The following is a 254,983-nucleotide window of genomic DNA, read 5'->3' on the forward strand; positions in this document are numbered from 1 at the left end:
GGTAGCCCACTCTTCAACTAATCTGCCCCCATTTATATTACTCATTTTGTTCATTGTGCTGAGAAATGCCTAACAGAAACAATTTAGGTGAGAAAAGACTTACCTCATTCATGGCTCCAGTAGGTTTGTTCGGTCCATCATGGCAGGCAGAGTGTGGCAGAGTGGAGAAGCTCATATCATGACAGTCCAGGTGGTGGAGAATGGGGATACTGATGATCTGCTGGCTTTTCTTCCACCTGTAATTAAGTTTCCACATGACTTTTGTGAGAACAGATCATACTAGTCCCCACCATTTACTGATGGATGGTAGGCAGGCACACTGAGAATCACACAGACCCGTACTCCATGAATCCTGAGATACTGCCTTAAAGGGAAGTTGGGATTACTATCTCCCCAGGCCACAGATGAGAAAAAGGCAGAACTGGCACACAACCAAGAGGTCAGCCAGGAATTGAGCTGAGTTGTGTGCCTCCATATGATGATCATGATAAAAAAAAAAAAACAACAACAACAAAAAAACCCAGACTATGAGTACCTACCATGGTCATGGCATCATGTAAGGCATTTAAACAGTCACCTGTCCCACTAACTTGGTACTCCCTGCATTGTTAACTGAGAACTCTTAATACTTAGTGTCTGAGACCATACCCTGAGTGTTCGGGCTGAACAAGTTCAATGGTTTGGAAATGGTTTAATGTTCTCACATTTATTTATTCACAGGGGATGGAGAGGGTGTCAGGCTCGACACAGCATGTGTGGGGTGATCAGAGGAGGACAACCTTTGGGAGTCAGCTCTTTCCTCCTACCAGGGGCTTGAACCCAGGTCATCAGGCTCCACACTGTCTTTATCTGTTGAGTCATCTTGCTGGCCCCTGGAAGTGGTTTAAATGTGGTCTGTCCTCCCAGAGTTGATGTACTGAAGGCTTGCTTCTCAGTGCGGTGGTACCTTTCTGAGGTGGGACCTAATGGGAAGTCACCAGAAGACCCAAAAGGATTAAGGTAGGTCCCAGAAATGCTGTTAGTTCTCACCAGTGGGTTCTCACAGAAACAGTAAACATGGTCTCGTGAGCTCTCCCCCTTACAGTCATTCAAAGTGTTATTCTGACACTGTTGCTTGAGGTCCTCACTAGGCTGAGCTGATGCCACACTATGCCCATCATCCTACAGAACTGTGAGCATATAAACTTTTCTCTATAAAATTACCCAGCCTAGGATCTCCCCTTCCATGAATGGACTCACACCATGGGGTGTGGTACAGTGTGAAACTCATGATTCCCAGTCAGTAGAGCTGTTTGGGAAGATCCCGAGGTCTAGTTAATGGAGATGGATCATAGTGTTCCTCCCATGCTGCTTCTGTTCTCATTCCCTGCATTCTGATCTGCCATGATGGGAAAAGCAACAGTTATATTTACCCACAGCCGGAGCTACTCTACATTCTCCTCAAAGAAGTACAATGTCCTCCTGATGCCACAAGCCAAAGTAAATCCCTCTTCACTAAGCTGCTATGTCAAAAATGTTGTCAAACCAATGAGAAAAATAACTAATACAAGTATGAGCTAAGTAGCCATGCTTGTCGATCTGTCTGAATTACTGATCCACAGTCCTGTGCATGCAATTGTTACATGTGACTCAGGATGAGTGGTTTGTAATATATTATTTTATTCAATAATTAGGGCCACAACCATATAAACCCTTTAAAACACTCCCATTAGGTAAGAATTATCCTGACAAAATTCCGTCAGTGAGTCTGTAGACTGTTCAAGCTCAATTCATATGAAGCAAACTCTGATTTTGGACCTATTTCTGTCTGACACCAAAGCACAAGGCCTGCCTTTGCCAGGACAAATCATGTATCCCCAACAGGATCTCTCCATGGTGCCCAGATGAGTTTCCTTCCAGAGTGATGGCTCTGTTGCAGAAGTTCCCAATGACTCCAAGCAGTTTATGGACACACAGAGATAGTAGCTCTTAGAGAAAGCACCTGATAACTGCTGTCTGTGCTAAATGCTCTACAGAGCTCCACAGTCTCCTTGAACTCTAGACTACTCAAATGCTTGGGGTCCCTTGGTGGTCCATAGGGTCCATGCAGTTCTCCCTGTGAGAAGACTCCCAGGGCACCTTTGTTCTAGACATCACAGTCCCCTACCCAGAATCTTGTTACAACACCCCTGAGGTCTTGAGAGGAACGTAAATACCTGCATCCTACCTGTCTATCCAAGAAGCTTGCTCCTTGAAGTCAGCATCTCTCTCTTTTTTTTTTTGAGCTGGGGATCGAACCCAGGGCTTTGCGCTTGCTAGGCAAGCGCTCTACCACTGAGCTAAATCCCCAACCCCGAAGTCAGCATCTCATCCATGCTTGGCAACTGAAGCTGTCAATTCTAAGGCCACTGATGCTGTGTAGTGAAGGCTTTCTTATTGGTTCCACTTTCTTCTCATTTGGCTGTCTCTCACCTCCATCAAGGACCCCTATGATGGGGAGATTCAGCTTGATCTAAGGATAAACTGAAGGAGACCATTTGTATTCTGGATGTCAGTCACATCTCAGTGATTGGTACCTACCTTTTCTGTAAATGAATATTGATCTCCTAGCCCTGTGTCCTCCAGCTGGATAAGGGCCCTGTCTTCTTTTTGTCTAGGGCTTGAATCCATGATCTAAATGTCAGTCCAGAAATTGCTCCCCTTCTATCTGCCTCCATCCATTTGACCTATGTTATAGTTTTGAATGACACCTGGTGTCTCAAGGCCCATCTGTAGGACACTCCCCTCCTTTGGACCTTTTGAATACACTGCTTAGTTGCATACTCACTGCCCTCCTCCTTCCATAGTATTTTGGATGGCTCTTCAAGCTTCCTAACAAGGTACAGTCCCCAACCTGTGGGTATCTCTGATCTCTGACAATTTCCAAGACGGCATTCATAGTCAAACTCTCAAATTCTCTAAAAGCAAAAAATCAAGAGAGAGGGAAAGACAAGTTAAAGACTTAATACCTTCTTTCCATGACTGTCCCTTTTTCCAACCTTGGATCTAGGACACATTGTATCACCCGAAAGTAAACAAGAACACCCTTCCTAAAGAGAAAAGGTATTAACAATACTAAAATCTAATCACAGAATTAGGCATAAAAGATACCTCGTGAGGTTATGTGTTGAAAGAACTGATTATACAATAAAAATAATAATATGGCAAGGAAATGACAAGAGAGTAGAGAAAAAAAGATGGGTAGGTGCAGAGACCGTTAAATAGGTCACAGAAGCTCGGAGTTAAGTGGTCTTGAAACATCTCATTTCTGTGAGCTAAAACTGTAGTATTTACCTCATAGTGTACTGTAAGTATTAAATGAGACATGTATATAGAATCAGTGTGTACATACATGAAACATGTCCATGTGTATGATGAGGCAGATGCTTAAAAGATGCTTGTCTGGGGAATAAAGAAGAGGAAAAAAGAGAAGATGACATAAAAAAAATAGATAGAAGATGAAAAACACAACTTTCTCTACAAAAATCTTCCACATACAGTCAATGCATCTTTGATTCAGATAGGCTGTCAATCATAAGGACCCTCAGTTACGTCTACACATGAATGAAGGAGAAAGAACATACTCATGACCGTAAGGCATAACTTGCTGTGCAACCGACATGTTCCTTGGCCAATAGAGGGCACAAGGTCTCCAAAGGACACAGACCCTCAGAGCACTTCTCTCCACCTGAGAGGAGTGCTCATGCATCTAGTCCAACCATGGAACCTTTTATGAAGCACGTTCCTGAGGGCTAGCTTCTCTGTTTTGCAGATATATGACCCTCTTCATGAGTCTACACTGTCTAACAGAAGGAGTTTCCCGTATTAAGAATTTTGACAGATTGTAAGGTCTCACTTTAAAGAATGCTCTCCCTCGCTGCCTGCACACTGTGGAAGGTATGCTGATATTAAATCCCTCATAGCTCTGCATAATTTTTACCACTTAAGTAATTCTACCCTTATTTCAGGTCCTCCTACCAGCCCTGAAACTTACCTTATTAAAACCATGAAATGCACTGGATGGAAATACATTTCATTAAGCAAAGTTTGTATGACATTAGTGGTTAATTAACTTGTAATTGAAATAAGGGGCTGGGTTTTTCATTTGAGGCTAAAAAGGACCTCACATTTCAGAGGCACATCTAAGCAGAACCCAGAGTTTATAATTGCATGCTAGCCTTCACATTCGAACCCCATGTATAATTTCATTAGAATATTATCTTTAACGAAGATGGGACCCTGGATTTTTATGGCTATAAGAGCCATACATGTTTGTTTAGATCCTTCTGGTTGTCTGTGAACCTTCTTTCCTGCTGTATCAAAGTTTAAAATGCCATATACTCTCAACTTACCTTCCTACATGCAGGGATATAGGCTAGAACCTTGTTCCAGACAAGATGTAAGATGAAATTTCCTACAGGCTTCCAGCATAAGCAGAGGAGAAATGTCCCCTTGGACCCTTGGACACAGTCACTAGAGTAACCGATTTTCTGAAGTCATGTCTGTATTACTGGGGACAAGTATTAAGGTGAAGCCAGCACCCTGAAGTTGATCAGGCAAAACTGGAAGTGCCTGGTAGACTGGGAAGCCTTGTGGTCCAAATCGTGCAGATGGATGCTCACTTTTCCATCTTGGATGGAGATGTCTTGTGGGACACCAGCCCTACCCCAGACTCTACCACTGTTCCATAGTGAGATCTTCCTACAGTGACCTGGCCCACGAGCTCTCCTTGCACTTTTTCCCTATCTTACACTGGCTGCCCTGTGGTCTCTGTGACATCTACCATGCCCTGAAGACTCAAAAGGACAAATATCTGTGATCTCCATTTTTATATGAAAAATCAACCTCAGAAAACATAGAGCTCAATGGGATCCTTCAGTAGCATCCTTAGAGCCTTGCCCCAAAGGCACAGAGCCTGGGTCCTAGCTGACTGAGCCTAGATCCTGCTGCCTGGTCCCTGTGGCAGGGCCACTGACCTCCAGCTTAAAGGATCCAAGCTTTTTCCTAGAGCAGCTTGGTGTTTACATGCATGCTCCTCTGTGACTTGATATGTGAATAAACTTACCTCAGCCACCAAGCTTCAGACCGCTGTTGCCATGTGAGAATGCTGTCCACCCCTTTCATAGAACACCATTGTCCTTCCCAATCAGTGTCTCAGCTATTCTTCTTGATCTGTAGAGAAGTCAGATGGAGTTTTCTAAAAAAAAAAAAAAAAAAACAAAAAAAAAACAAAAAACCACCTGGCGTCATCTAACTCCTTCAAGACACTCATCAAAAAGTAAAGTCAAATTGGATAATAATATAAATATAAGAGCTGAAACTATAGAACTTCAAAAAGGAAACATAGAAGAATACTGTTTTGGTTTCAAATGAAGCCAGAATTTATTAAACAGGACTCAAAAAACAAGCCATGAACAATAACTTGATGGCTTATCCTCCAAAAACTTCTCTTTGAGGCTTGAAATGGTTGGGGAGTAAGGAGAGAGGGAGAGAGAGAGAGAGAGAGAGAGAGAGAGAGAGAGAGAGAGAGAGAATATATAAGCAAAGCATGCACCCTTATTAAAGAAACTTTAAAACTTAATCATATGAAAACAATCCAAAAGAAACATGATTTGAACAGAAGCTTCACAAAATAATGGACAGACAGCAAGTAAGCACAGGACATAGTGCTTAACGTATTAACTATGAGGAAAATGCAAATTAAAATCAGGGAAGATATACCACTACACACTAATATGGATGACTACAACTGAGGTGACCGACGGCAAGTCTGGAGCAACTGGGATAGTCATGACTTTTGATGCAAATGCAAACGCTGTAATTACTTTGAACATAATTTGGCAGTTTCTGATAAAGCATACTACAAAGACCTCTCTGCTTTGCCTAGCTGTTGACCCAAGGGATATGAAAACTTCTGTTTCCACAAAGAGCATCTCACAAAGAAGTCTAGCCATTTTATTCACAACTGCCTAAAACTGAGGCTGACCCGAATTTCTCCTCACCAACAAAGAGTGACCAAATGGACGTACACCCAGACAGTGGAAGCCTAATCTGCACTGACAAGGAACGAGGTAGAAATCTGGGAAACGACACAGGTGAGGTACATTGTGCTGGGTTACCTTCCGTGCTATTCCATACATTCCAACAGAACAACCACAAGGTCAGAAAGCAGGTGGGTGGCTGCCTGATGTGGGGCCCAGGGGGGGGGGGGAGGTGGGGGTTGACTGCAAGGGTCGGATATGAAGCAACCTTTCGGGGTCAATATTGCCCAGTATCTTTACTGGTTACACAACTGTGTACCATTCTAAACTCAACAACACGTACTTTTTTTTTTTTTCTTTACAAAGAGTAAATTTTCCTGTCAGCAAATTGTTTCAATAGGTGAAACTCCAAAGGGATGTTTTTTTAGTGAGGCCATTTTGCTTTGAAAAGTCCTTCTTATTCTAGCTATTTGAAAAAATGAAAGCTTATATTAAGGTATTAGAAAACAAAATTATATAGGCAGCCCAAAGAACATCATACTATCCTAAGCCTAGAAGATGGAATTACAGGCTCTATTTGGGTCTACCAAGCCCTACTCTGTGGTCTTCACTGGGTGTCCTTTGTCCTGACCCCTATCACTGCTTCCAAATCCTAATCCCAGGTGTAGCACCCAATTGTTCAGCTCATCACTCTGCCCTCTGGCTAAGCTGCCTAGGAAATAGACCCCTTGGTCCAGGTGTTACCCTGATCTGTTAGAGATCAAGGAAGCCAGGATTGTTGGGCAAAGTCCATAACACACATTATCTTCCAGTGTCCTTAGGTTAAAGGCAAATACCTAAACCTGATGAGTAAGGTATTCCTGACCCCTCCAGCCTCAGTTCTCCTGACTCACCCTCACCTCCCACCCTCCAGCTGCAGCTCCCACATTCTACGACCAAATGTAACTACTGAGTACACCTTCAAGAAGCTAGGACTGCTCTCAGCACAGTTCTGGGATACATGCTTCCCCTGGACCCAAAGACCTTTTCAGTTTCCTCTTTACCTCACCTTTCAAGGTTGAGATTCTAGGACACTATGGGGTCACTGCCACAGCCAGAAAAACTCTGAATGCCACCAGAACATTCTGATGACTTCTGTAGACTCTAGGGAAAGCTTTAAGTTGGACTTAAATGCTTTAAAGAGCTGGCATGTTTGGACTACTCATGTGCAAGTATACATGGTAGGCTAAAAATACAGATCAGGCTGGGCCTTGAGATTTATGTCTGTAAACTCAGCACTCTACAGGAGGATCCTGAAAAAGGATCAACCCATGAAGGTTACTGCTGTGCCACCTAGATGAATGTAGGAAACAGTGGTGTGAAAAGTTTCCTGGGTTCTGGGGCAGCCATTATGTGAGAATTTGTGAGCCTGCATTTTTAAGCACTTTAGAAAAACAAGGGAAAGATTTTGTTGTTGTTGTTCTGGTTTGGTTTTTTGGTTTGGTTTGGAGTTCATGGCTTCAAAAGATTCTATCCGTTATGGCAGGGAAGGCACACAAGCTCCTATCATGGTGGTCAGAAGCGGCGGCGCAGGGGGGGGGGGGGGATGGAGTGAGAAGCAGTTTTTACCTTTAAAGTTCTATTTCGAGAGACCTTCTTATGAATCCATCCAGTTTCTCCCTCCTGGGTGTCCACCACCTCCTGAAAGAACACCACTGCTGAAGGTCGGTGCTCAGTACAGGCGCCTACAAGAAGGAGAAGACTGTGAGTGACATTTCATATACAAATCATAACATACTGTGATTGCATTCCGACTGCAGATCACTCGCTGACCCACCAGGGTGTTCTGTTGGACTGTCCTCAGACTGGCTGGTCTCTGGTTTCCAGCTCTGCCTTCTACGCTATGCCAGAATGCACCATGTGCGGTGGGGACGGAGGCATCACTAGCATCTGTCAGGATGCCGTTTGCCCTCCACACTTGCCCTCTGCCAAAGCTACTGGCAACATTTGAGATGATGCCTGGGGCTGAGAGATCACTCCATTACTCCACTCATTTACACTATGGAGACATTCATTTGTCTCTTATTTTCCCAGTGACTTATTCCACTTAGTGCCCTCTTTGGGCCAGGGCACCCCCCACACACCCCATACTGGCAGAACACTAGCAAAAGGTACATAGTTACCACTGACACTATTCCTACGATCAGCAAGGGAGACAGATGTTAATCAATTCATTACTAATTTAAAATTAGAGTCTATCAGATTCTCTACTCACAGCTGAATGAGCCTCCTGATGCTCATGTTTGGATAAAAGAATTCCTCACTACCAGGGAATCCTGTTTCCTGCCTCCACACCCAAGTCTAGTTCATACATTACCCCTTTGGGAAGTTTGTGAGCCACAACACCACCCTGTCTTGCCCCAGGAGGCTGGGTTCTCCAGGCTCATAACATATATGTCTGCCATCATTCTGTGAGGGAAATGTGGGCAGGGGATAGTAGGAGTCTGGAGATGAGAAAGGTACTAATGTAGTCTGCCTACAGAATCGGCCAGGACTTCCCCACGGGGGTTAACTCTAGCCCCAGTAGCACAGTACGGCCGGCCATAACCGTGGTTCAGAAAGGTGCTTTGTGTCCTGCCTGCCGAGGTCTACAGGGAGCCAGGAAATGTGGGAATGAGGGCCTGTCCAGGCTCCGACACCAACAAGAAAACGCTTGATGTTTATCGACATACCATTCTAGTGAGTGGTAATGCCTGAAAACACACATGTTTAGGGACAAAGAAATTCAACTTTTTGCCTAGATCACTGCACTGGTCTTGTAAGGAAAAAGAATGCTCTAAATTATCAGAAAAAAACGGACAAAACTAAAATATGAGCCTAGATTAACTACGTTTCTTATCAATATCAATCTCTGAATTTCAGAAAAGTAGAGTGGTTATATAAAACAAAAATCTAGATTCTTGGGAAGGCTACACCAATGTACAGAGGGCTGAAGGGTTCATGGTGTTTGGAACTTACCAACAAATCGATTCAGGGGAAAAAAAAAAGTATTGCGAAAGCACGTAGAAACTTTCAAACATCTGTAAAAGTTCTATGACCTGCAGGCTTTGTGTCTGGTGCAGTATGGATCACTTAGGAGAGCCCGCAGGAAAACTCCGAAGTTTGAAGCAAATCAACTCGGGAGAAGTTAGCCCGGTTTCCTCTGCTTCAGTTTGCTTTTGAATCCTTTGTCTACAAAAGAGTTCTTGTGTTCCTTTCCCCAGGAATCTAAGATTTATTCACATCGTTTTCTCTAGATGTTGTGGGTTTTTGAGTTTGGACCAAGGGCCAGAAACAAGACTGAGTGTTCAGTTATAGGAAAGGAAAAACTTTTCATTGATTACATCAGTCTGAGGTCGGAAAAACCACTGTTAGAAGCAGGAGACACAAAAACGGTGCTCAAAAAGAGCGTTGGGACAATGCACACAACTTTCAAATCCTTGCCCCGCGCTCACTCCCAACGCCTCAACTTTCTTTCTGAAAGTTACTTCTTAGAGATTTAGTCTCTTTATTCTCTACAGTTGTTCCAGGAACAACCTCAGAGGCCGGAGTGAGGGAGAGAAGTAGGAGGACTCATGAATGTTTCACACCACGTGTCTTCTCAACGACGGTGATTTACGGTTGGAGCTGCTTTTTACAACGCCAAGACCCAAGAAAAAGGTGTAATTATTGGTATCCTATCTGTACTAAAAAGCGACATAACACACACATTAAGAATTATTTCGAAGGGGCTGATTCACATTAACCCCAGTGCCTTTTCGGCGGTCACTTTAGAAACCGGGTATGGCCGTCTGGGCATTACTTTCAGGCGGGCCCCCACTTTAGAGGTAAAGGACACGAGGCTGGCTAGGCGGCCTCAAGAAAACAATGAAGGGCCTCTCAGGCTTCCCTCCTTCGACTACTCACACGCAGCTGGCGAAACTGAGGCTGAGAAAGGTGAGGCTCGGACCCGACCCGCCGTGAGCAAGCCCGAGTTTCCTTGTCCGGGACCGGGACTGCCCACGACGGTGTCGGGCGGCCGCAGCCCAGGAAGAATTGGAACTGTGCGGTTGGGGAGTACTTTCTGAGTTTCGAACAATTCGCTTACGAATGGAATGGCCCTTCGGGACAGGTCCGGTTGGTCTTCCGCCGGCGCGGCCGCGCACCGGGGCGGTGGCGTGGCGCCGGGGGGTCCCGCGGCCCGGGAGCATGGTGGGCGCGCGCTGGCCAGGGCGGGAGCATCGTGCCACGCCAGCCTCGCGGTCTCTGGGCCCGCGCCCCCCGCGCCACGCCCTGCGCCCAGGCCGCGGCTCCTCCCGCGCTGGCGGCCGCCGAGCGGTCCGGGCGGCGGCGGGAGGAGGAGGAGCAGGAAAAGCGGCCGGGGGAGGAGGCGGGGGCGGAGGCGGCGGCGGAGGCGGGGAGGGCGGGCGGGGCCCGAAGAGTTTAAAGCCCATCGAGGGGGTGGGGAGGCCGGTAGGCGGCAGGAAGGGAAGGGAGCTGCGTCCAGTGGCGGGCGGGATTCGCGTTCCGACACCCACGGGAGCACGAAGTTTCCTCGCACCCTCACGCGCACAGCGACCGGGACCGTCCAGTGTCCGTCTTTGCCCTCGGGTACCTGTAGAGGATCGTGCTGAGTGTGGCCAGCGGCCACGCGGAGGCAACGAGGCTCAACTCAGCAGGTAGGAGTTGGGCGGGGAGCGGCCGCAAGTTACTTTGTGGTCCGCGCCTCGCGGGGCCCGGCGGCCGGGCGGGTCCCCGCGCGCGCCGTCATTGTCTGCGCTCTGGCCGGCCGCGGCCGGGACGCGGGGCCCCGCGAGGCGCGGGCTGGCGGGCGGAAGGGCGTCGCCTTGGGGCTGGGGGCTGCGGTGCCCCAGGCCCGCGGCGGGGCGGCATGGGATGGCGGGGCGGGACGGGACGGGACGGTGGGTGCATGGTTGGGGCGCCCCACGGGGCGCTCCCCTGCGCTCCAGACCCTGGAGGGAGGTGCGGGGGCCCCAGTAGCGCATTCTTGAACCATCTTGTCAGACGGGGCGGCTCGGGGGCTGGGGCGGGGGCTGCGGTCAAGGCCGCGCTTCGAGGGCCGCCCGCTCCTGGGGGCCGCCGCCCTGGAGGGTGGGCGCCCAGGCACCGCTGGAGCTGCGGGTGCTCCTGCTGCGCCTCGGGCCTCGCCGCGCGCGCCAGGCGGGCCGGGCAGCGGTGCCAGACACTCCCAAGTCCCAAGAGAGCGCGGCCGAGCCGCGGACCGAGGATCTTTCCCTCCCCCCCCCCCACCCCTTTCTTTCTTTGGTTCTGTTAGTGGCCCTGCTACCCGTCGCTGGGGCCTAACACCAAGTTTGAGGGCTCGCGAACTAGCAGCCCGCCAGCGGTGGAAACGTGATAAGAGCGGTACCGTTTGCAGAAGGAAATTTCTGATGCAACTCTCCGCCTTTGCTGATTGCCTCTCCAAACGCCTGCCAGGCGACGGCCTGCAGCATGTGCTTTATGGAAATTAGGGTATTCTTTACTTTTTAAGTTGTATTTGTCTTTTCTGGAAATTGGAAGAAACCCCCGCGAACTTCTTTTTCGTTTTCTTTGACCGAAACTGGAGAGCCACAGGTGATTTTTACACGGCCCTCTTTCTTTAGGATGTTTTTGAAAAACTCTTTTCTTGTAACTGTTTCATTCAAGAGATGCAAAGGAAAAGTCCAAAACAAGTAGCATTCGTGAGTAAATATGTGTTATTGCACAACTTTCTCTTTGCGGCCGTTTAAAAGGCCAGGCCCAAAAGACTTTGTTTCAGAAAATGCTGATTCAGCCATTTGGAGCCCCTGAGTTTCAGAAATGGTGCTCAGTTTAATGTTCCGCTCTGCCCTACCAGAACTCCAGTCGTTAATTCCCCAGTGGCACAGACTAGGACTTACACTTTAGTGAGGTTCTTTTTTTACAGAAGTGGACCTCAAGTTCTGGATTTCTGCAGCAGAGGGAATTGTGTAAGGCGATGGATAGAGTCTTGAGGGGTTTTTTTTTTTTTTTTTTTTCTTTTTTCTCCTTCCCCACCAGGAGCGCGCGTCGACCAAATGCGCTCCCAGGAATGATTCTTTCCTACCAAATTTTTTTGTGTTAAAAATCAAAACTTTAGGATTACTGGACATACTTTTTTGAGGTTTACTGAGAATTTTTGAAAAAGTGCTGCACAGGCTAGTCCCCACATTACAAAGAGGGAATTTGAGGACAGAGAGAGTTACAGCCCAGCAGACATTGCAGTAACTGAGAAGTGTAGCCACTGATACTTAGGTAGCATTTCGCAGTTTACAAGGCACTTTCAAAAGCCCTGTTGCTTTTTATCCACTTCTAGCCTCCACGGTCCCCATTTTACAGGTCTGGAAACCAAGGCCCAGGAGGTTAACTGGTATGCCTGAGGCCATGCCAGCTAACAAAGGACAAAGCTCTTGGAGACCTCCTGAGCTTTACTTACACGTCTGCAAAAGCACGTCCACTTCTGGAAGAAATGGTGTGGAGGAGGGACTCCCGCCCGCCCGCCCGCCCGCCACACAGCTCAGCAAATGGAGGCTGGGGCCTAGTTTCTTAGTCCAGTTGTTCCCAGCCTTCCAAGATTAATGCCACGTAGGCCAAGCAATTATCACTCTTTATTTTTTTACACTTGCCCACTCATTTATTTTGAGAAGAAACTTCAATGTCCATGAAATGATGAGTTTGATATGGTAACTGTGTTCATTTTAATTAAAAAAAAAATTAAAGTTGTGTATCACCTAACTCACTGCACATTTCTTGTGGCCTGTATTGCTTTTTGAGGCTGTATTGGGTTGGTCAAAGTAGATTTTGTTGGTGGACCAGGAAACCAGAAAGCAGGACAGATTTTTGGTGGCTAATTGTCTAGGATTTTGTATGGCGGTTACTGCTGTGGTTGGAAGCCAGAGCTGCTGTCCCTGTCCAGTTAGCCCCCACTAGTCAACAAGAACAAAGTCAGAACCAAAAATCCAGCTCAAAACTTGGGACATTACTGAACCCGCTGGGTCAGAGTCTTTGCAGTGTTTGGAAGGCAAACTTTGCTTGAACCAAGACATCCATGTGCCTTTTTTAGCTCATTTTAGAGCTGTACAAGTTCTTGGTTGGTATATCTTTTAAAAAAAAAACTAATATTTTATATATGGTATAATTTAGAGAACCTATTTGCTTAAAATTTGTTCAGCATGTAATTGTGAGAAACTACAGGGTAGTAGTGTGTTTTTTCAACTATGAGCACGTGGGGTGAGATTGTCCTTCTATGAAGACTTAGCCCTAATTGCCAGAGATTTCAGTCCTGGCTCCTTCATGGGAGGGAAGCTTGTACATAATCCAGTGTCTGTTTCTCAGTCCGTTAAAACAACATGGAGGGCAGGCAAGCGAAGCAGCTCAGAGGAGAGCCATGATGAGGCCTTGGCTTTAACTAGAGCGCCAAATCCTCCTCCCTGCAGAAAGCCCCTCACAAAAACCTACAGCAATATGGAGCTGTTTGGGAGGAGAAAAAAAATCTGACTAGCTTTTCATTTAGGTAGTTGGTCACATGTTCAAATTTAAACAAATCTTTTCCGTTAGTGAAACTGCTCTTGATTTTTTTTGTGGGGGGGGGGGTCTTTTTTTTTTTTTTTTTTTTTTTTTCTTTTTTTTTTTTCTTTTTTTTTTTTTTTGAGGGGGTTGGTTTAGCCATCATTTTTATTTTTCACTTGCCTGGAGAAGTTTATTTTTCTCCTCTTTTTTTGGCTTTTGGATTTAGATGTTCCATCGAAGTCACAGACATTACAGTGTTCAGAAACTGAACTCTGCTTCAACAAAGACATCTGTTGTGCCTTCAGTTTCTTCCTAAAGCTGTAGAAATTCTTCATTTTTTAAAGTTTTCACTATATAAAATCCTAGAGCACAGATTTTTAGACCTCTTTTTTTTTTTTTTTTTTTTTAAATACAGAAAGTTAAAGCTAGGCGTTTCCCTATAAGCACTGTTTTGGCTGCATCCCACAAAGTTGGATATTGTAGTCATTATTTTCTTGTAAAATCCACTTCAGAAAGATGGGAGATTATGAGGGGAAATTGAGGCAGTCAAGTTACCTGGCAGGGCTTGGCAAATAGGTGCTTTGGGATTTGGGGTGTATTCTTCAGGGTTTGTACACTAATGAAAAGGCAGATTGATAGCTCATTTATAAAAATGGAATGAAAATGGCATGATTGTCCTTTGAGATATCAACCACAAAAACCATTTTCTAGAGTTCTCAAAAAGCATCTCTCAGAGGTAGAAACGGGTGCCTCTGTTTTCTACTCTGGAGGTGGACAATGAGAAGGTTTCTTTTTTTTTCTTCCCCTCCCCCCCCCCCCCCCCCCCTTCTCCCCCCCCCCCCCCCCCCCCGTGCTAGAATATTCTGTATTTTTAGCCATTTACTTCTCAGTAGATGTTGAAAAGACTTTTCCTTGATTGTTCAGATCCTAAATTAGAGGAGAGGTGCTTGTTATTCGATCTGAGCTCTGCAAAATAGGACTTCTTGTTGGTTATATCTGGGGGGGGGGGGCAATAGGAATATGTACTGAGAGGAATTTGCCTTTCTCACTGTAGCCCTTTATGATTTGCTTGAAAGACAATTCCTTTGTGTCTCCTGGGGCTACAATTTGCTACCTTTGTGAGTCTGAACAAGTTAACACCATTTGTAGAATGGAAGTTTGTGGAATCGCTTAAACTCACGAGGTACACGCTCAGATGGGCTGAAAGTTGGTGTAAAAAGGAGTCTCTGGTTGGCAGGCACGGGAAGCCTGCGACATTTGCCTCCAGACTCTAAAGATTTGCGTCTGGGCTCCATAGAGGCTTTTATCACAGCCGGGTCTGAAATGAGCACGTACGCTTATCCTGGACATGCTGACCACGTCCCCTGGGGAGTGGCTGCAGCCCCATTCCAGGGCTGTGCTGGTGGGCAGCCCCACCCCTCCCTCACTGACTTCCTTGCAGGGTTTTGAGCCAAGTAATTAGGCCTGGGTAACTGCCATTAACAAGGCGCTCCTAGAGCACATGGCACAGAAAGAGCTCTGTTGGTCCTTATCACCCTGCCATCATTGTCACTGCAGCTAATGCTCAGTTGGAGGCCTGGGATTCTCACTTGCTCTTCCAGAGCAGGTAGAGCTGCAGAGTAAACGGCTTCTCCGGCTGTTCCAGTTCAATCAGGTAAGCTCTCCGGGTGGCTCTGCCTAAGCCTCTGACAGACAATAGGAAAACCATGCTGGATACTTGCAGGCCCTTCCTGCCCTCCCCTGCTGTCCCATAGGCCCATAGAGTCTTGACCGGGAAAGGCGACTGGCCTCTAGCTGCCTTCACTTGTGTGATTTGTAGTGACTTTGGCTGGCTTATTTTTTGTTCCCCTCCAAGTGCTGGGGCTCAAACTCAGAACCTTGTATGTGTTAAGCAAGTACTCTACCATGGAGCTAGAGCCCTGCTTTAATTATTTTTCCTTACTTTAATATTTTTAAATTACCACCCCTTTGAGTTCATAAGCAAGTTTCCAACTAAGATGTTCTTCAAAATAAAAGTTTTTTTAATGTAATATTGGTTGATCATCCATAATCTAAAAAATCAGAAATCACAAATCTGAAAGTTATTGAGTGGCAATTTAATACTGTAACAAATGGACATTCATTCCTACCATATGAAATTTATTTTAGGCATGGCATTAGTAAAAGTGTTGTATAAAATTATCTTCAGGCCATGTGTATACAGTATATAATAAATTCATTTCATGTGTAGGCTTGTGTCTCATCCCTAAGATATCTCACAGCTCATCTGTGTATAAATAGTCTAAAATCTAAAGCCAAATGAACAAGTAAATAATCCCCTGCCTACCAAATTTAAAATCTGTAGCAATAGTTTTAGGGTCCCCTGCTCCAGGAAACTTATAATAACCAAAGGCTGCTATGAGTTTAAATTTAGATATCTGCACAGTAGCCTCTTGAATGAGGACAATGTCCTGCACTGAATCTGGGGCCTGCTTATAACTACTGCTACCAAGGAGGTCTTTGTGTTAGGGTATTGGGTAGGAGGTGGAGCCAGGTGACTCTGGAGCCTTCTGAGGCCTGTAGTGTCCATCTTTCCACCTTGGCATCTAAGGGGCCAGCACAGGCTGTGGTGTACTTTTCCCTGAGAGCCTCCTAGTTGCCAGTTCTAGGGAGCTGCTTGCTCTCTTTCGATGAAAATTGTGTGGATCTTACAGAAACCACTCCAGGATGTTCCTAGAGAGATGGGAACACTATGCTCTGTGCTGTGCACCTCCTTATTGTGGGGGTTGAGCACAGAAGGAAGGAGACAGTGGTGAAAGGAGCCCCTCCCTTCCTTGCTGGATCATCCTTAGATATCATGTTGTGCCTGTCCCTTCTCTACACTTTGTAGCCTGGGGGGCTATAAGTGTACACAGGCTGGGTTAGTGTCCCCTGGCGCCCTGCATTACTGGGTGAAGGGACATAGGCTCCATTCCTTAGTTATCAGATCAATGAGGGTGTTTTTCTGTGTATGTGTGTGGGGTTTTTTTTTAAATCAGAATGCTAGATAAGCTATTAGTTTAAGGAAAGTGGTAAATTATTATTCAGAAATAATTTAATATTAATTGATTATAATTAATTTTTATAATTAATATTAATTATAATTAATTTATAATTTTAATTAATTATAATTAATTTATAATTTTATGATTAAAATTAATTAATAATAACTAAATCTAGCTGCAGCCTCGCACATTTACTTTCTTAAACAGAGGCTAAATAAATAGTACATAGAAATCCCTTGCAATCTAACCCCCCCCCATCTCCTGTCTCCCCCCAGGAGCTCAAGTTGTCCCAGCTTCCTTTGATGTGGAAAAGTGAGGATTCTGCCGTGTACTGTCCTGAGTACTCTGGTTTCCTCATTGTTTCTTTTGGCCAGATAAGGAGTAGGCAGAGTGGGAATAGTCCCTTAAACGCTACTCACATCTCTTCCAACGTAGTCTACAGTGGACACTTGGTTATCAGCTCATGGGACAGCTTACTTTTTGCTGCAGTTCTTTTTGCCTAGGTGTTTTTATATCATTATCACCTCTACGTCCCCCAAATATTACAGTGTCTGTTGCAGGAGGTGAGCTCTCCATTCTCTTTGACAAGCAATCCAGTAGGTGATTCTTGCCCATGCCTACTGCCACTGGAGACTCCCTGCATACTGCACGTTGCCAATTCTGCATCTTCCTTCTGCAACATCCTTAACATGGCCTTTGTTTTTCTCTTGGATCTCATGACTATTTTTTTTTAATTTCTTAGTTTATTAAATCTAATGGAGAGCAATCTAGATCAGCTTTTCTCAAACAAGGTACCTTTTATGTGTGAAATGTTCTTAGTGTAGCCTTGTCTGTAGAACAAATTTCTCAATTCTCAATGTCAGTTAGTTTTCCCTCCAAGAGTTGAACCCAGCTACTGTTTTAGGGCAGCCAGAAGCTGGAATGAAGCCCATTTGATTTTTATTTTATTTTATTTTATTTTATTTTATTTTTAATGAAAGAATACCAAAGTGTTTGTTTTGGGGGATGGTGGTGGTTTGGCCTTGTGTTTGTTGTGTCTGGAAACTTTTAGGGATTCTCTTTGTGTTTGCTGAATTTCTTTGGAGATTTAACCTGATGAAATCTGCATACGTCTGGTGGGGTAAGTTGAGGACTCTTTGAAGCTGGAAGCAACTGTTTTTGTTGTTGTTGTTGTTGTTGTTGTTTAAGTCTTGGACAATTGAATCAATTCAATTTCTTTCCCTTAACTTCCAAGAGTGGTATGTCCTTGGTTTTTTTTACCCTTCTGGACTTGCTCTCTGGTGACTGAACCCAGGGCTTCACTCATGAGAGGTAAGTACTCTCTTAGTAAAGTTTTGATTTCCACTATCTATCAGATGGCTTTAGGTTTGGGATGATACCCTTAATTTTACCTTTAACTTTTCTATTAGCTTTTGTTGTATTTTCATTTTCAACTTTGAAGGGCCTCTTGACTTGTTGTTGTATTGGGAATGGAATTCAGGACTTAGTACATTCTGGACAATAGCTCCACACCCAGCCCCCTCTGGTTGTGTTTTACAGTAGTGTTTATAACAACAGTCTTAGGTTCAAGTATACTTGAAGGCAGTGGACGTGGCTCTACATGATCTCTTATGCTGGCCCCTCTCCCCAGCATCTGCTATGGTGCCACATCCCACAGCAGAGTGATAGATTTGTTTTAGCTGGGTCACCTGTGTTGCTGTGTTGGCACCATGATACCCAGAGCTAGCAAGTGTTCTTTTAAAATAGCATAGCATTCTAGTGTCATCATGCAATATCTTATCTCATTTAGAAATAATATTTTTAAGACTTTTTCTGCATAGTTTCTTCTAATTTTTTTCTAGACAGGGTTTCTCTGTGTAGCTTTGCCCCTTTCCTGGAACTTACTTGGTAGCCCAGGCTGGCCTCAAACTCATAGAGATCCACCTGGCTCTGCCTCCTGAGTGCTGGGATTAAAGGTGTGCACCACCACTGCCCGGCCTCTAATTTAAATTTTCATTTTATTTTGTTTTGTTTGGCTTCTTTGTGTCTGACTTCTCATGGGAAGTAGTATGAGCCTGGAGAGCTAGGTAGGAAGCAGAGGGCCTAATGAGCCACCATGAACCTGAGTGGAGCTAAGGGTAGCAGCAGTATGCCACTGACTTGGACTGAATGTGGAGCTGGGAAAGCTGGTCCAAGGCTGCCTCTCTCATTGGTACCTCTTGCTGTTGGCTGGCTAGTGCTCCATTGATGCCTATAGGGACTGAGTGGACAGGGCAGTGGTTCTCAGGCATGCCTCAGGGCATGAAGAAAGAAGTAGTGATGGTTGGGCAAAGTGGTGGACAGGTCCCAGGGAGGCTGAGGCTCATAGCTCACCCCTGGAAAGCTGCAGTAGCTAATGTCCCTGCTGAAGGGTCCCCTTTCCCATTTTAGAGGCGTTGTATGGACTTCTGAGGCCCTTTCTGTTCTCCCACTTGAGGAGCATGTTGGCTAAGAAGCCTGTGGGCCCCAGTATGAATGGTGGCTTTAACTGAGCCTCTGTTCCAGTATGTGAGGCACCCCTGATGCCCATATCTCCAGAGTTCTCCATAGCTCTGTAGGGAATGGTTCTTTGGGACTTTCACTAGATCCATTGTTTCTAGTCTGCAACCAAAGTCTTCCCTAAGCCTGCTGACTCCTGTCCATTGGCTTGCCCTGCTGCTCTGGTAGTCTGTTGAGGAGGGGGTGAGAACTCTTGAGTCTAACTGCCATGATACTGCTAGTGTGTCTTGCTTTGGAATCTGCCTTTTCTCTGCTGAAGTAATGATGCTAGCCTCTGAGACTTTATGGACTTTCACTGAGTACATCAAATTTCACCTGTTTTCCAGTTAGATTTCAGCTCTTAATCACTTGATAAGTCAGTTACCTCCAGTTCACTGGTTTTGATGTCATAACTGAGCAAAAACAGGTGTCCAGGAGGTTAGAAGGCACAGACCTGGCTCCTGGATTCCTCCTCACTCACTCATCATTGGACCATTTCCCCTGACCATTTCCCCTTTCTCTCTCTCTCTCTCTCTCTCTCTCTCTCTCTCTCTCTCTCTTTCCTTTTTTCTTCTTGATAAGAAGAGTGGGGATTGAGCTCTTTGTCCTGTGTGACCTGCCCTTCTAGGCCAGGAGGCTGCAGGGTAGGTGTCATGTTCAGGGAAAGGAGTGTCCCCCTACCCCCCCCCCCACCCACCACCCTGGCTTCGAGCAGCCAAGCAGGGAAGCTCAGGACACCTAAGCCACCTATGGGAGTTGATGGTCCAGACTGAACATAATCCTGGAACCGAGTTTTTTCTCTCCCTGGACCGTGCTTAGGCATGAGCTTAAGTATGTTCTTTGATCTCCCTGCACTTGAGCTTGGCTTCTGCAGTGTCAAGGTTGGCCTCTCTCATTCTGTGCTTGTGCTGGTTGCTTTGCTCAGCATCTCCGTAGAGTACCACCTAGTCCAAGTTTTCAGACCACAGCCCGTGTGAAATAGCACACTTTCCAGAGCAGGCCATGCTAAAGGACTTGTGGGCTTAGCACCGCTGGTGGTCCGCTCAGAACTGCCTGAAACCTGCATTTGTTTGGTTGACTTGACAGTTAAAGAATTCTACAGCATGATTACCTTGAAGTCTCTGCCCCTAGGGAGCATCTTCAGTTTCTCCACACTTTGTGTGCACTTAAGGACCTGAAGTGACCTTCAAAGCTACTTGCCTTGGTGCAACTGTTCTGTTTTGCCTCAGAAAGTGCCTAGATGGGGTCTTCAAAGCTTCCTGCTCCTTTTGCAGATGTCAAGACTATATGGTATACCTCAGTTTCCAAATCGGTTGAATGCCACTGTTTTTATTGCCTTCTACAATTTCCTTCTATCCACGTTCTCTGTTAGAGGGTAGTGTAAAGTCTACTGCTTCCTAGCTCTGAGAGTCACAGTCTCTCTCAACCTTCTCTTTTGCTTTATTGTGAGCCTGTGGTGTGTGTGTGTGTGTGTGTGTGTGTGTGTGTGTGTGTAGCTCTGTATTTGAGTTCTGCATCCACAAATTGAGTCAACGGAGTAAAAAATATTCAGAAAAAAATGCTTCTCTGTTGAACATGCTCAGACTTTTTTCATGTCATTATGTATAAATAATACTACTATAGCAACTATAGGCATTTATATTGTGTCAGACATTATAAATCTAAGCGTGATTTAAAGTACATGGGGGAGGGTGTTCATAGGCTATAGGTAAAAAAAAAATTCTTGTATAGAGGGGACTTGAGCATCTGTGGATTTTGATACCTGTAGGGTTCTAGAACCATTCTCCTGGGGATACAAAGAAGAGGTGTGTGTGTGTGTGTGTGTGTGTGTGTGTGTGTGTGAAACGCTAAGTATTTCCTAATCTTACTGTTACTTCCTTTGTTGTAGCCGTGTCTGTGTGTGTGTGTGTGTGTGTGTGTGAGAGAGAGAGAGAGAAAGAGAGAGAGAGAGAGGCGCTAGTGCATAGCAGATGCTTGCTATAGAATATTATTTTCTTAGCTAACTCTATATATGCATCCACATTTTCTCACCAAGCTATAATAATGATGTGTTTGTTGTTCAAAAAGGAGCCTCTCCCTTTCCAGTGTTCTGGTTTGACATTTTGAGGAGGATTTGAGATGAAAATGATTCTGGGTACCGAGGTTGGCTGGCTATAGTAACTCAGAACTCCCCTCCTCTCACAGGTCAAGAAAATGGTGTTGCTGGTGGCATGGCTGACTTTTAGTGGGCTCACCACCCACTTCTGAGCTCTGTATGTGGTTTAATCGGTGGACATGGTGGCCTTTGGCGTCATGAGATCTGCAGGCGCTGCTCTTGTTCCTGCCCATCAGAGCAAAGTGGGTGTGGGGGAGGGGAGGACGAGAAGCTGGGAGCAAGAGGTTCTTCAGGGTTGCCATGAGAACCAGGGATCCAGGGATTGGGCAGCAGAGGGCCCCCGCTGGGCCTCGGGGCGTGGCTGCGTCACATGGGTTTGGTCCTGGGGTTCCCGTAGTGCGCAAGGACCAGCCGCGTCCCTCGTCCTCCTGGTCATCAGGGGTGCCCAGTCTGTCCCCTGGAAGCTGAGGAGAGCGGTGGAGGACCAGGGAGCGGCGCGGCTAAGCAGGCCTCCCAGCACCTGTGTAATGATGGGGGTGGGTCCAGGCGGGCGTGGTCTGGGGGCGGGGAGGTATGGCACCCTTGCCGGGATGGCCTCCTGGGAAGCTACGTTGCTTCACTTAGCGTGTTGGCCCGTGTCGGCGCGTGTCTGTGTGTGTCTGTGCGTGTGGGCGCGTGGCAGCCGTGTTGGCGCGTGCCGGCGCGTGCTGGAGCGTGTGGGCGCGTGCCGGAGCGTGTTGGCGCGTGCCGGCGCGTGCCGGCTTGTGTTGGCGCGTGCCGGCGCATGTTGGCGCGTGCCGGCTTGTGTTGGCGCGTGCCGGCGCGTGTTGGCGCGTGCCGGCGCGTGTTGGCGCGTGCCGGCGCGTGTTGGCGCGTGCCGGCTCGTGTTGGCGCGTGCCGGGCGCGTGTTGGCGCGTGCCGGCTGCGTTCATTCGTTTCTGAGCTTGCCGGCCCTGTCAGTTCACATAGGCGCTTGTCGGCTGTGTTGGCGCATGTAGCTTGTATGTCAGCGCATGTTGCGTGTTTCCGTGTATCTGCGCGTGTTGCCGCGTTGCCGCGTGTCAGCGCGTGCCTGGCTGGCCTCTGCGCTTCTCAGGCCCCGGAGTCCTCCTCCTACGCTGTAGGCCCTTAGCTGGGGCGGAGCCGTGGCGAACCCGAGCGAGCCGCGCGGCCGAGCGCTGTCCATGCAGAGCCTTGTTCGCGCGCTGGGCACTGCCGGGTTCGGGAGCTGTCCGCCAGCCGGTAGCGCGCACGCAGCGACCCCGTGCGGTGAAGTCTGTGGTAGCCGGCTCTCCAGGTACGCAGGTGGGCTCCGTCATCCGCAACGTTCCGGGGGTCTGGGGGGAAGAGGAGACGAGCTGAAGTCTCGGTGGTCGTTTGGAAAGGGTTCGCCTCCCGAGATCGGTAAAGGTCCAAGTGGTGAGCAGCACCAGCGAGCTCGCGAGCACGAATGGCCGCGGGCTCGGCGCGCTGTTGCGCTGCTAGCTGCTGGCTCGCTTGCCGGCTCGCTTGCCGGCTCGCCTCCAGTCCGGGATCGCGCGAGCTTGGGTGGACCGTAGCTGTAGGATAGTCTTATGTAACCATTTTTAATCTCGGTTTTTTTAAATATTATGTAACAAGTAGTAACTGTACCCACGTAAACCTGTAACTAGAACGTGGAGACGTAGCGTCTGCTCTCAGCCAAGTGGTGGGCAGTGGTTGTACGAACCAGCTTGGTCTGTGAGCAGACACGGGCATCTGGGGTAACTGGACCTTTTTTTGTTTCTGTTAAAAATAGGATCTAAGGTCAGCGTGGTCCTCTTTTAAGCCTAGATGGAGAGTAATCTAGTATAGGAGCCTGGGATAAATACACATTATCACTGTGTATCTTTATCCATAAAAATCGCTTATTTTTCTGAAAGAAAATAGCAATTAATTAAAATTGAGTGACAGATTTTGTCGTCAGTTTTGTTTTTTGATTGAGTTCAACAAATTGTCCACATGACCGTGGCGGCTATTCGTTGCCCCCTGACGTAGATCTTCAGAGAAACAGTCAGATCACCTGTTTACATTTTGACTGCCTTTCTCATCAGCTGCCATCTTTCTGTTGATGGCGGGAGCCACTGCCAGTGTATTGATAAGAGGCCTGGACCGAGCATTCACCCAGGCAGCTACTAGCTGGGGACATTGCTGTCTGCATTAGCAAATACTTTCATTCCTGGACCAGTGGGTAAAAAGTGAGTGTTTTTCATTTTTGTTTTGTCTGAATCTGGAACGAAGTAAATGACTGCAGGGATTTTGACCTGTTGGTAGCCAGGGCCCTCAGGCTGGGCCTTTATTTCCTGCACGTTCCTGTTTCTTTGCTTCTAGCAGTGTTGGCTGGGCTGGGTCTTGTTTGTTTTGTTGCTTGGTTTTGGTAATGGCCCTATGCATTCCCTTTTAGCCCAAGCTCTCTGTATTTAGCAAATGGGGTGAGGGTGGGAGATGATGGTAGGCTGGGGGATGGGATTATTGGGATTTTCCTTTCCATCATTCCTGAGAAGAAGAAGGTGGTAAGTGACACTTCCCATTTTGGGTTCCACACAACTATGTACTTAATTGTGGGGTGGGTGTGAGGTCCGTGTGTAGACTTAAGGCTGAATTCCTGTTGTTTCTTGCCCTCCCTGTATCTGGACTAGAAAACAGGGATTATGGGTCCTGCCTGGCAAGATTGAGAATTGTGCACTAGCGATTAGAAGACAGCAGATGGAGATAATGACAATTTCACTACAGTTTATAGGGGTGGGAGAAGTGCCAGATTGGTAGAATTAAAATGTGGGTTGTTTTTGTTCCTAAACCCTCTCTTAAGGATTTCCCTCACCAGACAGTCTCCTCACACTCATGTAATTACCACCCAGAACCGGGCTTCTACAATTTCAGAGAACAGTGCATCTTTTGAATTTTAGAATTAGGTGACATTTAGGCAACAGTCAGAATTCACTGACTTTCAACCCTTGTGGTCCCACAAAAACCAGACAGTTTCATACTTGTGACTTAGGAGGAATATATTAGGAAGCTTTCTGAGGCTAACACAGTTGCCCACTCCATCTTAGACTTGAGAGACTGAGGTCTAATGATACCCAAGGTGACAGAATCTTGGGGGAGGCCCAGGGTATGACATTGGAGCACACACTGCTCAGTGCGTATCTTCAGACATCACTTGGGTCTTGCTGGAGCTGAGAAATGGAATCTACCATCATTGTGAGACCCATTGTAGATTTTTTAAAAATGATTTTAAATGTAAATTTACATTTTATTTATGAGGGTGGGGCACTCGAGCACAGGCCATGTGTGGTGATCACAGGTCAATGTAAGTCCTCTTCTTTGACTGTGTGGGACCTGGGGATTGAACCCAGGTTTCTGTGTTTGGTGGCAAGTGCCTATATTTGATGAATCATCTCACCAGCCCCCATGGTGGGTTCTTAATGGATATGAAGCTAGAGAAGAGATGCTGTATCTGAGCCTTGTTAAACACGTGGGCTTTGGGGTTGGCAGCCTTCATCTGGTGGAGTTACTGCGTAACCAGAGGGACACCAGCAGAATGAGGGGTGGTGTGGAAGCAGTCTGAGCCCTTTGGACTCTGGGAGGTCTGGGAGAGTGTGTCATAAGAGGCTTTTGTGTGAGCCATCTTGTTCTCTATTTCATCATATTTAAAAAAAGGAGTTGGCTGAGGCCCCAGCTTCAACTAGTGCAGGACACTGAAAGGCAAATCCAACAGTTGGTGTGGCCACCCCTCACCTCCAAATTTGTTTTGATAATCTGCATTTGCTTGTAATCCATAGAAGACACTACAGAGGGTACATGACATGGTAGTTTGGCTCAATTTTTTTTTTATTTAAATTTCTTGAGAGCTTCATAAGTGAGTCCTGTACTTAGCATTCCTAACCCAGACTTAAAATGTTTTCAACTTTATGGTGCTATTTAAACAGTATACATTCAGTAGAAACCCTACTTTGAATTTTGATTGTTTTCTGGGTTAGTGATGTGCTATAATATTCTCTCATGTTTGTGGGCTAAGACAACAAGCATGGCTCCTAATCAGCCATGAGAAAATAAGGCTAGCATTCTACAATGTACTGAATTGCAGTGATGCTCTGTAGAGTGGGTGTGTTATATGCTGTTCATATTTTAAACTTACAAGCCGTTTAAGTCAAGAATTGTGTGTACAGGTGGAAATGCCCCAATGTCTTGCCTTATTCCTTAAGCTACCAGTTCCTGAACCCTTCCTATGGAGGTTTGGAATTTTTTTTCAATAGAATATTTTCCTTCCTTGTTTCCAAGTAAATGGGCTTTGTTTCCCTTGAGGCTGGTGGCAGTTACATAGTAAGAAAAGGATGAGTTTGAGGTGGGAGGTGGCTAACTGACATTTTGGGGGGTCCACCTTCCTGCTTCTTTAGGAACATTCCTAGTCTGTGAAGAGATGCCTCCTGGCATCAGGAAGCACCAGGGGTGAGCTCAGGATGCTTGAGGCTGAAACCTGATATCAGGGAGGAAAGAAAATCCTGACAGTATAAATGGGACTTTAAGTCACCTACACATGATTTCTCTCCACTTTGGTGCTAGTCCAGGGGCTATTTGCCTTTGCTAGTCATGGCCATGATGGCTAACACAAGCTCAAGCAGTTGTTTAGCAGTTAAGTGGGATGAGAATTGCAAGGAGTTCCTTGATGGCCTTTTCCTCCCATTCGGCAGATGTTTGAGGAATCAGTCTACTTTCTTGGTCTCTTCTCCCCAACCTAGGTTGAAACTAATGGCTACAAACTGGCTCTTGGGTTTGAGTACCTGGTCCCCCACCGGTGCCATTGCATCAGGAGATTGTGGAACCTTCAGGAAGTAGGTTAGTGGTAGCCTGTAGGCCTTTTACAGGCTAGTGTGTAGGACTTTTCCCACTGGAGCTTTCTCTCCTTCTTGATGTGTTGTCCCCAGCTGCCTCATGCTCTGCATGCTCCACTGCGGCTTCCCTGGGGTGATAGACTGCCCCCTCTCAAGCCATGAGCCAAGAATAAGTCCTTGCTCTGCTGAGTTGCTGTGGCGGACATTTTGTCACCGCAACTGTAACAAATGTAAGAGAAATGTAACCGATGGGGTAGTGCAGAATAAATGAAATGATAAAGCGGAACAGTGCAAGGGTAGTCAGGATGACTCAACAGAACATGGGAGTCCAAGGGCCCCTCTCATCCACAGGAGTGCACCCCAAGATCCCGGGAGGGTTACAGATAGTAGCTGAGTTAATCAGCTAAAAAGAGTCAAGCCTTATTTTAGCTTATGGATTCAGAGATCTCTTCCATAGTCGGCTTGTCTCTATTCTTTTGGACCTATGGCAACATAGTACACCATGATGAGAGGGATATGTCCCAGAGTGAAGTGTTCACCTTGTGATGGCCAAGGAGCAGGACAGAGTTGGGGGGAAAGAAGACGGACATTTTGGAGCCCCTTCAAAGGCTAAAATCTCCCCATAGGCCCCACATCTTAAAGGTGGCAGCCATCTTCTGTAGCTTTAAGGTAGAGATCAACTCTTTTAACATGTGATTCTTTGAAAGACATTTAGACCTAAACTATGGCAGTACTATTCATATCTATAATAGACTTTTATTTATAAATTAGGCACAGTTTACTTATTTCTGGAATTTTCCATTTAATGTCAGATGTTGGTTGACCACAGGTAACTGAAACCACAGAAATTAAAGCTATAAGAAAGGAGAGAGGCTTGCCATTAATATTTATTTATTGTCTTAAAGGGAGCTAGCAAGTTTCAGTTCTGACAAGTTAAATGTTAATACTGTTAACTGTTAATATTTAACACTGTTTCACAGTCTGAAAGTAGTACTCCGTAAGGTTAGCATGCATAAGCCTCTCAGAGCCCTGTTAAAATCTGCCACAGTAGGTGTGGTGTGGGGCCCAGGTCTGATTTTCTGACCAGCATTGCATGATGCCAATGCACTTCCAAAGTGACCAGGCTTTGTGCTGTAAGGCCTTAGTGTGGTTCCCTCCAATGCTTTTTTTTTTCTCTAGAAATTTTCTGTTATAGATATTTCATTCTTTGAGAACTATCATTAATAGTGCTATTAACCCAGGAATATTTGCCAAAACTTATGCTGTGATTAGCCCTGTATCACCATAAGTAATACTCTTAAATGTGCTCAATTATAAGTCGGTTTTTCAGTTACAAATATTTGGAGTATCCTGTTGGACACTTGCATTCCTGTAGGTTTTATGTAGTGGCTCTTCCTTCATTTAGAACAGCATAACTCTTGGAAAAGCCATAAACCTTTTGAATCTTGAATGGCTTCGGAAACTGCTTGCCTTTCTCTGAGCTGGTGGTTTCTCTGTCTTCCTCGCCGTGCTAGGGATTGAACACAAGCCTTGGGCATGCTACTCAAGCACTCTACCACTGCGTGGCTTGCTTTGCACTTGTATACTTAACACCTTGCTTCTCCAGGGGCCCATACCTTCACCTCTTATGATCAGGTAAGGATCAGGAAGGGCCTTTCACAGTGTCATCTGAGACAATAAAGATGTCCTAGTGAGGCTACAGACTGCGCTCTTGTCCTGTCTTCTATCAGCGTGAAGTTTGCTGTGTCCTGAAAGGTAGGTAGGTCTAAACTGTCTCATTATTCACCCTGTTAGCAGAGATGACATAACATTAACTCAAATCTTACTTGTACATGTGGCCCTACATTCTGTATTTATTAATCCACTCCACCACTTTTGAGTGCTACCTTAAAAAAAAAAAAATTCTCACACCAAAACACCTCCCTGGATAATAAAAGCACTACTGAATTCTTGTATTGATGCCTATTCTAGTTGCTCAATGGATGTATTAATAGAGCCCATTGGACTTTGGGCCCCATTCCTTGTCACCTTTTTATCAAGAATCATCCTGGTCATGTTGAGATATTGGGCAACTTAGTGCTTTCCTGAAGGTTCATGGCCTGGGAAGCTTAGAAACAGTGGGCTAAGGCAGGTTCTTTGTGGCAGTGCTTTCCAGAAAAGTCTCTGTGCTTCAGTGTACTGGGATAGTAAACACTGGGGAGGAGTGATTTCAGTGACTTCAAGGTATGGGACACCGAACTCCGTTTTGCTTATTGCTTCATGACAGAAGCCTTTTGCAGTGTTCTCGTCCCTTCTTTCTTACACAGGCTGACTGAGGCATTATTACACACCGTGAAATTTACCCATTTAAAATGTTCCACTTAATTCCCGTTAGTATATTTGTAGACAAGTGCACTACTGTGGTCTGAATATACACCCCCAAATTCTTGTGTTGCATGTTACTAGTGCAATAGCATTAAAAGCTGTAGCTCTCAGGAGACAGGTAAGTCATGAGGTCAAAGACCTTCTCAATGGGGTTAGGACTTTAAGAAAAAGGATTGAGTGAGTAGATCTACTCTCTTCTACTCTTGGTGCATGGAGAGATGCTTGTCCCTGTGGACAGCAGAGCACTGAGGTACCATCTTGGAAGCCAGGAGCAGTAGGGACAGCAGAAGTACTAGTGCCTTCATGTTAGATTTTTCCAGCCACTAGATTGTGATGTCTATATCCAGACTTGGAAGTGTTTGGTCATTTAGTAGATTTGTGTTTAGCATTTTGAAGAGTTGCCAAACTTTCCCCGGGGGCCAAAGCATTATAGGAGAGTCCACCTTTTTCCAGTTTCACCCTGTTGTGGCTGTGTTCTTAGAGCCTCACACATGCCAGGCAAGAACTCTACCACTGAACTATATTCCCAAGTCCCTCCTTCTTAATGAAGTTAAACTTGGTTTAACCTTTCACTAGCTCTGCTTCTGGTGGCGTATCTGAGGAACCCATTATCAAATCCCATCATGGGGATGTTTTTCCAGCTAGGTGCCTTTTATTGTTATTGTCACTGCTTTTTCTCTTGCTTGTCCTGACTAGGACTTTCAAACTAAACTGTGCTAGAAGAGGAAGGCGTGTCTTGCTCTCTGTCTTGGGGGACAGGACATGCTTTCATTACTCCACTATTGAGTGTTACATCACTCATGGGCTTTTCACAGTACTAACACAATATTAGGTAGGAGATATTCAATCCTCCCCTCCCCCTGATAGTTTTCAAGGAGGAATCCATATTGGTTGATAGTCCTGCGGTTCCCTGTAAGGTGTTTCGTTGGGGGTTTTTCACTGTGGCCATTTGGAACACGTGTGCCATGGTTTGAAACGTTCCTTACTCTATTCAAGTTTTCTTTTCTGAGGCCATAGAGCTGGTGAGGGTGGCAAGTAAGATTGTCTGAAGATACACACCACCATCCAGTCTCTTGACCACTCTCAGTTTACTATCAGATCAGTATACCCATATGACATGGAAGGTAGACTGAGTTCATAACACTCTCCCAGAGCCAACTTTGGCTTTTCAAGGGAGAAAATTCTACACTGTACTATACCAAGCCCTCAGGTGAAGTAAGAGGTATGATAAGGCCCTTGCCCCATTTGGAAAGTGCCTCATGTTCCCAGGTCAGAAATAGATCCTTGAAGAGCTGTGCTCAGTCCCGGATGTGGTGACCTGACCACAGGCGGAACGTGGTTGGATGTTCCTACCCGTTGGGAGGCCTGGGGTGCACAGTTGTTCACTGGAGCCTCACGGTTCATTCCTCCTAGTCAGCCAATTCTGGCCTTTTAACGTCACACATTTGGAACAGATGGACACAGATAGTGCCTGTCAGTATAAGCTGGGCATTATTGCTCCTCTGTAGCTAGGAAGATCTGATTTGGGGTTCTACCTCTGAGCTCACATAGACAAAGGGAAGATGGATGAGCTCTGGCTACTTCTGGGTGTTAGCTACCCCAAAGAGGCTGTCTGTTATCCCAGCTGCATTTCACCTGGAGGCAGGGCTAGAATTTTCTTGGAAACTGGAAATACTGGAAGTGTGACATTTTCCTTCTGTCTCTCCCAATGTGTATGACTTGTCAAGAAGGCAGTTAGAGAAGGTTCTCCATGATGGGGCTGTACATCCCACCAGAATCAGCGTGCCAGCTGGGGTTTGGGGAGCACAGCTGAGCCACTTTTCAAGGTGCTGACCTAGGGGGGGCCCTGACAGAGAGCAGAATGGAAGGAATCGTCCTGGCCAGGGACATTCATTTATTTATGGCTGGGTCTCAAGTGAAAATTTATCAAGCCTGGTATGCTTGAAGTAGCTATCTTGAAAAGGGGTCTTATTCCATGAACTCTTCTGTCAGTGCTGACTCAGAAGGTTGAGTTCAAGGGTGGTTTCTTGACTTCCTTCAGACTGCCCTAGGGTGTGCATTGAATTGCTGGGTGGTAGGTGGTCTTGGTTACCAGGGGAGCTACTTGAGGTTTAGGGGCCATGGAGGCAAAAGACATTGTGTGTGAAATATTTTTTTATAAGTTGTAGATCCCGAAACCCATTGATCCTTAAGAATCACCAAAGAGTAAAGAACAGTGGTTACATGGATACATATGTTGATATTCACCCCCCTCCTTGTTTTCAAGTATCTTTCCAGTTAGTTAAGGATGCCCCTATACTTCAGTTCTTCCTGCCTCTGTCCCCACACCCAGTCTTTTTTTTTTTTTTAATGCAGTGCTGGGCCATGCATGGTAGGTAGACACTCTACCAAATAAGCTATATCTGTCAGTATTTGACATTTGAGACATCAAAGCAAATATATTTTAAAGTTTCCCTCCCTTTAAAACAACATGAGTATAATGTCACTTATGGAAGGTGGATTTGTTTTTTTAATCTGAAGAGAGACACTCCTGCCCATTTCTCAAATCCTTTTAGTCCCTAGTGTAGAAGCAAGCAGCTGGATTGTCAATCACATGCCCTATGAATCCAGAAAGGTCAACCTCCACCTAGGAAAGAATGAGAGAGAAGCAGGAAAGATTGCATTGTAGTCTCTTAAACATAGTTCTGGCCCCTGAATCCTGGAGGGTTCTTGCTTCAGTGCATGAGGCCTGTCACATGTGCTCTGAGGAGTATGGGGTGGTGTGGGAACTTGGAGACCCAGTGGAGTCTTGGCCCCTACAGTAGCCTTTACCAGATCCTGCCTGTTCCTTGAGGCACCTCGGTCTATGGTGTTGACTCCAGTTTCAGAAACATCTGCCTGGTCAACAACTGTAAAGCACCGAGTTCTTCAGGTGTCCTGTTGTGTCCATAGGGTAAGATGAAAAAGCACCCTGGAAATGTTGATGGCCAAGGCTATTTTCCACCTCAAGAGGAATTAGCTGAAGACTAAGTTTTCATCAGCCATGTAACAGAAGTGGATGAGACCAGACCGAGTAGTACCTAGAGTCTGATGGGTATAGAAACTCTACCTTATTCAAGTCTGAGAGCTTGACACATGAACTCAGGCAGCTATATCTCCCCTGCCCACTATTTGCTGAGCATGTGCAGTAAACTCTGATCTGAACAGGTCTACTGACAGACAGGCTCTGTCTTCAGTCTCTCTTACCAACCAGGGGTCAGCAAAACCAACGCTAGTATCATTCCCATTGCCATCCAAGAGTACTCTAGAGCAAAGGAGAGCTACTTGGCAGTGGTAGGGTGACCAGGGAGTGGCATGGTGGCCTTTTGTACTTGGTACATACAAGGCAGTAAGGGTTTTGCAGAGAAAGCAGCTTTCCCTCATAGTGGCTCTTATCTGTGGCAGTCTTTCAGGGCCACAGAGATACAGCTGTGCTACATCCCATCAGAGGGCTTTGTTGCCTGAAGAGCAAAGGTTAGCAGCTTAAGGTCCCCTTCCATACCCCCTGAGGGTAAGCTCAGTCAGAACATGTTTAAACACTTGCTTACGTGCAGTTTTTGCAGAACTGATAAAAGTAATGGCTGACCATGCATGCCACAAGCTGTTTGTCTTTCCATGCTCTTCATTCCTGGGTCTTGAGCAATGATAAGCGTTGGTGACACTACTTATGGCTTGTATCCCTAGGCCTATGGAAGCAAAGTCAGGGCCCATATTAGAGACATAACCAAGGGTGAAAGTCTGAAAATATGATAAGCACCCAGAAGTATTAATTCAATCATTAATATAATTAATTAATTAATTAATTAATTAATTAACTCAGTAATGAGAAAATAGTGAATTTCAAAGCCTATATCAACAACCTTCATCCTGGTAGGCTTATTCATTCTCTTCTAGATCCAATCTAAAAGAGGTATGCGATATCTCAGCCCATTGCCATTGCTGTAACGAAATGTTGTGTAAGGTTGTATAAACCACACAGCTGCTGGCCATTAGCCCAAGGGTTCTAGAAGAAAGGAGAAGGGATAAGGCTCTTCCTTTAGGACAATTAATTCCAAAGTCGAGGGTCACTTGGGAATTGAAGGAGACAAACATGGAATTTTTGCCTTTCCTAACTAAATTTTCAGTCAGGTATAAAGCGTGGAGTCCAGTATTCAGCTTCCCATGGTTGTTTTTCCAAGTTGTAGCCATGATAGCATGTCTTCATCTAGTCTTAAGCAAAGAGTCAAAGCTCTACTTACTTCATGTTGGCTCATACTACTCACATCACTCCTGGAGGTGGGGGGTACGAGATACTAGGCTGAGGAGCAGACTAAGGTTGGTTTCCTAGATGCTTCCATGACTGCCTGTCAGTGGCCAGAGACTCCTTTGCACTGTACCTCTTCTGTTGCATGCTTTTTGGTGGCTACCCGACATCTAAGAACACTCTGCTTTATGGCCCTGGATTAGACCCCCTTTTTGTGTATTCAGAATTTAAGCCTTTTAGTCCTGTCCTGAGACATAGAGTTGTGATCAGAACCAAGGGTCCTGACCTTAAAGTGGCTTCTTAATGAAGAAATCACTACAAAATGAGTCCATGGGAGGAAAAACAGCAGCAACAAACCTGCTTTTGGAGGATGGGGAAGAGGAAGTGAGAATGTTAAGCACCAGACATTGTATGAAATGGGTTAGGAATGTGTAAGCTGGTTCCATCTCACAGAGAGGGATGGAACAGGTCAAGGCAGATGGGAACTTTGTCTCTGCAATGAGGTTGCAAGGAGTAAAAGTGGATAGATGGTTGGAAGAATTTTGGAGGACAGAATATGCCAAGGCTGTAGGGAACAGGCATGGCTAGTCGATTGAGGGCCATCCATTTTTAGGCACCCTCAAGCAGAGGGAGGAACACCATGGAGTAGGCCTGACAACTTTTGGGTGAATTCAAAGCACAGTCAGTATTATAATTTGAATGTGTCCTTTGCGTGTTTGTTGAGAACTGAATCTTCAAGTTCATATGTCAATAGTCTATAGAGCTCTGAGGCCTTTCAATGGGTAATAAGATTTAGGTGAAGTAGAAGAGATTCCCATGATGGTATTTAGTGAGTTTATAAGAAGAAGAGGTTAGATACAGACTAGCATATTTGTTGAGTTTCACCATGTGGTACTTCCACCATGTTCTGATGAACCAAGAAGGCCCTTGCCAGATGCCAAACAGATGCCAGGGCCATGCACTTGGACTTGGCAGCATTTAGAACCATGAGCAAATAAACTTCTATTTATAAATTATCTAGGCTCAGATATTTTGATATCTCAGCAGAAGATGGGTAAGGATGGCATGTGGCTGGCACTTAGCTCAAGGGCTCTGCAGTGTTGGGGGATGGGTGAGTAATGAGGATGCTGAGGGATGAAACAAGTTTCCATGTCTGAAGAGAAGAGGGTAGCTGCTGGTAGCAGTAGAGGAGGAAGTGGGTGGCTCTCAGTTGCCTTTATAGCCCAAGTTTGTTAGGCTGGTGGATTGGGTGAAAGGCATGTGGGAATGGAGGAGGGCTCTTGACGAGCTTTGATGGGTGCCCAATAGGTGAACAGAATTAAGGGAAATGAGGATTTCAGCCGGTCAGTTTCAGTTGTCCAAAGTTTTCTGTGTGTTCTATGGACTTGAATGTCTCTTCAACATGGGTCATTATAACAAGGGAACTCCCTCAAGACTGGGTGTAAATTGAGCTGTGTTGCCCTGGCCCATAGGAATAGAAGTATTTCCCTCCAGTGAAGAGAGTGATCCTACATTTGCTCTTTCAGGTTCCTCCATAAAAGTCTTCCATTCTCTTCAAAGAATCTCCTGTCCATTTCTGTCTGGAGTGTGTTATAATAATAATAGTAATAGTAATAATAATAAGGCTATGAATATAAGTCAGTCAGTCAAATGCTTGCTCTGCAAGAATAGGTAGGACCTTCAGCACTCATGTGAAGAAGCAGACATGGCCAAACACATGTGTAATTCCAATGTTAGGGAGACAGAGACAGGAGTATCCCCGATGCTTGCTGGCCAACCAGACTAGATGAGCTGGTGAGTTCCAGGTTCAGTGAGTGTTTATCAGTTACTTTTCCATTATGTGATAAAATATCACAGCCAAAAACAAAAGGAAGAGTTTATTTTGGCATATGGTTCCACAGGGAGTGTCCATAATGGTGGTGAGGAAGGCATTGAAGCAAACAGCCGAAGCAGGAAGCTTTCTCACATAGGAAGCCAGGAGAGTGAAGTGGAGCAAGGCTCTTAAGCCCCTTTCCCTCCATGGCGTTCTTCCTCCGTCAGAGCTCTGCATCTTGAAGGCTCCCTAACCTCTGAAACTGGAATACCAGTTGAGCACCAAATATACGTGAGCCTATGGGAGACAATTGTTATTTATATCACAACAAGAGACCCTGCCTCCAAAAGTTAGAGAGCAATTGATGAAGACATCTGACACTGTCCTCTGTTTTCCATATGCACATATGTATATACACACATGAACACATACTTGTTCATATTACCACACACATACATACCTATACTTCACCTTTTTATTTTTTGAGACAGAATCTCTCGCTGACCCTTTATATGGGTTCCAGGGACCCAAACCAGATCCTCACGCTTGTACAGAAGGGTTTTACCAATGGAGTTTTCTATTCAGACCATTTCTCTCTGTATTTTCAGTTTTCAAGATGCTAGTTTTCAAATCCAGAGCCCCATACAGGCTGGGTAACTGCACTGCCACTGAGCTATACTGCATCTCCTGCATTTAATTTTTGATTCACTTTGAAGCTGCCCATATGTTCTACCCATAGCATTTTTAAATTTCTTAATTTATCCTATTAAGCACCTTACTTTGTGAAGACACAGTAGTCTCTGGTATCTTTCCAATATGGAATTTGCTTTTTAAAATTTATTCTGCTGCCTTTGAAGAAGGCCTTCCCTCTGGCCAACTAGGTTGAATATCTTTGTTGTGAAAAGTTGGAATTTGTTGCATGTCTAAATAGTCACTGTTATTACTCTAAATATTTAGTGTGTGAAAGCTAGACAGAAAGAACACTTTATGTTAGCTTAGGAATTTTTGGAAGATACCAAAGATACCAAACAAGAATCAAGAGGTACCTTGTTTCTTGAAAATCTTGGAGTAAGAAGCAAAGGCATCTGTTTTCTCCAAGTTAGTATCACCTTTAATAAGATCTTAAGTTTTTTTCCATGTCTAACTATACAGCTGCATGAGACATATTTTCTTAACTAAAAGGAAGACAGACAAAGGAGTTTCATCTGGACTCAGTAGGTGCCTGTCTCTCACAGGATGGTCAAGGTCATCCTATGACCATGACATGTTGGCCTACTTTGGAATATTACCAGAGCCTGCTGCTGTAGGTGCTGTCTGGGGTCATAGTAAGCAATGTCCAGGAGAGGTGTTTGTACAGGCTCTGTGACTATGGGTCAACCCTGAGGTCATTGTGGTGGGTTGTATATTACTCGGTTCATTTTGTAAGACTTAAAAGGTGTTTTGTTTATTTTTCCAACTACAAAGTTTAACATCTATTTTCTTGAAACTAGACAAAAGTAGTTGATGTGGTGAGCTTCTCTAAATTTTTTAATTTTACCTTAGAGATTGACTTATTGTACCCTCACACACTTTTAAAGCAAGTCTCTAAATCTGAAGGCACATATGTGGCAGAGGCATTCTGTGAGAATCTAGGAGAAGATTATATCCAGTAGAGGTGGAAATCTCCACATATGGGAATTAGATAGGATCCATTAGCTGTCTTTCTGGCAGCTTTAAATCTGTTCTCCAGGGCCACTTCAAAGCTAACAATTTTTCTGATAATGGGGCCATTTGCTATGTCACAGATGGTGACAGCAGGTATTTATTCAATGTTTACTGTATGGTTAGAGCTTGTCCTCAGTCTTTATGTACATTAATCCTCACAAAAATCCTATAAGGGGGATTTTACTTTACTTTATATTTGTTTTGTAACTAGGGACACTGAAGCTCAGTGAGGCAATTAATTGTCCAGGTGTAGCCTGCTGAGTCAGGGTTATGTCAGGAGAAAAACTAGGGCTCTGTGAGTCCTATGCCTGGATTCTTAACCACCAGGTAAGAGGTAGCAAGGGTCTTATTTTCACCCTTAACAATTAGGAAAAGTCTGTTGACATGTCCTTCATTGAATTTACTTACCTGTTCAAGACCCCCACATCATAGATAGACCAGTGGAAATGCAGTAGCCATGAATGAGTATCTGCTTAAACCTGTGCTCCGTGCCAACCACTCTACCAAGTTAGTTATTGTTCGTATCATGTAGAAATATTGAAATCCAGTGGCATCCTAGTAGAGTTGATTAAGATGCACAGTGAAGTGGACTTTTATCAACCCAGTGCCATGCAAAAGGACTCATGGTCTAGGAAAGGGATGGATTATCCATCTCCTTCAGGGCAAGGGTTTGTCCTTACCTTCCCATGTTCAGAACAAGACCTTGGGCTATTTGGCACACAAGACTTGAATGTAAATCAGAGCAAATCATGAGGTCTAGACATCAGACTACAGGCCTTCCTGTTCTGCATCCCTCCTCTAAGAAAGCTCATATACCACTCAGAATGTCCTCTGAGCAAAGGGTCCCCAAGAACTATACCTAGGTGTAGCTAAATTTTTCCTGTACTTTCTTTTCCTCCAAGGCCAATTCTTTCCCAGCTTCAGGTGATAATTCTCTTGGACTATTTAAGTCCTTGTTGCCTTTTAAGGTTTTGAACAAATTACTCAGTTCATCACTTTTTACTCCAACAACAGTTCTTAGATGGGAAATGTCTCGAAGAATCTTTGAAAATCATTAAGAGTCTATAATCAATCTCTCCTAATTTGCACCCTTTGGGGTCTAATTTCTGTAGACCTGTTTTATATCCGAAATAATTAATAGAATCTACTCTTTGTATCTTTTTAGGAGCAATTGGTAATCCCCAACAAGGCAACAATTTCTTTACTTCTTCAAACATTCTTTCTAAAGTATCTGCATTTTAATCAACTAATAAAGTATCATCCATATAATGATAAATTATAGATTTAGGAAATTTTTATGTATTACTTCCAATGGCTGTTGTACAAAATATTGACACAGGGTTGGGCTATTCAACATTCCCTGTGGAAGAACCCTCCATTGATATCTCTTAACTGGTTGAGAATTATTATAAATAGGCACCATGAAGGCAAATCTTTCTCTGTTTTTTTTCTTGTAAGGGTATTGAAAAGAAACAGTCTTTTAAATTGATAACTATAAGAGGCCATCCTTTAGTTAACAGAGTAGACAAAGGAATTCCAAACTGTAGAGAGCCCATTGGCTGAATTACTTTGTCAATTGCTCTTGGATACGTTACCATTCTCCGTTTACCAGATTTCTTTTTAATAACTAAATACAGGAGAATTCCAAGGGCTGGTTCATTCTTCAATATGCTGAGCATTTAATTGCTCTTGTACCAGCTCTTCTAAAGCCTGGAGTTTCTCTGTTGTTAAAAGCCATTGCTGAACCCATATAGGCTTGTCTGTTAACCATTTTAAAGGTAGAGCTGTTGGTGTCTTTGGAAGATCAGCAGTTGTTGGGTCCTGTTCTTGGCTGGTGACCACTCTTTAGAATAATACCTCCTAATATTTCTCTCAGAAACATGTATTAATTTATTATTTGTTTCTGAAGCTGGAGGAATGTTAATTTGAGTATTCCATTGTTGTAGTAGTAGATCACAGCCCTGTGTATATTAACCTATATGTAGGTGGATCCTTTCTTTGCAGAAGAATCTTCTGTTAAATGATCAAGGCAATGTCAATAGATGTGTAGAGTGTCAGTAGAGACTCAACACTAGGTCCTTTATTTCAAGCTCCCAAAGTTGTCACTTGACTCCTCTGTTCTTTCACTCCTTTTGGCTTTGTTCTTGTTAGGGTCACTGAGTCACATGGCAGGTGGTAGGCAATAAGGAGCAAGGGCTAGAAATACTCTGTGGACCACATTCTACACCAACTGGCCTCTCAGCATCACAGTTCATCCATCTGGGTACCTGTTTACTCATGAGCTGGAGCCATTTTACTTGGTTGTTTGTAGAGACAGGCTAGCACAAGATGAGACAATTCTTGACCTCTGGTTTATTTCCCTCATAATGTGTATGCTCATCCTGATGATAATCACTGAGAATTGCAGTTCATGTAAGTAGTGATGATGTGGGGGTCTCAGGTAAAAAATTGCAACCCCCTCTGTTAATATGCCAGCCTAAAGGAGCCTATTCTGTGAATGGACCTCTTTTTGATGCTGGTTGGCCCTTGGGATGGATTCTTACAAGGCTTTTGGCCAATCTGAGGTATAAGCGGGAGATGCATGCAGGGAAGGTAGAAGAGGGCTAAGGTAGGAGCCTCTATTTTGAGGGAAGATGGCTGTCAAAAGTGTTCACTCCAGCTGCTGAAATGGACCACAGATGGTAAAACACAACAGCAGGATTGTCTATGGTGAAAGAGTTGGTAGGTTGGCTTCTCTCTCCTCTTGGCTTGCCAGTGTAGTCGTCTCTCTGTCTTCACCACATGCTTATTCTTCTGTGTATGTCTATGTTTTAACGTCCTCTTCTAAAGGCGTGACATGAGTCATATTGGACCAGCGCCACCCTCATGACCTCACTTTAACTTAGTTACCCCTTCATGACCCATCTCCAAATACAGTTACACTTTTAAGTATTGGAGTTAAGACTTCAATATATGAATGTTCTAGGAGCACAGGTTGGCCTATTACAGATAGGAGCCAGATTAAGGGGCTCATGTGGGGCCAGGGAACTGGACTCCATCAGTTGCCTTTGCTGATGTCCACAGCCCTTGATAGAGTGTTCTTGGATGATTTCTCTTCGAGACCTTTACTCTCTTCCTCATGGCACAGATGAGTATGGGTGTTAGGGCTTTGGTGTCTGAAACCCCACCCCCACCCCAGGGAACAGTTACAAAGTGAATGTCTTAGCTCTCAATTGCTCATTATAGATGGTGCTTGTAGTGCCTACAGTTTCAGGCTGGTGTACACCTAGAGAGGATGATCCCAAGTTGGTGGGCTAGAACCAGTGCTCTGACATCCAGCAGTAAAAGCCCCCTTGGATCTCTCTGTCCCTTAGTATTACCAGAGAGTCTTTCTCCTCAACAAGAATTTATTGTGAGCAACACTGAGGTTCCTTGAGGTGTAGGTCTATTTTTGTTTCTGGCATGCCTCTGCGGGATTGAAGAGACACATCTGAAATAGGCAGAAGGCCATCTCTAACCACTCCTGGCCCCACTGGGATCATCTGACCAAGTTGCATCTCCTGTGTTTTTCTTTCCTGGTTACATCATTCAAATGGAGCTCTTCCTCAAAGCCTCTGCATTCCAATAGCCTGATCAGGACTGCTTGATGTGGACAGGCATGGAAACGAAGACTCATTTCACAGTTGGCCTTTCTGGCTTGAAATGTGGTTATCAATAGCAGCTTAAGTAATAGGGCCTCCTGGCAGGAAAGGCCTTGTGCGGTAGCAGGCCCCACCTTTCATCTGGACTCCAAGAGCTAGGTCTGCAGATATGCATTGCTGTGTTTATTTTAGTTGGTTTTTCTGGTATTGGAGATTGAACTGTGGACCTCACATATACTAACTAAGCAAGCATTTTACCAGTGACACTCCCTGAATCTTATTGCTCTGATTGACAACTTTGAGTCCTCACAGGTGTCAGTGGGTATTGAATAGGGTGTGGCCCACCAAACATTGCTCCAGGGAAGTAATTTCCAGACTTTTTTAGCTATAAAGGTTTTTTTTAGGGGCTAGGGGGAGTTGTTTAGTTTTTAGACCATCTGTTGAGCACACACTGGCCATGGACTTACTCCATAGGCAAAGACAGGCCTGGACTTCAGGAAAGCCAGTTAATGGTGGTACACCTATGCTTCCTGGTTCTATGTTTCATCCTAAATCCTGACCAGAGAGCTCCTAAGACAATGTGATGAGGGAATGGCTATAGTAGAAGATGGTAGTGTAGTCTGGACTCTCTGTTCTGCTGTTAGACACAGCCCACCAGCGATACCAACAGGGTTCCTCAATATCCCTGAGCCTATTTGTTAAGGGGTGATCTGACCTGAAACTAAACTGATTGGATTAGGTATGCCTTGAGTGCATTTGAAACTGTTAATGGATTTGTTCTCACTTTCCTAATTCTTTTTTTTTTTAATTTTTTTTTATTCATTCCACATGTTTGTAGTGGGCACACACTTGGTACAGGGCACTCTTATTTAGGGGATACTTTGAATGGAAAGATTCTGCTCAGAACTTATGCTTTGGTTGAAGCCCAATCCCTTGGCATTTCAGGAGGATGATACAAAATAGAATCAGAGTTTGTGGCAGGGGCAGATTGTTGTCAGCCAGGAATGGCTTTGCGGTGTCAGACCAGGGCATTCAGGCCTGTTGTGGGCAAGGCTTGTGGTTTGAACTGAGATGTCCTCTGAAGGCTCATGTGTTGGAGACTTGGCTGTCAGGTGACGGGCTTTGGGGAAGTGATTGCATTCCGAGGGCTCTGACCGAATTGATGGATGATTCCCCTGATGGGTTCATGGTCCTCAAAACAAGTGGGGCGAAAACAGGTCACTGAAAGGATACCCTAGACATTGAGAAGCAAGCCTCCTCTGCCGCATGCTCTTGCTGCCATGACATTCTCAGGGTCCCAGTAGAATAGAGGCAGGAAAACATGAACAGATAGCACAAGCCAAAAACAGCATTCTTGCTTTTGAGGGAGACCTGTATTCTCCTGTGGAATTCCCTTACTACTTCATTTTGCTTCACCATTTTTACTCAGCTAGTCCTGACTTGGTGGTTTTCTGTGTAGTGCCTTGTCTCTCAGATCACACCAGATCACCTGTCCTTTGCCTTGCTATCCCTGATCAGCCAACAAGATAATTTATCACTCTACTTGTGAATCATAGCACAAACACTTTGCACAATCACAGTGCACTTTGTTTCAAGTGTGTTTGCAATTCTTATAGAAACATTTCTACAGTAGCTTCTTTTAAATCTTCTGAGTCATCTTGGTTTTGGTATCTATTGTCTTTTCTTAGTTAAGCTGCCATTTTCCTCATTCTTCATCTGACCAGTTGTTCTCACATTGTATTTTAGGCATTGTATCCTGTATCTCTGAATCCTGATTAAACTTCCTCTTAGTGAGCAGTTTCCCTGTTGACCTGTAGAGTGCAGTGAATGCTATGTACCCAAGCAGTGAGGAAGGGATGAGGAAGGAAAGAGGCCGTATGCATTGTCTCATCATTGCAAAGTGGTAGAGCTGCCTCTGGGTCCCATAGACACTGCTTTTCCCACAAGGAAAAATAGATACATCGAGCCCCCTGTTCCCGTCACTGATAATGGGGTAGAGGGAGTTGGCTCCCCATTCGCCCTTATTGGCTTTGCCCACTCTAGAAGAATCAGTTCATCACCTACTTTCACCAAATGAGAAATGATTTAGTTCCCACTTGGCTTCATACACAATCCTAGGGATTGGTGTGTTGTTGCTTGAGCCATTTCAGAATCTGGAAGGGAGTGGGATGCTAACTTCTGATGTCTCCCTAAAATTAGTGGTAAGACTATCTTTTTCCATTAGTACTTGGCTAGTGGGTGCTGTTAAAAAGCCCTCATTCTCTTGGGCACCCTCTTACATACTGTTCCTGTGGGTTGGTGAAGCAGGGTTTCTTTCCTGATACCTGCCAATAGTTCTGGTTTGGTGTTGTGCAGTGCCCTGTCTGAGCTGCTTACTGTGTCAAGGGTCCTAGAAAACCTGTCCTCTTCCTGCTGTTTCCCAGGGTCTTCCTTTGCTTGCTGCTTAGATCTACAGCTAGTAGTAAGAGTAGGAGAGCCCCAGAGGAATGGCACTGCACCATCTTGGCAGAATTAGAGACTTCTACTTTGTCTTTTTCCCAATGGGTTTTGCTGTGCTGCCCAGATTGGCCTCAAACTCATGGTCTTCCTACTTCGCCTCCCTAGTGCTGGAATTTCAGGCACGCAACACCCCTATATCCAGACCTACTTTGGTTTTTTAGTTTCCTACTTAAACATTTTCATTCCCACATGGCTGGTGCATTTTAGGTCGATGTTTATGGAGTTGTCATTTGGCCCTTAGGAGGTTCAGCTAGAAATTGAAAATAATTGTCAGAATTCTAAAAAACCACAGCACTTTCCTGACTTGGAAGGACCATAGCCCAGTGATCTTTGAAAGTCTGATGGCTTATCGGTCTTCTGTTTCTTCTTGAGTTAATGACCCATCTCTTTTTTTTTTTTGGGGGGGGGGTTCAGAAACACTATCCTTACACCTCTCAGAACTGAAGAAAGATCTGACTGCTAGTCATGAAATCATGGTGCTTTAATTGTGGTCACTGCCAGTGGGTCTATAAACCAAGACTTTCTCGAGAATGAAATCATATTGAAATATTTGTGGTTATTGATGCTTTTCTGACTCTGTAGGGTGTTGGATCATTAGAGATTAGGCTTACTCTTAATGTTTTTAAGAGTGATGAGGCCAATATTGCAGTAGGACAGAGTATGGTGCAAGTCAAGAAGCAGTTGATGTGGCATTTAAGATAAGTTACAGAGATCAAAATCTAGCCGCCTCAGTTCAGGCACAATCTCTGTAGCTTCTGATGTCATACAGTGTGGTCTGGTCCTTGGAACATGTACAGATGTTGGGAGTGCTGTGTTGGGAAGTAGATAACAACACAAAGTACGTGTCAAAGAGGAGAGTAGCAGTTGTTATGAGTACAGAGACCAGATAAGGTTAATAAGCTTAGCAACAGCACACCAGTTCAAGTGTATGTGCAAGGTACCGGTCTGTTTGATCATCCATGCATTGACACATGTCAGTAAGTATCCTTTGCCACAGCAGAGAGGTGGTAGGCAGTACCAAGACATTCAGAAGCTAGACACTCTTGATACTTAGTATTTGAGGTTTCTGTGTTTGTGAATTTGACTACTTGCTGAAGCTCCCAGATCTATTATGTTGTAGACCTTTGTGGTCAGTCACAGATACACATGCAGGAATAAGAAACATGCATTCTAATGGAGGTCAGACAAGGATTCTATACTGGAAACCAATGTTTGTACTATGGCCTGGTTGTTGTCAGATAAAATATCTTTAAGCAGAAACACATATAAGACAAGCTTATGTATTTCTCAGTTGTCAAAAAAAAAAAAAAATACAGCCAGAAACTCCCACAATCCCAACTCTGTGTTTCATTCATGCATAACAGCAGGTTTCACAGCCATGATCTCATGGTGACTTTCAGAAGCAAACTGCCTTGAAGAATCTACTCAATGCAGGTTCTTGAGTATCCCCCCGCCAAAAAAAAATCACATACTTCCACTATACAATGATACAAAGTAAACATTTCTACTTTAATAGGAAGGAATAGGGGATAGCAAGCAGAGTTCAAAGCAAAGCAAAACCAGCAAGACAAACACAAAATCGGTAGCTTCAGATCTAGCATCTGGATCTTGATGGAATCATCTGGACTCCAAAGGGCTAGGTAGCTCCATCATCCAGCTCTGCTGCATGTACCACAGTCGCATCTATTAAGTCAGTTCCACCTCATTCATTCCTGATGGAATCATCTGGACTCCAAAGGCCTAGGTAGCTCCATCATCCAGCTCTGCTGCGTGTACCACAGTCGCATCTCTTAAGTCAGTTCCACCTCATTCATTCCTGTAGGTTGCCTTAGCAGGTATCCCGTGGTCTTAGCATCTCCAGTATCTTGGGGGTCTTTGCTGAAACACGATTTTTACCTTCACGGCTTCATATAATTACGGGGCCTCCTTATGGGAACTGCAACATTAGCATACCGAACTCTTCGATCTTAATTCTCATGCCTGCAAAGATAGGGTCATAAAGATGACACTGCCGCTTTGTTCTGCCAGCTCTGGGTGGAGCCTCATCCACTTAAAGCACAGTTTCAACAGCCCCTTTGTGCTGGCCTGGAGATACACTTTCCTAAACAGTTGCTGTTGAGCAGTGTTAAGCCCCTACAGTGGCAGGTCTGGGTTTAGGCTTTCTCAAATTAGAGATCTTACGGGCAGGATCTTGCCTTCAGGTAGCTTTCCTGTTGTTTCAGTGAAGATACTTTGTCATCTGCACTCTTTTTGTTTGAAACTTTTAGCTTGATCATATACCTTCCTCACCAAACTTTACATTTTTTTAAAAATTATTTTTGTTCCACATGTTGCTGTCTCTCACTATGGATGTAGATAAGAATGGTGACAACTAACCATGCCTCAGGTTGAGTGCCAGCTATGCTATCTTAAAATTTCCTCTGCTAAGGAAATTCATCTATTGCTCTTAAAGTCATCCTGAAACAAGTTCTTAGGACAGGGAAAGAATGTAGCCAAGTTCTTGTTTTGTTTTACCAGCAAGCATGTCTTCTTTCTCACCACCCAGTAAAGTCTTTGTTTCCTCTGATACCTCATGATCCAGGCATCCACCATCTGCATTTTTCTAGCCTTCTAATCTTCCAAACTCTTACCAGAAAAGCAGTGCCTTCACAGCTTAAATATTTTCCCCTGGGCCTACCTCTGAAGGGTTCTACCACCTCCCAACACTGCCACATGGAACACCAAGCACATGTGCTTTGGAGAGATTGATTTTTTTTTTATACACAGCTCCCAACCTCTCCATGACACCAGGTTGTTTGACCTGAAAGTCTGATATGTAAAGCAGATCCGTCACCTGAAGAAAGAGTATTATTACTATTAGTATGCAGAGAGCAGAAAGATCACATCAGTTGACGTTTTGTTAAGTGAGGCACCTCAACTGAGAATGACCTCACCATTCTACCTTCCTCCAAACATTCCCCATGCTTCTCAACAGAAATGCCCTCTTGAGTGCTCATACCCAACATTAGACTCTTTCATATCTATCTTCCAGTTGATATAAGAGCTTTATCCTCAGGCTGCATCCTCTGAGGTCTAGGCAAAGGATTCAGCTGGTGCCTCAGCATTTTTCCCTGTCCAGGTCCTCTACAAAATGTCCTCTACACAGGAACCAGAGTGACCCTGTAAGATGAGGACTTGTCTTACCCCACTGACTTCCCAGCTCACATATTTGTGGTGAGTCTGAATGGGCAGAGTCCTCACAATAGGTTCTCCACCACACTGGCCCAGCTAGCTCTTCTTTCTGTATAGGGCTGGGTATCAAGAGAGTAGAGGGTGGAGCGCGCCAGGGTTGAGAGGAGGGGGGAAAGAAAGCAGAAAGCATGGGAGGGAAATTAGTTAAATCATGGAAAAAGTGCTTCCTTTCACCTTGCTTTAGAGAACTGCCTTACTAGATTAAAGGCTTGAAGACATATTAGCGGAAAGCCAAGCATTTGGCTTTGTATAAAACCCAAACTTATTTTACTATAAAGCCTTGTCTGTTTTGTGGATTTGGAAAGAATGTGGGAACTTTCTCCAGACTTCTGCTGAGCTCTGCTTTTCTCTTCATCAAGAGCATGTACCCCAGCCAACTTTGGGGTTTAAATTCTGTACCTGCTATTTCTGGCTTGAAGAGGATTCCTCACCCTTCTTCAGCCTCACCCACTACCAGTGACCTAGAGAGACAAGACCACTAAAATCTCTACCCGCTTTGGAATCTCTCCCTGACTTACTGTACACATTGTAACTATTTTAAAACAAAGTCTCTGTTTATCCCAGTTCTAATCTTTCCCATGTAGAATCCCACACATGAAACCTTGAAGAAGACCACATTTAAAATTTGTGGGTATGAACCTAGGAGCTTGTCTACCAGGCAGTGGTAGGTGGAAACACTGCAGAGACTGTGAAAAGAGAGTTGTCCTGAAAGTTATGAAGAAGTTGGGAAAGAACTCCACTGGAGGTGTTATAGTCTTGAAGAGACTGTTGATGTAGGGTGCTGAGTCTCATGCATTACTATGAGTTGTGTCACTGGAAAGACACAAAGACTTCACATAGCCTTCCTGATAGGGGAAATGTACAAAATTATTCAAGATCCAAGGGTAGAAAGTGGTGAGAAGTGACCAGACGTGGAGAAGTTCAGAGCAAGAAAGAATGAGTCCTTACATTCCCAGAGCTGGAGACGTAACATGGAGAATGAATGACTGGAGCAGAGCCAGTACATGTGTTCTGCTAAGAGCTGTGTGGAAAAATCTTTTGGTTTTGCAGGCCATAGTGTAGGTGACTATGTAATTGTCACTGTAGCATGAGAACAACCATGGGTAATAAAAAAATGAATGTGGGTAGCATCATGCCCGTAGACTTGGTACTTGAGTGGAATAAAAGGGAACAAAGAAAGCCAGTAATAGCGGCATTCTTCTTGTCTGCCTCTTGGCCACTATGATATAAGGTAATGAATGTACTGTAACACTCCTCTTGACATGATGACCTGGCACATCTGAAACCACTAGCTCAATGACATCTTCCCTGAAGTGATTTTTCTCAGTTGCTTGGTCACAGCAACGAAAAAGTCTTAATATGGAAAACTTAGACTAAGAAGTGGGATCTTTGCTTTCAGAACTGAGTTGAGAGAGGTAGAAATGATTGGAAATGTGGCTAGATACGCCCAACAACGTTGTTGGCAAAGTTTAATGGGCAATTCCATTGGAAGATTAGAATATTAATAGTGATATAGACAGTAACTACTGTGTTCATGTGAATGGATTTCATGTGGAAACATGGACTCCTAGGGACTAGACTAGAGGCCATTGATGTTACATTCTGGCAAAGAACATCATTAAATTTGTCCATACCCTGAAACTTTGTGAGAGGTGACATTAATAAAGATGATGGACTAATCTAACAGAGGAAATTTCAAGGTAGTCCAACATTCAGGCTATGGCATGGTTATTGCTTTCTGCTTTTAGCCAGGTTTACATTGAAAATCAGGAGCAAAAGAAAGACATAAGACTGAAAAAGGCTGTAGTTTGGGAAGGCAAGTCATTGTAAAATGGTAATGAAGATGTGATTTCCCAAGAGATAAATTAAAAGAAAAACTTCATACTTCGCATTGGTGTAACCAGTAAAACTGGACTTCCCTCTTTTGAGTTCTTAGTCATGTTAATAAAGGAATTTAGAAGTGGTCTTGAAAGGAAGCTCAAAGACAGACAAGCTGTGCATCTCGGAAGCAGCCAGGAAGTGAGAATTGGAAAGGAGGAAGAAAGAAAACTATAGCATTTGAGTTAGGCTGCCATGTTCTGCAGTGGGGGCAACGAGCAGCCACCTGGTGTGTGTTAAGGTGGTAGAGAAAACTTTAGAGAATGAGTGAGAAAGTCCACAATATCTTTACTATTTCCTATTTTAGATTTTTCTTATGTTTAGTATATATTTTTGTATATGTTTTTAAGAAAAAAACTGTTGAAATTTTTAAATTTATTTCCCAGCATTCATACAGTTTCTCTTATTACAAAGCATTATCTGTGCGGGGGGTGGGGGGAGGTTAAAAAAAAAAAAGCATTATCTTTCTTTTGGCAATCTTTTATTGTTTCTTAGGTTATGTTTTGAAGCGAGTTGTATTTGATTACTGTCCTTGGGTTTTGGTAAAGTGCTTTCCTCTCTGGTTTGTTTTTTACTATTTCCTTCCTTCTGGTGTGTGTGTGGAGCAACATTGTTATTTAACTTCTCTTTTATAAAAGATGCAAGTGTCATTGTACTAGTTTTCCTTGCTTGTTTCTCTTGCCTCATTTATTTGTCTTGACACATGATGGTGTGTATTGTTCTAATTGTCTAGGGACTATTATTGTATCTTAATTTCCCCCTTGGACCAGTTATTTAGGTCAGAGCTTGTTTTTAATTTTAAAGTTTTCTGAGTTTTTTATTCATTTCTAGATCTGTTGTATTTGGCTGTGGTGTGGAGCCTTTGGCCACATTGCCTACAAGTCCCTATGTCAGTATTTGGACCCCATGGAATGCTGGTTGAGCTTCTAGAACTTGGAAGAGGTTCTTTCTAGGATCACATTCTTCAGCTTCAAAGATCTTTGCTTTTTTTTTTTTTGTAAAATGCATTGCTGTTGTTTGTGACTTAGTATTTTTAAATCATCTCACATGTTTGTCAGTATTCATAAATGCCTGTTTTTCATAAGTATCCGGCAACTCCTTCTTAGCACACAATCATGAATTCTTCTAACCTCAACTCAGATTTATTCCTTCTGTTAGAAATAAGTTTGGGGTTGTGACAAAATCACTCAAAAGGGTGAGCTCCTCGGAAATGGAGGTGTTCACTTAAGTTTAAGTTTACAGCAGATGATGACTGTGTCTTTTCCCCATTGGGTGGTGTCTGACCCCACAGTCCTTCACAGATTTTGAAAGAATCAGTACAAAGAAAATGAAGGGGTTGGCCACTTAACTTCCAAGAATACAGCAAGATGCTTGTGTAAGCAAAGGTTTTTCTGCATGGTGGTCAGGGTTAAAACACTTGCATAAAGAATTTTCAAGGTGGGAAGATAAAGAGATTTGCATTAAAGTCTGAAAGAGTGGTGATAAAAAGATTTTAATTCATTGTCATAAACAATAGTTCAGGCTAAAGAAACTAATATTTACTGGTTCTTGCATTTCCACCCCCTATAAGATGAATATGTCCCCAAGCACATATAATCTGTATAAGTAGCACGAACTGACCTATAACTTGCTATGTAGAGCAGGCTGGTCTCAAACTCACAGAGATCTTCCTGTTTCTACCTCCTGAGTGCTGGGATTAAAAGGTATATGCCACAACACTCAACCTCATTCTTAAAACTTCATGTACTTCACTTTTTTTTTAAGATTTATTTTTTATTTTATTATGTATGGTTATCTACATGTATGTATGTGCACTGTATGCATGCAATGCCCACAGAAGCCAGAAGAGGGAGCTGGAACACCCTGGGACTGAAGTTACAGATGGTTGGACGCTTCCAGGTGCGTGCTAAAAACTAAGAGAGTAGCCAGTGTTCTTAACCTCTAAGCCATCTCTCCAGTACTGAGTTTTGAACTTTGTAAGAATAAAGGCCTAATGTATCTTTCCTTATAAGTTACAGAGTTAACCATTATTGGTTTATCATTTTAAAATTTGAATTAGTTTTTCTTGGCCTTTCCCTGTTCCTTACTAAATTATTCTACATTTCCACTTGGTTTTTGTAAGTATCTGTTCTGTTTCTGTCTCTTTAAAACTCTTCTATTTCAGTTTGCCTCAAATATTTTTTCCAATGTTAGAATGTTTGTGAATAATGTCTTGAACAGGAGCTAATTGGGCAGTTGACATTCATTGCCACAAGCCATCTATCTTCTATCATAAATTGTCTCTGCTTTAAATGTTTCTTCATTTGTCTGTTCTCTGTTTTCCCTTTGATGTTTAAAGTATTCATTTCGTTTTATCCTTTCATTAAGATTGAGAATGCAAATGTTCTGTTGTTTGTTCTGAATGTGATTATCTTAATAGATCATGAACATTGCTCAATTCTCTTCATAAAGAATAGAATTTCCCAGCTTTTATGGAAGGTACAACCTTTTTGTGGTAATAATTTAAGACTTAAACTTCTTTTTAATTTTAATTTTTAAGTTAAATTGTATTGCTTAAGCTTCAGCAATTACACTATTTAAAGCTGGGTATACTGGCATAAGCCTGTAATCCTAGCACTTTGGGAGTGGAGGCAGGAGAATCAAAAGTTAAGGTCATCATCAGTGGCTCCATCACAGGCCACTAGAAACCATCTTAAAAGAAAACAACAACCAAAAGACAAACCAAGCAAACAAAACACAGCTATTAGTTAGCAAATTATCCTGAGATCCCATTACTGTGTGACATTCAGGCCATGAAGAAGGTCTTAACAGGTCTCTTCTGATCCTGCCTCCATGCATATATGATCACTTTCTCCTTTTTCTCATGTAAGCAGCTCTTTTTTTAATTTACATTTTTAAAAGCTTTTTAAGTTAGAACACAATGTGTTAAATACCATTGTGATATATCCAAACTATGTATTTTTGTGACTCCCTCAACCTCAGTTTCCCCTTGCTAGTTGTGCTTAATCAGATGGGTCACATTTTCTAAAAGAGGAGGTCAGAGGAAGGAAGAGACGGTCATGATGACCACAGTGTTGGTTGGCATGGAGCAGGCTGAGGGCCCGAGCCAACCAAGAGAAGAGAAAGGATAGCAAGGACAGTCCATGTGCCATCCCTGGGTGCTATATATGGCCTGGGTGTTCAGGGGCCAGTCTTTGGCTTGGTGGATATGGAAGGGAGGGACAGGCATCACTATCACAAAGCCAAACTCCACCAGGACCCACCCTGTTTACAGGTTATGGGATAGAGCCCTCAACCATGCTGTCAAATCAAGGTGGTAGGTCATGAAAAGCTTCTAAAATAGAAAACTTCAGGCTTGATCACACAGCTTTTACCATGTACTGAGCATACTGTCAAAGGTCATGCAATACCTATTTTGAAAGACAACTGAGGTAAATCTGGCTTCGTCACAGAGTGATATTTAGTCATCTGCTTGTTTGCTTTGCATTTGGTTTGTCATCTTCACCAACAATAGGGTGGGAGTATGTACACTCAATGGTTCACGTCCATCATGAACAGGATTTTCAGTTAGCTGTGATAGATAGGGCTTAAATGTTACCTGCATTGTGCCAGTCTTCAGAGGTCAGTGAGGAATACCCAACATACTTTTCATATAAAGTGTTCCTGGGTACAACATTGTTTAAGCTTATGAAAATAATTTAATTGGTATGAATGACCCTTAAAAGAGAAAAATAAAACAAAGGATAATACCAAAAGAACAAAGGCATATTCAAGTTCATTTGTGGGATCCAGAAGTATAAATGTTGACTTTTCAAAGAAAAAATATTGACTTTAGTATCATCCAACTCTTGACTTTGTCTTGACTGCATTTCAGAGCTATAGTTTTAATAAAGAAGAATAAACTTAATAATGATGATTATTTAAGTACTTATGAGGTCACCACTCAGCATAGATCAACAGACTGTCATACATACATTATTTATAATGACAGTCTGCAAAGAAGGGTTTAACATTAAGTGGACACATGAAATCAAGACAGCAAAACAAATTGGTCAATAGGCCCTCAAATCAAGGAAGACAAGTGAGCCTTAGTTATTGGCACACTTCTATAGTCATTATACAGCTGTTAACAAAAGAGCCTAGTGTTGTTAAAGAAACTAATTTGCTGTGAACCTGCTGGCTTAGTAAACATTTCCTCAGTGTCTATGAGCATGGTATGATAGTTTATATTATATATTAATTCAGTGTTTTGATTTTTATGGGGTTACAGGCAACAGCAACCACAACATTTTACATTTATAGCCACCGTGCAGAAGGGCTCCAATTTGTCCACATCCTCACTTGTTCTGTGTCTGTCTGTCTCTCTCCCTCTCTCTCCTCTCTCTCTCTCCTCTCTCTCCTCTCTCTCTCTCTCCTCTCTCTTCTCTCCTCTCCTCTCCTCTTCTCCCCTCTCCTCTCCTCTTCTCTCCTCTTCTCTTCTCTTCTCTTCTCTTCCTCATATGCATAGATATGTGCTTTAGTATCTCAGTAGAGTTCTGGTTTCTAGTTCCCTAATGACTAGTGATATTGAACATACTTTCATGCATGTCTTCTTAAGCAAAGTCTGTTTCTGAGTCTGTACTTTTCCTTGCTGCCATGTAGGAATCCTTCATGTGTTTTGGCTCCTAATGCCACCCACATAATGAACTTGCAGTTATTTTGCCCAATCTCTGGGTTGTTCTTTCATTCTGTTTGTGTATTTGCACATACAAGCTTTGTGATGATTTTTCTTTCTCTTTTGTTACTTGTTCCATTGATTTTTATAAAATTCATTAATTTTCATAGCATAGAAATCACTGTCAAATAGAAAGTTATGAAGATTTTCTCTTCGATTACACATGTCTAATTTATATTCTTTTACAACTTTTTATAGTTTTCAGTTACCCAGGTCATTTACCTCCTTGGTTAAATTTATTCCTAAATATTTTCTTATTCTGTAAATTGAATATTTTTAAATTATTTTTTAATCAATTGTTCTAAGTTACAAATACAACTGAATTTTTTATTTTTGTATCTTAAACCTTTGATAAAGACATGCACTGCCATGTCTGCTACTTTGTTTTGTTTTGTTTTGTTTTTTGGATATGTAGTCTTTAGTTTTTCCAACATACAAGACAGTTTCCAAAAAAAGACAATTTCATCTATGAATAGAACAAAATTTAGTTCATCCTTTTCAGGTTGGATGTTTTTTATCGTGTTTGTGTGTGTTGAGTGACCTCATTTCTTCTTGGTTTTGTTTAAAAAAACTTTTCTTCATGTAAAGTCACATTCTAAGGCAGTATTGATTAGGGCTTGTGAATTTGAGAAGGGTATAATCCAACATATTATAGTGTCTTGATGTGTGTGCGCTATTTTTATAGTAGAATACACAGTCTTAATATATGCAATATCAGCTACTATGTACTGCAGGGGTAGTACTGAATGGGTCTCTCAGGTTTAATGGGTCTCTCCACTGAGAGCAATGAAATGTAAAAGCTAGCAGATCTGATCTCTCCCTCACCCTTCTGGATATCCTATTCTCATGACCACATAGACATCTCCTCCGGGTTCCATACTTGGTGGCAATAGTCTGCTAACTTAAGAAAGAAGCTAGCATTCTTTGAACAGGCATTGTGTCCACACCTGCACATGCAGTTACTAGTTACGTGTGCTGGTGCACTGCAAAGGAGCCAAATGTAAGCAATGACTTACTTGGGGAAAGGATGAGTGACTTCTCGTGTTTAGTCGTTTCTTCGGGTTCCACCATGCAGTAAATATCATTTGAAGAAGACAAAGAGAACCAATGCCTTTAGCTGGCTGCCCAGATTACTTTCTGCACTGTCTACCATTCCTTTGCTAGATCACCAAGGGAACACTAGAGGAGAGTAGAAGGCCCCATAGTGCAGAAGACCTTAGAGCATCCTTGCTTTCCTCTGCAGAGAATCACAGCCTCTTTTTCTGACAAGAGTGCTGCCATAGCACAAATGTGGGCACTGATTCCTGAAATTAAGGATTTAAATGTAGTGAGTGTTTTTACCTCTCCTCTTCAAAAACTCCAAGTGTCATGCCAGAATGCTGCCACACATCAGGGCATTCCACAGGAGACCTGAGTCTACAAGGCAAAGGAGGAGAAAATGGAAAGGGGACGCATTGTTTCTTAGTAGGTGCTTCTTGGCTTGGTTGTTGGCTGCCTATCTCAGCTGGGTTCTTTTCTACAGCTTAGCTTTCTCTTCCAGGAGGCCTAAGGTAGGGTTTTAGGAGAGAAGTTCATCTCTGTTCCTTCCATTTCTCAAGGATCTTTCCCTGAGCTTCCAGTATCCTTCAACTTCTGAAACAAATTTTAGTTTCAACTTTTGCTTTACTACGTGGGGGGATAGAGTCTTGAGGGTTGGTCCTTAGCTCTTTAGACTTGAGCAGTGACTCTTGTTCATGCTTCTCAGGACTCACATTACTTGAAGCACTTGTACCAGCTCTCTTGGGCCTTCATCTTTCTACCTGCTGGAGTCCTTGGTTTTGAAGTTCTTTCATATGTACTGGCCTTGATCAGATTTCTGTACTTCTTTGAATGTGTTTCTTCTCCCTTATTCTGTGAAGTCTCTTTGTAGTTACAGTGATAAGAATTTGCCTACAGTGCCGTGGCTGCAGCGTAAAATCTTTTTTCATTCTTTTTTGCTCTCCAAGTGGAGCAAATCTATAGAGAAAGTTGATGATTAGGAATACCATTCATTCTAATCATTGAATCTGATGTCAAGCCAAAATCAGTTACATGCCAGAAAAAGAGATGAAAACTGTAGCCAACTGTGAAGGCAACCTATGTGTCTATTGAGCAGGTGAGCTCTTATGCAGAAATCCAGTTCCCTCCGCTTCATACATACTGGTCTCCTTGTTCTTAAAGAGGCTGTGGCTGATTGAAGTTCTGTGCTACATCCATGGGTCACAGGCCTGATTGTCATATGGCCAGTTAGCTTTGGCTGGTTTAGGCTCATACTGTAGCCCTTCCCTCGGCATGCTGTGTGGCCCTTCATCGCCTCTTCCTGAGAGAACAGAGCAGGGAGCTCAGAGGATGGCATCCCAAGGGAGAAGCTCTCCCAGTTATTTTACTAGTGTCAATGTCAGCTGGGTACAGGATGGATGTTGATGGCCAAATAATGGCCCAGGGAAGGGGAAGGACACAAAGACTCTCTTACTTTTCAATCACCTCCCCCTGGCGTTTTCCATTTCCTGCTGGTACATACAGAAATGGCAGCGGCACAGACTCCAGTCAATGCCTTACTTTGTAGACTTGCTGGGTGTTTGTCCTTGATGCTGCTGTGCCCAAGGCTGCTTCCCCAGGAGCCAGGACACCAGGAACGCACCAGTGCTGGCTATTCTCTACTCTCTTCTGTCATACTTTAAGGACATACTCAATGCTGTTCAGTGGCTTTTGAAGGCACTGTCTACTCCTATAAAAATCCAGCAGCAAGACTTGGCAGTATGTATTCAGTGTTCCTGGAAAATTAGATGACAGTTCCAGAATTTCTCAGAAAACAGGATGATTTACAGTGGGTTCCAGTCTTGAGCAATCTGCAATTACAGCAATTAGATAAATCTCCAGGGTTTTATAGAGAAAAAAAATCTTCTTAAAATCTTCAATATACAAATAATTTTCTAATTCTAGCTGTGTTCACTAATAGCTGTGGCTTGGATCAGATCTATAATTCGGTCAATGAGTCACTGATAGGTGAATTTTTTATACACACAGAAGCTCCAGACTTGTTGCATGCATCTAATGACCCTGCTTTTTGCTTGAGTGGTGGAGGTAGCAAATGAGTTGTAGGGACCATTGTATATTCATCAAGTCTTGTCAACCGCCCCCACAACCCCCTCTGGAAACCAGATGGCTGCTTCTTCAGTTCTATGGGTCCCAATGTTATAATGTCCCTATAAAGACCAAAACATCTACTGGCGCAAGGTCCTCCCTGCCCCGTATGACTGCAGGCAGGTGGGCAGTATGTGAGGAGGTAGACAGGTGAGCAGCAGGCAGGCTAGTAGAAGTTAGCTGGATGGGCAGAGGAAAGCAGGTGTGACTTCTTGTACAAATGTAGCTCCTTACACAGCTGCTTTCCCACCCCAGACAGGTGTCACAGGTACTTAAGAGTTAGAGAGGCATCATATATATTCACCTTGATGAAACATGAGGTCTTCTACCAACTGTTTCTTTGCATAGGGTCATCATTTGATGACTTGCAAAGATAGCCTGTCCATTTGTAGTTAGTAAAAAATGGGTTTGCTGTACACTTACTTATTCATGGTCCACTCTGGCCCTTTTAGTAACACATGAGTAAATTTGAAGTCACATCTATTACTGTACCAGGTCCCTTAGCTTCTTGACACCTCCTTCCTTTGTTAGGGTTTTTCTGGAACTTTCTTGTTCTCTGACCACAGCTGGAGGTGGCTGTCTGTCTAGGCTCCCATCACTTTAGCTCAGGATTTCTAGTCCTGACAGTTCCCAACAAGTATTTGTGCATGTCATGGTGGCCCGTGTGGTCTTTAGGAAGTGACCTTACCCAGCAGCCAGCCTGATTGTGGTTCTAATTCCAGTGAATCCCAGCACCATCCTTTCTTAGTCCTCCTGGGTGTGTGATCCTCATGCTTTGGAGCCATTATTTGATTTAGAAAGTGGGGAATCATGACACAAATACTGTAAAGCCATGATGATTGATTTGACAATGAAGAAGGCTATCAACTGTCTAATGATTTTGAGGGAGGCTCCACTGGACAAAGGGACATGCTAGGTTTCATCACTTTGGAATTACTTCTGGAATTTTCTACGTAATATTTTCTGTTCATTGTTGACTGGGGATTTGTGGACAAGGAGGCATTACTGCATTTCCAGACCTCATCTTAAACCCGCTTTAGTTTGAAGGTTCCCCAAACTATGTGAAAACATCCTTCTCTCTTCCCTCCCTCCCGCCTTTCTACAATTTTTTTTTTAAAGACAGAGCTTCATTATGTAACTCTGGCTGGCCTGGAATTACCTGGGTAGATCAGGCTGGCCTTTAACCCAGAGATCCTCCTGCCTCTGCTTACTAAGTACTGGGATTAATGGCGTGTGTCCCCAGCCCTGGATGGAACATTTGTTTTTGGTGTTCTTTGGGCAGTGAGAGATTGATTAAAAGGTTTTCATAGTGGTTGCCCATTCTGAAAATATCACTGTGCTTGCAACATAGCTTAAGGCTCAAGAAAGTGTAGGTATTACAGAGCAAGAGAAACTTACTTCTAAGAGCCCTGATCAGTGTCCAATGTCCTCCCAAGGGTGTGAAAGGAAAGACCCAAGTTGCCTATGGATAGAGAAATGAAGTTTGGGGCCATTGTTAACAAAGACGCTGGTGGTTCACTACAACTTTACTTTTATTGGAGAATAGAAGTTGGTTTGGTGTTTTTCTAGTTCAGTGTGTTTGTAGGTTATCGTTTATCTTATCTCTTTAGAACTTTACTGGAAGAAAAGTAAATCTTGTATGAATGTCCATTACTGCCAACATACCAATCATCCTTCCATTAGTCTTTGGGTCAGGCTCTTGATATCTGAGGGATACGTGTATTTTTCCGCCTTCACAGAGTTGGAATGTAGCCTTTTAGCCTGTGTCATGATGAATGTCAGAGAATCTAGAGAAACAACTTAATCCTCTGGGATCTGTCTTTACCTCAGATGGGTAAAGAAGAATTAAAAATAACCTATTGAGGACGTGGACAGGAGTACTGGCCAGTTCCTCCTCCTGCACGTACACCCTGAGCCCTGCTTGCAACCAGCCTGGGCTTTGCACTGTGGGGGCCCCTGGCTGGCTCTTGGCAATGGGTGGAGCAGGCTGTACACAGAGGCCTGCAGTGATTTTTGTATTCCGAGAAAGTTTAAAATAGATTGCTGGTGGGTACCTTGACTGTGCTGTAATTCTTCAAGTGTGGCAAGCAATACACATGGCATCTGTGTTAACATTTTGTGACACTTTGGTGAATTGGGGCATCCTTTCTCTGGCACCTGGATGAAGCATGTGTTTATTTTGGTTTATTTTGACAATCTCACTGCCTGGGTTCGGGTGCCATAAAACATCCTCACTCACTCAGATACAGAAATGGGGGAAATGCTTAGATAATTACTCTCAGTGTTTTGGATAACTAGACAAAGAAAAATGATATGTTTTAAATAAGCAATAATTATATATCGATTGACAAAAAATTAGGCAGTTGGCAACTGATTATTTTAAAATGACACATTTTAAGAGGGACCATAAATTACTCCTTTTACTAAAGCAGAAGAATAATTTAAACAATTTATTTAATTTCCTATTAAAGTGCTTGGCTTTTAAGTTAGCAACTGCTTCAGTTCCATTTGTATGTTCCTATACCACAGTCACAGGGGACTTTTAAAATGCATATGTGAATCTCTTTATGCTTACTGTATTTTTTTTTCTCCCTGAACAAGTAGTGCTTTTGCTGGGCTTCCTGTCTAGGGTGTGGCATGTGGCGTCAGCAAGGACTCTACACAGTTTTTGCCTCTAGTGATGAGCCCTACACTATCAAAAGGGTCCGCTTGTGCTTCATAGCCATATTTTTGTCAGTATGCACATTGACAGTTTCCCCAGAACATGTTAAACATTTCTGTGCTGATCCTGAAGAAGTAGCTAGGGGTTTCCCCCCCATCCTTCCCTCCACAGCCATGTTTCTTCCTTTGTATTTTGGTAACAAGGAAGAAACAACATTTTGAAGTTATTCTGCTATGAATGAATATTAGCGTTTTTTAACTTCTATGTGGGTGCCATGGTAGGCCACTTGCCATGGCTGTGGCCTCTTCCTAGATGGTCATTGTGAGCATCACTGCCCTCCTTCTGTTTCCTGAAGGCTGTCTTAGCTCCCTAGGTCTCTCTTCTGAACCTCCACCCTGTTTCTGTGCTACAGTGACCTGTCTTATTCTGTAGTATCACTTTCCTAAATTATAAATGAGCAAATTGCATAGTATGTTTGTTGTTATCTATTGTCTCCAGCTAAAAGAGAAGCTTCATGTAGGTAAGTCTTTCTTTCATCACTGCTATGCTGAATATAGGACAGGTGTTTGGTAAATACTTGCTGCATGCATGAGTCTCTCTGAAGACTGACAGAAAGTACAGATACTTTTGATTTACAATGAGATTACATCCTTGTAATAGTGGAAAAGGCAAGGGCTTATAGTAGCTAGAGATGACTTGTATCTGTGATTAGTTTATGTGCAAAACACACACACACACACACACACACACACACACACACACACACACACCAACCCCATATCTATGTATGCGTACACTCAACCCTCACAGTCCTCCATCATTCCATTTGTTGACAGTATTAGAAGTGCACAGCCTGGCAGCTGGGCTTCTGTGATGGAGGCCAGCTGGCTCTTCCTCCTTGCTGTCTGTTGAAGCTGGAGTGGCCCTATGAATAGCCAGGCTGTTGCCATTTATAACCACTATTCAAGCATGGAAGAGTATGTACACGGCTTATTAAAAAGAACAGTGAAGGCCTCCATGTTTTTCCCTTTGGCCCCTCGCCCACTACCACCTCTCTCCCAGCTCATAGTAGGCTATGATAGAGTTGGAGGCCATCTCCTCCAGGATGGCCAGAGAAACTGGCCTGTGTTTTGTGACTGAACTGTTTATCCCTCATCTCACTGCCTTCCCAACAAACCCTTTGGAATAGGCACAATTATTAGTGTTACTGTCTGAATTTGTGTCAACAAATGAAACTGGGTTTTGTAGACTTTTCAGGACTCACTGAGCCAGGACAAGTAGCTGGAAACATGAAGATGTCAGCTTCTTACTCAATCGGGGTTGATGTGGTTTGACAGTCCAACTCTTCAAGATGCTGAAGAAGACAGTAAAGGCAACACTTAGCTTCCTTCAAATCATACCAGATGGCAGGAGGGCAGGGTGGGACTCTTGCTTGGGACTGATTTCCACAAACTTTCCTCTGATGGGCCACTGCAGCTTAAAAAAAATCTCTACAGACAATGCAGTGGTAACTGATAGGGCTCAAGTCATCATTCTCTCCTTCCTGGGGCTCTTTTAGAGACAGGATCCAACCATGTGTCCCAGGCTAGCTTTGAACTAGGGATCCTGCCTCAGCCTCTTGAGCACTGGAATTATAAGCATGCACTGGTATCCAGCTCATAATACTATTTTTTCCATGGTTCTAGGAATAGAGTCTCAAATATTTTTATAAAATGTGCAAGTCTGGTCCTGTTTTCCAAGAAGAGGAAATGGCCTGTACAGTGAAGTGTTAACTTACATTATTTAGTTTGCCACACTGGTAGTTCACAAATATTTGATTCCTGTCACACTAAGGATGGAGGTGAATGTCTTGTGTCCCAACTATCCTTCCTATTATGTAGGCAAGCTGGTTTGCCTTGCAGAGAGAAGGCACTCTTTGACCCAAGGACTGAGTTTGTTATATCCTGATTTGGCCTATATGTTCCTTTTTATATTAACCTCATGCTCTGTTCAAAGACAAAACAGATTTTATATCAGTTCCTTTCTGTTGCTTTGATAAGAGTTTATGAGAGCAAGGTTTGGTTTACAGTTCAAAGGGGCACAGTCCTTCAGAGCAGGAAGGCATGGCAGCAGGGGCACCAGTCTACCCAGCAGTCAGGAAGCAGAGAGAGAGAAAAAAATAGGAAGTGCTTCTGGCTTTTGAACCTCAAAGCCTGCCTCCAGTGACACACTTCCTCCATCAAGGCTCCATTTTCCTAAAGGTTCCATAACCTTCCTAAAGAGAGCCATGAGCCTAGGGATAGGATGGGATGGTTCATATTCAAATCACAACAGATCTTAAGGAAGTATCATCTTAAACCATCATCCATCTCACACCTGTCCTGAGGAGCATTCAGACCTAGTCCAAATATGCTATGGGGATCTAGGCTGGAGCTCTGGGCTGATCTCATTCTGCCTCTGGGTTCTTGGCCATGAGCTGCCATTTACCCTTGGCCCTCTGCCCTCTACAGGGACTTAGAGATGAGGAAGAACCACTACCAAGGATTACATCACACTCAACCCTGAGGCCTTTTCCCGGTCAGCCAGGACAGTGAGGGCCCTTTCCAAGTTCTGAGATTATTGTTGAGCAAGTTCAAGGAAAGAGTGCATGCCTTCCTTCTGCTAAACTAGGGGCAGAGCATAGGCATATTGTATGCCTGCTGTGGACTTGGTACTCTACTCTGAAGGCAACTCCATCCAACTAATTATTATTAATGTGTGTTTGGAGGCAGTACAGATGTTCTAGGAGTTATGGAACCAAGAGAGAACATACAAAGCATGGAACTAAAGAATCTAGGTTCATTTTGATGGCAGTGCCTTTGTAGTGACTCCTATTGTAGACAAGGTAGCTGAAGCTCTGAGATGCTTAGGGATTGTCCCTAAAACTGGCAGACCAGAATGTCCAGTGTTGCCTTTCCAACTTTGAACTCTTACTTGCTAGCATGCCACATTGCCTTCTTATTAACTAGTCCATGCTCCTTTTTATTTGGAGGTTGGTGAGTGTATATGTTGCTGGGTGATTCTTGAGTTCCAAAGAGATGAGCTTCTTTGTGACCTTTTTAGCCTGGCTTTTTAAGGATCCCTGGAGCTCATTATACATAATAATTTTCTATGACAGCAGAGAGGAAAGTGATAGGGGAAAATATTCAGAGAGTAAAACCTGGAATTTCCCGCTTTTCCAAAATTTTCAAGTCATGGGGCCAGAATTTCTTGAGGTCAGAATCAGAATATTTTTTATTCAGTTTAGAAATGGGTTGTTCTCCAATCATATTGATGCCCCCAATTTATGCCTTGACTGATAGTCTTAATATACTTTAAAGGCTGTAGTTGTTAGTCTCACTGATTGGACATTTATGGGATGTGAGTAGAGATTTTCCAGGTAGAGGTTCTAGGTGCTGCCTGAAGTTACTGTACTGCTCACAGTAGATTAAGGTTCTACTTGATGACAGTTCTTACAAATTAGCCTTCAGTTGTCTTTTCATAAGTTAAGTGGTTTGTTAAAATTGAGGATGTAAGAGATAGTGTGAGGTAGAGAGAAAAATCATGGCAATCTTGGATTGTCGGGGATAAACAAGTAGAAGAGAGGTGGTACTGGAGTTCATTGGAAGGCAGGATGGAAGCTCAGGAGGTAGACTGTAGATGACAGGAAGGAGGTAGAAGCATGATAGAAGTGGAGGAGATAATGGAAAAGGAAAGGGTGATCTGGTGATAAACTTGGGAGGTCACGGAGGGGAGGTGATGGTAGCCATAGAGAAGATGGAGGAAGAAGTAGACTGAAATGGTGATAGAGGTTTCATAGGAGAGAGAGAGACGGTGGTGGAGAGAAGCCAGAGGGGGAGGAGGAGAAGCAGTTGAGCGTGGTTGTAGTGGAAGCAGCCGCTGAGACCTGCTTTGAGGAGCTTTTATGGGCATGATCACACAACAGCCCTTAAGGTTGTGGAGTCTTCCCCAAGGTCACATAGCCGCTCATCTGCAGAAATTCTAGAGCCAGTGTCCTTCACCTTAAGGCCAAGCTGCCTCCTTGATATGGGAATGCCGGATCTAAAACCGAGAGTAAAACTGACTTGGCAAAGACATTTTATTTTGGGAAAACCATTTGTCAAGATTGACAGGCCACGGACACGAGGTTTCTTTGGAGGGTGATGGAAATATTCTATAATTAGAACATGGTGAGGGTTGTACGCTCTGTCTTGATACCAGCACTCACTGGATTTACACATCCAACAGAGGAAGTGTATGCTGTGTAACATCTCAGTGTAGGTGCTTTAAAATAAGAAACATTGACAAACTACCATGAATAACTCAATCTGATGTTTGTGTGTGTGTGTATGTGTGTATATGTATATATATATATCATAGCAGAAGGGGTGTTAAAGTTAAGCAATTCAAAGTTGCTTTTGCTGATGTCAAAAATAGCCTCCTTTGGAGGTAGTTATGTTCTAGAAATGCCGAATATGGAATACTAGGGCTTTTCTGTGCCTTTTATGAAGTTATAGTATTTAGGTTAGTAGTAAAATTTAAGTGAAAACTTAAGCATGTATCCGTGCATGCATGCATGCGTGTACATGCAAATGTGAGCGGGTACGTGCACGTGCCCACCTTTCTATCATATACATGTGCATATATGAGACAAGTTTTTTGAAGTCTGGCCAGAAGCGGCCCAAACATTTTCATGTTAGACTCAGCAGCTTATATAAATAGAATCATAAGCAAAAAGTGGAATTGACACCACTGCAGATGAAAACTATTGCTCCTTGATAGAGACAGCTGGCATGCTGAGCTCTTCTCTCCTTTGGGCTCTTGGAAACTGTTCTGGCCTGGGCTTTATGCTTGATTGACTCAAGTCTTTGCTCTCCCTTTGCCTTTACATAATCATAAAGTGTAGCATCGAAACAGGAGGGGCTATGTGGGGCAAAAGCATGCCTCCAGCTCATTTGTAGTAAGTATTATGGCCATTGAGAGAACTAACTTTGTACATCTTACTAGAAGAGAGCCAGGATTGCAGCTTTCACCAAGCTGTCTGATACTTTAGGGAAAATAGGTACAGTGACATCTTCTGCTGTTAGGAACCAATGGACTCATACCCATGGATTATATTCTGGACACCTGGACAAAGGCCCTTTGTTTCCCTGCTCTGCCTTTTGGCTGGTGGGCCACCAAACGGTGTGTATTCCAGAAAATAATTTAAATTGGAATGAATGTGAACTGTACACCAGCAATGGATGTGGAAGTTGGAAATTGCAAAGAGGGTCTGCTGTCTTTACATTATTTTTTTTTAACAAAAATAAGCCCATGGATGTGATTGTAGGTTCTGTAATAGGCTACATACAGAAGGTAGATATGGATACCTGGCACTAGAAGGGATTCAATGAAAAATGAGGATGACTTTCTACCTTTCAGAGTGCAGGTAAGAGAGCAGTAGATAGGCTTGTGCATAGTCACTGGGCAGCAGCCTCGACTATTACATTTTCAGTTTGAATCTTCCCACAACTTTAACTGCATTTCAAGTAACACAATTAAAACCCAGCACTACTGGAGTTCATGTGCCATCTTCAGAAGATCACATTGTGAAGACTCTGGCAGGGACTCCAGCATGGTCTCAACTGATATCCCCAAGTGGGCAGATGGCCAAAGGTTGGTGATAAACCAAGACATTATAGAGGGATGACGGCAAGTAAGTAGATGGTCAGTGTACAGTAGATAGTGGCCTTCCCCTCCCCCCCAATTGGGTTCCACACCCACCTCTGCCTCTTGTCCTCCTTCCCCAAGTCACTTCCCCAAGCTTTGAAATGCCTGGGCTCTTGACCAGTAGAATGGAAGAAGTTAAACTGCCTGTTCACTGGGCCAGGGTCTCAGCAGTGTGCTGGAGGCAGATGGAAGAGGGCTCTTTGCAGAGGCTGAGAACAGCCAGGAGACTAGCAGATGGGGCCTTCATACAGCAAACTGATATGTGACTTATGAACCATAGAGTCAATCAAGAAGCCCCACCCAGCCCTTGTCCCTCCCTGGCTTACCTTGCTCCATTGGCCGCCATTTCTTGAAGCTAAAGGTCCAGGGATCTGATAGTGCAGACCAGGCAGCCTTGCTGTCTTAATGCAGAGACAAAAAGTAGCTGACCATCTTTCACTGTCCCTTCTCACCAATTTCAGGGTTTTTCGGTGAGTCCATTCTACCATTTAGTGTAGTGGCCTAGATTGGGCCACCCAAGAGAGGGTGGGCTTTTCCTGTCCCATTTTCACAAAGGCATGTTTCTATTCCGATCTGCTTGGCAGGTCAGGCTTAGACTTTAGCAAGTACTTCCAAAAACCACACGGATCTGAGCAGGTCCAGCGTTAACTAAGAAAGTGCCCTGTATGGCTCCAGGTAAAGAACTTTTGGGACACATTCCCAACCCTCCCACCTTTTTCTGGAGGCAGACAGCATAGTAATTAAGAACCATAGTCTAAAAAGTATTTGCTGTTAGCCTGTCCTTCAAAGAAGAAACCCAGCTTTCCTCTCAAGCCCTGGGCCTCCTGCTTATGAGGGAAGCTGTGACCACAAGGCCACCCTCTCTCTCTCCCCTGCCCAATTCTATCTTTGTGGAGGCCAGGAGGCTAGGAAGCAGACACACAGATAAACAGAAACTAACCTGAAGAGGAAACCTTCAGTCTGGCCTTGCCGTTCATTCCCCTGCTCCTGGCAGCATGACATTGTTTGCCTCAGAATGGCGGGCAGACTTTTGCTCTTGACCTTCTGGATGTCAATGCCCCAGTCAGTAGGTAACTTTACTCTGCTGTCTTAATTTTTAATACACAGGTTGACTGTTTCTAATTGAAAATCCTGAAATTTGAACTGCTCTAAAATTAAAAACTTTAAGCTAAAAAAAAAAAAAAAAAAAAAAAAAAAGCCGGGTGGTGCACGCCTTTAATCCCAGCACTTGGGTGGCAGAACCAGGCAGATCTCTGTGAGTTCAAGGCCAGCCTGGTCTACAGAGCGAGATCCAAGACAGGCACCAAAAACTACACAGAGAAACCCTGTCTCAAAAAAAAAACCTCAATTAGAAAACTGCTTCCTGACCCTGCATACAATTAATAAAAGAACTGCATAAGGTTACTGTGAGGAAAAGGTGTGTATGAAACGTAGCTGAATTCATGTTTAGACCTGAATTTCATCCCTAAGATCTAGCTATCAATATATCCATTCACGTATTCTCCAAAAAGGAAAAGTAAAATCTGTTGGTCCCAGGGTAAGGGCCACTCATCTTCAGTCAAGTCTTCGTGGCTTCTCACAGGAACAGAATTCTTATCTGAAGTTCTAACCTGCTTAATTTTAAAAGGTGACTTTCCTTTCTTTTCGTCTGGGGATTTTACAAACACGTGAACTTCTTAGTGAGATTTCATTATTACATCACAACAGTGCTTGAGATATACATACATACATACATACATACATACATACATACATACATACATATCTGTTGCCAGATAAAGGTAGACTGCCCAGCAAAGTTGTAGATTACCTACAAATAATGTTTAGGTTAAGTCCTGTGTAATATTTGGTTGCGTACTTATACCAAATAATAATTTTCTATCTGGAACACAGCTTTAATGGCATGGTCTATTTTTATTCTAGTTCTATTTTAGACCATTTGCCTTGGTTCTTTTTGTAAGCTACTTGTCTTTTAAGAAGGTATATGTGTATAGCCCAGTTTACTTGTGATTTCTGAGACTTCTCATGGAATATGGTGTGTTGAGTACATGAATCTGCTTAGTTTGGGGCTTGGGAAAAACTATCTTCTCAAAAGTCCAGTTGACATTATGTATGATTGTGTAAAAGCAATATGCATTCAGTACTGGCATTTTGAATTTTAAACTTGGATCTTTTCCTGGACTAATGTTATAGTATGATACTGTCTTGCTATGCAGGGTAGTGAATATGAGTCACAGTTCCTGCTAAATTGAGCCTCGCCATCGTAAGAGAAACAAGAAATACTCCATGGTGCGTCGTGTCCATAGTGCGCCATGTCCCAAGTACAATGTGGAGTCGCTCGAATGTGTTCAATGCACTTTTTACCTCAGATATTGCACGTGTATGATTAATTTATTGGGGTCTGATCCCACTGTAAGTGAAAGGGAATCTGCGCTCTGCTTGTGAATGGATACTAATAAGTAGACTTAAATGAACACACTGTACTTCTGGCACAGTTCAAAACCTTTCTAATTACAGAAGTACTATATGTGTTTTAAAAAAATGTTCACAGATTTTACAGATTTATAAGAAGTTGTTAATATCTTACTACCAAGAACTAATCACTGCTCTTTTTTTGTAAGCATATGGATACAAAGGTGGCATATTTGTACCCATATTTTAATGTTTCTTTCATTGGTTTGAGGTGTTTCTATGAAGATGGGTTTTTTCTAGAATTTTGGATCACCATTCAACGTGCCACTGAGCTCCTCGTCCTTTGTTTGCTCTTTATGGCCCCTCTCTGGGATTTTCCGACCCAGGAAGTCCAAGACTGCTTACCTTGCAATTCTGGAAAGTGCCATGTGTTCCATAGAGTGTTGATTATTGACATTCGTTGCCCGAGATGAGCAGTCAGCAGTTGTCCTTTTTAAATTAATATTCGGGGAAATGAAATCCAGGAGGAGCACCTTCTAACTCCCTTGACGACGGATTACCATTTGCCATGATTGGTTTCCCGACCGCAGCACAGTTTCAACTGTCATTTAAAACTATAAAAAAGGAATAAATAAATAGGATGGAAAGAAGGAACTGAGCAAGAGAGGAAGTGGTGGTGGGTTACAGAGCCTCCTTTCACTCTGTTGTCTTCTTTTTTAGGACAAAGTGGGGCAGTCATCTTCTAAACCACAAACCCCGGCCAGGACTGGCTATTCTTCTCAATCCAGAAGACAGCCAGGTAAGAACCGACTATAACTGTATAACTACATGAGAACTTCGTAGTGGTCCTTGGTATCCATGAGGTTCTAGGATCCCTTGAAGATAATGTGAAGGTGACTGAGTCGTTAGTATAAAATGTCCCAAAACCTGCTACCTGTGCTCGTCCCCCATGCACTGTTGATATAGTATGACTCTATTGAAACACTTGGCACACTGTTGGCACGATGACACAGGGAAAATACGCATCTGTTTAATACAGCATTCCCCAGTGTCTGTAATCTGTGCTTGGTTCAGACTATACATGTGAATCCTGGGGGTCTGGAAACCCAACCTCATATTCTAAAATGTTCTTGCCATCAATAAAATACGATTCTAGCATCTTCATTTTCTCTTATGGCCGGTAAGATCTAACACACACATCATTATATATTGCCTTTTAGTGGGCAAACTTTAGTGAGTCAAAGGTTAGATTCTATTTTGTGTGATTATCTGGGAGTCACCTCTTACCTTGCTAGGGCTTTGAATTAATTCTACATGAAGGCAACTGGCCATTGCCTGTCGAGGTGCTGCCACAGGGGCCAGATCTTCTCTTTTACTTTTTAAGGGTCCCTCCACCCTGGGAACTGCTGAATTTTGTGTTGAGTAACTCCACAGCAAAATCCTCTATATTTGGGCATTTTTATATTTTCAGTTATGGTAGTTTCTGGCATCTCTCTTCCCTTTTCTCTTCTTCTTGTCCCTTTTCTTTCCCTTATTCCTTCTATATTGTTAAATTTCTGAGAGTGTCACTGTGGGGAAGAGGGAAAGGTCTCTAACTGCATATGAAAGTAATATGGTAAGTTAGATCTAAGAAATGGAAACTCTGATCAAGACTGAAGACTCTGATCCTGACGTGGAACCAGAGAACATAGCCCATCATTGGGCTCCTGGTAAGTTAAGTGTAAGTCCAAGAAATCATATGTTTTTGAGCTGGTAATTAGAGTAATCAGATTTTTTTAATTGTTTAATGAAAATGAGGATGACATTTAACAAAAACTAGACACTGAGGTGTACCGTGTAATCAAATAAGTGTTTTCTCAGGCATTAGGCAGCCTATAGAAGAGCCAGGATTGTCTGTAACAAACAAACTCAGGTTCACACTTTAGAAAATTTTCCAACCACATAATATAAGTGAAAGCGTGCTTGTTTGTTAGGACTAGTTTGAAGTATAGGACAATTACAACTCAGTACACCATACGGCTGACAAATGATCTCACCAAAGTTGAGATATTCGAGTCTTTGTGTTAATGTTCACATAGAAGTCTGTGCTTAACACTTTTATCATAAAATTAGTAATCAAATGGGAAAAAATTCTTAAAAGCTTATCTCTTACCCATTGTACTCTCAACTATTCGTAGACAGTGCGTAGAGTTGGCTTCCTAAAGAGATCTCTTTGCATTTCTCTTACATAGCAGCCAGTGGAAGCTAAGACTCTGATGGGTTACAGCACCTGAAACAGGGCTTAAACAGAAACGATCATGTTTTCATGTTGAATGCAAGTCTTACTGCCCTGAGAGTTTTATCCTTTAAGCACACCTCTGACATTGACTGTTGTTAGTCCTTCTCTTCACATAGCATGTAACACAGGAAAAGCCAAAGGAGAACAAACCAACACCAATAAAAATGTAATAGTATTTCTCTCTATCAATAGGGGTAGTAAAAATTATAACATCCCCAGGATGAGTGAATTCAACAAGATTTTCCGCTGCTATGTGAAATTACTAGGGTCTAGAACTATAGAGGAGATGCAGAGAATTGTTCTGATGGATGAGAAGATGTGTAACAACATCTTCCCAAGTGTATCCTCGCCCTCGTTGTGGATGCCATGAAATTCCCAGCAGAATTTTGGTCTGTCTTGACAAAAGTTTCCTAACTTTACCAAGAAGAGCAAGATGATAATAGCCAGGAGACACATGAAGAATGAAGTTTATAGTTGGGTGAGCTAAGACAGATAGCAAGGATTCTTCACAGAAAGGAAGTGATATGTTCATTCAAGGCAGGTGGATGTGGAACCAGGGCAGACAGATGTCATATGAGCCATGCAGAACTAAGTCAAACAGAGAAGGTGACAGAAAGGAAATGGCTGTAACCACGACTGACTATACTTGTAGATGGTGAGAGAGGATGAACCCCACAGCACATTCTATTCCGCAGTCAAGTTGAGGCCAATTAAGTAACTCAAAGTGGAGATGGGGGGACAGTTTTTTCTTTTAGAGAAGTGAGTCTTCATGCTTTCAGGCTAAGACAAAATCCTTTACTAAGGCATTGCATAACCCTAAAGGCAAATGACAGGAAACACTGAATGGCACTTCAGCCCAGGGGGTGGGAGGGTTCAGTGCATGTAACATGCATAGTATTATTGTCATTTAAAAAAAAAGACAATGTCAAATAGCAGAGGTAGCATCGAGCCTGGACAGGCAATCTGCAGAAACAGCGAGCAATGCTGTCTTCCTTCTGATTGTGGACACTCATTTCACATGAAAACTAAGGAAACCAACTGAGTGGAAATCAAGGAAGCCGATGCTCTGAGGGAGGTTTCGGGGAACACAAGGGCACAGTCCCTCTTTCAAGTGTGTCCAAGTGCAATGTTCGTCTTCCCTCTTGGCACACACACAGCACTTGGGAGTCTGTGGTGAGCAGGCCTGGGGTGTGCAGCTCTCTGGCAGTGCAGTCCAAAGGCCATTCCCTTCCTGGGAGAGAGTGGATCAGCTTGTCTCCAGGCAAGCATGGAGCCCCACAGGAGCATGCAGGGGGCCTTCCCAGTGCTTTCCCCCAAACCACCATCTTCTCCCATCACATGCCCAGAACCAAGTTCACTGTGTGAGGTTATTTTTAAGAAGCCTTCTTGGACTATTTGACTGAATAGGACCAAGATACTATGGTGATCCTTCTCACTTCCTAATTTCTGATGCAGATTTTAGTACTGCACGTATATGGGACCCAGAGTTGCCAGTTCCTTACAGGGGACCTAATGTATAGAATAGAAGATTAGCTGTGCCTTTCCTTGACCTCTTACTTCTCTCTGGCAAAGAGGATTTGTCGTTCCTGTTTGATTATCTCATTCCTAACATAAGCTGCTTATTTTTTATGTGGCAGTTGCTAAAAACACTCCATGTATTTCTTAGCAGCACCAACAGGAAGGGCCACACTTTCCTTTGAAAATGGCTCATTTTCTAATACTTAAAAGTACACTCAACAATTTCTAAGAAACACTTCTTCATTGTGGAAAAACATATAAAATAAATTTATTGTTCTAACCATCGGAAGTGTATAATTTGATTTTATTCAAAGTGTTGTACAACCATCATCATTATCTATTTCCAAAATTTACTTAACACTCTACAGAAACTCTGAGCCAATTAAGCAATAAATCCTCCTACCTCTTATGATCACTAGTCTACGTGCTATCTGTCTGAATTTCAAGGTTTGTCCATGTTAGCTTATATTATTGCCCCATATCTTGTATTACTAAATAATACTCTGCTATGTTGACTTCCATTTGTCTCTGAAGGGACATTTCTTTGATTTGCCTCTACCTTTGGCTCTTGCTGCCATTAGCATGTGAGTGTCCAAATCTCTAGACTTCAAGTCTTGTGGGTTTATACTTAGTAGTGGAATTACCAGAATTTTCCTTACTTCCATCCAAATGCCAAAGCACCCTTGTTAGAGTCAGGATGTTAAAAAGTAGGAGAACCGTCTCTAGTTCTTTTCCCACAAAAATTCTAATGTCTACATTCCTTCTGCACTATGGAAAATGAAAGAGCTCTTGCCATACCAGATAATGATATTTATACGTCACGATGGTTGTTCCATAGTATCAGATAGCATGAGGAATTATAAACTGTTAGACTTTACATGATTTCTTGTCTCTGTCTTCTACTTATGTGCTTATGTTACTTCTGTGTTCTTAAAATAGGTTCTAGAAATAGTAAGAACTTTGGATTCATATTTTAGTTCATCAAATCCATCTCACTAGCCTACGTGGTAGAAATTGTTACCAGGGCCATATTTATAGGGAGGACAGAGGCCTGAGGTAGGAGCAATGTCTAGACCCCACCCTTTTGAGGGCCAGGTCTAGACTTGAACCCAGGCTGGTGGGTTCCATCCACTGAGCCTTTTGTCCCTATGTTCTTTATGGTCTGCATGTTGGAACTTGGTCCTTATCCACTATTTTCCTTCATTTTTGATTCTTGGGTTTTTCTGCGGCTCACACTGAGATTGTGACCATGGGCTTGGGAGCAGCTGAGAAGATGCCATCCCTCCTGTCACCTCTGCACAGTGAACACTGGCTTCCCATTAATTGTGCTTCTTCCCTCCTTCCCACTTTGAAGATCATTTATCTTCATAAGGAAGATGGGAACAAAAAGGCATTGAGAAGCTTGCATTCTCTGTCTTTGGCCAGTGTCAAGCAAGCAGCCGACCTCTTCCTCCTGGTCCTTATTTGGAGCAGAATTGAAAAAGCCATTGTCATCCTTTGTCATTTTTCAAGTTTCAGCTATTCTGGGCCTTGCTTTGCTGATGCTCTGCCAGTTCACGCCACTCTTTTGTCTGGTCCCTTTGAGCAGATAATTGGGCTCCATTAATGTTTCGTGTCTCCTTTAGCTGTCAGGATACTCAAGGTTCAGTAAAGGGCTTTAGCCCAGCCACTCTCTGTTCCCGTGGCAGGTTTGCTTTTCATTCTGCTTGCTTGCTGGGTAGTTCTCCTATGACTTCTATTCATTCATCCCTTCTTCCTTCATTATACAAACGTCTATTGCTTACCAAGACCATGTGAAACACAGGGCAGGGGACTACTCCCAGGGGATGCAGCAGTAAGCCTCACACTGTTCTAACTTATCAATCATGTGGTGTGGGTCATTTTGTCCAATAAAGTCCCTTTCAAATTGAGCAGGGAACAATTTAGAAATAAATAATTCTTTCACTTAATTATGATCAGTGGTAAAAGAAAATCTTCAGATTTCTCCTAGGTAGAAAATAAAAGCATGTGCTCTCTAAAAATCCAATATTATTTTCCATTACATTATTCTCAGATCTTAACAAAAGTGAGAGAGACAGAAGAAAAAAAAAAAAAGGAGCCCTCAAAACTACTACAGTTAACCATTATTAAAACTCTCTCTCCGTGTTCAGGTAAAGAGAATGATTTGGGGATGAGTTGTTTTTCCTATAAAAATTCTATCTGAAAGGACTTAGCTAGAGGTTTTCCGAAAGTAAAGAGCCCCCCCTGCCGTTCAGAAACACTTTAGGGGGGCCTCCAAAGTCCCTTTTGTTGGCATGGCTAATGTTTGTTCTACTGTGGACCCTTTCTCTAAGACACTGATGCATGCTGGGCTGCAGTGAATCTCCACAGGGAAGATCTTTCAGTAGAGTTAGAAACTGTCTGCAGATACCACCAATCAGTAGGGATGGGAACTCAGCATCTACCAATTGCCTCATTTTCTGCTTTGCCACTTAGAATGTGCATGACTGGTCCCTTGAGCCTGTTTGACTGCAGATTCAGTTTTGGTTTGTTTGACTCTGGACATCTTTGATATCATAGTTCTATAAGATGAAGTTAGTCATAGGTCCTTAACTCATCTTTTTGGCTATATTTTAAAATGTAGCCAAATACACTTTCTGTCTAATAGCTGGAAGTCTCTTGCTTAACTCAGAGTTTCTGTTGGGGTAATTTAGGTAGTGAATGGGGACTCCCTGCATCCTGGCTACTAATGGAAGGACAACTAGAAGAGTTGGCATTCATCTACCTGGTAGCCTACCCTGTGGGGCTTTCCTAAAGAATGGAAGAGTGGAGATGTAGCTGACCACAGAGTTTGACACCTCTACCTGGGTGTTTGACTTCCCCAGAGATTGCAGCTTGATTAATGGAGAATTCATTGTCTATTTACTCAGCTACCATGTACTACCTACTGTGTGCCAGACTCAGTGTTAGGTGATAAGGCAAAAGTGAAAGAACTTAACTTCTAGCCTTCTGGAAACTCTCATGACAAAGGGAGATAGAGAAATAAAAGATTGAAATCCAAGTTGGGCAAGAAAGGAATTAATGAAAGTTATTAACATGTAAGGAGGTAATGTGTCCAACTTTTGACTTAGGTGGCATATTAGTTACTTTTTTGTTATAAATTATCATATCCAAAGCTGCTTAGAGACAGCTTTATTTTGGCTTATGGTTCCAGGAGGGAGTCCATAATGGTTGCTGGCTGATCGCATTCCATGAAAACACAGGAAGCAGAAAGATCTTACTTCAACCATACATAGGAGCCAAAGAGCAAGCTGGAAGTGGAGTGAGGCTATAAACCCTCAAAGCCCACCCCCCCACATGATGAAATTTCTCCAGGGTCTGTAACCTCCCCAAGAGTATCATCATCTGAGGATCAAGTATTTAGATGCTCAAACCTGTGGGAGATGTTTCTTATTCAAACAACCATAGGTTACTCATCAGTCTCCATTGGGGTAACTGTGTGACTCAGCCCGGTTTCTCTACCTGAAAAAAAAAGAAAGAGAGAGTGGAGGGAGGGAGGGAAGGAGGGAGGAAGATGATTACTTGACTGGTTTGGTAGGAGAATTAAAAATCGCTAGGACAATAGCCTGATCTGTAAGATATGCCATATAAGACATGGCATCTTGTAAGTGCTGAGAAACTGATAACTCTATTTTGTTCTCATCTTTACTAACTGCAACCTTTTAGATAGAACAGAAAGAGAAAACATGTTTTTCTCTCTGCATCTAGTCTTTGAGGTCTTTGTGGACTTGCTCTATCAGGATACACGTCTAGCACTCTCTTGACTGTGAGGGAGATGGGCCCTTGCTGATGAAGGTGCTACTTAGTCTCGTGTATTTACTTTTCATAATGTAAAAACTCTTAAGAAAATAACAAGCATTCAATTAATTTAGTAATTACCATAATCCCTTCAGACTGCTATAGCCCAGTTCCATAGTTTTGATGGCACATAAATAACAGTAATGTATTGCACTCACCTCTACAGTCTGGAAGTCCAAGATGGAGGCCTCTGCAGATGCAGTGTCTTCCTCCTTGCTACCTCTGACTGTGTTTGCAGCTGGTAGGAGGGACAAATGAGCCTTACCCATTCCCGGTACATAGCCCTTCTGATCTAATCACACACCAGAGGTCCCATCCACCAGCAACATGGAAGTTGACTCCAGCACCTAGAGTTTCAAGACATTCAAATATTCAGACTTTAGCAGGAACTCATTTCTGCTATTCCCTGAGCCCAGCCCTAGAGACCGGGATTCATACCTCCAGGTGCACTCCAAGAACCTCTACAAGTCCTGCACTGTGGGCACATGAGGAGATGACTCTAGATGGGCTACTGGTCCAGCCCTGGTCTGAGTGTGCTGTCCTGGTGAAGCTGCAGCCTAGTCTCTGTCCTAGAAGACAGCTTCTGTCTCCTGGGTTTTTTGGTTCTGGGTTCTTCTGGGATGGCTTTCTGCCCCTGATGCCTTAGAGCTGAGGTTCTTCTGAGAGCTGAGTGCCCTTTCTACGACTGCCTTGTCTGTAAACAGAGGTGGCGTCAACTGCTCTCTCTTAAGCACTGAGCAGACCCATGCTGGGAGGAGCACTGGCCTCTGGAGTGTGTTTATAGACCAGGAACTTCACTCTGCCAAGAATCCCTTCATCTGAGGACACAAGCCTGCTGTACCTTCCCACTCCTCCCTAAGCTGGAGCCAAGAACCATCTCTTCTTGAGATGACCTCTCTCAGTTGGTAGCCCATGCTCACATTCGTACAGGACATACTACTCCCTATTAGGGGCCACTTAAACTGGAGCAGGTTTTAACTTCGTAGAAGGAATTACTTTTCCAGAAGTTGTAAAAGAAAGTTTCATGTCCTTCCCTACTACTTGATATTTAGCATCATGACCCTTTTCCAAAGCTTGTTGCATAAGTCTTCATTATATTTGGTGGCAGGGATTTTTTTTTACTGAAATAAGTATTACACATATTTATAGGTGTCATGTGATGCTTTAGTACATATATACATTGTATAATGTTCAAGTAAGGGTAAATATATCCTTATCAAATAAATACCCTTTGCAGTACACATTTAAAACTATGAGATGCTTTATGAATAATGTGGAATCAGGGACCTTGTCTATTTTATCAACATCTATATTCTAGTACCTTAAGTAATGTTGGATAGGTAGTTTGTATTCAGATATATTTTGAAAGAGACAGTGTTGGTTAGGTGAATAGAGTTAAGTTCATGAATGTATGGTGTTCCTGTTTAATGTGATGATAAAGACTCCCCAATGTCTCATTTGGTTTTAAAACATTGACTCTTTGAGAGCTCACTACCCATGAGTGACAGACTTTTGGACCATCACCTTGATTTTCCTTTTTTCAAGTCCAGTGTTCCTAGACTAATATTTTTAGGGTTGATGGAAAATGGGAACCTTCTAAAGTGACAAGTTATTTATATAGTTTCTTATACCCAGGCTTCTGCCTGATTTATGATGTAATAGAAAAAAGTAGGAATTGAAATTAGAAGGTTGAAAAGAAACAGATCAGATTGCTAAGGAAGATTTAAGAAAGACATAATTTATCTTGTGTCCTTTTTGAGCGTTACTTTGTAGACTATGCACACATACAAGGTATCTTCTAAAAGTAAAAATAGAAATTGCATGGCTGAATCTGTACTTTTAGAATGTAATTTGCAGCTCAGGTCTTTGGTTCTCATTTGGCAGGCTGAAACATTTTAGTAGGGGGAAAATTTTCTTTTCTGTGTTGTATGAATCTTTGGTGTAGAATCCAAGTCATCTTAAAGAACTGGGAAGAGACTTAGTGATGCCCAGGTGCTTCCTTGCACATAGTGGAAGGATACTATAAAATCTGAGGAAGGACACTACACACTTTGCTATGGGTCAGTCATTGAACACTGGGTGCCAGCTCTTTAGTTTTAATGAATGGAATCATTGAGTAAAATGAGTGGCTCTCCTTATTTTTTTTAAATGGAATTACTGTACAGTTCCCTGCAACATAGTTTTAAAAATAAATCTCACTAGAATCAAAGTTAAAAAAGCAATTAATCATTTTCTTACTGATGTTTGTTGTTGTTTTAGAGAGAGGAGATGGTGTGTCCTTGCCCAACCACCAAATTATCTGCTTTCAACTTTGTGGTTTGCCCTAGACTTTAGCCTATGGCACTAGTTGCCCCTGGGTTATTGTGGGCCCCAGTTGTCTTTAAGAGTGGACACACTTTCTGTTTATCTTAGTTCTGGTTATTGAGGCTCCATTGGCAGTAAAGCTTTGCACACACCATTGTAATGTGACCACGTTGAACAGCTGCTTCCTGCTACCATCTTGAGTAGTGAATACACATGAAATTTTGTACTGATGATTCATTTTCTTAAGGAGAGGAGACCCCCATGTGTACTGCAGCTCACTTAAGAAATAGACAGCATTTTCCTGTGCTCTTGGTACAACCTGGAGAGGTCCCCACAAAAGCCGTCTTGGGCACCCTGAATATCCTCATGATTGCCACCTCACCGCACTCTCTGTGGCTGTGTCTACTCTAGCTCTCTCATGGAGTGGAGTCCTTAACTCTTTTTTTGTGTGTAACTGTTTTCACTGTGTACAGTCCCCTTCCTTTGAGGATGAATAGTACTCCTTTGTGTAGATAGCCTACAGTTTCTTTATCTATCCATCTACCGAGGAGTATCTTAGTTGCTTCTAGTGATATGTGTACACAGTGCTCTTCAAACCCTCCCTCCACTTTTCTGATATGTGAGACGCTTCCCATTTGTGCAGATAGACTTGAAGATCCCAAAGAAACTAAAAGCAACCAATGCTTGAGTTACATGTGCAAAATGGTGTTGGGTTTGTATATAAAATAGGAACATTTCCCCATGTATAGTACTACTTGATAGTTTATAACACCTAATTCTACATAAATAATATAGGCTATATACTGTGTTGTAATAGAGGAATGTCAAAAATCATCTGTACATATTCAATGTAGATGCATAGATTTTGTTACCTCAAATATTTTTGCTCTATGGTTTTTTTTTTAATCCATGGATATATGAAACTTTAGAGAAGGCTAACAGTACCTTCATCTCCTTTTTAAAAAAACAGAAACAGGAAAGCTAGAGTGAATTTTAACATCTTTTATCTAGTTACTGAACAACTTATTAAATATTAGTGAGCTTCCAGCTTTCCATTGTAACATTTGTACCGTATTTAATTGTTTGATTTCTGCCCCCTCAGATTGGAGGATGAACTGTGATAGTTGCTTAATACCAAAAACTATTTTTTACAATGAAATCATGATCCTTAGGTCATTTTTTTAGATTCAAGTGTATTTTGAAAGAATGTTGATACTCATTTCTGTTTTCAAGCTTTTTAAGCAATTGCTGTAAAGTCACAAATCAGAAAACACAAATAAAGTAGCATATATACTGATTTTTGACTGAATTGAAAAAAAAAAACTACTAGAAACAGAGGTGCTTAGAAAAAAAACATGATCCTTTAATTGGGATGACATGGAGTAGTATGTATAGTTAACCACATATTGTTGATCACACACTTAATCAAAAAGACTAAATACATGCTCTGTCTCTGACCCTGCCTGAGGGAACTTCAATGACTTTTCCAATAAATATCTCGAGCCTGGGGAAATGGCAACAATGGCATAATCCAAAATGAAGAGTCAGAAACTTCTTAGATAGAATACTGTTCAATTTGTTCTTCCCAGAGACTCAGTCACCTTCATTCAGGCACACAAGTTTGCCTACAGCTCTCCATTTCCTAACAGAAATGTACCTTCCATATAAAATCAAGAACAAGCAAGGCAGGCCCTGAGTGTTCTCACTCACTGGAGGGGGTCTCTGAAGAAGGGACCACCACAACGGATACATCACATATGCGTAGCGCAAATGCCTTTAAGAAGAGAAAATAATTTAGTGAAGAAAATCCGGAACCACCGTTAATCTCCAGTTCACGTAAAAAAGACACTAGATGGTGCTGTGAACCAAGAAGTATGTTGAGGTGGTAAGGTGCGCCCGGGAGTGAAACCCTTCTCGGCTAACACTTCCCCCCTATCCTTGTCCTTCCCGGATCAGCACACCTTACCTGGCTCGTGAGAGGCATTTGCCAGTCATGGCTTATGAACTAAATAAGAATTATTTAACTGAATTTATATGTATTTCCAAACAAAACTAGCCTTGAGTTTGCTAATGACAGTGAAGCAAGAAGAGATGTGAATTTGAGATCAGATGACCTCAAATATTTGGGGCAAAGTCCATGCCTAGTAGAGACTGGGCTTTTAGGGAAGGGGGAGAGCTACTAGGAAGGGTTTGATTGGCAGCCATGTTTGTTCAGGAAACGCCTTCTTACAAATTCATCTGAGGTGAAATTGTATACATCAAGTCATTTCTTTCCTTTCCTCCTATTCTTTATGAAGGGATACCCTTGTGGAAAATTGTGTTTCATCAGGCTAGCATTGAATAGACAATCTGAACATTCATTTCTAGAAACATCAGTTTGCCTCATTCTCCCACTTCTGTTTACAAACACTTTAGCAGGTGGCCATGTGGACAGAAAAGACACACAAGGTCCTCACTGAGAAAAATATAAGCTTATATAATATTTGCAAAAACTGAATGTGAGATAGGTCAGTGAGGCAAGACAAAGAACTAACATGATTTCAGTATATCTTATTCTAGTACATAAAAAATAAGATTGGTGTAGACCCTGAAGAATTGGCTACTTAAAAAATGGTTTAGAAGATTTAATTTTTAGTCTACATTAGAATTTAAGGAAGTTCAAATAAAGACCTTTCACAGTATTTTTTTAATCTAAACATATAAATAAGTTAGTCATTGTTCTCGTAAGATGTATTAAAGTTGGTTGTAGAGTAAGCCATTTTTGAGCTTTGAAGTTTTATTTTCATTTTGTGGCAGTGGAAAGCCTGTAGGTTTGAAGAATCAGAATATAATAGCTGTATTTGATTGGTGAAGATTGTAACCTGGTAACTGAATGCTATCAGATTAGCCTGGTATTCTTTCAAAGACCACCCAATAAAGTGTATTCAGTTAAAGAATTTGCTACTTTAGAGGAAAAGATAGTAATCTGGACATATATTGTCTCTCCTAGCATCTACCAACTTTATATGAATAGTATTTGTATGGTATCAGAATTGCTTTGGCCTTGGCTTTAGTGCAGAAGACCAAGCCAGGAATTTACCTGTTGACAAAAAAAGAAAAGAAAGAAAAGGAACAGGAGACACCAGGGACTGCCACCAGGGGTCGGCACAGCCAAAGGCTACGGCAAGCTCGGGGGGGAAATAGCTACAAATGAAAATCTGCCAGCGCGATCCAAGCCATTTCATTTTCTCAGAGGCTGGGGGCCCTCGTGGATCAGGAATCGTGTTGCCGTTGGGTTTCAGTAGGACCAGAGCAGTAGAAATGTGGGGCTCAGTGTCTTACAAGCACTCTTCTGCCTAAATACTTGGAAAACAGCTCTGTGTGTAGCAAGATTCGGTTCACGTGGAGATTTCTTCAGTCAGTGAATTTGGGCTAGCTTGCCCGCCCCCCCCCCACCACCACCACCATCCCTATTAGTATAGTGAACTTTGTTTCACCCAGGTGTTAATTCTTAAAAGATCCATCAAGGCAGAAATGCTCAGTTGTGGGTGGAAGCATGAATACCTAATTGTTGGGCGAGCTTAGGTAAAGCCACTGTTAGTATGTCAACTAACTCTGAGTATAGATGTGTCAGGAAGCATGTATTCTAGAACTCTCCTGAAGTCCTAGACTAGTGTAACTTCTACTCCCACTGAAGTCTTTGTTAGCCAGTCAGACCCTAGTAAGGGCAATCCCCTTTGCGATGTCTTAGTTTTATAGTCGTTATTACCAGTTCAGCACTTCTATCCATTTACTATCTAGCAATAGGGTTACTATCTAACCATCCAAAACCTGTGCCATATCAACATCCTCCTCCCCTTCTCCCTGTGTATAGTTCCTAGATTTCACTGACAATCTGAGTTCTTGTATCCACCTCAGTGCTTCTCTCTCAGGTCCACAGCCCACTATTACCTCCTTGTCAGCATCTCTTACACAGGACCTCTGTTCTTATTCCAGTAGTGACTATACCAGTCAGACAGCAGGGGCTCGTTACCACTATTTTCAGCAGCCTGCTGTCTTGTGTCTCCTGATGGCCTTGGAATATGAACTACCTAGATACACCATATATCGTTTACGCTATCCAGTTCCCATCAGGGTCTGTCTTGCAGCTTCAAGCCAGGGGGATTCAAGGTTCTGCTTCTGCCCATATATTCCCATAATTGTGTCCTGTCTCCTCATCCCCCAGAAAGGTACTAATTCCTGTAATGCACAGTTTCTTCCCATTCCCTGCATCATGCCACATATCCTCTGGTAACCTTTACTGTCTTCTGTGGTCACATCCTTTAGTCTTGAGAAACAAGAGGCACCCAGAAAGGCCATCTAAGGCATGTAGTGCTGAGGAACAAAATCCTGGTGCACATAGAGTCTAGAGAAGCACTCTACCACAGAACTACTTGTCCAGCTTGCCATATGAGTGTGAGGATTAGAGGGGTAGGGACGACTCCTCCTCCCCTTCCCCCCCCCATTATAAAAAGTTCTTTAAGCCATTTATTGTTAATATTCCTGGTCAAACAAACATCTAAATTTATTTTCAAATCTGAAATGCTCTCTGCTACTTGTGATCTAGAAAAAAAAGCAAGTGACTTCATTCTTCAAACCTGTTTCCTCAGCTGGTAGACCAGTTGCCTGCTTTGTGTTATTTTTATGGAAAAAAAAAATGAAATTGAGCTGCTTATTCTGTATCAGACTCTATTATAAAACAGATTATACCTGACTTCATTCTCACAGCCCCCTAGGGAATGGATATATTGCTAACTCTTGTGTTAGACTTGAAAAGGCTAAGAACAGAAGACTCCAGTCTGTTGTCCTGGGCCTGGAGACTGTAGGAATAAGCTGAGCATAATAAATAGGGTCACAAATGCCTTCTCTGATCCTTCTAATGCTTAGGAGTCATGACCTGTGAGGGTGAACATCTTACAGTTTGTGACTTGCAGCCCATGTGTGGGTTTGTAAAGTGCTATGATGCAGTCATCCTAGGTTACTGTTTGCCCTGTTGTTAAAAATTGACTTTAGAAAACACTGCTTCATAGGAGACTTCCTAGTATTCTGGCTTTTAGCATCTTTCCACCCCTTCTTCCTCTATGTTCCCTTAAGTATAAGAGTTACATTGTAGATGTATCCATAGGATCCAGGTACCACCTGATCAATTGTTCTCTGTATTTTTACTACATAGACTTTTTGTAATTGTTTCCATCTCTTGGAAAGATGTGAAAGCTACAGTTTATCTGTGGATACAAGGATTAGTAGAATGCAATTAGAAATTATGCTGTTTTAGCTGGGCAGTGGTGGCGCATGCCTTTAATCCCAACACTTGGGAGGCAGAGGCAGGTGGATCTCTGTGAGTTTGAGGCCAGCCTAGGCTACCAAGTGAGTTCCAGGAAAGGTGCAAAGCTACACAGAGAAACCCTGTCTTGAAAAACCAAAAAAAAAAAAAAAAAAAGATTATTGTGTTTTAGTAAAGTGATGATATAAAAAAAAGTTCTCCTTTAAGATCCATGACCTCATTAGCTCTGGGAAATTGGGTAGGTTTCTAGTATTAGGGATGATTTCATCCTGTTGAGCAGGCCGTAAGTGAAAATAGAGAAATCGTTGGTTGCCACCAAGATATGGGTACCACTATTGCACTGTTATATCTTGTCATGCTGGTCATTGTTGTTACATTCATAAGTGTTACAGCTGGGTAGGGCTATTGGTTACTTTCTTCCACAGTAGCTTTTATAGCACCTTTTGGTATGACAAAAGCTAATCCTCAGGGAGGAGACTTTCAAGTCAGATCCAACTTGGTGACTCCAGGTCTTATGTCTAAACTACATGGTATCTTTAGCAATAGGACTTAACCTTCAACCTCCAGAATGCAACCAAGAGCAACTGCAATAGCTTGTATTGTTTTGAGGGTGTCTTGAACTCCCCTGACCAACAACTCAAAAGAGGGTTTCTCCTTCCTTGTGCTGGGTTTTTCATTAAATAGTCTCTAGCTCTTGCAAGGAGCATTGTCAGTCCAAGTGGGATAACTTTTTAAACTATATTGGTATAAGTATGCAGCATGGATTTATATGTACTTATGTAATTAATATGTAATAATGTGATTTCATAGTATTTTGAAATAGTATTTGGTTTGAGGGCCTGACCACCCAGACATGAGCATTTTGGTGGAACTCTACACCCTCATTGACCTTTCTTTCTTCTCTTGCTTTTTTTTCTACACAGAACGTAGTTTTGGCCTTCAGCTTCTAATGAGTGACATTAACTCATCCGTGGAAAGCCTTAACTCAGCTTGCAACATGCAGTCTGACACTGACACTGCGCCGCTTCTTCAGAACGGCCAGCATGCCGGCAACCAGCCAGCAGCCTCGGGCTCTCGGGGCCAGCAGCCGCAGGCGTCCCCAAAGCAAAAAGTACAGCGGTCCCAGCCTGTCCATATTCTTCCTATCAGGTGGGCCCAAAGAAGGTACTGTATGCACAGTTTCTACTTTTTTGGGGTCCAAATGGGGATGGGAAATGACTATAGAATCTAGTTAAATGGGTTTCTCTCAATAGCAAGTACAGTTGTCACCCTATAATCTTGGGGAAACTGAGCCACGGCCCTAAAGCCAAAGCACAGTCCTGAGCCCCCTGTTTATTGTAGTTTTCCCTATACATACATACCAGTGGTGAATTCTGGCTTGGAAATTAGACAAAGTAAGATACACAACAATAATTAATAGCAAAATAGAACAATTGTAAGAATAATGGAAGTCACATGAGTGAGCAGTGAAATGACACAATGTGATAAAGTAGAAGAAAGCGAATGGAACATACAGGTGTCACAATATGCCAGGCTACTGTTGACAGACTGTGGGTTTGTCATCAGAATTTTCAAATCATGCCTGTGCCAGCTGACTTCAAAGAACTCAAAGTGCAGCTCTCAGTGGCCCTGTATATGCTATGCAACCCGGCAGTGTTTGGTGTGAACTTGCTGCCTGGCTTAGCATCTGTACATTTTCCCAAGCTCCAGCTTCACAGCTGAAACCATGACCATGCTCCAAGTTCTTATTCTTCAGAGGAGGATCCGTAGACCAGCTGCAGTGTCCTCCAGGGCCTAGTCAAAAATGTCCAGTTCCAAACCTCAGTCGTGGTTCTGTTCTGGCCTTAGCCCTAGGGGAGTGAACAGGAAAGCATAGCTGTCCTGGTGAGAAGAGAACACTGGGACCTTGAGGGAACTTCCTGGGAGGTGGCAGGTCTCCAAGCTGAGTCCAAGCTAATAAGAAAGTGGAAGACTGAGAAGTGGAAGCGAAGATCAGGCTCTAAAAGGCTTCTCTACCTTTCCCAGCAACTGGGCAGAGGAAGGTTTAGAACATATAAAAGAGGATATGTTTTGGTTTAGGCAGTGCAGTTATGGCCTTAAGGGTTGTGGGGCAGGAGGAAGAGGTCATCATGGCTGCAAAGAATGTACTGACGTGAGGGCTGTCAGAAGAGCCCACAGGCCTGTAGGTGATGGGGTCACCATGAAGGAGGGTGCAGTTAGTTGAGGGTACTGCTGAGCAGGAAGCATGTGACCTGTGGACGGATTTAGAAAACAGGCAGGAGTGGGGGAGTGGCTGGCTTTGTGTTGAGCCAAAGCAAGGAGGGTAATTAGAGTGTTCAGAAGATAGGCCTGTAGTCCTCTCCAGTTTATGAAACCAACCAAGTTGAGGAAGGCAGCTCTTGAGGAGCACTGCCTTTGCCTGGCCCAGTCTCAGGGCTTCCATGAGTTTCAGGCGTGCATGACCAAGCAAGGATGATGAGCTCTTGCTACAAGCCTGCTCCTGCCTCTCTGGGAATTCACAGATGTGTGTGTAGTGGACTGTGCTTGGGATTATTGCCCAGCCTCTGTCCAGCTGGAGTTGTAGTGGCTGTACTTTCTCGGCACTGCCTAGTCTGGAATGTTCTACTTCCCCATGCTTCCAGAAACATCTTCAGCCTCGGTAACTAATGTCCCCTAAGTGTGTCCTCCTTCCTAGGAGGTGGTGAAGGGTGCTGGACTCTTGGTCAGCGGCCTTTCAGGCTGTTTTTTTGTTATATTCATGGGGTGAATTGACCCTCTCACCCATTTCTGGTTTCTGTTGAGTCTGGAAGAGAAACTCACTTCTTTATGAGTTTTTCCAAGGCTCAAGGGTCTACTAGCTGCCCATCCAAAGCTGCCTTGAGGGTGCATGAAGGAGCCTTCTTAAAGCCCAGAGGAGAAAGGGCCCAAGGGTGTGTCAGGAGGAGGGTCACACCAGAGAACCTGGCTTCTGATGAGAGTTCATATGTTGCCCGGGATATTTCAGCTTCAGATTTTAGCTGAACTTGTCATTTCTGTGTTATCATTGGTGTATCTGATCAGTAGGACAGCAGCGCTGACTACTGCCACGTGACTGGCACCTCCTTGCCTGCCGTTGGCTCTTCTCTCGGGTGCATAAGTGTCTCTTGTCTCTCAGCATCAAGTGAGACTTGTTTTAAATGGTTAGAACAGAATTGACCATGCTCTATAAAGTGACACACCTGTTGAGCAATGAGCAACAGGCTCCATAAAATTTCTCATTTATTAACTGGAGTCGTTCTCACCCAAGTCCTCTGAGGTTGTCGCTTTAAGTCACTCGAAAAGCCCAGCCTCACAACAGAGATAGGCAGGGGAAGGGAGAGTTTGCTCTCTAGCCTACATAAGAAAGGCATAGAGTAGTGGTTCTCAACCTTCCTAATGCTGCAACCCTTTAATACAGTTCCTCATGTTGTGGTGACCCCAACCATAAAATTATCTTGTTGTTACTTCATAACTATAGTTTTGCTACTGTTATGAATCATAATGTAAATAATCTGATGTACAGGATGTCTGATACATGACCCACAGGTTGAAAACTGCTGCCATAGAATGTCATGATGGGTGCTGGGTGCACACTATGGGCAAGTTCCCAGTGGTTCCCACAGGCTAATGGAGCAGGAGGAAGGCTCAGGCGAGGGAGACTTCTCAGATAGATGAGCCAGGCAAGGTTTTGGAAGCATGGCCACCTCCACCTCCCAGGTCCTGGCAGTTTTGTAGCCACCTTGATATCCCCAAGTCTCAGTCCCTCTCCACAGACACTTTATTTTGTAGCCTCAGGGATAATCTTTTAATGTGGGCCTCTGTAACAGGAATTGCTGTCATCTTTGCATAATGTCCCTTAATTATGCTTCTGCGCAGTATCTGTGAAATGTTATAGTTTTAAAAAAATTTTAATGACATTAAAAATTGAAATTATAAATTTTCAAAACACCCTACTAAAGAAGGAGGCTTTTGTGAGCTGCTGGGACATCAGAAACAGTCCTGTCTGGTTCTGTAGATCAAAGATGCTGAGGCTGAGGCCGTTACAGGAAGAGCAGGATTTGTTAACAATAAAAGTAAGCCTTCTGCCACATCATCGAGCTGGTATAGGAATGACTTTCCCATGTTTCACAACACAGATGTCCTTCCTACCTTGGGAGATCTGTTATCTTAAGATCGTTTCCCAGTCCACACAAAGTGGCAAGACAGATCTTCATTTGAGGTTAGAGGTTGGTTGGTCAGGCTAGTGGTCACACAGTGAATTTTCAAGTAGCAGTTCTCCCAAGAAGGCTCATAATAGATAAATGAATTATTAAGATTGTAAAGATAATTTTAAAAATGATTTGAAGATACTATCTATACAAAAGGTAGTTCCAAGGCATGCTGAAATGAAAGTAGGGCCAGACATGCTGAGCAGACCAGGAGTAGACCAGGCTGCTTCTCCTAAAAGGAAGGCTCAACACACTGGTCATGTCCCCTTGCTGGAGGGTGGGTAGGTGGGTGGGTATGTGGGTGGATAGGTGGGTGGGTGGGTGGGTATGTGGGTGGATGGGTGGGTGGTTATGTGGGTGGGTGGGTGGAATGAAATGTCTCTAGGAAACTCTAGGAAATGTGGTCAGGAGGTCACTAGCAGGACTCTGTAAAGAAAAGCACTGGGCATTTTGCATCGGTTGTAGCTTTGACTTTGAACTTCGTTTTTATGCTATTTTCATGATTATATCCAATTCATCATCCATTGCCTAATGGTGTGACAAGTGAGCTTTGGATTTTTCAAAGGAGGAAAGGAAGGAGAGGTGAAGCTGCAGAAGTGCCAAGGAGTTCAGAGGAGATAATGAATCGGTAAGGACACTCCAAGAAGATAGCTCCATGAACCTGTGATTCCCAGAGTAGTACTAACCACCTTTCTGTACAACCCCATCATTCCCGCCATTCAGATGAGGAAATGGGAAACCTCCTCTAGGATTAGATATGTGTGCATTTCAAAGACTTCAGTAAAACTGCCTTTTTCACAAAACTGTTTTACATACGGGAGTACATGGTGAACAGATGGCCAACAGAACATCATGTGCCGGGCAGCAAAAGATAGGTAGTGTAGTAGCCTCTTTTAAAGTATCTGAACACTCAGAATTGATGTCCAGTCTCTGTCATATTCTCATCTTATAGAAAAGAAACTGTACTCACTAATAAGCAGCTCCTCTGCACCTGGCAACTACCCATTCTATTTTCTGAATTCTACTATTTGCCCTAACCCAAATGGAATCTTCCAGTATGTGTCCTGGGTTATTTATTTCTCTCAGCATAATTTCCTTAAGGCTCACTTATTTTATAATATATGTCAGAATATCCTCCCTTCATTTCTTAGATAATTCTCTTTTTAAGGCTACATGATATTCCATCACAGGGACATACCACATTCTGCTATCCTAGCCATTCACGGTTGGACAGGTGGGTTACTTCCCAATTTTGTCCACTGTGAATAATGCTGTCATGAACACAGGTATGCGAGCATCTCCAGAAATCCTACGTTCCTTTCTCTGTGACATAGATGCAGCAGCAGCTGTGCTGTGATGCGTTAGGATGGCACACGTTAACCGGTGTTTGCCTCCTGCAGGCGCGCTCAGGAGGAAGACCAGCAGCTGAGAACTTCATCTCTTCCGGCCATCCCCAATCCATTCCCGGAGCTCTCTGGTGGTGGCCCTGGAAGCCCGGCTGCGGCTGCTGCCGCGGCTGCGGCTGCTGCTCCTCCGAGCAACTTGCCGCCGCCTCCGAGCAAGCCACCTACCAAGCAGGTGAGTGGTCCTTAGCTGCAGCATAGTGATGCATTTCCTTGTGGAGAAAGGTGGGAAGTTTTAGGTTGATTCTGAACTTCTGTCTCATGAATCCTTTAAATTGATTGGTCAAAATTCAACTTAATAAGTTAGAAATGTATGGTTGTAGTTTTACAAAATTTTATTTATTTATGGGGGCAGCATGTGTGCTGTGGTACTTGTGTGAGGTCACAGTTCGCTCCTGCCATTATGTGGGTCCTAGAGGATCAACCTAAGGTCCTCAGGCTTGGTATCCAACTGCTTTAGCCTCTCACCAGGCTGAGGAATGCATCACTGTGTTTTAAAGAGTCCTACCTGTGTGTTTTGGTTTGCTTTTAATTAATGATTTGATACTTGCAGATGAATTTCAGCTCTTTTAAAGAAATCATGCTACCAGGTCATCCTGGTCTGCCAGCCCTGCTACAGCACGGGGCCTTCCTGAGCACCTACTCTTCAGTATGGGATATAGTCAGAGTTTCCTTCTCGAGGTCTTAGCTTTGAATGGGGCCTGCTCACCGCCAAAGAATGGCCACTTGACCCCCGAGATCGTTACTGCCCTTTCAAAACTTAAGTTTCTCTTTCAAAGTGGTCCTGTGAAGGAGAGATCTAGTCACTGCCCCCATGTGAGAAACTGCCCAGTGACAGCCACTCAGCATATCAGAGACACTGGCAGGGGAATCTGACATTTCAGACTCTCTGAGCAGTGGCTAGGGAGCAGGATGGCTTGGGGCTCTGCGGGACACCACATCTTACTGCAGTATGGCTAGGGAATGAATATAACAGACACAGCTCACACTGAGGCTCTGTTCTGAGCGGCACATGCACTGCTGCGCTCACTTACTGCTCAGGCCGGCCCTTCGAATTCGGTTCAAGTGTCACTGTCTCCTACAATGGAGGAAAGCGAGGCCATGGTCAGCATAGAGTTGTACCTGACCTTCTTTCAAACAAATGCAGTTGAGGGGATTCTGTGCTTTCCCGCTTGCACACCTCTGCTGTTCTCTGAACCTGGGAGCCAGCAAGCACCACTCTCTGCAGCCTGGGGGCATGCAGCCCCAGGCTCGCAAGCACTAGGCTCTTGTCTACTATTCTCTGGCTTTGGAACACTGCTCCCCATGAGCTCCGCTCGAGCCGCCCACATTACAGCACTGTCAGACTTAGAAGGTGAGGTCAGTGTTCCTTGTCTGGGAGCCAGCACTGTCCTGGCTTCCGCACTCGGTCACATGCTGAAGTGCATCTGAGCTGTCTACCTCCCTGGTGACCTTCTGCCTTGAGTAAGGATCCTGATGAGCATGTATGGTTTGTCCCCGAGGTTGTTTACAAGTTTCCTGTCCTGAAGTAGACCACAAAAGTACTGTCTGGCCCTCGCCTTGGCTGGCAAGAAAATGAGCCTCCTCCCCACTGATTGTCCAAATTTGTAAGAATAAGGAAACCCGGGAATTTTGCCTGGTTGTGTTTTTCTTGGGATCAGAGTTGACTCCTCATGAGAACAGCACACTGGCCTGTTTGCCGTCAGATTCCTCAAGCCGACTGGGACCAGTGAGAGCAGGGAGGGGGTTTCTCCCTTGTGGAAGGCCATTGCTCTTCGTGGCTGTTTTTACTTCGTATTTATTCCTTGATAACCTCGTGCTGCGTGTAAACTGTGTGCTTTGATCGGTATCCCCCATTACTGTCTTTGACGCTTCCCCACTCTCTCCTTCCCCCACATGTCTTTTCACTGTTGTTAACTTTTTTAGTACATTTATGTTAGCAGGGTGGGCGGGGCACACAAGTACTACAGACAGCGAGTGTGGACACAAAGGGCAACTTGAAGGACTCGGTTCTCTTCTCTCGTGTGGATACCGTGGTTCAAACTCAGTCCCTCAGACTGGACCACAGGTACCTTTACCTGCAGAGCCATCTCACTAGCCTTCTTGTTTTCATTATGACCCATTGAGTTCTATTAAGGGTCAAGGCTATTTACTGAGCATGGACAATGTATCAGTGGCTACACCACTGAAGAAAATAGCATGCTTTCCTCCTGTTGCCATGAGCTGCCAATAACTCCTTAACTAGAAGTTAACAGCTGGGCTTTTGTTTTATTAGCCAGATTTGTTCTTTAAATTTTTCATCCATGTATGTAATGCATCCTGATGATCCTCCTCCTCTCCCTCCTCCTCCTCCTCCCCCTCTTACATTCCTCCTACCCCCTCCCTCTTCCCTGCAAATCTCTTTGTCCCATCTCTGTCTTGTTTGGTGACCCACCAAGTTTAACCCTGGTTGTGTGTATGGCAATATGGGGTTGAAGGACTCAGAAGTGCATGATGATGTTTTCACCCAGGAGGAGAGTTAGTGTTCATCTCTGTGAATCTGAGACTCATGAAGTCAATACAGTGTCTTCTAGAGTGAGTGCCAGGCAGCCTGTGGCTGCCTGCTGGGTCTTGTGTCCAGGGTCTGGGGATGTGGGCATGGTAGTGCCTGAGTCCCAGTTAGGTCCTGCTTCCTGTTGCTCACCTAAGGGGAAGATTGGGTATTATTTGTCCTTTCTTATGAAGTCAAAGGACATAGTGTTAGGAGAAGTTATAATAGACACAGTATTTTCAGTTTATCATACATAGGAAAAAGGAGGAGATGTAGAGCTCTTGGGAAAGGACCTGGGGGCAAAGGAATGTTGAGAAGCCTCCCTGACACATTCTTCGTTCCCAGAGTGAGAAGGAAGGAAGAAAAGGTAGAGATGTTATATAACAAACAGGGAGATGAAACTCATTCTTGCCTTTAGAGCAAAGCATGCTTCAGTCCTGTGTTGGGAGTTGGGTCCCTCCTCCACTTCCTTTGAGTTTCCTTTCCAAGGGGTTTTTCAGTGACTGTTAATGGGGCAAGAGTGGCCTAGATGCTTGGACCCCAACTCTGGAGAAAGACTTGTTGCTTATCACAGATAGCAAGCTCACTAAGCGCCCATTCTTCAGAAGATGAGGGTGTGAGTGCACCACCACCACCCACCATGAGACAACCCCTTGAGTCAGCCACAGTGACCACATGCTAAACACCAAAGACCTTGAGCATTGTCGAGTGCAGGACAGGCACATGCAGCTTCAGTTACCCGCAGAAGCTAGATCGAGGCCTCCGGAGTCAGGGAAGTGCAGGAGAGGGCCTCTTCAGGGCACAGCAAACAGCCCCCGCCCTGGCAAGGCCAGCAGCAGTTTTGGTCCCATCTCTCTCCAACCTGTCTGGTTTAGCTGTCATCCCAAGCCCTTAGCCTGTGCCAGCCCCTTGGCAGACCCTGCAGCGAGAAGCTGGCTGCTGAGCTTAGAACACCGGCACTAAGAGCCAGATGCTACCCAAGGCAAAGGCACAAAGGAACAGCCGAAAGTCAAAAGAACATGCTGGTATACAGAGAGAAGTTCTCGCTCCACCTGGAAGGATGAGGAACTCTTCCATAACTACTCTGTGTACTTTTGGGGGATCCCAGAGGGCAAATCTGCCACCAGGTTAATGGCTGTGCTATGGCTGGGTTCTCGGCAGATGCTATGCCATAGTAGCCCTCAGTTCACCTAGGTCATCCTCATGGCTGGCAGATATAACTGAACTTCCCATAAGTACCCCTAATCCTTTGACTTGGGGACGCTGAAATTGTCCAAGAGTGAAAGCTTCCATTGGAGATTACCATGTTGAAAGCCAAACCTGCCAAGGGTACTTGTTCCTTCCCCAATTAGAGTTTGACAGTGTCAGTGCTCCCAGGCTCTGTTCCTCATCCTGCATGGGGGCTGTGATGATAGTGTAGGGTGGTCTAAACCCAACTCATTACCGTCCCCAGACAACCACTGTCCTGAGTGCAGCTTGTCTAGGGTGCTGTGGACTCAGCAGCCTGGTGAGGCACTCCTTGTTGGGAGGGGCAGGAGAGACCCCCACATCACTGAGCACTGCCCTAGTTGCAGACGACAGTGGGAGTAACATGGGCGCTGGGTTTATGGATTTCCAAGCTGCCTCAGCCACTGTTGGGATATATTTAGCTGCAGGGAACCAAAGCTGGCTGGCTTCCTTCATGAGGACACTTAACTTTCATGGGATAGGATATCTGGGGCAGAAAGCCGAAGCTGCCCTGGCCTTGTTCCGTGTTGTGGGGCTTGCACTCAGTCTCAGCACTCAGCAGCTGAAGCTGGTGTGACCAAAGTTGGGACTGTCATTCAGCAACAACCTTTCCACCCCAGTCAGTGAGCCAGGTGCTTGGACACGTGTAGTGGTGAAAGGGGAAACTGAGGTACTATCTGGGGTGCCCCGATGAACAGGACATGGTGAATGGAGTTGTGGCTGGCTTGTGCCGTTCAAGGGCACAGCTGCTGAGAAAGATGGCAGTGGGAATCCAGGGAACTCGGAAGAGGAGGTCTGCTTCATGCTAGGTAGTGCTGTAGACTGGGCCTTTTTTGAATTCATAACAAGCTCAGCAGTGGCAGGCTTCTCTTTCTTTCAGCCAATAGAATTTCCTGTAGCCACACAATGACTCGTTAGAGCATGTTTTTCCATTTGCTGTTTAAACACAATTAGTCTCATATTGTGGCTCATCATTAATGGGGCATAAATATTGTCTCAACTCCAATCAGTTCTTTTCTCTTTGCTTAAGTTTAAAAATTAATTTTCTGGAGCTAAATTAATGGCCTTACATAGGATTCCACTCCTGCATTTACTAATGACCAGAGTGGGGTCTTCCGAGGCTTTAACTGCCATTCAGTGAATGAGCTGCTATAGGAGAACCCTGTATAGTGGGACAGTCTAACCCTGGCCACCATGTGAAGAGTGGGCTGTCCCTCCCTGAGGGTCCCAACCACACATCCACTAGTCCTTCTGCTCTTAGCGCCCCCACAGTTTGTCCTGTCATCTTTTCTGGTACCTTCTGAGATCAGAAGTTATCGGGACCCCTGCCTGAGGCAGATTGTGACTGTTGAAAGAAGAGTCCCTGGGCTGTAGCTGATCCGTCCGCAGTAAGACAGAGACAATGCCAGCATCTCATGACAGCCTAGCATAAGACATACATCAGCTCATCCCATATTATGAGATAAAATCCTACGTTTGGCACACCCATCCCTTTTTCCTCTGACCTACTGCTCCCTCACATCTCTCCAGGGAGGCCCCGCCTGGTGGCCTGTCTTCTCTGCACTAAGAGGCAGGCCCATTGTGTGGAGGTGAGGCCTAGCCAGGCCTTAGCACAGGGCTGGTGGCCTTTCTTCTCTGTACTAAGAGGCAGGCCCAGTGTATGGAGGTGAGCCCTAGCCAGGCCTTAGCACAGGGCTGGTGGCCCCCCTGAGCAGCACCCTCAGTTCCCTGTCTGTCCAAGGGAGCCGATGTCGTTGACCCTAGCCTCTCAGACCAGTTGTGACATTAATTCAGCACATAGGAAAATGTAGGCACAGTGCAGCTGCTGCTTCCTATATTTAATAAATGCCTCATGCCACAGCTGCCACTACGCATGCTTGCTTCATCCTCGTCTCCCCTTGTGGACTAGAACAGACCACCAGAGACATGCTCAAATGTCAACTGAAGTCCAGAAAGGGCAAGGCAGTGGTCAGTAACTAAAATGTCAAAGAATAGAGTTCATATCTAAGACCGTTCACATGTAAGCCCTTTGTGCAAGCAAGGTGCCACAGCGAGTCCCACATAGCTCAAGCACCTCTGAGCAAACTGAACGTTCTTCGCATAGCGTTTTACTAGGAGTAGCCGTGTGAGTTTCCAAAGGCATCCAGGCGAAAACCACCATCTTAGACTGGGGATTTAGCTCTGTGGTACAACATTTGTCTAATAAGTGCAGGGCTCTGGGTTGGAAAACATGTATCTCTGTAGTTAGGGAAAGTGTGTATTTTCTCCCACATTCTTGGGAATTCCCATTTCCTGCTTGGTTTTAAAGGACCTGAAAAAGTTAGCAAGGAAAATTCAAGTTAATCTAGAGGTTTTTTTGACATTTAAAAAAAAAAAAACCTACATATTTATTGAATATCGTATATTTTAAAAATACTTACATAAAAACAGTTCCCACTGAGCCTATTCTGGATATGGTGCTGAGTTGCCCAAGATAAAATGGTGAGGGCTGCCCTGACTGTCACAGTTGATTGGTGGTGTTGCTAAGTCCTTGGAGCCCTGAGCGTTATAGCGCCTGGAGCCAGAAAATAATCCCTACTGCTTGGACGACGTGACGGTACCTTCATGTCTCTGTTCGCCTCTGAACAAATGATGCAATCACATCAGGGAGTCGTGACCTGGAGCAGACTATGTGCTTGGCTAAAAATGAGACAGGAAATCATCCCAGGAATCTCATGTGAAATCCCAGCCTAGTGTTTCTCTGCACTATAAATATCTTATATAAATTCTATAAATTTGAGAAGTCTGGCTGATTACCACAGCCTCAGATCTCTCTTATCTTGAAAGAGTACTGCAAACATAAGCCTTTAAATTTTATCTTTTTGTGGAAAGAACCTCCATACTTTAGCCTCGGGAGTAAGTCTGTGCCTGGCCTGCATGTGGACCAACATGATAAGATCCTTTTGCAGAATCAGGGTCCAGCAAGAGGAAAGAACATTGGTGATTCCAGAAAGAGCCTCTTGGTCTGCTAGGAGCCAGAAATCATGTTCCTGGGAAAATTGATTTGCGAATTCTTACTTGATGTGTCGACTTTAAATTTCATTAGAAAATGGGAAAGCTGCCAGCTAGTGAACTTCTTACCTGATTAGCTTCTGTCCTAGTTAGCTTCAGCTGTCAACTTGACACAGCCCAGAGTCATCTGAAGGGAGGTTTCAATTCAGAGATTGCCCAGATCAGATTGGCCTGTGGCCATGTCTGTGAGAGATTGTCCTGACTGATGATTGATGTAGAAGGGCCCAGCCCAGTGCTGGGCAGCTCTGTCCCTAGGCAAATGAGTCTGAACTGTATAAGGAAAGCGAGCTGCATGGTTCCTATATTGAGCTCTTGCCCTGACTCCCCACAGTGACAGACTGGGATCTGGAATTTAGACATCCAATAGCGTTTTCCCTGTAGTTGCTTTTGGTCAGTGTTTTATCACAGCATCAGAAAACAAGCTAGCTTACCTCCTATGATGGCTTGGCTTGCCATCTTCCGTGTGTTTGTATTAGAATGCACAATTCCCCCTGCGGAGGAGCAGCTTACTCCCACAGCATGTGAGTGTCTGCTCGTCAGAGATGCAGGCAAAGTGTCTCTCATCCAACAGTGAAATCTGAAATGCTCCAGATTGCAACATAATGCTGCTATTAATATTAAAATTATTGTTTTGTTATATAAAGTAACCTCCAGTCTAAGGATTAGTCCACTCATGAAACCTAAATTTTATATTTAGACTTGGGTCTCCTCCCCAGGTTGACCCATCATGTATGTCTAAATATTCGCCCAACTGAATTAACTCAAAATCACAAACCTTTCAGGTAGGCCACACTTGGTCTATGAGCAACCGAGAGTCTATACCTCTGGTGGTTCCTCCTGGTTTAGAACAAAGGTGTCTCATGAAATTACAAAGGAGAAAAGTCTCATAGCTTTCTGTCTTGGCTGAGACACTTCCATGAGGAATTGTTCACCACCATTACCAAGCATTAAATCTCAGCCTTTTCATTCTTGTGAGGGACACTAGTCTACATATAAAACTGCATTGCTGGGCTGAGAGTCTTCCTTCATCTATGTTCCTGTCCTGAAAGGCTTTTTTTTTTCTTTGCCACTCCTAGATGCAGCTGCCCAGCAGGCTGCATGTGTCCAGCATAACACCTACCTCCTCCTCTCCTTTGTACTCATCTCCCAGACTTTCACCTCACTCTCTAAACCAGCCTGAGTGGAGTCATAACAATGTGAAAAACGCTAGAGAATCCCTGGAGGGAAGCAAGCAAGGGTGTTTGGAGTGCCTTCAGCAGGGGGATGTGGTAAACATCCTCCCGTAGTCGTGGGTGCCAAGTCTCCACATTTCTAGGAAAGAGAACACAGATGTTGACCTCGTTTAGAAAGGTTAATAATTACATGTCTTCTGGTTCTCTAGAGAACTACATGCAAATGACTGGTTGTTTATCTTTCACCTTACCTCAAAGTAGTTTCCTTCTTGTCATTTCATCAGCAGACATTCTGTGCTGAATCAAAGCGGCAGGTCCTAACGATTTTATGGTGTCCTGGCATCTTGGATTCATTTATATGAGTAGTGCATTCCTCGGCTTTTGTTCCCTGGAAGTGTTTCTGTTCACACCGTCCCTAGTTTCTCCACCGAGCCCTGGAAAGGAACCAGATCAGTGGCAGGAATATCATAAATACCTGAAGAAGAAAAGGGACACAGCATTATTTCCCTTTTCATTCAACTTTGGAATATAAATATGACCGGGATCTGAGTCCTTGACCATTGGGTGATCGCAAAATAGTAGTGCAGCAACAATAAGTGTGTTAGCTTGCCATCCTTACAGCAAAATATGCCTGAGGCGCCAACTTATAAAGAGAAAAGGATGATTTTGACTGAGAGTTACGGAGGTTCCAAGGTCAAGTGGCCCTCCTTGGGGTGGTACATCATGGCAGAAGCGTGTAGCTGAGTAAAGTCTTCAACTCAGGAGGTAGTGACCGAAACACAGAGAGCCAACTGTTAACAGTAAGACAGTCAGTCCTTTGTCTCTCGGCTTTAGGTTTCTAAACATGTCCCCCAATAAAAGGACTAAAGAATGAAGGTGACAAGGAGGTGGGAGCAGCTTGAAGAGCAGAGACAAATGGTAACTGGGGTGAGGGGCACGAAGCCTTGAGCAAGTGGTCCCAGTAGATCCCTCCAGAAGTGGGAAACAGAATCAGCATATTGGCTTTCCCGACCCGGTGACCCAAAAAGGGTCTCGGCTTCTCCTTAATGGTCCTCCTGTCCTGAACTAGGGCCTGGACATGTTCTACTGAACAGCCAGAGCTCTTCAGAGCTTTCCAGTGTGTAGAAAAGTCCCAGAGAATAAAATCCACCCTTTAGGGAGTAAAGCCCCCTAATAGGGAATGCAGCTCGGTCCGACTAGGGTCTGTAAATGAGATGGTGGCGTGGCCCACTGTTAATTTCCTGCTTCTGATCACTGAACTACAGTTATGTAAGAACATTCTCAGTTGTTAGAAAAAAATCACAGTCTGTCTAGCAGACCCAAGTAGACGAAAAGAGAGTGGAAATATGAGCAAACAAATGGGGCCATATGTTGCTATTTGGGAAGCCCTGATGAGGAACATACAGAAAATCTGCACTACTTTAAAAAGTTTGTGCAAGTGTGAAATTATTACAAAATAAGATACTAAACCAAGAACAACAAAAAGCCCTCTGTTTAAAACCCAAAGTACGGCCTCTGTGTACATAAGGTGACAGAGGGACAGAAGTCACAGAACAGGCCACCAAATTTCTCCCTAGCTACAAGGACAACATCTTTGAATTTTTGGTGTTCCACACACCTATATTTTCTTCCAGGACTCAGGACTAAGTTGTTTTCCTTGCCTGGGGCATTATGGAAACCTCTAGCTCAGCTGGTCTCTACTGTCAGCTGCCCTCCCAGCCCAGGTCCCCACCCAGGACCCAAGTGACACCTTTTGCATAGTGATTTCACATTTTAGGGTGAACGCTTCCTTCATGCCCCATCCTGAACTCATCTCTTTCAGTTTCCAGTATCTGGCACCTCTGACTCTTGTCTCTGTGCTGGTTGTCTCTCTCCCCCAACTACAGGAAGCTCCATGATTCCAAACACATTTGTTTGAGGGGCCAGATCCCTAGAACCTTCATGCCTGTCACCAAATAGGTCCTTGGGGAATTTCAGCCGAGGGGATGAGTTTTAGAGTGTACTTCACCTCATCCCATGCAAATGAACCTGAAATACCTTGCAAAGTTTCACCCAGCCCAACTCAAGTCTTAATTTTTTTATAAAATTATAAATTACATTTTAGGTTTGTTTCGTAGTGAGTCTGGTATCTACAATAAAAATTACCCCCCTTTTGAAAAAAAAATTATGAATCCTGCTGATGGTTGTGCATTGCTGGTTCCTTTGATGGGATTCCTAAGTTATAAAAGTATTGTGGGTGCCCCAAGTTCAAGCCAAGTTTCAGTCTCGCAGTTGAAAGTTGTTAAATGATTTTTTACTCACTTTGTTTTGCTGAGATTCTTAATAAAGGCAGCTGTACTAGAATTGTACTATTCATTGCACTCAGACAGATTCACCCTATACCCCTCCCTGTCACCTTTGTAGAGATGTCTGTGCTGCTGACATTGGTCAGGCCCAGTGAAAGAGCCAGACACTGCTTCTGCCAAAGCACCCTCCCCTCTCTGCCCTGGAAGAGTGGGAATGGAACCCACTGCAGTCCTGGTGTGATAAGGCTTTGTACATGACACTTAGGAATGATCTATGGGTCTTTTAAGAGCCACCTACTCCCAGGGAAAGAACCTCAGATAAAAGGAATTCGCTGGAGTCTAGTCTTTTCACAGAGCTTCCATTTGTGCCCGGTCAGGAGACACCCCCCCCCCCACACACACACACACAAAGAGCAGCAACAATACAGCAGACTTTTTACAAACACTAGAAAAGAAAGTACATGGGACTGGGCATGTAGCTCAATTGGCAGAATGCTTGCCTAGCATGCGTGAAGCCCTGGGTTTGATCTCTGGCATTACATAAAACCCATGTGTGTGGTAATTCAACACTCAGGAGGTAGAAACGGGAGAATCAGGAAGTTCATGGTCATCCTTGGCTACATAGTGAGTTTAAGGTCAGCCTGGGCTACATTTTTCTTAAAAGGAGGGGGGAAGAGTATGGTTATGGTTATAAGGGCTAGTGTTATTTGTCAGCTTGACAATGTCTAGAATCACCTAGGAGATGGGCCTCTGGGGATTATCTTATCTTGACTGTTAATTGAGGTAGAAAGACCCATCCTCTGGCCAAGGAATGCTGTGCTGTGTAAAGTAGAGGGTGTGTGAGAGCTAAGCACTAGTTACATTCTTCATTGCTCCCTGTCCCTGATAATGGATGTAGCATGACCAACTCCCTCAAGCTCCTGCTTGTAATCTGGAACTGTGAGCTAACATTAGTAAGCCCTTACTCCCTTAAGTTGCTTTTGTAGGTATTTTATCACAATTGTTAAAAATGAGATTATTCTCTCCGTAAATTCCCAAGTGTAATATTTCCAGAGGTGAGCAGTGTGGATAGGATCCATGTTGATTAGTTGTTTCTGTAGTTTCAAGAAACCCTAGAAGATGTTTTCCGAGCCTGACTGGAACAGAGGGATAAACCAAGGTTTGAGGCACTGTCGTTGGCTTTCACATCTGTCCTGGAAAGCTCTTTGCCTCTGAGAGCACCAGCCAGTTAGTAGAAGGGTTAAGATGTGCACCATTGGCTTCAGGTCTTTGTACCTTTCTAAGGTTTTGCTCAACAGAACCTTGTTCCCTTGGTTTAAAGGACTTAGCACACATGCTGCTATTTCTTGCTTTGAATTTCTTCCTTGCTTGTCCAACAGACACATCTGCCCAGCAGGCAAGAAGTTTCCAGTGGTGTTCTCAATGGCAAGTTTTGCTTGGGTTGTCTGATTTTTAGTACTGGAAACACAGAGTCTGGGAGGGTGTGGTATCAATGAATGTATTCCCGGTTATCTCTAGGCCCGTTGGCAGTCAGCTACAAAGGAAGGCCAGTGAGTCTGTTAGAAATCATTCACTGGGTGCAAACTCTTAGTTAGATACTATCATACACTGCCCTGTGTGACACTTCAGCCTGTAGGACCATCCTGTTTCACTGCTAGGAACCTCCAGTCAGAGAGGGTGACCCTGTGGACTAAAGTCTATGCTATACCACAATTTCTGTCTAGTGGTGTGGGTATAAGGAGTGGGCACTGGGGAGGTATCTACCCAGAAAATTGGGGAAACTGAAGATCTGGAAATGACAGATGGATTTGTCCACCATTTTACTTGTTCCTCAACAACTTGAGTGTTTTACCCAAAATGTCCAGCAGATTAAGTTCCTGGGAAATGTTTAAACCTAGTAGAGAGAAATTTTAACAAGGCATGATATCTAGCAATTCATCTTAAGAAAATAAACATATACACCAAGACATAGTTGAAGATAATTATAAATAAATCTATAATAAGAATGAAAAGGGGGGGGGGCATATTGGGCAGCGTGGGAGAATTCTTCATCTTTGATGCCTTGTAAGCTCTAAAGCAACGAAGAAGCATGATGACATTGCGAGGTGTTTATGATGTAATGTGAAGCTGCACAGCCCAGCTTAAAAGTGTGTGTGCAGTATGATTACAATTCTGTCAGGGTTTCTATTTATAAATATCAGTGCAGAAGAATGCTGTCACAGTGAGTCTGTGAACTGTCAGTGATTAGCAGTTTATTTCCCCTTTGCTCCTTACTGTATTTTTCCAGTTTGATACGAGACTCACGTCATCTCTATATAAAGCTAACATATGTATGTGTCTTTATGCCTCATCTTTATACATATGTATGTATTTCAATATATGTGTACATATTGGTACTGTATAGGTATGTTACTATGTACATGTTCATACATGTTATTTTGTATTGTGGTATCACGATACTTGAGTTCAAGCAAAACTTGATACTTAAAAACTGCTCTAAAGCCCAATAATAGTGATGATGGCCACTTGGAAATGCTGGAAAGAAACTGTAAAACACTTTCTTTAGCTAAAAAGTTAAGAGTAAATCAAATATTTTGAAAGCAATGCCTTATTTGAGTAACTTTTCCAACAGTACATCCTCAGAATTGTTTTTATCTCATTATGACCTGCTATTGTTTATTATGAGCTGGTACTTTCGGCAGTGTCTGTAACTAAACTTCCTCATAAGGACGCAATTACAGAGGAACACTTGTAGCTTATAGTACTGTCCTTTGTTCCAGGCAGCTCTGGGTCCCTTGAACAAATCCCCCACTGAGAGTAAGGAGGCTTTGTTTTTTTAACTCCTCTTTGATTCATTACAGATTTTTCTTGAGTAGCTTTCAAATTTTATTTGATATAATGGGGTGCCAATTTATAAAAATCAGTTTTGTCAAAATAGCAGGACTTGGTGCATCTCAGATAAGCTGAGCATTCATACACAGATAAGTAGAACAAAATCCACCCATCAGATGAGCCTTTCTTTTGAAATAGAACTGTAGAGACGTCTTAGCCGCGACTCCCAAAGCCCCGTTCAAGTTTTGAGAACTATTTTTAGTAATAGTTAGAACTGTCTTATTTGTAAGTTTTCAAGGACTTAAAGTATCAATCTACTGAAATGTGAAGTTGATGAGATTGTATGGATTGCATAGTTTTCAGAGTGGGTTGAAGGTAGCGGTTGGGAGCAGGGTTGTGTGTTCCTGTGGTTGGGAAGCCACGCTCATGGCATCGAGTCCTGTGCTTCAGAGACTGGGCAGTGCCACAGCTTAGGACAAACCTCAGGAAGACTTGGTGGAATTACATTCTTTTTTACCAAAATTAATTTAGCCCATCTTATTCACCCAAACTCCTAGGCATCAGGCACCTCTCCATTCCTCTATTTGTGGGTGTTAACATCTCAACTCAAAAATATTGGAGCCTCTGTGGCAGGAAGGATAGATACAAGGTGCTGAGGGGCAGCTGGTTGGTGGAGAAAAAAAGGCCAGTTAGGTCAGAGAGCCTTGGGTTCAAACCCTCACCCCAAGACTGCCTGCTCTTGTCACTGGGAAATCCCTGCTGCCTGCAGACATTCTGATGAGGCTGGTTTGATATCTGCCTTGAGGCTAGTTCTCCCTCTCCTGCCTCAGCAGGACTTTTCTGCCTTTGCCAGTCTAAGTAAGTCCTATAGTTTCAGAAGAAAACAGTCCCTGCTGAGACACTCAGTGTAGGGTTCCCTCAGTATCCCATGTATGCCTTTTCTGAGAGTATGCCTCCTCTCATGCTCTGATTGCAGCCAGCCTCTCCTGAAGGCCTCTAGAGTGGCAAAAACTCTAGCCTTCACCCTGCAAGATCCTTTGATTTAAGGAGTTATTTAGCCAGAGATGAAGAACTCAGGGTCCCAGGGATGTTTGCAGATGCCCACCACTGTCTCAGTCACTATGCGGTGTCCGGGAAGAGCAGACCTTAGCGATGCTGGGCCATCAGCCTGCACACCCCAGGGACCAGGCCGTCCACATGGGGAAATCTTTGCACTGCAGACAGCTGGTGAGGGGGGCCAGGGAGGCACAGCTTCGGGTGTCCTGTTTTCTATTTTTACAAGGTGAGCCTCTGGCACAGTTTCACTGCCAAAGTCAGAAGATCTTTTGAATTCAGTAACAAGATTCCTTAGGCCCCAGCCAGCAGCAGTGAGGTCTGACTATTACAGGAAGCTCCGGTGAGATTGTGTGCCAAAACTGGGAGCAGGGAGGCCCAAAGACCCCATGCTGTCCACCTTCCTGGGAGCATGAAAACAACAAGCCAGGCATCCCCAATTGTAGCTTGGGACCCTGGAGCAGATGTGCTCAGCACCACTTGTTCTTAAACACCTTCCCTGTTTTTCTGCAAAGAAAGGGGCTTTTGTTCCTTCCTCTATATGGTGAATGTATAGGAAATGACAAGAGAAAGTCTGGGAACAATGGAACGTTTCATTACCTCATCAGGGGCCTTACAGCAGAGTGTGTAGTGGGCCAATCCAGCAAAAAAGCACTCCCACCCCCCCCCCCTCTGAAAGAGAGTTTCATGTTGACGTAATTGTGCCTGTTCTCTTTCATATTACTGTTTTATTTTTAAAGCAATTAACTGGTTGGTTGGTTGGTTGGTGATGCTTTCCACATTGCATCTTAACCAGTTGAGGTCTGCTTTCTAAGAATTGGGAATGCTGGTGCACAGGCATTAGAACCCTCCCCATCTGCCTATGAAGTCGCCTCCAGGCTTTCAGCTGGCCCACCCCAACCCATCCCGGGTCTATGGACAAAGACGGCTGTAAGCTTTTCAAAGAGCCATCTTAACACTGTGAGGCCAGTGTCACTCATGGTTTCCCACTTCACAGATGGAGAAACTGAGGCTCAGAAAAGTCAGGTAAATTGTGAAGGGAGTTGTGGCTCCCTCTGACTCCAGAGTTGCCACTTAGAAGCAGCCCTAACTCCCATACTAAAACTTCAAGCTAGCGCCAAAGTTGCATCCATGGAGCATTGGTCTTTGTGTATTCCACTCATTGACAAAACAGTGTCCCACCGTTCAGATGAGGAAAGTGAACCTTACTGTGTCGGGGTGGAACCGTGGGTCTCCTGCTTCTCTACACCTTTCCAGTATTAGCCCATGGAAAATAACTGCCAGTGTTATGGCTCTTACCCTGCTGAAATGTGAGTTGCTGGGGGCCCAGAACCTTGATCTGCCTGAGAGAACCTTCTGTGTCCACCGTGGTTAAGAAATGAGAGCATTCAGTGTGCCTCAGAGGCCCAGGCTGCTCCCAGGAGCTCTTGGCCCGGTTCTTGCACAGACCTATGAAATATACAACCCTTCCTTGATTCCTTAATGAGTGCCAGCGCAGCTCAGAGGTCTGCTCAGGGGCGGGCGGGTGACAGTGTGGCACCAAATGCTCCATCTAGAACCCTCCTTTGAAAGGGTCTGTGGAATACGGTGGGGCTGCACACAGCATTCGCTTTGTGCCTTATATATTTGCTACAAAACGTCCCTTCTGTACTTTCCAACATTTACCCAGATCAACACTGCTGGTATGTGTAATGGTTTTTCCAGAGTTCTGTCTTGGAGGTTGTTTGGCTTGCGGGCAGCAGGCCCTGTGGAGTTTGGGGAAATAGCCAAAGAATGGTGTGTCAGTTAGAGTCTATAACGGGAGGTGTGTACTTTTCTGTCTGTTCTCTCTCACAGGCTTTGGGGTCCAGGGGGAGGGGGGAAAGGCCTCAGCCATCACGTACTGCCCTGTCCTGCCAACCTGGATTTTTTTTTTTTTTTTTTTTTTTTTTGAGAATCTCAAAGAAGTGAAGATAAACTTGTGACAGAGTACGTGTTGGCTTGTACTGCCCAGACTATATGGGGGGGGGGGGGGGGAGCATCTGAGGGGAAAAAGAGAGCGTTTAAAGAAAAATGCAGTGGGCTGAAAGCAGACTTTGAAACGTGGAGCCACGGCTGATCTGGGCAGGAAGAGTGGCGAATGGACTTGGGGAGACATGAAACACATACTTCACCGCCACATAACTTTCCTGGAGGAGACAGTGTTTGCTGTAACCACATAAATGTTTGGAAGCTTAGGAAAGGAAGAGCATTAGGAGACTGATCTGGGGGTGGAAAGCTTTACAGACTCGGGAGGCCCTGCGTACTGCAAACCAGAATATCAAATGCATTTATACTTTCCAAATTTCTGTTGCTTTTATGTTAAAGCATTTTAGAAAGAATGTTCCTGCCTAGAGACCACAGACATATTTTCTTGATTTGAATTAAGTGTTAGTTCCTAGACTGAGTCGGTCATGTGAGCTGTGTGTAGGCATCTGCTTTGCTGATAGAGGCAAACTTTCACTGAGTGAGACATCAATTCCAGAAGAGAGAGGGGTATTTTTCTTTCAAAGTGAAAGTGGGTTTGAAAGCAAACCCTGATATTTTTCTGAGTCAGGGAGTGGCAGGGGTAGAGAGGCCCTTTGGGGGTTCCCCCAGCTTTCCTGATACCCCCGAAGCATCCCCACCCACATCTGGGAGTTCAAAGCCAGAGGAATATGATCTCTCTCTCTCCCCAGCCTCAGGGCTACTTTGTCCTTCATTAGTAGGAGCCTTCTCTCTAAGATGATGTGGATATAGCTCCTGCCCCCGGGGCCACCGTACCCTCCAAAGTGCTAGCATTGACGGCCCTCCATAGAGCCTTCTTTCTAAGCACATGAACTGGAGAAAGGGCAGAGAACTGAGCCACTGGAGACAGTCTCTCAAAACAAGCTAATGGTCAGTTGAGGCTGATGGCAGCAGTTGGAGATTAGCGGGAGAGGTTGGTCTAAACCCAGAGGACGCACGTGCTCCAGCCTAAGTGGCCTGTGGGTGTTTCACTGCCCGGGGATTTTTGCAGCCGATCATGTTGTGTGTTGTTGATGTTGTCACCATTGTCATCAGCCTTAAAAGCCCCTGGGGAGGCTACATCAGTCCTCAGGGGCACAGTTGGGTTGCTGGAGTGGTTGCATTCCTATCTTGGGGACCAGTAAGATGGCAGGCAGTGGACAAAAGCAGCCTTGATCAGGGCAAAGCAGCCCAGGACTGCAGCCCTTACTGGACAGTGAGCCTGGCCTACCAGGGAAGGTAGGGAAACACCAGAAGAAAGTACCAGGTAGTAGGCAATCACAATTTAAAATGCCACCATGTCCTTCTACCTGCTGTTCCAATGCTGTTGAGGTAAGAGTCTCCGTAGAATTTTGTTATGAGGGTTTTCGTTGTAGCTGTTGTTTTTTGTTTGTTTAAATCTCACTATCCCCCAAGACTGCATCCCCATCCACTGGAGCGGGTAGCATTTTTAATCTCTGAAATGTCTACTGTGCTTTCTCCCGAGGAACTATTTGGTTTCCGTAGATTTGGATAGGACCTGGAAACTGTAGGAAAAGAGCCAAACAAGTTCATGACTGTATTCTTCTGTACCCCTTTCCATTGGTCTAGATATTTATCTCAACTTCCTCCTGTGCCTCAGGAACTGGAAGGATGTAGAGGCAACGGGGGCTGCAAGGGAGAAAGGGGTTGTTGCCACTGTTTCGGGGAGGAGGGTCAGCTCAGACATTTGCTGCATTTGTACAATCGTAAACTGTCCAACCTGGAACCTCTATAGTGTTTTAGTGGGTTCTGTGACTCCCTAAGCCAGGCTGGAGGCTTGGCTGTGTGCTGTCTGTGCCTATGAGGTCCCCTGGTCCCTCCAAAGAGAGGAAAGGGAGCTGTCCCATAGCCCTGGACCTGCCTCTGCGGAGCCCAAGAAACCGCTTGTCTATGTGTTGAGACACTAATGTTTTTACTTGTGTTTTATCTCATCTGTTTTTCTTGTAAATGCCAAGTTGTTTCATCTGTACTTGTCCCTTTGTGTGTTGCAGGATGTCAAAGTCTTTAGTGAAGACGGGACAAGCAGGGTGGTGGAGATTCTGACTGACATGACTGCCAGGGACCTGTGCCAGTTGCTGGTGTACAGAAGTCACTGTGTGGATGACAACAGCTGGACTCTGGTGGAGCACCACCCCCAACTGGGATTAGGTAGGGGACTGGTCGCCTGGCTTTGCGCACAGTGCCTAGGGACCTCAGTGTGCAATCAAGTGGGTATGCCACAGCCAAATGTAAACGTGTCACCATCTCCTGCCACACAGACTGGCAGTTAATAGGTGGCTCAGCGCTCCCTCTGGCCCTGGCTTTCTCCTAAACCTTGCTCTCCTTCCTTCCCAGTCCTCTCCCTCTGAGACTCTGAGACTCTCACCTGGGTACTGGAAGCAGTAACTTCTCAAAGGCTTGGCCTAGGTGGTAGGTTCTTCCAGAGCCTGGGGGGGGGGCTTGGATCTCATCTCAAAGCAGCTCAGCCTGTTCATAGGAAGAACATAGAGATCCATAGTTCCCTTGCAGTAGGGACAGGGAGTCAGGACACATTCCAAAGGAATCTCATAGGAATTAAGTGCCTGCATGGCATCTTTCTGAGGTGGCATCTACACTGAGTGTGCATGTGTACACAGTCATGTTGCTTATGGAACAAGAGCATATTTTATATTATAGAATATTTGAAAATATGTGCTAGCTCCCAAACTTGCTGGGGTGCATTCGTTATTTGTTTATTTATTTGTTTTCCTCAATTGATTCATCTCGGGTAAAGAAGCCTGTCAGACTTTTGTTAAGGGTGTCTTTTCCACACCAATTCCTCCCTGTTTAGGAAAAGTGAAACACGTTTTCCAACTGGGCTAGATTTTAGAGAGGATTGTGTGAGTTTTTCAAGTTTTTAAGATTCACCATCTTTAACTGTGCAACCCCAGCACAAGCTCCATCTCTGCCTTCCAGTCCTCCCTCTCTCTCTCTCTCTCTCTCTCTCTCTCTCTCTCTCTCTCTCTCTCTCTCTCTCTGTCTCTGTGTGTGTGTGTGTGTGTGTGTGTGTGTTGTTTTATTCAAACCTACCGTTTAATTTAAAGAGAAAGAAAGAGAGAGAGAAAGAAAGAAAGAAAGAAAGAAAGAAAGAAAGAAAGAAAGAAAGAAAGAACACGGCTGTGTGGCTCTTTGAAAGGAAATCCTGTTTCTGCCACAGTCCCACAGCAGTCTCTTGTCGGGTCCCACGGTGAAAAGACGTGGTGCTGTGTGGTTCCTCTCAGAAAGCCCTGTTCACGTCTTAGCATTAAGCTGCCCTGCTGTGGATGAGTGAACCACAGACTTGTGGGAGGCTCTTTGTAATAGATGTTGCTCTAGGGTGTGTGTTTTGGGCCCCAGCCTAAAGAGTGGGGCCTCACCTATGCTTGGTGGGGAACCACCCTGCCCCACATTCCTGGGTATCGCTGTCTCCATGGAAACAGCTCTCTTAGGCAATTCTATATTGAGTCTTCTTATTAGGGAGGAGGACACACAAAGGGGAGACTGTATATGCAAGTCTTTCGGGCAGATTCTAAAACAGACTAACGCAAAACTGTTACAAATGGGGGCATAAGGAGAGCATTCTGATATTTTCAGTTTATATGTGATCTCAGATTAAAGTTTTCCAAACAATGCTACTGTGCTGGTCTTAGTAGCCAAAATACTGGGCACTTCCTGATGAGCAGTTACTATTCGGCCTCCCTGCTGGGAATTCTTCAGCCTCAGTGTGTGGGGATAGTCAGTGATTAAGTCCAGGTAGTGTGCTAGCATAGGATGGGTGGGGAAGTCCCATCTGTGTAAGTACATGAACTGCAAATCTCTAGAATCTCCCCTTTTATTGGGAAAGTTCCCCCCAAACACAGTGACAGAACATAGTCATCCTGTAAAACATGGCAGACAAACAGATGACTGTTTAAAGAAATTTTACAAAATACACTTTACAAAAAAGCATTTCTGTGCTCCCTCCCCAGCACTTGAAAGTGGGATTGCAGCACAGGGTCACTTGGTACCGGGGCTCTCACATCCAGGCCTTGACACGTTGCAGGCATCAAGCAGGAAGAGTCCAGGGCTGGGGAGCGAGGGCAACAGGCATAGGAGGACAGTGTCCCACAGATCCTGCCTCGTTGAGCGACTGAGGAGTGAGCACTGTGGCTTGTGTGAATTAGACAGGCACCCCCAGGAAAGAGCAGTGGCTTTCTGGGGGCTGTTTACAGCTCTGTGTTCCAGTCAGATGCCGTGGTGCCTTGGACACTACAGAGTCTCCCTCAGTCCTCCGTGCCCAGAAGGAACCTACCATGAGCTGGTGTTCTCTCCATAGCTCCCCGACTGTTAATTTGAAAATGCCGAATGCTATCTTTTCCTCATTAAAATATACGGATAGAAAGAAAGCTGGCTGGCTGGCTTGGCGTCAAGGTGTCTTGGACACGCTTCCTTGCCTGGTGCCACAATTCCCAGCAGACCACCTGGAGACCTGAGACCTTCTATCAGGGGGTTGAGCAAACTGAAGGCTGCACTGAGCCTTGTTCTGCACTCAGTCCTGCATGATCTCTCCATGCCACCTGGGCCAGACAAGTTTCTGCTGAGGCTCTGCCCAGCTATGTACTTTAAAAGCAAAGAAGTACGGTTTCCTCTTTGGTCTGATGCTCAAGCCCTCTGTCGCAGAGTGAGATGTTGATACAGATGCTGATGTATCCACTTCTTCCACATGAACACAGAGTAGCTTAGGAACATCCTAAAGCACAGCCTTGGTCCAGTTTTAGCCCTGGAACAGCAGGAAGTTAGTTCACAGGCAGGCTCTTGAGGGTAACAAGTTGTAGGCAACGGCGGCTGTGTCTAGAGGCGTCCCATAGCGGCCTGAGGAAGGGTTTAGCAGGGTTTAGCAGGGTTTCTCCACTGTTTCCCAGCTCACTGAGGACGGAAACGGGAGTTGACACTGCAGCTGGTTTTCATGAAGAGCCACAGCAAGGCCCCTCTGGGGTCACCAGACTGGCAGTGGGGGAAAGCATGATCCTTTAGAGCTGTGTAGGCCAGCTTGGTAGTCACTGGTTACCTGAAACCACAGTGGGGCCCCATCTCCCCTGCTCCTTCCCCAGGCACCATGCTCTCCCCTCTGTGTACGTGCAGTATGTGTGCAACTAACTCTCCCAGACAGCTACTTTTGTGGGTCAGAGCTGTATAGACCATAGCACTGGTCTTAGCTGGGAAGCTCCCCACAGGGTCCTTTGTGCTCCTCGGAGCTCTTTGGAAAGCAGAACACTTTTTGATTTAGAGCTAGCCACTGCGTCCTTACTTAGGCGACTGCTGCCTCCCTTCCTTACTCTGTATTTTAAATGAAAAAGTAATTTATTCTGTAAAACAACCACCTACAGATTATGGGGTTGTTGAGTTTTGTTTTTAAGTTTGTTTAGAATATTTTCTCTGAGTAAAACTCCTAATGGAATTCACTGATCTGTCTTTAGATGAGAAAGTCTGTTTAAAATGAATGAACTTAAGCCCGGCTGTTTTTTCAAACCATGCATCACAGTTTTAGTCAATGCTTAAGTTGTATGTGGTTGTTCACCTCTGTCTTGAGAAAATATAACCCTTGTGTAAACAAAAGCACTCGTGTGTTACAGGGAGAATTCTCCCAGACAGAGGTAAATGGAAACCATTCTATGTTTGCGTCAAGCGTGGCTTTTCATGTTCTGTGATCTTTGTATTTGCCATGGGGACAAATTCTGGTTTTAAATATGTTTCTACCAAGATGTCCCCTTCGTACAGTATCAAAATTAAGGCCAAGGATGTGTCAGCCCAGAATGTGTTCTTCTTGATAACAGAAGAATGGTTCTCATAGAAAAGTGCCCATGGTTACAGTTGTCCTCTGTGGACAGAAATTGTTTCTCCCAATTCTGAGACCCTTTTAACTTAAAGTGGCTTTTGCTCAGCATCCCCCTTCCTTCCCAGATGAGACTCAGCTCTGACGACAGCATGAGAGACTATAGGGATTTAGGATACAACCCCTGAGTTCACTTAATCTGTCTATGCCTGGCTGGCGTGGCAGGTCACACGCTGAGCCTGGGGTGGACTGACTGATACAGTTTATTCTTTTGTCTGGTGTGGTTAGTTCTCTGTCAATACCACCTCCATCATGGCTTTTCAGGAGCTCTGTGGGAGGAGCTATGGTCTCCCTTCCCCAGCAGAAAAGCACAGCTCCTCTGAGCGTTATTCCTATCAGCGGGGAGCACACTGAGTTCTCTGTACTCTACAAAAAGGAGAGGTTGGGCGAGGGGACTAGCCAGCCTTTCCCAATCCTTACATAAGATGTGCTAAGAGGTGTGTGTGCACATGCGTACACACATGTGCCTACCTGTACACCCTGCACAGTGAATACTCTGTGTGGAGAATGTTCTTTTCTTTGCCTTCACACACAATCCAGCTGATGCATACATTGTGTGACATGGCCAGTGTTAACTAGCTAGGTGTGAAAGATGAATGCTTTGTACATCCCATTGCTATGGTATCTTGTCCACAGCTCCCCCGTCTTAGCACCTATTTGCCCTCTGCTCTTCCATCCTGCCTCTTACAATTCCTCTTTGCCTGGGGTCTCTGCCTTTCCTTTGCTTTGGAGTGTTTTCCAGGTGTGATGGCTTATTCGATGCAAGAACTGAGATTTTGTAGTAAAAGGGCAAAATCATTTGTACCCCTCTCATTAATGTAGTGTTGACTCCAAGTGCTTGTCGGTAGTGACCTGAATTTTGTGTTTTATTGAATTTTAAGACCTCTTTTAGATATCCATCAGCTTGTTAAAGACAAGACTTAAATTTAGTGTCATTCCTTACATACTCTTCATTCTCGGGGCTTAAAAAACAGGTTTTGACCTTGGAAGGTTGTGCTGAAGTTTCTGCCTCATCTCACATGTGATGTTTCTCCCTACAGAGAGATGCCTGGAGGACCATGAGATTGTGGTCCAAGTGGAGAGCACCATGCCAAATGAGAGTAAATTTCTGTTCAGAAAGAATTATGCCAAGTACGAGTTCTTTAAAAATCCAGTGGTAAGTCTCCTTTTGGGGTTAGCGTTGGGACTCTTGAAATCTTGGAATTTTACTTGGGTTGAATAGAACCTGATTATCAGATGACGAGCTGAGACTTGTGGGTACGTGGGCTTAAGAAGCTGTGTTGCTATTTACTGAAGCAAACCTCACACACACCACCATCATAACCAGACATCATTGAGACTGGTGACAGAGGCTGTCTCCTTCCTCAGAGAGTAGAGATGGTCACAATGGCGCATATTGATCCAATGTTCAGCAGAAGAGCTACTCATTAATCTTTGCAAGTAGCAGATACTCCCTTGATTATATGTTGGAATGAACAGCAATCAGTGATTGGCATGCTGACATCAACTCCTTTACTTTTTTTTCCCATTTCTGGTTTTTTGGTTTGTTTTTTTTTGGGGGGGAGAGGGGGTGCCTGTCATATGACACAGTAGGAAAGTGGGTTTCATGACTTCCGAGCCCTTGATCTTGTCCTGAGTCTTAGGCAGACTGACAGTCAGCTCAGGGAGACCAGTATCCACTTGTGATTGTGACCATTTCACTGGTTTCTTGAAAGAAACATAATGGGTTTTGGGTAATTAAGCACAGTAGACTTTTTTATGCAACTGCAGTCACCTTGTTATTTATTTTGTGGTGGTGGTTTTCTTTTGGTACTGGAGTTGTACAGGTTTTGATAAAAGATGAGAATGCTATTTAAAATACAGATGATCGTGATCGTACCTGGAGAGTGTTTAATATTGACAGGTTGTGCCGTCTGTAACACGCTTGTTTTTCCTTTCTCTCTCTCACTCTCAGAACTTCTTCCCGGATCAGATGGTCAATTGGTGCCAGCAGCCCAATGGCAGTCATGCTCAGTTTCTGCAGGTACTAAGCAAAAACTGAATTCTTACTGAAATAGACCTGCTGAATATTTGAAATAAAGAACAGATTCCTGAACTACTTCTCAGGAAACTTACAACATTATGTCCACTCTATTGTGGGATCCATTTGATTCTCTGTTTCAATACTAATTATGTTCTATGCAATATCAGTTTTGCTGGGATTTTAAGAAGTTTGAAGGAAGAAAATTTTGCCTAACACCCACCGAAAGTATTTTTAATAATTCAGGAAATATCAGCTATGTGTAATAACATAACTGCTTTCATTATTTTATATGCATATAGCCTAATTTTAAAAATTTGTTCCTCCATAGAATTTTCTGAACACCAGCAGCTGCCCTGAGATCCAAGGGTTCCTGCAGGTGAAGGAAGTTGGAAGAAAGTCTTGGAAGAAGCTGTATGTGTGCCTGCGCCGATCTGGCCTTTATTACTCCACCAAGGGGACTTCAAAGGTACATTTTAAAACATTTTACTCCTCTATATGCTAGGTATGCTTGCTGTGAACTTGGTCTTAATTTTTAAATGCACCCAAACCCCTTCTATGCTCGTGTTAACTTATAAATGAGCAACTTACATAATGGCTATACACAATGTGACCCCACACTTTCCTTGGCTGCTATTTTGCAGGAACCAAGACACCTGCAGCTGCTGGCTGACCTGGAGGAAACCAGCATCTTCTATGTGATTGCTGGAAAGAAGCAGTACAATGCACCCAATGACCATGGGATGTGCATCAAGGTACTCTGCAGGATTCCTACTGCCCAGTATTTGGTGGTAGATCCTTTTCCTTTGAACAGGAATAGTTTTTACACTGGCTTTACTGTGTGCTTAGGAATTGGTGATTTTTGAATAGTCCAGGTGCTTGAAGAAAGTAAACACATGCTCTCGGGAGAGCTCAGTGGACTCTGTGACTTAAGGTAGCTGTTGGCCTCCTGCACTGGGTGCAGCTTTTACCCGGTCATAGTAAGAAGAGGTAGAAGTTGGTTAAGAGAGAGGACTCCTGACCTGACACCTGATTAGCATCACTTTGCCACATGGTCCTGTCTGTCCTTTGTTACTACAGGGATGGTAGCGTACCCCTACCTCCCTTGGGTTCTTGGCTCCACCTCAGCACCCCTGCTCAGTGGTGTCACTGATACTCACCTGGATTTCCACTGGTTATCATCCTCAAGACCTCTGGACACTCAAGACCCTCAATTGCTCCCCTCTCTGGGAGCTAGCCTCTGAAGGGATGGACCTTCACCTTTTGAAGGTCCTTCTCCATAACTCAGCAAGCAGTTATGAACACCAGGGTCCGTCCCCTCCACAGCACTACACCTTCTCTCCCTCGTCCCATTGTGCTTCCTGTGTTCAGCCTCATGAGGGTTAGTTTTGCTGTACAACTCCCAAAATTCTTAGTCAAGAGAGGGACTCTGCTTCAGCTGAGGGCTTGTAGCTGCAGCTAGCTCAGGCTAGTCTGTGGCTAGTCCTTCTTCATAAGGAAGGGCTTTGTCAAACAGATGGTGGTTAAACTGGACAAGGGGTGTGTGTGCCTCTTGCTATGCTCTCTGCTCAGGTGGCATCCAGCAGACTGCCTCTGGTTTGGGGCAGCCTTCTCTAACACTGGGTGTCTCTATTTACTCACTGTTGCAATGGCGACTTTTCATGTCTCCTCCAGCCAAACAAAGCGAAAGTCGAGATGAAGGAGCTGCGTCTGCTCTGTGCCGAGGATGATCAGATCCGTACTTGCTGGATGACGGCCTTCAGACTCTTCAAGGTATGTGACACAAGGCTGCAGTGGCTGCTGTAACTGAGATTACACCCATGTGTACTCTCTCTTTTTTCTTGATGCCATGCTCCCTCTGTGTGTCATGGTCATGCCAAAGTCTCCCTCAGGCTGCTGAGAAAAGCCACCACATGGGCTCAGAGTAGCACAGCTAACAAACTATCAGGTTGTGTCTTCTCAGGATCAGTGTGCAGGTCTTGGTCTGTGATGCAGGAACAGGTCCTTGAGATTTATCCTCTCAGACACTCTAGCCTGCTAGAAAGGAGCTAATTTTTTTTAATATGGAAAAAGTGAATTCAACATGGAGGTTTCCTTGCTTTATTACAGCTGTGAACATAGAATCCTAAATCATCATGTAAAGTCCTCTCCCACTGTCCCTAACCCTGTCTCATTACCATTTTTGATTAGTGGACATGGACTTGGCGCCAGCAGTGTTGAAACAGTAATTTATATCACATTGTAATCCTGGAGCTTTGGGGAAGGATAACTTTGTTATTTAAAACTAACCAAGGACCATCTTACCTCTTTAAGTGCTTCCATAAATATAAAAAAAGGGGGAGAAAGGCATTGCTTTGCTCAGTGTTACAGAGTTCTTAGTGGCCAGTGCAGGACATAGGGTCAGATTGCGTTCTTCATCCTTTCCTAGTACATCATTGAGTCATTTCTTGGACACAGGACCGACTGTGCCAGCGTGGTAGAAAGTTGTAACAGTTACCTACTTCTCTTCTCCCTCCTTTTCCAAAAGTTTCTTAAACTGATGTAAAAACCCCCTCCACAAAATGTCTTGCTGTGTCAGCACAAGAGCCTGTCATTGTGGTTGCTTTGGTTTTAAATTACCCCACCCTGAAAAGGCAATTAGGTTCATGTTCAGCAAGACAGCAGACCACCAAGAGGCACGGGAAGCCTCCTCTGCAAAAGCACTCTGACAGTAGGACCAGCATATTGGAAACAAAGAGGAAATTCACTGCAGTGCTGTGAGGCAGCTAAATGCAAGGATCAAAGCCTCCTCAGCACTGAGAAGGGTGTATACAAAACAAAAGACTGCAACTCCGTGGAATGAGGTCAGAGAAGCCTGGCCTCCTGGAGCCTAGGCATGCCAGAAAGGGCAACACAGAAGGACTTGGGTGGCTCAGTGTCCTCAGCCTTTCCTCTACAGACATCCCCATGTGCAAATACTCCCTCCGGGTTCTACTTTAGATACCAAGACTTAGACCTGCGCTTCCACACAGCTAGTCCTCAGTTACTGGGAGGAAGCATTTCCTGCTCACAGCAAAAATGAAGCACATAAGACCAGTGGGACACATTTGACCTGAAGCTGGTTGTGGTTCCTAGTGAGAATACACCCATTTGTAATCCTTCAGTCTGAGATTATGACCACCTTACCTAATGATGTTAAAATATCTTTTGTTTCATAAAATATTGTTGAGACTGAGTAAAAGCTTTGGTTAAATTTTTGTGTATAGGTGTTAATTATCTAATTTGATAAATCAGTTGATAAACCTTAAGCACTGGGAGCTTTTTTTCTCTCCCCCAAATTTGTTTCTTTTGTCATGTCTAAAATGTAAGCATTGTGGATTTAGACTCCTTACATTCTTTCCCTAATAACTCATCAAGTGGTTCTCAAAGATTTTCATAGCAGAATTCTTCCCATTTCACTGCAACTCCCCAATATGACGGACAGGGGGGGAAAAGGCCTGAATTTTTTTTTTTTTTAAATGCGGTAGATTAGAGTATTATGGATTGTCAGGCATCCCCCAGTCTCAGTAGCTTGTAACAGCAGAGAGTAGCCACAGCCTGGGTTCCCATGGCCTCGGGAGGGTAAGAGTACTGTCACTTCCCCAGTTAGAAGAAGCTCCAGCCCATAATGGGCTTTGTCACTTCTGAACCAGCGATGTGGGCCATCAAATCACAGGGCTTAGTTGAACTTAATAGATTCCTTTCCATTAACATCTATGCTAAATAGGGTGTGCTCCCATGTAATTCCTGCCCACCCCCATTAAAAAGCACCTCTTTAAGTTTGTCTTGTACGCCTAGAGTTGAGCTGCAGTCTTTGAAGCGTTCTTCGACCCTGAGTCTAAATCGTTCTCTTTGCGTCAGACAGTAAACTTGCCTACCACCTCACTTAAGAACTTCCATGTCCCACTAAGTTACTACCACCTCACTTAAGAACTTCCATGTCCCACTAAGTTACTACCACCTCACTTAAGAACTTCCATGTCCCACTAAGTTACTACCACCTCACTTAAGAACTTCCATGTCCCACTAAGTTACTAGAGAAAGTTCTGTTCTTTTCTTCAACGTGTTGGGTCTTCCAGGGTTAATGGCCAGAATGGAAACTAAGTAATAAAGGGACTCTGTCAGCGCACAATGGGTTCACAAAGCAAATGGCTTCCTTTCATTAGATCCCCAACTCAACCCATTTGTGATGTTCAACTCCTGTGAACTTTATTGATGTGCTTATGGTTCTTTATTATGTTAATTTATTAATTAGTTTCTTTAGGGGAATGTGTGTGGGCATGTGTGTGGAGGTCAGAGGACAACCTGGGGGAGTCGGTTCTCTCCTTCCACCATGTGGGTTCTGGGGACCAAATTCCAGCTTAGTGACAAGCACCTTTACTCACTGAGGCATCTCGCTAGCCCAGAAGGACATTTTTTTCATGGCAAGTTCTGAATGTGGAGTCGTGGCTGTTGTCTCTTTACACAAAGAAACAAAACAGTCCACTGCTACCTTAATCCTTTACTGTTTAGGAGAGTCACATTTAATTTGATGTGAATAGGAAGCAGAGTCCACTGCAGTGAAGCAGGCAACATTGTTAGGTCATACTTTCTTTTCCTGAGCCATAGAAGGAATTACAAAGGAAATAACATTAATTGGTCTATCCATGTATCTTTAAAGCCCAGTCAACTAAAAGGAAAAGGAAAAGGAAAGAAAGTACCTCGACCGGCAGCTGGTACTTAAATAGCTAATGCCTTGACAATTCAGGACTTTGTGGGAATACAAGAACCACCATGTAGGTCCTCATACTTTTTAAGCAGAAACTGTGTGAATGTGTAATCTTTAGACTACAAACAAAAAATATGAAAACAGTCTACTTCCTTAGTAACTGAGATCAAAAAATCCCATTTAAAAGTATGATGTAAATGAACTATAATTTTCTGCGTAATTCCTATTTAACTCTTTAAGTTAATCTATTTAAATTCATTTATAGATCAAGGATAGAATGCAAAAGAAAATCAAGATATATCAGTTGAGTAATTATAAAAGTATTGTAAGTTACAATTACAGCAGAACTTCAGGGGCAAATTTTTAATGTTACTTTTTTTTTTTTTTAAGTAAAGCTTAAAGTCAGTGATCTCCTTGAAGGCATTCTAAAAGGGTGTGCAAGTTGAGCTAGATAAAGAGCGAAAGGACTGAAAGTCATTCCAGATTGAGTGACCCTTCTCGGGAGTACTTGGGACAAGAAGTACTGTGGATTTGGGCATTTTATGACAAGGAATATTTGCATAAACATAATGAGATGTCATGGAGATAGGACCTATGTCTAAACATGAAATGTATTTGTCTCATACATATATTTTACGCATAGCCTGAAATAAGTTAATACACTTGCCTGGGTTTTAACTGGGACCTATCACACAAAATCAAATGTTGGATTTTCTACTTGAGGGCTATATCGTTGCTCAAAAGAGTTGGTTTTAGAACACCGTGGATTTTAGATTTTCTAGATGTGTCACTATGTGCTGTATCTCCCTCTTCCTCATTAATGAACCAGGGCTACAGACTCAGCAGACGTCATAGTGAAAGGGATAGGTGTGAGTGAGGCCTGAAAAGAGTCCCAAAGAGTGGAGTCAGGTACAGCATAGTTGAATCTGCTAACAAAAAAAAAAAAAAAAAAAAAATGTATGGTAACACACCCAGAGCATTATTGACTGGGGAGGCTCACCCACGCCTTAGTGTGGACCCCAGTTTCCATGCATTGTTGGCCGTATAGACCTATCACTTATGTGGCTGGCCTTAGTCCCTAGCATGGCCCCAGGCCCAGCATGAATCACACGCTTAACATAGGCTCTGTGGTCTGGCCCAAGGCCCCCAGCTAAACCGTTATATCAGGCAGGCCATTTTAATGACTCGGAGGTCATCTCTCAGAAGCTGAGGCAAGTGTAACCCCTCATTTCCATCTCTCCATTTATCTCTACACCCAGAAACCATATTTGCTTGACTGGCAAGATGGCTCAGTTGTAAAGTCTTTGCCATGAAAACGTAAGGACCTGAATTCAAATCCCCATTACGGGGAACAGCCAGAGGTTCCTGGTTAGTCAGTGGGAAACCCTATCTCAAAACATGACTGAGGAAGACCCCACCCAACATTGACTTCTGACTTCCCCACACATGGACATACACACAGAGAGACCACACACAAGCATATACTTGGATGTATACAGTCAGCCTTGCCTAACCACAGACTCCACATTCTCAGAACCAAGCAAAACAGATGAGAAATGCTCTTTAATAAAATTATATTTGAGAACTGGGGAGGAGGCTCAGTAGGGAAAGTGCTTGCTGTGTGTTTTCCTTTACATCTTCCCTGTGTGTCTGTTTCTCATACATTGATTTTCTGTTTTCCAGTGGCCACCACACCACCACAGCGTGCATCTTTTAACATACTAAAAAGCCACAGTCAGGCTGACAAAAAGCTTTCTTCATTTCCCTCCCCACCTATCTGAAATGTTCTTGTTGGGAATAATCATTCTCTGTATATTAAAACCCCCTCCAGTGCATGGCTGCTGTGCCTCATAGAGTCAAATTTTATTTCACTCATCCACTTATTTGTACTATAATTCTTCCCAAACGTGCATTCTTCTCTGGAGGACTAGAACTCAGCTCTTAACAATCCTTGCAGTGTGGACCCAAGAAACTCTTAGTCATGCCTACATTCTTGAAGGAACGTTACTTCTGCGTCCTCGCCATTCCGCTGGCCTTTGGATGTCTTCATTTATGTAAAAATGTTGACTGTCTGGTTTTGTCCCTGGTTTTGTTGTTGTTTTTAGTTAGCAGTTTCCTCATGATGTGTCTGTTCTGTGTATTCCTGACTCCTTAGTTTGCTGTCTTCTCAGCAGTGTGGGGGAATTCTCAGTGTTTTTCACTTCAGACACGTGTTCTGACCTGTGCACTCACACTCGTGGAGTGGTTTTGTCATGTTGTACATGTTGATGCTTTAGGAGGGAGTGTGTCCGGTAGGCCCAAGAGCTGCAGAGGGTGATGCGGCCACTTGGGCACTGTAGTTCCTCTTCCTGGTGCTTGCTCGCTCGCTCTCTTTCTCTCTCTCTCTTGTAATTTTTCCAATTTGCTGTTTTGAGTCAGGGTTATGGGAGTATTGTTTGGGCTGTTCAAAGTGTGTGAGGCCTCTGTCTTCTGGAGACTGACTCTAGGACTGGCTGTGTGTGGTTGAGTCCTGAATTCTTACTTCTCGTGACCTTGGGTCACTTGCTTCATTTCTTTGTGCTCCATTATCTGTAAAGTGGGGCTAACGATAGTGTATTGATCATAAAAATGGGCAGCAGGAAAGGAAATAGACCACTTAGTACAGTACTTGACTCGTGCAGAACTCAGGAAAGGTAACTATTGACCTCGGGATTATGATGTGTGTTGTTGCCCTGTTTGTTCCCTCTCCAACGGTCCCAGGCCAGTCAGCACCCCCTCTCTTCAGGGGAGAAGTTCTGAGGCAGAACTGAACATAAGCACACCATCCTCAGCGTGTTAGGCTCCTGGGGGCCTTTGGCAGAGAGGAGTCGTCACTTGTGTATCAGCACTGCCGCCAGCTGTGGGGTTTGCTGTGGGCTGGGGCTGGGGGAGCTCTCAGGTGCTGGTTCTGACTCTAGTCTTTCCTCTTCAGTATGGAATGCTCCTGTACCAAAACTATCGCATCCCGCAGCAGAGGAAGGCCCTGCTCTCTCCTTTCAACACACCCATGGTAAGTAGTGGACCCTCAACAGTCAAGTACTGCGGGAGCCTCATCGCTGCATGCCTTACCTGTCCTAAAAAATACCCGCCGCCACTAGGAGCTCTCCAGGAGCCATTTTTGTTATCTTTGGCTTTTGTTACTTTAAGTCATTTTTGTTCCTTTGGGCCCCATGGATGCAGAAGTCACTCCCTGGTGAGAATATTGAGAATATATATAACCTCCCTAAAAGCACAGAAAGGCACTGTATTACCAGTGTGATCTTAAAGATCCTCTGGGACCTGTTCCCAAGAGAGAACAAGCAAGCCAAGTCATAGAAGAGTGTAGTGTTTGCTTCCCTGAACTGATGCCCACAAGCATGGGCTGCGGTGAGGAGTTGGGGACAGATCACCCAGTCTCCCTTCCTTCCCTCCTTTCTTTCTTTTAAAACCAAGTCCAAAGCCATGTTTGCCACTTTTAGTGTGGTTCCATTGGAAAACCTGCAACAGGGAACTCCATAGCACCCTTCACAGAGTCTTTATGATTGTTTTGTGGGGTGGTCTCCAGCATGCTACCCTGGCTGCTTTCTCTACATCTTACAATCTGTGGTCTTTGCTTTACAGCGCAGTGTCTCTGAGAGTTCTCTGGTGGCAATGGATTTTTCTGGACAAATTGGAAGAGTGATCGATAATCCGGCTGAAGCCCAGAGTGCTGCCCTGGAAGAGGGCCATGCTTGGCGCGTAAGTCACTAGTCCCAGTCTGGTTGAACTGGTTACACACACACACACACACACACACACACACACACACACACACACACACACAAACACCCAAACCGAGTTACACACAAACTCTCCTGGCATTGGTGAGAGGGGGTTGGGGGAGTGACTGTAGGAAGCAGTTGGACCCAGGGGCCTTCCATGCTGGCGTTCCACACCACTCTGTCCTGAGCTGTTCCTGCTGATAAATTACTAGTGGCTGTTTGTGGAGGGCACAGGGCCAGACATTCGCATGAGGACTCCACGGGGAACAGTTCTCTCACTAAGCTCAAGTGCTGAATCTGCAGATGGGAAGATTATCTCCCAGCTCAGGTTTCCCTGAAATTTAAAGACCATGTGCAGAACACCTGTCCGGGGCTCTGCTTAGAAGACATTCCCAGTCCTGTAGCCATAGTGTGGGAAAAGGGCAAAAGTCTCCAGCACAGGGACTCTGAAGAAAAATGTTCTGACTGCTGCCAGAATGTAAGGAGGTAACCTGTGCTGCTCTGCTGACAGTCTCGGGGATTTACACCATAGGTAGTCTAGATAAGAAACCCGCTACTGCCTCAGTGCTAGGTTGACTGGAAAGAACCAACATGCCTTTGCTCTGTTTTCATTACCATTTTGGCCAAGAAACTCTTTATTCTTCATAGTCAGGTGGTGTCTTCAGAGTCTAAGGGTTTGGGGACACTACTCGGCCACCCTGTCCTGGACAGTAGATGACTTGGTACCTCAGTCTCTCGTCTTTGCTAACATGGGCGTTTCTTTTGCAGAAGCGAAGCACCAGGATGAATATTCTGAGCAGCCAAAGCCCTCTTCATCCTTCTACTCTGAATTCAGGTGAGCGCAGCGAACAGCTCTGTATTGTATGTAAAGGCGAAGGAGATCCCCACTCTCTGAACCTCTCTGGTGCTAGAGCTGAGATCCAAGTTTGTCATGGACTCTTGGCGGTCTCTCTGCAGAGGAGCCAGGTCTTACCCTTTCTTCTCCTCCGTCTTTCCCACAGTGATTCACAGGACTCAGCATTGGTTTCATGGACGTATCTCCCGCGAGGAGTCTCACCGGATCATCAAACAACAAGGACTCGTGGATGGGTAAGGGACTCCACTCCTGGAAGCTGCGATCTCTTGAGCGCTCACTGTGGTCATAAGCACACATCTCCACCTCACTACTCATTGTTCCCTGCAGAAACCAGCTCAGAGGCAAAATATGCTGGCCAGGCCACGTTAAGGACAGAGATAATTCTGAACTTTCCTGTCCTGGATGTATCCAGATGTGCCCTTTACTCCTTAAATGAAATTTAAATACAAAAGATGAGGCAGTGAATGAACAGGGAAAAAAAAAAAAGCAATCACCAATACCTTTTTACTTACACACTTTAGAAAACTGCCTTTTACTAAGACCAAGTTGTGACTGACTTAGCCCACAAGAGGCTTGCTTCCCACACTTGTGACTACTCAAGTAGATTGTCTCACTACTAAGTGGGGCAGGACAGCAGAGGATGGATGGCTTCCCTCATGTGTAGAGTGGATGAGGGCAGCCATTGGCCAGAGTGCCTGAAAGCAACATGTTTGTAGCAGGTTGACCTACAAGCATTCACATCATACCTGTCACAGGGTCAGCAGGGCCAGCAAGAGTCTGGACCTCAGGGTGCACACCATCTCACGGCTGCTCTTGTCCCGGTGGCCTCTCGCAGCCCAGGCAAGTGTTCACCTTTGCCTTCATCTTGCCCCATCCCCCTAACCACAGATAGAAATAGTAAGTAGGTAAATGACTGAGACAGGGACAGCCGTCTTGCCTCCAATCAGACAGGAACACTCCAAGCTCCCAGGTTTCTGTGAGTGAGTAACCGTGTTCTTTCCCAGGCATCTTGTCATCCTGCGTACAATGAACATGTCCCAAAACAGTGGCAACCACGAAAAAAAAATGTAGTTTACAAAGCAGTGGGCTTCATTACAGAGTTCTAATACATACGTGCCATTGTCCTCTTGCCATATTTTTACCTTCCTTTGTCCCTTGTCTTCCACTGGTCCCTCTCCTCCCGCCAAGTAGGTCCTTCTGTTTGCACTGATTTCATGTGATCACTGTAGGCACAAATAAAGATATATTTTGAAGTCTGGATTCTGCATATGAGAGAAACATGCAACAGATCTTGGGTCCGAGACAACGTTCCCCCTATGAGCCTGGCTGGACCAAGCCATGGACTAATGTGCTGGTTGTTTTCTAGAGTGTTGAAATTCTGAAGAGTTCAAGTTCTTCCAAATGCCATGCCCCGATAGAGGTGATAGTTAGGTAGGGTGTGGGGCTTTGTGGTGAAGCCCCTTGGAGAGTCAGGGTGGACATATGTCCTTCTATTCCTCATGATTTCTGAATGGAAGTGCTGTGTGGTTTTACATAACCACAATGACATGATAAAAACCAGGAAGCAAACACAGAGTTGTCACGTCTTTAAGTTTTTAGTGTGCCTCTCCTTGTGTGCTTTATAACAAAAGGAAAAAGGTTACTACATCTACCTTCCCTGTGGGCATTATAGTCAGCTCCTGCTGTGCACAGAAGCCAGACCTGAGCAGTGGTGTCTGGATTTACTCCAGGCAGTGTCCTATGACTAGAGCTGGCCCATAGATCTAGGGCAGGAGTACACGGGAAGTGGTGCAGTCGCCGCCTCAGTGTATCCAGGCTGCAGACCTCTGAGGTCCGGTTGCTCCATCCCCATGGTGGTGGTCTGACACTGGAGGAAGATGGACTCAGTCCGATTCCTGTACCATCAAGCTAATATTTAACCGTTTGTGAAAAGTGAGGCCCTTTGAAGTAGGAAGTATTCTGTTCTGGCGTCTCTGGTTTTAGCGCCCATGGAGTTCTTCTTTCCCCTTGGCAGTGAGTGAAGGGGAGTCTTCCACCTCTCACTTGTGTTGCTGGCACCCTCCCTAGGGAAAAGCTTCTTCACTGGGTGATTCTGGCATGTCCACATTGGCCTTTGAGCACCCCATGACTGTCTAATACAGAGCATTTCAGCTTCACCTTTGTAGTCACCCTGCCCCACCAGAGTCAGCCATGTTCTCAAGGGTCCTTGGTTCCTTTCGATGACAAATGACATGCTAAGCAACTTTCTGGGTGCTTGTTGCCACTGAAAGCCACCGAGGCGCCCAAACACCAAAGTGTCATGGCTATAAGCCCATTTTGATCAGGCAGGTCAAGCGGATGTGTATATGCATACGTGTGTGTTCATACATGGGAAATTTATTTTGGATTTTTAGAAGAATCAATAATAAATTGCTGGTTTCCCACTCCCCAGGCTGTTCCTCCTGCGTGACAGCCAGAGCAATCCGAAGGCATTTGTGCTGACACTGTGCCACCACCAGAAGATTAAGAACTTCCAGATCTTACCCGTAAGTACCAATACCTTCAGTACCTTCTTCTTTGTCCCTTCCCCAGTAGCATGCAGAGAAGTTACAGCGCCCAGTGAGTTCCTCTATAATTCTGATCCTGGCTCCCTACCCACTGTGTTTTCTGACCTGCCTTGCCAACTTTGTGTGTGGCTCTCAGGAACACAACCATGAGCAGAGAGATTTGCTCCGGACCACTGGCCACAGGCTGTCCCCCTAATGTGGCAAGTGTTTTCTGTGTCTCTGCAGTGTGAGGATGATGGGCAGACCTTCTTCACTCTGGATGATGGGAACACCAAGTTCTCCGACCTGATCCAGCTGGTCGACTTCTACCAGCTCAACAAAGGTGTTCTGCCCTGCAAGCTGAAGCACCACTGCATCCGTGTGGCCTTATGACCTCCTTGCCCTATCACAGAGGCTGGAGGCAGCAGCACTGGAGCGGAGAAGAGAGGCCTGCACGAGGGTGAGAACACACACCTCCTCCCACCCACGGACTCAGAAAACACAAAGCTTTTTTGATCGGTACCAACCGACCAACATCAATTAGTTATTGGACTTCACCATGATTTACCGCTGCGGATCAAGCAGGACCACCTCCCCCTCTTGCGTCAGCCATTTAAATGGGGGGGGGGGGGATCCAGTGCAAGTGTGGGAAGAAACTGGAATGACAATTTTGATTAGGCCATGTGAGGGTGAAAAACCGCACAGAAGTGATTGGAAACGAACTCTTGCCCTGGAATAATCTTGACATTTCAAACCGCAATGTTTACTTTTTTGTATTGATCACTCTTTTGCACTCCTTCCTCGTTGTCAATGTTGTGCTCAGCCTATGGTAGGAGAGAGAGGATGTGGCTTTGCAACCCAGATGAGACAGAGAATTTTGAATTGGCAGACTTCGGCCTGAAAAAAAAAAAAAAATGAGTCCCCAAAGTTTTCTTGCGGGCATCCTGTTTGCCACAGGTTGCCACGGTGTGGATTTGGCTCCTACATTTAGAGACCCCCCCCCCACAGTCTTTCCCATTATACTTGAAAAGCTTTGGGTTTTTAAAAAACAAAAACAAAAAAAAACAAAAAAAATGAACTAACAAAATACAAGGTGTCAGTTGTGGTTGACACCAAGCATGTTTTGTGGCTCAGTCAGGCTACCACAAGTCTGGTCATTGTTGGTGTTGTGCTGACGTCTGGTCATTTATTATCAGTGTGTCTCGTTCCTCACCGTGCAGGGGACCTCATCACTTGGGAAAACTCACTGGTCCCCAGCACAGCACAGCTGCATGACCTCAGCTTTAGGCTGATGTCAGCAAGCCTTCTTGGAACACATTGGTATTCATTGTGGATGCCACATAGTCCATCTGGGGTGCCCCGTGCCTCATATTTTCACAGCCACCCACTGTTGTACAGTAATTGCTGCCTTTCCCCTCTGCAGTAGCCTCGGTCATTTCAGTTCTCCCACAGGGGTGGGATGGGGTGGTGGGTTTAAATGATTTCAAGAGAAAATGTCAACTTGTTGGCCTTGTGCTCTGTCACTCTGAGCTTCTATGGTGATAAAGATAAGGAAACACTGCAGAGGCCACCGCATTGGCTGGCTTTGAGTCTTTGCTTGATGACCTCTGCACCCTACTGATAACCCCCTAAGCCAGCAGCTGCAAGATATGCACAGGCTCTGCCTCTGCTGGCTTAGGGTGAGAAGTACCTCACAGTGGTTGTGAACATTGGACAGTTTTGAGCAGCGTGATGCTTGCTTCCTCCTCCGAGAGAGGAGTCAAAAGGTGGCTGGAGTTGTCGTTGAGTCCCCTGAGCCCCATGGAGGGACCCTCTGTTGTCCCCTTAATGATTTAGCAGACAGGACTCACTTAAGAAACACACAGACAACCGTGGTGAACAGGTTTCTTTTCCTGACACCACACCTGACTGGCCTTTGAACCTGAGCTAGCCACCAGATTGCCAGTCCCGACTCATTGATGTGCTCCCCAGGGAGCACCTGAGATTGCCCTGCGTTGCGTTTGGCGCGCAGCGGAAGATTGATGTAACAGCGCTTTGTAAACAGGTCAGCTGCGAGCTGGTCCACAGTATAGAAACACTGTAGTTCACAGACCACGCAACCGTGTTTCCACGAGATGTTGATTACAACAAATGAAGAATTTTTTTTTCTTTTTATCATTTATCATTTTATCATTTTATCATTTTATCTTTTTATCTTTTTATCTTTTTTTCTTTATTTTTTAGTAAAGCATTTTTTCATAAGCGTAAGTGCTCAATTGCATTTCATTTTTCTTTCGCAGCTAGTTAATCATTCAGTTGACAATGAGATAATTCTCAAGTTCATGCCTGGCAGCAGGTTTCCACTGAGCTTCCCCTTAGGGACAAATAACAGACATTTCAGTTTTACCATACACATTTCGCTCTGCTGACTTGAGGTCAGAACTTTACAAAACAGACAGCAAACACCTCTAAGGTTTCTTTCTCCAGTTTACACAGACCAGTCCCCACAGTGCATAATCGTTTTCTGCCTCTACAGTAGACAGCTAGGACATGAATCTCATATTTATAAGTACACATTTTATTTAAAAGGAAGTATAGGCTTGACTCTGGTTCACAATTTTGTACGTAGCTGGTTTGACGTAGTATTTTGTACTTCCCTAGCCGAAGTGAATTGTTGAAGGCTGCAACCCGCCTTGAGTGTCGCAGACTTCAGTGGCCCCGAGCTCGCCAGCCTTTGCACAGGCAGCTGGGAATTCCACCTGAACTGAAACAGCTAGTCCCTGGGGTAGTGGGTACCCAGCTCCCCCTAGCCAGAGACTGAAGGACATTTGACTTTTATTTTTGTATTTAATTGACATGAATGTAAAGGGGACAGCTCAGGGTTGTTTGGGAGCCTGTTTGACTTTGCAATCTCTGCCTGTGACTTTCTTTTCCAAATGAAAACTCCGTGTGGCCACCTGGACTAAGCTGAGAAGGAAATGCCAAATGCTTTGGGTTTTTTGCGTTTTAATAGGTAGGCTCTGTTATATTATTAGGTGTTAAGAGTTTCTGGATGTGTTTTTGTTTGCTTAAACTTTGAAGAAATATGTGCCTCAGCTTAGGTGTTTTGTCTCCTCCCTTCTGCACTTAAATACCTGACAGTCTGTCCGATCACTGCGCCTCCGGGGGCGCAGCTAGCTCATCGTAGATTTGTGATGTCATAGTGCAAACTGCGGACGGAAAAACTGACCTGACATGTAATCATTTTCAGGAGATGCTGCGGAGGGTGTTAATTCATAGACAAAGCCTTTATCCCGCGTGCTTCGCTTCGCTCTGTGCTCTCTAGCTCTTTGGCTCGTGAACCTACTTGTAAACTTTCAGGTATTTTTGTACACATAAGGGACTGATGTTCTGTTTCTTGTTATTAGAAATAAACATTAAAACAGTGTTCTTCATTTTCTGCCGTGTGTTTATTTACGCCCGTCTCTAAAAATCAGGGTTGGGGTGGGTAGCTCATGGGGTCAGAATGCTTGCTGTGAACGCAAGAGAACCATATTTTTGAACCCCAGTACCTGTGTAACAGTCGAGCAAGATTAGGGGCCAGCTCGCCTCTGCCAGGACATCCTTGCCAGCCTCTTCCTGTCCCTCCTCCCTCAAGAAAAAAATCACAGGCTTGTGCTGGAGAGATGGCCAAGTTGGTGAAGGGCCTGTCACACAAGATAAAGATAGAGGTTCCATCTTGAGAACCCCAAAGAAAAGCCAGTAGTCACACACACTTGTAATCCTAGTGCTGGGGAGGTAAAGCCAGATCTCTGGGGCTTCCTGGCTGGTCAACATAGCCTAATTGGTGAGTTCTGGATCAAATCAAAGAATTTGTCTCATAAAGTGGATGGAGTCAGGCAGTGGTGGCACGCGCCTTTAATCCCAGCACTCAGGAGGCAGAGGCAGGTGGATCTTTGTGAGTTCAAGGCCAGCCTGGACTACAGAGCAAGAGCCAGGAAAGGCTCCAAAGCTACACAGAGAAAGCCTGTCTTTAAAAAAAAAAAACTAAGGAGCTGGAGGCTGGAGAGATGGCACAGAGGTTATGAGCACTGACTGCTCTTCCAGAGGACCCAGGTTCAACTCCCAGCACCCACATGGCAGTTCACAACTGTCTGTAATTCTACCTCCAGAGGATCTGACACCCTCATACAGACATACATTAAATAAATAAATCTTTAAAGCAAACAAACAAAAAACACTAAGGAGCTGGGCGGTGGTGACCCAGGCCTTTAATCTCAGCACTTGGGAGGCAGAGGCAAGCAGATCTCTGAATTTGAGGCCAGCCCGGTCTACAGAGTGAGTTGCAGCCAGGACTACACAGAGAAACCCTGTCTCAAAAAATAATAATACATAAAGCAGATGGCACCTGAGGAATCACACCCAAGGTTAACCTCTGGCTTCCATATTCAAAGGAGCACAAAAGTTCCTGGACATCTATATGTCCAGGACTATGAACATATACACAAGGAATCAGACCTTCGAAGGTTTCAGAGAGTCAGATACACGAAGGTTTAACAAACACCTTCAAATAAAAACATTCACACTCCGACAAAGTCGTTAAAACATCAAGGACCTAGGTTGGCAAGTAAGACATTGAGTGGGCTGTGAAGATTGCTCAGCAATTAAGAGCGCTGACTGCTCTTCCAGTCTGGTTCCCAACATTCCTATGACAGCTCACAACTATACTTCCAGGGAAGCTGCTGCCCTTTTCAGACCTCAAGCACCAGGCATGCACATGATGCACAGACATACATGTGGGCAGAACATTGGCAGATGAAGGGAATGGTGCACTCTGCCTCTGCTGCCCTAGGTCCTCACGTGAGGGCTCTGAAAGTGCCCATCAATGTGCTCAAGTTTCACGTGCTGTCTTCATGCCTCCTCCCACACCTGCCCCAGTCACCCACTTAGAAGGGCATGCTGTCACCTGCAGTGTTGGTTACACTTGTCATCTGCTTTGAGAACACAAGTCCCTGGAGCTATGCAGATGACTTGATGGGACACACTTGGAGGAACCATCCACAGCCCACCTAGAAGCCAGGCAAGTGTGGCAGCTCTGTAATCCCATTCAGAAGGCAGTAACAGAATCCCTGGGATAAGCTGGCTAGCCAGACTAGCCAGAATTGGTGGGCCCTGGGCTCTGTGGGAGACACTGTGTCAGGAAATTCAGTAGAGAGCGATCAAGCAAGACAACCAATGTCTGCTTCGGGGCCTTGACGTGCACACCAGACACATACTCACACAAAGTGAATCTGTGGTTGCGACAGCGTGCATCCCTCACAAAAAAAAAAAAAAAAACAGGCAACACGCCTCTCTCCTCATCATGATACAGCCCTGTGGCCCTTCACAGGTCTCCAATAATGAGAACCAAGGTGGGTGAGGACCTCCAGGCCAGAGTTTCAAATGTACCTTGGTCACTCCAAAATAGGATGACAGAAGACAAACAAAGCACACATGGGAAGAAAAAAATGCTCAGGGCACAACCTGAACCTTGATTTCACTACTTTATAAGTGCTTAAAATACATCTCCTGTGCCAGACACAGGTGCACATACCTACAATACCCACAATTGGGAGGCAGAAGCAGGAGGATCAGGAGTGTCAAGGCTAGCCAAACAGTGATGTAGAAGCCAGAGGCCAGCTTGGACTATATGAGACTGTTTTTCTCTGTAACAGTCCTGGCTGTTCTGGATGGAACTTGCTTTGTAGACCAGGCTGGTCTCAAACTCATTGAGATCCTCCTGCCTCTTCCTCCCAAGTATACCACCACTTCCTGGCCAAAAAATGTTTTCAATGACCGTTAAAACACTAAGGAGCTCGGGCGGTGGTGGCGCACTCCTTTAATCCCAGCACTCAGGAGGCAGAGGCAGGTGGATCTTTGTGAGTTCAAGGCCAGCCTGGTCTACAGAGCAAGATCCAGGAAAGGCTCCAAAGCTACACAGAGAAAGCCTGTCTTTAAAAAAATAAAAAAAAAAAAAAAAAAAAAAAAAAAAAACTAAGGAGCTGGAGGCTGGAGAGATGGCACAGAGGTTATGAGCACTGACTGCTCTTCCAGAGGACCCAGGTTCAACTCCCAGCACCCACATGGCAGTTCACAACTGTCTGTAATTCTACCTCCAGAGGATCTGACACCCTCATACAGACATACATTAAATAAATAAATCTTTAAAGCAAACAAACAAAAAACACTAAGGAGCTGGGCGGTGGTGACCCAGGCCTTTAATCTCAGCACTTGGGAGGCAGAGGCAAGCAGATCTCTGAATTTGAGGCCAGCCTGGTCTACAGAGTAAGTTCCAGGGCAGCCAGGGCTACACAGAGAAACCCTGTCTCGATAAACCAAAATCAAAAAACAACAACAAGACATATATATATATAATAACAAAGGAATGCTTGTTAAATGTAAAACAATATTTGCTTTTTAAAGTAGAAAACACTTTGCACCTTGGCACTTAGCCTTCACTCTTAATAAAGATTGGGAACAACAATGGAAAATGCATCATTGACAGTACTGGACTGTTGTTCGAATCTTAGATGGTCTTTTAATAAAAAACCCAGAGCCAGATAATCAGGGTGAAAGCTGAAAGATCAGAGAAGCAAAACAGCCAGCCACTAGTTCTTACCTCTACAAAATCCTCAGCCTACAGAGAGTGAGTTCCTGTTTCCTCATGCCTTATATACCTTTCTCTGCCTTCACTTCCTGGGGTTAAAGGCATGTGTGCTTCCCGGTACTGGGATTCAAGGTGTGTGCCGCCACTGCCTGGCTCTGTTTCCAATGTGGCCTTGAACTCACAGAGATCCAGACAGATCTCTCCCTCCCCAGTGATAAGATTAAGAGTGTATGCTGCTACTGCCTGACCTCTGTGTCTAATCTAGTGGCTGGCTCTGCCCTCTGATCCCTAGGCAAGTTTATTAGGGTACACAATATATCACCACATTGGACTTTGTCTTGGTTTGTTTTCTATTACTGTGATAAAACACTATAAGCCAAAGCAACTTGGAGAGGAAAGGGATTCTTTCATTTTACAGCTGTAGAAGTAAAGGGAAACCAAGGCAGGAACCGAATCAAGAGCCACAGAGGAGCCTGCTTACTGTTTTGCTCCACCTAACTTACTCAGTTTGCTTTCTTACACAGTCCAGAACCCCTTGCCCATGGATGGCATCCCCATGTCAGTCAAGAAAACGCCCCACCAACTTTCCTACAGGCCAATCTGATGGATGCATTTTTCTCAGTTAACGTTCCCTCTTCTCAGATGACTTGGTGTCACAAAATATTAACACAATTGACTCCTTGTCACCTTGACACACACCACATTACTATGAAACCATAAACTTTCCCTTCTTCTTTGTCCCCAAGAGTCCATGATAATATATCACAACAGAAAACCAAGCATAACTTTATAAAGATTTCAACACTTTACTAGTCAAAGTCCTCTTTTAAAAAAAAAGTCTCTTAAAAAGTCCCAATTCTCAACTGTGGGTTCCTGTAAAATAAAAAATAAGTTACACACTCTTATTCCAAAAAGAAAGAACCAGACCACAGTCACAATCAAAGCAAAACCAAAATTCAACAATGTAAATTAAATCCTGTAGCTCAGTGTCCCGCATCTGGGACACACCTTCCCAATGACCTCTCCTGGCCTCTCACAGTGCAGCGTCTCAACTGTTCTCTGTGGCCTGTCATGCCTTCAAAATCAGTAGCACCTGAGTGACTCCTACACATGGCCAAGTTCGGCTGCCAACATGAGATGCAGCCTGGGTACTCCGGGACCACAGCTTCTGTGTGTTAACCCTGAGGAAATATACCTAGAAGATTTCACTTCAATGATGCTGGTCTCCTCTTAACTACAGCTGATTTCTCAGCTCCAGCTGACCAGCATCAATAGTCCCAGCAGCAAAGCAGTGGTTCTCAAGCTGTGGGTTTCGACCCCTTTGGGGACAAACGACCTTTCACAGGGTCACCTATCAGATATCCCGAGTATCAGATGTTTACATTACAATTCCGAACAGTAGTAAAATTATAGTTATAAAATAGCAACAAAAATAATTGTCTGGTTGGGGGTCACCACACCGTGAGGAACTGTATTAAGGGTTGCAGCATTAGGAAGGTTGAGAACCGCTGTAGTAAAGCAAAGGTTTAGTTTCAGGGGTGCTGGTCTCTTGTTGATCAGGGTGATTCCTCAGCTCTCGCTGACCAGATACCACAGATTCTTACTTTAGATCTGTGGCATGAACTGCCCTGCTAGAGTCTTTCACAGACTCTCACACTTCCTTTGGAAGCCTCACAAGTCAGGTCACCATCGACCTTTTAGAGCATCGTCTTCTAAGCTTCCACAACACAGTAAGCTCAGAGAACTCAATGGCTTTCCCAGGCCAAAGTTTTGAACCTTTCCACAATCCACACCTCGTCCCACAAAAAAAAAAAAAAAAAAAAGTCAGTTCTGTCACAGCAATAGTCCACCACGATCCTGGTGTCTGTTGGTGTGATCAAACACTATGCACAGAGATGTGGTAGTACACTCCTTTAATCCCAGGTGACAGAGGCAGACGGATCTTCAAGACTGGCCTGGTTTACAAAGCAAGTTCCAGGACAGCTAGGACTGTTATAAAGAGAAACCCTGCCTCAAAACAAAACAAACAAAAAACAAAACAGAACAAAAAACCTTGTGTGACCAAAAGCTATTTGGGAAGAAAAGGAATTATTTCAGTTTACTGCTTACAGTCCATCACGAAGGGAAGTCTAGGCAGGAACTGAAGCAGAGACTGTGGAGAAACACTGATTATTAGCTTGCTCATCTTGGCTTGTTTGGTTTGCTTTCTTCAACAACTTGGGTCTACATGGCCTGGGATGGCACCACCCCCAGTACAATGGGCCCTCCCACATCAATCCTCAGTCAAGAAAAAGCCCAACAGGCTTGTCTACAAACCAATTAAAAGGAAGTATTTTCTCCACTGAGGTTCCTTCTCAGATGACTCTAGCTCACGGAAAACAAAAACAAAAACAAAAAACTTAACCAACACAGGTTTCATGTGTCATCCTATGCATGTGTGTGTGTGTGTGTGTGTGTGTGTGTGTGTGTGTGTGTGTGTTCCATCCCCCCCCGATCATCCCCCCCCCAGGGCCCCTGGAGCTCCAGTAACAGTAAGAAAGTGACAAAAGACAACCATGCCACCCATCTCAAATCAGCCACAGAAGGCATCTTCAAGATAAATGACATGCTTTGAGGAGCCATGAAAGACCATCTGCAGAAAAGACAGTAGATATAGGTGCCCTTTTCTGATAGATTGGAGTCATATTTTTTTCTGGAACACCATGTACATCTTCAAACTATATGTTTGATTCCTTGGACTAGTTTGTATATGACTGGTTTTTTAGTTTGGTTTTAAAGAGCACAGTTGTTCCTATGTTGGATCACTTTTACCTTCTGCTTACAGCATCTGCTTTTCCCAAACCCTTTGGCACTCATGTCCATTCAGCCCTCCCAACTGCTCCTTGATATTGATACACAAAATAAATCAGCCAGCCCTGTGACAAAGGGCTGTGCGGAGAGTTCAAGGGCCAGGCACACAAGCCATTATAACTGATCATCTCATTAATTCCCCCCTTCCCACATGTGGACACACACCTTCCAGATGGCTCTCTTGAAACGCCGTCCAATAAATTTTACAACCAAAAAACATTTTTACTTGGATTTTCCATTGCAAATTAATCAGATGTCATTTGGGAGGCTTGTTGTTTGAAATAAAAGTTATGGCCAATTCTCTTAGTAACAAAATCTTTGTTGGAATTACAGCCAGACCTTTGAATCCACTGGTCTCTGTAGATTTAACTAAGCCTGAACTGAAATTGTTGCATTGTTGCCAATGTGTACTCTCTAGTTAGGTTCATGAGGTTACATAGATATTGAATATTTGTAGCCTCCCTTTCCCTTATTCCCTAAACAGCATGTACAACCATTATTACACAACCTTCATATTGCATTAGGTACTTTGTATTGTGTAAGTATTCAACTGACAATACAAAGTTTAAAAGAGGATATATTTAGGTTATATGTAGATACAAAACCATTTGGTGTACAGAACCTGAGAATTTGCAGATTGGGGTACGTATAGATTTTTTTTAATCTATAGGACATATTGTATCCAATCCCCCATAAATAAACAGGAACAGTACTGTGTGCTTTCTCACATATACACTGTGAGGGGTACAGCCTAGAATGTTAAGGGAAGTTCAAAGGTAAGCTCTAGGTCAGAGAGGAGATTCATCTGGAAGGTGTGTGATAAAACTGTGAAGATGAAGGTGACCATAGGTGGTCTTAGACCTAGTGTGTTCTGTCCAATGACACCATGAGTCCATAGAGCCTTAAAATCACTTCCATTAATGAGACAATAAAAGGGGACCATGGAGATGGCACCATGAATCAAAGCACTTGCTGCACAAGCCTGATGATTCAGTTCTGATACTTAGAACCACTGTTTAAAAAAAAATGTATGTGGTAGTACCCAGTACCCAGTACCCATCTACAATCTCAACACTTCTATGGTGAGCTAGAAAGTAGAGACAGAAGTAGCACTTGAAGCCTGTGAGCCAGCTAGCCTGGAAACTAGGCGAAGACGATGGGGAAGGCTGTTTGAAAACAAGGTGGACATCAAGAACAAATGACACTCTGCCTCCAAAACAAGGCAGAAAGTGAGGACTACGAGAAAGACTGCCTGAAAATAAGTTGGAAGGCTAGAACAAGAGACACTCTGCTTCCAAAACAAGGGCAAGGTGAGAATGAGAGGGAAACCAAGGCCTCTGAACAAGGCAGAAGACAAGAAAAACAGGAGAGACTCTGCCTCAAAACAAGCTGGGAGGAGAAACCCAACCCCTGCCAGTTTTACTCTGATGTCTGCTCATGTACCATGGATATTTACACACACACACACACACACACACACACACACACACACATTATAGATACACACATCCATGCATACCATAATACACACACGTAATTAATTATTAAAGCCATCGTAGTAGTGCACCCCTGAATTCACAGCTCTAAGACAAAAGATTATGAGATCAAGGCCAAGAAATCCTCTGTCCACTGTCCAAAAAGAACTGAAATATGTAAGAGGAAAGTGTGAGCCTCGGGGATCCCTCAGCTATATTTTAAGTTCTGAGTAGCAATAAGAGTAGATAATGGCTCTTGCAGAGATTACAGAGAGAGTATATTTATCACCATAAAAGGTTCAAGTGAAAGGCACAAGTGTGAGAGACTGATGAACAGAAGTGGTGATGATGGGTCAAAGTGACCAGTGACCCATTTGAGAATCTGTCCCCACCATGCCCTGTTTGGTTGTTAATCTGTTTCAGCAAAACTTGACTCTAGATTTGGGGGTAAGGACTCTTTGCTAACTGATTATATCCTACAAGGAAGATGCATGGCTGGGTCGGATTAATATACATTATAGTGGACAGCCTACTGTCTGTGTTCAGTTTGGTCTTTTTACTCTCTGCTAATAACTGAATGCCAACACTTCACATAGGTATATTGTATGTAAAATTCAACCATTGGAGCCTGATCTCCTCCCCAATGGCCTCTGAGGAGCAAAACAAAAAACAAAAAAATACATGCTTCTTATCTAAATGTCAACCTGTCAAGAAGCAAGTGGGAACCAGAGATCAAAATGTAAATCGTACATTTCTTGAGCAAGGCACCATGCCCCCCTGCATTGCCATCAGTGGGGGCTCTCTGCAGACTGGATTGTCTCAATATAGAACACACTGGCCTGTACAAAGCCAGTGGATACAACTGCAGGGGTGAGAGAAAAATGTTGGTTGGCAGAACTTCTCAGAAGATGGTCTTGCCTTGCCTTGGCAACTGCATTTGAAATAGGGATCATAATCCAGGGTATGGCTCAATGGCGGAATGACATTCATCAATAATTAATTAAGCTTAAGCAGATTTCATTCTACATGATTCAGAAGCTATTTGGGCAGAGCATAGTGGTGTTTCTGTTTGCTAGTTAAGGAAGATAGGCCAATTTTACCTCCCTAGCCTCTTTCTAGTTTGAGAGATTAAAAAACAACTCACCCTGCTCCCAGTCAAACCACAAAACATTAGCCACAATTTCCTGGTAGTTAGGCATACACATCCCCCCAGTCCTTCTAAATGCACTCAGCCTTCATTCTACAGAATAGTTGTAGCCCCTTACTGTTCTGATAAAGCAGCCTTGGCCTACTGAAATTGAGTCTATCTGCTTCTCTGCCTCATTTTTCTTACAGATACAATGGGGATGGGGGGGAGCCAAATTATCTCTATTTGCAGATGATCTGATAGGATACATAAGAGATCTCAAAGATTACATCAGCAAATATCTAAAAGTTTCAGAAAAGTGGCAGGATACAAAAATCAATTTATAAGATTCAGTAGCCTTTCTGTAAGTGAACAGCAAACGCTCCAAGAAAGAGGTCATGGAAACACTCCCATTCACAATACCCTCAAAAAAGAGAAGGAAAAGAGGAAGAGGAGAAAAATACCAGGGATTGAAGCGATGGCTCTGCAGTTAAGAGGTTTTCTTCTTCCAGAGGATCTAACCTTGATTCCCAGCACCCATGTCAGGCAGCTCATAAGTGCCCATAACTCCATCCCTAAGGGGTCCAATGCCTCTAGTCTCCATGGGCACGTGCACTCACATACATACACCTACACACATGCTCCCCACTCCATGAATAAAATTAAAATAATTCTTTTTAAAAATAAATATCTAGGAATAAACCTAAGAAGTGAAAGTCTTTTACAATGAAAACTTAAAGTCTTTGAAGAAAGAAATTGAAGAAGATACTAGAAATTAACAAACCTCTCATGTTTGTGAATTAGTAGAACATTGTGAAAATGATCATTTTACCATAAACAATTTATAGAGTCAATGCAATTCTAATAAAAAAATTCATTATATTTTTCAAGGAGAGAAAAAAATAAATCCTAAAGCTCATATGGAAGCACAAAAGACCCTGGGTAGCTAAAACAATCTTGAGCAAAAAGAGGGATTACTATACCAGATTTCAAGTTATGTTACAGAGCCATAACAATAAAAACAGCATGACATGTAAATCAATGGGACAGAAGGGGAGACCCAAACTTAAGCACACATAATTACAGCCCCAATATTCAACAAAGATACCAAAAATATACCCTGGAAGAAAAACAGAGTCTTCAACATGTGATACTCAGAAAACTCGATGTCCACATGTAGAAGACTAAAACTAGACCCTTAGTTCTCATCTTGCACCAAAACATCAACTTCAAATAGGTCAAAGGTCTTAGTGTGAAAACCTAAAACTGTGAAACTGCTGAAAAAAAAACACAGTTAGTACCCTACAGGATAGAGACACAAAAGAGGACTTCTGGATAGGACCCCATTGGCTTCAGAATTAACCACACCAGTTGACTGGTGGGGCCTCACAAAAATCAAAGTTCTGTACAGCAAATGAAACAGTCAAATCAAGTGAAGAGGAATCCCACAGAGTGGGAGAGACTCTTTATTAGTTATACATGCAATAGAAAATCAATATCCAGAATACACACATTAAAAAAAGAAAGAAAAAAAAACAAAGAATTAAAAAAATGAGCCAATAAAAAAAGTGGACCATAGATAGAATAGTTTTCAAATGGGAAAATAAAAATAGCTAAGAAATATCTTAAACAGTGTTCAACATCATTAGCAATGAGGGAAATGCAAATGAAAACAACTTTGTTATTTCATCTTACCCCAGTCAGAATGACCAAGATTAAGAAAGCAATTGATCAGCCGGGGCTACACAGAGAAACCCTAGAAAAAAACAAAAAACAAACAAAGAAAAAAAAAAGGAAAGAAGGAAGGGAGGGAGGAAGGGAGGAAGGAAGGGAGGAAGGAAGGAAGGGAGGGAGGAAGGGAGGGAGGAAGGGAGGAAGGAAGGAAGGAAGGGAGGGAGGAAGGAAGGGAGGAACTGACAAGAAATGCTGTAGAGGAAGTGGGGGAGGGGAACTCTGTTTCACTACTGATGGGATTACAAACTAGTGCGGCCACTATGGAAAGCACTGGGAAGTAGTCTCAAAATGCCAAAAACAGATGCACCATCAGATCCACCTGTATACCTCCTTGCCATTTGTCTCACAGACTCAAAATCCTACCGCAATGATACTTTCTCATCCACGTGCGTGGCCACTCTGTTCACAATCGCTAGTAAACAGAAGCAGCTTAGATGTCCTCAGTTGATGAATGGATAAGGAAAATGTAGTACATCCACACAACGGAATTCAGCTCGAATGAAAACTGAAACCATGAAATCTGGAAATAAATGGATGGAACTGGAAAACATATTAAGTGAGGTAACCCAAACCCAGAAAGTCAAAAGCCACATGTTATCTCTTATCTGTGGCTCCTAGCGCTAAAGTTTTAAGCTTGACTTTGTAAACTTGCAGTTACTGTAGAAACTGGGAGAGTAGAAATTGTCAGGTCTGAAGGAAACTCCATTTTCCCAAATTCTGGTGGTTAGACAAAAGCCAGCATTCCTCAGGAACTTGTGAAACCAGTTCTCACTTGCCAAAAGGAGTAATTCTCCTTATCTATAGCAAAAGGGAAGTGTGGCTCTTCATTAACATATGCCTGTGGCGCCTCTCCACAAATCAAGGTGTGTGCTAGCTCCTAAGCTCTCTCGGTGTGCTTGTTATATACTTAAAAGTACTCACAAGTACTTGTTATATACTTCAAAGACCCCACTCCAGCTCACAGGCTCCTTTTTCTCCCAGGTACCCATTCCCTCGTAACCCTGGAGATTAACCCCCTCTCTGCTCTCTCTGGCTGACAGCCTTGGCAGGGCGGAATAAACTTTTCCCTTTGCCATGCACAGAGCTCCTATTTCAGTTTCTTTACTGAACCCCTCGCATTCTGAAATGGACCACTGGGGAGGCAGGCGCTCCAGAGAGCAGAGGAGTACGACAAAGGTGTGACAAGGAGCAGCGGGGAAACCAGGAGAGACTTAATTAGCCGTGTGTGTGTGTGTGTGTGTGTGTGTGTGTGTGTGTGTGTGTGTGAGAGAGAGAGAGAGAGAGAGGGAGGGAGGGAGAGAGAGATACAGAGGGAGGCAGACTAAGGAAATTTGAAAAAGCCACAGAAAAATCTATTATTTTATAAACAAAAATTAATATATGATAAATACGTTTATTAGTCTGTGTATAAATGAAATCATCCCATACTGAGGAGTAGTGTTTTCCCCAGGAACCATAGACTATGTAACAAAAATCCCAGGACAAGGTAAGGGACACCTCCCTTGGAGTGGTATGACGTAGGAATCCAAGAGACCCTCCTAAACAATACAGGCTGTGGCTAAAGCCCGTGGCCACTACTCAGTGCTTTCTAGTGCTGTGACAAACACTATGATCACAAGCGTTTGGGAGGAAAGGGCCATTCATCCCAGCTCACAGTTTACAGTACCATCATGGAAAGGAACTCAGGTAGAAACCTCAAGGCAGGAAATGAAACAGAGGCCACGTGGAAGAACTCTGTGTCCTGCTTACTCCTACCTTGCCCAGTGTGGAACCACCCACAGTGGGCTGGGCCCTCCCACCTCAATAGCCAATCCAAACAAGAAAAACGCCCTACAGGCTTGCCTACAGGCCAATCTTATGAAGGCATTTTCTCAACTTAGGTGGGTTTTTTTTTTTCTTCTCAGATGACTCTAGTTTTGTTAAGTTAACAAACCAACACAGTTGTCTCCCAAAATTTAAAGGTAAGTCCCTATTACTGAAGATGCTACACACTTAGGTCACGGGACTTGAAAGGAAATCAAGCTAGTACTGACCTGGAAACCTCTTCCCTGGGGACTAGACTAGCGCTCATCATGTCAGAAGATGGGTGCTGGCAGCCAGAGTTGTCAACAACAGTGCTACCCAGCAACAATGACCAGTCTGGCAAGATAGTTCCAACAGTGTGAGAGTGGCACTTACACATTCACATTTACCAATGACTATCTAATTGAACCCAAGGCCTGCTGTTGCTTATTAAGCGGCACAAAGTTATTCTTTAATTGGTGCTGTTTACAGAGAAAAGCCATAATAAGAGTTTATTAAGGGGAGGGGACAGAAGGGATGTGCATAAGCCTATGGAATGACCGTGCAGGAAGAGGGGGGAGGGATAGGCAGAACTCACCTTTATAGGTCCCCTCATCCCACCTCCTCACCTTCCATCCATGCATATTCATATGGGTTTACGTAGCTACGCCACTTTTGCACATAGGTTATGTGACCACATGGCTTGGATTACATAGGACGTAAGGCCCTAGGATGACTAAGCATCTTGCCTGGCTACTGGACAGCACATGTGTGGTCATGTAGCTGGGGGAGTGGCTAGGAATTCTAACACCTGCTCAATAGGAGGGTACACATGCCTCCTCGTACTATAAACCCAACCAAGAACCCACAGCTGGTGTGGTCATAGACCCTACCATTTTGCTGAATTAATATAGTTACAATTGCTTTCTAGATATGTATGCTTACATCCATAGATAAGTACAGCTCCCATCCTTCATCAAAGCAGCTTCTTTTTTGCAGAAGACAGAGGATATTATAGAGATCTACAACTGGTCAAAATGCAGAGAATAAGTGACCTGGGGGGGGATTAGCCCCAACTGGAACATCTACCCTGGACCTCGGATTCATGAGATAGGGGGAAGAAAGATGGTAGGAGCCAGGACACTGAATGACGACTGAAAGACAGTGACCTCTCCACAATGCAGTCTCTTGAACAAGATCTGCACAAGAGCACACAGGTCAACCTGCCAGCACGAACAGGGGGATTTTCACAATGCCCCACCCTTAGATGAGGGGCTGCAGGCCACCAATGGATGCTCCTCAGCAGAAGACGGCTAGTTCCCTCTAGGAATGAACCCTTGGTAGGTTTCTCAGGCCTTCGCAACCACCCTTAAACACATGTACATATGGGTAACACGTTGGTCCATCTGTCTATCTATTTTGACGATAATAATAGGCAAGGTCATGAGTTTGACAAGGAGTGGTGAGGGAAGAAGGGAGGGACTTGGAATTAGGAGGAGGAGGCATGGAAATGATGTAAATACAGTATGACTCGTATATGAAATTTTCATAAATGTCAAAACATAATAACCATAGAAGCAACTGGCTGCCTATGGGAGTTGCCTTCTCTTGTGTGCGGTAGCTACGGTTTAATCCTGATTTTCAGATTGGACAAATCCTGGTCTCCTCTACCTCTGTAGAAACAGATCACCACTTCTTAGCTGTGCGTGGAGACTCATACCTAGAATCCTAGCACCTCAGAAGCAGAGGTAGGAAGAACAGAAGTGATGCAGCTCTATAGTGAGTTCAGGCCAGCCTAGACTACAGGAGACAGAGAGAGAGAAAGAGGGTGTGGAGTCACCTCCTTAGAGGGGTTCTGGAAGTTTTTGTTACCGTAGGAAAGATGTTATATATTGTAACATAGGATGTACATATGTTTATGCACTTGAAACTAAGTTTCAGAAAATAATATTCTCACTATTGGGTGCAATATTCCTTATTTTCTATTCAATTCTGTTCTTTAAAAAAAAAAAAAAAAGAGGTGGGGAGCTGATCTTCAGAACTTTGAAATGAATGACTTGACCCACTGGTAAGCTAAGGCCAGCAATTTGTAAAACACTGAATGAAATGGTACGTGCAGCCCAGAAACATACCCATACAAACATAGCCAGCTGGTCCTGGATGAAGGAGCCAAGATAATGTAGCAAAGGGAGCAGCAGCCTTTTCAGGGAAGGGCTAGGACAAACGCACAGCCACCAGCAATCAGCCAGGCAACACAGACATAGATCTGAGACCTTACACTCTTTTCAAAATTAATTCCAAATTCATCACAGACGTAAAGTTCAAATACAAAATTATAAAACTCCTAGAAGAAAATCCAAAAGCAAATCCAAGGGACCTTGGGTTTGAGGATGATTTTTTTTTAAGCTACAGCTAAGGAAAATCCCTAGCAGGGGGGAAAAAGGTAAGATAGACTTCATTAAAGTTCAACTTTTCTCTGCAAGGACTGACTGGGGAGATAGCGCAGTGAGGCAGCATTTGCCAGGCACTGTAATTGGCATCTGTAACCCCAGTGTTCCAACTTTAAGACAGGAGGTGGAGACAGGAGAATCCCTGGAAACTCACAGGCCAGATAGCATGGCATGCATATCAGCAAACAAAAGAGAGAGCCTGTCTAAAGATAGAGGGTAGGGGCTGACATACAAGGTTGTCCTCTGATCACACAAGCACCATGGTCCATGCCACCTGCACTCACCACATGTGCAGAGGTAGAATAAATACATTACAATTTTTAATTTTCTTTGCAGGAACAACTAAGTTCAAATTCCCATCGGGTCCTCATTAGGGTTGCTTTTCTAAGAAATTGTGATTCCCTGGGCATTCCTCTTCTGTGTACTAAGCCAGTGTTGGTACTATAGGGCGGCCCATCTTTCCACCTTGAAACCATCTCTCCCAGTAAAGTCTGTACTCACAGCCTTGCCCCTGAAACACACCCTATGCTATCACTGATGGCATGAAGCCCAGTCACCCCATCTCAGGAATAGCATCCACCACTGCAGCATGTGCTAACTTCTGCTTCCCTGGGTCACGGCAAGGTCACATTACATCAACAGTTCTTAGCCATCATCATGTTGCCACCAGAAAACATGAGCAATGTATAGAGACACTTACAGTTGTCACAGTGAGGGTGAGTGGTACCCAGTGAACAAAGTCCAGATGTGGCTCAATACCCTACAATGCCAAGACAGCTCCCTCCATACTCTTCATCCTGTCAATGGTGCTGACATGGTATTTTTGTTTGTCAGTATGATGGGAAAAGCAATGTTCAGATAACTGATACAGCATTATGTCTGAGTGTATCTCTGAGGGCATGTCTAGAAGGAATTAACATTTGACTACATAGACTCTTCACCTAGAAAATCCAAGAAAGCAGAAAAGGGGTGGGAGGAGAGACAGTACCAAATAAGGGCAGAGAGGGAATATATTGGGGATAGGAAGGTTCAAACACATAGAGTAGTGAGGGATGAAAGAAGTAAGAGAACAGAAAAGGGGTCAAACAGGATAACGGGAGTGTGAGAAAACCACTCAGTAACTTACTATCTGATAAGCCAGTTTGAAAACACAAGAGAGAGTATGAAGACAGGTACCGAGCAGGACTAGACAACACAGGTGCTAGAAGAAATGGGCCATTAAACAAAACCCCTAAGGCCAAGTGTGAGACACCGCCAGAAGAGTTATTGGTCAGAGAGTTGTCCCAAAAGCCCTCAAAACGATACAGGCTTTTGCAATTCATACTTAGTTTTCCACCAGAACTATTTTATGAGACCTTACTACTGTAGACAGCATACACATCAGATGCAAGGTGTAGAGAAATCAAGTTGGAACTGGGCTAGAAGGATCCTCCATTCTGGTTGGCTCTCATGGCTCCAGATGGTGCTACATAAGGCTACTGTGCCAGTAAAAGTACCAACAGTTGAACCCAGCTGAGAACTCAACAAATTATAATACCAAACTTCCAGGCAAGATATGCCCATCGTTTCGATTGTGGCATGACTGTTATGGATGTAACAACCACCATTCCCTGAGTGGATCTGGGGTTTGCTATAGATGAGAGAATCCATGCCTAATACTGTAAACCTGGTCCAAAACCCATGACTAAAGAGGTCTTAGACCTTGTGGGATGGTAACCTAAGATGGCTGCTTAGCTTAATTGGCATAGTATCTGTTTCTACACACAGAGACATGATTGATTCTCTCAGCCTTAAATGGAGAAGCCTTTCTTTGCAGAGAACAGAGGTAAATGCAAAGACCCATGGCTGTACAAGACACTGAGAATAAAGACAGTTGAGGGCTCAGCCATGGATGCGACATTTACACCACTCCTTTAAGGTTTAGGGAACAGTGCAGGAAATGAGAAAGACTGTAAGAGCCCAGAGGAAGTGGAGAGAGGCTGCAAAATACCACCTTCTAAGCATGACACAGCCGTAACAGCCATGACCTCACAGCAGCTGTGTATAATTAGAATTGGATCCACAGAAGTTGGGCTCTCTAGCAGTCAGTATGGAGAGGGAAAAACTCCTGGGACCCTGCCACAGATTCTGCCTATCTATTGGCAAGATTCTAAGAGAAGGAGACATCGTACCTAGTTGTATACCACTGGGGAGGCCAGGCTGTGATGGTTAGTTCCAAACTCTGGATCACATAAGTGGCCCCAATTAAACCCACGGAACACTACACCAAACGGAACCATCTAAATAGGGGAAAGAAATTTGGAGGAAAGAGGGAGGCTTGTGAGGGTGGGAGGGAAGTAGAAATTAACTGGGAGAGGAAACCACATGTGTAGGGTACATACATGAAATTGTGAAATAGCACAGTGTATTAACAAGAGGAGCGTCCATCCTCACCAAGGTACCACATAACCCACAATATTGACGGCAAGGAGTGGTAAGAGAGGGTAACGTTCCCTCTCTGCTCTAGCTTGATGTCGGAGCTCCTGATTCTGGAACCTTCACCCTCAGACTGTCCCCGTGATCTCCTGTTTCCAGCACCCTCAGAACTGAGGTCACGGGGATGTGCAAGCACCCAGCTTACGCGGGTGCTGAGATTATTATTTTGAGGAGAAAGTAAGTTGTGTGTTCTTATTGCTTCAGTTTTTATTGCTTCAAAGTCGTGTTCTTCTTATTGCTTCCTGCCAAATCCTTTCCACTCAAAACTTGATTTCCTGTCCAGGCACCTCTTCTGAATTTTAAGCTCAGATACTGAAAGGCCTACCGGATATTTACTCTTAGATAAGAAGAAGGTATCGGAAATTTGATTCCCAAACTGAATGCTCAGTGTCCTCCTTCTCTCCTGAACCAAAGCTGGTCTCATCTCCCATGTTCTACTGCCCTTGGGTTTCATGCCCAAGAATCCATCTCTGTGGTTCCTTCTTCTTCCCCAGAGACTTCCTGATGTGTGTACATGGACTCGTATGTGTGCATATGCACGCACATATCTCAGACTTGTCTGCCTTTCTTACCTCAACATTCTTCTCTCTCCAGGCCAGCCTATAGTCTCTCCTGGATTTCTGGGCTTTCCTTCCCTCAGGAAAGCAAAGAGAATTCCACTCTACCCTCTCTTGCCTCTGGATTCCACACATGAGCCACAGTGAGGTTAAAACATAAGTAAGCCAAGGGAACCGCTTTCTAGCGGACTCCAGTGTCTTCCGCTGCTGTTGAGGGATACACAGTATGTATGTAGTGTGGCTTGCCAGGCCCATTGTGAGTGGTCTTTGGAGTTGGCTTTCTTTGAGTCCTGGAAGGGCTTGGGGCTCTCATAGACACTGATTGCCACCAGAGGCCTTCCCTTGACTCTTCCCTTGCTGAGAGCTATCACTTCTCAGGCCTCAGTGGAGACTTGAAGTGTGGGGCACCTTACAACAGGTCCCTATGCAACTGCCTTGGCATGATCCCCCCCTCAATCTTTCCTTCAATAATTCTTGGGGGCATCTGGAGTCTCCTCAATGTCACCCAGATTCTCTCCCAGGTCTCAGTTCTGACTATATGAATCTTGGGATCTAAGCCCACTCCCAACCACCATTCCTGCCCCTATTGTAGAGTACAGACAGCTCTACCCAACTTGTGGCATCTACCTCTGGTGACAGCCATTCTGTCTTCAGCTGCCTGGACCCAGCCCTTCCCCAGTTGCCCATACACAATCTCACACCCACTCTGTTCTTTGTTCCTGATGGCCCAAGTTGGTCACCTGCCTGGAAGGCCAGCACTTAATGCTCTGTGGGCTGTCCTGATGTGCCTTCTTCTCAATGACACTTCCTGGGCTCTCCCTTGTGCACCAATGAAACTCTGTCAGCTTGGACTTCCTGAAATTAATCAAATTCCCATTCATTATATTGTCTCCTGTATCACAAGTGTCAAAGGGTTGGGAAGGAAGGCAAGCAGATGGGATCAGCCCATTGTCTATCTCTAGAGATCCCAGGAAAATGCTGTCCATTTAAAGGCTCTGGGCAGAGAGAAGGGCCTTCTGTAGGACAGCCTTTTCCTGACACGAGGCTAGGAGTTATGGAATTACCTAGCGGGGCTAACAACATGAATTTGAGGCTATGTGAAGAAGCATAGATGGTAGGCTTATGAAGTAAGAAAGACCCATGCTGTCAGGGCTTATTGGAAATCAGGCTCACCAGATGAGCTTTCTAAGGAGCCCAAAGAAGAGCTGTACCCCAACCCCCAAGCACGTGTGCTTTCTCTAGACTGTCTTGACCTTTATACTATCCAAAATTAAAGTTTAACCAGAATATGAGGCTAAAATGCAAGGACGTAGCAATGCATCGGTGCCAAGCTACAAAGATAGGAACTGCCCAGGCACCAAGTTCACAGCTGCATTGCCATCTCCTCCTCGGCTCGCAGAGCTGGACAACCTCAAACAGCAGAGAGGAGTTGTGAAGAATCCAAATTCTCAGCAAGTAAGTGTTACATTTTGTCAGATCATAGTTGCTGGAAAGGCACCGTTTCTGTTGTGACTCTTGGGCTCCACTTTACTGAATGGGTGCTGACAGCGAGGCTGTCCTGAGAATGAGGACTGTGGATGACAAAATGCTTGCTCTTTTGCTGAAGCCTTGGCAAACCTCTCGGTTCTATTGTGACTGCATAGCTGGTTACAAGTGTGTGCAGACATACGGGCCCTGCTGGAACTCACACACAGTGGGACACGGTGATGGCAGGCTTGCCGCTCAGTAGCAGACGAAGGCGACAAGGCGTCTCCTTCACTATATCATGAACAACAAGGCGGCATCGGGCACTTCACTCTCCTAACCATAACTCTCATCTGTGAAATGGGGGTTTTAGTGGAACCTACCTTGCCAGGTTCCTGTGAAGATGAAACTCTATTCTGAACAAGTGTATCACATACATGGGAGATGATTTATCGGTATGAAATCTTCCTTACCTGAATAGTGTCAGTGGTTCTGTAAAGGGCTCTCTCCTTTCAGCTGTCTAGACAGTTTAATTTACATTACTGGTTACAGTTCTCATTGAAAAGTAGAATCCCCCAGGTGGTGGTGGTACATGCCTTAAAGTCCAGAACTCGGGAGGCAGAGGCAGAGGCAGGAAGATCTCTGTGAGCTCAAGGCCAGCCTGGCCTAGAGAAAGAGAGAGAGACAGAGAGAGAGACAGAGAGAGAGACAGAGAGAGACAGAAACAGAGACAGAGAATCCATGGGAAGAAATCATTGTGCACCTGTGTGGGTAAAAATGACTTCCACCTGTTTGGCTGGTACTGGTCTCCATCAAAAACAGAATTAATGTTAAGCTCCGCTTCGCCAGCACACTGTCGAAGGAGGAAAGGGGTGGGGAAGATTTGCTGCTTTCTCACGGCGAATGCAGATGAGATCAGAACTGCAATTTACTTTCACTTCATAGCCTGGCATGCTCTGCACTGTCGTTCGGGGAAAGATGCATTTTGAAGCACTTTCTGGGGCCCAGGCACTATACTGGCTTCATATGAAGGTTCCTCAGAGTTCCTTAAAGATTAAACTTGCATCAGCATTCAAAAGGTCTCTCAAAGTCCTACTGGTTAGAATTCTTCAGGGATGAAATCTTGCTATCTTCTGTATCAAATCCATGACCAACTATATTTCGCATTTATTCTTTATTTTTTTCAATGCAAGCTCTTCTAGCTAATCACTATAAATTTTCTATACTTCAACTTCATAAAAGCTTTGGGAAAAAATGTCACAGAAGCATAAGAAGGAAGCAATATGTTTTATAAAAAATCAAGCTGTTGAATGCAGAAAGCTGGACAGAAAAGGTGGGACTGTGGGTACGAGAATCAGGTGGGGACAGAGAGAGTGGGAAGTACAGGGAATGAGCTAGGGCCCAGCCAGAAAGCCAGAAAGCCAGAAGGGCAGGACCAGATTTGAGGTGAACAGTTCTGGGCTTTCAAGACAGCAGACAGCATGGGACCAATGCCATCAAAGCAACCCAGGCTAAACATAGTCTTCAGGCAGGTCTCCTTCTAAGCCTGGGAGGGCTCATGCTCCCAGATCAGAAACAATCCCCTCACAGAACTCTGAGCTACCTCAGAAGGAACTCTCCCTGGAGGACACTCCCTTGGAGGCCTGAGGAAGAAAAGGAGATTTTTTAACTTTGAATAAAGTTATTTGAGTAATCAACTCAATAATTTTAGTATATTAGTAAATTAAACAACAAACATTCTACTCCATCAAGAGCATAATACAGAAAGAAACAGTCCAGACAGACAGGAAGCTCTTGAAGAGAGTCCTTAAAAACTGTGATAAAGATGCTGAAGTGTAGCTCTTCACAGCTGATGGCTTGGGGTGGGGGGGAGAAAAAGACACTCAATTTTCTTTAAGGGGATGGCCCCTGGGAGTTTGACATATTTGAATGGGACTTCATGGCTTTGTGTTGTTGTTTTGTTTGTTTTTGGGGGGAGAGCACAAGGTTGTGAGAGTGGACCTAGGAGGAATGAGAAGTGAGTGTGATTGAGGCGCATGTATGAAATTCCCAAATAATTCATAAAAATATTATGTTGGGGGGAAAGAGTATAATATAGTTCTAAACACATAGACGTTCAAATACATACAAGAAATCTTAGTACAATTATAGAGAAATTATAAATAGTCAACCAGAATGGAAAATTCCAGCATGTCTATTACTTACAATTGTTTCTGTAACCATGAGGGATGAATCCTGGAACCTTGAGGATGCCAGCTCCCAAGATTTTTCTTCCTTCCTTCCTTCCTTCCTTCCTTCCTTCCTTCCTTCCTTCCTTCCTTCTTTCCTTCCTTCCTTCCTTCCTCCCTTCCTTTTTTCTTTCTCTCCCTTCCTTCCTTCCTTCCTTCCTTCCTTCCTTCCTTCCTTCCTTCCTTCCTTCCTTTCTTTTTCTTCTCTCTTTTTTCCCCCAAGACAGGTTTCTCTGTATAGCCCTGGTTGTCCAGGAACTCACTCTGTAGACCAGGTTGGCCTCGAACTCAGAGATCATCCTGCCTGGAATTAAAGGTGCACCACCACCTTTACCCGTGAAATTTCAAGTGCCTTTTTAAAACTGGCCTATTTAGCTTCCAACCTACAAGTACTACCTCCCATACCTGTGAATCCTCTCTAGGTTACATACAATACCTAATAGCGTGTGAACAGTTGTGAATACTCTATTGTACAGGGATAATGACAAGAAAAAACATGTACATGTTCAGTGCAGATGTAATTTAACATATATTTCTGACCCTTAGTCAAAGCCACAGTTGAGGAACTCACTAGTTTATTAGACACGTATGGAACCTTGCATCCAATAAATTGAAAATACAGTTCTCTCAAGTGTCCCTGAAATCTAATCCCCTCACCTCACAGCCAAGTACAAAAGAAACAAAGATGAAGAGGTATAAGCAATGACCCAGTTTCCAGTAGATCAAACCCTTAAGCTTCCTCCACCCCTAAACATCACCATTGATGGTGCAGGATGCAGGGGAGGGATGGCTGGGCCTCAGCCAATGATCTCTAGGGGACACTCCAGATTCGAACTACCTGTCGCTCATCACACCAACAGTTTGGATAAGCAATGCTATATGGCTTCCTCTCTTGATACAAAAGTTGATTAACTAAAGCATTTATTATAAGAACAGTCATTGCAGTACATTGAGCTCCATAGAGACAGCTCCAGGGCAAGCAAGAGCCGGACAGGCACTGAGCGGCTCTGCCTCTCGGAGGAAACTCAACCAAATATGGGCAAAGGAGATCCTAAGAAGCTGGGAGGCACAATGTCCTCACACGCATTCTTTGGGCAAACTTGCAGGGAGGAACCCAAGAAGAAGCATCTGGGGGCTTCTGTCAACTTCTCAGAGTTTTCAAAGAAGCACTCAGGAAGGTGGAAGACCATGTCTGCTAAAGAAAAGGGGAAATTTGTAGACACAACAAATGCTGACAAGGCTCATTATGAAAGAGAAATGAAAACCTACATTCCCCCCAAAGGGGAGACCAACAAGAGTTCAAGGACCCCAAGGCACCCAAGAGGCCTCCTTCGGTCGGCCTTCTTGTTCTCTTCTGAGTATCGCCCCCAAATCAAAGAACACCCTGGCTTATCCATCAGTGATGTTGTAAAGAAGCTGGGGGAGATGTAGAGCAACCTTGCGGCAGACGACAGGCAGCCCTGTGAAAAGAAGGCTGCCGCGCTGAAAGAAAAGACGAAAAGGACATGGCAGCCCACAGAGCTAAAGGAAAACCCAATGCTGCGATGCAGGGGGTCGTCAAGGCTGAAAAGAGCAAGAGAAAGAAGGAAGAGGAAGATGAGGAGGAGGAGGAAGAGGAAGAAGATGATGAATAAGTTGGTTCTATCGCAGCTTTTTTCTCTTGTCTATAAAGCATTTAACCCCCTCTACACAACTCACTCCTTTTAAAGAAAAACAAATTGAAATGTAAGGCTGTATAAGATTTGTTTTTAAACTGCACAGTTTTTTGAATAGTTAACACACTACCAAATGTGTCTTCAGATAGCCCTGTCCTGGTGGTATTTTCAGTAGCCACTAACCTTGCCTGGTCCAGTGTGGGGGTTGTAAATGGGCATGGGAATTTGAAGCAGGTTCCTGTTGGTGCACAGCACAGATTAGTTATATGGGGATGGTAGGGTTTGTTATTATTTTGTTTGTTTTGGGTTTGTTATTATTTTGTTTGTTGTTTTTCTCATCTTCAGCCGTCTCTGCTGCAGCTTATATGAAGAGAATTGTTGTTCTGTCAACTGATACCACTCTGTAATTGAAAAAAAAAAGTTTTGTTGACATTCTGAATGCTTCTAAGTAAATACGATTTAAAAAAAAATTAAAAACAGAAGAAAATCCAATATTGAATTCCCAGTTATAATTAATAGCAAAAAAAAAAAAAAAATTAGAAGCATTCCTTTCAAAGTCAGTGGGACCAGGCTGCTTGCTAAGTGCTTCTAACCAATATTGTTTAGGAGTAAGGGTTTTCGGGGCCAGGCACATGAGTAATTGCCGGTTGAAAGTGTTCTGGTTGCCACGTCTTAAAGGGTAAAAAATGTATCACTACCATAATGGAGTGAAAACAAATCTTCCTTAATACAGTTCAATTAGTGTTTTACATTAGCCGTGTGTTTAATGGGGGAAATAGTCACACTGCTTCAGTTCATAAACAATCGATTCGAACTTTTAAACTAGATCGAGCACTCATCTCTTCCAAAGGGTTGGCTGCACTGTGAGGGCTCCAGATGTAGCTGGGCCTGCCCAGGCGAGAAAACAATGAAAGGAAATGCCAGGAAGAAGTGAATCCTTACACTCAGAGAAGGTATGACCTGGAAATCCACCAGAATGAATAAGCAAGATACTAAACTTTTAAAGAGAGCATAGATAAGTGGTCAAGACCTGGGTTTCCCTATAAAACTCTCTCAACCCTGTCTGTTTCTAATAAACAGTTGTACTTTAATGACCAACCACAAAGCTGTACTCATATGCTCATGGGAATCCTGGATTCTATGTCTCACAAATGCTTGCTTTTCTAAATTTTTTCTTTTTCTTTTCTTTTCTTTTCTTTTCTTTTCTTTTCTTTTCTTTTCTTTTCTTTTCTTTCTTTCTTTCTTCCTTCCTTCCTTCCTTTCTTTCTTTTTTCCTTCTCTCTCTCCCTTCCTCCTCCTCCTCCTCCTCCTCCTCCTCCTCCTCCTTCTTCTTCTTCTTTCCTCTCTCTCTCTCTCTCTCTCTCTCTCTCTCTCTCTCTCTCTCTCTCTCGTGCGCGTTTTGTTTTTTCAAGATAGGACTTCTCTGTGTAGCCCTGGCTGTCCTGGAACTCACTCTGTAGACCAGGCTAGCTTCAAACTCAGACATCCACCTGCCTCTACCTCCTGAGTGCTGGGATTAAAGGCGTGTGCCACCACTGCCTGGCCTTTTCTTATTTTCTTATTCACAGCTGCTTACCCATAAGTAGGAAGATGCCTCTAAAGCTTCCCTCTAGTTTCTGGCTTTTGTAGTTTGAAGTACTAGTAAGGGGGAAAAAAACCAATCAAACTGTATCTTTTATGGTTAGCTGAAAAAGTAAACCATTTAAGAAATCCTTTTTCGTTCCACTATCATGAAAGACATGCACCTCGGTTTCTTTTAGAAGCTCGCCCCTACTGGTCAGGATGGAGTGAGAAAAGCATCCAGGCTCATGTCCTTCCAAGTGGAGCACAGTTGTTGCAGTGTCCAGGACCCCACCCTTTCCATTTTGGTCTGCAATGTGCACCTGTCAAGTTTCCACACTCGGGGCTCTGTTTTCTTCCTCCTGGAATTTCTGTTCTATTTAACTACCCATGAGCCTATTTGCACCCAGCAGGCCTCACCCCACACCCCACACACTGTACCATTGTGTTTGTGACTGGGGAGCATATTGCTCCCCCCTCCCTCCGCCCCCCAACCCCCACCCCACTGCCACCATGATCTTCCTTCTCTGAACTCCTCTGGCCTTTCTTAGACTTCCGCTTTTCCATCTCTATTTCAGAGTCCGAGACATGTGTTGGATTTTTATTACAGTGGCACCCAGTCCGGTCGCCTGTTGGAGAAGAATTCAAGTATTTATAACCTTGGCTGTTCCTATTCAGCACTGGTTTGTTTCCATTTAGGCTCCCCTTCCTGTGTGGCTCTCCATAACCCCGCAGAGCCGGCTTTTGTTAGCCCCGTCCGGCCCTCTTGGTTTGCTTCTGTTGTAAATGCTGATCTATCTGCTTTCACTGTGGTGCAGAGTGCAGTTCCCCTCGCAGGTGGGGAGAGCAGGTTCCGGTGCAGGACCAGGACCTGGGACCTGCTGGCTGGACCCTATACCTCAGTGCCTTCCCATGCCACCTCAAATCTTTTCCTTTCTATTCTTAAATAAATCTTAGGTATCTGGATTCCCTCATTCTTGCTCATTCAACCTCCCATTTTCTCCCTGAGATATGCTGGTGAGTTCCTATACATGAACCTAAGATACATTCACGTTCTGCTTCAAACCTCAGAGAGCCCACATGTCCTTTGAGCACACAAGCATGGTCCCTGTGCTGTCCAGCATCCCTGGCCTCATCCCAAGCTATGCCATCACTTATTTTATTGACTGATTTTTTTTTTGGGGGGGGAGGGTTTCAAGACAGGGCTTCTCTGTGTAGCCTTGACTGTCCTAGAACTCACTCTGTAGACCAAGCTGACCTCAAACTCACAGAGATCTGCCTGCCTCTGCATCCTGAGTGCTGAGATTGAACACACGTACCATTGCCCAGCTTTGTTGACTGGTTTTTAAGAATAGAAACAGTTTATATAACATTGGGGTAAGCTGGGCAGTGGTGGCACATGCCTTTAATTCCAGCACTTGGGAGGCAGAAGCAGGTGGAGCACTCTCTCTGTGAGTTCGAGGCCAGCCTGGTCTACAGAGTAAGTTCCAGGACAGCCAGGGCTACACAGAGAAACCCTGTCTTGAACTCCCCCGATACTAATACTAATACTAATAACAGTAATGATGATGATGATGTTGTAATAATGTTTCCACACATGTATGCATTGTGTAGTATTTAAATTAGGTTAAACATGCCTATATCCTCAACTGTCTGTCTGCAGCTATGTGATCTTCAGTAAGTCCCCTGACCTCCCTGAGGTGGTTTTGCCATCTGTAAGTTGGTGCTGGGGAGAAAGAGGTTGTGAAGCTCAGGGAACCTATGTGAAAAGGCTAGAAGAGAAGCTTTGAATGCCACATGCAGTCAGGGAAAGTCTCCATTACATAGAGGGTTTCGCTTTGTCCACTGACCTCATCTCCAGAGGCTTGTTTGTGCATGGGTACCTTGGCTTCTTCTATGCAGCCAGCTTTCCCCGGGCCCCTGCTCTGGGTAGAGTTCTTTGCCTTCCCATGGTCCTGATCTTCCTAGAATTCAGTGTGTGTAGCCATCTTTCCTGTCCCCATGCTCCTGGCCAGTCCTCCGTGATCTGGGACTCCTCTTCCTCATAATAAGGGCAACAGTGAGGCTGAGCTGGGGAGGCATCAGTCTGAGGCTATCTATCCAGCTTGGTGTCGGCCTTTCCCACCTCACTGTGGCTTTCTCCAGTAGTCTAGGTAACCTGGGGGTGGGTGGCATTGCCAGCCTCCTGCCCATTCAGCTAGGCTCCGCTGATGATGGCACCAGGTGCTAGGGAGCTCCATCTGTGCAGATGAACCTAATCTCCTTACGTCCTCCGTTGTGGGCATGGTTGCTGCTGTCTGCACCAGTAGTACAGGGAGTTGCCTGTGCTGGGGGCCAGGGTCCCTCATCCATGGCTAGCAACCATGTGCTGGCTCCCCTGGCCACACCACCTCTTGTATATTCTGCTGTTCTGGAAGCCACTGCCTCTGTCCCAAAGGTGTCTGTGAAGAGATCCTGCTGGGGCCACATCACGAATGGTCAGTTCTCCTTGGAGAATTCCTGACTCTAGACTGTATACAGACCTTGACATGGTGCGTGTGTGTTGGATATGCAACTGTATATGTGTGTATGTACATGTGTGCCTACATGTACATTTTATGTGTACACATGTGTGAGCATAGTGACTGCATGCATACATTTGTATTGGTGTGTGTGTACCATGCATGCACATTTTTGTGTGTGCTCTGTGTGTGTGCTCTCTGTGCATGTGTGTATGTGTTCTCTGTTCATATGTGTGTGCCCTTTGTGCATGGGAGGGTACCTTCTATACATGTGTGTGCTCTCTCTACATATGTGTATTGTCTGTGCATGTGTGTGTCTCTGTGTGTGGATGTGTTCTCTGTTAACGTTTGTGTCCACTCTATGCATATGTATGCCCTCTGTACACCTTCATACATGTGGGTACCCTTTATGCATATGTGTGTGATATTTGTGTGTGTATGTGTTCTCTGTGCATGTGTCTGCTCTCTCTGCATGTGTGTATACTCTGTTAATGGGTGTGTGCACTGAGTGTGCCCTCTGTAAACGTGTGGGTGCCCTTTATGCATATGTGTGTGCTCTCTGTTGATATGTGTATGTCCTTTGTACATATCTTTGCTCTCTCTGCATGTGTGCATACTCTGTATGTATGTGTGGTCTTTGCACTTGTGTGTTCTCTCTGTGTGTGTTCTCTGTACATGTGTGTATGTGGTTCTAGTGGAAGCTTCTGCATGGTGCTGCTGTTCAGAATGTTCTTCCACCCTTCCTTATCTGCATGGCCCAGGCTCCTGTTCTAGATTAGTATGGTGATGTGTTCCCCTTAAAATGTCACACTGAGTAGCAGGATGTATGGTCTGCCTCTTTCCACTCCTACCCAATGGACAGAAGTGTATAGAGCCCAATGCAGTTTGGCTGGTGATTGGCCAAAGGGACCAGGACTGGTTTTTGATGGAGTTGGGTGGGATTTAGGTTTAGTACTCTTAGTCCCTGACAGCCCCTGTGTCAGGCAGTATCCCAGTGGTCCCCATGGATGAAGTAGGGCCTGAGCTGGACTTCCCCCTTACAATGGAGCCTGAGGTTTGAGTTGCCAGGAGTCTCCAATAGCACTGATCCCTAGTCTGGGTCCCACACAGTGACAAGGAACCCACGACCCACCTCTCCTGGGCCTCTCTCTATGCCCCATTGTTTCTTCTCTGCCCTGCTGGGCTCCATCCTGTGGAGCAGGAGGCATACAGGGAGAGGAGCAGGAGAGGCTCTGGGTAAATAAGACAGGGAAAGCTGCTGATTGGCTTCGGGAGGCGGACACTTTGTCTACATAAATGGCAATCGCATCCTCTGTGCCTTTTAACTGTCACCAAGGAGAGAGAGAGAGAGAGAGAGCAAGAGAGCGAATAGAGGAGGCGACTCCAGCTGCCTGTGAGTACAGCTCTTTGTCTACATGGCTCAGGGTCAGACCCCAGCACCCACATCTGCCAGACAACGACCCGGGGCTGGAATGGGAGTCTGTGGTTGATTTTGGTCATGGTGTCTTTCTAGGGACATAGATACTGCTGGTTGAGAAGGCTAGGTGTCCAACATCACAGGTGACAGGGCTGCTAAGGGAACTTTCTGAGAAATTTGGTATCAGCCTCTGCCTGCCTATTTTGAATCATTTCTATGTGAGTCCAGCAGAAAATTGGACCTTCTTGGGGGGGGGGGGTTAAGCCCTTGTTATTTGAACTATTGTAGTAAGTGAGTGGGCTGGTTTTCAGGAGACTCCTATACCTGTGGGATAGAAAGTGAGAAGGTGACTTTGGGGCCACAGACCTGGGTGTGCTTTGCAGGTGAAGGAGAACTAACAACAGTCTCCCACCAGTTGTAGTAACCTTGTTCTTAAAGGGTTGGGCACACAATAGACTCACAATACCTGAGAGCTCTGTTGTAGATGAGCAAGGCAGCCACAGTGGGAAGGTGCGCCTACTCCTCCCTCCGCATCCTCTTAGCTCCAGTTTCTAAGGCAACTTCAGTCAAGTTACCTGGGTTTTCCTTTTATTTGCTTTTTTTTTTTTTTTTTTTTTTTTTTCCTTCAAAGGCTTCCAGTTCTGCTCCTTATACACAATTGCTTATTTGGAAACACCATGTTTCCCCTCCAAAACAGGATCAAAGTAAAAGTGACAATCTCAGGAAAGCTGGCCTCCTTTGGAACTTTCAGGGGTGCTAGAGGGAAGCAGACTTCGTTCAGGGTCACCCCACGCTCAGCCACAGCCTGCAGAATCCAGGATCAGGACATCCCAGGACAATGAAGAACTAGCCAGGGAAGGGTATCTGGAGTCTGCAGAGAGACAAGACATTGTCTTCTGTGACAGCATCCTTTCCTCTCTCCTGGGCACATGGTCTGTGGACCTCCACACAGGGATTGTGCTAATAAGATAAAGAAAATTAAATTCTCCTTTAAACCTCCACAACACAAGAAATGTCCAGAGATCTAGTTCCGTTTTTTTTCCCCCGTGCTCTTGGGGCTATTAATTATCATGAAGGCTTTACCTTGAACTTTTGCAAACTCATCTTATGTCTGGTGTTAAGTTTGAGGAAGTGCCAGGGAGGCAATGCTCCCTGGTATTTTAAAACAATCCTAAAGTTCTCTTCCCATTCAAAGGCATTTTGGCAGGAAGACCCTCAGGGGGCACAGATGTACCTCAAAAGCAAGTCGATCAGGTTCATAGGGAATGTTAAAATTCCACAGACTGAGTGACAGGAGGTGAGAAGGGATGGGCTTGCCTTTCTGCTGAGAGGCCCATGTGTACAAGTCCCTTTGGATCTGTGCAGGTGGAGGCAAGCAAACTGCTGTCCCCCACCTACTTTCTTACTTCAGAAGGGCAGGTAATTTCACTGCTCTGCAGAGCTGATGTGCAAATGGAGGGAATGGAGGACAGCAGAGTTAGTCCAGCCTGTTCCCATGGAGATGCACCCAGGAGGGTCCCCGGGCAGCATGGCTGCTCAGTCCTCTTGCTGAAACTACTCTTCTCCAATCAGAACCGTGGTGGCAGAAGCAGGACCCCTGCAGCTGCACTTGGGGCTGTAGGCAACATCTCCATCAGACCCAACAGGAGACCTTGTTGGAGTCCATCTGTGCCTCTCAGGCTACAGAGAGAGTGTAGGATGTCCAGGCCAAGGGCTGATTGGGAAGAGGCTGGTTTTGGAAGGAAAGAGGACTTGCTGACTGTGTGACTTTGGTATATCGGTGGGGTTACTGGGTATTAAATAAGATACTATGAATACCGTGTGCTTAGCGGAAGGTTAGGAAATACTGATTTGTTTGGTCTCTCGGACAATAGATTGAGACAACCAAATGGCAATGTATTCTCAGAAGTGAATGTGGAAGGGCCTGAAATACAGGGTTCCTAGCAACACAGTGACAGGCCAGCAACTGCGCAGTCCAAGGGATAATGAGGAATTGAGAAGTCAATGTTTACCACTGACCTCATTCGTGAGAGAAAATTGAGACTACCAGAAGCGGGTACCAAAGGGCACCAAATAGACTCACAATGCCAGGTGTCTGTGTTTGCAAAGACAATAAACCAATATGAGACTGTTACCAAGAGGCAGCCACTGGAACAAACCTGGGGAGTCTCTGGCCCATAGGAAAGGCAAGTGGCCTGTGAGCTTTTGCCACAGGGCAAAAGCAAAAAGGGGATGAATTGAGGGCAAAACATAGTATTCCTTCTGCAAAAAACTCCTGGGGGTGATGTCAAATAAAATAGTAGCAAAATTTCAAATGAAAATCACCTGACACTTCTTTGGTAAACCTTAAAATGTAGCAAACACCCCTGTCTCAAAAAAAAAAAAAAAAAAGTAGCAAACATGAATAAAAGCAGGAAGATTTCAATGCTTTGACATTTGAGTCGATGAGAAAGGCTAGCTCAGATGCATGTTTATATTGTCTGTATGTAGAGCTAAGCTTCTATAGCATTGTAACTTTTCTGGGAAGAATTAAGCAATATGAAAAAAGACTTTGTACAACTCACACCTGTTTTGTGCATTGGGAGAATTCACAGCTTTCAGGGACATCCTTGATGGTGTCACCTGCCCTGTGATGCTTCAGTTCCTCCATTTGACCCTTGGCAGTACCAGCCCCTAACATCAGATGCCTGCTGGATGGAGGACAGTAAAGTAACTTTGAGGTCTCAGTTTTGGTTGTGTTCTGGTTTTGCAACATGTAGAGAAAGCCAAGTGCAAAATAATAATAATAATTTTTTTTAAAAAAGTCTTTGTCCCAAATATTCTCTTTTTCCTTTGAAAGTCACAAATGTTATGAATGTTTCCAGGTTTCTCTAACTTCGGTCACACAGTGTGGTGACAGAGAAATGATTAGAAATAGTATTTCCCCAGGAGAACATAGCTGAAAATCATTATTTAAACTCTACACATTGGCAGCCAAGGAAATACTTGGATGCAGCACGGCTGTTATGAAACAGGAAATGAGAAAGAAACGGTGGCTCTTTTCATGTCTGCAGAAGGGTAAGGGTAGGGCACACTGGCAGGCTTTGAGCATCTTGTGGCATCATTACAGTTCTGTGTGGAGTTGGGATTGTGGCTATTTCACAGATTGGAAATAGAGTTCAAAGGGCTGTGGCTTATAGCCTCCAAGCTCCTGTGCTTACGTTTTACCACAGGACACGGTGGTCTTAGGAAGTGATGCCTTGTGAGGCGCTTTGGTCAAAAGGATACAGTCTGGAAGATGGCAATAATACCCTTGCAGAAGTCCTAAGGTGAGCCCCGATTCCTTTCTTCAAAGACACTGCAAGAAGTCAGCAGTGTGAGCCTGGGAGAGGTACCTCAGCAGAAAGCAAACATGATTCCGGAATCCTAGCTTCTGCAAATTTGCAAAACCACTGTGTGTGGGATGTAAGCCATCTGGTTTCCCACGTGTTCTGCAATAGCACAAATGGACTGAAGTGAGGGCCTGACCATGGCTACACTTCAACAAGTGCTACCCAGGCCCACTAACTTCTTGCTTCCTTTTGTGATGAACATGGATGGCCTCTCACCAAGGTGCTTTGGTAGCTGCTGTGCTAGATGCCTTGGGAGGCATTTTGGGAATCACGACTGTGTGTGAAGCTCGGGAAATGGTTGGGCTTCACGTTCTGATGCTGCTTTAGGCCACTTTTCTAGAGATTGTCAAGCAATGGGCATTTGCAACAACTATTAGGATGCTATGCTAAGAACCTGTGTTTGAGTCCATTGATAGTAGGAATCAGACTGCCTGAGTTCGGCTGAAACGTGACCGTGCTAGGAGTCAGCCCCTCTGTGCTTTACCCTTCTTAATTGTTAAGAATCCTGACCAGGTTCTCTGAGACAACGGAATGTCCACCAAGCATCCATGTGTTGTCCTGGACTCCAGAATGGACTTATTGGCAGGAGACAGGAGCTCTAGCTGGAGGTCCTTGGGTCACTGGGATCACCCCTGCAAAGGAGAGTGTGGGACGACACCACCAATGGCCAGAAACACGAGTCACCCATAGATAGGCCCAAATCAGACATGAGGGTGGACTTGAGCTCTATGCTTGGCTCCGTATTCCCCTTCTCTGACTTTTAGAACATCTGTGGTTAGTGCAGCCCTCTTCTCAAGACTGAAAAGGAAATGGTGGCTCTAGAACAGCGGACTTTGCACTCTGTGAAGGGGAAGTTTGTGAGTCGTAGGGCAGAAATGCAAGCCAGATAATGTGAAAGGGTGGCCTCTAAAGCCAGAAAATGAGGTATGTCTGCCCAGTGAATTTCCCTTTCACTTAAAACACTAGAACACACAACTTTGCTTCTAGTGTTGTAGTAGAACAGACTGTGGTCTGTAAATTTGGGAAGTGGCGGGAGATCAGAAGTGCAAGGCCAGCCTAAGCTACATAGTGAGTCCCAATCTAGCCTGGAATGCAGAAGGTAAAGAGGAGGGGAGGGGAGGGCGGGGGAGAGGAGAGGAGAGCATTCCCACTCTCCCCCTGCTTCCCCTACACAATGCTTCCCTGATTACTAATAAAAGTTTTTACTGAGTGTGGCCTCTGCTGCAGGCCCTCAGCATGTGGCCTCTTTTCATCCTGCAGAAGGCACTCCTGGGGGTACTTTCATGCCTGTTTGCCTTTGCAGGAGCTGACAGGAAACCTTAGAAAGGTTGAAGGTTGAAGGCTCCATGGTAACTAAAGAAGTACCCTTGACCTTGGGTCGCCTGACACTGGCACATACCAAGGCTGCTCTTAAGCCAATTTGGACTGTTCCTGGGCTTCACGGTCACCAGCAAAAATGTTCACCAAAAGTTCATTTAAAAACACGCCACTTAGCCAGCAGCTTAAGAGTTTAAAAAGACTCAGGGGACTTGGGGTTTTGTTGCTGTTGTGAGGTAAAGCATCAGATAGTCATTCTTCAAATTATTAGAGATTTCTCATGGCTAGAAACCTTGTTATGGTCTTGGATGGAAGCGTGGAAAATGTGAAATGCTAAGCAAGACTGCACATGGGTGCTGAGAACCTTGCCGCCCTTCCCCCAGCTTGCAGGAGCTCCCTCCCCGGAACTCCCCGTGGTAGGACATGAGCTTCAGGTTTGCAGCCAAAATTCTTCACCTAGGTCCCATGGAAGCAGGATTCCTATACTACCTCCGACAACTTGTAAGAGTGTCAGTAGGGGCCTGGACTGGGCTCTGGGAAAATGGCTACAGCAGAGGAGTCCAAGAAATGAAACTGCAGAAAGGAAAAGCTGTAGCCTGGGCATGGTGAGAATGATCCAGATCGGAGGCCAGATGAGGCTGTGGTTGCCGGCCTCACTCCAGCAGCTAGGACTCTCCCAGAGATGTGGATGACCTGGTGTTTAAGTTGTCGCAAAAGCAGGGCAGGGTTCAATATAGAATAGAGCAGAAACTGACTCATTCACGTATTTATTCATTCATTCATTCTCAGTTACCAAAGGACAGCAGTCGAATGGTAAATTACAACAATAATAATAACTTCTTAACAGAGGGTTGATTGGGAGGCCTGAGAGAGTTCGGGGGGAGTTCATATTTTTCTGAAGCCCATCGGTTTGGAGTTGTGTTGACTGTCACTGATACAATAAAACATCCAGGGGGGTACCTGGCTCACCCCACTTTCACCAGCGATGGTAGGGGCTGCATGCAAAAGCCATGCAGGGCGGCGGCTGCCGAGACAGATCAGGTTGTGTCAACAGAAACCCTTTCAGGGGTCTGGAGAAGTAGAGACCGTTGCCCTTATCACAGTCTACATCTTCCAGCTAATATTTGCCCAACTTGCAGCCATGAATATCAGACAGCTCTCAAATGAGTGTGAGAGTCTCTCGAGGCTGTGCTCTAAGGACCTTCTGCAAAGCTTTCAATGGGAAATAATCTTCAAATAAATGACAGGATGGTTTGAAAAGAATAACCAGGTATTATATTTCAGTTTGCCTAGGAATATTTCCTTTCATAGTGAGTTGGGGCGTGCTTGTTTGTTTTTTCCTTGGCATATCCTGCTCTGTCCGTAAAACTGTCTTATTCCCAGTAGAAAGACCCCACTGGTGCTTCAGAGAGGCTGCGGGTCTCTCTCAGCTTTGTAAGGCTTTCTGCAACACATGCACACTCCTTGGTAGGACGAACAGTCTGCAAAAATGGTTCCTTTTAGGCGACTATATAAATCACATACCAGGTCCAAATCATAAGGGGAAATTTGTGAGATTTTTGCCATATAAAAATTAAAGCTCTTATAAGACCTCTTTATTCTGACTCTTATAAGTCAGAATAAAATCATCCCAAATTAGGTCAGGCCTAAAGGAGGAAAATGTCATAAAACATATCACAGATACGAGCGTAGAAGTTTTAATATGTTAGGATCCTTGCAATTAAATTTTAAAAAAAAATAGCTAATATCCAAGTGGAAAAACTATAATGAATAAGCAATTCATAAATGAAGAAATCCAAACGTCAAAGAAGCATCAGAACACTATTTGATTTCAATAGTCAACGTTAAAAGAGAACCATTCATGATTATGAGACGGTTAAAGTTTAAAATTAACCTCAGCAACTGCACAGCACTCCCCATTAGAAGAGTAACTTGATAAAACAGTGTGCTCAGAGAAATTTGGCAGTATAATTTAAAAACACTAAAGCCATATATCTCTAGAAAAGTACTAAAAAATTATTTTAAAAAATGCTTTTCACTTTTCGGATTTTTTAAAAATCTAAAACAAACAAACAAACCAAACAAAAACCAAAAACCAAAACAAAAAATGTGCAGGAACAGAGAAGAGGTACAATTTGCAGTTGTAAGGAAAAGCTGCTACAGTAATTGCCTGTCGTTTACAGAGTGACACAGTTCAAGAGCCACAGAGGCTACCTACCGGAACTAACCACAGAAATGTATCCTATGCATACATACCAACGGTGAAGCTCATTTAATGAATGAGACGCAGAAAGAAGTTAACGATACCTAAAATGTAACAAAGCGGTTACTGCCTTAGTACAAAGCTTACTTGAACGAAAAGAACTGCTACTTTGTGATAGCTACCAAGGGACTAACAGGTAGGGAGTATATACAGTGGAAAAACACTGTACTAAGGAATGATTCAGGTACTGGGTGACATGGAACAGGAAGGCACAGATGTCATCATGTTATTCAGAATTATGCACCATTTAAAAATTGCACACACATATTTTTCATTTAATGATTTTGGATTGCAGTTGATTGCAAGTAACTGTAACCTCAGAAAATGAAATTACAAACGATGGGGAGCTGCCATAGCTGACAATTCTTGAGTGATTGTTTAGTACCGCTGTTCAAAGCTCTTCCTATGCATGTATTCAATATTCACAATTAAATTCATATGGTGGTACTATCATTATCTTGATCTTTGTTTTCATTTTTGTTTGTTTGTTTGTTTTGGTTTTTTGAGACAGGGTTTCTCTGTATAGCTTTGCGCCTTTCCTGGAACTCACTCTGTAGCCCAGCCTGTCCCTGAACTCACAGAGATCTGCCTGGCTCTGCCTCCCAAGTACTGGGATTAAAGGCGTGCGCCAAGGTTTTCTGTTAAGGAAAACAAGGGTTAGTTAGGTAGCAATTCATGTAGTGTGTTAGTATATAACCAAGTCAGGGTCTGAGTCTGAGTGGATTAGCTCTTAACCCTGAGCATCAGTCCTGAAATTCCCCACCACTACACACACACACACACACACACACACACACACACACACACACCCCTCTTTCCATTAACAGAACAGGAAACAGGTAATGATGGTAATATTCCTCAACAGAGGTACAACGTCTGACTACAGCCCAGTCACAGTGTGTAGTAATGCCATCACGAGAAGGCACACAACAGAAATGCATTTATCAGTATGATTTCCCTCCCGTTACTAGGTTAGCACTTGCTGTTGCTAGAATTTAAATCTTATCTTATGTGCCATCGTCTCCCAAGCACTCAGGCCTGAAATGTGCACCTAGATGGTAACTCTGAAATGGGGCCTGGGCCCTCCGTAAATTGTGCCTGTGTGTTGCCCCTTCAGCAGAGAACCCTGGAGGAAGGAAATTCCTGATCAGGCAGGTTGTTCCCAGACACCAGCTATCACCTAACCCAACCTTAAGTCAGCTTAAGCCTAGTTTGACAAAGAAGCCCTGCTGAGCCTACTGGGCGGATATTGCTAGTATCTAATCAGATTCATCTCCTTCCACCCTTGGTATCTGATCCAGCTTGCTACCTCCCAACCCCGAGACTAACTCCCGTGCTCTCAGTAATTCTTCTTGCCCACTGGTTTTACTAGCTGCTGCCATGGTTATCCTTGGTTGTTATTTGGTTGGAGTTAGAGACACCTAGGAAATTGGTAAAGCGCATTTCGTGATGCTTCTTACCAGAAACCCTTAGAGGGTGGTCAGTGAACTGAGACGGAGCCTAGCCTTGACTCTGAGCAGCATCCATAGGCTGGGTCAGATGAACTGAAAGGCAGAAGAAGAAAGCCCCACTGCTCTGCCCCAGCAGGCATACGCTTTTGCAGCTGCCGTAACCTGTGGACGTCAGACTCCAGCTTCTTCAGCCTCTCAATAAGTAAGTCCCAGCACCCAGTGACTCCCTGAGGCACTTTCAGGGCCTTGACCTCTGGCTGGGGCTGCATCGTTGGTCTCTCCTGTCCTGAGGCTTCCTGGACTTAAGTGGCAACTGGTTTCTCTAGTCCTCCAGCTTGCTGACAGCCATTGTGGAAATAAACAGCCTCTGAGCATGTGAGTCAATCCAATAAACTCCCTTTTGTAGTTAGAAGTATATGTATATGGTGGGTTTCACTCCTCTGGAGAGCCCTGAGTAATCCCCTTTGGCTACATTCCCCATCTGTCCCTGGTGTTTCAAAGTTGAGGTCAAACTCTTTCCCCTATGCAATACTCTTGAATAAAAAGTCTGTCTTCCCATTTTAAAAAAGTGTCTGATGAATCATTTCTAACGCATTTAACATCACAAAATCTGTTCAACCCCCCCTCCCATTGCAGACAATGGAGAGCATGGAGAAGTGCTGGGAACATGACATGAAGGTCAGCCCCATTGCTAATCACAATGGATTTGACTCATCCCCAGTACTTATTCTGATGGAAAATCCATCTTCAATTACAAAGCTCTGGACTAAGGGAGGGATTTAGAAATGTATCCTTTGTTTAGCGTTCAATTGTCTCTCACAAATTTAGGAACTATTCAGGAAAGACACATGTTACAACTGGGGATGATAGGATTCTAGGGGGCTGTCCATCTTTCTTGTTTTGCAAATACATTCGATTTTTACTACACATAAATTCCAGACATTCAGAACCTCCTGCATGCTAACTTGTATCTGAATCCTCAATTAAGGCTCATTGTGCCTTCGTGACCAAGTGCAGAGCTGGGGAACTGTGTGAGTCATCAGAGGCACACAATCCCTCTGAGGTTGAACAAGGCGATACGCTGCCTTATGTTTGAGCTCTTGTGATGTAAATAAGAGTCCTCTTTTTTTTTTTTTCTTTTAATCTGTTCTGACCTTATCCTTTATGTTGTTACTGTTTTTCTTAGTGATTTTACTGTTTAAAATGACCCTCAAAATGTACTGCAAAAGTCTCTCGATCTTCAGCCCTAGCAAGCAGCAGTAAGCCCTGTGGAGAAAAGAACTGTATTAGTCAGCATCACTCAGGTTGTTATAATGTTAATGAAGATAACGGACATGAACTCTGATAGTTGCATGTGTGTGTGTGTGTGTGTGTGTGTGTGTGTGTGTGTGTGTGTGTGTGAGTGAGAGAGAGAGAGAGAGAGAGAGAGAGAGAGAGAGAGAGAGAGAGAGAGAGATGAGTGATATGAAGAAAGCATCATTCTGACAAGCAGATTGTAGGCAAAGGTGCAGGTCACCAAGAGACGGGATTGCAGGAAAAGACATCTCTAACTTTGGCCAAGGCTGTGCTGTCCTGGGCTCTGGGCTGAGCTCACAGAGTGATTATACCCTCACCCACTCCTCAGGGGCTGGCATTTTTATCTTCATCTCAGCTGCCTGGTGGGGCTCAAAGTGCAAGGCTCTCTTTCAAATGGCTGACAAGGGGTATAGGCAGAATGTGGTCCGGTGTTTGTCATTAAAGTTGGAAGGATCCCTGAATGTGTGCTTTTTTGCATTTTGCTGAAATATATATATATATAGAGAGAGAGAGAAGACGAAGGTGCTGTGGGGCCTTCACGGAGTGTCTTGTGAGGTGTGGAATGGGCATTGTGCCGCACTGTGTGGATCCAGTGGCATGTCTGTCTCATCCAGATGTAGAAGAAAGCCAGGGACTGAGAAAGCAAGAAAACTGGGGACTGAGTAGTCCCTAGGATGCAGTCACTGTCCCCAGGGTTTGCCCCTCCAGTTCAGAGGTGAAATGTTTTGTCAGTTGATTTCTATTCTCTCCATGGGCAGTTTCAAACATGGATTCAAGTGAATTCCGGAGGAGAGGGAAGGAGATGGTGGACTATATAGCTGACTATCTGGAAGGCATTGAGGGACGTCCAGTGTACCCCGATGTGGAGCCTGGCTACCTTCGGCCCCTGATCCCCGCCACTGCCCCCCAGGAACCAGAAGCATATGAAGACATTATCAAAGACATTGAGAAGATAATCATGCCGGGGGTGAGTATGAGGAGGAGGTCAGAGGACAGCAGGGTTTATGCTAATAAAGCACCTACTGGAAGCTACAGTGTCACGGGGTCACCGGGTCACCGAACCAGAGAGGTTAAAGAGAAATTCCTGCTATTGTTTCAGTTTCGGCTGAGACGACTGAGATTAGGGAAATTAGGTGGTCTCTGAAGCTCTGATGGGATGGATGGTAAATGACAGATCCAAATGGCATGGCCTCCAAAGGTAGAGTAACGGTTTCCTACTAAGGCCCCCAAAACCCAGTACTTGTTTCACCAAACTCGGTTCCTAATTACCCTATGACGGCAAGAAAAAAACAAGCTGCTGCTGGTTGATTGCAAACAGTTTAATTAACTATCCCAAATAAAGGCACTTGTAGCATTCCTGTATCTGTCGAAAGGTAACTTTCACGTACTGAGGGGATGTTATCTTCATTTTGTTTGGGTGTGGGTAGTGTGTACTGCTTCTGCCCAAGGGCACAGAGCAGCAGAGCCCTCCCTAATAGTCAGATGGATCCAAGGGTCGCAGTGAACTTCAGTGGTGTGTCTCCACAGTACCTACTTTACCCACCAAGCAATTTACCTAAAAGCCTGTCCATTAACATGATGCTGAACAAGTAGGCCTTACCCCATCACCAAATCACGTGTAAAGTCTGAGCTGGGCATCCGCCCCCTCCCCCAGCACTGAGGTGACTGAGAAACAAGCATGTGGTATGCAGGGCAGCGGGCAGCTGGGATGGTGGGTACTCACTCTAGTTTTCAGATCGAATACAGAGGCTCTGGGGAGGCAGCCAAAGTCACAGGCTCCGGAGTCAGCGCCCCAGTTCCAGAACACCTCTCACAGCCCTTGTCAAGTTTCATCTGTAGGAGATTTCCCCTGGTATTTGTTCTTTGAGTAAAACTCAAAATTCTGGCTCTGGCCTGCAAGTTGAACAAATAAGCTAAGCCAGTCAGCACAAAGCCGGTGCGGGGAAGCACAGTCAAATGTCAGGCCACAAAGGAATACAGGAGTGCTGGGAAAATGTGCAGTCTTCCTGCAGGAGTCCACACTCCATAGGAGTATTTACTGAGTCGAGCAAAACTGAGAAACGCAGAGGCTCTGGGGTTAGCTCCCTGGGTGACGACGGTTCCAGCCAGCCTGGTGCTCGCCCTGTGGTTGACCCGAAGCTACGTGAAAATTCTGTGCTTTGCAGAGCCGGTGTGGGACTATCAAGTCCACATGCTCTGTGGCTATCCACAGAGAGAAAGGCAGAGGAGTGTCCTTTCCAGTCAAGAATCACCCTGGCCTTTCCAAGAGATGGATAGTGAGGAGAGGGAGCGGCAGGCAGCATGGAGCCTCCAAGTACCTAAAGAAACTGAGCCCCTGGGCTCCAGCTGTGCCCTCTGGCCCTGTGCATTTGTATAGTCCTTGACCTCCTCCTCTATTGGCCTTTGCAAGTTACACTGTATAAAGGCATTTCCGCAAAGACAAATGAGTTACCACTACAGATGTTTTGGTTTTTATCTGAACATTTTTTTTCTTTCTTTCTGTTTTTTTTTTTTTTCTTTCTAAAGCCTCATGGGCCCCACTCCTGCTCTGCTGAACACATCACTCAGCCGGTGAAGTTCTCCAGAGCCTCTGAGACTCACTGTCAGCCTCCCTCCCTCCCTCCCCCTTTCCTGTTCTTGCTAACCCTGATTTTCTTTCACTCTTATTATTTTTCCCCTTTGGCTCTGTCCCACTCCCAGGCCTGGAGACAGCCATGCAATGAGCCTTGCTGGAATCTTCCAGTTTTTAATGAGCTATCCTAGTTGGTTATCTTTGTAACCATAATGGGGGGGGGGGGGGGGGGGGGGAATCCTTGTAGCACGTATTGGCCAGTAAATGTCTAATATGTGGTTTTCTGAGAAAAGACACGTTTGCATCTTTACAAAGACTATGAAAAATGGCAACGTGTTAGTCGGCTTTCTGGCCCTGTAACCGATGGCTGAAATAACAAACACCCAGAAACAAGGTTCATTTGGGCCTCTAGTCTTGGAGGTTCAACCAGGACTCACTGATCCTTTTGCTTTTTTAGCCTGTGGTGAGCCAGTGCATCATGGCAGAAGGATAGGGCAGAGGAAATCTACTCCCCTCATGGCTAGAGCGTGATGCAGAGAAAGAGGAGGGACGGCTGTCTTACACTTTTCTGTGAGGGCACATCACAAGACCTAAAGGCCTCTCTCTCCCTCCGGACAGTGCCGCCTTGGAGACTGAGCCTCTAACACACGCAGTCCTGGGGAGTCCTAAGAGCCGCACCATAATAAATACATAGACTAGGTGACTTCAACATCTCTCACGTTTCTGGAGGCTGGATTCCGAGGAGGGTTTCCTACAGCAAGCAGCTCTGTACCCTCCAGCGACAGAGAACTCTGGCCTTCTCCTTCTCCTCCCCAGCCTACCTCCTCCTCCTCCTCCTCCCCCCCCCCCCACCACCACACTTAGCCTCTTCCTTCTAATAGCTCCTTCGGTGCCTGACATCCAATGCTCCTCACATCCTGCAGGCCCTCACTTTCATCTTGACTTCAATGTTTACATGGAGTGATTTGAGCTCCCAGCTTCTCTGAGGTCAGGCTCTGGGCCCCTCCCGCTCTCTCTCGGGGATCGTCTTTCCTTACACACTGATGAAGAATGAGTGCTTGTTTTATGTGTCTCTGCCCTCAGTTCGCTTTGTGCAATCTCTTCCCCGGGACAGGCACATCTTTTTTAAAAAAGTAAATCTGTTATTTTAAAGAATATCAGCCGAAGACTGTGTGTAGTGGCCTCATGACAGAAGTCTGGTGGTAACAGGGTAGATTCCATGGGACTGCTTCTTACAGTGGAGGGTACATCTTGATTTCAGAGATCCTAAAACACAACAGAGTTTTGTCTTATAATCAATGAAAAAGAAGAATTTATTTGACTAGAATCTGGAGGAGAAAGTTAGAGATGGTCTCATTGCCTAGCAATGCAGAAAGAAACCCAGTCCCTGAATTTGGGGGAATCAGGAGTAGACCCTTTCTCCAGAATCTTTTGATCAGAACCATATAAGCCTTTTGAACTTTTTTTAAAAAAAGATTTATTTATTTACTTAATGTACATTGGGGTTTTGCCTGTGTGCATGTCTGTATGAGGGTGTCAGAGGCCCTGGAACTGGAGTTACAGTTGTGAACTGCCATGTGGGTGCTGGGAATTGAACCTGGGTCCTTTGGAAGGGCAGCTAGTGCTTTTAACCACTGAGCCATCTCTCCAGCCCTGCCTTTTGAACTTTGGAGAAAGAAATATTTCCTTAGCCTGCTACAAATCACCACACAGAACATTGACTTTCAATGTTTCAAAAGCAGAAATTTTTGGCTAAAGTTTGGGGTGTGTGGGGTGTGGGGGTTCAAACTTTCCAAATAGATACAGTGTCACAGCCCTCCATAGATTCTGGAATTTTTAGTCTACAGCAAGTCTGATCTCTTCTTAGAAGAGCCCAAATCCAATCACAAAGGCCCTACTCTCAGAACCTGAGTAGCTCACCAAGGCTCTGCCTTCTAATACCACTGTTTGGGGCTGGGGATAGGGAAGATGCTGCCCACAGAATCAACACAGATCTGTGTGTCCTCACCACTGTGAGGGTCTGTGTTTCCATCATCCCTGGGATTCCCAAGAACACCACGTAGATGCATCTCTTCCTGGCCAACATGAGCCTTTTTTCTGCACATAATCCAGGGTTGGCCTGGAGCAAGTGTTTGCTCCATCTGGGTGGAGGAGGCAGGGGGACAGTGGCCACTGTACAATAAACAAATAAATATACAAAAGTAACTGGATTTGCTAGAGCAATTTTGGGAAAGCCAAGCCTTTTACTCTAGGATTTCAGATGTCTGGTGCAGCCCTTTCTCTGTCCAGGCACCCAGCAAGAACCTGAAGCAATATTGCTATCATTCTTACCTAGACTTCATGTGTTATGACAAATTATGATAATTTTTTCCATATTATCTTATGAAAACAGCATTTCCTTCTTGTTCTAGCAAAAATATTCAAGCACAAAACAGAGAGTCTGTTCACTGTAGTGACAACAAGGTAAAATCAGAAAGTGTGGGGTGATTCAATTTGAGAAACTTTGTCCAAGTTGTCTTCTGCATGCATCCTAGAGGAACTCACGGCCTTGCTCAGGTATAGCCAGACTCCTTTGCCGCATAGTAACTGTTCCACCTCCCTACAGGTAACACACTGGCACAGTCCCTATTTCTTCGCTTACTTCCCCACGGCTAGCTCATACCCAGCCATGCTTGCAGACATGCTGTGTGGGGCTATCGGCTGCATTGGCTTCTCCTGGGTGAGTATCTCCAAGACCCTGTGGTGGAGTCTGTTCCTGCATGGGGAGGTGATCCCTTTAGACACTGGACAGAAACAGGTGGCTCTGTCACCTGTAGGTAGCAGAGCAGCTCTGCAGCGAGTAGAGTCTGTGTTCCAGGGAAGGAGTTTCTTAGGGAAGAGAAATTCCGAATGGAAAGTGGGAGAGGGAGGAAGAAGGAGGAGGAGAAAGAGAGGAAAGGGGGGGGGAGGAAGGGGGAGGAAAGGGAGGGCAGAGGGGTGGGAAGGAGAGGAGAGGAGAGGAGAGGAGAGAGGAGGTCTTGCATAGGGCTGGTTTTTTTGTTTTGTCTTTATGAGCTCTTGATTTGAATCAAAATCCCAGTCTAAGGCAGTGAAGCTTCTGCAGCCCAAAGCAGGATCCTGCATTCCCCTAAGACCAGAAGATTGCTGTGCACTCTGAAGTCTGAGAATGCTGCCACCCTGTCTCATTCCATCTACCCCCCACTAGGCTACTGCCCAGCCTATCTGATGGGCAAGTATGCAGAGCAAAAGTGTCTGGAAATAGGCTTAGGGCTGCCTCCAGGCAGTTCATCCCTCCCTGTGTGAGGTCTCTTCCTACATGGAGTGAAGACTAAGAAAGTTCCCTACTCTGAAGTCATTGGGCCTAGGTCTCCCTTCTCTTGTGTCCTAGCTGTGTGTTTCAGGAGGGATTTTAAGCAGTTGCCATTGACTCTCAGGTTCTGGGGCTACTTGCCCTGTGAAGAGTTCCCCAAAGGCTAGAGCTGACTCTCTAGATGCAGAGGGTCTCCCTTATCTGTACCTTGGAGCCCACTCGGATTGACTAGTGTTGAGTGAGGACCTGGGATATAGAAAAGGAGGACGACTTGTGAATTCTCGGAAGCCAGCAGAGACCAGCTGAGCTGGCTGCTTCCCCCACGTGACACCTGTTTTTCCTCAAGCTGGGATCCTCAGGAGCTGAGCACATGGGAGTCACAGCTCATGGGAAGAGCTAAGGACACCTCCCTACTGTTGCTGTTGACATTGCTCTTCTGTCGGGCAGCTGGGACCTCCTTCTCCTGGGGACAGACCTAGCCTAGGCCGAATGTACCCTTTTCTTTAATGAGATGTTGTAGTGGCCAGTTTCGCTGGTATAGTTCTGCTGCTCCTGCATGTCTGTCTGGAGGCCCAGCATCAACCTCTGATTTATCTGCTCATCTAGAGCGGTCTTTTATGTTGTGAATAAGGAAATGTCTGCCTTCCTGTTGCAGAGGTTGAATTACTTGATAGCTGTGGCTCATAACAGGGAATGCTGGTTCCTATGCCTGGAGTTAGGATTAATTAGCCTGACTGAAGTAGAACCCAGGATGAGGATGACCATGTGACCAGCAGGGAGCAAGTCCTCAGTTCCTCTTGCCATCAATGTGTCATGATGCCAGAATGCACAGGTATCTACAAGAGCACTCTGGTCACCAGGTTGTGCTGAAAACTCAGATCACCTTTGCCTGGACCTAAGAATATACAGCCTCCTTCTGTGTGCAATGAGAGACGGGAGGCCAGATGCCAAGTCACTGGGCAGTTAAAAGACTTCATAAGATGAGTAGCTTGTGGCACACGAGTTTAACCCCAGCACTCGGGAGGCAGAGCCAGGTGGATCTCTGTGAGTTCGAGGCCAGCCTGGTCTACAGAACGAGATCCAGGACAGGCACCAAAACTACACAGAGAAACTCTGTCTCAAAAAAAAAAAACAAAAAACAAAAATGATGAGTAGCTTGTCTGATGTTGCCTAGGGGATGAAAGTAGTCAATGCCCATTTCCTTGACTCAATTCTATACTCTAAAATTCACTCATGGCCATAGAAGAGGGTCTACCAGTAGACCTTTCTGTATTATTCAAGTACACAGTGCACGAAGCAGGCAGGCATGGCAGAGTAAGGTTCACAGAGGCTGATGCTGGGTCTCCTTGTCCCAGTCTGGATGAAAGAAGCTAAGTCTGAAACTGAGTTCAAGCATTTGAGGCCCTTTTGCGACTAAGAAATTTTAATCTGGTATTCAGTCAGAGTTGATCCCAAATTCCTCAGTATCTGAGCCCTTGCTTCAGCGTTAGTTCCTAAAGAATCATGATTGTGTGTGTGGTGGGGCTAGGTTGGTTGATGTGTCCAGGGACTGTTCTCAGCTTACACCCTGAGACTTTCTGTCGTGGAGAGAAGATGGGGATGATGAAGTAAGTCAGAGGGGCTCATAGAGATCTACCCGGCATGGCTCCCTGTGTCATATCTGGAAGGAGTTGAGGAAGAGCAGAGAAATGTCCTCCTTGTAAAGTTCTATCAGTGCTGCCAGGCCTGGGCCCTGCTTCCAGACCTCTTGGCAGAGCTAACCCCCAAGGCTCCTCCCGATCTCTGGGAAATGAGAACACAGCATTGTCTCAATCCATTTGCTGGGAGAGAAGAAAATACCATTGACTGAATCCTTTATAAACATTAGAAGTCTACTTGAGGGTGTGAAGAACACGCTACTGGCATCTGGCAGCGAAGCATGCTGTGCGATTGCAGCAGGCAGCAGGCATACATAAAACAGACAAGAATTGGGGTGTGCTTCCTCACTTCAATCTAGTCCACTCCTGAGACGACCCATTTTCCCGTCAGTTCATGACCAAAGGAGCCACGCAGGCTGGTTGACCTGTAATGTTCCCCCACCTCTCAATACTCTCCTAGCGGGTTCAGGTTTCAACATAGGAATGTGGGAAGACATGCTCCAAACACAGCGAGCAAGGGATTAATTCCCTGCCAAGAGTGGATTTGGGGGACAAAAAAAAGTGAACTTTTTGTTAAATTGATCAAATAAAAGTCACCAAAGAAACAATGCTTTCCCATGTCACCCTTTTGTGCCGAGGCCAGCTGCCCCGTGGCTTTAAGCGCCTCACTCTTTCCCACCCCCCACCGCAGGCTGCAAGCCCAGCGTGCACAGAGCTGGAGACAGTGATGATGGATTGGCTGGGGAAGATGCTGGAGCTGCCAGAGGCCTTTTTGGCTGGAAGAGCTGGGGAAGGAGGAGGAGTGATCCAGGTAAGGTGGGGGAAGTGGGGAAGGCAGTCTTCTGGGAGTGTGGGCCCCACAAAGAACCACAGCTGCAAACAGAAAGCAGTGTCCAAAGATTTCTTCCAGAGAACAGGAAAGCTGGGAAACTCTGGTTTGGGAGTTGACGGGATCTGGATTTAGATCCTGGTGCTGTTTCCCATGAGCTGTGGGCAAGCATTTATCACCACAGGTCCTTCTGCTAGATAGATCAGTGGCTACCACGGAGGGCAGCGAATATTTTTGTTGGGGTATCCATTGCTGGCCACCGCGCCTAAGCACTCTCCAGACATATTTACTCCCCACAGCCCTGTGAATCTGGTGCTCTATTTTACAACTGAAGAAAACTGGTAACTTTCCTCTCAGCTTCTAGTTGGGAAGTTATAGACCTTGTGTCTGTGTATTCCCAAACCTAAGATCTTGCTGTCACCCTAGGATCCTGTCTTTACCACAAGTGGCAGCTGTGGCCATGCTTCAACGTCGGTATGGGCTACTTGGCTGTACGTGCTATTTTTCGGTGAGCCAACAGCTTACCTAAGGTTTCTGCTATGTCTCTGCATACATTTAATTCATTCTCCGTATTCATGCGAACAACTGTAGGGCTTACATGAGGGTACACGACAGATGCACACGACAGCCGTGGTGAATTTTCCATTCCACCAGGATCTTCAGAGTGAATGATTGGAATTTGTGCTTCCCACCCCTCCTTTTTTTTTTTTTTTTTTTTTTTTTTTTTTTTTTTTGAGACAGGGTCTGACTGTGTAGCCTTGGCCTGAATCTCACTATGTAGAGCAGGCTGGTCTTGAGCTCAGAGCTCCACCTGCTTTGCCTCCCAAGGGCCGGTATTAAAAGAATGTACCACCATGTCCCAGCAAATGTGAGCCTTTAAAAAACCTTTAGTAACACAAACAATGAACTACATTAACTCATCAGCCCTCCTTATGTATTTTTCTCATGTCAAATTCAGGGTTGCGATACTGAGAAAGTCTTGTTAACTTTAGAAAGAAGGATTTAAATATACATATTTTTTTCCCCAGAATCTCCAAGTATAAGGTAAAACAGTAATGGCTCCACATATTTTATGAGTGAGAACACTGGGGCTGACAGGAGAAAGCCTTTGTGGAAGATCACATGTCTAGTGTGGCCAAACTAAACTAGGAAGCAAGGCCCTCCATTTCTAGCCCTGAGACTATTCAATAAGACCGTGGGTTTTAGCCTCCAATGTATGACCTTTTCCTTAAGGATGCTACGCATAGTTTAGTGGCTTCAAACACATTTATTTTCCTATGGTTCTGCAAGTCTGACTTAGGTTTTAATGAGCTAAAATCGAGATTGTCATCTTAGAAGCCCAAGGGGAAAATCCATTTCCCCACCTCCTCAAGTTTTCTAAAGCCCTCTGGAATTCTTTGGCCTGCAGCTCCCATCTCCATCTCCAGAAGCAGCTGTGTTCCATCTCACTGACCTTTCTCCCACTGTCATGTTCTGACTGCAGATGTGAAATCGGGTCTCCACTTTTAAGGACCCGCATGATAGGATTGGGTCCACTCTGATAATCCAAGATAATCTTTCCAAGTCAGGGCTCTTAATGTTAATCACATCAGCAGAGTCCCTTTTGCCCTGAAAGGTAAACAATCTCACTGTCTGGCAAAGAGGCCTGGCATCTTGGTGGTGGGAGACACAGCAGTCTGTGTTGTATGCTGTCTGCAGGAGAGCCCTGAAAAAGGACTTGCTGGTTCCTAGCCTCGGCCTGTAGAGAAACTCGTCAGGGAAATGTACATTCTTGTTCATTCTGATGCAGAGATCTGTGGGCAGGCCAGCAGGACTGTGATCAAAACCATGCTTTACATTCTTTGGTTAGCTCACTTGGTCATATCTAAGTCACTAAGTAGGGAGCTGATAAAAATGAGCTAGTAAAATTGAGTGGGCTGGGACTGCCTGTAATACCAGCAGTTGAGAGCTGCAGGCAGAAGAATCAGGAGTTCATAGTCATCCTCAGGGAATTCACACCAGCTTGGTCCACATGAGACCCTATCTAAAAATATATATTCTAGTAAATGTACATCTATACTGTACTGTAACAGAAGCATAAAAGGGTACTGTGAACCAGATTTCTAAAAATGGCAGCAGGAATGTTCTCGGGAAGTCCCAATATAATTTTACACGACCATTTTCTTCTTTTCAGAGGTTAGGCAGCACAGCCAAACCTCCTTAGCTAAAAGGCATTGTATAGGTGTTGTTTCAGCTTGAGAAGGGGCTGCCACACACTAGTCCCCAACATGAAGTCAGAGGCATTTTCGCGGGGTGAATCCCTGGTGGCTTCCCCAGGCTATGAAGCTGAAATCCTGGTTTTCCAGGGACACTCTTGCCGCCCTTGACAAGGACAATCAAGTGAGAGTTTCCAGAGAAGAGACAGCCAGTCAGGGCTTCAGAGGCCAGCAGAGCTGTCTGCAGAGGCATGGCCTGGAATGCTGGTCGATTTATTTCTGGGCAAGTGTCTCACTCTTCACAGTAGGCCTGACCCTAGAGCAAGCTTTCCCTGTAACTCTTTGCTGAGATCTTAGCATTTGCTAAGCCCTCCTCATGACCCAGCTTTCTTGTCTACCTTGGGGCATTTTCTTTGCCCTGTTAGTGAGTAGGCCACTTCCACACACTTCTCTGGTGCTTAAATTTCCATAGACTCAGTCCTTTTTCCATAATTTCTCTCTCTCTCTTTGAGTAGTCCCCCCAGCCCCCTGCTTTTTTGGTCATTTTCTCCTCTGTATTTTCAATAATTGCTCATGGTTTTCTGTGCATCACTGTAATTTTCCACATTGCCAATTTACTATCTTCAATGTCAGTTTTGATTACACTTTTTCACTTTTAAAAATTATTGTGCCCTCTGTATTTATGGATAATGGGCACTCACTGTAGGAATGGGAAAATACAGCAACTATTTTAGAGTATAATTCTCTCGACGTCTTATCCAGTATCTTTATATTTGTGGGTTACATAAATTGAGATGATATAATACATACACATTTTCTGCATAATGTTTTATTTTGTTATATTTTCACTATTTAACTATTTAGTTTATTATTAACATTAATACTACTGTTCTTTCTAATACTGCTGTTACTGTGTGTGTATGTTGGGTGTGTGTGGACACTCAGCCGTGACTCTCATGGGGAGGTCAGAGGACAACTTTGTGATGTCAGTTTTTCCTTCTGTCTGCATGTGGGTCACCAGACTTGCAGGGCAACATGTCACCTAGTCATCTCACTGGCCTTCAAACATTTTAAACTATTTCTCCCCACTTTTTTTTTTCAAGACAGGGTTTCTCTGTGTAGCCCTGGCCATCCTGGAACTCTTTTTGTAGCCCAGATTGGCCTCAAACTCAGAGATTCACTTGCCTTTGCTTCCCTAGTGCTGGGATTAACGGCATGCAATACCACCGCCCCAGCTAAAACTTTTTCTTAATTTACATTTTAAGTTAGAAAATAAAGCAATGGGCTTCATTATGGCACTTCCATACACATGTTATTAGACTTTATTTTTATCCACCTCATTCCCCCAGCACCTATTCCTTCCTGTTCCTCTCATACTGGCCCCCTTCTTGTCCAAATTTCCTTGAGAATATTACTACTGTACAATTTTTTTATGATATGCCACAATTTATGCAAACAGCACCTAAGATATTCATGCCATATTACACTTTTTCCGTCTTGTAAGGCTTCAGAGGACAGCCTTCAGGATAAGGGGCAACAGTCTTCCAAGACCATCAGCTTCCTCCAGGTGATGCATCCGTACTCCAACACCATAGCAAAACCACAGAGGAGAGCATTTCTGGGTCACTTGTCATACAATGAAAACAATTTCGGTTTTTGAGTCTTTCGTATCCAAAGCTGAATCTTCTAGCTTGGTACTTGTCAAAGAATTTTACAAGTAGCTAAGTTTATTGAGTGACAACTATGAAACTGTGTTTTAGCCTATTTATTGTGCTTTAGATAATCAATTTTCAGCCTTGAAATCCTTATGAGGATTCGTTACATTATCAACCATAGTTTTCATAACAAAGAAATTGAGGCTCATACAAGTGTGTGGCAGAAACTAGTTAAAGGCAGCACATAAAAGATGGTGCTGTGTGTTAGAACCAGCTTGCCCAGGCTCTTTGCTTGTGATAGTGTGTGGAGTTTAGAATGCTACCAGGGGTTAAACCATCTTTAAAGGCAATCTCATTTTCAGAAGTCCCAGCCTTAGGTTAGGACTAATTCTGACATCTCCCAGACCATGCTTCAACAAAGCCCTTGTGAGCTCAACCCACTTAGTTTGGGGTTGGTGGAAAGCAGACATTCACGTGTTTGCTGCAGGGAGCTGGCCCTTTTCAGCTCAGGAGGCTGATTGTCTGTAATTTGTGAGGCCTTAAAGAGCCCAGAGCCCAGTGACAGCCCCGTGAGGCAGCCTGCCTTATCGATCTCCTCAGAGCTGTAATCACAGCTTAGCATCAGCACAGCAGTGGTTGTCTGAGCCGAACGGCGGCACACCATCATTGTGAGGCCGGACAAATGAGACCTGCAAAATGGGTCCCTTAATTGGGTTTGAAAGCTCTTGTGGAAGAAAAGCTGCCAATTTCTTACCCTGTGTGAGGTGACATTTGTAAAACCTAGAAGATGAAAGGACCTTTCGGCTCAGGGCATCAGCAGCCTTGAGCATCGACTTTCCCCAAAGGTCCCTCCCACCTCAGAGCAGGCTCGCCATGGCAACCTTTGTCTGCCTGAAGCAAAGGCATGGGCCAGCCACACAAAGACGTGGGGGGAAACTGGGTCCAGGTAAAGGAAGCAGCAAGTGTGTGGGCTTAGCTGCGTGCAGCTCGAGTCTGTTCAATTCCCCACTTGTCGGCCACGAAGCACAGTGGCCAGCTTGCACTCTGTCGTTGCTCTCTTAACAAAGAACAATTGCTTTTTCTTTCTTCCCTCCGAAAACTCCACTTCTAGAAAGAGACAGAGAGCCACTCACCTTGATGTTTAAGTGTGCCCAAACCGGATCTGTAATGGCATGTTGAGGCTCAGCGCTTTAATGATGTTTTAAATTTTTTTTTTTTTTTTTTTTTTTTTTTGCGCTGGACTTTTTTGCTATTTCTTAAACTTTTTTTTTGTTGTTGACAAAAGTAAAGAATTTTCTCTCAGAATATGGACAGTGTCCACCAAACTCATGGTGAGTCCAGGGCTCTGAAGAGAGAGTGAAATTTTTTTCTAGCCGATTTTTGTTTTGTTTTGTTTTGTTTTTTCGAGACAGGGTCTCTCTATGTAGCTCTGGCTGCCCTGGAACTCACTATGTAGACCAGCTTGGACTCAAATGCACAGAGACCCGACTGCCTCTGCCTCCCAAGTGCTGGGATTAAAGCCATACACAACTACGTCCAGTTTTCCTACCCACTTTTTAATAGATCTTGAAAAACAAAATGTAGCCAGAGGGACTGAAATAAGCAAGCCAGGAGGAAAAAAAATAATGAAATGCACAGGAGAAGTGGGAGATGCCGTGTCTGCTGTCAGAAGCTTGAATTTCCTGAAATAGCTGCTAGTCTGGTCAGCCAGGCTTCCTTGACATGGTCTGAAACTGTGCAAAACAGCTGCTTGTGAAAGTATGGCCTGAAAGGAGATGTGTGAGTCACTCAGATGCTGGGTGAAGGCCGTGGTCTATCTGTTTATTTGATCTCATACAGTACAGCTACAGAAATAGGAATACACGTGTCTAGCTGAAAAGCGCACCCCATTCCTCAGGGAATAGGAGTTGATTCAAAAGAACAGGTAAAAATAGCGGATGGGAGCTCAAAGTGGGATATCATGATTGATGAAAGAGATAAAATATCAATAAGAAAAATCCGCATTTCTACACAATTCAGTGTACTTACTGTACATTTCTCTGAAAAATGCCATGCTCTTATAAACGTTCAGCCAAAAATCTGATGGGTTTCTCCTGGGTTTTGTCTACCGGGGAAGCTGAGCACAAATGCTAGGAGGTACCAAGAAAGACAGAATGGGGCTTCACTTTTAACCATACCTAACTCATACTGCAAATCAGGGGAATGTTACAGCAGCCCACCTGAAAAACAGGGTTATTTTACAAATTAAGTGGGACAACATGGTGGGCACTGAAAGCTATTTCTCTCACTTACTCTCCAGTTCCAAAGACGAGTTGCGTACAATTCCTTTTTACTTTGCTGAAATAAATGGTTGAGACTTCTTGCACTGGTTCACTAGGCCTGCCACAACAAAACCCAGAGCAAAGATGGCAGAAACAGAATATTCATTGCCTCTGCGTCCTGGAGGCTGAAGGCCAAGACCAAGGTGTCAGCAGGACTGGTTTGTTTCTGAAGTTTAGTTCGGAATTTTTCAGCACTGTCTTCTCCCTTCTGTATTCTCATAGTCTCAACTTTGTGTATGTCATGCCTGCTGGCTAGTTGCTGATTCTCAGGACAGCAGTCAGACTGGATTACGATCTACCCTAAAGATTTACCTTAGAGATCCCCTCTGTCCCTTCCTCCCTCCTTACTTCCTCCTAACTTCCTTGCGTCCTCCCTTTTCTTAGGGGTATTTTGAGACAATCTCACACTGTAGCCCTAGCTGGATTGGTACTTCTTATATACCCAGGTTAGCCGTGAACTCACAGTTATCCCCAGGCCTCAGCCTCCTTAGTGTTAAAACTACATGTGTGTGCATCATGTAGTGTACACCATGACTGGCTTTGAAGGTCTTATTTCTCTAAATATAGTACACTCTGAGATGCTGGGGCCTAGGGCTTCAATATGTCGAGTGCAGGAAGTGAGCGAGCTAGTGAGCGAGCGAGCGAGCGAGCACAATTCAGCCCTGTTACATTAAGGATTGGGAGAAACCGTCCAAGTCCACCTCTGTGTGTCAAGGAAAATGCATTCCTATGTTATAAGCAAATACAAATTGTTCTGTCCACACGCATAGGAACACAGAGCAGGGATTGGGCAGGGTGCCCTGGATCAGTCTCTTCCTCTGATGGAAGTGGAGACAGTGTGTCCCAGACCAGGCCTAAAGAACCCATGAGAGAACACCTGCAGAGTCTTGTATATGCTACAGGATCAGAATGTTAGCTCACTGGGACATACTATGGATAAAGCAATGTCAAACTAATTACAAGAGCTAAACCAGCCCCTGCAGATGTTAGCTGCAAAAAAAAAAAAAAAAAAAAACGAGTGAATTTTGCAACTTCTGGCTCCACTTTTAAAGGAAACGATGGCCACACTATTATGTCTTCCAACAGTTTGGGCAGGGATTCTTTTGCAGCATTTCAAATTTCCTTTGGCCTTTCTCTCTTGGATTCAGGGGAGTGCCAGCGAAGCTACCTTGGTGGCCCTACTGGCTGCTCGGACTAAAGTGACCCGCCAGCTGCAGGCAGCCTCCCCCGAGTTGACACAAGCTGCCATCTTGGAAAAGCTGGTCGCTTACACATCCGATCAGGTTAGTGTGCTGGGGTGGGCATTGGCCCAACACTCCCTTACCCCCCACCCACCCCAGAGCTGAATCCAAGAACAGTTAGCATCATGTCAAATCCAAAAGCAGTTCCCCAGGGATCATGAGGGGGAAAACTTCTTACTCTATCATGGGAGCTTGAGAGATCTAGTCAGAAATGAAATACACATGCTGAGAGCCCCCACAACTGGCTGCTTACCATTTCTGTAGTGTGGAATTGCACTGTGCCCCTGTGGCTTGCCTTTAAAGCTCCACTGTGGAAAAATTGGAAGTGAGGCTCCAGCCTGGTGCCAAATCCCAGCTTTGTAAATCATGTACATTCTCAAAGCCTATTTTTTTTTTCTATTAGAAAAAGGGATAAAAGCACCATGCTTGCTGTGGCCACTCAGTCCAGCGTGTGGCTTGAAAGGACTGACTTGGAGTTCATTATACTGCTCATAAAACCCTGCAAATAGAAATTGAGTAGTTTTAGCTCACTTATTTTATTTACTTGACTTTGTGATTAACTATTTAATATTGTTCCTTTTTCTTCATTTTAATCCAGTTAGTTGTATATTCTTTTTTGTTGTTTGTTTTCTTTTTCAAAGCAGAGTTTTTTTGTGCAGCCCTGGCTGTTCTGGAACTCACTCTGTAGTTCAGTCTTGACTCTAACTCAGCTTCCCAAGTGCTGGGAACTCACTCTGTAGTTCAAGCTCGGCTTCCCAAGTACTGGGATTAAATGCATCGGCCACCACTACCCGCATATTCTTTTATTATACTACCCTGTCACCTTTGGTGTACGTATTGTTATATATTTAACTCTACATGTATTTAAAGTCACACAAATGAACGAAAACATTAATTGAGAGCCAACACTTCACTCTGGGAGTATTTGATTCATTAGATTGAAAAGCAAGATCCCAGGATGGAAACAAGTCCAGGAAACAGGTGACTTCATAAAGGAGGAGGAGAAGAAATCAACTCTGCCCCCTTTACCGGGCATCAAGAGTCCAGGCCAGGAGCTCTGCACAGCCAGTGACTCAGGAGCCATGGGAACACACCCTCACATACTCAGCTCTACCTGTTTCCCTTACAGGCACACTCTTCTGTAGAAAGAGCTGGATTAATTGGTGGAGTAAAGTTAAAAACAATCCCTTCGGATGGCAACTACTCCATGAGGGCTTCTGCTCTTCAGGAGGCCTTGGAGCAAGACAAAGCAGCTGGCCTGATTCCATTCTTCGTAAGTTCAATGCTTGTTGGAGATGGCAATGGGTTCTGTGTAGGTCTAGGTAGAGTTTGAGGCATGGGCACATGTGTGTGTGCATGTGCATGCGTGCATGCGTGCATGCGTGCGTGCAAGTGTGTGTGTGTTCTGGGAAGAGGTAGTCATTGTCTTCACTTGTAGTGACTTGAAGGAGAAATTACGCCCTCGCGCCAGGCATTTGAACATTTGGTGACACGGAGTTTTGGTGGTGTCTTTCACTGGGAGTGAGCTTTAAGAGAAAGAAAAGTCTTACACTATTTCCAGTTCTCTCTTCCGCCTCATGCTTGAAGCTCAAGAAGTGAATTCTTACCTTCCTGCCGCTGCTACTATGTCTACTGCATGCTGTCACGCTGCCGTGTTGGACACTAAGCTTCTGAATCAGTAAGCTCAGATAAACTCTTCCGTCTCTGCCTTAGTCATGCATGGTGTTCCATCATAGCAACAGAAATTAACTAAGATACACATATACCCACAGGCGAGCTCCTCACACTCCAAAGGATGCTCCAAAGCTTATAGTCATGCAGTCACCCATCATCAAAATCAGTGTGGGTCACAAGACAAAACAAAACAACATTGGATGTGAAGAAGAGACTTCTAAGGGGAAATGTCAGGGGAAGAAAGGAGATTGGAGAGAATGGGGGTGTGAAAGTAACCAGAATGTATTAGATATGTGTATGATATTCTCAAAGAATAAAATTAATGAAATTATATTTTAAAAAATAACCATTGTAGGCTTTACTGCCTGGGTTTGTTGGTCTCAGCAGATACTAAGAAGGTTCTTTTGTTGTGAGCAAACAGTGAATTATCCCTCTGATGTAAAACTAACTAGCCAAATGGCATGCTGTTTTTTTTTTTTTTTGTTTTTTGTTTTTTGTTTTTTTTTTTTGTGCCTAGATATGCATTCTAATGGGGGATGCACCTGGAGTTTGAGACTTGTCATGTTTCTGATGTAGCCACAGCAATATGTTCTGCCTGGCACTAATATGTCATGTTTGAAGCAATTGGAGTGTCATTACTGTGGCTCTATAGGTATTCTGTCCGGCTACACAGTGTTACCAGGAGAGCTTTAGGAATGCTGACTCCAGGATAATTTTGGAAGCATGTCTATGGGTAGAACCAGGAATAGGTCACATTTAATAGCAAGATTCTAGTGTGCATCTGGGTTTGAGAAATTTGTTGAGAATCTCTTTTTTTCCCTTTTATTTTTCGGTGCTGGGGATGGAACCCAGGGTTCCTTGGAGTAGCCTTAACCCCTTGTATTGGGTGCCTATACCCAAAATTTTCTATTATTATTACTTTTAGTAAGTTTATGAGATAGTAGCCTTCTATGTGGATTGTTTTGTTTTTGTGTTTTGAGACAGGGTTTCTCTGTGTAGTTTTGGTGCCTGTCCTGGATCTCTCGATCTGTAGACCAGGCTGGCCTTGAACTCACAGAGATCCGCCTGCCTCTGCCTCCCGAGCTCTGGGATTAAAGGTGTGTGCCACCACCGCCCGGCTCCATGTGGATTTTTAAAATGCTCTCAGTACCAAATTATCCCTCCCCAAGCCCCTGCTTCACACTACACCCCCATCTCTCTCCCCATGTAATTCTTCCTGCCCCATTATTCTCCTATCCACCTTCACACCACCGTACCTCACTATCCTCTTATCCTTAAGCTCTCTCTTTCTCCCTCCCCCACAGCAGTCAGTTTCTACTTCCCTGGCTTCTCTAAGTACTCCAAGGAAAACACACATATCTGAAGGTTGCTGATAGGCCCCAAATATGGGAGATATTTCCTAGCGGTTGTGAGGACAGCAGCAATGAAAATGGACAAGCAATTGTCTCTGTAGTAGGATGGAGAGAGTCCTTTGGGCGTATGCCCTGGAATGATAATAGCCGGGTCACATGGCAGCTCTACTTCTCCATTTTTCACTTTTGATGGTCCAGATCTCTCGCTGATTTCTACTGTGGCTGTGTCAGTTTGCACCCCCAGCAACAGTGAGTGGTGTTCCCCTTTTCTCACATTCTCAAAAGTACCTGTTGTCATTTATTTATTTTGGCCCTGGTGAATGGGGTAAGATGAAATACCAAAGTAGTTTTAATTTGCATTTCCCTGACGGCTACGAATTTTTAATTGAGTTGTTTGTTTTCTTGATGTTTAGGGGTTTTAGCCCCTTATCCTACATCCTAGACACTGATCCTTTGTCAGATGCAGAGCTGGAAAAGATTTTCTGTCATCCTCCATGTTGCTCCTTCACTCAATATCCATTTAAGCGTAGAATCTTTTTAATTTCATGCTATCCAGCTTGTTGATTGTTGGCCTTATTTCCTGGACATCTGGGGTCCCATAGAGAAATCCAGACCTAAGTCTACATCCTGAACTGTGTTTCTTATTGTCCCCTCTAGATATTTCGGGTACAGCATTGAGGTCTTTGGTTCATTTAGAATTGATCTTTTTGCAGGGTATGAAATAAGGATTGAATTTCTAGGTAACATGGCACCTACAGCCACCTGATTTTTGGCTAACATTCAAAAGACAAAACCTCCATTAGGGCTGGAGAGATGGCTCAGAGGTTAAGAGCACTGGCTGTTCTTCCAGAGGTCCTGAGTTCAATTCCCAGCAGCCACATGGCGCCTCACAGCCATCTGTAATGAGATCTGGTGCCCCCTTCTGGTATATAGACAGACTGTATACATAATAAATACATCTTGAAAAAAAAAGACAAAACCCACCCTGGAGAAAAGACACAGCATCTTCAACTAATGGTGCCGGAAAGACTGGAAGTCTCATTTCTTGAGGAAGAACGGCTTGTAGCAACTCTCACCAATTTCTCCGTTTACACCAAACTTAATTACTGATGGATTTAAGTGTTACCTACCATCCTAGTGTTTGTTTTTCTGCTTGGTTCACTTCTTACTTTTTTATTTTTATTTTTTATTTTTTTATTTTTTGGTTTTTCGAGACAGGGTTTCTCTGTGTAGCTGTGCACCTTTCCTGGAACTCGCTCTGGAGACCAGGCTGGCCTCGAACTCACAGAGATCCGCCTGCCTCTGCCTCCCAAGTGCTGGGATTACAGGCGTGCGCCACCACCACCCAGCATTAAAAATTGAGTGTTTTTATATCATTCCATTCTCTCCACTTTAATCTTGTTGGTTATATCGTATTTGTTATACCTCCCTATCACCTTTTGGGTGATTATTAGTACATGCTTAAATCTACATGTATTTAAACTCTACTAGACATTGCAATTTTACAAGAGCAACATAAATTTAGATAAATCTATTCTATCAGTCTCACTCACATTCATTTATTTTATATTTCTTATTTTCTTCTGTGTGGAAAACATTTGGAATTTATTCTAGTGAGTTAACAGTGTGGTCTGCTGGTTTTATTTCCATGAGAACATCTTTATTTTCCATTTACTTTTGAAAGATATTTTCACTGATAAAATACACCGACAAACCCAACCTAAGAACAGGGGGCGCTTTCGTTTCCATTTTATTTTGCATTTTACTTGGATGTACTCTATACATTGTTTGTGTGTAGTGTCCCTGGAGGTCAAGGGCATCAGCTCCCCTGAAACTGGAGTTACAGATAGTTGTGAGCCTCCATGTGGGTGCAGAGAATCAAACAGCAGTCCCCTGAAAGAGTATCCAGTGCTCTTAGACAACCTAGCCATCTTCCGAGCCTCTGCTTGGTTTGTGTTTCACAGTTCAAGTGCAGTCCATCAAAAGCAACCCGTGCAAGCACACTCGTGTTCAGAGGCAGTGGATTGCATTCACACTCGTGTTCAGATCGTTTTGTTCTGCTTTTGACAGTCCGGATCTCCAACCCAGGGAATGGTCCTGCCTACAATATGACAGGTCTTCCCATTTCAGTTAGCATAATCAAGGTAATCCCCCACAGGCTTTCCCAGAGGCCTGCCTCTCAGGTGACTCTAGTTCCTGTCAAGTTGAGGATCAATACTAAGCATCGAAGCTGAGCATAAAATGCTAAGGAGGAAGCATATCTCTGTTCATTGACTTCCTTCTGTGATGTCTGGGGAGATGTCAGTTGTCAGTATTTTTGTTGTTTGCGTTGAGAAAAAGGGGAAAGTGGCATTCCTCTTCCCAGTGCCTTACAGTATTGGTTTTTCGTCTTTACTTTTTGGCAGTTTTACATGATACTTACTCTATTTCCATTTCATGGAATTTCTTTTTTTTTCTTTTCTTTTTTGGTTTTTCGAGACAGGGTTTCCCTGTGTAGCTTTGTGCCTTTCCTGGAACTCACTTGGTAGCCCAGGCTGGCCTCGAACTCACAGAGATCCACCTGGCTCTGCCTCCCGAGTGCTGGGATTAAAGGCGTGCACCACCACCGTGGAATTTCTTGAGTCTAAAGTGGGTTCTGATATTATTGTCTTTTCATAGTTTACTTCTCTTCAATCTCTCTCTCTTTTTCGTTCTTGGGCTGTGATTACATGTACTTACATTTTCCCCCTGAATGTTGGCTATGCTCCTTTCTATGCTTCCCATCTTTAAAAAAAGTTTGGTTCCCAACATCTATGTCAGGTGATTCATAACTACTTACAACTCCAGCTCCAGGAAGACTGATTGGCATTGGCCTCTGTGGGTGCTTACACTCATAGACAAATACCTATACACAGACACAAACACATAATTTAAAATAATAAAAGAAAGATCTTTTAAAAATTAAAACTAAGCGATTCTATGCCTATTACTTTTGCCCCCAAGTATTACAGTTCTTATAATTGAAAGATAATATTAGAACCAAGAAAATGACAACTGTTTACTGTGTTAGTTCTATCTTTAAAGCTATAGACCCCCTAACTACTCTGTTAGCTAAAATCCTGATATGTTTTGTTTCTAAAAGGATCTATTTCCTGAGGTTCTTTTCTTTGCTCTTCTTGTCTTCCATTATCCTCACAATCTGTTTGGTGTTCTCGATTTTGGTTATATTGAGGATGTTGTAGAAATGGGATCATACAGTAAGTGAAAAGTTGAGATTGGTATCTTTTCACTCAGTCGTGTGCCTTTGCAATCCACCTAGGTGTCTCACGTGTTCCTTTTTAGTGCTCTACCACAGACTTGGTGTCCAACTCTGCTCGTCCATCGCCCACTGAGAAGAGCTTTGATTGCTCTCATTTTCCAACTACTGCAAATAAAACATCTGTGAACATTTATGCACAGATATTTGGATAGAGAAATGTTTTCATTTCTTTGGGATACATTTTTAAAGAAACCAATAAAATATTCTCTAGACTGACTGTTTTGTTTTACATACCCACTATGTAGCTTGAAAAAGTTAGGTTCCTTTGCTTCCTCACAAGCATTTGGTGTTGTCATTATTTTTTATTTTGGTTCCATCGATAGGAGTGTAGCAATGTCTCCTAAGGATACAATAGCCATTTCTCTGGTGACTAACAGTGTTAAATATCTTTTCATGTGGATAGGCACCATCCATACATTTTTTTGGAAAATGTTAAGTTATTTCTTTTGCCCATGTTCTAAATGGTTGGTGTATTTTCAAAAATTTATTTTTTAAGTGTGTGTGTGTGTGTGTGTGTGTGTGTGTGTGTGTGTGTGTGTGAATATGTGTATGTGTATGTGGGTATGTATAGCTATATGAATGTGTATGAGTGGGGGTATATGCACGTACCCCCAGAATCCATAAGAAGGTGTTGGATTCCTTTGGAGCTTCAGTTAGTTACAAGTAGCTGTGAGCTGCCCCATAATGGGTAGCTGAAATTGGATCTTCTGCAAAAACAGTATGTGCTCTTAGCTGCTGAGCATCTTTCCAGCCCTTACTTTGATTTTTAATCTTTTTCTTTTTTAAATAAATTTTTTAAATGAATTCTCTGAGAATTTTGTACAATGCACTTTGATCATATTAACCCCCAATTCTCTTCCTAATTCTTTTCAGAACTACCCACACCTCCCTATATACTCCCAAACTTACGTCTTCTTTTTTTCTTTTTAAATAACCCACCGAGTCTACTTTGTGTTGCCCAGATACTCAGGGGTGTGGACCACCCACTGGAACATGGTTGGGATACCAGGAGCTGCACCCTTAAAGAAAACTGATTCTCTCTCCCTGAGAAGCCACCAATGTCAATCCTGGGTTGAATTGTTTTTTTTTTTTTAAGTAACAGATTGATTTTGATAGAGCAGTTTTAGGTTGCTGCTCTGACTGAATACCTAACAGAAATAATTCGAGAAGGAAGGGATTATTTTGGCTCGAGGTTTAGGGAACACAGCCTATCGGATGGCAGCAGGAGCTGCTTGGAGGGCAGTTGGAATGCGAGACAGCTGTTTAATCATATCAGCATCAAAAAGCAGAGAGCTCAGGCTAGAAGGGAGCTGGCCAAGAACTCATAAGGCCTGCCCCGCCATGACCCACTTCCCATAGCGAGGCCCCATGTCCGGAATGTTCTACAACGTTCTAAAGTTGTACCACCATCTGTGCAAGTGTTGAAATACATAAGCCTGTGAGGGACATTCCACATTCAAGCCATAGCCCAGGTTCCCAGAAGAAAAATAGAACAGAAAGTTTCCATACCGGCTTGCATGTTTTCCAAATGTCTGCTCACAGTCTGTAGCTTATTATTATACTCTCTGAATTGTGTCTTTTGTCTTTGCCGAGACAGATATCTAATTTCAGTAAAGCGCACTTTATCCATTCTTGCCATGCATCAGGCCTTTGGTATTATACATAAAATGGTGAGAGGGACCTTCCCCTCCCTGGAGTAGTGTTAAAATACTGTTTATCAAATAACGCCAAACAATGACAACAAAACACTATTTGTGTTAGATGACAAAGTCTTTAAGTACTCCTTATGATGTTCATTTTCTCATAAATAGTGAAACATGCAGACAAATGGCATGATTTGACTCCCTAATTAGCAGCGTTAGACTCTCCCTTGCTGCTGTAGCTGCACCAGAACTGTCAAGTAGTCAACTACCCTTGTGCCAGCGCCAGCCATCGCAAACGTTTCACAGACACCCTAAGGAAACTACAAGACAGCTTTGGTTGCTTGCCCCAACTACTGCTTCAGCAAGAACTGATTGAAACCATTTGTGCCAGCCTTTTTGTTATCACAAGCTTCCACGAGCTCTCTAACCGTGCAATCATCTCCACACAGGCCAAAAGGAAACCACGGCTACGCTGGCCTAGCAAAGGAGCTGCCGTGACTGCTGGTAACTGATCCCAGTAGAAGTCTCAGTGGTGTGATTGGTGCTAAGAGACAAGGCTGTGTTGGTCCAAAACAAATGGCAGTTTCTGCCTAAATGCCTCCACTCAGGCTTCCCGGGTTCACTAAGTGTGTCAACTCGGATATCGTCTCTTGTGTTTCCTTCCCTGGTGTTGGCCACATTAGGCCTGATAAAAGGATTCTCCCCGGCACTCCTGCCCTTCAGTAGCGGGGCTGAGCCACAGAGGGAGCAGAGGCGCAGTGAGGGCGAAAGTAGCCGAGTGGCAGAGGCAGGGACAGCTGAGCAGTTGGCAGGCTGGCCTGTGAAAGAGGCAAGGCAGCTGCTGGGCAGCTGAAGAAGAATCGGATGAACAGTCTGAGAGCCGCTAGGGTGGGCCGAAGAAGGGCTGAAGGAGAGGGGCAACAAGAGAGGGTGGACAGCTGAGACTGAAGGAGGATAAAAGACTCTCCGGTGTCAGAAAAGAAAAACTGCAGGCCCTGCTTGCCAGACGAATTCCAGAGAACTGTCAGATCTTTAGGACCAAGGGTCTCAGATGCCCCGGGGCTAGCACGTAACACTGGAGGACGTGGGGTTAAGGAATCCCAACTCCCTTGGCCTACACAAGATCTGTGACACTGGTTGCTGTCAAGAACTGAGAAATCCTTATACTCCTGCTGCCCACAAACTTCAACCCTAATTACAACCAAGGGCTGAAAAATCCCAGCTTTCTAGGCTTACACCAGAGCTGCAGCACGTACAGGGCTTAGAGTCCCGATATCCGAGGCATGCATGAAGACTGTAACACTAGAAGGTACCACCAGCTGCTGCTCCCACCTGCTTATGGCCATCACTCACTGCTGCAAAACACCAAGGGAAACAAAAGCACCCAGTACTTGAAGGTTGTCTCCTTGGCTACACATTATTTCTGTGTAAACAGAACAAAAGGACTCCAGCCAACTGATTCCACACCATGACCAGATAGATTTTCTCCAGAGTTACATTCTAGGAGCTTTGTAGTTCTTGACTTTATACTTAAATCTGTCATCTGTTTTCAGCTGATTTTTGTGAAAGGAGTGTAAAATGTGTTTACAGTCCTTCGAGGGTGTGCGTATGTGTGTGTTGTGGTGGGCCATTGTTCCTGAGTTGTCTGTTGAAAGACTGTACTTCCTCCATTAAACAATCATTCCTCTTTTGTCAACGCTTGGCTTACATGTGTAGACCTATTTCTGGTCCATTGGTCTGGCTTTTTCTTTCTTTTTCTAAGACCATACTGTCTTGGTTACTGCAGGTTTATAGTAAGTTGGCAAAGGTGGGATCAGAACTCTGATACTATTATTTAAAATTAACTCTGTTTTCATTTAGAGTTTTTTGACTCTTTTTAAAAAAAAAAAAAAAGATTTATTTATTGTGTATACAGCATGTATGACTGCAGGTCAGAAGAGGGCACCAGATCTCATTACAGATGGCTGTGAGCCACCATGTGGCTGCTGGGAATTGAACTCAGAACCTCTGGAAGAGCAGTCAGTGCTCTTAACCTCTGAGCCATCTCTCCAGCCCTTGACTCTTGATTATAAACTTTAGATTAAATTGTTAGTATCAACTGTGAGACTCATGGATATTACCAAGTTGAGGAAGTTTTGCATAATCTTACTATGCTAAGAGATGACATTGCTTCAGATCATATATAATTAATGATATGATTTCTTTTCTTTAGCCAGATTGATTTGTTTTCAAACATTCAATCAGCTGTTACATCTGAAGTAAAGCACACTTGGTTGTAATATATAATTCTTTTCTTACTGTTGGGTTCATTTTGCTAATATTTTATTGAAGATTCTTACATCTATATTTATGACACGTACATGACTATCACATCCTTTCCTGATGTTGCTGTGTACAGTTTGGGTATTATGGTAATGTTAATATCATAGAATGAGCTATGTGGTATTTCACGTTTCTTTCTGAAATTTTCAGTGGAGCAACTGAGGAGCCCAGTTAGGCATGGTGTGCTGTCAGTTTTTTTTTTTTTTTTTTTTTTTTTTTTGGCAAGTTACTGACTAGAGACACAATTTCAATACATATACAGCTCTACTGACAGTATTTATTTACCTTTATGTAAGTTTTATGTTAAATCTCACGAGAAATTTGTGCATTTCATTTGGGTCTTTAAATGTATGGACACCAAGCCTATGATATTCCTTATTACCCCTTTAATATCTATGAGATCAGAGCCCGTAATGTTCTTTATTATCTTTTCAATGCCAATGAGATCAGCAGTGATGGTTCCAGTTTCAATTTTGATGTTAATCATTTGTGTCTTTGCTGTTTTGTCTTAGCCAATCTGGCTAAAAATCTGCCACGTTTATTGATCTTTTCAAAGAATCAACTTTTTCCTATTTCCTATTTCATTGATTCATTGGTATTTCTTTTTATTTTCTTATGTTCACTTTGCACTTAATTTTCTTCTTTTACTAGTTTTCTAAGGTGATTACTTTGGTTATAGATTTTAGGCTTACTTTAGTCTAGTAGAGGCATTCAATGCTATAAATCTCTAAGCAATTTCACTATCTTGATAAATTATCTTGAATTGTAGTGTCATTTTCTAAGAGCTAAAGTACTTTTTAGCATTTCTTGAGAATTTTCCTTTGACATTTAGAAATGGGTTTTATGATTTTCAGTGTTTGGGGTATAATCTAGCTATCTTTTGGTCAGTGATTTCTCCTTAAGTTCCACTGTAATTTAAGAATGTACCTTGTACAATATCTATTCTTTCAAATTTATTGAGATGTGTTTTATGGCCCAGAATGTGGCTTGTGTTAGTGAATATTCCAAGTAAACATGCAAGGAAGATACATTCTATGATCATTATGTGAAGTATTTTACAGATTTAATTAGATCGAATGATTGATGGCACTTTTCAATTCAAGAACATCTTTATCAAATTTCTGTCTCTTGGATCTGTCTATTCCTGGTAGAAGAGTATTAAGAGTCTTTAACTATGAGGGTTGGCTCATCTGTTTCTTTCTGCAGGTCTATCAATTTTTAATTCATGTATTTTGCTGAGGGATGCACACCAATAAGGGCTGCTGTTTCCTTGAGGGAGCAAAGTGACCCTTCAGCATCATGAAGTTATTTTGTTATTGCTATGTTGTCCCCACTCTGTGATTTTTTTTTTTTTTTTTTAGTTTTTGACTTGAAGAAAATACACATAGTATAAAATACATTAACCACTTCCAAATGTGATTTTCAGTGCTGTTTAGTACATTAAGCTTGAAGTTTCTGCTGTGTATCACTGCCACACTGTCATAAGTTTGAAAAAACTGAAGTTGCACCACTGTAAGCCAGGGACCATCTGGGTGGTGTTTGTTATGAAATATGAGCTTTCAGAATAATCATTGCTATTGTTTTACTCCAAAAGCTAATGTCACAACTTTTCTTTGCAGCTCTGCACCTGTATATCTAACTTACTAAACTATGTTCAAGTGATTAGTATATATGCAGTTATTACCATTTTTCAATGCACAAAAGTCTTTTCTTCTCACAAGACTGAAATTTTGTGTCCATTAAATAATAACTTCCAATGCCTTAAGCCCCTAGAAATCACTCTTGTATTTTGTGTGCCTATGAATTTTATTGTTCCAAGCACCTTAAGGTACCTCTTTTCATGAAAGGTACTTTCCACTTAGCATAAGGTCGTCAGCTTTCTTCCATATTATAATATATACCAGAGTTTCTCTTCTTTTTTTGTTTGTGTGTGGTGTAGTATATGCATGTCCATGCGCATGCATGTGTGCATATGTACATGAAGTAGTATGTGTTCACGTATCCTTGTGTGTGCACATGTGGCTAACAGCTGTCAGTGTTGGTTATCTTCTTCAATTGTTCTCCATCTGAATTTTTGAGACAAGGTCTCTCATTGAACTTAGAACTAGGTTGGTTGATGAGTGAGCTCCAGGGATCCACCTGTTCTCACTCCCTGTACAAGCCTTGGGATTACAGGCACATACTGCCGCACCCAACTTTTTACACGGATGTGGATGCTGGGGATCAAATTCTGATCCTCATGCTTGCGTGGCAGATACTTGACCAACCAAGCAATTTCCCCGGCCATTCTGTTCTTCCTAACGATGACTGATATGAAAAGACTAGCTTTTGCCACTTTCCAGTTTCTTTCTATATGGTGTATAATACCCCCTGTCCTTGTGTGCTTTCTGATGCTGTGATCAATACTAACCAAACGCAGCTTGGGGCTGGGAGTGTTTATTTAACTTACACAACCCAATCACAGTCCATTTGAAGGGAAACGGGGCAGGAACTCAAGTTGGAAACCTGGGGGCAGGAAGTGAAGCAGAGATCATGGAGCAATCCTGCTTACTGGCTTGTTTTCATGGCTTGCTCAGTTTTCTTATATAATCCAGACCATCTGCCTAGAGGTAGTATTTCCCACAGTGAGCTTGGCCCTCTCACATCACACATTAATCAAGAAAATGCCCCCACAGACTTGCTTACAGACTAATTTGATGGGAGCATTTTCTCAATTGAGGTTCCCTATTCCCTAGCTTGTGTCAAGTTGACAAAAAACTAACCAGCACACTCTCAAATTTCCTGCATTACTGTGTTCAGTTTAATTTTTTTGTAATGAAATGTTTACATTCACTATATACATTGGGCTTATGGAAAATGTACAGAAATGAGAGGTTTATGTGTAGAGTTGTAGCTCACTATCCACAGGATAGTGTTTCCAGGAAACCTGTGGATACTCAAGTGCCTTCTATGAAAGCCCACAGTATTTGTATATAACCTTTCTATATATTTTAAGGGCTTCTGATGTCTAAAGCAATGCCTACACATATTTTTATTCATAGATTTAGTACATAGTACTTCATGCCCAGCAAATTCAAGTGCTCCTTTTTGAAACTTTCTGGATTTTTTTCCAAATATTTTTAAATTTTCACTTTTAATTGAAAATCGTTATTTTCATACACTATATCCCAACCATGGCCTTCCCTCTCATCTACCAGATCCCCCCACCTCTGCACTGTTCCAACTCCACACATTGTTTCTCTCTCTTAAGAAAACAAACAGGCAAATAAAAAAGCAAGCAAGAGAAAAATAAAATGAACAAACTAACAATGAAAAGAAGGAAAAGAGAAACAAAGAAAGATCCTAAGAAATGCTTATACATGCACACACACACCATATAAACATAAAATCAGAAACCGTCATTTATAAGCAAAAGACCAGTAAGGTTAAACAAACAAACAGTAATATGAGACCAAAAAAAAAAAAATTCTCCAAAACTCCTTTTGAGTTCATTTTGTGTTGGCCACCACTGCTGCACATGGGACCTGCCTTAGAGTGTGGTTTATACATTCAGTAAGACTCCCTTGGAGAAACTACTTTTTCATTGGAGCTAGATCTTTAGCTGGGGGTGGGAGCTTCTGTCTGCTTCCCCATCTCAGTGCTGAGGCCCTGGTTTGGACTGTGCACGTCTGTGCATGCTGCCACAGTCTCTGTGAGTTCAAATGTCCATCAGTCTTGTTGTTTCTGGAAGACATGTTTCTTTGGTATCATCCAACCCCTCTGGCTCTTACAACCTTTTTGCTTCCTCTTGTGTATGGTGCCCTGAGCCTTGAGGGGAGGGATTTGTTGAATACCTCCCGTTTAGAACCAAGTGTTCCAATCTCTCACCCTCTTCACACTGTCCAATGGTGGGTCTATGTGTTAGTTCCAATCTACTGCAGGAGGAAGCTTCTCTGATGATGACTGAGCACAGTGATCCATGAGTATAGCAGAATGTCATTATGAGTTGTTTTACTGATATGTTCATGTAGCAAAACAGTAGTATTTGGTTTTCCCCTTGGTCCACGGCCAATTTAGTCTCAGACTCTTGGCCACCTGAGCAGTGTCAAGTTGTTAGAACCCAACCTCAAATCAAACCTCAGATACAGAGGGTCAGCTGTATTCATGTGCTCACCTGAGGAAACCAAGTGAGGAGAAATACAAGTGCTGAAGTGAAGACATCACAGTTCACTGAAATAGAGCTGAATTTTATTTCCGTGCAGGAGGGGAGAGAGAAACAATATGCCATTTTTTTAAAATTATGCTTTAACAAACCAAACTGCAGAAAATATTAGAGGATATCCTTAATCCTTTTTGCAGGCAGAAGCCACAGATATCACCAGTCCTTTGCATTGGCACAAAAGGAAGTGTCACAGTGCATTCATGCATTCACACATTTGACAAACGCTTGTATCCCAGTGTCCTTGACCAACTCTGAGGATATCTGACCAGCCACCAACTGTTTCCTCCTGGAAAAGTTTTTCATGTCAGAGATACATATATGCCTGGTCTTTCTACCATTTTATAACTACATATACAGACAAGAGTAGAAGCTGAAATCAGCTTTGGAGAGGATCAATAATGCCTGTTGCTAAGCAACACTATAGCAACTACATACTTGAGGCTGGACAGGCAAGGGATTCATGGTGCATTGCATTTTTTTGTTAAAGGAATGAGGATTGATAACATTCATCAGTGTGAAAGAGCACAGGATATCTGAGACAGTGTAAATGGTTTGTTATTTCAAGGTGCAGCTTGGGGCTATTCAACTGGGATGGGGAAGGGGTAGTAGCTAGGCCTTGCCTTAGTTCCCTAATGCTCCTCGGTGGTTATAAGTATTTGCATGTGTGAATGTGTAACAGCCACATGCACCCTTCCGGGATATGTCAAGAATTGCAGGCCCCTCTAGCTGGATACCCACTACTGAGAATAAAAGGCATATTTGGCAGAGTCTAACCAAGAAAGCTGGTTCTGTCCTTCCATGGACTTGAGTCTCATAATAAAGCTTCTCTCTATTTTCTTCATGATAGTTTGCTTCTCCAATAAAGCCAACTTAATAACATCAGCAAAGGGCAATGCCTGCAAGGCACGTACGTGAGGAAAAAGGGCTGGTGGGTTAGGGACAGCAGGGGAGGAGGTCACACAGGCTCTGTCACTAGCAGGAAGGCCGCAGGCTCTGAAGATAGAGGCTTGCTCTGGCTCCTGCCCCCTCCTGCTGCACAAATGTGATTAGGGCTCTGCAGAGCACACTGAAATCAGGTTAGTGTCATTGAGCGATGCTGAGCCGGGGTAATCAGAGCCTGGAGCAGAGCAGGTGCTAGCTTTAATATGGCTTCTGAGAATTAGGACAAGCTGACTTGTAGCTTGGTGGCACGTGGGCAAGTCATTAGAACACTGTCCATGCAGCCCCCTTCTGCTTCACCATCTTAGGTCTTCTGCCTGCTCACAACTCCTCTGCAGCTAGAAAGGATCCCCTGTGGCGAGCACTTGGGATCACTGTCTTCCAAAGGTGTGGCTAGTGGTATCACCATTGAGGTATCCCTGGCCATGTGCACCTACTCTGGCACCTTCTTTAAGTCAAGCATAAAGCAGGGATTGTGAGCCTATCTAAGGTCACTGTGATGATCTACCCAGGAAGCACTCAGAGCAACCAGACTGCACCAGTAAAGCACTCAAAACAGTCACTCATGTTTTATTCTCCCATCAAGGCTCCTTCCAGAACAAGGCAGAACATTATTGTTTGTGCTCAGTTGTCTCAAGCTCATTATAAATAAATCAATACTTGTGTGCAAATCTAAGAGTGAGTGTTTATGTTGACCAAAAGCTCATCTCAGGCGATAAGCAGTAATCATATTTGGCAGAAATCATTCTCTATATTCTTTGTGCACCCAGTAATAGATAAAAGCGGATTTGAACAAGCAAATGTTTAACACATATGAATTTAACAGCAGAAATTATTGTGCTTGGGCCAATTAGTGTTTAGATGGGAAAATGAGATGAAGCTGAAGTAATTGCTGCATTGCAAATATGTCATCTCTAAGAGACACAAATGCAGAAGATAACGCAGTGTTAATGTCTTGAGTCAATCTGTTTCTACTGAAACTACCCAGTTTTACCCCGAATAACACAGACAAAGCATTTTAAGGGTCCTATGATGAGCTGACCCAGTTAGCCAGGTACCTAAAGCAAAGCATTTTAATATTCAGTTAAATATCAGGATGAAATTACAGATACCAGAGAAAAACCACATGGGACCCTGAGGCCCACAGCATGACTCATCTTATACAAATGAGGCAAGTGTGGAGAATGTTGATTGAATGCATGGAGTGAAGAAACTGCGTGGAGAGCTACAGGAGTCTGAGGCTCAGGAGAGCCTGGAAGCCCACTGATACCGCTCACACTGGGCAAGTTCTGTGTCCATTATGTTTCCTTGTGAGTGAGAAAGATGGGTCCTGGCAAGCAGCCCAGCAATGCAGTGCAATGCAGCTGAGCTTCACACCTAGGGCTTTGTCTCTCTCTCTCTCTCTCTCTCTCTCTCTCTCTCTCTCTCTCTCTCTCTCTCATTTGATTTTTGTTCTTTTGGGACAGGGTTGTTGTTTTTTTCATTACATTTATTTATTGTGTATGTGGAGGCCAGAGGATAACTTGTAGGAAACAATTCTCTCCTTCCACTACATGGGTCCTGGAAATCAAACCTAGGTCATCAAGCTCAGTGGCAAGAAGCTCTACCCGATGAGTCATCTTGCTTGCCCTGAGATGGTCTTCCTATATAGTCCAAACTGGCCTCAAACTTGAGATCCCACGGCCTCCACTCCTGAAAGCTGGAATAGCAGGCCTGTGTCACTGCTGATGGCTTTTATTGCTTTTCTGATGCTCTGACATCTTTGGCAATGATGTCCCTGAAGGGCCTATCTCTTCTGAATCAAAGTGTGAGTGGCAAATTCAATATTCATATGCACACTAACCAAAGAAGAGCCTCAGTGAGGTTCTCTCTTTAGGGTGCTGTCTCCCTGTTTACCCCTGAAATAGCCAGGTACCAAATAATTATAGGCAGCGTGAGCCTCTAGAATTAGTCAAAACAGCCTCCTTGCCTGCCTTAACTGGAACTTCCCATCAGCACCAAGAGAAAGGCTATGTCTTTCTCACCCCCACATCTGACATGTCCTAGAGTTTCAGCATGTGTTCCCTATGGTGCACCCCACAGCATGACAGGGTCCTCTCCTTGGGATCTGTGAATAGAACAATAGTTTTCAGTGGATGACTTCATGGTCTGCTGGATCACCATCCATCCACAATCACAAAGCCCGTATTCAAGTGTTTGCCTCTGCTAAGCCTGACCAAGGACAGCACTGTTAGGGGCAGACCTTTGTGGATATAGATGGGTGTTACAAAGAAGCTGTCAGAGCTCTGCCAGGACCTGCATAGCCACCATCTCCTACAACTGGGTACAGAAAGACTCTGGTCCATGGTAAAGGCATTACCTATGAGAAATAATGCCAAGTACCTCCACCAACCCAGGCCTCTATGTGAGCATCAGGGCCCAGGCAGCCAAGTGAGTGACCCATAAATGTTATGTTACCTGGCAAGAGAGTAGGATCTTGTTGAAAGGTGGGTTTGGCTTCCAGGACAAATACAGGTGGTCATCTGTGTGATGGAGCCATAAAGGCCTTGCCAGATAACTATGTCTGAATTTCTGACCTGCCCAAGTTAACACTTGGGTCCTGTGGTGTAGTTAATATTATTGGAGTGATGTACTTGACACAAGGTGCAAACCTTGTTCAAATAGCATTGTGTGACACTATTTTTGGGTAGACTTGAACAATCATGCACCCTTGACATTTGACATGCACTGGACACAAGGGTACATGAAACTTCATCAAGCCTGAAGAGAAAGTTCACTATCCCAGCATCATGGCCTCTATGAATCTGATCAGCCCTTGGCTTTCATAAACAAGACTTTTCCTTATCATTTGGAGCATGAGAGTTAAGTAAATACATTTTGGCATCCATTCCATGTCCAGCAAAGTACAAATTCCCACCAACATAAAGACCTGGTTTCAAGAACATTGTTGGTCTAGAGAAAGAGACAGTCATGTGAATGAACAACGTGAGTACCAGCATCCCAAGGCACCGAGAGGATGGATTCTAGGTCAGACTTCCCATTGCATGACTTCCCACAGTAGACCATGTTTTCTCAAAACACCCTTTGCCATCACTGCCAGCACCAGCAGAGCTTTCTCACCGACCTTTTGAAGGTTGAAGCAAATCTTCGGGAGCAATTCTGGATAAGAAAGTCACGAGTAAGGACATTGAGGCACACTCTTGAACAATATTCTGATGTGGCTTAACTGACCCTAGAGTGAGTCAGCGGTAGAGCCATCACAGTTGTGGCCCTATAAGAACCACTCTACTCACACCTCCACACATCCCAGCTGGCCTCAGTGTGTGTCACCTCTGATGTGCTTGCTCTGTGACACACACACACACACACACACACACACACACACACACACACACACATCAAACTAGGTAAAAATGTCTAAATTCTTTATTCTACGCGAACTATGTTCTTATCTCCAACAGATTCAACTGATGAAGTAGCATATAGGAATTCATGTGACTGAATTCCCTCATTTCTACTCAAGGCTCCATTCCCTGAAAATCTTTTGTAGGTCAAATGTGGGTGATCATCCACTAAAGCCAATACTTCCTAGCCTCATACTTCAGAGCTCAGATTTGTTTATATTTATGGTTGGTTTTGTGTGTGTGTGTGTGTGTGTGTGTGTGTGTGTGTGTGTGTGTGTAAATATTTCTGGGGAGACTTGAACAAGCGTCTACCCACCCCAGATTGGGAACCCATAACAGACCAAAGCAAGAGTGTCATCAAAGTCCAATATAGTGAATCAATTAATTTTATTCGAATTACATATAGGAGTAGAAATGATTCAAAGGTATCACCAAAGCCTCCAACACATCAACTACCCAGAGAGCTCTTAGAAATCGGGGAAATGCACCAGGCAATGGTGTTGCACTCCTTTAATCCCAGCACCAGGGAGGAAGAGACAGGTGGATCTCTGTGAGTTCAAGGCCAGCCTGGTCTACAGAATGAATTCCAAGACAGCCAGGGCTATACAGAGAAACCCTGTCTCTAAATAAATTTAAAAAAAAGTGTATGTGTGTGTGTGTGTGTGTGTGTGTGTGTGTGTGTGTGTAAAACAAATATATAGGGTTGGGGATTTAACTCAGTGGTAGAGTGTTTGCCTAGCAAGTGCAAGGCCCTGGGTTTCATCCTCAGCTCAAAAAAAAAAAAAACAAAAACAAAAACAAACCCAAATATATATAATATAATACAGTAAATATATAATATATTATATAACACACATTATATTTATATATGGTATGAGTGTTTTGTCTGCATATATGTATGTGCATCATTTTGGCCTGATACCCATGGAGGTCCGAAGGGGACATTGGATACCCTGAAACTGGAGTTATGGACAATTGTGAACAGCCATGTGGGTTCTGGGAACCAAACCTGGGTCTTCTATAAGAGCAGCAGCTGGGCGGTGGTGGCGCACTCCTATAATCCTGGCACTTGGGAGGCAGAGGCAGGTGGATCTCTGTGAGTTCAAAGCCAGCCTGGTCTACAGAGCTAGTCCAGGACAAGCTCCAAAGCTACAGAGAAACCCTGTATTGAAAACAAAAACAAAAAACAAAACAAAAAAAGAGCAGCAAGTGCTCATAACTGCTGAGCCATCTCTCTAGCCCTTGTGTTATTCTTTTAGGCAGGGTCTCTCACTGAACCTGAGGCCTGCTGTTTTGGCTAAGTCAATGGACCAGAAAGTCCCCAGCATCCCCCAGGGTCTGTCCCCCAAAGCTGGAGTTACAAGCATGTGAGGCTACGCCCAGGTTTTATGTGGGAGCTAGGGATTTGAACTCAGGTCCTTTTGCTTTGTACAGAAAGCATTCTTACCCACTGAGCCATCTCCCCAGCCCACAGTGGAGACTTTTGTTCATAGGTTTGTTCTCTTTGTGTGCTACGACACTTTAACCAAGAGATTAAACACATATTCATGGGTTTCCATTTCCTTGTACATGCTATCCACTATAGGTGGCTGTGGAAGAGGGCCTGGGTTACAACAATGGCAACATGGGGGATAAAATGGTTGTTTTTTACTTCCTAGGTGGTTGTTACACTGGGAACCACATCTTGCTGCTCCTTTGACAATCTTCTAGAAGTAGGACCCATCTGTAAGTAACTGATTCAATTTTCTTTTTTAAAAGTATTCTTAGCCGGGAGGGGATGGTGCACGCCTTTCATTTCAGCACTTGGGAGGCAGAGCCAGGTGGGTCTCTGTGAGTTTGAGGCCAGCCTGATCTACAGAGCGAGATCTAGGACATACACCAAAATTACACAGAGAAACCCTGTCTTGAACCCACTCCCACACCCCCCACAAAAAAAGTATTCTGTACATGGAGGGGTCGGGTTTAGCCAACCTTTCACGTTGAACCATGCGCCTCATCATTAATTCTAATCATGATTTACACGCCTTGTCTTATATTTACAATAATGTAACCCCATTGACTTAAATTCCACAAACTCAAAGTATGAGCTAATTACACACAGCTGAACTTAATAATACCAACATGCTATTGGAAAGAGAGAAAATGTCCAAGTACTTCATAGGAATATAATGTTTAGGATATGGTAGCCCTGTTAAGGAAACTAAGCTCTTTGTTTTGTTTTGTTTTGTTTTTTGTTTTTGATTTTTGAAGACAGAGTTTCTCTGTGTAGCCTTGACTGTCCTAGAACTCATTCTGTAGACCAGGCTGGCCTTGAACACAGAGATCCGCCTGCCTCTGCCTCCCCAGTGCTGGGATTAAAGGCATGCGCGACCCCTGTCTGACACATTTTTTTTTTTTTTAAAGAAAGTAAATTATTGTAAACCAGATGGTGTTGGCACATGCCTTTAATCCCAGCATTGAGAAGGCAGAGGCAGGCAGATCTCTGAGTTTGAGGCCAGCCTGGTCTACAGAGTGAGTTCCAAGACAGCCAGAAATACATAGAGGAACTCTGTCTTGAAAAACCAAAAAAAAAAAAAAAAAAAAGTAAAATAAAATGAATAAATAAATAAAAGACAATATTGAGGAGTGTAGTAACATTTTCAGTGAGGGTAAACACCAGTTAGGATGGCGATGCTACATCCTGGGTGTGCGATGCTTTCCTAATGTCCACCTTACAGAATGATACATTTCTCAGACTGCCCTTCATTAAGCAGCATGCGGCTGTTAGTATTGATCTAGCAAATCAATACTTTCAAGCTAAACTTGTACAGAGAATGCTCCATTTCAGATAATTTCCAGGCCTCATGCTCTCTCCCTTGCTCTCTCAATCAGGACATTTTGTCTTCCTCATTGAGACTAGGATTCTGTTGCAAAATGAATAAATGCCTGTGTTTTCTAAAGTTTCACCTTTAATGTGAGCACTGGGAACTCAGCAGGCCTTGGAACGGTTTCTAAGGCACCAAGGATATATCAGCCCATGAAACTCACTCTTCTCTGTCCCCTAGGGATGTGAAGGCTCGGGTGGAGCTGTCCCTAGCAAGCTCTCTGACCTCAGTCCTTTGACTTGTGCCAGACATCACGACACCTGCTTGGCATTTGGCTTCGTTGTCGGTCTGTGTGGGCCAAGCACGTTTCCCACCTCTCCTAACCCCTAGTTTGCTTGCCGTCTCTTCTCGGGAATGAGCTCTTCTCCCCTGGGTCACTGTTGCCTGGCTAGCAGGAGACAGCGGTGGAGGTGGTGCTACAGGCATGCTGGCGTGGCAGTGGTGGGGGCTGGCCAGGGCCTTAAGCAGCAGAGGAGCTTATAGCTTACAGCTGCATGTCTTAAATCTGACCTTCATTTTCCCCTATCTAAAAATTGGAAAGAGAAACGGCTCTCATAATAGGAAAACAGTATTTCCTTCACAGTGCAGCTCAGGGGAGTTCATGCAGACATTTGGGCTGTAGGAAAGACATGGACTACGTGTAGTACATGCTTGTACTGCCAGGACCATGAGGCTAATCACCAACCATGAGAAGTGGGGTGGACACAGCCTTGCCATTCACTCAGGATTTGGCTCCGCCTGTTGTGAGCGATGGCACAGCTGGGATTATTACTGGCTAAAGATAGGCACACACAGCAGGCTGAGAACTGAACTAGCTGGCCATCCCCAGCTATGGCTGTACTGTGGGCCTCGTTAGCTGCAGACCTTCGAGAGCTCAGCCAAGCAAGTCGAAGTCCTCTGACTCAGATGTCAGGCCAAGGACTGAATGTCCTGGCCAACAGCCGGCTGATGTCATTCCCCAGGGCTATCGGATTTAAAGCACTGGAGTCTTCTGCCAGTTTGAGCCTACAGGGCTGCTATCCCTGAACTCAATCTGGCTCCCCACAGGAGCAGGAAGATGACAGCCAGCAGGTGGCCCCTGCCATTAATGCTCACAATGCTAGATGATTACAGCTCAGGCTGCCCTGCTGGCCTGCAGCTCCCTCTGTCAGGGAGTTCTGAAGGTGCTGTGGGTAGAGCCTGAGACGTGCTTTGCTGTTTGGGTTCGATCCCAGAGACTGCTCTTGAGACAAGGTTGGGGGTGTTGACAGGCCAACACCAAGCCCTTTCATGCATGGCCAATGTTCATACTTGAGGGCAATATTACTAACTAGTGGTAGTGTCTTAGAGTTAAAACCTTTGTAACCCACTGTCTCTTTATTTAGCTATCATCAATTAGCATGCTTCACCACCAAGCACTGTGTTCTGAGCTGGCCTTATCCTATTGATTAAAATAACCTAGTCAAAACAACACAGAGGTCTTGTCTTCATTCACCATCTCTCAGAAGATGACTTTCTTCCAGTTTCTCCTTTGAGAAACTCAGGCTTTCTTTGGTCCCTTTGAAAATGGCACACCAGAGAGGATGATGACATTAGTCCACCTGGATTAATCAACTGCCATAGGAGGCATCAATTAAGAAGAGGTTAGGTTATGGCAGATGGATAGATGGCAGCCTTAGAAGCTGGGTACACATATGGGGACACTGAGGAAGGGGTCTGGCTGAACAAGGTAGGCAGTCTCAGGGAATAGGGAGGAGAGGAATGTATTATAGCCTGCCACAGTTTCATCCTGAGGGCCAGAGGGGCTGTGCACCATGGTCAGCCTGGCCTGGTTTCTGCATACTGAGGTAGTCTCTTAGAAAATCGGTAGGAGGAGGTGGAGGCCAAGGGCTGCAGAAATCAGAGATGGTATGGTCTCAGTGGTAATGTTCCTGGCATGTGCAACTCCCTATGTCTAACTGTTGTGTGTTCATGCTGCATCCACATAATTCCTACATGTGCTGGAGGACCTGGATGATGGGGCTGGTATCAGTTAAACATGGAAGATGCAGAACTTCAGTCTGTGTCAGTCAACCCCATCTCACTTCCTCATTGGTCCAAGAGAAGCCCATAGAGAGACAACTTCTTCTTCTTCTTCTTCTTCTTCTTCTTCTTCTTCTTCTTCTTCTTCTTCTTCTTCTTCTTCTTCTTCTTTCTTCTCCTTCTCCTTCTCCTCCTCCTCCTCCTCCTCCTCCTCCTCCTCCTCCTCCTCCTCCTCCTCCTCTTTCTCCTTTTTCCTCTTCCTCCTCCATGCCTGAAGAGGGCATCAGATCCCACTACAGATGGTTGTGAGCCACCATGGGGCTGCTGGAATTAAACTCAAGACCTCTAGAAGAGCAGTCAGTGCTTTTAACGCTGAGCCGTCTCAACAGCCCCCATATAGAAGCTCCTAAGGAGCATTGTGAGTTATTTTTTGTTGGAGTTTGGGGCTAATCCAAGTCAAAGAAGACAGTCTCCACAAGGCGTTCTTCCATCTGAGACCCTCTTTTCAGATACTTGCTATAGCTTCAGGACTCCTCAAACTCCTTTAGATATTCTAACCTGCTGGAAGACTCAAAACTTCCTGAGAACAAGCTCACAAGGATGGTTGAAGATGGGGATTAAAATCAGCCAAGGAGACACATATAACAGAGTTTTGAAGTGTGAGCATACAGGGTTTCTGGTGGTCTCTGAGGAGTCATGAGGGTATGAACTGCTTTAGTTATAATGTGCAACCATGTGCACTGGGTCAAGACATTTCCCTACCGGGCCAGCTCTTCTAATGCTTTACTGCCTGTTTTTGTGAGGACTGAGTTCTACTCAGCCTCTCTTGGGAAGCCCAGCTAGTACCTTTAAAGAACAACTTCTCCAGAAGTCAAAACTGCTGTGTCATCACCCAGTGGCCCCTTCGTAAATTATAGGATCAGAATGTCTGGGCCGAAGCCCCAGGCCAAAAAAAAAAAAAAAAAAGAAAGAAAGAAAGAAAAGAAAAAAAGAGAAGTCCATTGGTCACCTCTTAGGAACCAGAGTAGAAGTTGGATCTTTTACGAGTAAACTTGATTCTTTAGTAGAGATTATTAATGGGTGCTCCATTGGGTCTTTTCTTACCTACTGAACCAGGTGTGTTGGTGAAGGTACCTGGAGCATTCTAGAGTGGCTTTAGCTGATACCCACTTAGCTGTTGAGACTCAGACTGAACTGTCTCTCATCTGGGTGCTATGAAACCAGCTCTGAGACACTCAGGGGTACAGCTGAATGGCCTGCTTTCTTCTCAAGGTTTCACTGACTTACCCAGCATGCCTTTCTCTCTAGGCTAGAGGATATGGGAGGAACAACAGAGGGATGAGAGAGAAAGAGCCACCTACATGCCCTTCCCACCCCTACCTTCCTAAGACATGGCGTGAGTGTTTCTTACTGTGGGCCCATGCAGACTTTCTATCTTGTTTTGCCTTACTCTTTCATTCAGCATCCTGAACTGAACATGAACAGTGGCATCTGTGGAACTCTGTTAGAGGACTTGAGCTAAAAAAGCAAATTCTATAGATAGAAGTCAATGTGGGATCCAAGCAGCACCCATAGAAAACATGGAATCACCCTGTTTTAGTCCATTTGGGGTGCTCCACAAAACACCACAGACCCCAGAGGCTCATAAAACAACAGGAATTCATTATTTACATTTCTGGTGTGTGAAAATGCAGGATCAAGGCACTAGGAGATTTGATTCCTGGAGAGAACTCATACCCTGGCTAATGGGTGGTGCCTTCTATGTGTGCTCACCTGGCAGAAGATACAAGCAGTCTTTCTAGTGTCTCCTTTATAAGGGTGTTAACTGAATGCTACCATGATAATCTGGTCACTTCCCAAAGGTAATATCTTCAGCTTGATTTAATGGACATTCAAATTACAGCTTGTCTTGTCTTACAAAGGAGTATAGAGTTCTTCTGGCTCCCAGCTAATCCAAGTGATGGCTGGATGGCCATCCATCATGATCCTGCTGTTCCCTGGGGGAGAGTCTTGTGTTATTATAAGGCTTTGTCTCTTGCTTCATCCAACTGGGGTCATGTGAGCAGCTGCTGAGACAGACATGTTCACTCTTGCTTCCGATGACTTGAATTTCTCCTTGCACCTTGGTTTTTTAACATTGTGTCCTGGCATAGTGGTATCCACAAGCTTGTGTTTCATCTGACCTTGATTTCCTAAGAGTCTTAGTTTGAAGAATAAACTGAAACAAAGCTTTGGAATGTCTTTTACATTTTTATCAGCAGAGTTCAGAATGACTAATTTTTCCTCTCAGCACACACATTAATGGCCATCATGTATGAAAAATCTGTGGTGGATCCACCCTTGTGTACAAATATAAGACACCAGTATCTTGGCCTGTACAGGGATGGGTGCCTGTTATCCTCTCTGTAGCCTCAACCTTTAGGTCTTAGCCACCTCATGACTATACTTGGTAACTGGGCTATTTCTCATGTTGTATGAGTTTTCCTAGAAAGATACAAAGCATTACTCATCTCAGACAGGAAACCAATGAAAGACCAAATTAACAATTCCACAAAAGTCCAACTTGGTGAACCATTTACTTTATTTATAGGAGTTTGGGTGCGGGGTTACTCACAGGAATGACTCAAGGGCAGTTACATCACTGAAAAGCCCACAGGAGCCTGGGTGATGTCTCAAAGAAGCTGCATCCAGGAACTTCCTGTAGAACTTGTAGGCAGCACTGCTGGCCAGTCTCCTTTCCCTAGTACACACACACACACACACACACACACACACACACACACACACACACACATGCATACACATGCATATATATGTAAAATATGGAATATATATAATTTGGGGGAGGAGGTCTTATAAATCTTACAAGTTTCAGGAACTTCCTGAGACCTGTAAGATTTGTTTACTTCCTAAGTCTTAAGAGGCCTCATTCTGGGATGGAATGTTTCAATTTATATGAAATTGCTATACAACAATGAAAATCAATTTTTCTCTTCTTTTCCTTTCTTTCCTTTCTTTCTTTCTTTCCTTCTCTCTCTCTCTCTCTCTCTCTCTCTCTCTCTCTCTCTCTCTCTCTCTCTCTTCCATTCTGTTTGTTTGTTTTGGTTTTTCTGTGTGACAGCCCTGGCTGTCCTGGAACTTGCTTTTTAGACTAGGCTGGCCTGAACTCACAGAGACCCACCTGCCTCTGCCTCCTGAGTGTTTGGATTAAAGGTGTGCAGTACTATGCCTAACCTCAAAAATGAATGTTTTTTCACTGACTTCTAAGTGATAGGGTAGGCAAAGTAGGTGTATTATCTAGTGTACACTTAAAACTTCATTTCCCTATGAAAGAATGAAGTTTAGGCTAGGTGGATACAGGCAGATATCAGGGAGCAGTGAGCCAAGATACATACATAAATTGAGGGAATGTGGTTGCAGAGAAGGTACTCTCATTCCTAAATAAAGTAAGGTGAGAATGCTATCTTTTTTTTTTAAATTTTCTTTCTTTCTTTCTTCCTTCCTTCCTTCCTTCCTTCCTTCCTTCCTTCCTTCCTTTCTTTCTTTCTTTCTTTTTTTTTTGAAACAGGGTTTCTCTATGTAGCTTTGGAGCCTGTCCTGTAGACCAGGCTGGCCTCGAACTCACAGAGATCAGCCTGCCTCTGCCTCCCGAGTGCTGGGATGACGGGCGTGCGCCACCACTGCACAGCCTGAGAATGCTATCTTTAAGGTAGTTATGTGTGGTTGGACTGAAGGTTAGTGTTGACTGTTAATTTGATGGGACCTAGAATCTCCAGGGGACAAGCCTCCAGGCACACCTGTACCTTTATTTAGATTAGGTTCGCCTCTGGCCAGACCTTTGGAGGATTATCTGGATTAGGTTGATCGAGGTGGAAATACCCACCCTAAAAGTGGTAACACACGAGGTGGTGGTGGCGCACGCCTGTAATCCCAGCACTTGGGAGGCAGAGGCAGGCAGATCTCTGTGAGTTCGAGGCCAGCCTGGGCTACCAAGTGAGTTCCAGGAAAGGCGCAAAGCTACACAGGGAACCCTGTCTCAAAAAACCAAAAAAAAAAAAAAAAGAAAAAAAAGAAAAGAAAGAAAGAAAGAAAAGAAGTGGTAACACAATTCACTGGGTTTAGGGACCTGTACTGCATTAAAAGTAGAAAGCTAGCTGAGAACAAGTATTGGTCATTTTCTGCTGCTTGACCATGGATTCAACAGGATGACCTGCTTCAGAAACCTGCTGTATAAACTACCCTACCTTGAACTGTGAACCATGGAAGCCCATTCTCACTTAAGTTGCTTTTGTTATGGTATTTTATCATAGCAACAGGAAAAGTGACAGATTCAGCTAGGAAACATACGCTAGACTCTAGACAGGCATTTCTTGCTCCACATGAGATGGGGGTATGCCCAGATGTGATCTCACCATTTGCTTCTGACCATTAGGCAACCTGGAGGGTGTGTGGCTACACATTGATGCTGCATACGCTGGCAGTGCCTTTATCTGTCCTGAGTTCAGGTATCTTCTGAACGGTGTGGAGGTGAGTATGCCCTAAGCTGTTCAATAAGGTCTTTATTTTGACCTTTTTCGCACTGGAAACCAAGCCCAGGGGCCTCCTATATACCTGGCAAGTACTCTGCCACTGAGCAACAGTGCTCCCCCAAGATCATTAAAAAAACCAAACCAAACCCAAACCCAATGTGTTATCAGTAAAGTTTCCTTTTGTAAGAATTGGACATCCCAACTCTTACTGCTTTGGTTCCTTTCAGCAAACTACTTTCTAGCCAATTGCAATGGTTGTTAGAAATTACGTCTCCTCAGGGAGCTGGAGAAACAAATCAGTGATTACAAGTACGTACTGTTTTTGCAGAGGACTTGAGTTTGATTTCCAATATTTACTCCCATAACTGCAACTCTAGGAGAGTTGATGACTCTAACCTCTGCACACCTGCATTCACATGTACATATCCCATGCCCCCCATACACAATTTTTAAAAATGAAAACTAGCTTAATAAAAGACATGACACTTCCTTAGGACAGGAGCTGAGGACTCTAGTCATGCAGTCTGTCTTTTGAAGCATTCCAGAAACTGACAGCTAGTTCCCAGTTCCTACAAATCCTAGGAAGAGCTGTGCAGCATAGGTTAAACGTACACAGAAAGCTATGGAAAAATATTTCTGAGCAAAATGAAATTTCTATGCATTCCAGTCAAACAATAATTCAAAATGTCAACCCGCAATTCCCTCCAATCTGGCTTAACGTGTTGTTCACATTCTTCTCGTATACCTGAGCAAGATGGTCACATTAGTCAGTATCGCATTTACATGTCCCATGGACTCTTCTGAAAATTGCAAAATGTATACTGTCGTGCCAAATGAAACTCTTCCTTGAGAAGTAGCTATCAAAACAGTTAGCCAGGATTCCTCTCTCCATAGAACTATGGAACATAAATCAAAGCAGACAACGCAGATATAACCAACAGCTTTCCAGACTCATGCAGAATTCCATAGGTTAGGGAGCTATTCTACCTGGCAACTAGCAGATTAATGCACTAAAGAGCCCCAAGAGGCCTTTTGTAGGAGATTCTAAAATCGGAGGGTCAGTCCCTTAGCCAGGAAAGAATTGCTTTCTTCTCGGGAAAAGTGGTTTCTTGATACCTTACCTTCAAAGGAAGCAGGACCAGGTTTTGGCATTGGACTCCAGATTAGAATCACCATGTGCCCTTGGGCAGTTCAGGTATCCTCTCCTCACGTCATAAAATGGCTGTCCTTGTGATGAATCCTTTGTGAGGGGATCCTAAGGAGTGGCTGTGTTAATCGCACTTAAAGGATTTAAGAAGAGTGTGCTGCATAGGAGACTGAGCATGCATTAGATGCTTTCATTATTTCCCACCAGCGCTTGAAGGAACTCCCTCTCCACCTCTTTCTGCTTGCATGTCAGGCTTGCCAATCAATTTTCTAATTACTGTTTTGAATTCTCATAAGACTGTAGTAACAGAAAAGCGAATGTCAAAGGTATGGAATACAAATTGTCCTATCTTTGCACAGAATAATCTCCCCTTCTTGCTAATGAACGAAATAGCCCTGAGTTTCTATCTGTGCTGCATTCATTCATTTGCGCATGCAGTCACTAATTCCTTATTGTCTCAGCTGTGTTTATTCACTCACTTATGCAGTCAGTAATTCCTTATGGAGTGTTTCTTACATGCTAAACTTAGGTCCATTCTAGGAAGTAGAAAGAGGTCAAAATTACTAAGTACTGAGGGTTTGCGTTAACATGTGGAAAGTTCTGATACTGCGATTCTGATGCCAAACCTCTTAATGTTCCATAGCTAGTTTTGTGGGTATTTGGGTCTCAGAAATGAACACTAATCTCAATGGTGTGTGGACATTTCTAATCCAAACTCCAACGTCCAAAATGCTCCGAAATCAGAAACTTTCCACTTCCCAAGCACTTATATTATGCCAAAGTGGCAGATTCCATATCATGAAGCTATATTTCATACATAGAAATTTTAAAAACACCGAGTAAAATTACCTCCAAGCTGTATCTTTGAACACTTATATTTCATGTTTGGGTTTGGGTCCAACGGCTAATTTCTTTCACTCTGCATGTGCAAATACTTTTAAACATAAAGAAGCATTTTTCAGACCATGGACACTCCACCCATTTGTCCTTCAGCTAGTGGAGAGAAGACGCACAGTCTCCTTCCCCGTACTCAGGCCTAGGCTGGAGGCTGCTGAGTCCAGGTATCCGGTGTAGGGTTTCTAGGGTTTCCTCATCTACCAGTGCTCTTCTCTGGCCTGAACTGACAACTCGAAGTTTCACCTTTCACGGAGAGGTGCGGGACAGACAGACCACCACAGCGATGGGCACCGCAGCCAGATCCTATCAACAGCAGACAGCATTCACAGCACTCTCAGGGACAAGGAGTCGCTGCAATTTTTCCTCCATTAGTGGTACCGCTCTCTCCTTGCCTGGCTGAGGGCTTGGCTGCTCCGTGGTCAGATAAGCGGCCGCAATATCCTGCTGTGGCCCGACCCTTGCAGATAAGGGCCGTCCTCTCTGTCAGCGGGAGGAAAATATCACTGTACCGTAATGAAAGAAGTTTAAACAGATCAGCCCCAGCGGAGGGAACTAATAAAATCCCCAGCAAACAATGCTCCTCTTTAACCTTTTGTTTCCTTTTATCAACAAATGAAACTTGCTGTAATTTCCTGTCTCCTTCTCAAAATTACTTTTTCTGAAACCTGGGAGGAAATGAATCGGCACCTCCAGCTTGGGTCCATATGGAAGCTTGCTTGGCTGGCCCCATGTCTATCACTGACACCAATCAGGCCCCTTAGGGCTTTGTTGCCTCCTCAGTGAGGGTCCCTGGAATTAAATAAAGAGGAGCAACCCCAAAGCTTTGGGAAGTTTGAAAAATGTCCCTTTAGGAAATCGGGCTAGACTGAGCCTTGCTTCTATCAAGTTGAGCTCTGAGGCCAAATCCCTGACATTCAGAAGGACTCATTGCCACTCATCAGTCACATGGGAAGCCAGGGCCTGCATTTGGGAAAAGGCAGAAAGCAGCCTTTGTGAGGCTCTTGGATTTGTGAGCGCAGAGCTGAAACCCAGGAGCCTTCAGCTGCTGTTGGTAGTTGAAAACTATTTTCTCTCTGAAAACATGGTCGGTAAAGCTGTTATCTGATCCTCCAGCCAAGAAAGCTGTAACTGTCGGGAATTCCGTGAACTTACACATCATCTTTAAAACTGAAAAAGAAAACCCTTAGGTACACGGAAACTACGATCGTGTTGCCATGCTGGCAAAAAAAAAAAAAAAAAAAGAAAGAAAAAAACCTTCAGTTAAATAAAAGAGGGAATTTCTAGTCACTGCCGACAAGTTATGAGATTTTTCTCTTTCTTGTCCTCATGATTTTACATATATTCTGAGAAGTTCGCTAGTTCGGGAAGTTGAAGGAGAGACGTGAATAAAGTATTTGCAGGCCCAATCTGTATTTTCTGGACATAGTACTTATAAATTAAATATTCTGGATTTCCAGTGTTTTGAACTCTCTAAGGAGCTGTGACTAAACTGTTCTCTTTTTGTTATCCTTATTCCTCTGCAGTTTGCAGATTCCTTTAACTTTAATCCCCACAAGTGGCTTTTGGTGAATTTTGACTGCTCTGCCATGTGGTAAGTTTCTTTGTTGTTCAGATACTAGCTGCCCGCGGTGACCCTTGCTCTGCAGAGATGGAGGCCTACCTGCCAGAACACATCCAGGGCCTGGGTGAGAGCAGAGCAAACAAATCTAATCACTTAGCTCATCAGTCACTTCCATTTCAGAACCACTGCTGGAATTCTTGCTCAATCGCACTCCGGCTGTAAACTTTTATCTAGAATGTATTGTTGCAACAGATTAGCTTGAGGGAAGAGTGGAGACAGCCGACCTGCCTTTTGACTTATCGCTCCTGAGCAGACAACAAATTTAAGGGGACCTCAGCACTTATATGTAATTATTTTCCTTCTGTGTATTTATCCTTAGCTTTATCATCAGTCTCTCAGACTAACTCTAAGTTTAAACAATCTAAATGCTTAAAAGTACTTGCTAAAAACAAATAAAAGAACCACGTCTTTAAAAACGCTCTGGAAATAGTGCAGTAATCACATTGGCTATATTTAAGTAAGAAAAATAAGTTTAAAAATCAAATAATATTGCAGCACATAATGACTTTTTAAGAAATAATGTCTCGGGGTGATGCAGGGACACTAGAAACCTGTTTTTAAAAATAAAAAAAAATCAGAGTGAGAAATTGATTAATTACTCAAAGAACCAAGGGGAAGCCTTTGTTTGAATTTTGTGTAGTAGGTAAGGTTAATGTTTTCAATATGCTTGCTTTGCAAAATTCCTTAAAACAGGAAAGAGCACACCTCTCACTTGTTTCAAGTAATGTCAAATCCCCCAGTTCACCAAATAATCAGTTTTTTCTAGCATATCTAGCAATAATCATCTTCCTAGCATATCTATAGTCCTTTAACTGCTATAAAAATCAAGTTCATTTTTGTCACAGTCTTTTTGCCTAAAATTTTAATAATATTCTACAAATTTTATTTATTAATTTTAGTGTATGGTGTGTGTGTGTGTGTGTGTGTGTGTGTGTGTGTGTGTGTGTGTGTATACAGGCACGCACAAGCCTTGGAATGTATGTAGAAGTCAGAGGGCAACACTCGGGAGTTGACCCATTTCCTACCATCTTGTAGGATCTGAGGGTTGAACTCAGGTTGCCAGGCCTGTATGGGAGCACCTCTACTCATTGAGCTACCCTTTTTTCTGTCAATACAACAAAATACTGAAGAGAATCAACTTAAAAAAGAAGACAAACATTTGGGTTGATAGTTTCAGAGATTTCAGTCAATGGTCAACAGGTTCTATTACTTGTGGCTTGTGGTGAGACAGCATATCATGGAGGAAACACATGGGTGTAGAAACTTCTTGCTCCACAGCCAGCCAAGACACCCAAGAGATAGGAAGGACCTGGTTCCTATAATTTCTTTAAAGAGCACAGCTTGACATTGGAAGCTTTTCAACTAGGCCTCCTCTCTGGAAGGCTCTATCAACTCCCAATACTGCCACAGGTTGGGGACCAGGCTCTTCGGGGCCTTTGGAGGTCCATTTATCCAAACCATCACAGGTGTGTTAGTAGATTCACGTTGCTCTAATGAAATACCATAGTCTCAGTAGATTACTAACCGAAATTTATTCAGTACAGTTGTGGAAGTTGAAAGTCTTAAGATTAAAGGCTACCCATGGTAGACTCAGTATGTCAGATTAGGGTGCATTTCCTCACAGACAATTCCTTCTTAATATGTCCATATGGAAGGGGTGAGAGAGTTGTCTAGGATCTTTTATAAGAGGTATTCAGTAATTCCATTAATTAAAATTGCACCACTGTGACCTAATAACCTTGAAGTCTCTGTCGACTCCTAATCACCTCAAGATTCAGATTCAACATTCAGATAGCCGCTAAAAGAAAATTCAAATACAGTTGCATTTTTAATCTGAGCACCATGAAAGTAAAACAAGAACAAAATTATTTTATACTCCAGTGCTTTCAGCCTTGGAGTGCCAGGAAATAAAATAATAATTGGTGTAAGTTAAAAAACTAGATCAAGTAGCCGGTGACCATACATAAAATGTGGGTAATGGTGGCTTCAGTGATTAAGGGGCTGTCAGGGGAATGCTTGGGGAGAGATATTTGGGTGAGGAGTGTCCAGAGGGCCTGGGAGCTGACAGGAGGAGGAAAAAGTGCCCAGGACCCCATGAATTGGCTCTTTCATTCACTGATAGATTATTTATGATAGGGAGGTCAGGAGAAGGCCCTTTGGGGAAGTGACATTTGACCGGACCTCTGAATAGGGAATGAGCAGGCAGGAGAGAAGTGTGTGCAAAGGCCCTGCGGTAGGACGGAACACAATGCATAGCTCAGATTTGGTTGAAAGAGTTGCAGTTTATCTTGTTGGAAGATGGCTTTGAATTTGTTTCAAATAAGCTACTACATTTAAACACGGGTGGTTGGACAGACGACATGTGTTTCTTTTAAAAAATGTCATTCTTACAGTTAGGGTGGGTTAGGGCTCAGTAGCCCTAGGCAGGGCCCATGCTTCCAGGTTCAATACAGCCCTACTAGCCAGCTACCCGCATCAGGCATGAGGCTCCCAGAAAAGCAAGATTCACAGTTGCTCACAGCAAACCTTGTCTTGAAGAAGGGCTGTGACAATTAAGGTGCCCGAGAACAGATTTTTGCGGAGAAGCAGCACACATCTGAGTTCTCAGGCTGCATGGACAGAATTCCCGGCCTCTTCTCTGGCCCTTGCTACAAGGGACAAAGGGCTAGCCACAAACAGCCCCATGCCAGACATTCAGTGCAATAAGGGTGCTTTGAATAGGAATTTTACCTTCTGAGCATGCGGGCTATTTCTGCAGCACTTCACAGCTTATCTCGTCCTCTCAATCACTCTGCGGGTTAGGAACTGCCTCCCTATTTTACAGGCAAGGAAGCTAGAGCTTAAGACTTAATCCAGAAATACGTGGAGGCATGCACCTATAGTCTCAGCTCCTCAGGAAGTTGAGATAAGAGATTTACTTCAGGCCTGGAGTTTGAAACCAGCTTGTGCAACAAACCAGATTCCTTCAGAAAGAGAGATAGAGAGATAGGTAGAGAGAGCTGGGGGCGGTAGGGAGGGGGTTGTTTTTCTCTTGTGAAAGGGTACATAGTGATCTGTATCAGGGCTGGGGACTGGTGTCTTCAAATGCAGGGCCCAGTAAAGAGTAAGGCAGAATTCTGCACTTCATGGCATGCCTTCTAAGAGCAGACACAGGAAACAGCACGTATTTCACAGACCCAGGCAGAGATGTGCACAGGGAGCCGAGTGGGGCCATTCATCATGTGCACAGAAGAAGCTGAAGAAAGGGGCTGTGTTTTGGTGAAGGGGGGCCAGACTTAGGCATTCATTCTGTTTCAACTTTCGTTCAAACAGTTATTGACTGTGTTTTCTCTCTGAGCACTACAAAAGGCCCTGAGTTTTAGCCCAGAAAGTACAGCCTAAAGGCAAAAGGTCACTAGCTAGACATAACATCCCCATCCTGTCTTTCTCTGCCCAGCTGCCTTCACCGAGGGGTTCTGTGGAGCATGCTGGGGGTGGGGGGTCCCCTCTGAGTGTTTGCAGAGGGCTTTAGGGGAAGATGGCGCCTTGTAAGGTGGTGACAGGGAGTTACTCATGTGATGAAATCCGAGAACTTTTTCAATGATCTTTTGCACTGTCCTAAACATCTATCTGCTAAATAGAAAGAAATCTTTTGCTAGCCCCGATATCATTGCAGTAATATGATCTGCCCTGTCAAAATAGAGCACAGGCGGTCAGGAGACCTGTAAACATACACCAGAGTTCCGAGGTGGCTGACCCTCAGACCCTGCAAAATGTAACACAGGTCAGCAGTCCCAAGTTAATCATTTTTTACAGATATGTTTTAAGATTTGACTAAAACAAGAAACAAATGTAGTTTGGTTTGGGGTGGGTTTTTTAAAATTTTTTTTAATTGTTTTTTTTTTTTTTCTTTTCTTTGTGCTCTGTTTGTAATCTTTAAAATAGGAATGTCTCTCTTTTGTTTAATGAGATTTCACCAACAGCTTGCCCAGAAGGTAACATAAACACTCTGGTTGATTTCTTTAAATATTGAAATGGACAGGAAAATGGAGGCCTCATCACAAGCACAGTAAACACGTTTCTTAATGAATTCATTGTTTTGTTCATACGCTTTTTACCGTTCATTGGGTACTTTGACTCCTTCCTATGGAAGTAAGTATGAGATGGTCTGTTCAGACCTTAACATCCCTTTCGATCAGAGCGGCAGCGAGGATCAGCAAAGCCAGATATTGCTCACTATTCTGTCTAGTTAGAGAAAGGATCTTGGGAAAGAAGAATAAAAATTAAAGAAGGGCTGGAACGTAGCTCAGCGTCAGCTCCTCCCGTCAGCTCGCTGGAGGGCCTGGATTCATTCCCCAGCACCATAAATGAGGAAGTAAAGAAAGCCGAGCACTGCGATCAGTTAGTTGTGGTAGACAGTAAAAGGGTATAGTTGCAAAAACTTTTTAAAAACTGAGAGAGAGGAATATGATCAGGTCATGTCGACAGCGTCCACAACTCCACATACACTCCTACAAAAACTTTTTTCCCCCCAAAACGGATTTAAGAATACATAGAAAACTCGTACATTATGTCTGTAAAACAGTCACATTTGGTCCTTCTGCGGTCTGTTGGGGGAAGGTGTCAGTCTAAGCGCAAATGTAGTTCGTAGGGAACAGCAAGTTTCTCTTGTGTCATCAAGTTAGTTTCCGATTCATTCCAAAAACAGGTGAGAAGCCCAGAAAGAAAAACACAGGGTCACCCCACACACTCAGAAGTTTGAATTCTAAGTCAGACATTAGCAAGTAAAACACAGTGATGCTTAACAAAATAGTTTAGTGGACCAGAATGTGCGTATTCCAGATATGTGTGCATTAGAACGTTAGAAGGTTTGAAAATGTCATTTTTCGTGTTCAAGAAAAACGAGAAACAGAGTTTTTCTATCAGGTTTGGAAAACGCTTTAGGTAAAATTCAATACCCCTGCAGGACAGAAAACCAAAGTCATGTGCCACTATGCCCGGCTCTAAGTTTGAATTTTTTTTTTTTTACAAGAAGACTTATTTATTCGCTTGTTTATTTATGTAGTGTGTGTGTGTGTGTGTGTGTGTGTGTGTGTGTGTGTGCCACTTACATGCAGTGAGCAACACAAGGTCTCTTAGCAGAAAGTAACCAGCCCCATCAATGACCACACATGCAAATGAAGACCACAGTGATGAGCTAGCAGTGTGTGGCTATCTGTGTTAGAGTGCTTGCTTATAATGAACGAGGCCCTGCCCTTGATCACCAGTAACAGAAAAGCAAAAAAGCAGGCTGAGACAAACACACAGAAAGCCACAGTGAGAAGCTACAGATCGTTGGAAATCAAAGGTTCCACACAAAATGTGAAACCATGGAAGCCCGGACTGTGTAGGGCCCAGTGTGGTGCTAACCGTCCAGCAAGGTGTGCTCCCTGCGTTGTTAGGGTCAGAGCCCTGGCAGCTCTTACAAGCTATACTTGCCTACCTACTCTCAATGTACCAACTAAGAGGCATAATAATGATACATCGAAGAAAGAAAAGAAAGAAAGAAAGAAAGACTTCTTCAGTGCGGCCATAGTGGGAAGAGAAACAAATGAAGAGGGCCAGCAACATTTTCATCCACATTTTCTGGGTGCTGACATGGAAATCAGATTTAACTAAAGAGCAAGGGATATGCATAACTAAGCAGTCCTGGTCAGTGTGTGGTCTAGCCCATCATTACCCTGGCTCCACTGTCTCCTGCAATAGTGGCCTGACAAGTCCTCAGAACTGGGTAAAACCTGTTTCTGGGAGACAAGTTACCCTCTGGCTGGCCCTGGCTTCCAGCCTTTTCCTTTTCCCCATTATGAGATTCCTGGGGAAATTCCAATTGGGTTTTCTTAATAGTCTGATAGCCAAAGGCAGGGGTGCAAAAGTCTCTTTAGGCTATCTTTATTCCCCCTGGGATTTAGAAACCTTATCTTTTGTTCTCTCATATCAGGGTGAAAAAGAGAACCGACTTAACAGGAGCCTTTAAAATGGACCCTGTTTATCTGAAGCACAGTCACCAGGACTCAGGTAAGCAGGCCTGTCCACTTCTGCTATCAGTTCAGGGTTTTGTTTTTTTTTGAGGTCTGCATCGGCCATTTTACCAATCACCCTCACAACTCCTCCTCCTGTGCTGTGCTGAGTGGAGGGCAGTGGCTGGATTTCTCTAGCAGAGGCTCCTTTTTACCCCTGAAGCATCAAGAGCCTGAGTTACACAAGGTGGGAACAAGGGCAAAAGCTCAGTACAGGTCCAGGCACATCTTCCAAGACTGAAAAACACTTATAATACTGAGTCTACTGATGTCTTTCTGAAAAGGATTTCCACAACATCCATCAGTATCATGAAGGAGGAGGGGAAAAAAAAAAAAAAAGGAAAGGAAGAAAGCTGGGTAGAGAAGGAAAATATGAAGAAAACTTAGGTAGGGCTGCTGCTGCACTAATGCACACTTCTGTGCACTAACGCACACTTCTGCATTTGGTGGTAGATCTGTGTTCTGTGCCTGGCGCTGATGAAATGATGGTTAAGGAGACTCCATGTCTGCACAGACTGATGAGGAAGAGGACAAGTATGCAGTGAGCCTGTAGTGTGAGCCTGCACACAGACGTCTCTCAGAAGCCACAGCAGGAAGCCCACAGTTACAGGGGTGGCCTCTAATTTATCCATGTCCTTTCCAGAGACCACGGCAGAAAGCAGACACAATGAGGTGTTTGAGCCCCGATGACTGTGTAAGTGAGCCTCCTGTTACGACCATGAGACGCCTGAGGCACTTAACTCATATTTCTAGAGGCTCAATCCAAGATGGGGCAGCCCCATAGATTTGGGCCTTTGTCGAGAGAAGGAGATCATGGCAGGAGCATGCAGTTGTTGTGTGATATTTTGATCACATTCTGATGCTCTCCAGACTGCTGATAAAATCTGCTTTGAATCAGAGGGCAGAGCTAGCAACTAGCTGACCAAAATTAACCATATAGATTTTGAAGGACTGAGGACAGAAAGAGACACCGAGAATAGTAGGGTGAGGCTTAGAGATGGAGGAACGAGAGAGAGAGAGAGAGAGAGAGAGAGAGAGAGAGAGAGAGAGAGAGAGAGGGAGAGAGAGAGAGAGAGACAGAGAGACAGAGACAGAGAGACAGGGACAGAGACAGAGACAGAGAGACAGAGAGAGGTGGAGGGGTCACTGACCACTTCTCCACAGCTTCTCTGATCATTCAGTTTCTTACCCTAATATCTAACTCTTGAGTTTTTATCATTAAAGAATAATCAGATAAACGCATCATGAAGTAAAATAAGTGCTCACATTGTGGCATATTCATAAGCCAGAGGTGGGGAGAAGAGAAGGAGAAAGGGAAGAGAAAACTGGTGGGCTATCATAATTTATTTTGAAATGTACATCCCCAGTGATCTAAGAGCATCCCAATAGGCCCCACCTCTTAAGGCTCCAAAGTATCTCCCAAAGGCACCACTGCAGACCAGGATCTACTGGAATTATAGCAGGGCCTATAGTACTGACTGAGCTTTCTCTAGGACACAGAGATGGGGAGGGGGGCAGTGAGGATTCTGCCAGTGACTCATCAAACCCTGGTATATGCAGCTGAACTTTTACAAAACATAAAATACTACATTCTATGCATCTATTATCCTCCTTTGTAGGCCACGGCACCTGGTACAAAATCATGAGTCAGTGTAGGCTTGGGTCTGAGGGGCAGGCAGCAAGAGAGTGGAATTCCAGATTTCCCTGACAAGTAGTTCTACTCAACTGTGTTGCCAAGGATGATGACCTCATATGTCTGATTGTCTTGACTCTATGCCCCCTAGAGTTGGGATTACAGAAATGTGCCACCACACCCAGTTTATAATTCTGGGGATCAAATCCAGGCTTTCCTGCATGCTAGGTAAACACTCTACCAACTGAGCCTGTATCTGCAGCCTGAGATTTTTATGTAACAGAAAATGCCTACTTCTGCTGATGAAGGGGGGGGGAGGTAATGATTGCTCTCATGAAGTAGGCTTTTCAGATATAATCTGTGTTAATAAAGAACTATTTTGCAAAGTAGAAAAGAGCTGATGCTGAACTAGATTCCCTAACTCAACCTTCCCAATGCAAATCTGTCTGTATTAGTTACTTTTCTGTTACTGATATGATAAAATATCATGAACAAAAGCAGCTTAGAAGAGAAAAGGATTAATTTTGGCTTACAGTTCCAGTGGGATTAGAGTCTATGATGGTGAGAAAAAGGCATGACAACAGGCAAGGCTCAACAGGAACCGAAAGCTAGCTGGTCACATTTTCATCCATACGGGAAGCAGAGAGAATGAGAGCAGGAAGTGGGGCAAAGCTATAAACCTTCAAGCCTGTCCCCAGTGATGGACTCCCTCCAGCAAGGAAGGCTCTACCTCCCAAAGGTTCTTCTTCTTCTTCTTTTTTTTTTTTTTTTTTTGGTTTTTTTGAAACAGGGTTTCTCAGTGTAGTTTTGGTGCCTGTCCTGGATCTCGCTCTGTAGCCCAGGCTGCCCTTGAACTCACAGAGATCCACCTGGCTCTGCCTCCCAAGTACTGGGATTAAAGGCGTGTGCCACCACCCTGGCCCAGAGGTTCTATAACCTCCCATCGCCAGATGGGGACCAAGTGTTCAAATATATGAGCCCATGGGAGGCATTTGCCATTTGAACTACAATTGTCAATATATTGTATTTCTCACAGTTATAAGCATTGCTTGATTTTATTGCTTTAATGTTCCATTTAAAAACTGCTCACGCCAAATGAAATTATGAGGGTTTAAAGATGTAGTAGGTATGTAAGACACATTAATTAGTCCACAAGGTGTATACAGCCATTAGTCGGCCATTGCTTCCGCTAGCACTAAGTGATGGTACAAGGAGCTCAGGTGTTGAGGCCAGTCCTCACTCATCCCCAGTGAAACAGACTCACGATGAGGCAGATTTTCACTCCTGTTCTCCTCTAGCTCCGGAAGTGACCCTGTCTCAATCCTTCTCCTCCAGGCCCCCAGTCGTACCCTCCCACCGTGTCTCCAGCAAGGAGGACATGTGCTAATTCTGTGTGCAGTCCACACGGCAGCCACTAACCCACGGCGGGTGGATGACACTTGATAGATGACTCATCTGGCAGAACTGCCTTTTCAATTTCCTCTAGTTTCACACAACAACTTATTAAAGTAGCTGAATGTGGCCAGTGCCGCGCTATCAGATGGCTCAGACATGCACCCTCAAAGGAGGAAATGTCATCCATTCATTTTCACTTATGAGTCATGTAGTTATTACCAGGTACCTTGGGCCGTTGTGAGTCACTATCAGGTTATTTTTGACACCTTGCCACTGCCATCGGGTTTGTTTAAGAGCTTCGTTGCTGACAAGAGGTTCCAAAGGAAAGGTCAGAGTGTGGGATGGGAGCTGAGGACCCTGTATAAACTGCAAGCTCTGTCTCAGAGTTATTCAAAACACAGGCTGAGACTGTTTTGCATGTCCCCAACACTGCCACTTTGATCCTAGTTGAAAAAAGACCTAGACTTTCCTGAGGCCAGATGGAAGTCAAGTAATGACTTTAGATGCCCTGTCAATAGAATGTGTATCCTCCTGTGCAGTTGAATGTTGGGTATATTAGAAATGACCATGCTGTCGTGGCTGTTGCTTCAGGGACCCTTACAAGCTGTATCATGCTTTGCCTGGCTTGTGTTCATGGAAGAGATTTCCAAGGCGCTTGACTCCCTATTTGTGCCCAACTGCAAGCATCTAAGCACTCTTGCCCTAGTCTCTCTGTCCAGGATGCTCTAGAAACTCTGGTTTGTGACTCCTCACTTGGCCTTCTTCTTCACGCCGACCTGGGAACTAGGGCTCTGGGCAGCAGAGGACACCAAAGTACAAAACAGCCTTTTCATTACCAGTGTGGGGACACTGAGTCCAGGATGAGGAGTTTAACTCAGAGTATTCATTGAGCTGCTGTTCTGTGTTACATGCCAGCCAACATCCTTGAACATAGAGATGAAAACTGCGCCCCCGCTCCTGTGCACTGCTTATTATTTGAATCATTCTCTGTATCGCCAGCACCATTAATAATTCAGCCTTCCAAATGTGTCCTGGGCATCCTGCTCTCAGGGACTTGCCTTGAATCTGTTATCTTGAATGAGCCACAAAAAAAGCATAGCCCTAGCCAGTCCTTGGGTAGTTTCACGTCTGCCTCAGAAGACATCATTTATAACATCTCTGTCTCTAATGGCCTTTCTTTGTCGTTTTTTTCTCCAGGACTCATCACTGACTACAGGGTAAGTAGGTGGTTTTGTCCATTGTAATCCAAACTAAACAAAGTGCCAGGGGGTTCCTACTGTGGCTGCTGCTGTCCCCACCTCCTGAGCAGGAGTCCACAAGAGGCACATTCTGAATGTGCTCTAGTAGACATATTAGGTGGCTTTGCAGTAAACTGCCCTGCCAAGTCCCTCAGAGGTCCCAGTTTAGAAGACACAGCCCCAACTGCCTTCTAGGACAGGTGCAAGGAGATTTGACACCAGATCGTACAAGGGTCTGTCTCCACAGGGCCGGTGGCCCTCCTTTCTGCCTTCTGTGGGGTTTGAGGGGCAGCATCCTAAGGAGTGCTAAGGAGAGCAAAGGCAGAGAAGAGCTGGATTCTTGGACAGGAGATTCTCATCTTGGCAGCCTTTCCTCGACTCGCTTTACTTCTTTTTCCTTTTTTTTTTAATTTGCCACAAATGTTTTCTGGATTTTGAAAACGCCAGGTTGTCCCAGCTTTACTCTGGAAAGGAATTTGGAACCACATGTAATGCTGGGAGACTTCTTCCAAGAATAGAAGCCAAGCAGGCCGGGAACAGGAAGGGGCCCACTGCATCTGCTGCTGTTCTGACTCAAGAAATGATCCGGCTCATTTGCTGGGTGGGGGGCGGGTGTGCATGGTGAGCACAGGACACTATCAAAGAGTCTTGTCCGAAGTAGTGTGTCTAAATTCTTGGGGCAGTATGTCAGCCGCTGATAATAAGGTAGCAGGATTACCTCTCAGACATAGAGTACCCTTCCCGCTTCTGGCGACAGCTGCAGGCTGGCAGGTGCAGGTCACTAGGGACTCTTCATTACAGCCCCCCCACCCGCCCCCCAGAGTTTCAGGGAAGCTTGTACCATGGGGAAAAGCCAGGACATGTATAGACATGGGAATAGCCAGGAGAACAATTCCTCATGTCATTTAACTTTGTATACACAATTCCTATTTAGGATCCAACTTACCTTTTAGAAAGCACTACTTAAAGGGATAATGTGAGAATAATATTAAAAATAGTTTGAGGATAAGATCATTCACAGTCTCTTCATCCTGACATTGCTGTAAGTTCTGGATTTGTATTGCCTTCATGGGTGTACGATGCTAGATTTTTGAGAAAGAGCTCACAATCTTCGTTAACCAGAGGTTGGCAAGTCTGTAAGCAATTGTCAGCAGAGCCTCCGTTATTTGAAGTGAACTTGGCATGGGGTCAGATCTCCCCTTCCCCACAAACGATACTTAAAACTGTGCAGAGGCAAAATTTAAAAAATAAAAAACACAAATTTTGCACATCCTGTGGCCTCATCATCCCATTTTTATTTTCTGCACATGGTAATTGTATGCCTACTGCACAGTAAATCAGGAAAGCCAGAAGCCTTCATAATGAAATGGTGGCACTTCAGGCCTTCCTTCCCAGCACTTGAGAGGCAGAGGCAGGCAAATCTCTGTGAGCTCTAGGCCAGCCTGGTCCACAGAGGGAGTTCCAGGACAGTCAGAGCTACACAGAGAAACCCTGTCTGGAAAAACAAAACCAAAACAAACAAACAAACAAACAAACAAACAAAAAACCCAAAAAAGAAAGAAAAAAATTCAATAGTAAGAAATTAAAATACAGAGTAAAGTCAACTATGAGGGTGCATACTTTTAATCCCAGCATTCAGGAGGCAGGGGTGAGAGGATCTTTATGAGTTTAAGGCCAATTCAGCCTACCAAGTGAGTTCATACCAGTTGGGGCTACATGAAACTGTCTCAAAAAAAAAAAAACAAAAAACAAAAAACAAACAAACAAACAAAAACAACCCACAACCAAACAAAAGGAATTATATTATAGGCGTACATGTGTAGGAAAAAACGGCATATGTAAGTTTGGTGTTGTCCCAAATTTCATCCATCCACAGGGGAGAGATTTTTGTTACTCACCTCCTGGTTAAGGGAGGGACGATTGTATTTTAAAATAATCTTTATTTTCCGAGAAACTAATTCTTACTAACTCAGGCGAACTCTTATTTATATCTCTGGTGGCAGAGAGCAGTGGAATTTGGGGTGCTCTTCCTAACTGTGGAACACCATCTCATGCCCAGCAGGGAAACTCTCTCTCTCTCCACAGGAAAGGAGCCCAGGGAGGCCACAAGAAGCAAAGGGCTCCCCTCCCCCAGCCTGCCCTTTATAAGCTCAAGTCGAGAATTTCAAAGAAAGCCAGGAAGTAGTGCAAGGCCATCCTCCCGACTGGCCTGTGTCTCATCTCTGCCCTTGCCTACGTGCTTTTATTGCATTTCCAACCATCATCCATCACCATCAAGAAGAATGTGAGGAGCCAGTGTGAACAGCTAGTCAGCTGACCGTCTGGGAGAGCTAGGAGAAGCAGAGGAAGGCTTCTTTGGTGAAAGGGTATTGGGGTCACCCCAGAGGTCAGTGAGACAAAGGAGCTGATACTGTTTCAGAGCACACTTTCAGTGCATCCAGGCGGAGAGAGGCAGACACATAAGGGGCTCAGCACCCTCACGCTCTGCCCAGATGACCCCCTGCCCCCGTGGAGGCTCCCTTGGGAAGGACCACATCTTTTCTATTTCTTACTCTCTAGTACCTCCTCTGCTGTGTGCCCAGTCTGTCCTGGGAAACCAGCAAACATCTGTGCCTCCCGGTGGGTGCTTCTTCTGTCCTCTTCTCCACAGGATGTGAAGACAGCTTCTGGCTCTCCTCTCCCCTCCTCACACACAAGTTCTTTGCTATCCCCGGTTGGGAATAAGGCATTCTGTAGGAAAATGGCAGCTTCCAGAAGAAACTGGTCAGCTGAGAAGTTGAAAAGGAAGGAGCCTGGCTGGTGACATGCTCCTCACTGACGTATTCTTCATATTTTCTTTCAGCACTGGCAGATTCCCCTGGGGCGGAGATTTCGCTCTTTGAAAATGTGGTTTGTTTTCAGAATGTATGGAGTCAGGGGCCTGCAGGCTTACATCCGCAAGGTGACCGCCTTCTTTGTTTATCTGAGTAATATTGTGATGGTCTTAGCAGACTCAGAAATGAATTCAAGTGTCTTAGTGAGCAAACACCGTCCTCACAATGGGGACGTTCTGAGAAATATATCATGAGGCACTTCCATAAAAAAAAAATTCTGATGTCCTCAGAATTTTTTTTATACAAGCTGAGATAGACAGTTTCCTAGCAGGCACAGGCCTTTGGGGATAGAGGAATATATGGTCTCCTGTTGTCTGTAACAGCATAATTTTGGAATCAGGGTGTAGTGAGCAATACCAATAGTGAGAACATAATGTTTTTCTCCCCCCTGCCCCACCAAAACAAAACAAAAAACCCCAAACAAAACAAAACAAACAAACAAACAAAAAACCAAAAAGCCACAGTAAGAGAACCTTTGAGTTGGTTGGCATAGACAGATACCATTTAGCCCCCTCTGTCTCAAGGAGGCTTACTGGGCTGTATGTGACTTCTGTTTCAACAAGGCCTGCAGATCATTGCAATATGTACTCAACTACTTTGTGGAACCACGGATTGGTTCCAAGTCCTACTACCCTACTTTTTTTTTTTTTTTCAACAGCCAGGAAAGCTGAGGCCTGAGTATGAGCCAGGACTTGTCCACCCATTTAGCTGAAGCAGAGGGCCCACTGACTTCAGCCGAGTCCTCTCTAAGCCACAGCACCGCCTTGATGAGGCAACCAGGCCTGTGGTTTCCAGCCTGTGGTGGTGACAGCTTTTCCCCTTAAATCCCAGTACCCACTGCATCACCAGATGTGCAGCCAAAGGCAGGGGCTGAATGTTTCCAGGCTCCTTTTCTGTGACAAGGATGCAGAAAAGCGTTAGTTTCCCGAGTATCTGTCACGTGTGTCACGTGCTACGCACTGGCGTCTGTCCTGATCACAGACCTGTTGTGAGGACACGTATGCAGGCATCAAGCATTGTGAGAAGCTACACAGGAGAAAGAACTAGAAACTGAGGGTGTGTGTAGATTTCTAGGACAGTCCCTGATCCAATGGCAAAAGGAAAAAAATGAGGGTGAGTCAACTTGGCGTAATAAGAAAAAATCCCAGAGTGGTTTATCAGTCGAAGGTGATGATGACTTTCAGTTCAGGACAACTCACTGAGATTAGGCTGTGCCAGGTTAAAAACACACCACACCTCTTTCTGGAAAGGCCTCCATCCTTTCCTAACAAAAGACTGTAAGAACGGTCAAAGCTCCTGTCCTTAGGCCTGAGCTCATGGAAGAGTTTTTCATCCTGGATCTTTGGTGCCCCCTGGTGGGATGACTAGGGGCGATCGCTTCCACCGTGTTTCAGCCTGTGTCCTTAGGCTCCTCTTAAGCGTCTACCCTGTGGCAGCCAGTGCTGGGTGCCAGCAGGTTCCAATTAGCTACGTGTGTACATGGACAGTGATTGAGTGTGTTCTCTGCAGATCATATGTGGTTTTAATCAACTTTTGAGTTATGTAAACATCTAGAGATCAAATAAGCTTATGCGTTCAACACGAGCACAAAACTTTATTTTGTTTTTTTATTTTGGAGATAAGGTCTTACTGTGTAGCCTTGGTTGGTCTCCAGCTCAGTATGTGGGCCAGGTTGGCCTCAGACTCATAGAGGTCTGCCTACCTCAGTTTCCTAGGTTCTGGGATTTTTTTTTTTTTTTTTTTTTTTTGGAGCTAAGGATCGAACCCAGGGCCTTGCACTTGCTAGGCAAGTGCTCTACCACTGAGCTAAATCCCCAACCCGGTTCTGGGATTAAAGGCATGCACCAACATGCCAGAGAGCACATGGTTCTTGAATACGGCAGGAGGGAGTGCTTCCTACCTATCTGTTGCAATCAGAAAGTCTTAGGCAGCTGCTGTGAATCCCATCTGATCCAAGGCATGACCATAAGGCCTTGATTATGACATGTATTCTCTCTCCCTGAGCCTCATTTTATTCTCTGCAAACTAGCAAAGTAATGTCCCTGTATCACAATATTTTAAGCTGTCAGGAGGAGGGCAAGGCAGCTGAATGTAGCCTTTCTTTTTTCCAGAATCTTCAATAACTTCCTTATGAGGTTTAGTATAAAATTATAAAAGAAAGGGCCATTTAAAACATAGATCAGCCGGGCGGCGGTGGCGCATGTCTTTAATCCCAGCACTTGGGAGGCAGAGGCAGGCGGGTCTCTGTGAGTTCAAGGCCAGCCTGGTCTACAAAGCAAGATCCAGGACAGCCAGGGCTACACAGAGAAACCCTGTCTCGAAAAACCAAACAACAACAACAACAACAAACAAACAACCCCCCCCCCCCAATATAGATCCATGGACAGAAGAAAATGAAGTGTTTTTCTGAGGAAACTGTGGTATACTTCATGGTATAGGGCAGTTGAGCCCTCTCCATCTGTGTGGGAAATGCTGGTAAGGGGGACAGACATTGATCAGAGCATGTGAATGAATAATAGAAGTACAGTCCTGTAAGGCGCAGGGTGGCCAGGGGTAGGCTGAGGTTGTGACGAGAAAGACAGCAGTCCCCTTCTCTTTTCTAGCATGTGGCACTGTCTCATGAGTTTGAGTCTCTGGTACGCCAGGACCCTCGCTTTGAGATCTGCACAGAAGTCGTTCTTGGGCTGGTCTGCTTCCGGCTAAAGGTATGTTATGCCAATTTCAGCCATCTTTGTTTTCGTTGATGAGATAAAATATTATTCACGACATCCACGTGCAAAGTTGTGTACCAGTTGCCAAGGGCTACAGAACATGACCTGTGGTGCTTAGCAGGCGGTGCTGGCTAGCTGACTGGCCTCGTACACTCTCTTCCATGGACTTGCTGCCCAGTTTCCGCAGATGTGATTGGATGCCTTCCTCTTGACCCCACGCCAAGAGTCCATCCAATACCTCTGGAACTGTACTCTTCTGCTGAGTTGTCTGTGGCCTCAGGAACCAGGTCACCTGTGGACACACAGCATCAGCACATCTGGGATCTGGTTGGATAAACAAACTCCACTGTCCCAGTCATCCAGCTATATATACCTCGGCAAGATTCCTGCCCAAAGGGGGCACCTGGGCTGTGTGTTCTCTTTGTGAGGGAAGCCTGCCCAGACAGGCAAGGGAGTAAGCTATCTTTGCAGAGACTTACACAGCCACGTTACTCAAAAGGCCCCTGCTCATCATCGTCCTATAAATGAAACCAGATGCTCTGGCCATTACAGAGACGGCTTTTAATAGGCCAACAATTTTACGTTTTGTTTTCTTGCTCCTCTCCTTCCTCTTCTCCTTTTTACAGTCCTGGGATGGAACCCAGAATTTCACACATACTAGACAAGTCTACACTATACTACAGCCACAGACCCTGCCTCCTTTTTTCTCCCCCACTTTTTTTAAAATAAAGACAAAGGCCTCATGATGTTACCCAGGCTGACCTGAAACTTGCAATCCTCCCAAGTAACTGGGTCTGCAGATGCATACCACGACAGTTGACTGGAAGTTTCTGAAACAGTTCTGGGGCTTGCCAGGAGGCCTCTTTGTCCGAGTCTAGACAGCAATCATGAGAAGGAGCAATCTGGGCTACATCAATTTCATGATGCTGTACCTCCGTGTACTCTCTCTCCTTCCCGAATCTTGATTCTTAAGATTTTGAGATGAAATCCAAACCTAGGAAATCCTAGAAGCAGCAAGCATTACTTTTGTGATGTGAGAGCTGGAGAGGAGGCCCAGGCTTTCTGCAAGTATAAATCGGGATGTTTGGGAAGATGTGTAGGCCGCATGTAGCCTGTGTAGGATGCCTCAAGGTATCCATGTCCCTGGAGTCAGGTGTGTGGACCATGGCATGTGGCAGGTCTACCAACATTGGTGTTGACATCTTTGTCCCCCAAGTAGGTATTTGTTTTTATTGCCATAGGATGTTGCTGCAGGATATTTTCAGTTTTGTAGGATGCTTATATTTTATTTTTTATTGAGATGTAATTCACTTTGGCTTTTAACTTGTCTATTTGAGTGGTTTTTGTTATAGCTACAGGGCTGGGAGTCCATCACTGCAATATAATGTAGAACTTTTGTCTTCCCCAAAGGCCTCTGTATAATAATGCCTCTGTGGTTGTCTACTTCGCTCTTGACCTGGTGTTGTCAGGGCTAAGACTATTACTGGAGTTGTTTAATTTAAGATTATGCCAAATACACTTTGCCTCAGTTTCTCCTCCTTCTCACATGCCTGGTAGTGTGTACAGCCCTCACATGCAAAACCCTCCAAAGCCTTTCTTCTGCGAAAGACCTTTGCTGTCTCCTTCCCATGATCACACCTTTTCCTCTTCTTGGTTTTTTTGAGACAAAGTTTCTCTGTGTAACCCCGACTGTCCTGGAACTCACTCTGTAGCCCAGGCTGCCCTCAAACTCAGAGATCCGCCTGCCTCTGCCTCCCAAGTGCTGGGATCAAAGGCATGCGCCACCACCACCGCCCAGCTTACACCGTTTTCTTAAGGCGGCATATTAACCAAACACTAGTCCTCCTTTTTCTGCCTACATAACTACACAGTATAATTTCCTCCCATTGCCTTTGTTTTCTCCAGTCTGAGTTTTCAATCTTCTCTATCCTTGATGGCTTCAACAAGTGTATATTGTGGCTACTGACTTATTGAGACAGGATCTTGTGTAGCCCAGGCTACCCTCAAATTGACTGTGTAGCCGAGGACTCTCTTGAACGGATTCTCTCATCTTCAGCTCTCAAGAGGTGAGGTTACAGACGCATACCACTCCGCTGCTGAAGACAGCATTCACTGCACAAAATTCATTTTTGTGTCACTGGGAATTTAAACCCAGGTCTCAGATGTGCGAGGCAAGTGCTCTGCCACTAAGCTATATTTCTGGCCCTGTGGCCCTTTATTGGACCTAAAGTATGTGACATTGCAAAGGCATGGTTGCTCCTTTCTCCCTGGCCAGACTCTTCTAATCTTGCTTTGCCTTACTTTTGCCTTTTCATTGCTGTGGTTCTAATCATTTCTGTTGGTTTTCTGCTCCTACTTTATAGAAATCCTGTCTGATCCAAACCAGTTGGAAATGGCAAACAACTTTTTCCTAAATACTTGGTTTTTGTTGTCTGTGTTATCGTCTCATGTCCCCATCTTCCTTGAAGAGGACCTCATTATCCAGACGTGGCACTTACACCAACGGCCTGAATAGTCTGTAGTTCCTTCACTGTGCACTTAAGATTTTTTTGGGAGTTACACTCAGACCCACATCTGGAGGCACATGGATCTATCCAAGGCCAAGAGCACTGTTCTGCATCCAGCAGGTGTTCAGCTACCACTGTCCAGACCAAGAGGACACTTTCCTTCCTATGCGTCTTCCTACATCTTGACCCTCAAAGTCCAGAATAAATGGTCCAGCCCTGCAAGGGTCTTATGACTAGGGAGTGATGCCCGTGTCCACCTTCTTCTATATTTTGCTAAACTGAAAGGCTTAGCAGACAGGGAGCCACCTCATGACAACTTACACAGAGGAGTGAAGGAAGGAATAGGTAAGGAACTTGGGGGCCCAGATAGAAAGTGAAGGCTTCTGTGTGTTGGTTGATAAGGCCCTCTTATCTCTGGTCAGTCATTGGGAGTGGAGGACTTGGGCCTCTCTGTCCCCAGCTGGTTGACTATTCTCTTTCTGGAGAGGCTGTATAGAGATCATCCATGAGCCCCTGTTCCTGTACTTACAGATGTCCTTTCCAGATGCTCACAACAGCTTGGCTGTGGTGTTCCATTATCTTTGTTGTTAAGATCTCCTGTGGGTGCCAAGGTCCCTCAAGCTGCTTTAGTGTACCAGAGACCCAGTTCCATTGTTAACTCTCACCTGTTTTTTGACATTGCCCCTACCAACCTTTATCTTTCTTAAACAAAGTTGGAGGATGGGGAGGTCAACTTCTGATAGCACAGATCACGGAGAAGTAGTGTCATAGGGAGAAGTGATCCCATAAGTTCTGCTAGCCTGTGTTATTTCATCAAGCTTTCTGACATCTTACATACAAAATGAAAAGTAAAGACGATTTCTTGGTTGTCTGCCATTTCTGGGTGATACCAGACTTTGTGTTACATGATGGATCTGCTTTCTAATTACCTCAGGGCTCCAACCAGCTGAACGAAACTCTTTTACAAAGGATAAACGGCGCCAAAAAAATCCACTTGGTTCCCTGTCATCTCCGAGACAAGTTTGTGCTGCGCTTTGCTGTGTGCTCCCGCACTGTGGAGTCTGCCCACGTGCAGCTGGCCTGGGAGCACATCCGAGAGCTGGCAAGCAGCGTGCTGAGAGCTGAGAAGGAGTGAAGGCAGAGCTGCTTCAGGTAAGCTAGCTATGCCAGGAACATGCTGTCCTCCTGGCCTCGGGATTCCAGCTCAGTCCCAGCTTGGCCACTCAGTGCGATGGGGCTGGGCTCCATTGTAACGTGAGGAAGAGAACACTGTAGCATGTTCAGTCAGGAGAAGCAGAAAGAATGCTCTGTGTAACGATGCTACACAGAGAATTTGTATTCACTTCTGTGAGATTATGCATAATAACGTATACATCTTGCTCTCTACGTCCCCCACCCCAGATTTCTCCAAGCAGCATTGACCAAAGCAAATATCAGAATAAACTTTCAATCCATGAAAACTATTAATGGGACTCCCATGTGACTGATTTATTCTGGCAGCAACGATCAAAATCATGATGGTAAAGAAGGGCAAAGCTTCCAGGCTGCTTACAGTTCCAGTGATATTTATCATTAGAAATATCAGATTGGCAACATAACCACATTGTTTGTTTTTTGAGACACATTTTCTCTGTGTATCCTTGGCCGTCTTGGAACTCACTTTGTAGACCAGGCTGGCCTCGAACTCAGAGATCCACCTGCCTCTGCCTCCCGAGTGCTGGGATCAAAGGCCTGCATGTGTCACTACTGCCCGGCTAAACCCTTCAGTTAAAACTATGTATTGTATTGTTTCTGTGTAAACATAGACTCGTCCTTCTCTGTACTCAATTTAGAAGTCTACAAAATTCTTCTTATTATTATTTTATTTTCATTTTGTGGTGCTGAGAATGGAACAAGGATCTTGTGCCTTCTAGGCAGTGCACCACCACTGACTGAGCTACACTGCCACTCTCTGTGTTTTCTAAGTTAGCCCCTAAGTTTGTGCTATTTTCTTTTTCCTGTAGAGATCAAAAGTTGAAAAGAAGTAGACCTGCAAAATGGAATGAATGAGAGAAAACTAATCACCACCCCGTCTTCGTGAAATCATGGTTGCATGTGGCTTCGTGTCTGTCTCCAAAACTAACCAGAAACCTGTGATTGACTTTTTAGTGACTTGTCAATGACGAAGTAGTTTCTGTATTAAACAGGGAAATATGTTTTCTGTGTTCAGAGCTGATGCCAGTGCCTGTAGCCCTTGTTCTTTATTTGGCTGTGATTTTTGTTGATAATAAGATGTCTTTGTGTTCATAAAGCCATTTAGTGGCAGGAAAGGCTTACTTTATTTTCCAGGAAAGTCTTTGGTCTTACCTTCAGACTATATCTATGGCAGTTAGCTTGTCCTATGTGGCTCAATGCTTAATAAACAATTGATGTGTAACACTAACTGTGTTGAGTAAGCATCTTGTTTTACAATGAATCAGACTCTTTCTGGTAAATGTCACTTGCCCTTTCAACCATGACGCCCTTGTTAATGTTCATTTAGTCATCATGTGTTTAATGAAAGCCTGGTGTATGTCAGTCACTGTGCAGATTCATTAACAACACTCAAGTTCTCCTTAGAGATGAGTTCAACTTCTAGGTATTTACTCAAATAATCTCTGATCTTTATATGGACTCATTCTGATTTTAAGATTGATTTAGTTATTTATTATGTATGCAGCATGTATGACCAGAAGAGGGCACCAGACCTTATTACAGATGATTGTGAGCCACCATGTGGTTGCTAGGAACTGAACTCAGGACCTCTGGAAGAGCAGTCAGTGCTCTTAACCTCTGAGCCATCTCTCCAGCCCCTCATTCTGATTTAGAAAAATCTTTTTTTTTTTTTGAGATTTATAAGTGTGTGTGTGTGTGTGTGTGTGTGTGTGTGTGTGTGCCTACGCACGCGCGTGCAGTGCTCAAAGAGGTCAGAAGAGGCTACTGAATCCTCTGAGCTAGAGTTATAGTAGTTGTGACCCACCTAATTGTGGGTACTAGATATCAAACTTGGGTCTTCCACAAGAGCAGTGTGCACTCTTAGCTACTTAGCTATCTCTCCGATCCCAACACATGTGTTTTTATTCCAAGATTAATGATTATCCTTTGGAGCCTTTAGAAATGCCAATGTCATTCAAAAAGGGTCCTTGGGTTTGTAGCAGGTGTAGTGGTTTATATTGAGAGTCCACTTCATAGGACCTAGAGTCATCTGGGAGACAAGCCTCTGTGTATGCCTGGGATGGGATTTCTAGATTAGATTGCCTGAGGCCATGCCTGGGAGGGATTATTTTGATTAGGTTACTTGAGGTGATAAGACCTACCTCCAAGTGGATGGCATCATTTCCTGAGCTTGAATCCCAGACTGCACAAACAGGAGACTGCTAGCTGAGCACAGTATTCATGGGTCTCTGCTTCCATACTGGATGCAGCATGATCAACTCCTTTAACGAGGGTTTCCCTTCCGTGATGGACTACATCCTCAAACTGTCAGGGCAAATACACGTGTTTTCCCTTAGGTTGCTTTTTGTCAGGGTATTTTATCACAGTGACAGGAAAAAGTAAGATAGCAGGTATATTTTGAATTTTGGATGCTTCTGACATTTGTGTAACCATAACAGAATGATATGATCTGTTCTTCAGAAATCTTGGTGCTTATCATGCATGCTCTCTATCTTATTTGGTCAGGACATTATTTATAGATGAACCAGATTTGGCTTTTGTCCTGATGGGGAGGCAAGGGATGGTATACTGAGGCCACCAAAACTATCTGTGGTAGGACCAGGAGAGTAGGAAACACTCAAATTACTGAGTTGAGGTTGATGTGCCTACATGTTACAATGATTGGTTTTCACTTCTCAGTGCACCCTTGTGTATGCTGTAAGGCTTCAAGAAGAGCCACTGCTACCATTGACATGATCCCCCTCTTCTGCTGCACAAAGAGCTCCACTCAGCATGGTCTTTAACTCTAGCAAGACGGTTGAGACCTCAGTCTGAGCAAGCGGTTAGGTGGCATGTGCCACAGGACACATTGCACAGATGGGAGGCAGGGGTTAGCTGAAAGGCTAGGGTATTTCTTTCTAGAACTGTCTGAATCTTTAGGGAATAGTCTAAGACCCCAGTTTATGTTCAGACCCAGGAGGGATGCAATCCTGTCTAATTATGGCTCATTTTTAGCTGATTCACTGTCATATTAGAGTTTCTATTGCTGTGATGAAACACCACGGCCAAAAACAACTTAAAGAGGAAAGGGTTGGTTTGGCTTACATTTCTGCATCACAGCCCATTGGAAGAAATGAAGGAAGTAACTCAAAGGACGAATTGATGAAGAGAGAGTAATGTTGCTTAGGGCATTGCTCAGTGTGTTTTCTTTCTTTCGTTTTTTTCAAGACAGGGTTTCTCTGTGTAACAGCCCGGGCTGTCCTGGATCTCGCTCTGTAGACCAGGCTGGCCTCGAACTCACAGAGATCCACCTGCCTCTGCCTCCCGAGTGCTGGGACTAAAGGCGTCCCGCTTTTGAAGTTTCCTCTTCCCAGATGACTGTACTTTGTATCTAGTTGACAGCAGCACACTCATCTACTGGCCTCTCCAGGCATGTCTTCAGCTTGGTGCTCAGACTCCAGAACACTCAGCCCTAGAAACAAGAAGAGTTTCCTCCCATTTAACAAAACTATACACCAGCACTTACTCTATGACAGGCGCTGTTGCCCATATTTAAAATTATCAATTTAATATTCATCTTTAAATTCCCTGAGGAACAGGCAGTGGTAGCGCACGCCTTCAATCCCAGCACTTGGGAGGCAGAGGCAGGCAGGTCTCTGTGAGTTCAAGGCCGGCCTGGAGTACAGAGTGAGTTCCAGGATAGGCTCCAAAGCTACACAGAGAAACCCTGTCTCGAAAAAAATCAAAAACAAACAAACAAAATCCCTGAGGTAAGCTGTACTACTACCTCACTTTTACAGAGGAGAAAACAGAGGCCCTAGGAGGTTTGATAACATGTTTCAGTGTCACAGAGATAACGGACACCTGAGCAATGGACACTGTCTAGGCAGTCAGGCTCTAGAATCCACCATGGACTAATCTTGTGTTGGTTTTTTTTTTTTTTTTTTTTGGTCAAGTTGACACAAACTAAAGCCATCTGGGATGAGAGAACCTCAATTGAGAAAATGCCCCCCTCAGATTGCCTGTAGGCAAGGGTGTACAGTATATTCTGGATTAACAATAGATGTGGGAGGGTCCAGCCAGCTATGGCGGTAGCATGCCCATGAAGGTGATCTTAGGTTGTATAAAAAAAAAGCAGCCTGGAGCCAGGCAGTGGTGGCGCACACCTTTAATCCCAGCATTTGGGAGGCAGAGGCAGGAGGATCTTTGTGAGTTCGAGGCCAGCCTGGTCTACAGAGTGAGATCCAGGAAAGGCACAAAGCTACACAGAGAAACCTTCTCTCGAAAAACAAAACAAAACAAAATTCTTGGCATCTTTTTTTGCCGGGTGGTGGTGCATGCCTTTAATCCCAGCACTTGGGAGGCAGAGGCAGGCAGATCTCTATGAGTTCGAGGGCAGCCTGGTCTACAAAGAGAATTCCAGGAAAGGCCAAAGCTACACAGAGAAACCCTGTCTCGGAAAAAAAAAAAAAAAAAAAAAAAAAAAAAGCAACCTGGGTTAGCCATGAAAGCAAGCCGGTGAGCAGTGTTCCTCTGTGGTCTCTGCTTCAGTTCCTGCCTCTGTTTTTGCTTTGAGTTCCTGACTAGAATTTCCTTCATGATGGACTATAAGTTGCAAGAGGAAATAAACCCTCTCCTCCGCAAGCTATCATGGCATTTAATGACACCAGAAAGCAATAAGGACAGAGTTTTCTCAGGGTAGGTGGCAGTGGGGACATTTGGTGCTTATGGGACAAGCTCCATCTTTATCTGCCTGGGGAAATCTGGTCCGTGACACCACCTATACATTATCCACATAGAATTCAATACGACAAAGCCAGGGATGGTGGCACACACTTTTAATCCCAGCACTTGGGGAGCAGAGGTAGTTGGATCTCTGAGTTCAAGCCACTCAGGGCTACAGAGAGAAACTCTGTCTTGATAAAAACAAAAACAAACAAAAAAGAATCCAGAATGCCTGGATTGAGGCTAGTGTGTGGTCAGCATGTAGCACCTTTATTTAAATCTCTGCCCAATGCAGTATCATATTATAGCACAATGACCTCTGGTGGTACTGGTACCAGATGCTGCCTGTATGGCCTCAGGTGTTTGCTGATTACAGGCACTTCCTCCAGGTGTTGGGAAAGCCCTAGACTTATCTGGACACAGCAGGCAGCAGAGACAGACTTATCCTGGAACATCTCTTATCTAGAATGTAGCAAAGAGCAGCCTTCCTGGAACCTGAGATCCAAGTCAGGCTGACCACATACCAGTCAGCATTAAGAGAAGCCCAAGGCAGAAGGGCAGGGGGATGTCACAGGTGGCATCTCATTATCTTAAAGGGAACACAGGAAAGGGATAAAGGACAAGACCTTTAGGGAAGGCAGGATTGAACTTTTAACTAGGGAATCCAATAGATGAGCTGGAAAATGGTCTTACTGGCATTTTACCCAGAAAGTCTACATTTAAGGAAACATTTTGGCCTAAGGATAGCTTCATTGTTTTATAGGAATCATGTAAATTCCCACTTACTAACAGTTTTCACTACCTTGGTCTCAAAATCTGTTTTCTGGGCACCTCTCTGTGTGTGCCATAACAAACCCTTGTAATAAGTAATGGGAAAAATATGAAGAGGATACTAGGAGAGTAAGTTGCTTGCATAAAATGAGAATATTTGGAAAGATCATTTTAAAGAAGCTTGTGTGGTTCCTAGTAGTAGACATGCAATGGACAGGAAGATTACCGGCATGTACCCCATAGCCAACTCAAATGGATACTTAAAGAAGCAAAGTGGTGGGGCTGCGATGGCGAACGCCTTTAATCCCAGCACTCGGGAGGCAGAGGCAGGCGGATCTCTGTGAGTTCAAGGCCAGCCTGGTCTCCAAAGAGAGTTCCAGGAAAGGTGCAAAGCTACACAGAGAAACCCTGTCTCGAAAAACCAAAAAAAAAAAAAAAAAAAAAAGAAGCAAAGGGATCCACAAATGGACCAGTTTTTTTCTAAACACAGGAAATACACAGAAGCCCAAACTGCCTGAGCTTGACTAAGACCCCCTGCTTCAACCTCATAAGAAAAGTGACCTGAAGTAAGCTGCTACCAACCTGCCAGCTCCTCTCCAATAGTCTTGTCTCCCCACTTGACAAAACTCACCCTTCTGCTTTTGCCCAGTACAAGCTCTCACTCCATTTTGTAGAGTGGAGGTTGCCCCGTTCATGAATGTAGAGGCTAATTAAATATAATTAGAACTTAGACTTGTTAAAACTCTGCCTCTGGTCGTAGGGGAGAGCAGCATCTAATTAAAACTTCTTTAGCACTGTGTGTTCCATAGACTGTCTGTTCAAGGAATGGCTGGATACATTTCCAGTCTTCTTTGGGCCTCTTTCACCAAGGTAGGCTGGGAGCAGAAAGATGTGACAATTGGCAGAAATCCAACCACACTCAGGAAATCTCAAAGAAAGGGCCAGATTTAATTTTTGTCCCATCTTTTTGTCTTATCCCTACAACATTCTACTTCATGCACCTCTATAAACACATTTTAAGAAACACTTGGGTTGGGGATTTAGCTCAGTGGTAGAGTGCTTGCCTAGCAAGCGCAAGGCCCTGGGTTTCGATCCTCAGCTCAAAAATCAAACAAACAAACAAAAACAAAAACAAAAACAAAACAAAAAAAACCCAAACCAACCAACCAAACAAAAAACAGTTATTATTGTGCATTTGTGTATGATGAGTTGAAAAGGCACATGTGCCAAGAGGTCAACGGACAACTGTGTGGAGTCAGTTTTCTCCTTCCATGTTCTCACGGGGTCTGGAGCTCAAACTAAAGCCACCAGGCTTGCACAGTAAGCGCTTTTACTTGAGACATTTTGCTAGCCCTCCAACCACACATTTCCTGGCAGAAAGGATGCATATTGTTTGGGATCATTTTCTCTCTCTGCTCAAAACAAATTAGCTAACTGAACTATACACAGGCACTGTCTGAGGTTATGTTTATAACTGCATAGATACATACACAAGAAGAACCCCTCCCACCAAGGGCACTGGTTCTGTCTGCTTTAAGTGGCAAGTTCTTCATTGCAAGCCCAACAACTTCCACCCATGAGAGAGAGTCTACTAAGCAGTTTGTGTTCTCAGACAGCAAATTTACTGCTTGCATAGCTTGTCCACATAAACTTGTCCACACTATGCATCGGGTTGTGATTCTAACAAAGCTAATTTTTAAAAGATGAAAGTCTTTACATAGCATAAGGGTTTGAATTGCACCAGGGAATCACGTTGCCTTTTGCAGGGTTCCTGGTCTAACAGACAGAATAATTTAAAAACAGACTCAGCAGGAAACTGGAAGGCAATTTTGAGTTGAGGGGAAAAACAAGGCAATCTAGACATCTCAGCAGCCTCTGGGAGGAGGGAGAGGGATAAGAGGAAAAGAGAAGTCCATGCTTTGGGAGTTAAAGGTCAGAAAAGCAAGCATGCTCAGCAATGCAGCTCGGTGAACGGCTGCGGGGGGGGGGGGGGGGGGGGGAGGGTTTTCAGAGTGAGTGAAAATGCCCAGAACCTTAGGGCGAGCAGGGTTAGGATTTTGTTCAGTTTTTAATGAGGGAGGTAGAATGAAAGATAAGTTTTCTCAGTGAAAAACAGGCAGGCTTAGCAATGAGGGCTGTAGACAAAGAGACATAAATAAAAAGCACAACCCCCTTCCTACTCCCTGACAATCAGCTCCCGACTTCTTGGAGCCTGACCCGGTGGCTTATGCCCTAAACAATCAATTAAGAACCTAACCTTTTGTGACCTCACCCAAATTGCAAGATGTTTTAGCTCGTAATAGGGAGATGGGAGGAGGGGTCCAAAGCTGTTTATGAGGGGTGGGGGGGAGGTCCATCAGTGACTGCCAAGCTTGTCAATATGTGTTTTTATGATTAGTAACAAACATAAACTGTTTTAGCTCATGTTGGAACCCCGCCAGGTACTGCTATGGTAATTTTGGTATTAAGTCTAATGCTGGCTGTAATCTTTACCAAAGCTGCCTGAATTCGAGACTTATTTGATAGCTGCTGGTGAACTAGACAGGGCTGGAGAGAGCCGCAGATGCGGGCAGGCTCAGGTCTGGCGGCCTGGAGGCGCCTCCCGTCCCAGGGGAGTCCCGCTCTCTGCAACCCCGCGACTTTTCTTTCCTCTCTCACAGCCCTTCTCTACTTTTGCAGCATTTAGCACTGCAAAAAGAACATCATCAATCCGAGGTGAATCGGAAGCCGATGGCATGCTTAGGGGAAAAAAAAAAAAACCATGGCCACAGCGCGGGAACAAAGACCGCGGCCACATAGACGGTGGGCGGGAAGTCCGGATTCCCGCGCTCGGGCCAGGGCGCCGCCCACCAGGCCTCCCGCGGCCCCGCCCACGCGCCGCCCGCCGCCCGCAGCCCGCGCGCGCCCCTCGGCCCTTCCTACGCGCAGGCGCGGCGCTGGCCGAGCGCGTCACAGCCGCGCAGGCGCCCTGCGAAGGGCGCGCTTTTCGGTGGCTGCTGACCCGGCAGGGATCGCTGGGGGGCCTCGGTAGGCGGCTGGTTTCCGTGAGGGCCGCGGGCGGGCCGAGGCTGTGGTCGCCACGTCGGCGGTTTTTTTTTTTTTTTTTTTTTTTTTTTGGCCCGGGTTGTCGGAGAGGGTGGTCTTGGGAAGTCTAGGGCGAGGCTCTCGCTCCCGGCGGCGGCGCCTGGGGTTGAGGGACGTGCCTGTGGGCGGGACGGGCTTGGGGTCAGCTCGGCCGCGGCTCCCTCCCGCCACGACTGTAAGGAAGGCCGAGCAGCTTTGCCGCCCCAATTCCCTCGCTCCGAGGACCGTGCTTTCACCAGTACTCACAGGTTAATGCCCCTCCATCACAAGTGGAAATTCCACGTCGTGAAACCGTTTTTTTTTTTTTCTTTTCTCCATTCGGTCCTGCTCAGAATTATTTATTATTTAAAATGTATACAGTTAACCTTCTGGTATGTGGCTAAGGCATATGTTAAGTATATGCGAGTCTTGTGTTTAGGATGGTGTCCCCTACCCATTATATGTGTTAGTATCTGGAAATCAGACACGCTTCTGACCCCAAGCATATGGGATAGGGATTATTCGTCAGTTGTGATTAGGTAGCTGGTTCCAGGCCATGCACAGTCACTGTGGCCGGAGAGAAACGTCCAAAGGGAAGGAATAATAGAATTCACGATCTCTTAACCTGATATTCTGAGTTCTGGGGACACTTAATGCTTCCAGTAATTACAAAATAAACCCTGTCAGCTGAAGTTTCACGCTGCATTTTTTTTTTTTTCTTTTTTCCTTTTTAGGTGGAAACACATAGCTTAAGAAATATACTCCAAATCATTGCTGAAAGAACAGATCATCCACAATCCCAGGCCTGGGAAATGGTTTAGCCGGTAAAAGCTTTTGAGCTTGGGGACCCATGTGGTGAAAAGAGAAAACCCAATTCCTGCAAGCTGCCTTCAGACCTAGACCTCGATCCCTCCCCAGTAGATGAAATTAATTAAAAAAAGTAAAGCTTTTATGTCCAGGATCTGGCTTCAGGTCCTGAGCTCTAAATTCCTGTGCTACTTTCGCACTAAGGAATTAGAGTGTTGTAAAGGTCGAAAATGATGTCTGGTATATAGTAGGCACTCCAGTCTTTAATCATTATTATATTAGTGGATACCATAGTCTAGGTACTGAAGAAAATCTAAATGCAATGAAAAATAGTTCTTGCAGAAGCCAACTGTTCAATTTGAAGGACAAGTAACTTGCTTAATCAGAAAATTAACAGAATTAAGGAGATTGAAATGTAGCTCTGTTGTCCATACTCATTAACTGTAATTTATAGGTTTTATCAAGACTAGACAGGTTGAAATAACTTGGAAGTGGTGGACAATTCAGTATCTGTGCCACCGAGCAGTGGCACAACAGTTTTCGGCTGTCTGTATCTGGTTATAGGGTATGACTAGGTGGAAAAGATGAATGTTGATTAAAAAGATGGTGGTGGAAGAGGATAATTTTGAGAATGACTAGAATTTGTGATTTTAGTGTCGATATTTTCCAAGTCACCGCCCTTAAGTGTCCTATTTTTGATGTTGTATAAAGGAGATTAAAATATAGTTAAAGCAGACAAAAGCAGGGCTGCGCCCCAGAACTGTTGATTTAATTGATACTAGTTTAGCGTTAAGTTGTAATTTTACTAGATGTTGTTTCCTATTATTGTAAGTAGAGATTTATGTTCGCCTATCTATAATGTGGTAAGTTCTTTGTACTGCATTGTGGAACATAAAAAGCTATATTAAGCCAGGTGGTGGTGGGGGGTGCATGCCTTTAGTTCCAGCACTTGGGAGACAGAGGTAGGCAAGTCTTTGAGTTCCAGGACAGCCAAGGCTACAAAGAGAAACCCTGTCTCAAACTTCTTCCCATCACCCCCAAAAAGCTATATTAAATATAGCTCACATACATAAAAAGTACTGGTAGCTGTACTTCCAGATAAATTGGAAGTAAATTTAAAATGTAGACGGTCTTTTTACTTTATCGTTATACTTCTTAGGAAATCAAAAATTTTTCTTAAACTTTTCCCTTGCTAGTGTACAGGCAAATTCTACATTACAAAAATAAAAATAGGCGTTGGGGATTTAGCTCAGTGGTAGAGCGCTTGCCTAGCAAGCACAAGGCCCTGGGTTCGATCCTCAGCTCCACATTAAAAAACAAAAAACAAAACAAAAAAAAAAAATAAAAATAGTTTTTATATGATTTAGTGGTGAGTTGGGCACACTTGTGCTAAGCTGTGAATATGGATGGCAGGGCACTACTTTCAGGTCTTGAGAACTTAGGTTGGCAGACTTGAGAGCAGGTGCCTTATGCTAAGCCATTTCCCTGGCCTATTTGTTTATTTTCCTTAGATTTTTGTATAAAATGAAAGGATTTATGAGAATATCTTGAGGAAAGTCTGATGTAAAACTCCTTTACTGGTAGATTATTTGGCTTGTTCTTGCAGTTAATCTTTCATAAGTTTTAATTATTTATTTTAAGGATAGTTTCTCTGTTGCCCTGGCTGTTCTAGAACTCACTTTGTAGACCAGGCTGGTCTCAAACTCCTAGAGCTCCACCTGCTTCTGCCTATCAAGTGCTGGGATTAAAGTTGTGTGCCACCAAATTTTAACACTGTGGGAAATGGGGAAAGTTTGGAAGATTTGTGGCATCATGTTTCAAATGTATATATATGATAAATCATTAAAATATTAAATATGCATTCATACTTATGTTTCATGCAGCTCCATCTGCACTGATAGCATCAAGAAGTAGTCTGTACGTGGTGAAGTACACAGTATCTCACGTGGAACTTTGAACTTGACTTCTGGCATTACTCATAATCAGCAGAGTTTCCTCTAGTAAGTGCTTTAACTCTTTCAGCTTCTGTATCTACATTTGTGCAGCTGGGGTAACAGTTTTGAAATTATTTTCATATTCGCCCAATTTGATTCTCACAGTGGTTCCTTCAGATATAATCTGAAGACCCAGAAATTGCAAATGACTTGCTTAGTATTTTTTTTTTTTTAGAAAACATGAAGATTTAAAGCTTCCTCAGGGTGTCTTCATAGACACACACACACACACACACACACACACACACACACACATATATATCATTAAACTTTGTTCTGATTTGTTTCCCTCAGTTCTGCCTCCTACCCAACCCATCCTTCCCCGGGTTCCCTTTTCATTAGATCCTTTCTGCTTTCCTATTCCATGTTCCATTGCCCCATTTCCCACCTCCCTAAAAATCACCACCTCCTTTCATGATCAACTTCTATTCCGTGGTCTACAAACATATGTAAATGCATGCACACTTCTGTGCACACATATATACACAATTTCCAACTCTTTCTGCTTTCTATTTCATGTTTCATTGCCTTATTTCTCACCTCCCTAAAGATCACAACTTCTCATGTTCTCCTCCTAGTTCTCATCCACAAATACATGTGTACACACACACACACACACACACACACACACAATTTCTAAATCTAGATTCAGCATATGAGAGAAAATGAGGTATTTGTCTTTCTAAGTTTGGCTTATTTTGTGTAGCATATGATTTTTAGTTGATTCCAACTAAATAGCCAAGAATGTTGAACACTTGTGCAAGTGTTTATTGGCTGTTCGATATTGGGCATTTTCTTCTGTCACTATCACTTAATAAATACTTCCTTTCTTTAAGTTGTTTACGAAAACTTTTGGGACAGAGTCTCATGTATCCCAGATTGGCTTTAAACTTACTGTGTAGCTGAGGGTGGTGACCTTGAACTTCTGCTGAATCCGTTGTTCAAATGCTAAGAGTATGGGCATGCATAGTTATACCCAGTATGTTTGTACTGGGGATCAAACACAAGGATTCGGACACATTAGTAAGCGCTCTACAACCTGAGTCTCATTTCCCAACCCCTTTCTTTGGTTACCTTTAAATCCTTTTTGCTTAAATCCATGAATATTTTCTTTGTAGGAAAATTATCTTATAAATAAGACAGTTTAGCGTCTAAGAAGTCATTATTTGGTTGTCCTTAATCTTGACAACAGTACTAATGTACCTTTGTGTCATGAGTACTTGAAATATATGATTAACTTGATATTACTTTTACAAATAAATGTCTGTCTGTATAAATGAACCTTATAAATAAATCTAGTGTGTTTTTTTTTTTTTTTTTTTTTAAGCAGAGAATTTTATACTCTTATTTTCTTCTTGATACTGATTTGTCTTTTATTTTGTTTTGTGTTATAGAACTTCTGACATGGAGACTTCCAGCTCTAGGTCTGTGCACCTGGGCGAATGGCAGAAGAATTACTTTGTAGTTACATCCAGCACATGTACACCAGGACAGAAGGCAGATGCATACCGTGCACAGATAGAAAGCATTCAGTATGCATGGGCCAACTCCGAGATCTCTCAGGTCTGTGCTACCAAACTGTTCAAAAGGTATACAGAGAAATATTCTGCAGTTATTGATTCTGACAATGTTGAAACTAGCTTGAATAACTATGCAGAGAGCGTTTTAGCTTTGGCAGGATCTCAACAGGCTGACAGTGACAAGTGGCAATCTAGATTGTCAATAAATAATGTTTTCAAAATGAATAATATACAGGAGATGATGCAAGCTGGAAAGAAGTGGAAAGAGTCCATGCTGAAACCTGCTGATGCATCAGTAGTCATCTGTAAAGAGCCCACTGTCTTTGAGCTTTCTAAATTTAGTGTTTGTGGAAGTTCTGGAGAAGGTGACTTCTTAGCCAGTTCAATTTGTGACACAGATAGGACCCAGACTGTCCCAGGCAGCAGTCTGGGACATTCGCGGTTTCAGAGTGCTCTGCTGCCTGTGGCAACTAATAGCAGGAAGACTTGCCCCACCTCCTCAACACCTTTAGGTGAGTCATCCACTGCAAAATTTCACACTACACCATTATTTGGAAGTACTAAAAAGGAAACTCACAGCTTTCCTAAAACCAGCACAGGACCAAATATGTTCTTATCCAGTGTGTCTTGTTTTCCTTCTGGCTGTGAAAATCCACGAGAAAGGAAGGCTTTTTATGGCTCTGGCAACATTGACGTGCTTTCTGATTCAGTACCGAATAAGGCTTCTAGTAAAACAGAAGACAGTGACCAAAGGGAAGATAATAGCCTGCCTACCTTTAAAACCGCAAAGGAACAATTATGGGCAGATCAAAAAAAAAAGTGCCACCAATCCCAGCATGCATCAAAGTCTTCATATGGTAGTGTGAAAAAGTCTTTGGGAGCAGGGAAATCGAGAGGAATATTTGCAAAGTTTGTTCCTCCTGTATCTAAGCAAGATGAAGATGAGCAGAATGAAAGAGTGAAGTGCAAGCCTACTAGAGCAGAGTCTATAGAACTAGAACAACCCATTGATGACCGTCTGAAGAACGTGGAGCCAAGGATGATTGAACTTATTATGAATGAAATTATGGACCATGGGCCTCCAGTACATTGGGAAGATATTGCTGGAGTAGAATTTGCCAAAGCCACAATAAAGGAAATCGTTGTGTGGCCTATGATGAGGCCAGATATCTTTACTGGATTACGAGGGCCCCCTAAAGGAATTCTACTCTTTGGCCCTCCAGGGACTGGTAAAACTCTGATTGGCAAGTGCATTGCTAGTCAGTCTGGAGCAACATTCTTCAGTATCTCTGCTTCATCTTTGACTTCTAAGTGGGTGGGTGAGGGGGAGAAAATGGTCCGTGCGTTATTTGCTGTTGCACAGTGTCAGCAGCCAGCTGTGATATTTATTGATGAAATTGATTCTTTATTGTCTCAAAGAGGAGATGGTGAACATGAATCTTCTAGAAGGATAAAAACAGAATTTTTAGTTCAGTTAGATGGAGCGACCACATCTTCTGAAGACCGTATTCTGGTGGTGGGAGCCACAAATCGGCCCCAAGAGATTGATGAGGCTGCCCGGAGAAGGTTGGTGAAAAGACTTTATATTCCCCTCCCAGAACCTTCAGCCAGGAGACAGATAGTAGTTAATCTCATGTCCAAGGAGCAGTGTTACCTCAGCGATGAAGAAATGGAGCTGGTGGTGCAGCAGTCTGATGGGTTTTCTGGCGCAGACATGACACAGCTTTGCAGAGAGGCGTCTCTCGGTCCTATTCGCAGTTTGCACGCTGCTGACATCGCTACCATAAGCCCAGATCAAGTTCGACCCATAGCTTATGTTGATTTTGAAAACGCTTTTAGAACTGTGCGGCCTAGCGTGTCTCCAAAAGACCTAGAGCTTTATGAAAACTGGAATGGAATGTTTGGTTGTGGAATGTGAACACAGGAATTGAAAGGAGAAGCCGACATCTAATAGTCCAGTCCTTTTGCCTTTAACATAGGAAGCTTGGAGTGTGCTACTTGTATTGTGGAGTATATCCTGAATCTATGCCTCAGATTAGAATGATAACAGCTTAACTACTGATTGATATATCTTCCATTAGTATGTTGTATTTGCCTTCCAAGTATTATGTGATATATAAGCTTACTTCATTTAAATAGAATGACCTTTTATTTCTAAGTGAGTTCAGCTTAGGACTTTAGTTTGGTGATAATAAACTTTGCTAAGTGTAGTCTGGTTTACATTTGAAACAGTGTTGCTTAGTTGGCTTAGATAGAGTTAAGATCTTACCAAAGGTACCAAAAACTAAGCCACATTAACCTGTGCTGGTTTGTAACCTGTTTTGTGTTTTGTTTTTGCTTTTTTTTTCCCTATCAAAATTAACGGATAAAAACATATAAACATGTTTAGAAATAGCAAGATGTAATCTGGTATCAAGGATGTAGCACCCCCACTCCAAACAGAAGATGTTAAGTGTTTTTTTTTTTTTCCTAGGGGTCTGGAATGTTTTCCATTAATATTTTATCCGATACCACTTCAAAGCCTATTATTTCACCCTCTTTCAAAACTAAATGTTTTTAAATTATTGTATTGTTTTGTCTTGTAAAACATGTTTATTGTAGAAACTTCAGAAGACAGGAGCAAAAAGAATAAAATTATTGTTAGTGTATTACCACTTTGAGGGGCATACCTTATTTTGTTATAACTTCTTTCAGATTATTTTGTTTTATACAGTGCTGTGATTTTACTGTGAATCTTCTTTTGTAGTCTGTTTGGTTTTTCCCTCCAACTGGTATGCAGCCATGTTGGCATGAAACCATCCCCTACCTCATTCTTCCAACTGCAGTGATTACAGGCCTGTGCTACCATGCCCAGTTAGCTAGTTCCTTTTCTTGAAAGTATGTCATCATTTTGAGTGCTGTTATACATATCTACAGTAATCTTCCTTTACACACTGTTTGGGAGGTCGTGGTATACATGGGCAGTTTATTAACCCAAGAGTTGATATTTTTCTCTTGCGAATGTGGCAAGTTGAAATGGAATTTGAAACACTTTTAATGAGTTTAGAAAGTTTGTACTTCATGTTGGCTCACTCCAGTTCCTGGGGATACAGTGCCCTCTTTTGACTTCAGCTGGGACCATGTATATATACATGGTACACATGCACACATGCAGGCAAAGAAATGTAATAATTTTATTTATGTGTAAAATCTAAATTTAAAAAGTTTGTACTTTGAGGTAGTATATGTCATTTTTCATCTACCTTTTATTTATACATTACTGCTTTAAAAACTTTTGTAAATTTCCCCTTTGAAATGTGTGATTGTCCCCTTAGAACTTGTTACTGTTTTCAATTTTTCTTTTCTTTTCCCTTATTTTTATTTTTATTTTTTTGAGAGAGGGTTTCTCTGTGTAACCCTGGTCGTTCTGGAACTAGCTCTGTAGACCAGGCTGGCCTTGAACTCAGTCTGCCAGCCTCTGCCTACTAAGTGTTGGGATTAAAGTTGTGTGCTATCACCACCCAGCAGTTTTTATTTCCTAATACCTTAAAATGTCTCCTAATATCCAGTACTTTATTGTTGTTAGGATTTGAAAATGAAATGTCCTTCACAGGCTCATATGCTCAGTCATTGGCTCCCAGATAGTGGTGTACTTTCGGAAGGTTCTAGAAACTTCAAGAAGTAAGACTTATTTATAAGAAGTAAGTCATTGGGGTTATATCCTTAGGGGCTAAGTCTTGTGCCAGGCTCTTGGTTTCTTTCTGTGAAGACTCCCTTGTCACTGCTGCCAAATCTCCTTGGACAGAACCTTCTGAAGCAACCAGACTTAATCTTTCCTCTCTGGAGAGTCTCTCTGAATTGGTTATAGTGAAAGATAACTCAGCCCGTTAGGATTTCTTTTTATTTATCTGTCTTATTTATTTAAAAATTTGTTCACTATGTATAGTGTTCTGTCTGCATGTATGCTTGCAGGCCAGGAGAGGGAGCCAGATCTCATTACAGATGGTTTTAAGCTACTATGTGGTTGTTGGGAATTGAACTCAGGACTTCTGGAAGAGTAGCCGGTGCTCTTAAGCCCTGAGCCACCTCTCCAGCCTACCCTTTATGATTTCCATGTAAAGACATGAACCTTGGATCCTTAGTTATTAATACCAAGGAGTTAAATGTAGTTTTTCTTATCCAGAGTTTATTCTATTTGCAGATCACATCTACATTCTTGCTTCTTAAAAGTTAACCATAGTGTTGTATACTATTACCAACTGCTTATTGGTGTTTTGATAGCATTTGACTCCATGACTTAATCTTAACATTTTTTTAATTCCCCTTCCCCATCAAAAACACCTATCAATACTGAGTTTTAACTTCTATTAGTCACCAACTAGAGGCCATTTCTCTCTGTGGAGCTTAGTTTAGTTTGTGTCTGAGAAAAATATTCAAAGATGCCAACAGTATACACTGGAGAAGAAACAGCATTTCAACAGCCGATGTGAAGAAAACTGATAACCATGTGTAGAGGGTCCTTTTCTTTCACTCTGCACGCAACTCTAAATGGATCAAGGACAATGTAAGACCCGAGACCCTGAAACTGCTAAAAAAAATAGTATATGCTTCAATTTATAAGCACAGGGAAGGATTTTTCTTTTTTGTTTTTGTTTTGTTCTTCGAGACAGGGTTTCTCTGTGTAGTTTTGGTGCCTGTTCTGGATCTCTGTAGCCCAGGCTGGCCGCGAACTCACAGAGATCCACCTGCCTCTGCCTCCCAAGTGCTGGGATTAAAGGTGTACGCCACCACCGCCCAGCTTGGGAAGGATTTTTTGAATGAGATTTCCAGTAGCACAGGAACTAAGACTAACAACCAACACATGGAATTCAGTGAAACAAAAGCTTCGGTGCAGTAGAGGAAATTGAGTTGGCAGCCCACAGAATGGAAAGGTGAGTGTAAGTCGTTGCATTACTAGAAAAGGGAAGGAAGGTTGGTCCTTCTAAATAGCACATCTTGGGTGTTTATGTAGGGATTAGAGTTCCCAGGCTGAACTTGTAGTGTTCCTGTGGAAAGGCCAGCTGAGATTGGTCTTCATAGACCCAATCCTCAACTGTTGCTTAGGCAGCCAAGCAGGCTGTGGGCCAGCAGCAGTTTTTTGTGAAGGAATTGGAGACTGGTCTTGCAAAGTTTGTTTCCTACCAGGACCCACTCTGATGTGGAGCTCTGTACATCAGAGTGATTTAAAGCGGTCTGGCTTTTGTGATCCTTGTGACCTGAAAAGTGGGTTCATGCTGCCACCTTACATGATACTTGAAGCAATGAGTTTCCAGTTTAGATCTGCTTTACTGTGAATTATTTGTATAAACCCAACCTAGCTACATGAATCCTTAAAGTAGAAGATGTTTCCTGGCTGGTGGAAAAGAGGTAGTCAGATTCTAAGCTCACACCAAGATATAAAGCAGGGCTTGTGGGAGGCCTCTCAAAGCTGACCACTGTAAGACAAATTGCTAAGCGGTCTTATTAATAAAAACCTAGGTTTTTTAATTGATGTAAAAACTGAGAGATCAGAGGAATAGTACAATCTCACCTTACTGACTCCTCAGCCTCCAGAGGGAACTGCTTCCTGTATTTCCACACCTATATCCTTTCTGTTCCTACCATCTCACTTCCTTTCTCTGCCCAGCTACATCACATTCGTCTTTCTGCCCAGCTCTATCACTTCTTGTGTGACTGTACAGAGCTCCAGGCTTCTATGGTTAACTAGTGCTGGGAATTCAAGGCATGTGCCACCACGCCTGGCTTTGTTCCCAGTGTGGCTTTGAACTCACAGAGATCCGGATGAATCTGCCTCCCTAATGTTAGGATTAAGGGCATGTGCTACCACTACCTGACTTCTATGTTTAATATAGTGGCTGGCTTTTTCCTCTGATCTCCATGTAAGCGTTATTTATTAGAGCACAAATAAAATATTACCACAGACCACAGCTCCTACAATAAAAAGAAAAAAAAAAAGATCAGGTTTACAATTAGATGCATAAGGCAATTCTACCAGCACCTTAAAGGAGCCTGCAAGCCACCCCACTGACTGTAGACTGGTTTGGAGCAGAGAAAGCAGTAGAGCCTACCAGACTTGTGCTTTACAGAATTGAGATAGCCTTGTGTTGTCTGATCTTCTAGACTTGTGGTAATTTGTTTAAAGCAGTGTAGTGGTTTGAATGAAAATACCCCCCTTAGAGTCAGATGTTTGAACTCTTGGTTCCCAGTTGGTGTTGTATGGGGGAAGTTTAGGAGGTACTGCCTAATTGAAGGAATCATGTCTTCGAAGGTTGGCTTTGGGAGTTTAACAACTCCATAGTGTATCCATTTCTTTCTGGTTTGTGCTTGTAATTTGTAGATGTGAGTTTTCCACTTACTGTTCTATAATTTTCCTTGCTTCCACTCTGCCATCATGAACTCTTATCCCTTTGGAACCATAAGCCAAAATAAGCTCTTCCTTTATTTGTCTTGGTCATCCTTTTTTATCACAGCAACAAAAAAGTAATATAAGCCACAATAATAGAATCATTGCAACTGTAAGAAGATGACAACCACCAGACCCCAGCTCTGAGCACAGAAAAATCAAGGGAGGGTCGGATGTGCTTATAAAGTGCCTGTTGTGAATGACCATTGGGAGTTCAACCAAGAATGGTCATCTTTCCCACAAATTCTGTTAGCAGATCATGGAAACTTGTCTTTGTTGTGAGCACTTCACTAACCTTTCATTTCATGAGTGATCCAGGGCCATTGAGAAGACATTTGTTTAATATACACAGTTAGAAATATATATGTAATTTGAAATTTTGAAGGATCTACATTAAAAAGTAAAAAGAACAAGGTAAAATTAATATGCCAATGATTTTAGCAGGTAGTGAATATAAAAACCACTTATGCAATTTTTCTAATGCTGAGTTTTAGAAGCACAATATGTTTACATTTCCACAGCATCCTTGTCCTAACTCACCTGTTTCAAGCATTCCTTCATTTTTATATTGATCAGGGCTGGCCAAAAATTTAACAGCAGGAGCTGGAGAGAGGTGACTCAGTAGGTAAGAGCACTGGCTCCTAGTTCAGAGGGTTCAGGTTTTATCTCCAGCATCCACATGACAGCTAATAACCATCTATAATTACAATTCCACAGAATTCCTGGCCTCTTGAGGATACTAGGCAGGCAAATGGTACACAAACATACATGAAGGCAAAATACTCATACACATAAAAAATACCCCTCTTCCCCCCAAAAAAGCCCCAATAAAATAGTATTTCTAATGGTTTCCTTTTGGTCCATTTATACCATGACAGACTTTTTGAGGAAGAGTTAAAGGGACAAAGCGAGATGGTCATTGCTTGTTCCCAGAGGACATTGCAAGGAAAAATGGTAGGAAGGCATGGGCTGGCAGTGGGGATCAAAACAGGACCAGTAGGGGAAAGGGAAGGATCCAAGGGTTCTATAAAACATCCAACTAAGCTGAACATGGTTGTATATGCTTTTAATCCCAGAGGCGGTAGGCAGGCAGGTTTCTGAGTTTGAGGCCAGGGCTGTTAACATAGAGAAACCCTGTCTTTAAAAACAAACAAATAAATAAACAAACAAACAAATACATGTAAGAAAACAAATTCAAAATCAAACAACAACTAAAAAAACAAAGCCAGATTACCACCCCCCCACACACACACACACAAAAAGCACCCAACCCAGAATAAGTTTGCTGAATTAGAACTTGCAGTCTTACAACCCCTACCTTCCTGGAAGGGAGAAAGCTTTGGCTTTCTCCAGTGTTCAGTCTCCTGTCTTTACCAGACATCCATTCATCCAGTTGTTTGTCTATCTGAGAAAGTGAATTTGGGGATCTGTATCACCCTACCCTGTTACATTCAACCAGGAAATCATTTGTAGACCTTTGAAGTGCAAGTTTGGATTTTGCTGTGTATACTTGAGAGCTTCATGGGAACAGGCTGGCTTCTCCTGAGCAGCCTTATGCCAGTCTTGTTATCCTAGTATTTCTACAGAGTTGGGCACTGACATTTAAAACTCAGCCACCACTAAACACCGTGCTACAGCCTAGGTGCATTTTATCCTAGTCTAAGATCATGAGGCAGCAGGCAGGAGTGGTGGTGCAGGCCTTGAATCCCAGCACTAGGGAAGCAGTATTGGGTTTACACAGTGTAGTTATTGTTCATGATGGTAATGTGCTTCATGTAATTTAAAAAGAAAATAACACACGGCTATTTTTAAACTACTGGCATGAATAATTAATTTTTAAAATTAGAGGCACTAGATGTTGATACCTAAGGGAGAACTGGGGGTTGGAAGTGAGAGTCCCTATTAGAAATTCCTCTTAGAAAACATTCCACATTACATATAGAAAACAGGGCTGAAAAAGGTTGACCAAACTGAAGATGAATCTTTTTTAAAAACAGGTTAAAAGTCAACATGTTTTGCACATAGATAATATTGTATTTCAAGTAAACCTCAGAATCAGAACCCATAGCGAAGAGTCATTCATCCAACTCCAAATTGAGCAAGCAATCAAACCCGCTTTAAAAAGTAGCTGTGAGGCAAATATGGATTTCATCTGCATTTTAAGAAATTGAATGTTCAGAAACCCATTTTACAAAGGGATATTTGAGCAAGCAACATATATGCATAACATTACATCTGTGACTACAGAAGTAGATAAATTCTATTTCCTCCAAGTTTGGGTACAGACTTCTGTGAGCTCTCACGCCTGTGAGAAATGTCTTGGCTGTGTGCATGCTTCTGACCCAAAGCAACAACACAACCCCCAATGCATGATAAGCATCTGTGAACATAATTTCACAGAATATCAAAAATTGCTGTAAAACGAGGGCATTATTACAATTTAAGGGAAATGATGCAGATAAATCTATTTTAATGGATAAGCATAGTTGATGCAAAATAAGTATGCCAGTGCTTCATTATTTATTCCTCTCAACTTGTCTAAATTAGAGTGGAAAAATGCACATTGTCTACCCCTAGCACTGTATACAAAGAAATGGAAAACTGTTTTCCTAGCCATGTTAGTACCTTGGAAAAACTTAATCCTAGTGTATAATTGATTTCAAAGGCTCTGTTGTATTCCTTCAGTTGTACCACATAATCTCCTCTGCACCATTCTTGTCAGGCGTTGCCTAGGCGATCCAGTGCTCACCACTGGATGGAGTTCACAATTCTCTTTTGAATGAATGAGTCTCTTCATAGTAGAGTCAGTAATTTCATTAAAAAAAAAAACATTAGCCTAAACAGATATATCTGACATTGTTGCCTAATCAAAAGAGCAATGGTGATGAGCCCAATCCAGATTCCCTTACAAGGCCATGCATGATACTTGCCAACTTGATGATTTGTGGCTTATTGAGCAGTAATATTAAGACATATGTGTACTTATTGTAACCTATACATCAGATAGATGAAGAAGAGGTCGAAGTTAAAGTATATTACTCAAAGATTTGCTGAAACTCTCCCAAGTTTGGTAATATAGCCATAGATAGGACTTCTCTGATATGCTTCCTTTGTGGAATGCTGTCCCTTAATGTATGTAGTTTATAAGGCTATAGAGAAAACACACCACTTTATAAAGCCAAGAAGAGGGCAGAGTGATGGTTTAATGGTAAGTGTGATGGATTAATGATAAATATGCTTGCTGCTCTTTGGGAGGATCTGGGTTTGGTTCCTAGCCCCCGTGTTGGGTGGTCTCTGGGCACCTGGAGCTGTATAGCATAAATTCTTACAGATACATCCATATAAATTGTGAAAAATTAAAATATAAATAAATCTTGTAACATTTTATTAAATAGATAAGTAAGACAAAACAAAACTCCAAAATGTTTTCCGGAAACTGGGTCGATGATACTCCACAGAGCTAACCCCTCCCCTCAGGCCAAGCTTTAGGATTTATAAGTGTCTATTGCAGCTCCTAATGCACAAGTAGGGCGGGAAGTTAAGTGTTACGCATACACAGGCCTCTGATTTGAAGACCCCGAAAGGAAAGAATGTCTCTGAAAGTGTTCTCTGTGCTCAGTTCTAAATTCAAGAACTCTTGGAACCAGGAACATTTGCTAAGACACTGTGTGTGTGTGTGTGTGTGTGTGTGTGTGTGTGTGTGTGTGTGTGTGTGTGTGCGCGCGTGTGTGCATGCATCTTCATAATGAATTTAAAATTTGGGATTTTTAAAAAAAGTTTTTATTACACTTACTTTGTTGTGTGTGCACCCACCACATGCACATGCATGTGCCATGACCTGTTTGTGGTGATGAGAGGACTATTTATATGAGTCAGTTTTCTTTTTCAACTTTTTGGGTCCTAGGGATGGATCAAACTTGCTGGCAAATACCTTTACCTCCTAAGCCATTTCCTGGCCTAATATTTATTTATATATGTAGAAGACTGAGATGTTTATTTGTTCGCCCACCCAATTTCCTTTTGTAGTTTCTTTCTTGGGACTGTATTCCCTATGCTGATGAAGAGAGAAACATATTAAG

General features: G+C 44.0%; 3 protein-coding genes across 15 annotated transcripts; all 3 read left to right on the plus strand.

The window, feature by feature from the left end:
- The first annotated feature begins 10,511 nt into the window (after positions 1-10,511).
- On the plus strand, positions 10,512-124,990 carry Grb10 (growth factor receptor bound protein 10). 11 transcript variants are annotated; one of them, XM_036200724.1, is made up of 17 exons: positions 10,512-10,675; positions 66,734-66,812; positions 82,176-82,416; positions 86,023-86,106; positions 86,879-87,056; positions 105,048-105,204; positions 109,966-110,081; positions 110,880-110,948; positions 111,277-111,414; positions 111,590-111,700; positions 112,620-112,718; positions 118,622-118,699; positions 119,290-119,406; positions 120,198-120,264; positions 120,431-120,518; positions 122,717-122,810; positions 123,057-124,990. In XM_036200724.1, exons 3-17 carry the CDS (start codon positions 82,202-82,204, stop codon positions 123,201-123,203), a joined length of 1,758 nt encoding a protein of 585 aa, XP_036056617.1. In that variant the 5' UTR covers positions 10,512-10,675; positions 66,734-66,812; positions 82,176-82,201; the 3' UTR covers positions 123,204-124,990. The 11 variants fall into 11 exon arrangements, with proteins under 11 accessions (XP_036056617.1, XP_036056608.1, XP_036056610.1 ...); XM_036200715.1 differs by lacking the exon at positions 10,512-10,675 and adding an exon at positions 21,455-21,673; XM_036200717.1 differs by lacking the exon at positions 10,512-10,675 and adding an exon at positions 21,455-21,673 and having other exon boundaries at positions 86,044-86,106.
- Positions 124,991-154,530: 29,540 nt separating this feature from the next.
- On the plus strand, positions 154,531-232,852 carry Ddc (dopa decarboxylase). Its single transcript, XM_036201001.1, has 15 exons — positions 154,531-154,664; positions 165,145-165,353; positions 169,564-169,677; positions 172,597-172,716; positions 180,054-180,188; positions 181,276-181,419; positions 200,638-200,704; positions 208,277-208,371; positions 211,941-212,008; positions 217,995-218,071; positions 222,299-222,318; positions 225,182-225,280; positions 227,816-227,917; positions 231,365-231,582; positions 232,434-232,852. Exons 1-14 carry the CDS (start codon positions 154,568-154,570, stop codon positions 231,563-231,565), a joined length of 1,548 nt encoding a protein of 515 aa, XP_036056894.1. The 5' UTR covers positions 154,531-154,567; the 3' UTR covers positions 231,566-231,582; positions 232,434-232,852.
- A 7,215-nt stretch (positions 232,853-240,067) lies between these two features.
- Fignl1 (fidgetin like 1) lies at positions 240,068-247,633 on the plus strand. Of its 3 annotated transcripts, none has more exons than XM_036201222.1 (4): positions 240,068-240,126; positions 240,897-240,986; positions 242,853-242,969; positions 244,358-247,633. In XM_036201222.1, exon 4 carries the CDS (start codon positions 244,368-244,370, stop codon positions 246,399-246,401), a length of 2,034 nt encoding a protein of 677 aa, XP_036057115.1. In that variant the 5' UTR covers positions 240,068-240,126; positions 240,897-240,986; positions 242,853-242,969; positions 244,358-244,367; the 3' UTR covers positions 246,402-247,633. The 3 variants fall into 3 exon arrangements, with proteins under 3 accessions (XP_036057115.1, XP_036057114.1, XP_036057116.1); XM_036201221.1 differs by lacking the exon at positions 240,068-240,126 and adding an exon at positions 240,250-240,431; XM_036201223.1 differs by lacking the exons at positions 240,068-240,126; positions 240,897-240,986 and adding an exon at positions 240,250-240,431.
- The last annotated feature ends 7,350 nt before the right edge of the window (positions 247,634-254,983 follow it).

Source organism: Onychomys torridus, chromosome 10 (genome assembly GCF_903995425.1).
Source record: "Onychomys torridus chromosome 10, mOncTor1.1, whole genome shotgun sequence".
NCBI classification, from domain to species: Eukaryota; Metazoa; Chordata; class Mammalia; order Rodentia; family Cricetidae; genus Onychomys; species Onychomys torridus.

Excerpts from the sequence above, each read along its gene's own strand:
- Ddc (XM_036201001.1), top strand. The coding sequence starts at position 154,568 with ATGGCAATCGCATCCTCTGTGCCTTTTAACTGTCACCAAGGAGAGAGA. Across the intron at positions 154,665-165,144 it reads GGAGGCGACTCCAGCTGCCT|TTTCAAACATGGATTCAAGT; the intron begins GTGAGTACAGCT and ends CTCCATGGGCAG. Across the intron at positions 200,705-208,276 it reads TCTAGAAGTAGGACCCATCT|GCAACCTGGAGGGTGTGTGG; the intron begins GTAAGTAACTGA and ends TCTGACCATTAG.
- Fignl1 (XM_036201222.1), top strand. The coding sequence starts at position 244,368 with ATGGAGACTTCCAGCTCTAGGTCTGTGCACCTGGGCGAATGGCAGAAG.
- Grb10 (XM_036200715.1), top strand. Across the intron at positions 66,813-82,175 it reads TCAATCCAGAAGACAGCCAG|AACGTAGTTTTGGCCTTCAG; the intron begins GTAAGAACCGAC and ends TTTTCTACACAG. Across the intron at positions 86,107-86,878 it reads TCAGAGGAGATAATGAATCG|GCGCGCTCAGGAGGAAGACC; the intron begins GTAAGGACACTC and ends TGCCTCCTGCAG.